Consider the following 275432-nt stretch of genomic DNA (forward strand, 5'->3'; position numbering starts at 1 on the left):
TTTTAAGTGTACCAGAACGGGATGTATCTCCTGTCCGTTTGTTGAACATAGGAAAGTAGATTTTTGTTCCTTAATCACAAAAGAGATATGAAATGAAGGATTTTCTTAATTGTCAATCCACCTTTGTGATTTATGTCAGAGTGTAGCTGCGGTATTCTACATTGGCAGAGCCACGAAAACTCTTTAAATACGTTTTTTGGAACACAGAAGGAATGTACTTAAAAAAATGCAGCACTTAGTCTGTTGAGACAAATTATACAAAAACATGGGGGAGATTTAAATGGGGTTACAGTAACTGCAATTGAACAAATAAAACCAACGAGAGAGGGTGATCATTTTGGTACACTGTGTAAGAAAGAGGCATTTTGGATATTTTCATTTCGGTCTCTTTCTCCACAAGGTTTGAATGAGTCCATTGAACTCAATACAGTTTAAGAAAACATTCAATCTACCTAAACTGTATTAGCTGAGAAACATCTAAAGTGAGAAGAGACTGTGGTTGAGCTGGTTAAGACCCAGTCCTGTGAGGCTGAGGTTATGAATTCGATCCCTCCTCTGTACTTGATAAAGTAATTGTAAGGTTAATATTTGTTGACTAATCTATGTTTGTATTGTATCTTTTTAATTTAGATTGTGTTTTCGTTGCATATTTAATGACAATTCTATCTGATTAGGTTCAAGATTTTATGAAACATAGATTGCTGCATATAATTATGTGAATAAAATAATTAGGAGCCTGTGTGAAGCAAAGCCCTGCTAACACTGAATGGGATATTAAGCATGTGTTAGTGCTGATTCTCACACCTAGGGTTTAAAGCTGAATATTTGAACACAACATTTTAGAAACTATTGTATTGTAAACTGTATATGATGCCATCCAGATATATGTTTTTTTATGTTTATGATAGTTTGTTTTGCGGATTTATGATTACGCCTGTGTTAATTAGGATGAGGATGTTTTGATTAGTTGTTTTATATAAATATGGAAGAACTTTGAAAGGCTTCTCACCTCTGATGAAACCGCTGAATTACATTCCGGAGAAACGCGTAAGAAGAGCATTGTTTGAGCAGAGAAAATCACTAAAAGAATCCAGTAATTAATTATCTATGTGCTTTTGTGTCTAGCATTTCCGGAACCTTTACCTCTGCGGCATGTGAGGAAGAAGCAACCTTGATAGCAGAGCCGCTATTATTTCTGAGTGAGGAAATTGTGACAGCACCCCATATTGTTTTTCTTTTTTAGGACAACAAGTTTTGTCTGGTTCAAAAGAATTCCTTCTTTCAGGACTTAGTCCTTTCAGGACTTAGTGAACCAGATTCTGCATTGTGTGTCCTTCCCTTCCTGGCATTCTGGCTTCAGTACCCTCAACTCAGAGTCCAGGACTCTGGATTGGGGTGTCCTTCATGATGTTCTCCACTTTGGTATCTTATTTTCGGGGTCCCATATTTTGCATCAAGGTGTCCTTCTGGATGTAAGGCACTTTGGTAAATTCTGTTAACTCTGGGTTAGGACGTCCTCTCTGACAACTCCCACTTCCCCAGGCTGACCAACTGAAGCAAAGAAGCCTGGAGTCAAGAGTTGCACTTTATAAATGACTGATTTCGGTAAAAAGGGCTTCTCTCAGCCATATGAAGAGATTTAGAACTCCAGAAATTAGTGGCAGTGCCCAAGAAGCAGCCAGCGAGGTCTGAATGTAGATAATCTTCCAAAGACTTTTCCCAAGACCATAACGTGACAGTTTCAGGACCACAAGGTTTTCCGGGGTTATTGCCCTATTGTGTAAAACTCTTGTAATAAATGTACTTCTCAAACATCACAATAATGGAGACACGTTGTACAGTAAATGTGCCTGCACTCTTTCTATAGTACATGAAATGCTAAGTTTACCCAATATTAATCTCCCTATGATACTCAGCCTTCCCTGATGCCAAACTCTCTATATTTATCAGCTATATTCCTGTGTGACCCCCCTCCTCTCTGTATGTGTCCTACTACACAACACCTCAATGAATGCAATTCTGGTGTACCTTCCTGTGTGTCCTATACAGCGCTCTCCTGCACACTCAGGATGGGTCCACAGGACAGGAATCATCTATGTGTGGAGAAAACCACTGCAGACATAGGGAGTGCGCTCAAAGTGGTGAAGGTTGGATAAAAATTAAATGTAATAGAGATCAGTGATCCATGTGGAGAAGATACAACAGCCGTACTGAGCATATGACAGAACCATGGACAGCTCTGTGTCTTATAGGAAGACAAACATCAATGAAATTTCCATGTACCATAGAAACACTGGTCAGTCTTCATATACATCAATGTGCACACAGTAAACACCCAGTAATTTAATAGTGGGAGTAAATGACCTGCTAGCACCACAGAAAGAGCCGATTACATGGTATTTAGAATAAGTTAGGAAATTGAAGGAACACGTGTATGGATTTTGCAATCACATAGAATACTATAGCTGCAAGACGTAGAATCAATACAGCAATATGTAGTACAAAGCCGGCAGACGTGCTGGACCCGGTGTCCACAATACAATACACACCGAGTATGTTATGAGTGTTTGCTTTGTGTCTACATGATAACAGGGGGTTTGTGTCATGAAAGGCCACAGTCACTGATACTATACAGGAATCCTGGTTGAGCTGATACACTTCAGTTATACGAGGGGAAAGTGGATGTGGGAATTGCTAAGTACATTCTTACAAGTGTCTGGTCGTATTCCCAATTGTCATCCATTGATTTGTCTTTGAAGTATATTTCCTAAGAAGCCGGATCTTTGGGGATTTACCACGGTAACAATGGTTTGTTTTCTTGCGAAATTCTATGTTTAATAACTCCTCAATATATTGATGTCAGCAGTATGAAACAGATCTCTAGGGTAGAATTATTTCCGTCTACCTTAGTAAAATACATCTCTCAGTAAAGACAAGTAACGCTGTACGTGTCTGGAATGCTCAATCTATCACCGTGCTCTACACATGTCCAATGCCTGTATCTATGTCTCCGATTACATATATGGGATGTACAGCTGCAGGATACAATATCCCAACGTTGGAGATATGTGAGATTAAAGCACGTGGCTTGTATTGATCTCCAACTGCTGTTAGTGAAACCAGGCCTGGAGTTTGTTAGAGGGGGAAGATACACCGTGACTATTGCCAGTTATTCTATCAGTAGACGTAATCCAGAGAACTGCAAGCATAGGACGTGCGGAGCTTCTGTCTTTATTATCACCCAGAAAATAAATCTCCGTCTGTTTCTGAGGGTCTGATTGAGGAAAGAGAGGTACTAATGCTAAAACCAGGCTCATCATCTATTTTACATATGAATCCTAAATTACAGCTTGGCTTAGCCTCATTTTTTATATATGAAAGTAATCACGAGAGTGAGGGGACATTAGGACTTTTTGTGACGTGTGTTTCTGAAGTTTTTTTTTTACATACGTTAAACAGTGTCTAGGAATCTATGTTACCATAGAAAAATCACCCGGAAGATAGGCACCACGTGAAGATACGTGGATCCCAAATCACTCAGACACGGTGTTAGAGGAAAAATAGAAGGATGATTTATTCTGCAGAACAGGATTAAATAAAGCCCGGCCCCGTAAGGATAGCAGGTCCAACAAGTGAGGAAATCAGTTCAAATAAATCCAGTGGGATATGTTCCACAGCGCATCTCTGGCAGAGCATCACCTCTTGGCCAAAAGTTAGTCACACACGTCCAGCTCCCAGGGTAGCCTCTTTTATCACCTCCTAATCTCACCTTGGTTGCTTTACACACCAAATAAAGGGATAACAACTAATCATGGCACATCCCAAGTACTTGTGCAATTCTAGTCCTTTTGCAGGTTGAGTGTCCCCTCATGACCCCAACCAAGCACACACACACACACACTAGTTCCCCTTCTCCATCTCTTGGAACTTATTTAAATAATCCTGTTTGTGACACTGTTACGGTACATGAATGCTTTTGAAAAACACCCGTTATAATGTCATGTATGTTTAGCCCTATAACTAGAATGTCGCTATCACCAGAAAACATGCATTTACTTTACAGTCTATCCAATATAATTTTACATTTGATTTTTTCCCTTTCAGGACATATTGTACACAAGTTAACCCGTGCATGATACTCATGCATTCTAGTCAAATCAAGCTACTTAATGTGTTAAAAAGGTTCTTGTCATGCATTTGGGCCTAGCCCAGGCCTCAACCACCAACCACTCCCCACTGTCACCCCCGGCAATCACCAACCACTCCCAACTGTCACTTCTCCTTCAAGAAATATATATATATTTTTTTTAAATCTTTATAAACACTTTAAACAATTAACAAATTAAATTAACAAATTAAAAACATCTTAGTATACCAAATTTCAGCCCTTTCTGAATTTTTTTTTACACGCACACTAAGAATTTAATAGGTCAGTGTATAACTCCGCCCAGCAGGTGGCGCTGCAGCTTGGTTTTATTTTTTTCCACACACAGACAGACTAACACACGCCACTAGACATTTATATTATAGATACTTTTAAAAGCTTATTAGGATTAATATAATTTTTTATTTGGATACAGATAAGAAATAGTAACATTGCGCTATACTGAGCACTGTGCAATCTAACGGATGAGATTCCCAGAGTCGGCCAATGGCAGCTCGGATCCCGTGTGGGCAGCGATCAGTGACATGCTGCCTGAATATAACCAGGATGTAAATATCCTGGTGTGCCAAGGCCTAGCACATCCGAGCATACATTCATATCCTGGGAGCGGGGTGGGATGGGGTGATGGGGCCACCGGACACTGACGTCATCTAAGTGTGGAGAAACCTGTGGCGGACACAGGGACTGTGCTCAGAGTGCTGACAACCAGTGGAGAACTATAAAATGTAATAGGGTTCAATGATCCATATGGAGAACAGGCACATTATACACCATCCGTACTGAGCATACGACACACTATGGTCAGTGGTCCTTCCTCTGTCCACCAGAAACACTTGTGTGTTTATCCTGGCAATTATCCACAGGGATCAATGATCCCTATAACATCCCGTTTGTGCACTACTTATGATGAGTGCAAGTGTGCCCTCCCAATGAGTGGGGGTTAAGCTGCGTGTGTGTGTTTCTTGTCTCTCCAACTAGTCTTTCTTCCCCTATTCACCTTCAGGGGAGGGGGTCACACCGCCCAGCTCACACTGACGCGTTTCTTCAGCAGAGAACACTCTACAGCAGGGGTGGGCAAACCTGTCCTCAAGGACCATATCCAGGTCATGTTTTTAGGATTTCTTTAATCATGTACAGCTGAGTTAATCTATTTGGCTGGGTCAGTAATTATCCCACCTGTTTCTACAGACAGAAATCCTAAAAACATGAACTGGATATGGCCCTTGAGGACAGGTTTGCCCACCCCTGCTCTACAGGAACGGCTCTATAACGTACTTGTAATTTATAAACAAAATAAAACAACCTGGCTTGTTACGAAGCTACAGATAATGGCGTTTTTGAATACTGAATGGATGTGACTCACTTAGAATATAATCTTATTTAATATTACATAACAATAAATTTATATTGTGCTGAAAGTAAAGCTCTTGCGGTCAAACAAGGTATCAGTATAATCTGGATGATCTTTGCAGCCAGTAAATCTGGACATAGCAGAAAAGTCTCTGTTCACTTCATTCCACCAACATCTCATCCTATATCCCACACCTCTGCTATGGCTGGGGTATCTCATCTGCTTAGATGAGGGGCAGTAGCTCGTTGGTGAGAGCGTAACGTTTCCCCTTCCAGTGAAAAAAGGTGGGAGATCCAGCATTAGATCCACTGACGAACTGAAAGCAGGGACTCAGCTCAAACGCCAGTGATGATTTGACGAGTCCCACACCACCGCTCTTCTCTGGGGCCGGGTGGTAGACTCGCCCATTGTCTGGTAACATTACTAACTTCTCCGGCTCAAATCTGACCACAAGCTTGTCCCCTCCACCACAATACGACAGCCGCTGGACTCCTGAGCTCTCATCACACAGGAGGTGAGTGAAGACCAGGGGGCGATCGTCACAGCGGATGTAATTCCTTTCCCTGCCACAGGGGGACATGTAAGGGAAATGTTCCTCATACCGACCACTTTTATTTCTCTGGACTTGTTTGAAGAAAAACACCAGAAATTGTTTATCTGAAAAACAAATAATAATAATAATAATAATAATAAAAATAATAATAAATAATGTGGAATGAGTAGGACACTCAGAACGGATAACGGGAGTACAGGGGACAACTGCTTACATTCAGAAAGTTAATCAAGTTCTCTCCATCTTTTACATCCGATGTGCTAATGACAGAGAATATCTTGGAATATCTTGGAGTAGACCCTCTCCGGTGCTTGTTTTATGAAGGTTTTAGATCTACACTATATGTAGAGTCTGAGGAGGCCCAGGGCAAGATACCGGTTTGGGTCACTTTCTCCTCGCCATTTCCATAATCCAGGCCCCACAGGGCCCCGGGTGTGATGATCGTGCTCTGAATGTGGGATACTTCTTTTCATTGCCAGATCTCTTATCACTATGGCAGATACCAGAGAGCAGGTTCACCAGCAGTGCTAATGTCTTTCTAGATTTACAATTACTGAAGGAAACTTGCAATGACTAACGGGTCTGTTTAACAATCAGTGAACAGCCAAAATGCTGATGTATACGCCAGAGAAAGGCTCTTTCACCACTTTCCCTTATTTAATAAAGGGTTAATGCTAGAGAAATCTAGAGCCTACCATCACTGCCCTTTTCTCCATAGACATCTATGGAGACAGCAGCATTAGGCAATTTATTAAGCTGCAGAAAACACAGCTCAGGTTGGCATTACTTGTCTTATTCAATGGGATCCAGGTGAAGCTTCGCTGGATCCATCGCAGGTGAGAGCGCTATGCACATACCCACAGCGCATTCTCCATTCAGCAGCAGCGTTAGGATGAGGAGGAGAAGGAGGTTACGTGGAGCGGGGGGGGGCTACATTACACTGTGTACTCCCACATCTCAGAGATACTTAGGTAATGGACTGAAATGGTCATTCACAACATACTAATCTCAGGATATGTGGCTGGTCTCCCACATTCAGAGCGCACGCCTCGTTGCCACCCCTATGAACTCTCAGCATGACCGGGTCCAGGTGGAGATTCCCATAGAGGAAAATTCTGACCACCATGAATCTTTCTGATCCCCCTTTATTCCTGTCATTGTTTAATTTTATCTCCTAAACCTTTAGCAACACACCACTCTCTATGTATGCTCTGACTACATTAACTTATAATGGCTCTGCAAGCATATATACACATGACATGTACACATGTGTGATTACATACAGAACCATGGATGAGGTAAAGGAAGTGTATTACATGTGTGGTCTGATATCACACACGTGTATATTACATACAGAACTACAGTTGAGGTAAAGGAAGTGTATTACATGTGTGGTCTGATATCACACACATGTATATTACATACAGAACTACAGTTGAGGTAAAGGAAGTGTATTACATGTGTGGTTGGATAGAATACACGTGTAGATTACATACAGAACTACAGTTGAGGTAGAGGAAGTGTATTACATGTGTGGTCTGATATCACACACATGTATATTACATACAGAACTACAGTTGAGGTAAAGGAAGTGTATTACATGTGTGGTTGGATAGAATACACGTGTAGATTACATACAGAGCCACGGCTGAAGAAGTGTAAGTGTATGTACAGGGTAATATGACACCAGCATCTTGTGTGTACAACATAATATCCGTAATAATCGTCTCTCTTAGACAGAATCATCCAGATGGTGACTGCAATCAGCTGCTTAATGACACGACAAATGTGAAATTAAACAAAATAATAACAAATTAAAAGCAGCTACATAAAAGTTTCCTTAGAGCGGGGAAAGTGCTGAAATGAATAAAAATCCATTTATCTCTTAATAACGCTGCATAATTGGCTAATTCTAGGCTAAGTGGATCCAGTTTGTTTCAGTCTCCTTCCTGCATCATCATAAATGTACAAAACAACGTTACATAAACTGGGAGACGCATTTATGTGCAGCTTATACCCCCATTACCCCGTCCAGCTAGAGGGGATCATCTGATAACTACAGGGAGCATCGCTTACAGTCTCCACCTCTCATGTACCCCGGTTACAGCGCTGCTAATGGCTGAGAGACTCAGTCATATAGATTTACATGAGCTGGGAAATGATGGGAATGTAGTTATCGGGATGTAGACACATAATCTGTTTTATTCTGTGACCCAATCCTGAAATATCACTGCAGCTGCTGACTTAGGAACACGACTCCCCAGCACCCCTGAGAAGGGGACAAACCTCCGGCCTATAGCTCAGTAGAGCAGACAGGGAGAGATCGCAGCCTGCAGCAGGAGCTAATTACATTGTCGCACATTAGTAAATGTGTTATGTTAATATGTTGCAGCTGTAAACACATTAGTAGATACTATGAAGGAAGGATGTGGGAGAGCTGTCAGGTTAGTATGTTCTGCAGGGTAACACGTCTGTGGGACTCCACAAGTAGATATCCCATTAATAGATGAAGCCTGAACCTGTGTGATGTGTCACAGAGTATGTACCAGTCAGATACAGGTCAATGAAATGAAAACAAAATTCTCAAATGATCACACCCACATAGAAACTAGTGGAGGGGCCCAGCTGTAACCCAGTGACATCTAGCCCCAAACACTGCAGCACACTAGATACACCATAACCAATCTGACAAAGCTGCCGGAATTATTATACACTACGAGGACAGTATAGCATACTAGCCAACTCTCCCGGAATGTCCGGGAGACTCACGAATTCCAGGTAGGTCTCCTGGACCCCGGGAAGAAGGCGATTCTCACGCTTCTGCCCATTTCCTAGTGAAGTGGTCAGATTCTGAGCCTCCATGATGTGATTCTTAGGGACTCGCATCATTTTGGCCACACCCCCTGTGGTTAAATGACGCGCTTGCGTCATTACTTTACTGGGGCGGGGCCAAAATGACAACTCGCTGAGCTCCTCCCCCTCACGCCCTTCTCCTACCCTTATCTCCCAGAGTCTAACCTGGAAAAAAAAAGAGAAACCCCATAAACCACTGCCTATAACTAATCCTAATAAATGTGTTTTAAAAACTAATAATGTGCTTTTATTGTAAAACGACAGGCAGCCATGTTTGGGGGGTTCCAGGGTGATATAATGCTCACCCATTATCCCTGTTTTTATAGAATATGTTTATTTCATACTATAAACCAGTGATGGGCAACCTGATATACTTCAGGGGCCACATGGGCCCTTTAACCTTCAACATCTCAGTAATAAGGTAAAACAATACAGTAATCAGAGAAAGAGACAACGATCTGTAATAACGTAGCAGCATCATGTTATAATATATAACAAACACAGCTGGGGGCCGCAGGTGCAGACATGAAGTGCAGCAAGTGGCCCTAGGGCCACCTGTTGCCGCTCACTGCAATAAACCGTCTAAGCATTGTATAGTACAGGGGTAGGCTACCCCTGGCACGCCTGCCAGATGTGGCACTTGGACCACTTCTTTTTGGCACTCTGGAGCTCTGCAGCTGCCTTACTAAAGCAGCCAAAGATAGCCGAAACTCAACAGTTCCATGTTGATAATCTCCAGCTGTTTTAATGAAGGCAGCTCCATGGTTCCCGAATGATGTGTGGATGTGTGTGCTGAGTCTCCAGAGAGTAAGTATGAGGCACAATATAAACTGGGGGCACATCTGTGCTGCATAACATGAATGTTTATTTGTTGGTGTCTTTACTATTAACATTACCATGATATTAGCAGGATAAAATAAGAAGTATAATATATATATATATATATATATATATATATATATATATATATATATATATATATATATATGTATTATTATACACACACACACACACACACACAACACACACACACACACACACACGCGCACTCCTGGGCTTGAAAATATTTTTTCTGGCACACTGCTAGAAAAAGGTTGCCAAGTCCTGGTATAGTATATCTGGATCGTACACTTTGGGGAGAATTCAATTAGCCGCGATGTTCCGCAGACTGCACTCTCAGCTCAGTTTTCCTCACACCCGAAAAGTGAGCTGAGATTTCTGTTAAAATCTCCGCTGAAAATTGTCTCCAGAATGCCCGCGAGACACTTTGCGGCTAATTTAATTCCCCCCTTTGCCTGTAACAGTAACAAACCTTTTATTCTAAGTATCTTCATTCCAAAACACCACCCATCACTCTTATGTTTCCCAATCACAGATAACTAGACTATGCCCACATTAATTTTATCCTCAGTACCTCCATTGCAAAATGAAGGCTACAACACACTTATCATCATCGTCATCTATTTATATAGCGCCACTAATTCTTCAGCGCTGTACAGAGAACTCACTCACATCAGTCCCTGCCCCATTGGGGCTTACAGTCTAAATTCCCTAATATACACACACACACAGACAGACAGACACACACACACAGACTAGGGTAAGTTTGATAGCAGCCAATTAACCTACTAGTATGTTTTACGAGTGTGGGAGGAAACCAGACCACCTGGAGGAAACCCACACAAACACGGGGAGAACATACAACCTACACACAGATAAGGCCATGGTCTGGAATTGAACTCATGACCCCAGTACTGTGGGGCAGGATATGCAGGTGATAATCGCCTCAAGGCTCAGTGTTTTTACTTGTGAATGGATAGTTAGCTTTTTATATGTGGACATTTGAGAATTTTCAATAAAGGCGAACTAGAAAGGAGGAGTTAATAAAATTATTACATAACTGCTCAAATGAAAAAAAAATATATAGAATAAAAAATAAAATGCTATGAGGTATATCTACAACAAATAACTCTACTTCCAATCAATACAGATTTATAAAATCAGATCAGGATGGACGCTCTCTAACAGTTTAGGACAGTCTCCCCTTAAGATATGGGACTAAAACTTGAGACAGTCCTGGATAAGGTTTGCCTTTGAAAAAGTTCTGGTAACAGAGCGAAACGCGTTGAGGTGTTTTTTTTATACAGACTGTTTCCTTGCGATGATGGACACCTATGATTAACGGAAGCTACTGACATTGTATTAATATTACGTATGTTATGGATACGAGTTCTTTGTAATAAATATTGTTACTATTCATACATCCTGCTCAGCTTTATAATCCCATACAACAGATAACTTGTGGAGTATATGCAGGAACACAGACACGTACAGCTGACGGCTTTGACTGAATGAATGAAGTCAGCCGGCGTGTCCAACACAACAGCGATTAGAGGAGCATCTCAGCCTGTTTACATGTAAGTGACTATTTTTTCCCCTAGTTTGGGTGAAGTTATGATATATTGATCTGATCTTCCTATCATTATTTCATGTGGGTTCGAGTGATGAACATCAGTACTTAAAATGGCTGCCTCCACTGTGCAGAGCACCTGGAGGAAACCCACACAAACACGGGGAGAACTGGGCAGCACAGTGGCCTAGTGGTTAGCACTTCTGCCTCACAGCACTGGGGTCATGAGTTAGATTCATGGTCATGGCCTTATCTGTGTGGAGTTTGTATGTTCTCCCTGTGTTTGCGTGGGTTTCCTCCGGGTGCTCCGGTTTCCTCCCACACTCCAAAAACATACTAGTAGCTTAATTGGCTGCAATCAAAAATAGACCCTAATCTCTCCCTCTCTGTCTGTGTGTGTGAGTGTGTGTATATTAGGGAATTTAGACTGTAAGCTCCAATGGGGCAGGGACTGATGTGAGTTCTCGGTACAGCGCTACGGAATTAGTGGCACTATATAAATAAATGATGATGATGATGATGATGATGCATTGATGATGGCTGCTCATTAAAGTCAACTTAACCGGTAATTTACCCTAAATATTGTTTTTAGTCCATCGACTATAAGGCATTGTCATAAAAATGTTAGTCTATCCTGATCTGATTTTTCTAGATCAAACATAGCTTATTTTTCCCCAATTTCCTAGTGTATTACATCCAAATACAGTTTTAAACTGGACTCGTCACATGTACACAATGGAGCAGCCATTTTATTGGCTGAACCAATATTTGGCTTATTTCACTAGTGACTTAACTGGCTTCATGTGCCAGTCACTCGTTCCTAGTAAACGGATTGGCTGCTGTCTCCTAAAAATATTGGTTCCGCCCATAATGCGCGTCCACAAAATGGCTTGCTCTACTTTACTAGACCAATTAAAAGGAGGAAGTGCTGTCAGAGGAGGACTATTAACAAGTTACCATACCTCCCACCATTTGGGTATACACAGCATAGGGACTGGGGCTTGGCCACTGCTCAATGGGGGCGTGGCATGGCACATGATCACACCCATTGGAAGTGGCAATATATCATGCTGAGCAGGTCATTATGATGCCATAAGGCCACAGTCCTATATAAATGAGCACTAGTGAGTGGCAGCCACACTTGGTGACCTGGTCCTGAAGTGATATTTGAGCGATTTCTGTGATTTCAATTGATTGACTTCTGGTAACGTCTTACGGCTACGACTTGTGGCAACGGCTATTGGCAACAACTACTGATAACAATTTGGCAGAGACGATTGGCTAAGACTACTGGTTTCGACTTTGGCTAGACACGTGAGCACGATTACTGGTAAAACGATTCTAAAGAATGGAGAAAGACACTTACATCTGTGACACTGGGCAGTGTGGGAGACCATAACACGTTCCCAATAATGCTGCCCTCCAAGGACTTCATCAAGAACATCAAGCTGGAGCTTGAACATCTCAAAGTCCTTTACTCTCCATTACTGAGGAAATGTCTGAATGAGATAATCGACAAAATGACATCTGAAAACCTCATGAGCAGGATTGGAAAACTAAATGATGTTCTCAGTTCTGAGTGGTTGGCTGCTGGGGACACGCACATCATATATGATTTCTTCAGCCATGTTTTAACATCAAGAGAGGACGCTGCAAAACTATTCCCTGAGAACATCGCACCTATGATCGAGAAGGCAATGAATGAGGTAGGAAAGGAGTCCTCAGCGCTCTCAGTAAGCACTGCTGAACTCAAACCACCAGTTCCATCTGGCAGTGCTTACGATACATATGCATTGACTAAAGACCTTGTCAACATCATCATCCAGAGCAGGGTCTATGGAGATATTATGGAGGATATAAGGCCACTGTACAATTCCAGTGATTCCAACAACAAACTGACAGGTGCCATTGTTTCAGCAGGTTTATTGGCACACCCAAATTGTATACTGGGAGAATCTTATGATATGGTCATGCATGATATCCTAACCATGCTGGATGATGAAAACCACAACATCCGGCTCCAAGCTCTTCATTGTGTGCGAAACTTCATATTGGCCTCAAATTAGTATTCTGTTTTGCACATAACTTAAATACTGACTGTTTTTTCATGTAGCACACAAATACTTGATAGTTTATTTGTACACCGACATTTAAAGTTGATATTTGTGCGCTACATGAAAAACAGTCAGTATTTAACTTATGTGCAAAACAGAATGCTAATTTGCACCCCTTGCATTGTAACATGGTTTTGTCCAGAAGACTGAAATAAGAAGTTTCTTACGTTAAGATCCTTAATGAATCAGGCCCATGGTGAGTAATAATGCCCAGCAAGATGTCACATGATCATAATAATGCCCAGCAAGATGTACTATGGTTAGTAATAATGCCCAGCAAGATATAATATCATACTTGCCTACACTCCCAGTATGACCGGAAGACTACCGAATTCCGGGTAGGTCTCTCGGACTCCCGGGAGAGCAGGCAATTCTTCCGCGTCCTGCCCACTTCCAAGTGAAGAGAGGTGCCAACATGATCTACACCAGACAGTCACAGGTCATCTACCTATAATGTACAGTATACAGAACAGGGGCTAACTGGGGGTTAAGGGTGAGGTGCCAACATGCCCTACACCAGACAGTCACAGGTCACCTACCTATAATGTACAGTATACAGAACAGGGGCTAACAGAGGACTGAGGGTGAGGTGCCAACATGACCTACACCAGACAGTCACAGGTCACAGTCTAAATTCCCTAACACACACAGAGACAGAAAGAGACAGAGAGAAAGACGAAGATCAGTTTGATAGCAGCCATTTAACCTACTAATAAGTTTCTGGAGTGTGGGAGGAAACCCACGTAAACGTGGGGAAAACATACAAAAGTCCCACAGATAAGGCCATGGCCGTGAATCTAACTCATGACCTCAGCTATTACATGTACTGTTAATAGAAGTTCATCCTGCCTGGGCACTCTTTACCTAATACTGATAATATGACTCCTAATCCTCATGTGTGTGTCTGATAAGTGTCATCAGCCATACTTGCATACACTATTGAATGAGTTCCACCAGGCATTCTCCTGGATTCTCACTTGGCCACCCTGGTAACATTTTTGTGTGGTAAAGTGGCCAAAAACAGATTTTCATTTGCTGCAGTTAGTGGTGATTGAAAATTTAACTTAACAGCGGGTCTTCATAAATAGACCCCAAAGATCATGACACTGACCCTGGACATTACCGATACATCTAAGGCCTTTAAATTCACATTTATAATGGAAGTTGTAAAACAATTGTAGCAATTGCACCTGTGTTATGACTTTTTAAAAGGGTTGTTAAGACTAAAAATAATTGCTCAGAACATGTTATATCTGATAATTGCACCATTTAAAAAGATACATTTTAACATAGAAATATTGCTACAAAAGAGACTTATCTGATTTGTAGAAACATCGCTTTACAAGATAAGTCCTAAATAATAAAATACTTTACTCTCCATTATAATCCTCTGTTCTTCATAGTGTATATGAAATCTGCAGTGCCCCCAAGTGGACAGATTATGCACTGCTCCTTGTTTCTCTTTTTTGGAAACATGTTTAACTGGATTCTCCCCCACATCATCATCATAATCACCATTTACTTACCAACTAATTCCGCAGCGCTGTACAGAGAACTCACTCACATCAGTCCCTGCCCCATTGGAGCTTACAGTCTAAATTCCCTAACACACACACACACACACACAGACTAGGGTCAATTTGTTAGCAGCCAATTAACCTTCCAGTAAGTTATTGGAGTGTGGGAGGAACCCTCACTATTATTATATTATTATTATATTTTATTTATGACCATTGTCATGGCTAACACTGTAGCTAATTTTATTTCTGTAAAAATCCTATTACTACACAAAAATGTGTAACTGACTACATTGAGTCTCTGTGATCTGGCTGGATGTAACAGTGACATGGTAGGACCTAATCACACCGACACGTACATCTGATGTTCTGTTAACAATTATATATTGAGACAAATCCATCAATCAGTGGAAGGAATCCCACTCACGTCTGTCTCTCACATGTAACATTGATTTATTGAGTTAATGTTTCAGTCACATCCCCTCGCATCTCTTTTCTTTCCATATATCTGCCGAGTGCTGCGGAGTCAGCTGAAACATGAGGACAGATAATCTATAAAGGTGAAATAATCCATTCATATAAACTGTAGTATAAGCCAGACAACAGCTCTGTAAACACTGGTTATAGGGGCCCATATATAACTCCCCATGGAGAAGGCAGCAGCATTGACCCCACTCAATGAACATCACCTAGAAGCTGTTCATTTTACAGATAATAAACATTATTAAGCTCAAGAGCTTCAGACCACGGTTATTGAACAGATTCACCCAAGCAGGCGGACATGGGTGGTTAGGTCCTACGCGTGAAGCATAGTCCATCTATGGCCGGACTGATGATTTCTCAGGTCACATCACGGTGGATCGATGATGCTGATAATCCATGGTATATTGATTAGATACACATTTTGACTCTTGTAATAGACTCATTGTCGTCACACAGTGATATTGCAGCAGGCATGTGGAGGAAGAGGGGTGTCAGGGGGGAGAACTGAGGTATGGTACAGGTGTGAGTGGGATTTGTTTCGTGGATTGGTGGCACTGTCTCTGTCTATAATCAGTGTTGGACTATTTCACGTCGGATCACTGTCAGGCGCTGCCCCTGCGCTTCCCCTAGGTGCTGGGGACGGTTGGCTGCCTCTTCTGGCTGCTCGCGTATAGTTGCCTAGCACCAGGACACCCTTCCTGTATCTGACCGATAAACTGTCCGCGCATCCGCAGTAGAACTCGTGTACTGCTAGACAACGCAACACTTCCACAGCTCTCCATCGGTGGTCAGCTGTGTTCTGACCGCCGAATCTCCTCCTGCCCAATCAGTGCTAGCTTCCCACTATTTAAAGAAGCCTCTGGCACCACTAGGGTGCCTGAGTATTGGTGCACTCCTACTCCAGCGTTCCTGTTTTCTTGCTCTCTGCTTCCTGCATTTGGCACCTGACTTTGGCTTGTTTCTGGACTCCTATTTTGGATCACGTTCTGGTACTGCACAGCTCGTTCTGGTTTTGACCTTTGGCTTGTTACTGATTACCCTTGGATCACCCCTGGGTACTGTGCTTTCAGCTGGTTTTGACCCGGATCGTTTGACCATTCCTGTCCTCTATAGCATTGTGCTGGTGGCTAGCTTAGAAAACCGCGACCTTCGCACCCCTCGTGTACTTCCATGCTGGTGGTCTCTGGTGAACCCCGGGGGTGCATTAGACTCGGCACCTCCTTGCTTAATTGCGTCAATACCAGCAAGTGGCTGCCCCAGTGTTATTTACGCGACAATCACACGTGTACACGTGACGTACACACCACTACTTTTGAACAGGACTCGACATACACATGTACACACACTATTTTTTGCATGCGTCTTTTCCTATGAAAATTTGGAGTGCAAAATTCCAGCAAAGTGATTATGTCGTTCCAGGGTCCTGACATAGTTAGGATCGGAGGCTCCTGACTTGTAGATAACTCAAGGGCCCCTGCCCCTCAGACCCGCTGTGTACGTCATTCAGAGTGAAGCTCTGTCTGTACCTCTCACCAATGAGCCTTAAACTGAATCCACTGGACTGTGGGGGCATATTAATCACTCACTGACATTTCATGGTTCTTATTCTACATTCATATACATGAAGCCAGTGTGGGAGGAAACCGGAGCACCCGGGGGAAACCCACGCAAACATGGGGAGAACATACAAACTACACACAGATGAGGCGATGGTCAGGAATTGAACTCGTGACCCCAGTGCTGTGAGGCAGAAGTGCTAACCACTGAGCCACCGTGGTTATCAAAATTTCCTGGATGAAAAGATTGAATTAATGCATATCTAAGTATATCTAAGTATTCCAAAACAGGGCACCATAAGCAGCCAGCTGACATGTCTGATTCCTCATTGGTTACCTTTCCATGTGTGGGGATATCACCTTGAAGGATGCGTCTACTTTCATGGGCTTCTTTTTTACAGGTTAATGACATGACTTAGAGCTCCATGAAAACAACGACTTTTGTGTACATGCAAAAATGCATCTGTACTCTTATATTTCTATGTATCATCATCAACATGGAAATTGGTGCCAGGGCAATGGCACAGGTAAAGATAGGCATCAAGAAAAGGCGCTTCTCAAGGACACGTCCCTACTGTACTGAACTTATGTTTAGTTGCGCACAGCTTACTGAATATTCTCCGTATGTGTAGTGCAACAAATTTTAAGTGAGTCAGATTGTTAATTGGCATAAATGCACTTGCCACCAACTCTAAATCACTGTTTGCCAGATAAACTTTGAGTGTTTTTCTTGCATCCTGAAATCAGCATGAAAAACTCTGAAAACTCTTACCTGAACCGAGATTAGAAACTTACTGTACCCCTGCCCCGACTACAACACCTATCATATCTAGTTGAGTGGTTAGCACTTCTGCCTCACAGCACTGGGGTCATGAGTTCGATTCCCGACCATGGCCTTATCTGTGTGTAGTTTGTATGTTCTCCCTGTGTTTGTGTGGGTTTCCTCCGGGTGCTCCGGTTTCCTCCCACACTCCAAAAACATACGGGTAGGTTAAAAGGCTGCTATCAAAATTGACCCTATTGTCTCTCTCTCTGTCTCGCTCTCTGTCTGTCTGTGTCTGTGTGTGAGTGTCTATATTTGGGAATTTAGACTGTAAGCTCCAATGGGGGAGGGACTGATGTGAGTGAGTTCTCTGTACAGCGCTGCGGAATTAGTGGCGCTATATAAATAAATGATGATGATGATGATGAGTTACCACAATCAGCTACCTTTGATCCTCTAATATGTCCATATTGAGCTGTAACTAAGAAAGTGTTTATGGTAATCTGATATCCATTGTTTTGTTTGCTCCCCACTATGTACCCCTCCAATTTCTTTCTCCCTTCTTTTAGCTGTACCCTGCCCCACCATACCCTTAAATCTTGAATAAAAACTATTGATGTTAGAAACTTACTGCAAAGCTGTGACTACACAAATCTTCTGCATACATTGAAGAAAGTATTTACATTCACTTGGGAAAATTTTGCACATGGCATAAGGACAAAAATATAGTACAATTTAGGAGTTAAAAAATATCTAAACTGCTCCATTCCTGGCTGCGCCACAAGCTGTGAATTGAACGTCAATTTTTGAATCATAAAAAGTCGTCCACAAGCATCCCTCCACCTATTAAATTATTAGTTGAATCAGTAATAATATATTAGCATTAGGAGGAGGATGCTGATGTTTCCTGTGATTCTTTGTGCTCATTAAGATCCAGGCGTAATAGGAGAGTGGAAAGAAGCAGTCAGTTGTGTGATTAGCATTTAACACCTTTGTAAACACATTTTAGAGCTTTTCTCTGTGCAGCAATGAAAACGTTTTCTTAATGTGTCCTCTTTTAAACTGTTCCTGCCTAAGCTCTCGCCCGGCTAATGTTTTCCTAATGTCAAGCAGCTGTTTGTAGCTCGTCAAGCGTGCGGGACATATATTACACACCAAGGGATAGATTTACTAAGCTGCGGGTTTGAAAAAGTGGGGATGTTGCCTATAGCAACCAATCAGATTCTAGCTGTCATTTTGTAGAAGGTACTAAATAAATGAAAGCTAGAATCTGATTGGTTGCTATAGGCAACATCCCCACTTTTTCAAACCCGCAGCTTAGTAAATCTAGCCCCAAGAGTCCACCACTGACATCTCAGTGATACTTTCTGAAATGTGGTATCTGGATGAAGTGTCCTTTGCACTTCCGGAGACGATGGGATACCACATGTACAGGGCTGTTACAGTACGTCTTCCTGAGTCTTACTACATTACAGTACGACATCCTGTGCCCGAATCATTAAGGAGAGCAAAACATAAAAAAGGAGTAACATTTGCACCTGGGCAAAACCATGTTGCATTGGAGGGGGAGGTAAATTTCAAATGTGGGGACAGATTTATAGTTGGGGTAGGACATGTCCTAGATCAACTTTAAATTTCAGTGTAATAATAAAGCTATTAAGTATTTGTGTGTTAGATGAAAAAACAGCCAGTATTTATCTTATGTGCAAAATAATAAACTAATTTGCACCCCTTGCATTGTACATGGTTTGTCCCAGGGAACATATACTCCTTTTTTTGCCTTAATGACTCAGGCCCCCTGTGTCTTAGTACGTTACGGTACTTCCTGGTTTTGTGACCAGTACGCCCTTATTAGCCATGAAAATCCGGCATGTATGTGGTTTGTCTTATCCTCACTATATAAACATTACCTTCAATATAAACGGTCATTCAATAAATCATTTATAAACATTAACATAATTACATTTTTATAATGTTATGTGTGTTATACTAATAGCTCTTCATGTATACAGTATCACTTCATGTGCTATGTTACAATGTAGCTTTGTATGTGTCATTATGTTACGATCTAACTTCATGCATGTTATGTTATAGTATATTTTCATGTGTGTACTTATATTACTATGTAACTTCATGTGTGTTACTATGTTAGTGTTACCCCATGTGTTTTATGTTACAGTATATCTGTGTGTTATTGTTGCGGTATTTGTGTGTCTTGATAGGTTAGGTTACAATATCTTTTCATGTGTGTTACTATGTTAGTGTCACAGTATTTGTATGTGTTATTACTGTATTCAGGCTGCATTGTGTGTGTGATGTGACCTTTATACAAGGCTTTCTCTGTATACATAATACCCTCTCACTGATGAAACAACTTGCTCATTTTCTGCTATTCTCACACACAATTCAATCACAATGAAACTACAATAATTACAGGGTAAACAGACGTACGCTTTATTTATATATTGTATTAACCAGAACCTTGAGCTTTTGTTCAGTATATAACAGAATTCAGTTTACAGAATAGGAGAAAATCAAATACAGCTATATATTATTTTGCCGCATTTTAAAGGGATTTTCAAGCTTAAAAATCAACGTGACTAAATCCCCTCATTTCCACTAATAGTGTTTGGTGGCTTTTCACTAAGGGCCTCTGTGTCGGATACTCCATGTTCACAGGCAAACGCAGGATTTGTAGAGGGGGGTTTGCACACCACGCCACCAGTGGGCGTGACCAGCATACATGGGGGCGTGGCTATAATATCAGACAGTGCTTGGCTGCTCTCCAACTCTATACATGGGCAATGCTGCGTGCACTACTGTTAGGTGCACGCAGCTCTCCCTTTTCAAGCAGAGCCGTGTGAAGCGGGGGCAGGGTCCAGCCACCTCAATAATACAGTGCCCTAGTCTTGGAGAGGGGTTTCCTGGCACTAGTCCCCCCCCCTCGGTTTGCCTATGATGTTACAGAGCCGAAAGAGAGCCACAGTGTGCTGGTATCCTGCCAAATACAGTGTATAGGGGATGTCCGAGGGGAGGGACCCCCACCAAAGTTTAATCACTGGGAAGGGAGTTAGTAACACTGATTGAGAGCTAACTTACCCAGAGGTACCACCGGAACCTCCAAATGGCCATAATGAAAGGGACAAGGTGGAAAGGTCCCAGATACCAGAGCAGAGGGATCACTACGCAGGATTAGCGCTGTGATATGGAAGCTCCGTCCTCAGTTTTCTTCTGCGTCCTATCTATGACACTTCCCCTGGCAATTCTGCCAGTATCACCTCTACACTGACAATACTCATCTCTCCTCTCACATTACATCTAAGGATAAAGTATTATTCGTAACCTATAGAGAGCCCCATCCCACCTAAGTAACCTCATCTGTAAGTGCTCACTCCAAGACCTGCTGCTCACCACCTCTCGGTACCTCCTCACACACGTCCTATCCTAGGCTGTGCCCCAGCTCCTCTACCTTTAATCAGTTGCTGAAAACTCATCTTCCACAGATGTTTGTACTTCTTCCACCTTTTTGCTTTCTGCTCACAATGTTTTCCCCCAGTTTGTCCTTCCTCCACCCCGTAACATGTATCTCACTTGTTCCAGTTTAGATTGTAAGCTCCCGTACACAGAGGCCCTGTCAGCCTTTTGTATACATATATTTTTTAAAATTACTTTTTATTTTGCTTTAATAACAATACAACATTCAAAACATACATAACCCATAACAAGTGCAAAAACTCTCTCACACAAACACCACTTCTTCCCCCTACTTAGATATGGTAACAAGGGCAGTAGTGACACTTTCTACCCAGACCAGTGTTTGTGTAGTGGACTTCTAGTGAACTACAAATACAAGTGTGATACAGTAATAGACAGTAGAATAACATCAGGCGAAATGGAAAAAAGTCAGCAGCAGAGGGGGAGCAGATAAGTGGGGGACGGGGGGAGCAGAGGAGAGGGGGAGATTGGCAGCATTGGCAGCAGAGGAGATGGGGATCAGATAAGCGGAGGACAGGGGAGCAGAGGAGAGGGGGAACAGACAAGCAGGGGACAGGAGGAGCAGAGGAGAGGTGGAGCAGATAAGCAGGGGACAGGAGGAGCAGAGGAGAGGGGGAGCAGATAAGCAGGGGACAGGAGGAGCAGAGGAGAGGGGGAGCAGATAAGCAGGGGACAGGAGGAGCAGAGGAGAGGGGGAGCAGATAAGCGGAGGACAGGGGAGCAGAGAAGAGGGGGAACAGACAAGCAGGGGACAGGAGGAGCAGAGGAGATGTGGAGCAGATAAGCAGGGGACAGGAGGAGCAGAGGAGAGGGGGCAGATAAGCGGAGGACAGGGGAGCAGAGGAGAGGGGGAACAGACAAGCAGGGGACAGGAGGAGCAGAGGAGAGGTGGAGCAAATAAGCAGGGGACAGGAGGAGCAGAGGAGAGGGGGAGCAGAGGAGAGGGGGCAGATAAGCGGAGGACAGGGGAGCAGAGGAGAGGGGGAACAGACAAGCAGGGGACAGGAGGAGCAGAGGAGAGGTGGAGCAGATAAGCGGAGGACAGGGGAGCAGAGGAGAGGGAGAACAGACAAGCAGGGGACAGGAGGAGCAGAGGAGAGGTGGAGCAGATAAGCAGGAGACAGGAGGAGCAGAGGAGACGGGGAGCAGAGGAGAGGGGGAACAGACAAGCAGGGGACAGGAGGAGCAGAGGAGAGGTGGAGCAGAGGAGAGGGGGCAGATAAGCGGAGGACAGGGGAGCAGAGGAGAGGGAGAACAGACAAGCAGGGGACAGGAGGAGCAGAGGAGAGGTGGAGCAGATAAGCAGGGGACAGGAGGAGCAGAGGAGACGGGGAGCAGAGGAGAGGGGGAACAGACAAGCAGGGGACAGGAGGAGCAGAGGAGAGGTGGAGCAGATAAGCAGGGGACAGGAGGAGCAGAGAAGAGGGGGAGCAGAGGAGAGGGGGAGATTGGCAGCATTGGCAGCAGAGGAAACGGGGAGCAGAGGAGAGGTGGAACAGACAAGCAGGGGACAGGAGGAGCAGAGGAGAGGTGGAGCAGATAAGCAGGGGACAGGAGGAGCAGAGGAGAGGGGGAGCAGATAAGCAGGGGACAGGAGGAGCAGAGGAGAGGGGGAGCAGAGGAGAGGGGGCAGATAAGCGGAGGACAGGGGAGCAGAGGAGAGGGGGAACAGACAAGCAGGGGACAGGAGGAGCAGAGGAGAGGTGGAGCAGATAAGCAGGGGACAGGAGGAGCAGAGAAGAGGGGGAGCAGAGGAGAGGGGGCAGATAAGCGGAGGACAGGGGAGCAGAGGAGAGGGGGAACAGACAAGCAGGGGACAGGAGGAGCAGAGGAGAGGTGGAGCAGATAAGCAGGGGACAGGAGGAGCAGAGGAGAGGGGGAGCAGAGGAGAGGGGGCAGATAAGCGGAGGACAGGGGAGCAGAGGAGAGGGGGAACAGACAAGCAGGGGACAGGAGGAGCAGAGGAGAGGTGGAGCAGATAAGCAGGGGACAGGAGGAGCAGAAAAGAGGGGGAGCAGAGGAGAGGGGGCAGATAAGCGGAGGACAGGGGAGCAGAGGAGAGGGGGAACAGACAAGCAGGGGACAGGAGGAGCAGAGGAGAGGTGGAGCAGATAAGCAGGGGACAGGAGGAGCAGAGGAGACGGGGAGCAGAGGAGAGGGGGAGATTGGCAGCATTGGCAGCAGAGGAGACGGGGAGCAGAGGAGAGGGAGAACAGACAAGCAGAGGAAGGGGGGATCAGAGGAGAGGTGGAGCAGATAAGCAGGGGACAGGAGGAGCAGAGAAGAGGGGGAGCAGAGGAGAGGGGGCAGATAAGCGGGGGACATGGGGAGCCGAGGAGAGGGGGGGCAGATAAGCGGGGGACAGGGGGAGAAGAGGAGAGTGGAGAGGGGGAGCAGATAAGCAGGGGACAGGGGGAGCAGAGGAGAGGGGGAGCAGATAAGCGGAGGACGGGGGGGGGCAGATAAGCGGAGGACAGGGGGAGCAGAGGAGAGGGGGAGCAGATAAGCGGAGGACAGGGGGAGCAGAGGAGAGGGGGAGCAGATAAGCGGAGGACGGGGGGCAGATAAGCGGGGGACATGGGGAGCCAAGGAGAGGGGGGGCAGATAAGCGGGGGACAGGGGGAGAAGAGGAGAGTGGAGAGGGGGAGCAGATAAGCAGGGGACAGGGGGAGCAGAGGAGAGGGGGAGCAGATAAGCGGAGGACGGGGGGGGCAGATAAGCGGAGGACAGGGGGAGCAGAGGAGAGGGGGAGCAGATAAGCGGAGGACAGGGGGAGCAGAGGAGAGGGGGAGCAGATAAGCGGAGGACGGGGGGGCAGATAAGCGGGGGACATGGGGAGCAGAGGAGAGGGGGAGCAGATAAGCGGGGGACATGGGGAGCCGAGGAGAGTGGGGGCAGATAAGCGGGGGACAGGGGGAGAAGAGGAGAGTGGAGAGGGGGAGCAGATAAGCAGGGGACAGGGGGGAGCAGATGAGCGGGGGAGATCGGCAGTAGAGGAGAGGGGGAGCAGAGGAGAGGGGAAGCAGAGGAGATCGGCAGCAGAGGAGAGGGAGAGCAGATGAGCAGGGAAGCAGAGGAGATCGGCAGCAGAGGAGAGGGAAGGCAGAGGAGGGGGAGCAGATAAGCAGGGGACAGGGGGGAGCAGATGAGCGGGGGAGATCGGCAGCAGAGGAGAGGGGAAGCAGAGGAGATCGGCAGCAGAGGAGAGGGGAAGCAGAGGAGATCGGCAGCAGAGGAGAGGGGAAGCAGATTAGCGGGGAAGCAGAGGAGATCGGCAACAGAGGAGTGGGGGAGCAGATGAGAGGGGAAGCAGAGGAGATCGGCAGCAGAGGAGAGGGGGTGCAGATCAGAGGTGGAGCAGAGGAGTGGGGGGTGTCACATGCATGTCTCCATCGACTACCTAGGGGCTGAATTTGCTGATTTCGTATTAAACTTCTTTCTAAAGGAACATATTGGGAGTGCTTTACTCGTCACTGTTGTCACTAGTGAAGAATAAACTTTTCCTCCGTGTAGAACACACGTCATCCTTTGCACACAGCAGGGGCCATTATTACATCTGCTCGTCCATGGTCTGCTTATTTAAGTATTTTTTTTATTTACTTTTTTTTACCATAGCCAAGTAAATGTTTTGGGTTTTATTTGAATAGGTAGGGTGATGTTTTGGGAACATAATGGCATAAATATATTTTTATTTTAAATGGACTATTTATTATTTTTATTATTATAATTTATTTGTTAGGCGCCACAAGGTTTCCGTAGCGCCGTACACAGTACAAACAGTAGACCATACAGGGTGACATAGTACAGAACACTAAACACAAAGCACCAATACTTCAGAAACTCAGGGCAGACATATGAGTAAAGACGGAGCAGAAGAACAGGTATGGAGACAGGAGGGGAGAGGGGCCCTGCTCATACAAGCTTACATCCTAAGGGAGGGTGAACAAACAGGCACAAAAGGGAGCCATCAAAGTAAGGGGGAGAGAAAAGAGGGGCCAGGGGAGAGAGGGGAGAACGAGAGAAGGAGGTTAGGGGTTAAGTGGATGATTGGTAGGCTTTGAGGAACGGGTGAGTTTTAAGTGCCCGTTTGAAGGAGCACAGACTGGGATGGAGTGAGGGAGGTCGTTCCAGTGCAGGGGGCAGCTTGGGAGAAGTTTTGGAGTGGGAAGAGGTGATCAGAGTGGAGGAGAGGCGACGGTCATTGGTTGAGCGCAGGGAGCGGGCAGGAGTGTGAATCGTGAGGAGGTTAGAGATATAGGGGGCAGTAGACTGGGAGAGAGCTTTGTAAGTGGTGGTAAGAAGTTTATAAAGGATCCTTTAGGGGAAGGGGAGCCAGTGTAAGGCATGGCAGAGAGGGGAGGCAGAGGAGGATCGGCGTGAGAGAAAGCTGAGTCGGGCAGCCGCGTTGAGAACAGAACGGAGGGGGGCGAGATGGGAAAGGGGGAGGCCAGTGAGGAGAAGGTTACAGTAGTCAAGGCGGGAGATGATGAGTGTGTGGATGATTGTTTTGGTGGCATCTTGTGAGAGGAAGGGGGCCGGATGCGGGCGATATTGCGCAGCAGGAAGCGGCAGGTTTAGGCAAGAGATTGGACGAGGAGGGCAAAGTAGAGAGAGGAGTCAAGGGTGACACCCAGGCATCGGAGTTGGGTGACAGAGGAGATGGTTGTGTTATTAACAACGATAGAGAGGTTGTGGTGGGAGGGAAGACAATGAGTTCAGTTTTAGAGATATTCATTTTGAGAAAGCGCGAGGACATCCAGGAGGAGATGGCAGAGAGGCAGTCTGATACACGAGAGAGGAGGTTTGGAGACAGATCAGGAGAAGATATGTACAGCTGAATGTCGTCAGCATAGAGGTGATACTGAAGACCGAAGGAGGAGATGAGAGCACCAAGGTAGGAAGTGTAGGGCGAAAATAGCAGGGGGCCGAGAACAGAGCCCTAGGGGACTCCTACCGGGAGAGGGGAGGGGGCGGAGGAAGAGCCAGATGTGGAGACAGAGAAGGCGAGGTTGGCGAGGTTAGACCAGAACCAGGCGTGGACAGAACCGGAGAGGCAGAGAGAGAGAAGAGTTTGCAGAAGGAGAGGGTGATCCACGGTGATCCACGGCGGAGAGGTCGAGGAGGACGAGTATGGAGAAGTGACCCCTGGATTTAGCTGATAGGAGGTCGTTGGTAACTTTGGCCAAGGCGGTTTCGGTAGAGTGGAGGGGGCGGTAACCAGATTGGAGAGGGTCGAGAAGAGAATTGTCCGAGAGGTATTTGGTGAGGCGACAGCAGACTATCCGCTCAAGTAATTTGGAGGCGTAGGGGAGAAGTGAGATGGGGCAATAATTGGCGAGGGAGGTGGGGTCAAGATTGGGTTTTTTTGAGGATAGGAGAGATAAGAGCGTGTTTAAATGAGGAGGGTACAACACCTGAGGCGAGTGATAGGCTGAATAGGTGTGCAAGGCAGGAGCAGGCAGTGGGAGAGAGAGAGCGAAGGAGGTTAGATGGGATGGGATCCAGAGGACAGGTAGAGGGTGGAGAGGAAAGAATAAGGGAGCGAACTTCATCACCAGATGTAGGGTAGAAGGAGTACCAGAGTTGTTTGTTGTATGGGGGTGGAGCGATTAGGGCAGGGGGAGAGGGGATGGAAGAGGATATGTTATGCCTGATGGCCTCAATTTTGGAAGAGAAAAAAGTGGCGAAGTCAGCAGCGGAGAGGGAAAGTGGGACAGGAGGAGGGGGGGGGGAAGGAGGGAGTTGAAGGTGGCAAAAAGGCGGCGGGGATTAGAGGACTGAAAAGAAATGAGGGATTTAAAGAAAGTTTGTTTAGCAAGGGAGAGGACTAAACAGAAAATATATATATTCAGACATGGGAAATAGGACAACAAATGTTACTTTTTCAGAATAGGGAATTAATAACTTTACTACAGACTTTATCTGATTTTCCAAAGTAAAATACTAAATATGTGAACTTTAAAAATATTTGATGCTTTATAGGGGAGAGGGAAGAGAAGGAAATGTTTTTTTTCTTCATTTGTATATATTTTAAAAAACGTTTACCCCGGGGTGCGGTGAAGGGATTTCTCGATAGACCACAGTTTGGTATCCCCTGTTATTAGTAGATCCAGTTTATTGGACTGATTAGTAATGTTCAATATAACTGTCAGTGCTGCGTTTCAGCAGGACTGTAACGGGGCGGTCATTCCCCTGGACGGTCAAGAACTTGTAAAGAGCTAGAAACACACCCATAGCAGGATGGCTACGTTCTCTCCTGTAGTGTACCGCCGCTGGGAGGCAGCATCTACACTCACAATTTTTGTTTTGGGGGGGGCAGTGGTAACTCTCGCCCAGGGCACAAAGATGTCTAGTTACGGCTCTGCTGTTTTGGGTGGGTTCTCTGTGCAGCGCTGCGGAATTGGTGGCGCTATATGATGATATGCAGTGAGTTACCGCTTCCACTGGGTACTTGCAGCATAAATCAGAGGGCAGAAGTCCGGCTTTATGTAAGCACATGGGAGCCACGTAAGCTCTGTGAATAAGCTTAATTTGAATTAGTATCCACTTTCCTCTTAGAAACTACAGTTATGTAAAGCCTGAGGCCACCTTTTATCATACACGCAGTATGCTGTCTGCTGGTCTCTAGTTAATAGTCTGGATTAATATTTAATTTATGGAACTCCATTCAAAACGCAGTTTTTGTTTTGGGAAGTAATCTTTCAATAAATGAGAGTTCAGGGGAGATATGCTGGTAATTTACAATATAATATACACTCTACTGAAATCAGCGTTTGAAAGGATTGCCTCCAATTTTTTTAAGTACTTTAGTGACATCTTGTGGATGAAATCAAGAACTGCAGAACACATTTCTATCTAGGATTTGTATATTTATTTTTATTAACAAAATATCCTTTACTTATATACTGAACAATCCAAGGGATAACTATGAGCATGTGATGACAAAACAGAAGCAGTCAGTGACACAGAAGCTGACAATCTAAAGCAGATGCGTTATTGTAATTCCCTCCTTAGTGGTCTTCCCAAAATCAGACTAGATACAATCTATTATGCACGCAGCGGCAAGATTGATTTTCCTTGCAAACTGTTCTACCTCTGCCTGAGCCACTCTGTCAGTCTCTACATTGGCTGCCTGTTTTTCACTGATTCCAATATAAAATTCTTCTACTAACATACAAGGCCGGCAACAAAATTGCACCGACATACATCTTCTCACTTGTCTCAAAATATCTCCCAACTCAACACCTCCGTTCTGCACAAGATCTACGTCTCTCTTCCACTCTCGTCACTTCCTCCCATTCTCGGTTACAGGACTTTTTTCGGGCTAAACCCACTTTGTGGAACTTCCTCCCTCGCACAGTAAGACTTTCCTCTAGTCTCTAAACCTTCAAGCGTTCTCTGAAAACCCACCTCTTCAGGCAAGCTTATAATATTATTTTGTAAATATCGGTATATACACAATAGATATCATACAACGTGATCTAAAACATCAATGTAAATGACTGACATGAAGAAAAAGACATTCCTTTGAAAAAATATAAGCAATAATGGAATCTGTGCATGCGTGAATTTTGGGAATGAATCCTATGCTGAAGACGCTGCGGCTTATTCACGCATGCACAGATTCCATTATTGCTTATATTTTTTCAAAGGAATGTCTTTTTCTTCATGTCAGTCATTTACATTGATGTTTTAGATCACGTTGTATGACATCTATTGTGTATATACCGATATTTACAAAATTTGAGATGATTGTAGTACGTAATAATTAAACACATGTGCACCCGCCAATTGTCACACGCCGGACTCCCGCTGCGTCCCTCCCGGGAGCCGGCGTGCGTATCCGCAGGTCCCCCCGCCAGGCTTCTTCCTGTTAAATTAAACTGCTTACCTGTTTTCCCCGCCGTGCAGTCTCCAGCGCTGCCTCTGTCCTTCTGTTCACGGCGCTCAGCGGTTCTGCGCATGCGCAGAACTGTCTTCCTTTTATGTCCTTCTGCTGTCCTCTATTGGCTGCCTAATAGGAACTGCACTATATCTAGACCCTCTGACCTGGACTCTGTGCTGGTTCTTTCAGTCAGTTTCTGATCCTGCACTGGAAACAGCTCCTGCATCTTTTCCTTGCTCCTGGGAATTCCTACTCTGCGCTGCTAACCTGCGATCCAGTATTTCGGATTCTCCAGACTCCTACGCAGCAAACCTCACCTGCCTATTACTCCCAAGTGTCAACGCTGCAGAACAGTTCCTGTTAAATATCACGTCCAAGCTGCAACTCTCCTTACTACCTACATCTACGCTCCGTCTCTTCTGGTTGATTGGGAACTGCCTAGGGGGCCGCGACCTGCAAATGAAAACCGCAAAGCCCATATTCCCTTGCGGGAATCACTGGTGAACACCTTTCGCTTGTTAGATTCCGCGCCCCTAGTAGTAGTAACACCTATCCCGACTGAACCACCAGGATTCAGTCATCCCTCCGGGGTACCGTAACACTAAGAACGAGCCATGTCAGATCCTGACAGAGAACCTTCCGCCAAGGATATGCTTCACCACTTGGTTGGAAGATTGGAGCGTCAAGATGCCGTCCAGATGCAATTATTACAGTGTGTACAAACTCTGGCTACTCGCTTGGATGCTCTACAGGTGGCTCCGCTTCCTCCGGCTGTTCAACCTCAACCACAAGCTGCCGAGATTCCTCATGCCGCTGCTTCCTCTTTACGTTTGCCTACCCCCTCCAAATTCGATGGAGACCCAAAGTCTTGCCGCGGATTCTTGAATCAGTGCTCCATCCAGTTTGAGCTCTTACAACAGAATTTCCCCACTTCCAGGTCAAAAGTGGCCTACATGGTCTCCCTCCTGACTGGTCAAGCCCTGGCATGGGCCTCTACTCTTTGGGAGCGTAACGACGACCTCCTCAATGATGTTTCAGCCTTTACCTCAGCATTCCGGAGGATTTTCGATGAACCAGGACGGGTGACCTCCGCGGCTTCCAGTATCCTGAGACTACGCCAAGCTCTCCGCTCGGTGGCTCAATATGTTATCGAGTTCCGGACTCTATCCTCCGAACTCCAGTGGAATGATGAGGCTCTTGTTGCTGCCTTTTGGCAAGGGCTATCAGATAAGGTCAAAGATGTCCTTTCTTCTCAAGAGTTACCACCCACCTTGGATGCCCTAATTTCCCTCTGTAACCGGGTGGATCTTCGGTTCCGGGAGAGATCCTCCGAGAAGGACTTCCCCAGACGTCCTACCTTTCGTCCTGCCCCCCGATTTCCATCGCACACTTCTGTGGAAGAGCCAATGCAGCTGGGGCGCTCCCGTTTAACTCCTGAAGAACGGGACAGAAGGATGAAAAATAAATTATGTTTATATTGTGGAGATTCTAGTCATCTACTAGCTTCCTGTACCTGGCGCTCGGGAAACGACAGACCTTAGCCTGCTCTGGAGAGGTCAGACTAGGTACTTTTGCTTCATCTCCAACTTCTTTTCCAGACCCTACATGTTCCTTTCCTGTCACTTTATGTTTGCCTTCAGGGTCCACTCACTCCATGGCACTGTTGGACTCAGGAGCAGCCGGGAACTTTATCTCACAATCTCTAGTAACCCAGCTTGCCTTACCTACTGTTCCACTGAAGAAGCCTGTGGTCACTACCGGCATTGATGGTTCCCGTCTCCCTAATGGCAGCATTCATAAACGGACCAGACCCATCTCCGGGCTGCTGACATTAGTGCTCCTCTTCTGCTGAAGAGATTCCACTCCAAATTTCCAAAGAAGCCAGCTCCTAAGTGTTCGGTGTCCACCTCTGAAGGGTGAGGTACTGTCACACGCCGGACTCCCGCTGCGTCCCTCCCGGGAGCCGGCGTGCGTATCCGCAGGTCTGCATGCGCAGAACTGTCTTCCTTTTCTGTCCTTCTGCTGTCCTCTATTGGCTGCCTAATAGGAACTGCACTATATCTAGACCCTCTGACCTGGACTCTGTGCTGGTTCTTTCAGTCAGTTTCTGATCCTGCACTGGAAGCAGCTCCTGCATCTTTTCCTTGCTCCTGGGAATTCCTACTCTGCGCTGCTAACCTACGATCCAGTATTTCGGATTCTCCAGACTTCTACGCAGCAAACCTCACCTGCCTATTACTCCCAAGTGTCAATGCTGCAGAACAGTTCCTGTTAAATATCACGTCCAAGCTGCAACTCTCCTTACTACCTACATCTACGCTCCGTCTCTTCTGGTTCATTGGTAACTGCCTAGGGGGCCGCGACCTGCAAGTGAAAACCGCGAAGCCCAAATTCCCTTGCGGGAATCACTGGTGAACACCTTTCGCTTGTTAGATTCCGCGCCCCTAGTAGTAGTAACACCTATCCCGACTGAACCACCAGGATCCAGTCATCCCTCCGGGGTACCGTGACACCAATACTATAAATAGAGAATTTCCGGATCTATCCACCACCTTGATAAAGACTTTTCTCAAGTCGAAACGCGTCGGTAATTGGAGGACGGGAGTATCGGTTGCCAGTGACGCAGTTTTGTGGCTATAACATCGTGGTGACGATCATTTGGACATCTCGTTTTAAGACGTAGTTTTTCTATGATTGTTACTATTGGCTATCTGGTACGGGCAACTGTATTTCTAGTCCTGTGTGATTTTAACTTTTATTAAAATTTTATTGTTTGAACGTACTACACTATATTTTGTTTCTCCTTGTTTCTCCTCCCATATATACTTGATTTCTGGCTGAGAGGGGAGGTGAAGGTGAATTCCTTACACTATAAGTGTATATAATATACATCTGATATCTTCGGCATAGAAGATGGTCTTTCTTATAAGTACCCGTTACGGGAATACTGACAGCACCATCACTGGAGGTAAAGGCGGATCCCTTGCACTATAAGTGTATACGATCTACACCTGATATCTTCGGCATAGAAGACGGTTTTCTTCACAAGCACCTGCTACGGGAACATTGACAGCATCGGCACTGTAAGTTCATTTACAATAGAACATGTTTGAAAATCTACATGTTCTTTGAGTGTTATGAACTTCTACAACACATTGAGTCAGTAATCGCTTTGTTAACATTGGGATTCCAGTAGCGCTGTATACACCCCATATTAATATCGAGCTGTATTTTACAACTTGCGTGTAGTTGTCTTGGGATTGTTTACTGCTGCAACTGTTTATCTAGCGCTTTATGTGGTTCTAAATTGCTTTGTCCATCAAGCCGTTAGAACAGGGGGGCTTCTGTCATAGAGATATGGAGGTAATGCTTTACTTTACAGCAGAGGTGCTGTAGAATAACAGGGTGGTATATATAATATACAGGGGTGTATTTTACCTCCATGGTTCCTATCTAAACTGTTCAGCTTTGAGGTTAGAGGTCCATTAGCATTAAATCTGCATATACTGAGTGATATTTAGAAAATAAAAATGATTTACATACATCATACACTATGAAAGTAAATAATTCTCCATTTAACTTTTAACTACCCAATCAAATCATGAGAATCATCAGAGTTATAGACTGATCTTCCTCTCTCACCGCTCCACATCTGCTGCACCACTTTGTAAATCCCTACACTGGCTCCCTGTGTCCTCCAGAATCTAATTCAAATTACTCACCCTTACCTACAAAGCCCTCAACACCACACCCCTTCATACATCTCATATATCATATCAAAATACTCTCCCTCCCTCCCTCTTAGATCTACCTCTGACCTGCACCTTGTCTCTGGTAACCACCCTCACTTATACTCACTTATGGATTTCCCCATCACGCCCAATCAGACTCTCCCACAGCCTTCAAATCTTTATACACTCTCTAAAAACGGCTCTTTGTTAAAGCTTACCCTACTCCCACTTATACTAGCAACACTAATGCACACTCACAACTGTTTTGATTTCCAGTCTGAGATACACTCGCTTCTTCTATTTCAGCTGTGAACTCTGAGTATACTGATGTATTAGTGAATACAGGGCTGCATGTGACAAGGGCAGTGACATGATGTGACGAGGGGAATGGAGGCAGCAGGAAGTCACAGACTGAGAGTTATATAGTGGAAGGAGCAGGGTCCCCAGCAGCACAGAGTATATCAGGAGATGAGTGATGTGTTAGTGAGGACAGGGGTGCATGTGACAAGGGCAGTGACATGATGTGAGGAGGGGAATGGAGGCAGCAGGAAGCCACAGACTGAGAGTTATATAGTGGAAGGAGCAGGGTCCCCAGTAGCACAGAGTATATCAGGAGATGAGTGATGTGTTAGTGAGGACAGGACTGCATGTGACAGGGGCAGTGACATGATGTGACGAGGGGAATGGAGGCAGCAGGAAGTCACAGACTGAGAGTTATATAGTGGAAGGAGCAGGGTCCCCAGTAGCACAGAGTATATCAGGAGATGAGTGATGTGTTAGTGAGGACAGAGCTGCATGTGACAGGGGCAGTGACATGATGTGAGGAGGGGAATAGAGGCAGCAGGAAGTCACAGCCTTAGAGTTACATGTAAGCAGAGCATTAACGATTTGTTTTCCACAGGTGAAATCAGTTGTAGGTGTTTCCAAATTCTGTTCAATTTGGCCAGGAGAGGGCATAATAGACAGTGGGACAGATTCAAGTCCAAACACAACACAAATGTAAGTTGAGTGTTTAAAAAGAGCGCAGAACGTGTGTGATGTTTGCCCATATACAAATCAAAGCACATCAGAAGCTACGTTTCCATTTGAATCTAGGTGTAAATACGCTCAGTCTACACAGTACTTGCCATATGCAGACACGCAGAACAGACTGCAGTATACACACGAGTTCAATAAAAGTTCACATCAGATCGCATAAAACTTTTATGCTATCAAAATTTAAAATTACAACTGTTAACAATAAAATTATTTATATAATTTTCAAATATATATTTATTTTTCTTAATGATAATTACATAAAGAAGATTTCAATATATACAGTAAATACAATTCGTTTTATATAGAATATCTTATCCAGACACCCTGGGGTAAAAGCCACTCTCACAACTAGGGGTGATTCATTTCCACCAACTTATGTATTCCACAAGAGAACATTTTGGGCCCGATTCATTAAGGATCTTAAATGAAGAGGTATCTTATTTCAGTCTTCTGGACAAAACCATGTTACAATGCAAGGGGTGCAAACTAGTTTTCTGTTTTGCACATAAGTTAAATACTGACTGTTTTTTCATGTAGCACACAAATACTTGATAGCTTATTTGTACACTGAAATTTAAAGTTGATAATTGTGTGCTACATGAAAAAACATTCATTATTTAACTTATGTGCAAAACAGAAAACTAGTTTGCACCCCTTGCATTGTAACATGGTTTTGTCCAGGAGACTGAAATAAGATACCTCTTCATTTAAGATCCTTAATGAATCAGGCCCTTTGTCTTGTGATCACAAAAAGGTAATTGCAAATATGGACTCAATTGAGCAAATGCAAAAGGTGATTCTTAGCTTCGGCAAAGGACACTGCTAATGAGGCACATCAGGATATAAGTATAGAGAGAACACAGTGTAAATGAAGGACACAAAATGAATTAGTGGAGCAGACTCACTGTAGACCCTCATACAGTGATTAGAGATGCTGGAATAATTCAAACCAGTCTGAAATGTTATCAAATTCAGCCGCTTCAAGGACCTCAAATTGCAGAGCATTCTGCCGATTCAGTGTGGTTTGATTGCCACAAATTTCTACCCTTGAAAATGTTACCTATGGAAGCTTAAATGGTAACACTTTATACTTGCCAACTCTCCCGGAAGGGAAAACGGAGGACATACAGGTCATACATTACTGCCAGGCTTATGGATGGCACCGCTGAACTGGACACTGAGAAGGGAAACTAGTAGGACTGTTGATTAATGAATGATACAGAACAGTACTACAACTACTGATGGATTAATAACTACAACAATGTGAGCTTGTAGGTCCACTTTTAAAGGGTTCTCAAGAAATTTGTACAGTCTGCAGCACAAGAAAAGAACCCTTCCCCCAATTAAAAAAAAATGGACAGAGAAACATTTTTTGTTTCAATGCTTTCACTCAGATACGTCATACTTGCCTACTTTTGGCAACTTCTGTCCAGGAGAGGGGCGTGTCTAGAGGGCGGGACGCGCCCAAATGCATCATTTTGGCCCCGCCCTACACAACAAATATGCTGTTTTGTAGTGGGGGCAGGGCCAAAATGATGCGATTCACCGCAAATTGCGTCATTTTAGACCTGCAATTGCGGGATGCGGAAGACTTGCCAGCTCTCCCGGGAGTCCGTGAGACCGACCCGAATTTCCGGGAGAGTTGGCAAGTATGAGATACATGGATGTGAGCGATACCCTCAGTCTGTTTTCAGATATTTTAGCACTACATGAAAATTATAGTTTACCTTTAAAACATGTGATGAAATTCTTCACCTTCATATCATCTAAAAAAAGCTGGAAAACAAAACATCAGATGTAGGTTACTGCTGCAGTTATTGTACAACAGATATTTATAGTATCAGTCAGAGGTGTAACTAGTACTAGGGCCCATCCCTCCCCACAAATTGCTCTGTCTATTCACCCCTAGCCTCCATACTACACCCTGAATCCCAGGTCTTATCCACGTACAAACAAGCAGTACTAGAAACACTCATGGCTGCTGGAATTGTTAATCTGTCATTATTGCTGCAGTTGTATCATGTATGGATTATGTCATTGTCTTATTTTAACCAGCCAGTGGAAGATTTTTGCAAATATGTCAGGATTATTATATGAAGCCTTGGTAGGAAGAAGTCAATTCCTGGAGCAATTAGCATTCATTAAGCCTTAGCTAACCGATCAAATCCTGGGTCAGCACACCATTTTACACAGTATTAGCTGTACCACCACTGTAGAAGTAACAATTTGCATATATATATATATATATATATATATATATATATAGCAAATGCATGGAGGGACACAGCAGTCACCCACTGTTATCCATACATTTACACTGAGCAGTGTATTCATTTTAAATCCTCCACAACGCTGATGCCTGGAGAAATTACCCACAGAGGCTGGGGCGCACTTCTTGAACTGTGCAGGTTAAAGACATGGGGGGTGTAGATATGAATATTATGCTTGTGGCCCCTGACCTCCTCGTTCTCCATATTAATTTAGGGACCCCTGGCCTCCTAACTGCCCATCTTATGATGGGGCCATGGTCTCCCCACTGTCCATACTTCGGCTGGGGCCCCTGATCTGCTCACTATTCATATTAAACGTGGTGCCCTTCACCTGCTCTCTCCTCATATTTCCCGGGGGGCACCGATTGCTCTCCCCATATTACTCTGGGGCTTCTGACCTGCTCTCTCCCCATATTACTCTGGGGCTTCTGACCTGCTCTCTCCCCATATTACTCTGGGGCCCCTGACCTGCTGGTTTCCCATATTACACTGGGGCCCCTGACCTGCTCTCTCCCCTTATTACTCTGGGGACCCTGACCTGCTCTCTCCCCATATTACTCTGGGGCCCCTGACCTGCTCTCTCCCCATATTACTCTGGGGCCCCTGACCTGCTCTCTCCCCATATTACTCTGGGGCCCCTGACCTGCTCTCTCCCCATATTACTCTGGGGCCCCTGACCTGCTGGTTTCCCATATAACACTGGGGCCCCTGACCTGCTCTCTCCCCATATTACTCTGGAGCCCCTGACCTGCTCTCTCCCCATATTACTCTGGGGCCCCTGACCTGCTCTCTCCCCATATTACTCTGGGGCCCCTGACCTGCTCTCTCCCCATATTACTCTGGGGCCCCTGACCTGCTCTCTCCCCATATTACTCTGGGGCCCCTGACCTGCTGGTTTCCCATATAACACTGGGGCCCCTGACCTGCTCTCTCCCCATATTACTCTGGAGCCCCTGACCTGCTCTCTCCCCATATTACTCTGGGGCCCCTGACCTGCTGGTTTCCCATATTACCCTGGGGCCCCTGACCTGCTCTCTCCCCATATTACCCTGGGGCCCCTGACCTGCTCTCTCCCCATATTACTCTGGAGCCCCTGACCTGCTCTCTCCCCATATTACTCTGGGGCCCCTGACCTGCTGGTTTCCCATATAACACTGGGGCCCCTGACCTGCTCTCTCCCCATATTACTCTGGAGCCCCTGACCTGCTCTCTCCCCATATTACTCTGGGGCCCCTGACCTGCTGGTTTCCCATATTACCCTGGGGCCCCTGACCTGCTCTCACCTGGCCCTGGTGGTCGATATAGTAGAAATATTCCCGGACCCGGGGCTCCGGACTCTGCCCCTGCACATAACTGAGGGCCCTGCGGGGGCCCCGGGGTGGTAGGAGCTGTGACGAGCGGATCGGGGAGAGGAGGTGCCGGGGACACCGGACTCCCCGGAGCAGCGCTGGGCAGGACATGGTTAGGAAAGACCGGGGATTCTAGCTGTGACAGGCCGGGCGGTTCCTATGGCAACGGGTCCGTTCTCTCTGTGATACGGGGGAAATATGTACAAGGAGATCGGTTCCGGGGACACTGAGCACCATGTGAGGTCTGTCAGCTCCTGTGTAGTGTGAGGTGTGAGTGTCAGCTCCTGTGTAGTGTGAGGTGTGAGTGTCGGCTGCTGTGTAGTGTGAGGTGTGAGGTCTGAGTGTCAGCTCCAGTGTAGTGTGGGGTCTGTCAGCTCCAGTGTAGTGTGAGGTGTGAGTGTCAGCTCTTGTGTAGTGTGAGGTCTGAGTGTCAGCTCCAGTGTAGTGTGAGGTCTGTCAGCTCCAGTGTAGTGTGAGGTCTGAGTGTCAGCTCCAGTGTAGTGTGAGGTCTGTCAGCTCCTGTGTAGGGTGAGGTCTGAGTGTCAGCTCCAGTGTAGTGTGAGGTCTGTCAGCTCCTGTGTAGGGTGAGGTCTGAGTGTCAGCTCCAGTGTAGTGTGAGGTCTGTCAGCTCCTGTGTAGGGTGAGGTCTGAGTGTCAGCTCTTGTGTAGTGTGAGGTCTGAGTGTCAGCTCCAGTGTAGTGTGAGGTCTGAGTGTCAGCTCCAGTGTAGTGTGAGGTCTGAGTGTCAGCTCCAGTGTAGTGGGAGGTCTGTCAGCTCCTGTGTAGGGTGAGGTCTGAGTGTCAGCTCTTGTGTAGTGTGAGGTCTGAGTGTCAGCTCTTGTGTAGTGTGAGGTCTGAGTGTCAGCTCCAGTGTAGTGTGAGGTCTGAGTGTCAGCTCCAGTGTAGTGTGAGGTCTGTCAGCTCCTGTGTAGGGTGAGGTCTGTCAGCTCCTGTGTAGGGTGAGGTCTGTCAGCTCCAGTGTAGGGTGAGGTCTGTCAGCTCCAGTGTAGTGTGAGGTCTGTCAGCTCCAGTGAAGTGTGAAGTCTGAGTGTCAGCTCCAGTGAAGTGTGAAGTCTGAGTGTCAGCTCCAGTGTAGTGTGAGGTCTGTCAGCTCCAGTGTAGTGTGAGGTCTGAGTGTCAGCTCCAGTGTAGTGTGAGGTCTGAGTGTCAGCTCCAGTGTAGTGTGAGGTCTGTCAGCTCCAGTGTAGTGTGAGGTCTGAGTGTCAGCTCCAGTGTAGTGTGAGGTCTGAGTGTCAGCTCCAGTGTAGTGTGAGGTCTGTCAGCTCCAGTGTAGTGTGAGGTCTGAGTGTCAGCTCCTGTGTAGGGTGAGGTCTGTCAGCTCCTGTGTAGGGTGAGGTCTGTCAGCTCCAGTGTAGTGTGAGGTCTGTCAGCTCCAGTGTAGTGTGAGGTCTGAGTGTCAGCTCCAGTGTAGTGTGAGGTCTGTCAGCTCCAGTGTAGTGTGAGGTCTGTCAGCTCCAGTGTAGTGTGAGGTCTGAGTGTCAGCTCCAGTGTAGTGTGAGGTCTGTCGGCTCCAGTGAAGTGTGAAGTCTGTCAGTTCCTGTGTAGGGTGAGGTCTGTCAGCTCCAGTGTAGTGTGAGGTCTGAGTGTCAGCTCCAGTGTAGTGTGAGGTCTGAGTGTCAGCTCCAGTGTAGTGTGAGGTCTGTCAGCTCCAGTGTAGTGTGAGGTCTGTCAGCTCCAGTGTAGTGTGAGGTCTGTCAGCTCCAGTGTAGTGTGAGGTCTGTCAGCTCCTGTGTCACTGGATTATTTATGTCACCAGAAATTTAACAACTTTTTATAAAAAGTCAGATATTAATCAGACCTCACACAGCTGTAACACTGGGGGTCCTCACTGCAGCCATAATGTCATATAATGAACTGTGTATTACCAACTGATAAACTGAATAAAATAATTGAATACTGTTCTGTAATTCCTAGTATTTGTACTTTTATAAAAAAAATGTAAAATTGACTGGAGACAGAAGTACATAAAATAAAATGAAATGCATTACTGATTGAGAATGGCCCATAATACACGTGCAAGTGCATGTTACTTATTTTCCAACAGTATTCAAATTCAAGCAGATCTAAAGATACGTTTCCATTTGAATCTGGGTGTAAGTACGCTCTCTCTATAGGTTACTTGCCATATGTAGACAGACAGAACAGAGTGTAGTATATTATTATTAATTCAATATTCTGGGTCTGATTCAATAATTATTGAATCAGACCCTGTATGTTCTTATGAATCTTATTTATCGTCCATCATACATATCAGGCTAATACGATAGTCTAAACATTGTTCATAAATTTTCTTATAGTGATAATAAGACATTATACATATAGTAATTTATTCCCTTGTTGCTATTTGGGCAGCTGCTACAGACAATTGTATAATGTTCTCTTACATTGACATTTAATACTGTTATTTCAATGTTACATGAAGACACTGACATTCAGCTCCGTCAGTATAACCTAGTAGGTTGGAATTATATTCAAACAGTTAAGTTTAAGTCAATAGTCCCGTTAATTTACCCATGTTCAGATCCAGTAATTAAATGGGGTAGTTCTGTTTTGCATGTGCTACAAAAAACAACACTTTTAAACTCTAGTCTCACCGTAGAACCGTATTATAACTTACTTTAAGTGAGACACTATTTAAGCTTATCCCAGATCACTTGTGTATTTGGAAATATTGTATAATGTCTTCTTATATTAGAATTAAATACTGATGTTTAAATGTGTTTCACAAAGTCACTGATATTCTGTTCCGTCATGTAGTCTCGTTAGTGAAGTCTTAAGCAGTGTATATGTTTATACACCTGTGTTAAAATCCCCAGTAATTGAACAATATTGTCCCTAGTTGTCCTGGCAAAACCTAACAGGCTATAAACCTCTGTCATGTCAGTCCTCAACAATGTGTTATACTTTAGATTTATAAGTAAATAGTTATTACTATTAATGTTTATTCCATGAATACTCATACATAAGAAGGCCTGTTAAAGTCCTGAGAGGTATAAGGCAGTCTCATTCATCAAACTCCAAATCACAAACTGGTATTAAATACACCAAGCTGATGTTAGAACTGCAGGCATCGTCGTCATCAGTGAAAACTTAAGTATACATTTGCACTCTTTGCAATGACCACATTTATAGCACCAGTTGGACTGCAAAATATTCGGTGGAAGAGTTGAGGGGTGGACTTAATATCTTTCAAACTGGGTCAGGACAACTTACCACTGAGCCCAACATTTTTTGAAGAATAGGGACATCTAACAGAAGTTACCCCGGTGTGCGGCATAAGTCTCAATAAATCGGAACACTTCCTATCATGTTTTTGATGCTCTGTTTCATGTTCCGCTGTCTTAGAAATCCATTCCTGATTTTGCAGAATATCAGAGTTGTTGTGTGTCTGTTGCTGAGCAACCTTACCCTCCTGCTTCCTAAGCTGCTAATGAGGATTCCACATTGTAGCTGATTACCAGCTCTTGCTAGACTCATCACTGCTCACCACCTAGCACCAGAGCAGTCATCACTCTACTCATATGCTTTCTACCCAGCAGCTGATCAGTCACACTTCCTCCTCACATGATTTGTACCCAGCAGCTGATTGGCCAGGACCTGCAACTTATAGTCATTATTGCTCTGCTTATGTTTACCTAGGCTAGTTCCTGCATCTTTAGCCTGAGATTTGATGATCTTCTTCTACTGGATTTGTTTTTAACATTGGCTTTGTTTACTGGATCTTGCTGCTTGATCTCTGTCCGCCCTTGAACTCCTGTCCTCTGACCCGGCTTGCCTATTAACCATTCTCTTTTGTGTTCTGTTTTGTCTGCGTGTCCATAGTTGAGTCTCCCTGACTCTACCTCACTCACAATCAATAACAACTATACACTACTGGGATCAAGTCCAGGGGGCATCTGTGTACCAGTGAACAGTGTGGTTCCGGGAAAGGCGGCTGCTAATGGTGAAAAACATCCCTCACCATAGTTTCTGTACAGGGGTTAATAGTTGCTGATTGTGGGGTTCATAACACTTACCTTGTGATGCTGATCTCTTTATCAGCAGTCCCAAATTACAGAAAACACAAAATACATGTTTGTCAGTTTACATAGAACGATAAGTACAATAATACAAAAGATATAAGCCAGTATTATATATATTAGGGGAAGGAAAGGAGTGGAAGGAGGAGGGGAGATACGTTAGCTGCATTGATAGTGGTAGTCATGGTAATAATAGTGATAATACTAGCAGAGATGTTATATTAGTATGGACAGTAGCCTGTTTTGAACCATGGGCAGAATCGGACGAGAGGTTTAAGCTACAGCAGGATCCAGGTCTAAGGAAGGAGTGGGGTTATATCTGTATTAATTGACAGGTTCCATGGTGGGAGAGGACGATTGAGTTGTTCTTTAAACAGCCAAGGATCCATACCATGTGGAATGTATTGTTTTTATTATCCAGATGATGTTATCATTTTCCATGCGTGCAACAAACCATATTTAGGACTTAAGAGAATAGAGAGAGGAAGGTTCAGGCTGCTATCGTCATGCGCCAGGAGATGTTAACTTTACAGAGTGTTTATTCAGACCTACTAGTGCATCGTGCAGAGTCCCGGGGCCTTTGGAAATTGGCATGTCTAGAATTAAGTTTAGGAGAGTGCGAATGTTATTCCAAAAGCGGAATATTTTTGGGCAGCACCATTTGTGAGTTATCCTGCGGCCACAAATCATCCAACTAGGGCTGGAGATAACATACGTTGTAGAGAGTTTATCCGGAGTATAATACCATCTATAGTAAAGTTTATATGTTGTTTTTTGGAGTTGAGAACAGCTACTAGCTATTTTTAACCATCACTTCTTCTTAATAATCTTCCTATGGAGGAAGGCCAAGGTCACTTTCTCACTCCTGTTCTCGTCTTCGGTGGGATCCTAGTGACAGGTCAATGAACAAATTATAAAGCAAGGAGATCATGCCTTTTCATGTTGGGCAACAAAGGCATAGTGTCTTGAATAAGACAAGGGGCTAGATTTACTGAGCTGCGGGTTTGAAAAAGTGGGGATGTTGCCTATAGCAACCAATCAGATTCTAGCTGTCATTTTGTAGAAAGTAATAAATAAATGAAAGCTAGAATCTGATTGGTTGCTATAGGCAACATCCCCACTTTTTCAAACCCGCAGCTTAGTAAATCTAGCCCAAGGACTCTGAGAACGTCCAAGGTAGGAAGTGTGTGTATGAAACTTCTCATTTGTTGTTATTCAAATATATAAGTCTCAGTAGTAGGTGGTACTTTTGTTGTATGGAAGTTAGGGGGGGTCTTGGTTATGTTCCTCAGTGAGGTCTATAGCATATTGGATACCAGCTTGTGTCCAAGAATGCAAGGACTTAGGGGTGGACCTGAAAGGAAGTCCAGGTTATTCCATATGGGGGTAATAGGGGGACAGCAGGAGAAAGGTTACAATTTGTGGAACAGAAAATGTGAGTGTCAGGATGACGTGCAGCAGTAAGGTCTGTGATGTATGGGCAGGTCCCAGATGGAGAAGGGAAAACGTTAATGAATTTAGATTTGATATCCAGTCAGGTCAAACCATCATCAGAACTGAGAAAGAGCAAGCAACTAGCTTTCTGATCTCAAAGTCAAGAAAGACAATTTTGTGAGGGTTTAACATATAAGTGAGTCACAAATGGAAATATTTTACTGTAAGAATATAAAAATATGGTGTACATGCAGCAGATCCCAAAACAATAAAACATCTCAAATCCATAATAAAATGGGTTATGTGAAGCGGACATTAGATTCACACTTTCTATTCCAGTCTCTCTCATCCAATGGAGTTAAATGATGTCATTAGCTGGAGCAGTCCAACCTCTTTAAGCTTTTTAATCAAATAATTCTGACATTGTAAGTAAATTGTCATTTTTACAGACCGTGGTGGATTGTTATCTGTCTCTTAGTCTAAAACTGTTCTGCTGGCATGTCATACAAATGGTCAAAATATAAGCCAAGTTGAATGTTAAAAGATAATTTACCATATGTATCACATGCTAGTCCTTTTTTTTTATAAGTTACAGCATGATACATTTAGATGATCAGTGGAGGACACTTGTTTTGAAGATGACACAGCAGACGATTGTCTGGAGAATCCATCATTCTGCCCATACCTGGTTAAATTGGTTACTCAGAACTGTTCTCAAACTTGACATATGCCAGATTACCATGTCAAATTACTGCTGTCAGCTTGGAAACTTCAACTGTATTGAAACTTGAATAAGATCTTTCATAAAGTTTTATTTTTTTTGAGGCACAGGAACAGCAGAGCATAACATGCCATCTTATCAGCATAAAGTCATCATACAAGCTTGTTTATGGATCAAGCTTCTTATACAAGAATAATCAGCTACTCCACAGACTTTTTTTTTTAAGTAGCAAGTTAAGTACCATTAAGTAAGTGCATCTGATAGTAAATTTTCTTATCTGTCCTAGAAATCATTATCTTTTTCAAAAGTCACAGTCATACAAATAATTACCTGTCTGAATTTTTTTACATAGTGTAAATTCTTGATGTTTCCACACTGTGTTGGGTGCTCTGTAGGAAGCTTCTGTGGTCAAGTGATGGCAGATGGGCGAGAAGGAGTGGAAGTTTTACAGTGCATGAGCAGTATGAGCTCAGAGGGGCACTCCAAAGCATCTCTGCTTACATCGTGTGCAAGGTGACTGTGTTGCCATGGTGGTCACATGAAACTGTAAACTGTGTATAACTATAAATCATTAATAGCTGCCTGACGAAGCAAACCAAGGGAAATGTGTATTAACAAGCATCTTTAAGGCAAAAAAACAAGAGGAATTGCGCTCTACTCCTACCGTTGCAAGAGCAGCATTAACAAAGGATATCCCCCCCCCTAGGAAATATTATACTGCATGTTAAGCATCTTATAGCCTGCCATAGTGATTAATGTTAAAAAAACAAAACACACCCCATTTTGTTATGGGATTGCTGCTTTAAGCTACTATGATCTCTAAAATGTATATATACTAACCTTAAGTCATTATTTGTAATCATGGTTAACTGTGTAAGGCTTTATGTTTTCTTAGCTCTGCTTATCTTTCAATTCAATAGACTATTCCTTTCCTTTAACTATCTCAAACAACTCCAGAGGTGTCTTCTTCTCTAAATCTCTCACAGAACACACAAATCTAAATCCTTTCCATTATTACAGACATTCTAACTTAATCAAAAGTAGAATAAAATATAACAATGAAGTATTCACAAACAAAGCAGTGGTTCATCATATATCCTATGGATATATATTCAAGCAGTCTCATCCAACAACTCATTGATCAAACCAGATGATGATTGAGCCAGCTAGTCATTTTGGAGCCACACCACGGATAATGTGACTTAAAAACATCCAAATTGTGGTAGAGTGAAATATCTGACAGTATTGACTTGCTGTAATACAGATGTAACATTTTCCCTATTTGCTTTTAGTTTATATAATTTGTGTTTGTGTCATTATTTTGTGACGTTTTACAGTCCTGGGAAGTTCTGATTAAAGTGTGTATAATTTAATTCAATCAAAACGACGGAGTTTGGGTGTCATTTACCTCTGTGCTGTCATAAAGAGGACACTGACGAGGCGAACAGGCACCAATAAAACATTGGACTCCTTTTAGATGCTGAAATCCATTTTTATTCTTGTGGACGCACTGTGACATCTGCATCTACACAATAGTAATGTTAAAACCATCGCTTTACCAAGGAGTGATACAACAGGAGGTCTTGGATCGAGATTGTTCTCATTCTGACACAAAAATTCAACTTTTTTACAGTTATTCCAATTTTTTAATAAATAAAACAGTTGTAAAAATAAAATTAAATAGATCTGTAAAAACAGTGAAAAAAACAACACATATACAAGGGCTACACAGCAAAGCTCTATTAATGTACAATGTTGCTTATTTCTAATTTAAAAAAAGACCATCATGTAAACAAACTCCAATCTCCGTAGTGTTTCTAGAGCTGTAAAGCTGGTGGTTGCACGCAGGACATGGTTATCTGTGCGTGTGTGTATACATACATACATACATACATACATACACACATACATATACATACACACACGTACTCCGTTCCAGTTCTGTATAATGACAGAGGTGTCAGAAAACAATTACAAATATTATTAGGCCATTTTATCATTCATGCACTAAAGTTCTTTTCTGGAAGATGAACAAGTAAAACCCTTAAACTGTACACTATAATGTATCATTTCTGTTACAATTAAACATTTTTAAAATGATTTATTATATAATTTAAATTGAGCAGAAAAGAAAAGCTAGCGTTGGAGATTCTGACCCACAATTAAAGTACATTTATTAAGGCCTCGTACATACGGGCCACAGTCTGCAGCGATCATCAGCGTTAACACTATATGTACAGTGTAATGGACTCTTGGTAAGTATATTGTACATTATGATGTAAAAAAGGTTTGAGGCGCATTAATGAACCCACTTTTATTCAGGGACACAAAAAGTGATATCTACACTTTTACATGGATTTTCAACACCCGTGTGTACGAGATCTTTAATGCAGCACTTGTTACAATTCACATGATGGCAAATACCGATATATTTGGTTTATGTTCAGATAAATCTTCATAAATGAAATACTCTTAACATTTTATGGACCAAAGTAGATGGGAAATACACAAGAAATGGAGGGGGTCCCTGGGGGGCTGGAACAGGTTGGAATTTTTCATTGAACTGACTTTGAGGTTGTTTTAATCACTTGATAAAAGCCCAGAGAGGAATTAAGGGAAGTGTAAATGCAGTTAAGGGCCCCTCGAAGTGTGATCTCATATTGCTCTGGCTCATTTACTGGCTAGGTTAATAGCCCACATTAAACCTCATATGTACACAGATTCAGTCAGTGTGACAAGTGTGGAACAAGTAAATGAGAAGCTGGAGGATTGCAGTATAGATGCACTCATTCTACCTGTCCTTGCTCATTTACAGGGAATAATACAGTAATTGGTTTGTAATTTAGCTCTGTTCTGGCCTGGGCACTGGATGATTCAAATTAAACATTTTTCAACTTTTCTTTTTCCAATTATTAGATTAAATTGTTGGACTAGTATCCATTAATCAGCATTTCGTGCCACAGAAAGAACAGCAAAACACGTGTTGGTTCTAGCATAACGTGTAATGTCTTGCTAGGTCACTGTGCAAATATATTATCTAATCCGTATACAGAGTCATCATGGCAGTCAAGGGTTCTGGGTAATGACCTCACAATCACACAGTATACAGTACTCCGGCTGCAGCCAGGGATTCTGGGAAATAACCTGTTATTGACCAATGAGCTTTTCCATCGCAAGTCAAAGGTCTCTGTTATGGGCTTAAGATGTTTAATGTACATTATTTTCAATCATAATAAGAGGACAGAGAAACAGACGAAGTCAATACAGTTTTATACAGGAAAATAAATCTGAAGATTGTGTCTGATACAAACGTAATTCTCATTGTACAATTCTGGCTCACTGCCTGTATTATACAACAACTCCTGGGCCACATTGTCTGCACTTCCCACCTGTATCGTATAAAGATTCTCAGTATGTTTCAGTTATAAAAATGGATCAGATCTTATTATAGGGGATCCCGACTTCCTAATCCATAATCCAAGACAAGCAGTTGTCAATGACGTACTTATTATGTACAGATCTGAGCCATTACAGGGAGATACATGTGCACTTGGGTAACACCAACACACCATCGTGATTTCCCATTCATAACAACTGAAATACCGCAGTGTCACCTACGTGAAATGTACAGCATGGATAATAATCCAATAAATAAATAGAATATGTATTTACCATGAGAACTAGCAGTCTCTTTATCTATATATACATATATAATACAACATTTGTGTCCCACCGGGACAGGACTCGCAGAGGTGGCAGCATTGGTAGATTGTCAGCCTTTAGTACGAATCCCTTTGCAGCATGCTGTAAATTCCTACGTGTCATAAAAAAGAGGGGAGACAAACAAGGCAGATATATAGCAAATAAATAACTATTTTGTGTCACCGATCGCTGATCTATGCATTCTGTATTATAGACTAAATAGCATCTCACACCTTTATTTTCCTTATGTCAGTATTGACGTCTATGTCGTCATTTCACAGTTCCCCGCGTTTCACCCTCATTTGCAGGAGTTACTGAGACGCACTGAAAGGTTACATTGGGGGACCAATCAGAGAAGTCCCCACTCTACGGAACATCAGTCACTAAGTATCAGGTAGCACTATTTGATTTTTAGAAGCTTTCAAAGAAAAAATAAAAATAGAGGATTAATACACATATTAGTACCAACCAAGCATTTTGGTATTTATTTCTATAGTTAAACATTATTATTAAATCATTAAAGTAAAATATATGATTGCACCAGTTAAGGGTTTTCCGAGGTAAAACACATCTGTAGGTAGAATAAATACCTAGTACAAGAAGCATTATCACCTACACAAAACTTGTAGTAGTCATCACCATATGTTTCACAGGAAAAATTCAGATTTATATCAGAAGTAAAGGGTTTTCCTTTAGGTCAAGTTAGATTTAGTAGAGAATATGATGGTGAAAATCTCACTCATCCAAAATGTTCAAACTATCCCTTGTTTATAACAAGACACTGATAAGTGGATTAAGTCAGCTATATGACTCAGACAGGGCTATACTGCCCTCGCGCTGTAGTTATGAGGTCTACATACTCGCCCATTCCCCAAAACAATTCACAGACAATGACTTACTCTGGGAAGGGTATAAATGACTCTTAAAGCTCACGTGAAGGATTCAGAAAAGCGGTATGACCAGGAAATTGGGACAATTCCTGAAAATTCCTGTAGCACTCAGAAAACTAATGGAAAGGTCAAGTTTCCGCCTGCGCAGGTGACTGCGTCAATTAATAAAACGCTGTGAAGTATATCAGTCAGTGAACGGATATCGTCGTCAGATAACTTTTTCTTATATTGTTTAGAAAACCAAAAACAGTATAGTAACCCAATATATAAAAATAGAATTTAAATATAACCCGTATAAAATAAAACTTGTAAATGTGACACTATCATACTAAAAAGCAAGAGGCGAGAGGTTTTCAGGCAATAAATCATAGGCTTGGACACCTTGGGCAGTCGGATAGCGGAATGAAATCTGACATGTTGCAAATATATTTCTTGTTATATGAAGAAATATATTGCTTCCCTGTATTCACCACTAATATTGGTTCACTGTATAGTTCAAGTTTAAATTATTACTGAGCAAAGAGGACATTAATGCACATGTAAAACAATCACAGTGCAAGTGCTTCGGAAAAACCGTAGTCTCTCAGTAAATAATCCAGATTTATCTGAATCAAGAAGCACACACAGTGGTCACTAGCTCATGCTGCAGGTCAATAAATATATTCCCTTGTAAATAATATTATTAATGTACATATTCATTTATTTGCTAACCTTTGTGGTCATTAATATCAGCACTGCTCATACAGCACTTAGACCTTCTGGAAACAATGGAAATAGTTTGATGTTTGTAACACATAAACCAATCAGAGAAATGTCTTGTTTATTTGTATCTGATATTAGATCAGTCACTTCCTCCCATTATCGTGTTGTTTGTGGCCAGGAATAAGGCAAATTGTTCCAGTTATTGTATATTCGGCAAAGTACAATTAATTAGAAAATAATGTTGCTGAGAAAACCTCCTACAACATACTGGTTGTTATGAGTCCCAATGACAGTCCATAGTTATTTTCTACGATGCAGTTGTAGCTTTACAGCAATATAAGGAGACACAAATCAAATTTGGCAGTTTCCAGAAGAAGACTGAATGCTTCCTAAAAGGAATTCAAAGATTATCTGTTCTCGACACCCTCATTTACTTTATTTAATGACCATATCAATAAACATGCTCAATTATTAACAATGAATGTCTTATTCATATCTTAACGGAGAACTGCCACCCTGCACCTTCTGTTCCCAAAATGAATTACATGAGAATTAATTAAACATTATAATCCAGTCTGTGACTTAAAGGCCCCAAACAAAAACATGATCATTGATTTATTGGAACAAGTGACAGTCCTGTGTTTTGAAGCCAGGAGTCCTGATGGCAGCAGAAATCAGGATCTATCTGTATCATATTGATGGATCTGTCATTTGTTGATGTTAATTGTTCAATGTAGTTTTGCCACTTTCTAATTTTAGTTAAAAAGAATTTAAAAAAAAAGGACTTGGGATAAAAATATAGGGCATAATATGTAGACTGATCAAATAAAAAACATAAAACAAAATACAGATTTAACTTGTAATACTGAAAACAGAAATCCCTAATATAAAGGTTTTAGCCCATTGTACAGGCGGTCAATCCAGTTTCGCGCAAGGAGCCTGTTCCTTATTGTTACTCATTGAACAACACAACAACAATAATATACGAAAAATAAATCTCTAATCTGATTTTCCTACAATAACTCTGCGGTCATCATCACTGAAAGCTCCACACAAGAGAGGCAGTGTCTAAATATGAAATGTGTCATTAAGACAGACCTGTGCTGTATATTATCTAACAGGCATCAGTTGGCAGTCCCCACAAATTACTAGCAGGTCACTTACTGTTTACCTAAAAAGTATTTCAAAACCCAAAAACAAGTAACATGCAAATTAATTTATCAGATCGATCAATAGTCTTCATGTAGAGCATAATAGGAAATAAGGGAGAACTCTAGAATAGTATTAATAATAGTCTAACATCAGAGAGGATCACTTAAACTATAGCAGTGAAAGGCACGATCAGAAACATGTATGGAAGTGAAGGAGCTAAATTTGTATAAATTGAAACATTGCAACAAAGTCACAACACAAGATTTGGCAATGACAACAATTTTGAAATGATAACAAATAAGTGGGTGGAACAATGATATCAGGGTAGAGTCAATAATCAGAGGGTGGAACAATGATATTAGGGCAGAGTCAGTAATCAGTGGGTGGAACAATGATATCAGGGTAGAGTCAATAATCAGAGGGTGGAACAATGATATTAGGGCAGAGTCAGTAATCAGTGGGTGGAACAATGATATCAGGGCAGAGTCAGTAATCAGAGGGTGGAACAATGATATCAGGGCAGAGTCAGTAATCAGTGGGTGGAACAATGATATCAGGGCAGAGTCAGTAATCAGTGGGTGGAACAATGATATCAGGGCAGAGTCAGTAGTCGGAGGGTGGAACAATGATATCAGGGCAGAGTCAGTAGTCGGAGGGTGGAACAATGATATCAGGGCAGAGTCAGTAATCAGAGGATAGAACAATGAGGGTTAGATATTTTGTGGGCAGAAGATTGACATGAGACAGACAGTGATTGGAGAGCAGAAGAACGCTGACTGCTCTACACGATGAATAAATTTATGATGAATTTACACACATATCTTACATTGGATCAGGGAGAAATTGAGCAGTATTTAAAGACGGTGGCTTTCAGGTGTGACTTATTTCAACTGAAAATCTCTACAGAGAATGTTATGGATTGTTGTTAATTCTATTTGTGCCTCGAATATTTGTAACACTTCCTACAAAGATGTAGGCAGCACGGATTAAAGGTACACACCCAGCCATTTCTAGTAAGGGGATATATATGATTCAGTGACATGACGCTTGTTTAAGCTCAAAGTGAGCACACTCTTGCACCTGTAACCTCAAATATCACAAATTTTAAGCAGAAGCTACATAAAGGATTACAGGACTAAAACTTGAATGACCAAAGGGCTTTAAAGAAAAACTAGTAACAAACCAGTCTCCTAAAAATATATAACTTTTCTTGGAAATGGCTAAATGAAGTATAATTTGGTTTACATAGGATTTCTAGCAGGAACAACAACATTTATGGAACTTGCTAGAATTGAACCTAGTGAAGATGTTTGGGAGCTACGTTTTTTACCTACATATATTGATACAACCGATACTACATTTGTCAGATCTGACCACAGATTCTTCTACTGAAGTTGTATCACTTTGTAAAGGCATTTACCTTTTATGTGTAGGTTTGTAATGCTTAAAGTACATGCAAAGTGTGTATAATAGTATGCATCAGACCACCTTTGTGGCGGCTTTACATAGGATTAGGTGGGTCAATGGGTAAAGTGGGTTCAAACGAGGAAAAGCATGACCGTGCCGTGTACATGATGTCTGTGGATTAAGGTAACCCAATTTTCACATCCACATCTTACAGCTCCTTAATATTCTACATATAAAGCTGGGCTGGAAACAAAAATTATTGTCCCCCAACCCCTAAGGCTGAGCTCCTGTCACACACTCTGTATCAGGACAAGATTAAGAGCGGACCATGAATTTTCTGCTGGAGCCGGGCCCCTAACATGCTACAACTCTACGAGAATACCCGATACAGTCACTTAGTGCTTCGTTACAGCTGTGTAACTCTGGAGAATGCTGATTAACCAAGACTCCTGCCAATCACACATCTTCATCAATACTCCTGGCCCTGGGAGGGCTCAATACGTCAGTAAATTTACTGACTGTCCCTTACGTAAATATAAACTTAAAATTTGATGCAAAAATCAACTTAAGATGTACTTGCCAATGTGACACAATATACGATTTATTTAAAATTAGTTCTGTACAACGGAGGGTGGGCTAAAATAAATAAATGTAATAAATAAAAACATTGTGAAACGACATGTAATAAGCGGATATTGTAATGTGGAAAATCACATCAGAGTTCAATCAAGGAGATGCCAGTCATTTCTACTAAACCTCAGTGGGGATCACTGGCTATCTGGCTATAGCTAGTCACTGCAAAGTAAGGAGGAGGCCACACGTCGCTGCATTAAACTCAAAATAACAAGGACGATGAAGACAACAACAGACTCCTGCAGTCTGTGCAAGAATCCTGCAAAACCTATTTTTTCATTGTGATGACAATATTGATATTTTGGATACTACATTGACAATGAATCGTCATATACTATTAGAATAGAAGCTTTTGTAGAAATATTACATCTTCCACCTGTAACTCAGCAGAACGGCAACAAATCTCAGAGTGAAGCCAGGAGCGGGGTGATGAGGCAGACAGATGCCGTCACCCCAATATCAACCATCAAGTAATTACCGTAAACCACTAAAGCGATTAGTAAACGCCTTCATTTAAAAAAGGCGGCAACGAAAAGAGTTGTATGGGGTTGTTAGGTGACTCAGAATGAACCCTTTCACATGGTCATTAAAAACACGCATTGCAAATCTACAGTCCATTTTTTAAATCCAGAATTGCAAGTACAGAAATCCTACTTTTACAAAGATGTATCTTAAATAACCAGCTTTTCACAGTACATAGTCAGAGGTGCAGAGTTCTCCACAGCACCTAATTCCCAGGTGCTGCACCCAGCTGTTTTTACTTGTTACCCGGCTCTTGGAGCCCAAGAGAATCCTATTATAATAGAATGAACCATCTTTCTGCAAGTATAATAGGCTCTATGTGGGCACTACAGCCAGCAGTGTGTGTTAGACCACTGACCACTAGTCTGACCAATCCTGGCAGGTGTGGGCACTACAGCCAGCAGTGTGTGTTAGACCACTGACCACTAGTCTGACCAGTCCTGGCAGGTGTGGGCACTACAGCCAGCAGTGTGTGTTAGACCACTGACCACTAGTCTGACCAATCCTGGCAGGTGTGGGCACTACAGCCAGCAGTGTGTGTTAGACCACTGACCACTAGTCTGACCAGTCCTGGCAGGTGTGAGCACTACAGCCAGCAGTGTGTGTTAGACCACTGACCACTAGTCTGACCAATCCTGGCAGGTGTGGGCACTACAGCCAGCAGTGTGTGTTAGACCACTGACCACTAGTCTGACCAGTCCTGGCAGGTGTGGGCACTACAGCCAGCAGTGTGTGTTAGACCACTGAGCACTAGTCTGACCAATCCTGGCAGGTGTGGGCACTACAGCCAGCAGTGTGTGTTAGACCACTGAGCACTAGTCTGACCAGTCCTGGCAGGTGTGGGCACTACAGCCAGCAGTGTGTGTTAGACCACTGACCACTAGTCTGACCAGTCCTGGCAGGTGTGGGCAATAACCTCCAACAATTTTATTGCAAAGTATTAGAACTGCCCCCACCCAGCTGCTTCTTAACCACATCCGACTGGCAAAATCTTCTGGGAATAACACTGGAGGTATATTATCCATAACATGGACTGTTTATGTGTTACAGTAAATGCACGTTGATAACAATGCGCATATTTAAAGTATACACGTGAAAGGGCTCGCAGAATAAAGCCATGTGATTTGAATGTATGGACGGTGCTATAGATGTTGGGGAACTGGGTGATACAAGTGAAAGTCTCTGGGGTGCAGAATGCCGCCCGTCTCATGTATGAGATGCATCTGAAGAGGGCGTAAAAGTGTAAAGATTCTTCCTGTGAGTTTATGAAGTTATTATCTCTTGGGTTCATGGGTAGAACCTCGCCCTCCTCCGTTTACTATTCTATTCCGTATCTGCTAAGTCAGTTGGAGTTCCTAGGAAAAGGTGCCAATTACTATCAATATACCGAAAATGATCATCTGAGCATCATCGTCTATTTCCGCCAACAAGCCTACACTACAGACCAGGCCTGGTACAGCAGAGCGTACTCTGCCAGCCTGATCTGCCGTCCCACAAACGTTGGAACTTCTGCTACAGAACAGAGATTACAACTCTGTCCTGTTAGGATCTCCAGACTAATAGGTCATTCCCCATACAGTATATAGGAGGACATTTATAATTAAATAAATAAAAATACATCATTAAACAGCATCACTGTAAAGAAAATACTGCAACATAAGAAAGTACAAGTCCCATAGAGTGACATATAAATATTAGACTCTGCAAACGTATCACATAGCAGAGAATGTTGCACATTATCGTCATATATGCACTTTAAAAAGAATAATGTTGCATGTTTAATTTTGATGCTAGAAATATATAAAACAAAGCAGCTCTTTACCACATTATAGGTCACATACCTCCATGTACAGGTGTTGTAACAAGGCTGATTTATTGGCTATGCAATAGATAAATATTGATCATCTTCCGCGGTGATCTCTTTCAGCGTTCCCCATGGCGATTCCATAGGCTGGCTGTGAGGAACCAGACCACTAAGGCGCTAATCTATTACCACGTACGCGGATTTACTGAAGGCTAGTTATTAAGTGCAAAATGATGCGCGGTGTAAAATTTGCTTCGGTCCCTCCATGTGCCGAGACTGACGCCAACAAATGGTTGTAAAGGGGAGGGGACGGGTGGAGTGGGGGCCGGCCTGGGCCAGGTACGGAGGAGGAGCACCAATACCCATAGTATTGTGGAGTGAGATTTTTTTGTAACTGAGATAAAGGGGTGGGGAGAGCACACTTTAGGGACTGTGCAGAAAAATAATAAGGTTGTATTAAATTAAAGTGGCAGGAGGGCGATATAAAGTGGTAGGAGGGTAGACTATGATTTTTATGCCTCTCCGTATGTTGAAGCACCAGTGTAGTTTGTAGAGGCGTCTCCAGAGAGCGGAGACTAGGCGTGCACCTTCCATGTATGTTAGGTTGACTGACAAGGAGCACTGGTGCAAAACCAGGCAATTTTCCAGCGCGCATCAAGTGCGCTCTGCAAACCAGCCTCACTAGATCTTCTCAAGCTTCTCTACTAGTGCTCACCAGCAGATGGCAGTGTCACTAATCCATGCATGACACGGGGGTATAACCAATGAAAACAGATGTGACTGCTTATTTTATAAGCTCACTAACGGAAACCCATCACATCATATGCGATAGAAAGTCACTCTGGGAAATATACGTGTCAGTCCGACCCCGGAGAGAGAGGGTCCAGCGCTCCCGTCAAGTCTTGCAGCTGATACGCTGCACTTTGGTCCGAGGTGGAGGTGCGAAGGGTCTTTATTGCGGCAGCAGATGAAGCATTCACTCCGTGGATTCTGTACAGAATGAGAAGGCAGGTGGTGGCAGCGGAGACCTCTCCTCATATCATGAGATGTATTCCTGTATTCACCATCTTCTGCTATAGAATGGCTTCCATGAAGCTGGTGTCCAGGTGCTGGATCAGAACCCGGATGAAGGACATTTCTTTCCTGGTGTTCTCGAAGATGATACGTGGGTCATCCGATTGGCAGCGCAGGCAGTTTGGCGCCATTACCATGGCGAGGTTACTGATGTCCATCTTTGTGACAGCCACATTGGCTGGCTGTGCAAATACCTGGAGGGAAGGAGGACACAAAAAGAAACGTCTATCAAAAGATGATGCCACTTACATGTAACTACAGCCTTACATCCCACAGACCCAAGGGTCACATTAAATGTATACAAATATACTGAATTCATTCAACAGAGATTATGTATGTCACGCAGGATGTAGCTGAGAGACGCTGATTTAAAAGATGCTGTGATGAAGCGGGGTCCCCTGGACTGAGGAGTTTTTATTTGTCACCGTTTCTTACAATTTAATGTACTTTTTAATCCTTGGCCCAGTCTAAGTACCGTATTTCCCCATGTATAGGACGCACCTTTTCCCCCAAATTTTTGGGTCTAAAAACAAGAGTAGTAGCGCTTACCCTGTCAGATGCTTCCTCTGTCCAGTAAAGTCTTCTTTCTTCTGTCCGTTCTGATGCTGATGCTGGAAAGTCGCTTACTATCCTCTGCGCGATGACCGGATGTGGTGCCTGAACCGCAGTTGGAACGCACACTTCAGGTTTCTGCATTTGGCGTTTTGTCCAATCAGGACTTTGTTAAAGTCCTGATTGGATATCCGGTCATCGCGAAGAGGACGGTCAGCGACTTTCCAGCATCAGGATCAGAACGGACAGAAGAAAGACGACTACTGGACAGAGGAAGCATCTGACAGGGTGAGGCAGGATTAGCAATAGGGTTAGATCTCCGTCTCTCCTCTCTGTACCTGCTGCACAATTACTCTGTGAAAAAATTGAGGATATGTTTTTTTGCAGTCACAAATTACTCTGCAAAAGACTATAAACATTAGCCTCAATTTTTTCACATGATTTATACAGGTGTGTCTTATACATGGGAGCATCTTATACATGGGGAAATACGGTATATACACCAGAACATCGGTGTATTATTAGATACATTTTGCCCTTGCTATTACCTGCAATATTGCATGTATTAGAAATATAGAGAATTTTGCCATATTGTGTAAAGATAACAGGACAGCAGAAGTCATTTTGTTTGGGTTATTTCAGGTAATTACCATTTGTCTCAAATGTCCATTGTTATGAGGTGCGGCTTAGATCTGGTTTGTAATCAGAACAATGTCTGAGTGATTACTAACCCTGGCTAGCTGACAGCCCACGTTAATTATCTAGGTCAACAGGTAATTTGAGACCTGGTAATTAGGTCAGATGATGTACAATGTCTCCACAGTATTATACTCTCTGAAATAGCATTTGGAAATGTATTAATTTGAATCAATATAAATTATGTTGTATCAAAATGTATCTCAAAATTGTAAAATGCTACAAATAAAATGTGTTAAATGTCTCAATGGGTCATGCAATTGAGAAGTGCCATGTTATTCCCTGATGTTATATTGTAACCCTTTGTTTAGTGTATTCAGCCAAACAGCTAATTGAGTCAAGTCATTCCATTGTATAATCAAGGCAACAGAGACAGTGTGTCTAACAGTTAAAGTGTCCACTGATAGACTACTGCTGTAAGGGGGAGGATTGAAACATTTGACCATACACCGTGTATACAGACAAGAATATAAGGAAAGCAGAATGCCAATAGAGCTATTCTATCTTGGAGGAGTCTGGTTTACAAGACATCAGCGAAAAGGACTCTGGTCCAGGCATCGTGGTGCCGCTGGAGGGAACCCTACCAGGACAGGGTGTGAGCCAGTAACCCAGGCTGGGCAACACTGTAACTGTCTAGCTAATTGGTAGTGGTAATATTGTGGAAGCATAAGACTCTGAAAGAGACAGAGATTACTACTTTGGAGTGCTGACTGCAAGAGGCTGCTGGAGGATACATGCTACCATCTACCCTGTATCTTGTGAACATCTTGTGGTGTTGTGCTGTCGTAATAAAGCCGTATTTTTTATATATTCTGGTCTACCTGAGTGAGTTGAATCCCATGGAAGGTAACCACCATCCCAGCTAAGGGTGGTATCCTCACAGACGCTTATTCAGCAAACTGCATTCATAGAAACGCGTAAATTATTGCACTGCGCTTGCACTTACTAATGCCGGATGACCCCATTGGGATCAGATCTATGCTGAAGCTCACACCACAAATCACCTTTTAGGTAAGTAGATATTAAGTGCCAATCACACTGTGAAAAGTGCAAAAAGAGGGCTAACACGTTTCACCACTACTTCCCTGGTGGGTTCTGTTACAAGAATGTACTTATTACCTATTTTAACTCCTTATTTAGGGTCTACTTTGTTATCATCTATATTTATTGTATTATATCGTTACACTGTCAACTTCACTATAATTACCATTATTTATAAGATTACATTGTTCCTACTCCATTATTACTGATACTCCCAACTACCAAATTACTCCCATCTTCTACCTCTACCACCTTCATCTACGTATCACCTGTTACCACTACGACACTCCTCAAACGGAGACCTTCTATCCACCGGCATTTATTATAAACACTTTACACCGGCTTTATTACATTTTCACAAAATAATTTACAACACTTTTAGGTTTTGGTTTTAATATTTCAATAACTCAGTTATATTACTTTTTGTCCCAGTTATCATTGTTTACTCATACCTACTACCCCTCTCCCATTAACACCAGTCCAACACCCCTCATACTGAGGCCTCCTACTCACCAATATATATTTATTAGTTATATACTATACATACACATTACATGGAGTACTTCCATATATCCCTCTCCTACTACTATCTTTCCTTTACCCATTAATATCACTTCTCAGACATCTACAGCATCACAATTCCCAGCACAGAGATCTCATCCTTTACTCGTCACCACAACTTGCACCCCTTAGCGACCTTCATTAAAAATGCTCCGTCATTCACCATATAAGGACCCCGGTTACATCACCTTATCTACCATTCACTGACCCCCGTTCCTGTAGAACACTACTACGCCAACCACCGCCAAGCAGCGCTGTGCAGCCACGGACAGATACGTTTAACTTTCATTCTAGGTCGAATAGTTGGAGGAACCTGTGTCTAGGGCGCACACACACTCCCCCACAACAGCCTAGCGCATTAGTGCACCCCTAAAATGTGGAACTGAAGCTGAGCTTTCTCCGCACTGTAAAAGCTTCCTCGTTGATGTGTTCCTCTCATGATTATTCGTATTACATTACATTATACTTGTGTATACATGTTACAACTGGGTAAAACAGAAGTAAAGAAGGAGTAAGAGTCATCTAACCAGGCCTCTTACTGAGAGATGGTGTGTGGATGCTTACAACGAATGACTTGTCTGAATTATTTTCTTTTTTTTGTGATTTCCGTCTTATTTTATATCGGAGTAGTGAAGGGATATAACAAGTTTCATATAGTAAGAATGAACCAATCAGAGGAAGGACGACACAACCAGAGGAGAGATGTACGAGGACACCACACGTTTCAGGTCATATGTATGTTTCAATAATATGTTACCTGTAAGAAGCGGATAAGGTAACAGCCAGATATTGAGTGTGTGTTAGGACTCATATATACATTCCCTCTGCAGTACCGCTGTCTTACCAGAGGTGCTGATCTTGTGGACTATTCGCACATACCTACAGGAGTTAACCTCCTTCCCTGATCATCACCTGCACCTGCTCTATATGCCCGCCCCAAACCATACACATGGCTGGTGATTAATTGTTGTTGTCTTGGACAATCAGCTTCCAGCATTTGTTCTTGTGCATCTACCTGTTACCACCATTCCAGCATTCTCCCAGTTCTCTGCTATTACCTGTGTCTTGTATTATCCGCATTGTGAGTGTTATTTGTTCCTGCAGTTACCTGTAACCAGTAATAGTTCAGAGACTGTTTCTTTCTACTCAGTCACACCCAGATTGTGTTTTCTTCAATTCCTGGACTGTTTTGTTTATTTATCAATATTCTGTAGGGAGCGGATGAGGTAACAGCCTGGTACTGAGTGCGAGTGAGACTCAGACTGTACAATACTACCTGTAGGGAGCAGATGAGGTAACAGCCTGGTGCTGAGTATGAGTGAGACTCAGGCAGTACTACGTTACCTGTAGGGAGCGGATGAGGTAACAGCCAGGTACTGAGTGTGAGTGAGACTCAGACTGTACAATACTACCTGTAGGGAGCAGATGAGGTAACAGCCAGGTACTGAGTGCGAGTGAGACTCAGGCAGTACTACGTTACCTGTAGGGAGCGGATGAGGTAACAGCCAGGTACTGAGTGTGAGTGAGACTCCGGCAGTACTACGTTACCTGAAGTGAGTGGATGAGGTAACAGCCAGGTACTGAGTGTGAGTGAGACTCCGGCAGTACTACGTTACCTGTAGGGAGTGGATGAGGTAACAGCCTGGTGCTGAGTATGAGTGAGACTCAGGCAGTACTACGTTACCTGTAGGGAGTGGATGAGGTAACAGCCAGGTACTGAGTGTGAGTGAGACTCAGGCAGTACTACATTACCTGTAGGGAGTGGATGAGGTAACAGCTAGGTACTGAACGTGAGTGAGACTCAGGCAGTACTACGTTACCTGTAGGGAGTGGATGAGGTAACAGCCTGGTGCTGAGTATGAGTGAGACTCAGGCAGTACTACGTTACCTGTAGGGAGCAGATGAGGTAACAGCCAGGTACTGAGTGTGAGTGAGACTCAGGCAGTACTACGTTACCTTTAGGGAGCAGATGAGGTAACAGCCAGGTACTGAACGTGAGTGAGACTCAGGCAGTACTACGTTACCTGTAGGAAGCGGATGAGGTAACACAGCACCATCTTGTTCAGCTTGGGAAGTGAGTGGACCACTGCTATGGCAGCCTCTGGGGTCTCGTAGTGAGTGATGCACTGCTCGTAAAACTCATGAGGAATCAGCGGCTCCTCCAGCTCCCGATACCACAGTTTTAGTAATGACGCTGTGGGCAGAAGAGCAGAAAACACAAGATTACAGGAGATCTGGATGTGACCACAAAGCCGGATCCATAGGATTCCGTTATAACAAGCTCACTAAGTATATAGATGGGAAACGTCCTCCAACCCATCAGCTACTATCTTTATACCCAGACTTATTCCTCTACTGTGACGAGAAAGGTTTATTTCACTGATGTACCCAGACTTGTACTCACATTTTAATAACCAGTATTACTAATGGATGTAGATGACCAGGAACGTAGGATAAGCTGGGTGACTGTGAATATTTATGGATATGTATGAACACAATGGGGTCATTAATGAACCAGAGAAACTACACCCACCCTGCAGAGATGCTATTTTCAGTGAATGCGCCTGTGACTGGATCACTTATAAATAACTTATGGTATAAATTTATTTAAATGAAATTGCGCAAGGCGCTTATTTATATCATTGCAATGTACTGATTTTACTATATCATGTTGCACTTTGTAGAGTAATGGCATTCATTTCTGAGGTATTCGTTTCTGATGCAATAAGCATTTGTTGAGGAAGTCTTTTGTTTATTTTGGTATAAGGGTTTAGGGTTTTGTAACTTTGCTCGAGGAAATCTCCAATTGGGCATATGTGAGGAGGAGTCTGTTTTGCATATAGCAGGAAATGTTAAATAAATCTATTCAATGGGAGTGATTGCACTTGAATACACGGCAGGGAGCCGTTGCCTGTATCTTGGTTAAAGTGAAAGGAAATCTCCGATTAATGGGATTCAGGATATCGCAGAAAAGTGTAAATTTTGTTAAGTATAAATTGCATTTAAATCCATATTTGGGTAAACATATTGCTATTTGGGTAAACATATTGCATCCTGTTACTAAAAATAACTCAGACTTCAGGGGGCCGGCTTACCCTGTGAGGCTGTGTCCAGAACTGTATAAATCAGCACTGGTTTGTACTGAATGTATCATTCTTGTTGCATCTGACCTGATCAATGGTACCTTCAACCAGTGTGACTGAAAATACACATCACTTGCTACAAAGACCTGCTTGAGAACTTCTCCATGCTGAAAATCCTGGGACCTACAAATTAGATCCAAAATCTAATCCGTTCCCGACTGTCTGAAATTTGGACCCAGCATCCAGCACCGCCGCTCTGCCCGCTACCTGCAGCTCTGGCCAGTGTGATAAGCCAGGGGGGATCCATCCACACGAACCCTGATCCATAGTAAGAGGTCAGGGGTACCAGCAAGTGGGTACCCTAGCAGTGAAAGTTACCCAAAAGGAACCCAGTTCTGGATGCTGGTGAGGAGTCCAGTGGTGGCAGCATTTGTAAGCCCCTCCTACTGCGGTTAGAGTGCGCATTTTGGAAAACAAAAGGGAACGATGGTAAAGTAAACCCAGCCGGTTCCCAGCAACAACAGACAGGGTGACATAGGCGGTCCATCCTGTCACACTGCCCATTTGTCTGCTTAGTGCATATAAATGTACATATAAAATCAATCAGCGCCTACCTTGTGGGTGGTGGCAGAAACATACATGGTGGAAAAAGTAAATATGTCACATCAAGTCCCTCCTTCTACTCCCTGCTATTACTTTACAACCCCCATCACACACTGTTCTATTGGTTTCCTTACTCATTACTTTGTCACTAATGATGTATAATCTTGGTTTTGAATGTGGGCAGAGGGTAAGATGCCCCTATACCGCCTGACCTTGAACCCAGCATCAATCTTGACGCGCTCCAAGCAAGAATAGGCTCATGACGACACGAGGAGCCATTGTTACGGCTTTAGAAATTACCGCTATCTTATTACTTCTCTAAGGCTGTGTAGCTGATGCTTTGTTCTTATATAATTAGGATAAGGAATTAGTTAGAAAAGTAGTATTTATTACAGCTAGCTCAACACAAAACATGATATCTTATTAACCAGAAGTGAAAATTGGTGATTAATGATAAAATAGATGTTTTATTTATACAGGTGGAAATACATGAAGAACAAATAATTACACAGAGCTGTAATTGTGTGACTGGAGAGTGAACGCAGCACTCAGCCTCTGTTAGAATTCAGTAACAAGTGACCCAATTAAATGAGAACACCCACAATTCAATTATAATGTGAAAAGAGCGCAGACAACAGCTAGATGGGAACTACATCTTTGCTGGACGCCATCTGTCTGTGTTACGCTGTCTCCGCCAAGGGACATTTTTATTTCTGGCAGCTGTACATTAACGGACGTCCAGCCTCTAATTAAGAGCTGCGTGCAGGACACAAAGCCGCCTTTAGTGTCTTAATTGTCACCAAGCGTACGGCAATGACCTTACCAGGGAACAGGATAGACAATAGTCCGCGGCATTTCTAGGACTATTAAGTTAGATAAAAGCACAAAGTCTATTATCCATCGCACAGACACAAGGAGAATCCAGCGTTCCCTTCTGCTGCGGAGAATGGCATCAATGTGACTTTTTACAGGAGCTGTGCAGCTCCGGTATATAGGGACTGGCATCATTCTATTTAGCACAAAATTCCCACTCCAAGAAGACACAGTGATCCCCACAGAACATTACCAGAGGCAGTCTGTATGGAGGAGTCTCACATTTCTGCAATGAACTCTTCCAGCTCCAACCAATAACATGGACACATGGATTATAGAGAGGGAGGTGATGGGTTAACAAGTCTAATGCACAGTTCGTAAAAGTGAATATAGTTATTACCGAACCGGACGTAAAAACAAACTCACCCTCCCTTATCTCTATCACCCCCACCTGCAAACTGGGGGCCGTAATATATAAATCACTGGTGCGGTGGCTGGGGGTTGGACTTTTCATGTGGCGTGTGAGAAGGTTAGACACAATCTAGGGGGTAAATTTACAAAGTTGTGGGTTTGAAGAAGTGGAGATGTTGCCTACTGCAACCAATCAGATTCTAGCTGTCATTTTGTAGAATGTACTAAACAAATGATAACTAGAATCTGATTGGTTGCTATAGACAATATCTCCATTTTTTCAAACCCGCAGCTTGAAAAATTTACCCCCAGGTCTATGTTGTACTCACTGTTCCTCCCATTAATTAGGAAGTATCAGTGCAGTGAGCAAAATATGAGAGGGCAGCGTATTCATAGATTAGTGGACTAAAAACACTCTGGGGCTGATTCAATTAGCTGCGGGGGGGCCTCTGGAACGGTCGCGAAGGCACTGCGCGGTGATGTAACATTGTGGATTTCTATGGGCGATCGCGCGAGAAACCCGCGATGTTGAGGTACTGTAGTACCAGAAAACGTGCGCAGCAGCGATGCTCAGAGAAATATCGTGGCTAACTGAATATGCCCCTCTGAGAGCATTTACACAGAGCATCACAATCGTTTAAGTGTAAGGTGCCAGAAATAACAGAAGGTAGATGGCGCTGAGTGTGAGAGCTTACAATCTAGAGCGCTCACAGAATTCCGATTTATTGGGTTATTTATTCCTTACACGACACATGTTTGGATGTGATTGTGTGAAGGGATCCTCATACCCATGTGTATGTGTTGCCTTCACTTGCCAGGATCCAAGGAGGTGTCCATTAATCTACAAGCATTCATCAACAGTGTTACCCACAGTTATATGGAAGAGTAACAATACAAACCTCTGACTAAGGCCGGAATAAAGACACAAAGAGCAGATTATGACAGACCTGTAATAAGGACACCAACATGTGGAGAGTAAGCTCTTTAATACCAGGGACAGACAGTACAGCGACTATAGATTACAGTCATTTATCAGCTACACCTCGGGACAGTGAGATGACGCATTTAGCAGAGACCCTCCTCTCGCTGGTTGCCATAGTAACAAGGGGACTAACTAGAACTACTGACTGATGCTACAATATAACAGAAGAGAATGGCGTTATATAGTGTTCTAGAGGAGCACAGAGAGGTGATATATGGTCAGATACACCCATGAAGCAGAAGATGTTGGGTGAGTGACTTAAGGTCATGCTGTCCTCACTAGAGAGCTGTAGAATGTTGTGGCCAAAGAAATGGAATCGCCATTGTTACAGGGCGCTAGTGATTGGGCTGGGTGGGTCCAGTCCAATGGTTTGATGCATCGTACTGATCTTATCCATATGTCTCACTATATATAGAACTCAATCAGCAATTCCCCCAGTATATCCTTTGCATGTCACACACACTCACAGCAGAGATTCCTCCAGCTCCGCTGAATACGTCTAATCAGAAACTCAGATTACATTGTTACCTGATCTCTGAGAAAAGGTCACAGTGGGTGAAACCAAACAGGTCTGAAGTGTGATAATCTGAGCCAAAACACATTCCCTACAGCATCCGAGGGAAATGTCACTAAACTGATACTTATTGAATACAATTAAAACTTACAGAAAACCAAAGTCGCCATTTAAAATTAAGAATTCTTTTGTGACGAGGATTTTCTATCGCCGCGATAAACTTTCTCTCCGCAATTCATAAACAACTAAATATATGTCTTGCAGAGGCAGCGAGTGGTACTATCCCGGAGCGGTAAGAGTTAACACTTCGCCGCGTCAGTCTCTGTCATTAGGTTCTGTGTAGCAGAAAGCCCAGATTTCATATATCATTTCCACTTAAAAAATGTTCAAACATTGGAAAAAATGTTAAGAATATTTCAAAAACCTCTATACATAAAAATTCTTAAATGAAAGAATAAACAATTTTTAAACGGTTTTGTTCTGTTATTGGCGTCCTGAGATGGAGATAATGGACCAGGTATCACAGCGGTACTTGTTCACTTTATATAGAGTAATATCCACTAGGGGGCGATGGATGATAAGTGTACAGAATATCTAACCTCGGACAGGATATTATGGAGGATAACCTGAAATCCAGCTGTAATTGATCTTGGATTTATTCCTAACAGGCTGAATAGCCTCTCTTTTTCCACAAACAATTTGTATATTTATTATATAAAATCTTATCAAGAAAGTACAAATAAATGAACACATTTTAGAATGTAAATTCTTGTTTCCAGAGTTATTCATTCAATGCAATATAAACGAACCCTCACCTGCGGGCGGCCCCCCGAGCCCTCACCTGCGCGCGGCCCCCCGAGCCCTCACCTGCGCGCGGCCCCCCGAGCCCTCACCTGCGGGCGGCCCCCCGAGCCCTCACCTGCGGGCGGCCCCCCGAGCCCTCACCTGCGCGCGGCCCCCCGAGCCCTCACCTGCGCGCGGCCCCCCGAGCCCTCACCTGCGCGCGGCCCCCCGAGCCCTCACCTGCGCGCGGCCCCCCGAGCCCTCACCTGCGCGCGGCCCCCCGAGCCCTCACCTGCGGGCGGCCCCCCGAGCCCTCACCTGCGGGCGGCCCCCAGCTCCCTCCTGCTTTACTGTCAGGCACTATAGCGTGTAACATGTATAATGCATGACTTATTATAAAAACAGGCATCTCTTTCTTTGACTATATGTATTGTTTTAATAAGCAATACATACAATAAGGCGCGTGTATAAGTTAAGATGGTCGTTCTTATAAACACGCAGAGAAAAGCTCTTTACCCTTCTTTATTCTGGCAATCGGAAGCTGTTATTAGCTCTGTGAAACGTTCAAATCCATTATGGCAAATGACACATAAAAGAACAGAAATATGAGTTAGAAGTGTAAGAGTGGAGTCCGGTGAATGATACAGACACCATTATTAAGCCTGCTCTAGATGTTACATCCATCGCCATCCAGCAAGAACAACCAACTATATAGCCCCCAAAACCTAAGCTTTCTACCCAGAGTACAGTTATACTGGTTCTGTGGTCATTTGTGAGTCCTGCTCCTCATTTTGGGGCCTATATGACAGCTGTCAAACCACTGCAGAGCACAACACACGGCCCACTTGTTGAGTGCACCAAATACTGCTTCTGAGACCAACGTCATTATGTAAATCTCCAAAGATTACTTATTAATACTGATACCTACATTGAAATGGTGAATCTCTCTGTATTCTCTTACTGTACTGCCACATTGGGCTACTTTCCCATACATATGATCAATCTGTAGCTGAATAGGAAATGACTGTACGACTATCTAGCTCGACGTTCCTCCAGATCCAGCGCTACATTAGCGGGGTGACGAGAGTGTTTGTAGAATCAGACTGGAATAATCTTTTAGATGACTTAGTGAACCACTAAACAGAACGCTATCTTACTATGAGACACACTTTACCATGGTAAAAGTAAACCAGGTTTAACCCAATGGTTTTATCATGTTCCAACGCTCTTATTGGAACCCCTCTTATAGATTCCCTTAGGCTTTTGCTAGTCCTTTCACCAAGCTCTCTCTCTCCACCCAACAGAAGAGTTTTTATTGGCTTATCAATCGCACAGAGATGTCCGGAGTGTAATACGCGCACCATTACCACTGTCTCTGGGAAAGTCCCAAAATCAAACATTTTTGTCTTCAAATAAAGAGTTACGAATGTGAACATTTGGTCAGTTTCTTGCTCTTGTCTCCTGAATGGGGCCATCCTGGGAATTGTCTAAACTAGTTTCAGGACCATGAAGCTTGTGAATACGTTATTACCGGCCAGGTCTGTGGTAATCAGAAAAACTACTGTGCAATTGTGGATTCAGAACTCTAGTCCAAGTATTACATTATTTAAATAGAAGCTGGTCCACAGTTTTAGAACAGATTGGATGTAGACATTGCAAAAAAGAAAAAGAAAAAAATGTTTTGGGCTGATCCGGAGGTATGAATTACACATTGGCCTTTTATGTGTAACCAAATAGACTCAGGCTCAGTCCACCTCTACCTTACATGTATCTATGTCACACCATTCTCTGCACCAAGCACATGTGAGGCATCTCTTCATGTAGGCGGTCACAGAGATTTAACTTTCATCACACGCACATCCATCCTGCCGCAAGTCAATGGCAAAACAGGATAGGATCACGTGATTCAAAAATCAGTCTGAGCAGAAGGACCATTATCCGGCACCATGTGAACAGGACAGTGACAGCTCACACTACGAGATAGTGGTCATCCCTGAGCGCATTTACCAACATGTCTGATAATGATCCTGGCAATTTCTATAGGATTATTTCACTCATCAGGTTATTTTCTGCCAATACTGCATTAGTTGCCGGACGCTGCCTAAAATACAGCATTGTGCATCTGTACAAAATACTGAGTCACAGGGTCTCATGGTCAGATGCTGGTTCTGTGCATCTGAGCCGGCAGAAGGGTGCGCAGCAGTAAGTCATACCAGACATACGACCCCAGACACATGATGCCAGTTATACGTAGGGCACACGTGTCCATAGAAGAGAAGTAGGCTGCACTTTGGTACAAATGCATGGGCACAAACTTATTGTCATAAAAGAACCACAAATTATCTCAACACAAGAATACACTTAATCCTACATCAAGTTGCTCAAGATTAATTACTAAGTATTTTTAACAAAGCATAATCCTAAACTCCCCCAGCCTTAACAATATGTAATTGTTATTACATTTCCTAAATACACATTGGAGAGGGATTCTCAAGAGATAAATTATTTTCATGCCGCAGTACCCACATCATATGACAGGCTATAATAAGGGACAATTGTAATCCAGATGCAACATGTTCCCGTATTTACTGGCATGAGCCCAGTTACCAGCACACACTGCAGCGTATATAAGGGACATGCAGTACAGTAAAATAGGTGCATTTCCTTTTGCTAATTTTGCTAGGTCTAAGGATTTCTTCTGGTTTGCAAATGACCCCCAGAGGAACTTAAAAGTTAGTATCTCTCACCTGGAACATGGGGGTCTTCCAATCCTGTAGGAATTTTCCACTGATCGACCTGTAGCTTCAGAGCATTCACTTCATCAATGTCTCCGGGGACCCTGCAAGGACAAACACATTGATACAGGCAACGGCTCTACTGCGGCTTGAACTCAACCTGCAGACTGAGCTTAAAGGAAATGTCCAACTTTGTGGACTTTTTATGAAGGTTATCTGCAAATATAATTCCCCTTAAACTTCCATAAAGCTGGACCGCACTTCTCAGTAACCAGACAGACTGTGATCCAAGTTCTGTAGGTCAGTCTCGGAGATCAGACTGTGATCCAAGCTCTGTTGGCCAGTCTCGGAGATTGACTGTGATCCAAGCTCTGTTGGCCAGTCTCTGAGACCAGACTGACTGTGATCCAAGCTCTGTAGGACAGTCTCTGAGACCAGACTGACTGTGATCCAAGCTCTGTAGGCCAGTCTCTGAGACCAGACTGACTGTGATCCAAGCTCTGTAGGCCAGTCTCTGAGACCAGACTGACTGTGATCTTGTTATCACCAACAACTACATTAGATCCCCCTCCATTCCCTGTAGTCTCTCTGCATTACTATGCTCCGCTGGTCAGGTCATGTAGTCTGGGTTGCCTCAGCTCTGGCTGCTGTACTCACTGTGCGCACTATATTGCCGAGTGCCAGGATATGATGGTAATAGTTCCCGGCACAGAGACCGGATCTCCATGTAGAGGGGAATAGAGAGAACATCCTTTACACTGGGCGTATATTGAAACATTATTTCCCCCTATAATGAAGCTCAATCTGAAACCTCTCTATGTGTCACTAGCAGCAGATTTTGGGTATGTCTGTAATTACCTGAAGATGCCCTCCGTCTGGTCACCATTCAGAGCCAGCACCTCCTCGGACAGCCTGGTCTGCACCCAAGGCAGCTGGCGCTCAGGATACTTCTCCTTCTGCATGTTCAGGATCTCCTGTAACGAGCTGCCGAACATGGATGGGCTGAAGACAGCGTTCCGGGCGTGCTTCACTTCCTCCATGTTTGGTTTCTTCAGCCCCTATAACACAAATAATGGTGGTCAGTGATCACCGCACATAACCGTGGAAATGTCTATATAACACACCAAGAGAAGGACACCACCTCTCACCATATATTATATATAATCAGGAAGCCAGAGGGTGAATAATATAAAAACATTATCAGCCAGTACAAGCTATAAGCAATCCTAATAAAAGTAATAAAGAGCTGAGATAATGTTTTAAATTTTATATAGTAACATATAGTGCCTACATATTACACAGAGATTTAGCAAGAACACTTAATCATTCTCATCGGTCCCTGATCCAGTGGAGCTTACAATCTATGGATGCGCACAGACTAAGGTTAATTTCATCAGCAGCCAATTAAACTATCACTTTCTGTATTATGTACCATGCAAACACAGAAAGAACATACAAAGTCTAACACACTCTGCTGCCAGTTCATAGCTGTCTCTAAGCTGCACATGAAAGATTCTTCTGCATCACCAATGCCTAACTCTAGGGATAGTGCCACCATAACGCCAGGTATGTCAGTACGCCGATTACATTACCAGAGAGGTTTTCTGTGCCAGCTGTAACATGGCATCTGTCAGCTCTACATGAGTCATCTGCAGCCTTCCCTAATGTTACTGCTACAAACCCTGCAGCCCACGGACTCAGCAGATCCTCACAGTGACCCAATTCTTCAATATACTCTGTACATGTTACACCTGCATCCAGGATCATAGCTCCGCAGTCTGTATGCCATGAATCCAAACCTCAGGCCTATGAGAGATGAGTTTGACATTTACCAAGAGACGCCCTGAACTTTGGATCGCCCAATGCCAGGGCACTGATCCAGGGTGTGCTCTGACATTTTACAACATTTTGGAGCGAAGAAGCAACATGACAATTCCATCACTATCCTACACAATGTAACATCCATGTAGAACGAGCGACACGCTGCACTCTTCCAAGAAGCTGAGAGTCATTCTTACTGTACTCTATACTCATGTCACTGTGCGTAACCACACGTCTACATAACTACTTAAATATCGGCCAATACAGGACAGAGAAATGTATACGTCCTGACAGTAGGTACCCATCGTGCTGTATGGCCTACAGAATATAGCTGGCGGCAGAGTAAAGTGAACCAAATCTGCTGACACAAGAAGCTTTCATGATTAACAGGAAACAAGAAAAGGGTGACAGGCTTCACTACACATTAAAGGATAAGAACGACCTGTAGTATTAGAGATGAGCACTGATAGAGGAGGTTACATGACTGTAGAGGACGCATTCTCTAATCTGCATGAAATAAGCATACATTATACCCATTCTACGCAGAGCGCAGTCTAAGGACATGATTGATATTCCGTGCTGTGGAGTAATATTGTATTATTCATCACTTACTGGAAATACTGTGCTGTGCTACAGAAGGACTGCTAGTTGTCAGGTATTTATAAATCGCAGGAAGTAGTACTGTGCCGTGGTTTATAACACAGAAGAAGAACATATACTGTGATTTGCACAGAATAGTGGTGCTGTGTATATGACCAGTATTAGAAACAAGCACATTCTGCCTGCTCGGAGGGTTATAAATATGGATATAAGTCAGAGATTTTGGTGGAAAAAAGCGCAATTGTGTATAAATGCTGGAGTTCAATCTAATCTCAGGCTTAAGAGACAGATTTGCGAGGGGTCCCCCCTCTGTCCCAAAAACAAGCAATATCTTTGGAATTAGTTAGTCAACAAAGACAAACTCTGAAGTGTTTATCTAATAAATGGATGCTGTATCTGTCTACCGGATGTGACCACACAATACCGATCTAATTTACACTACCAGCACTTACATACTGTACTAAACCGTGTTACATGGCTTAATACCCACCTTAAAAGTACACAACTCTGTAATATGAATATACAAAAGCTTAAGAAAAATAGGCGCTACCAGCCTATGTGCACTCCGCTGTTATTGGGAGAGTGGAATGGAGAATTCTTCTAGAAAATCTTAGAAAGGTCTTAAAATCTTCTGGACAATACAGGAACAATTGATTCTTCAATTAAATTCTTTCCTCCAGAAAGACAATCAGAAAAAAAAAATACATTGTAGTATTTTTGTACATAAACTCAGAAACACCACTTAAATGATATTTGTGGCTGTCTATCTCCATATCATGATCATAAAATGCCATTAACGCCACACTTTGTGCTTTTATCCGTTTATCACCATCACGCTTTTGTGCACACTTACTAGAAGTAAGGTGTACCGGTGCTTTAAACGCAATTTTTATTTGTCTTTCTTCTTCAATAAGAAGGGTTTCAGCTCTCTAACTGTAGTTTCATGGAATCCATACATCAGTACGGGGAATGATTACACAGAAGAATCGATTATTTCTGCATTATTCAGAAGATTTAGTGGAAGAATTATTCACTCCATTCTCCCAATAACAGGGCTGAGGGCATACAGACTGGTAGCTCCTAGTTTTCCTATCCTGTACACTGATCTTATGAATGTATAGGCAGTGGCTGCTTCTTTATGCACCAATCCAGAGGATACATTTTGCTATTTGATATACGTGTGTGACAAGGCCTAATGAACGTCGTACACTACATAAAAAGAAGACAGAGTAGAGGGGTATTGGAGGCACTCAGAATCCAAATCAACACCAATCACAAAATGAGAAGTCCTAAGCTTTGTTACTGTTCATTCCGTATATACAATCTTATAAGGTCACATTAAATATACTAGTGAAATATTATGTTAATGTGCTTGTAAAAAGTATCATACATGTATTAATTAACAGAAAGTGAGTGTCCCTTTCGTTATAATCAAATATATTCAAGAAGGAAAATCTTATATATACATTTAGTGTGATCATATCTTCAAATCCCAAACGTGTTGATTGATACGATACTCTGACATACAGCCTTTACCAGAAGGAGTTAATCAGAGAAATAGCTTTACTGCTCAATGTGCAATTATTAAGATTGGGATTTTCTTAATATTCCTGCATTCAAATATGCTCATAATCACATACTAACCTATAGAATATTCCCAGCAATAAGCAGATCTTCTAAATGCACAATAAGGGGCGTCACAGTAATTGCACCCCAGTCATTAGGTCTTCTCAACATTTAACGCTAAAATTAGATACTGACATTGCTTCAGATTCCTGCCTATTACTTCCTTACAACCCCCCAGTCCGTACTGATTCATTCATTCACTGCTGTTTGTTCACTAATAGTTTCTCCTTTGAATTCATTCATTATACACTCTATATGATCTATATTGATTGTTCCCAATCCATACTGATGAGTCCGTTTTCTGCTATTTATTCACTGCTCATTTCTCATCATTGATTGAATGTCTTCTGTCTATATTCTCTTATCTGGCTCACTACATATTCTATTGCATTTCTATGATTACTACAACATGCATCCCTGATTCAATCTCGCAGGTCCTCACTATATCCTATGTGCATTTAGCACTTTATGCTTTTTCAAGGACAAAAATAAAGCCTTGTAACCAGCGCGCTGTGATCTGTGTCTCCTAATTCTCTTACTGAGCTGTTTCTACCACTGGTTGCCTTTCACAGACCAACCTGCACACACACACACCTTTCATTGCTGGTGTAAAGACTATAGAGCTATAAAGCAGAGTCTAAATATACTATTGGCCCGATTCATAAACGCCAATATGTGCTGTATTTTGCGTACAATCGCTCTGCGCAAGCCCAGAGTCAGACCACACGTCAGTAAATGCAGAAACATCCAATCTTCAAATGTGAAGGACCCTAACTAAAGTCTATGATTTCAAGAGCGGAACAGGGAAGGGAATGGGCGTATGCACATAGTCAATGTACAGTAAGGGTGTGCCAAGCAGCCTTACTGGGCTGGAGAATCTGGGTCAGTCATATTGATGAGCTTTGGGCATCGCTCAGGTACATGTTTTACTGCCATATCACTTGCACCAGTTACAGGTCGGGTGTAAGTGCTGATTACTAGTGATGACGGCTGTGTATACAGCTAGAACATGTGTCTGCAATCAGAAGCAGCTATTATAATGTATTTTATGTACAGTAGACATTACACCCTAATAAATGTATTTCATGGGAGAATAATGAATTAATGACTATATTAATAACAGGTGACATTAACTGGATTATTTTTATTTTACTGCACGTTCTCTTGGGACTTTATATACCACATATGTATTGGACAGATCCTGCAGTGTATTGTCTGAATGCAGCAACACCTGTTTTCAACAAGAGACGTTTCTTCTGATCCGCTACTTGTAGAGTACGGACGTGCGGAAGCCCAAAGTACGTGCGTGTAACAAAACAAAACCACCACAGTTTACGTTCGTTCTGCTGTAAGTCCACCTGCATAGAAAATCATTTGTAAGACTCCCAGTTTGGGTAAACATTAATCTGTGTTTGGGACTTGGTTTGGCATTTTATGATCAGCTGTTGCTACACTGTACCCTGCTGTCTGCTTATACTGAATGGCATTATAACGTGAATACATGAATTTACCCTGCAACCACTTACTGTTGGAGTATTTATCTCTTTTTAACCATTTTTGATTCTGTGTGTTGTTTTTATATGTTTTGATATACATTAATAAATAATCATTTTAAGTCATTGTTTTTCAAACCAACTCTTTGTAATAGTAAATTATGCCGGAGGCTGGATCCACCTCACCCACACGAAAATGGGAAGAAATAACTTATTGTTTCCAATGTATTTTGTTAAATCGGCAGATAATTCCTGGTGTATATTATTGTAAATGCAAATAAAGATACTTTATTTCTAATGTAGTATGCCAACAGCATGGCTGTGTAACATTTTGAGACAGGAGGTCATATGTAAATTAACATCTCTTATGAAAGGGATCAGGGGGAAGGTATCACTTTGACAACTGCATTGCTCTCCTGTAGGGGGATACAGGACCTGTGTGAGCGTGTGGTAGAGGATAATAAGAAAACTATAAAAACGATGAACAATATTTGGGAATTACAGATTACTGAACACTGTGTTTAAATCCTAATATTAGATAATCTGTTGGGTCCTGCTCGCAAAACTACCCCATGCAGCTAACATGATTATGTAATAATTATTATATTGAAAGCTAATTTGTTTGAAATATGTATATCTAATCTCATGACTGATCATGGGGAAAATGAGCTGGGTATCCTCATAAAGCATGGACAGTCATTGGCCCAGTCAAATCTAGTCCTGAATGGCTATCCTAGTGCAGTTTACCCTCTGTCCCTCCCAGATTGGCCACCGAAACATCCAGGAGGATTGTTGCAGTATTTTAAGTGTGAATTTACATCAGGAATCAAGACCGATTGTGGCTCTATATGAAGAGCGCATGTGGCTGTATTCTGGGTTTTCTTCAGAATGAATCGTCAGTACCACAGACGTCTTTGTAAGGACTCTTTACGACTAATAAACACCACGCCTATTGCCTGCTGTAATGCTGGGACAGACGAGGCCTAAGCTCTAATCTGTTCCCCAGCATCCAGATGCAAAGTAAGCGGTCAGAAGGAACCAGCCACAAGTCACCAGCAGAGAGGTGCGCAGTTTGGTAGCACCGTTAGGAGTGGTCAGTAACGTCAGGGAAGGCCAAGCGGTAAAACCACAGATGAATGGACAGGAGAAAAGACACAGTCACACTGCCAATAAGATATGTCACGCCTTGGTGATAGATTATTATTAGTCTATACAACTGACTTTACATTATATATATATTTAATATAAACATATTTTATATTTTTTAGAATGATCACTTAATGCCGTTTCCAGATGAGCCCAGAGCGCACCGTGAATGAGGAAGCAAAGTATCAGGACAAGGATGGGAACTTACTGCAGTGAGGACATGACAGGAAGGCAGCAGCTTGTGTGAATTCTCCTCCGTACAAAGGAGAGCTTACAGCTGGACATGTATGGTCACTCTTAGTGTATCTACCTTTATGCTTTGAACATAAAGAATGTAATTACATGGTGTCCAGACAAGATGAATGGTAACCTTATTATTACACATATAATGCTGAGATATGAGAATGATCCTGTTATTACCAGTAAGGTTGTTACTACACACCAGCACAGTGACAGCCAAACCTGAATTCTCCCTTTAAAGCCTGATGCTGGTCCCTGCGGACCGGCAGACTGCAGATTCCCAGGATGAGAGATTAAGAACAATCTAGTCCATTGTAGTATTCTGCATTCCTGAGACAGAGTGTCCATGTGGTAATGCGGAGGAACTGAAGTGCTCATTAAAATGCTCGGCTAACACACTGCATTACAGGCTGTACGGAGGACGTGCGCAGGGCTGATGGTTGCCATGGTAACATTGTCCTTACTGCAGTCTCCTCTCCAGAATGCTTATTAATAGCGCCAGTTACCCGCAGCCCTCGTCCCTAAACTGATTCAACAAATATGATCTTTGCAACCAATACACTCATTGTATAAAAGCAGTATACTCCCCACACAAAGGCCAGTGTCAGCGTTTTGTATCTAGCAAACCACAATGTACTTTCCCTGGTACTGAATCTTCTCTATCACACCCCACCTTCCTCATTAAGTAACCACTGGACTCAAGGTCAGTTAGGAAGCACAGCGCAAGGCAGAGCGCAAGGAAAGTGCGGGGATAATGTATTACATCCTACCGTCCTGGGCTGGGGAATCTGGGTCAGTCATATTAATGAGCATGTCCCTTAGATTGTACGCTCCCTTGAGCAGGGCCATCTCTCCTGTCTCCTGCACCTTTAACTCTGCTCTCCAGCTACCTTTCCCCCCACCCCTCTGGGGGTCTCCCCGTCATCCGCGCCCTTCCTCTTGGGCTCCGGCGCCTGCTGGTCTCCCCTCCCCCCTCTCTCTAGCTGTGCTTTGAGCTTACGGAGTTACTGTGCTTATTGTTTACTGTACCGTGCCGTCCCACCTTGCATTGCACTTGTTTGTCCCTGTACGGCGCTACGGACACTGAGTGGCACCTTATAAATAAAAATTAATAATAATAATAATAATAATAATGGTGGGCGAATGAGGGGCAGACTCGGGTACCTTATGCTTTCTGCTACCTCTATAAGTATGGAAGGTATCCTCACACTGATTAAAGGATCCCTGAATTAAATATGTATCAGTCAGAGCCACTTCATCTCCTCCTCTACCTGAGTCGCAGTGTGATTTAAATGCCACCTGTCGCCATTGTTTTACTCTTCTCAGACAACCAATTATTGTCACTTATAAATACATGTATCAGTGTAATGTACGGTCATAGACGTATTGCCCAGGAATTCCCTCATTATGGGCTCCTTTTGGAGTGCGATGCATTTTGATGTCCTGAATTTACATCTAAACATTCAAATGCAAAATCAATGTCTAAAGTGTGTATTGTGAGTTGTAAGTATCTCAAGATACGGGCACCCCAAAACACAGCTGTATGTGATGGGTACACTTATGCCCAAATATAGAGTAGAGATTGTACATAACATAATGTAATAAAGTGCTATATACACGAGAGAATAACGTCTTCATAGTCCTAACAAATATGAAAGTCTCATTCTCCATATAACATGAAATACTAACATCCTCACATCCATCAGTGACTGCTGTATATATCCAATGAATGAATGAATATAATGAATGAATATATCCCCTGCAGTAATCCAAATGAAAATGGCAAAATAAAGCTGAGACCTATCACCTGGAGGGGTCAATATGCAAACAGCCAATCAGACGTGGCTAGATAACGCCGCTGGTATCATCACTATAGCGTATATTTACACCAGGTCCCCGGGACCCACAAAAGATACACCTACAATTTGTGCGAATATTCTGAGCTGCATGTATCAGACACTTCTGCTTAGATAGACTGATAAGGGGCATTCACATCTAAGTGCAGGTGCCAGTTAAGGATGCCCCTTCAGATGGGTCTTATTTTGAATTATGCGTCTCTTTAAAATATGTTCTTTGTCAAACGTAAATTCTGCACCTACTCAAGACAGATTTTGAGCTGATGATAAAGATTGGTATATCATTGCACCAGAAGTATCTATACGCAAGATTTAAGGCTGTGCGTAGCTTACTTTCCGTCTAACTAACAATACAGTGTGCAGATCCATATTCGTACACATGGCTGACGCTTACATTGAACAGTAACTAGATAATATAACTGAAACTGGAGGGAAACCTTTATAAGGATGCCTGTGTCAAAATAGGACGGCAGAGACTGGTTACTGACCACATACCGATGGCAGACTGTTTTCTACATACAAAAGATATTATCATTTCTATTACATATAGGGAGGTTACCCATGGGCGTTAAATGGCATGTCTACATGCAAATGGATATGGAGATATAGACCATAGGGGTCAATAACCCCCAACAACTTTCACCGGTGTCTATGGTGAAGCAGCTTGTTCAACGCTCTTGCGTTATCCTGCACTGATCCCCTCCTCCCCAAACACAGAGCTTAGCGCCAGGCACTGCATGTCAAACACAACCACAGGGCTTTCTTACAGCCATATCCATTTGGAATGGTTTCTCTATTAATGACCACTAGAGGGCGCCACTTACCTCTTATCTGAATTCATATAATGTTATTTGTCCCACAAATCCTGGAACGTTGCCCTCTAACAGCTATATGTAATATATACGGATTATTAAATTACAGCATCTTCAAATATTTATCAAACCGATTTGATTACTTACTTTAGTAAAATTGCAGATCTTACAAATATAAAACTACAGGCCTGAGTTGTATTTACCCTGCCAGTAATAATGTACATAGGAACAGAAATAAAAGCATATACAGGAATTCTATAAGCAACAATGTTCCCAAATTACAAATAATGTAAACAAAATTGTTCTCGGGAACATAAGTGAACAACTAATTTATAGACATGTTTTGCCTTCTCCCGTCATCTTGGAACTGACCACATGGTGATCACACGTATATATGCGTGTTTAGAACACATGTAGAAAGCTGGAGTAACGGTAGTGACTGTGCCCTATGATATGAGACCCGGACATTGTCTGGGTACACGCAGACTATATATACCAGTCACTTATAAGCTGTGTGATAATAATACTTCATATGGTCCATATACGGTGTAGACGACGTATTGTACTCAGTACCCTGGGATAGGCTTTCTGAGCTTACAGCACAAGCACTGCCTTGAATGCACAGTATATATATAATGATGAGTTGGGTTCTATAAGCGGCTCCCTCATGCTGCATAGACAGATTCAGCAGAAGGATTGTCTTATCCTCACGGGTCACTGCCATGTTCTCTGGAAAATACACACTGAAACGCTGTGCTCAGTGATACATAAAGCAACTTTAATTAATTGCCTGTTAATTAGAAAAATCCTCAAGGGCTAGTTTAAACATCCGGGACATTAGTGACAGTTGGATGACAATTAACCAGGGCAAGAAATAAGATGCAGAGTAATAGATCCAGAGCACACAGGACAGACTCTCTGTCTTTATACATCAATATGGGAAATAAAATGATTTATTCTCCACTGAAATTACGTTGTGGTTTTCTACACCTGCCATGGGGGCACAACTAAAGATGCCCCTCCACCAGGCAAGGGCATCACTTTTAGTGGTTGGGGGATTTAAAAGCTATCACTTATGAATAGACAATCAATATATATCAAATCTAGTGACGGAGCCACAATCAATACACATCATACATAGTGATGGAGCCACAATCAATATACATCATACTAAGTGATGGAGCCACAATCAATATACATCATACATAGTGATGGAGCCACAATCAATATACATCATACCTAGTGATGGAGCCACAATCAATATATATCATACCTAGTGATGGAGCCACAATCAATATATATCATACATAGTGATGGAGCCACAATCAATACATTTCATACATAGTGATGGAGCCATAATCAATATATATCATACCTAGTGATGGAGCCACAATCAATACATTTCATACATAGTGATGGAGCCATAATCAATATACATCATACCTAGCGATGGAGCCACAATCAATATACATCATACCTAGTGATGGAGCCACAATCAATATTTACGCATGTGACTGATCATCTGACAAAAAAATAAATCATTATCAATGCCCTCCAGAGCACACTGCCAGAGAACAGTAATGGGCAACAGAGAAGACCCAACGAGCTTTCACCAGCGGCCCACAGTACCATGCACCTCCATTTGATGCTCTGCTGAAGGTCATAAATAAGTGTAATAATTGTGATGAGAGTACACAGAACATAACACTACAATTAGGTAGGTAACAAAACGCTCGTCCCGCTCCATTCAGTTCTTAGTCATTTGCAGTCAGATAAAGTAGGAATGGAAAATGCGGCAAACACACAACACAGAACATTTTTTTGAAAACAGACTGGACTATCATACTACACTGTGCTGTAGATGTGTCAGGAGCAATAACACATCGTGCACAGAATACAACACTATACTTAGCTAAACGACAAGACTTCAATACTAGGTCACTTAGTATCAGTACTTTGTAAGGAGCAATTGTGTTCATCCCTTATGGTTCTTTATTTTATTTCCCTTTGGATGCAATATATTCCCTATGGACTACGGCAGAAAGAAGATTCCCTTTGGATTTAGTTGTCTAATAAAATGGTAAACAAGTTTTTATTTTAATTAAAATACTTTTAAAGGTCGATGTTTGTGTCTTTTTATGTGGAAGTAAATATTCCAGCATCCCGCACGCTGGCCCTAGTATTACTACAGGCACCATCACGCCCAGATAGTAACTGCACTGCGGGTCTACTCATTATAATGTGCCCCACCCAGCTGGCACAGCCGTGTATTGGCAGCCGCCTCTGAACAGGGTCCCCTCATTCCTTGTCCCCCGGTATGAGTGGTAACAGGCCCAGGCTAAAGGGCTGGTGCTGGATGTCCGTTTGTTTATGTTTGACAAGAATTAGGATTTTTAGAATGAACACCTTGTATCTCACATCATGAGAATCCCCCAAACAATGAGCACTGGTACTACATGCAAACAGCAATTACTATTATTAACTTTTATTTATAGGGCGCAACAAGGTGTCCGTAGCGCCGTACAGGGACAAACGAGTTACAGTACAAGGTGAGACAGCACAGTACAGTAAACAGTAACTCAGTAAGCTCAATGCACAGCTAGAGAGGGCGGGGGAAGGGGGAGGGAGGATCCGCAAACAATGGAGCCCAAGAAGGAGGGCGTGGAAGACAGGGAGACCCCCAGAGGGGACGGGGGTGGAGGGTCCTCGAGGAGGAGGGCTAAGTAGCTGGAGAGCAGAGTTAGGAGTGGTGGAAACAGGAGGAGAGATGGCCCTGCTCAGAGGAGCGTACAATCTAAGGGGAGGGGTGTACAGACGGAGAAACGCAGGGGAGAGAGGGAGAGTAGAGGGACAGGGGCAGGGAAGGGGAAAGAAGGGGGAGAGGCAGAGGATAAGGCCTTATGAGCAAGTTTGTGATTTATGTTTTTAAAGAAAAGCTTCTGAAATATTGAGAGAAATTATGATGTTTTTTCCTCTGATGAATATAAATATAAAATATCTGAGCTTTTAGATAGAGACAGAGAATACACATATAAAAGTAAGATGGGGAGAGAGTATGAGAAGAGAGAGAGAGAGAGAGAGAGAAAGAGAGATAGAAGATGGGGGAGAGAGAGAGAATATATAGAGAGAATGGGGGGGGGCAGGTACCTTTTTTGCTCCCAGCAGCGCTGCTTTCTGCAGCTTCCTGTAACAGTATTTGGCATACGTGCTGATGGCCACCCCTGAAATAATAAGAAAAGAGAAGGCAGTGAGTGAGGACTCCAGCAATAACATGTCCTGCATAGGCTCAGATAATAATAATAATAATAATAATAATGACAGAAGTGAGCATATTTCCATCACATAAACCACATTCACGGCCCTTGTAGAAATACATAAGTACAATAAGTGAAAACAGGTAATAAAACACGTTCTCTGTGTCTTCTAGCTGGAGTACAGATATATTAGTCCCCGACTGCTCACAGTCCATATATTTCATATCTGATAGCTGGAACAAAGGCGTATTCATTACTGACTGATGCACGAGGGGTCTGTCATCAAAGTAACAAATTAAAAAAAAAAAGAAGTAAAAAGTAAAACTAGTTACTAGTAGGACAGATATAGGAAATATTATTTATTTTACTCATTGGCTGACGAGTCCTGTAAGGCTGGGTACACACTAGTTTTATTCACCTGATTATTGTGCCAATCACTCTGTAAACGACCGTTAGGTCCGATATCGCATCGGTGTGTACACGCCCACAGTCAACGGTTATCGTTCCAAAGCTCATCACATTGTTTGCTCTGATTTTATAAACAGACTAAAAATTTCCATCAATGATGGAACGTTGTCGGCCCGATTCTGCAGTGTGTACACACCCAGGACCAGCAGTGCCGGCAGATCTCCATAGAGGTTACAGAGTCACCATCTCTTCATGGTTATGGCAGATGAGGAGCGCAGATCTGAAGGTAAATCATGTAACGTGTATAGTGTGTACACATGAAACGGCTGCTGATCGGGACTTTCAGTCGTTGGTACAATTGTTAACGATATCGAATCAGGAGAAATTTCCTGCAGTGTGTGCTCGGCCTTCTCTGGTATGAGCCACTTTACTGCCCACGTGAATGGGAATTTGTCAGTGGATTGAATTTTAAATAATGAGTTAAATGATAAGTGTAAGTTAAAAAGAGTAGTAGAATAATACTTATAAGGGTCCAGCAATTCACCTAAACTGAAGGCTCCCCAGTCTTGTCATGACCCAGGGACGCCCTCCTAGTTACTAACCCAGCAGGGGGGAGTACAGGCCCCCCCGGCTCGCTGAATCGGGAGGATCACCGAAACACAGGATGATAATAACTTGCCTTTATGTTTGTATTATGGTATTATGTGGCAGAATGCTGCTGGTTTATGCTTTTTAGTATCAGTTATGGAAGAATTTTGCAGCTTTGACTTTCTGTAACATTTCAGTAATTTTATTTAAGAGTCTGATTGTAATGTTCCAAATACTTCTCTCTTCCACGGATCTGCTCAGCTGCTGGAGAACTGGTCTTAGGGCACCTGATACATTATTGCCTACATAATGCCTACTTTCGCTATAAAACTGCATGGCAGCGTTATTTTGGCAGGAAAAGATTGTTATTTTCTCTGCCTATGATTTCAACAACAAAATAAAAAAAGGAAAAATCAGGAGCCCTGGAGAGAGGAGCGGTGTGAGAGAGGAGCAGCTACTCCTTAAGCCACTTCAGGCTCTATTGTGTACAGGGTGGAATAACTGATTAAAGCAGACAGACACTGATAAAAGGGAACGGCTGTCAGCAAACAGTTCACACATTCCCAGCCAGGGGAAATCAGATACTGCTCAGCCCAGAGAACGGATTGAACAGAGGGTAAAAGTTTCCCCATCTCTCCGCATGTCACTTACTCTTAAGACGGGAACAATACGTATTTTAATATCAGAGCTAAACAAGTACATGGTTTAGCATTTGTTATATTGTTCTTGTGTGGAAAGAATACTAGTTGTGAACTGGTTGCAATATATTTATGGAGTAAGACTCAGAATTTGTGGTGTGTTGTGTAACAACCATCATGTTACCCATACATGCCAACTCTCCCGGAAAGTCCGGGAGACTCCCGAAATTCGGCAAGCTGGCATTTCTCCCGCATCCCAATCTCACTGAGAATCGCGTCAAATTTGACGCGATTCTCGGTGAATCACGCCATTTTGGAGGGCGGGAGGGGGCGGGACGAGGCCAATCGCGTCATTCTGGCCCCCCCCCCCCCCCCCCCCGCGAACAAGTTTCCGGGAGTTGGTAAGTATGATGTTACCATGAACTGACTTTCCTCCCACTGAAAGATGTTAAAGGACAGCACATGTCATCAGTATTAGTGCAATATATATAAAAAAAACTCCAGGATACTCCATGCCAGTAAATAAATAATAAAAATATTAGAATTAGGAAAAAATCTTTTTCAAATATAGCAATTTGGTTGAAATTCTATGATACAGGCAACGACACGGATTCTTTTTCTTGTTATTTTTACAGACATTAACATAAAACAGCTCATTTCGCACATACTCGATGTTTCATCCGATCCACCTTCTACTTACACTATTACTTCGTACAATAACATAATAAACTGTATTTGCAAATTCACAATTTTAAGAATTTACAGTAATAATAGAGCAATTCATTGTGCTGTGTGTTGGGGTAAGATGTGCGAACAGCTTAAGGCCGAATTCTGCAGTCCAAAAACGACTACATTTCTCAGTCGAATATCGAACGAGGAGAAAATTTTGCATAACCGGTTTAAAAATGTTACTTATTAGTCATAAAAAGGACTATGATATATAGATATACACACACACATACATACTGAGAATACCACACTCCACCAGAACAGTGAGTTTAACGATACATAACACCTTATTCCCAGCTCTGAAGACAGAATGCAACTTTCTGCAACACTTTGGATCACATAAACAATGGGACTCATTAGACTCATTAATGAGCCGGAAACAGTGTATTCTGCAGCGCATTTCATAATCTGAAATGTGCCAATTTACCCGCCTTGTATACACCTAGGTGCAGACCGTCCAGATTTAGCAGATGCCCTTGGAGAAGCATTGTCACAAATTTTGCAAGACTTGGGTCAAGCTGGAAGTTAACATGTGGGACAGAGCTCAACCCAATTTAGGGCTCCCCGTTAATTAATTACAAGGTATTGATTTTTAGGGTAAAATTCTGCTTGAAGTTGTCTAACTTATGTATTATAAAAATTAGTAATGGAGGGGACGATGCAACTGTGGGCAGCACGGTGGCTTAGTGGTTAGCACTTCTGTCTCACAGCGCTGGGGTCATGGGTTTCCACTCCAAAAACATACTGGTAGGTTAATTGGCTGCTATGAAAATTGACCCTAATCTGTGTGTGTGTTAGGTATTTAGACTGTAAGCTCCAATGGGGCAGGGACTGATGTGAGTGAGTTCTATGTACAGCGCTGCGGAATCAGTGGCACTATATAAATAGATGATGATGACTGTATTACGTGATTGTGGTTTTATTACATTGTTTGTGTGGGTAAAGCCTAGCTTACAGTCTGCATAGGAAGGCCCAATCCACCCAACTCCTTCCATCCAGGCACAAACTGGTATATTTGCACCAAATGGGCACATAAAATAACAAAACATTTGCACACAGCATTGTAAATGACCTTTAATGTGTCCTTAGTCGTAAGGTATGTCCTGTTATGTGGGGGTTTATTAATGGTGAAACGCGTTGGTCTGTGTATGAGGGTAATAATACTGAACCTCTCTATTGTGATTGTTGAAAGCTGTGGGTACCAACTTCATTGGCTTGTTAGAGAACAGATCCCTTAGCATTCCATGTAAGAGATTCGAATGATCTCTATTTATACTGTTGGATGTATGTTATGTTTGCTACCATGTGTTCTTGAATAAAATTGTGTTTACATATTACACTATTATCTGGCTTCTTCTTATTTTTCTCCTTCTGAGAATCCAAGACGGAGTGGAGAATGATAAGTAAAGCAGTTTTTACAGCATAAAATACGAGATTAGCTGGATTTATATTTGTTTTCGGCAGAGGGGCAGTTGTTTGTGGTGTTTTTACATTTGAGTCTATGGAGAAGATTCCCTAGACAATTCAAGGCCCACAGATAAGGACGATATTTGTGATTTCTGGTTGTTTCGGTTTGAGCAAAAGATCCATAGGAGATTTGAAGAGCACAAAGATAAGTTCCGCATACGGAATGTTTTTGGTATTCATGTATTTTTTAGCACTTGGAACAGATTTATTCCTGGATGAACTAAAATACTCTACCAGTCAGAGCCCTTTTCTCTCCATTTCATCTTTAGATCGTCAACACCTGATTGAACTAGGCGATTGGCAGCCAACTGGACACAATCCAGGGAATGTTTTTCAGATATTCAAACTTTTTTATTGTCCATTGGGACTTTAGTATAACAATAGCTTAGAAGGCATAGTTCATATGCAGCTTGGACATGCACTGTGCAGTCCGTCCCCGATGTGGAGTTCTCTTCGGACACTATTAATGAAGCTGCTGGTGTGTAATCCCTCCTGGAATTTTGTCCACGTTCCTGACCTGTATTGTACCCGGTCCCTATGTATAAAATGACACCTGTGACATATACATTTGTTGTGGGACACTGAACAGTGGTTTCTTACATTAAAGGCACAATTACATCCTCTACACATATAACACTGGAACATACATACTTTACAGTGTAAAACATGCTACATAATGTGCAGCACGGTGGCTCAGTGGTTAGCACTACTGCCTCACAGCGCTGGGGTCATGGAGTTCAATTCACGACCATGGCCTTATCTGTGAGGAGTTTGTATGTTCTCCCTGTGTTTGCGTGGGTTTCCTCCGGGTGCTCCGGTGTCTTTGCACACCCCAAAAACATACTGGTAGGTTAATTGGCTGCTAAGCAAAAAAAAAATTGACCCTAGTGTGTCTGTCTGTCTGTGTGTATGTTATGGAATTTAGACTGTAAGCCCCAACGGGGCAGGGACTGATGTGAGTGAGTTCTCTGTACAGCGCCACGGAATTAGTGGCGCTATATAAATAAATGGTGATGATGATGATGATAATACACTGTAGCAAAGAGTACTATTATTAACCAACTATATACATCAAAGTTAGCAAGGGATAGTTATGATCAGTTATGTTCTAGGTATATGGTATCTTTGAAAAATATATGACACTTTCTAACCCCCAACCCCCTCTATATCCCTTGATTTACTCTCCTCGTACCCCCTTTTTCAATTGTTTTCTCTCATTCTTCCAGCACCCACTATTACACAATCATTTATCAAAAACATAAATTTAAAACCTTATAATTCAAAAGATTACATCATTAACACATAGTAACAGTTTCCAGAATGTACTTTATTTTGTCATCTGTTTACAATGATACATTTGGGTCATGTTGTCATTTGACTTCAGTTATACATTATAAATGTAGGGTGAGAAGAAAAGGACATTAGAGAACTTAATTAATGAACTTTAGTCCGTGCCCGTCCCACCCGGCGGCAGATGGTGAATACCCCAGGAGGACATTTTCTTTTCTATTTAATACAATATAAGATTAAACGTCTATTTGGTAAAACAGAGTGTTTGCTTTTCTGCCTGGTAGAGGATTACCACATACACAGAAGATTAGCTGTCTGTGACAACAAACAGATTTATGATCCTTGGGGGCCTAAAGAACAAGGGGGGATCCTGACAAGTTCACTGTGTGCTGATGTACAGAAGACAGATATAGCTGCCGCCAGCAGACTCCTTGTACTGCGGCATTTCTTGCATTGTGATGATACAGCAGATTGTGATTTTTTAAAAATGTAGGACACAAAAAACCATAAAACACTTTATACAGCTGCCGGGTCCTTGCATTGCCCCTTAGAACCGCCAATGCGACTGTCGCCATTTTAAGTGACGACAATCACACTGACGGCATTTTCTGCTGTCGCCGTTTATAGCAGTGCTGACGGAAATATTCTGTATAACTTTTAGGCAAGTCTGCACTCCCTACAAGTCGGAATCATAGTAATTGACATATTAGTGTCGCTATAACTGTTGTCGGAATGGTGATCACCCTAATGATGTACCCCACTCATTCAGGGACATAAACGGGTTAGACGTGTACAAATATAAAAACAATACACACTTCTAATACTGTTACAAAGTTACCCAAACATATTTTGTCTACTGATAACAGATATGTTTATTGTAGAAATGAAAAAATATATATATATATATATATATATGTAGAAGAGCGCTGATAATAAAATTAATTACAATTTATTAAGACAATAAAATATATTATACACTGTTAAACATAGAAATCTAATAATACGCTCAGCATAGCAGAAAATCATAAATATTTCCAAACAAATTATTGTCCCTAAATAGTGATATTCATTAGTATGGGATATATAATTGACTCTGATGTTCCCAATCAAGGTGATGATGTTGCTCCTATGTTTTGACACCATGCAGTCTTGTTTGACACTACTACCGGCAGTCCACAAGTGTAGAATCTCTTGAAAGGAGCTGAAACAATATCCTATTATGTAGATTTTAAGAACACATAGTCTCTGCGTTAAAGAGTCTTGTATTCCTTATCCCTGTGTATGGATCTCCTTGCTGTGCCACTGACGCGTTTCTCCGCCTTCAATGTTTATTGTAGGTAACATATTATAAGGCCTAGAAACAAAGGTCAATTTTATGTTTTTGGTATTTTTAAACCAATAGGCCATTCTCAGGTGTTTCTTATTGTAGCACTGACCGATTGAATGCAGCTGACATCATCCGCTGTTAGATCCAAGTTATACTTAATCCATCAGTGCTGACAGGCCAGGAAGTTGAGAGATGGATGTCCTTTGCTGCAGCCTGGGCATCGCTACCACACAGGGATTTCTCTGAAAGTGTCACTATTGAGACATTACAGGATTTGCAGTCATGAATACAGTAACCAAGACTTAACAACATAACTGTACATAGAACTCACTTTGAAAGCTGTGTACAGCTACTGGGTGGCGATTACTGACTGCTAGATTTTGAGTTTGGGGCTGTAGCCCATGGCTGTCATAAACAAATTAAGTTAACCACAGCTGACTGGGAGTTGAGCCAGGCTGATCGTGCAGTTTTGAAGAATGTCAGGAAGGGGTTAACCTGCAGTCATCAGGAATCAGAATTGTAAGTAAACAGGAATTCAAAGTTACAGATTGCAGTAAGAAATACTAGGACTGTGCTGGTGAATCTGGCACATGTGTGAGCTATATAATTATATATACCCCTTACACACTGCCACAAAAACCCGGGATATTGCAGGGGCAGCAATCTGAAAGTGGAATTACTGACACATCAGTTCTGCAATCTCAGCTGGCTGCAGAATCTGGGAGATAAGAGAATTCTGTGATTGTTGTGCATTCAGCCCATAAACATATCAGCTTCTCAATGTTCTCCTCAGCAACATGCTGGAACTAGATGTGATCACTTGGTGAAGGATTGTGTGTAATTGTTACATTTTAACAGTATAAGAAATGTAGCATATAGATGTCTCTGGTTATTTCCCAGTATCCTTTACATACTGCAGCTAGGGAAGCGGAGAGAAGGATTCAGTCCGTCCTCAGTGATTCTACTGCGGAGATTAGACTAGTAAGAGATGGTGACATGACACTGAAGAACAGATCCGTGAAGTAACATACATTACATGCTTATTATCATATGTACAGAAACATGTAGATTCCTAAAACTGTACAAGAAGAATCTGCCGAGTTCTGTGGCTCAGGGGTGACATCATGCTATTGCCCAGGGGTCGGCAACACCCGTCACGTGTGCCACAACTACTTCTGGCTTTCTGACTGGCGCACTGAGTCCCGCAGCTGCCTCACTAAAAAATCTGAAGATTGCGCGTGTATACAGTGTTCCACACAGGGAAGGCTGATACGGAGAGACGGTCACAATCTGTGATATCAACTCATGCGGAGATTAAAAGCTATGAACGATATACATTTTTTCCAATTTTTCTGGGGGGGGAGGGGGGGTAATTTTGGGAATGTTTATATAAAGTAAGCACTCTTTACAGTCCTATATACACATTGCAACTTTTAGAACAGGGGATGCATCATATATAACTTGGATTGTAACAGTATCATACTAGGTATACTTATCAAATGTAGAAGAGTAGTTTATTCAGCTTCTACAATGTACTCAATCATAAAGCTGCATGTTGCTAAAGCAACCATTATCCATGATATTATGTAACTAATGCAGTGTGGGGGTTGACTGGCTGCATCATGCATCTTTGTCTCATCAGTCTAATGTTCTATACTGTCACTATTATCACCATCCTCTGAGAACACTGAAGATTTGCCTGGATTGAGACAAGCTTATCCACTCTTCCATGTGTTACCATATTCCTTGATTCATAGAGCAGGTTCTTCCACATTCTGCAGAGGATGGAGGTCTGGAGCAGATGAGAAGAGCACCAGAGGGTGCAAGCGGGCACTGGCAGTAACAGTGCAGTAACAATGCAGTAACAGTGCAGTAACAGTGCAGTAACAGTGCAGTAACAATGCAGTAACAGTGCAGTAACAGTGCAGTAACAGTGCAGTAACAGTGCAGTAACAATGCAGTAACAGTGCAGTAACAGTGCAGTAACAGTGCAGTAACAGTGCAGTAACAATGCAGTAACAATGCAGTAACAATGCAGTAACAATGCAGTAACAGTGCAGTAACAGTGCAGTAACAGTGCAGTAACAGTGCAGTAACAGTGCAGTAACAATGCAGTAACAATGCAGTAACAATGCAGTAACAATGCAGTAACAATGCAGTAACAATGCAGTAACAGTGCAGTAACAATGCAGTAACAATGCAGTAACAGTGCAGTAACAATGCAGTAACAGTGCAGTAACAATGCAGTAACAATGCAGTAACAATGCAGTAACAGTGCAGTAACAGTGCAGTAACAGTGCAGTAACAATGCAGTAACAGTGAAGTAACAATGCAGTAACAGTGAAGTAACAATGCAGTAACAGTGCAGTAACAGTGCAGTAACAGTGCAGTAACAATGCAGTAACAGTGAAGTAACAATGCAGTAACAGTGCAGTAACAGTGCAGTAACAGTGCAGTAACAATGCAGTAACAGTGCAGTAACAGTGCAGTAACAGTGCAGTAACAATGCCATCTTCACTAACATTTCTTTCTTTTGATGAAGGAGATTTGAAGCAGCAGGAATTGATTGGCAAAGAAAATTCTTTCTGTTTCTGTGAATGGTCTTGAACTTTTCTATCTTCTATACACGTAAGCTGAGACGCACGTAGATTCTCAACGAGATCTGATTTTCTAATAAGCAATTGGACAGCAGCGCACGGAGTTAGATGCAGCGATTGCTAAAGAAATTGACCTTACAACCCTACATCATCTACTACTTCTACGTACTTAAAGACACTCAATGATTACCGTTTCCTGAAGAACCCCTTTATTTTTTATTAAATTTTCAAATTGCAATGACTGTACCCCATATTTGGCTTCTTCTTAACAAATACAGTGTCAGGATCTGTAATGTGTTTGATTTATTTTGCAGGGTGTCCATCTTCATGATGTTATTAGGGAACAGGTTTCGCCCATGGGATACACATCCTATCACTGTAATATTTGGATATTTACTCATTATGATCACCCATGCTGCTTCCATGTTCCTTTTGTTGTCAGTTAGCACAGAAAATTCCTCACCACTTCCAATATGTTTAGGATTTTACAGTCATGGCAAAAAGTTTTGAGAATGACACATATATAATTTTTCACAAGTCTGCTGCCTCAGTTTTTATGATGGCAATTTGCATATACTCCAGAATGTCATGGAGTGATCAGATGAATTGCAATTAATATCAAAGTCCCTCTTTGCCATCACAATTAACTTTATCCCAAAAACAACATTGAGTGTTGACGAGGACAAGGCTGGAGATCCCTCTGTCATGCTGATTGAGTTATAAAAACAGACTGGAAGCTTTAAATAGAGGGTGGTGCTTGAAATCATTGTTCTTCTGTTAACCATGGCTATCTGCAAGGAAACACATGCAGTCATCAGTGCTTTGCACAAAAAGGGTTTCACATGCAAGGATATTGCTGCTAGTAAAATTGTACCTAAATAAACCATTTATCGGATCATCAAGGACTTCAAGGAGAAAGATTTAATAGTTGTGAAGAAAGTTTCAGGGCACCCAAGAACATCCAGCAAGCGCCACAGCCGTCTCCTAAAGTTGATTCAGCTGTGGGATTTGGGCACCACCAGTGCAGAGCTTGCTCAGGAATGGCAGCAGGCAGGTGTGAGTGCATCTGCACGCACAGTGAGGCGAAGACTTTTGGAGGATGGCCTGGTGTCAAGAAGGCCAGCAAATAAGCCACTTCTTTCCAGAAAAAACATCAGGGACAGACTGATATTCTGCAAAAGGTACATGGATTGGAATTCTGAGGACTGGGGTAAAGTCATTTTCTCTGATGAATCCCTTCAGATTGTTTGGGGCATCTGGAACAACGTTTGTCCGAAGAGGGAAAGGTGAGCGCTACCATCAGTCCTGTGTCGTGCCAAAAGTAAAGCATCCTGAGACCATTCATGTGTGGGGCAGCTTCTCAGCCAGGGGAGTGGGCTCACTTACAATTTTACCTAAGAACACTGGCAAGAATAAAGAATGGTACCAAAACATCCTCCAAGAGCAACTTCTCCCAACCATCCAAGAACAGTTTGGTGACAAACAAATGCCTTTTCCAGCATGATGGAGCACCTTGCCATAAGACAAAAGTAATAACTAAGTGGCTTGGGCATCAAAACATCAAAATTTTGGATCCATGGCCAGGAAACTCCCCAGACCTTAATTCCATTGAAAACTTGTGGTCAATCCTCAAGAGGCGAGTGGACAAACAAAACCCCACAAATTGTTACAAACTCCAAGCATTGGTTAGGCAAGAATGGGCGGCCATCAGTCAGTATGTGGCCCAGAAGTTGATTGACAGCATGCCAAGACGAACTGCAGAGGCCTTCAAAAAGAAGGGCCAACACTACAAATATTGACTCTTTGCATAAACTTAATGTAATTGTCAATAAAAGCCTTTGACACTTATGAAATGCTTGTAATTTTACTTCAGTATACCATAGCAACATCTGACAAAATGTATAAAAGCACTGAAGCAGCAAACTGTGTGAAAACCAATACTTGTGTCATTCTCAAAACTTTTGCCCATGACTGTACACTACCGATCATTCTCTCCTGCGTCAGGGCTTCTGTAAGAAACTGCCTGAGGTGTAATGTTATATTGTATTACACATCCATATTCTGACGGAGTTCACAGTCTGATTTCAGACATCCAGTTATTGACAATGCCGTCCCAGAGGAATATGTTTTGTATACACTTGGTGGCAATATTTGGTTACTTGAAGAAGATGATTGTGTAGCCCTCTGTGATTCTGGTGTTATAGAAGAGGACAGCAACAGGGTCCTTCAGCTGCACAGAGTAGTATTGCCCGGCTCTTATCAAACTAGAGCCGGAAGATTGTAGTATAAACCGTCTCTCTAAGTTCATACAACTAATTTATTTACTGATCTCCTGAATGCCCCAGAAATACAAGACTCCATAGGTACATTATTTTAGGATGCAGCCCTCAATGTGAATGAGCAAATACTGACAAACCCATCTTGATGAACCTGCATTTACTCCACTGAAGACACAAACGTGCACAATAACTAACAAATCAGGAGCAGTTGGACAATTTTATATAAAGTCTATAAAATAGATTTTACATGAATAACTGACACAAGGTGCAGGGAAAGTCTGTTATGTCTGACAATCACACGTCAGAACACTGCTGATATGCACGCGGTACCCAGACCCAGGAGGATTAGATAACAATCTCTATTCTCATACACAATGTATACAAAGCTGTACAGTACACATTGATCGAGCCTGACTGCTGTGTTCTGCATTGTGTCAGTGAATGGGTCTATCTGGGACAGGTTACTTCTTCAGTAAGCTTTACATCAAGGTAAAACACAATTTAACTGACATCCGTTTGTACAATGTTCTTTAATTAATTACAGGAATGGCTGGTAAAATGAACAGCTATAGACGCTCATTAGATTACCTGGAACAGACGGCTTAATGCACTAGTTAAAGTAACGCGGTAATTGAGTGACAATCAATAACGATCTGGAGAGTGGTAAATACACATCTGTCACTGTGATCTTGTGTCTCAGCTGGATAATGTCAATGTGCTTGTAGTGGGGTAAGATACTAGACTCATGCTATGATCTATGGGACCGGACCAGCACACAGACAGATGTTATATATGTATATAATGGTCCCTGCAATCACAGTCCAGAGATACAACGTTCCCCATCATTCACCTGGAAGTAGTGGTGGAAATAGGGCTACGGCCACCATGGGCATCACAGGGCATGGACCAGCCGCTGCATGTGCTGAAAGGAGCAGAGCGGGAGCCACAGGAGCGGGCATCAGGCCCTAAACATATGTAGTGTTCTGTCCCTGCACTGTGATGCTCTGCATATAAGATTACACCCCATCATACCCTGCAATGCTCTGCATATAGGACTACACCCCATCATACACCTGCAATGCTCTGCATATAGGACTACACCCCATCATACACCTGCAATGCTCTGCATATAGGACTACACCCCATCATACACCTGCAATGCTCTGCATATAGGACTACACCCCATCATACACCTGCAATGCTCTGCATATAGGACTACACCCCATCATACACCTGCAACGCTCTGCATATAGGACTACACCCCATCATACCCTGTGATGCTCTGCATATAAGATTACACCCCATCATACACCTGCAATGCTCTGCATATAGGACTACACCCCATCATACCCTGTGATGCTCTGCATATAAGATTACACCCCATCATACACCTGCAACGCTCTGCATATAGGACTACACCCCATCATACACCTGCAATGCTCTGCATATAGGACTACACCCCATCATACACCTGCAATGCTCTGCATATAAGATTACACCCCATCATACCCTGCAATGCTCTGCATATAGGACTACACCCCATCATACACCTGCAACGCTCTGCATATAGGACTACACCCCATCATACACCTGCAATGCTCTGCATATAGGACTACACCCCATCATACACCTGCAATGCTCTGCATATAAGATTACACCCCATCATACCCTGCAATGCTCTGCATATAGGACTACACCCCATCATACACCTGCAATGCTCTGCATATAGGACTACACCCCATCATACCCTGCAATGCTCTGCATATAGGACTACACCCCATCATACACCTGAAATGCTCTGCATATAGGACTACACCCCATCATACACCTGCAATGCTCTGCATATAGAACTACACCCCATCATACACCTGCAATGCTCTGCATATAGGACTACACCCCATCATACACCTGCAATGCTCTGCATATAGGACTACACCCCATCATACACCTGCAATGCTCTGCATATAGGACTACACCCCATCATACACCTGCAATGCTCTGCATATAGGACTACACCCCATCATACACCTGCAACGCTCTGCATATAGGACTACACCCCATCATACACCTGCAACGCTCTGCATATAGGACTACACCCCATCATACACCTGCAATGCTCTGCATATAGGACTACACCCCATCATACACCTGCAACGCTCTGCATATAAGATTACACCCCATCATACCCTGCAATGCTCTGCATATAGGACTACACCCCATCATACACCTGCAATGCTCTGCATATAGGACTACACCCCATCATACCCTGCAATGCTCTGCATATAGGACTACACCCCATCATACACCTGAAATGCTCTGCATATAGGACTACACCCCATCATACACCTGCAATGCTCTGCATATAGAACTACACCCCATCATACACCTGCAATGCTCTGCATATAGGACTACACCCCATCATACACCTGCAATGCTCTGCATATAGGACTACACCCCATCATACACCTGCAATGCTCTGCATATAGGACTACACCCCATCATACACCTGCAATGCTCTGCATATAGGACTACACCCCATCATACACCTGCAACGCTCTGCATATAGGACTACACCCCATCATACACCTGCAATGCTCTGCATATAGGACTACACCCCATCATACACCTGCAACGCTCTGCATATAGGACTACACCCCATCATACACCTGCAACGCTCTGCATATAGGACTACACCCCATCATACAACTGCAACGCTCTGCATATAGGACTACACCCCATCATACACCTGCAATGCTCTGCATATAGGACTACACCCCATCATACACCTGCAATGCTCTGCATATAGGACTACACCCCATCATACACCTGCAATGCTCTGCATATAGGACTACACCCCATCATACACCTGCAATGCTCTGCATATAGGACTACACCCCATCATACAACTGCAATGCTCTGCATATAGGACTACACCCCATCATACAACTGCAATGCTCTGCATATAGGACTACACCCCATCATACACCTGCAATGCTCTGCATATAGGACTACACCCCATCATACAACTGCAATGCTCTGCATATAGGACTACACCCCATCATACAACTGCAATGCTCTGCATATAGGACTACACCCCATCATACACCTGCAATGATCTGCATATAGGATTACACCCCATCATACACCTGCAATGCTCTGCATATAGGACTACACCCCATCATACAACTGCAATGCTCTGCATATAGAACTACACCCCATCATACACCTGCAATGATCTGCATATAGGATTACAGCCCATCATACACCTGCAATGCTCTGCATATAGGATTACAGCCCATCATACACCTGCAATGCTCTGCATATAGTACTACACCCCATCATAAATCTGAAACGCTCTGCATATTGGATTATGTCCGGGATAAATAGTTTTCCCTCATATTACTTGTTATCAGAAAGTTAGCTGCACAATAGAGCAATACATTGTCATTGGCCAGCTTCAGCCTGGTCCCGTCATGGGCCAGCTTCAGCCTGGTCCCGTCATGGGCCAGCTTCAACCTGGTCCCCTCATCGGCCAGCTTCAGCCTGGTCCCGTCATGGGCCAGCTTCAGCCTGGTCCCATCATGGGCCAGCTTCGGCCTGGTCCCGTCACCGGCCAGCTTCAGCCTGGTCCCGTCATCAGCCCGCTTCAGAATGGTCCCCTCAACAGCCAGCTTCAGCCTGGTCCCGTCATGGGCCAGCTTCAACCTGGTCCCCTCATCGGCCAGCTTCAGCCTGGTCCCGTCATGGGCCAGCTTCAGCCTGGTCCCATCATGGGCCAGCTTCGGCCTGGTCCCGTCACCGGCCAGCTTCAGCCTGGTCCCGTCATCAGCCCGCTTCAGAATGGTCCCCTCAACAGCCAGCTTCAGCCTGGTCCCGTCCTCAGCCAGCTTTGTTGAAGAGGATCATTAAGGCCTAGAGGGTCCTGACTGGTCAGGGAACCTCCATTATATTACAGGGCACAAGAGAGAGTACAAACAGGAGTATTTCTGGCAGACAATACATTGTTCAATCTGCCGCACACATCAGCGTCTAGTTTATACTCGGCCAGTCCTTTCATTAAGTCCCGGCACAAAGTCAGGAGGAAGCCGGATACTTCTGCTATCCATAAACTGTTATTTTATTCAGCTTTTATTGGTGGTAATCCTCTGAGCCCAGCTTCATATGTAAACACTGACGGGTCCACTACGAGCTCCATCCTAGACCATCATCTCCGAATTATCCTATTACACCTACATCAGAAGCTTTAATCATGGAGCTTTAACACAGATTATTTGTAGCACTGTCAAATACTTTTTCTACAACTAATTCTTAAGGGGTTAAAGTGAATAACTTCATTATGTTGCACTGAATCCTGCGGATACAGTGTGGAAGCCTGTTCAGGAAGTCAAGGAGCTGACACTTTACATTGAGTAGCTTCATGATCACTCAAACAAAATCTAAGAAGCCAGAAGAAACTCCAATTACAAATGGACAGCCGAGGTTGAGGTGTAAGGACATATAAATTCCTTTCCCTATGCTGCTCATTATCTCTGCAACTCAAAACTTTATCTTTCCTTCTCGTCTTCAAACCAAATACGTATAATTATCTCTTTTCAATGTATATCCTGCGTTGCACATTGCTTGATATATACACATATATATATAATTTCCTTGTGCGCAAATGCTTCTATTTGTTAACCTAGTGCATATATAACGTAATGTTCTGTTACTCAATCGGCTCCAACTTTTGCAGGTTTGTGGGTCTGACTTTAAATGTTCAAGGTCAAAAGAGTGACATTGTTGCCTTAAAGCCCTGCCTACTACCACCTAAGGACCGCCTCTTTCATCCATTTACAGTTTTCTATAAAAATACTGTTCAGTTTATCTTCATTGATGGAATTAATCAGTTCCCTAAACTAATTGTCCTTATTACAGGCACCATTTTGCTGTATATGAAAGGTTTTGTTGTATTGTGCAAACACATCTAGAAATGCGCTTTCCCACAAAGTGTGTCTGGACGGCGTAAATGGAGTTTATATTGAAAGTATAGTCCATACTTGCCAACTCTCCCTGAATGTCAGGGAGACTCCCTGAAATAGGGGTGCTCTCCCTCACTCCCTGAAGAGTCTGGCATTCTCCCTGATGCTGAGCCAGTACAAGACATGGTTGGCTTCACCATCTGTGGCATGATGACACAGTTCAGAAAGTGTGTCCTATGTCCATGTATTGATGCCTATAGAGGTGGCCATTTTCATGGAGACCAAGTTTTAATCAAAGACTGACAGGTAAGACAACATAGACTTCAGTAATGGAGACAGAAATGTAAAAGACACTTCAGTCTCTAGAGATTCATTAACTGCTTTTCTTTAGCGCATAGATGCCTACTCTCCCAGACCGGGAGACTCCTGCATTTCTGGGAGACCTCCCAGGAGAGCAGGGCATCCTCCCGGTTCACGCCCCAGAAATAGATAAGTGGCCTGGGGAGGGGCTTAATGATGCAAATATTGTGTCATCAAAATGATATGATTCGTCAAGCTCCACTCCCGCATGCCCACCTCCCCCGGGATCTCCCTGAAGCCAACAAGGAAACGTTGGCAAGTATGGTATAGTCTGACTCATGGTTTCCACCGCCTCCAAGGACATAGGCAAAATATGTCCCTTTTTGCATAGCAGCCCCCAGTAAACAAGTAAACTCCTCTGTAAATGTGCCTTCTTTGCGCCTTGCGGTCAATTCAATTACTAGCGTTGTGACGCTGGACATCACTGCGGTGTTCGGTTGCATTTTCGTGTACTACCATACTCCAACATTGCAGGTTTTCAGTTGCACCTCTATTGGGTGTGAGGAAAATTCTGTGATCTTGCGAAGCCGCGGACTGCCTCTGCGACCATTCCCGAGGCTCTCGGCGGCACACGGCTTGTAATTGAATCAGCTCCCTGGAATACAGCATTTTTTCATGTGGGTGGAAAAGTTGAAGAATTCATGTACCTAGATGGCACTCCACAAGGAACGTTCTCGCCTGCCCAGCCCTCCCATCACAATGCCACAATATATGCTCTGTCGGAGTCACATTATCCTGCATTTCTCTGTCCACTCTATATTTTAACAGTTACATGTTTTAACATTGCAGTCAGAATGAAAACAAAAAAAAAATCCAAACATAAATGAAAAAGTAGCATAAGCATCATCAGTAATGTTAATAATGGAATTAATTACACTACAAACTAAGTAAATCCCACACAAGTCTGTCGAGACCCCACCCACAGATCGCACACTCTATTAGACGTATACAGGCAGCTTCTGGAGAGGTAGATAAACCTTATTACCAGCTGTTTCTACTGAGCGAGGTGCACCAGATTTTCTTCAACTATCATTTGTTTTCACAGTATATAAAAGCAGCAGGAGGAGTAATAATGTATTATCTCTGTATTACTGTGACAAAACGAGATTCATATCACCTTAACTAGTCTGTCCCTCGTTTCTCACAAAATGAGGATTATAATGTACTTTTATAGCCGTTATTGTTCCCCAGCTCACCAGAGTGTAAATGCATTGTCTAATTACATGTGGGTAAGGGAATATTGTAGCCATGCCTATATAGGAGATGTGACAGGATGGACCTCCTATGCCACCCTGTTCATGTTGCTGGGGACCGTCTGGGCTTGCTTTGCCACCATCCCCTTTCTTTATCCCAAATAGCACCCCTCTAAAACACAGTAGGAGGGACTTGCTGCTGCCACCACTAGGCTTCTTCGCCAGCACCAATATCTAGGTAACTTTCGCTGCTAGTTTACCCCCTTGCTGGGCACCTGGGCTGGTAACCCTGAACACTTTCTTTAGATCAGGCCTGTTATCGATGGTTCCCCCTGGTCTATCACACTGGCCAGAGTTGCAAAGTAGTGGGCAGTGCGTTGGTATTAGATGCTGGGTCCCAACCTCAGAACAGTTGGGTAACGGATTAGATTGGTCTAAACCGTAGGTCACAGGAATGTACATCAGGTAAGTAGGCATCAAAGCAGGATCTTGAAGCAGTGATGTTTATTAGCTCAAGCAGTCCTTATAAGGACAGTTACACACCAATGTATGGTACTAGCGAACTTTCCAGAAGTTTACAGATGGAATAATGATACTGCACTATATGGTCAAACAGTGTGGAGGTAATCGAGCCTCCCGCCCCTCTAACCAATCCCAGTTCATCAAGCATCCTGCACATAAATCAGCCTGGAGGGGTTTAACACCTTACATTGCTGCTAGCCGCACCATAACGTCTGAGGTTTTATATTGAATGTTTACCATAAGAATATAACATTTTCTCTAATCTTGCTTTTAATGCAATTTAACTTGCAAAATTCAAATTCATCTGTGATCACTTGCATTGAGTCTTACAAACATAGGAAGTCTACCAGAAAGTCAAATTACCACCTCCTGTGCTTTCAGGTTCAACAGACGTGTTGGTCACTCAGCAATAAAAAGGTCTAATTAACATGAGATTACCTGTCTCCAGACAGTTTCAAAAACACATCCCCTCCACACATATGCCTACTTGGGAATTTCCTCTAGAAAAGTTACAAAACCTAAACATGACATACTGTCACAGATATCAATACATTTCCATACAAAACACATACCAATATAAAAAGACAAGTACATTTGCAGTTACATAAAGTGGCATCTGCACTAATTGATATTGATATAAATTTCTACAATAAATTATTTCTACGTGATCCAGCCACAGACTTTTTCACTATATATGTAAATATGTATATTGTTTATTGTATATTGTTGATATTGCAGTGAGAAATTGTTCTTAAATTGAAACCAGGTGGGTTATGGGTAAGGATCGGGCTGGGTCTAGTTTCAAAATACAGGTGAGGGGGAACTGTAGCTGCATTCATCACCCCCTCCTTTGCCTACTGGAAGTCCTGATCAGCTAGAAGCTACTTCTGGCTGAAAAAGCTTGTAAGGGGTTAATACTGGGAGTGTCACTTAATCATCCTGGCCTTGCCCCTTAATTAACCTGAGTATGTCCCCATTGTCTTCTTGGAATCATCCCAGCAGCGGACTAAGGGATATACTGGCATGAGAAGGGATCCCACTATCTAATGCCACCTCTGACCCAGCCCTGAAGGTTGTTGCTGATTTTGTTTTGATCCTGGGAAGGACTCCAGCGTTGAAGTCTAAGCTTCTGCTGGACTGTGCATCCTGCTGGTACATCTGCAGCTCAGAAGAACTTAATGGGAATTGTTACTCGGTGGGCCTGATCCAACAGGGAGACCAAGGGCTTCGCTCCTATCGTGCTGGTAGAGATTGTCAGCAAGTCAGGACATCCAGGTAACTGTAACTCCTAAAGCTAGTGGGGAATTTAAGTAATTGCTTTTATTAGAATAAATGTATTATTGTACTCTTCTAACTGCATTTGCCTGAGGGACTATTAGAACCCTTAAAGGTACTGGGCTTCCCTGGTATAGTAAGGCATCCCTGGGTGGCCGGCCAGCCAGCATGAAGTGGGTACAGGGCCGGATTAAGGGAGTAAGACTCACGAGATCTCCTCAGTAAGGAGACTACAGCGCGCCGGGGAAGGACCGCAGTGAAAGTGCTCAGCAGCATTGATCGCGCCGGGGGCGCCCCCGACCAATCAATAATGCTGCTGAGCACTTTCAAAGGCCCCCTGGATGCCCGAGGCCCCTGGGCTGTAGCCCAGTTAGCCCTAGGGTTAATCCGGCCCTGAGTGAGTATAATTGCAAATGTGTGCAAATAAGACTTTTGCATTTTTAGCTACAGTAGAAATGGCAGTTTTGTTGCATGCTATTGTGCCAATGCCCCAAAACTATAAAACAGTGTATAAGCTGGTCACGTCTGTCCCGAGCACATATAGTAGCACTTGGGATCTGCTCACGAATTTGAGCAATTTCTGGACTCTCGCTCATCAGCGAGAGTCCAAACATCTACCTCTCATCCCCTTCTACACGGGGGAGAAAATTCAGAGTATTTAAAGTCAACATGAAGTAACTGCCAGTGCGATACTATATCCTCCAGGGAAGACATGGCTAGATCGATGTTAGCCAGGGGTCTCTACGTAACGAAACTGCATACATTTTGACAGATGAACCAATTCTTTGGACTGACCACAAGAATGCAAAGCCCCCCGTTCCAGACCATCCTCCAGCTGCCAGGTTCCATTATGATTCCATGTAGCGGCAAGAAGGTTAGTGCGCTCAAATTTGGGATGGTCAAAGTGGTATGTCAGGAAGCCACTAGGAGCGGGAAAAGCAGTTGAGCCCTTTAGCCTATTCCAACAAGCACGCAACAAGTTTATAATAAAAGTAGTGAAGCTAGCCCCATAGGGGCCTTTCGCTGAAAGTTGCCCACGGCACATAGGAGCCGGCAACTGACACTTTAACAGTAGTGGTTGGATTACCCATCTGAGGAGACAAGCACCAACTTACTAGTCAAAAGTAGAACTCAAAATTCAGTAAGGCCGAGCCACTGACCACAAGGGGAGCCTGTAGAATAATAAATCTCACTTCCATACCTGCTGTCAATCTGAGGGTGGGATTCTGGGTATGTATGTAGGCTTAACGGTCTCCTGAGATAACATGGACAGCACACAACCCCGATAGTAAATATGCATTGTGGTCCTGCTGTCTATTTTATTTTACAAATTTCATGAGTTTTATGACCATTTATTAAACGTTCTGGATCTAGTTACCATTTGGAACTATCTACAATTAAAAAAAAGACATGTTTTAACTCATGTTTTGGGAACATCCTATGAATGGAAGAAACAAAATGTCACTCTGTGTGGGGTGGGGGGGCTGGTGCAACACATAGAACTATATAACATGTTGTTCATTTGTGGTGTATGATACATAACTGCCTGGTCATTGTTAACTTTGATCTGCTCTGTTAGTCTGCTGTGACATGGAGAATAGCCACGCCCCCCAATGTTAATAGCCACACCCTAATTTGTGTATGTACACAGCACATATACATTTCATTACAAAGTTACTTATTGACTCCTAAGTTTTGGGGCGATTAGTCCATGGTTGGCTGACAGGTTCAGCTGGTAATATGGACTGATCATACTGCATAGACGTATTACATACTTAGAGAGCAGAATCTTTCTGTAACAAACATTAAAAAGAGTGAACAGCTAAAGTAACTGAAGATACAACAAATACTCAGTAATCCACCATCTAGTTCTAGTCCCAGGAGTACAAACGTCAGGAAACTCTTCAGACAAACAAAGGGACATTTTGAGAGGACTTGTTGTAACCGTCACATGTAAAAGCTTTTAATGCCACCAAGACGACAAGATTTTGTCATCTCACATCCCACCGACGCCTCCATACTCACTTTATATTCCAGACAGCCGCTTTACTGTGATGTACAGGTATAGGAGACAATGCAGCATTACATAATATACACCCAACCGCTGTGTGTTATTCTTCCCCAACAGACGTTAACAAACAGACTATTACTAAGAGACGGGCAGGGTGACAGCGGGACAGACAGGCACAGGACGGATTAGAAGCTGTTTAGTAGACACATTAATTGGATTGATGACCAGACTACACAAAATCTCTCTTTTTTTCTTGCTTAATTTATACTAAGACTTTATATAATATTATTATGTCACCGCTACATGAATACAGCTGGTTGTAATCTGAGCATTATAACCGCTACGTAAGAAGAGATTGAGTGATATTTCTGGTCTAGGACTGTTCTGTGCAGCGAGCACAAAATCATCAGGGTGAGAAAGAAGTTACGCAGAGATGAGCGGGTTATTCTAGGGGAAGGGGAGCACTACAGAGATGGATCTGGTCCCTACCATCGTGCTCTTCAAAATAAGGCTTTGGTTTCTTTCTCAATTTGGATTTCTTCTTCCTTTCCAGAAGGTCTTTTATGTGCCGAGTCACTGGTAAACAAACAAAATGATGAACACAACGGAACACGATGGAACACAAGACACAAATGGCAGATAAATGTACTGAGAGAGCCCAGGAAACGGACACGGCCCAAGGAGTAATGTTATGTACATCCTGGGCCTTACTTAGATTTAGGAGGGGGAAAAAAAGGTGTAAATTAGCTCCTGCACAAACCATGTTACAATATAAGAGGGCAAATGCAGTAATTAATTTTTTGCAGGAATATTACCGGCTACCTCTGCATACAATGCACACATACTGGGCAGCTTTTTTTTTTTTTTACACCACAATTGACAGTTGAGCAAGGACACGTCCCCTCCCATCTCTAAATCTGTCTGCATAATTTACATCCCCCTTCCCACATGGTTTTGTTCTGGGTGCAAATTTGCTCTCTTTTTTGCTTTGCTCATAACTCTTAACAAGGCCTAATATATGAATATAACAGAGAGGACACAAACCTAGTTCTATTTCCTCCAAAAAAATCAATGGCTTGTTTTAGCGATCAATCTACCTTGTTGTTGTTGTCCCGCGGATGTTCTGGATTATTAGATAAATATTGGCGCACTATTGTATAGCACTGCATAATATACTGGCGCTATATAATAAAGCATAATAATAGTAACTTGGAGGAGTCCTTGTGCACTACATGAACCCAACTCTTCAAGATAATGTGCTCCCTCCTTTTTCTTCCCCAATATCATATAATAAAATAATACAATGACAGACATGAGTTACATAATGTATGGCTTATTACATGCCATCCAGGCAGGAGTGTCCATTCTTCCTTATCTCCATCCATAAAACATAATTTGTATCCCTGTCTTTACAGTACAATGTGTGCAGAACACAGACTAATCTGGATAAACCTTGTGTCTCAGTACAGAACCCGTCAGTGTGTCCACCATTAGAGAGAGATAAGTGAACGGCCCACATGACCCTGTATGTTATGAATCAGGACAGGGCTGACCTGTTCCACTTCTCTCAGACCAAATACTGGACAGCACATTACATTCTAGCAACATTGTGGGTTCTGTAACTATTCAGATTGACAAATACATACATTCAGACACACCTAATAAAACATTAAAACATTTCTGTATAAAAAGAAAGAGAAATGCATTATTATTTTATAATTAAATGCTGTGGTGGCCACATTTATAAAGTAAATTATCCCATATCTGGATGTGTGGGGAGACTGGGAGTCTCTGGTGTCAGGTCAACGTATCAGATGAAACAAGAACAAGACTGCGTGATACATTGTGACAGAGGAGCTTTAATTAGTTCATATAAATTTACGATTACAGCAAGATTAATCTTTTGTATATAACACAGTAAAGCTCTATTAGGCTTATATCTGTAACTAAAAACATTTAAAGTATTTATCATTTACCTGCAGGTATAATTATCATGAAAGCACATATATCTACACAAGTACATATGTATATCCATTTGTAAAGCGCTATATAAATAAATGTTGATGATTGATGATGATGTATATATTCTGCTCCTAATAACATTTTATGTAGGAAACAATGTACTGTAATAATGTAAGCCATAGATGTAGTGTTACTATCACATAGTAACACATGTAGTACTTAGGGGCATATTCAATTGTTAGCGAGACGGGTGAAAATCCCGCGCTCGAAAAAAAAAAAACCTGCGCTCGTTTTTTCCTGTTTGAGCGCTCGTTTTTTTAAAAAAAAAAACTGCTCAATTCAATTGTTAATATTGCATCCACCCCCTTGCGCTCTATTATTGGTCCTAGCGAGTTTGAAATGAGGAGTGGTTAAGGCAGTCATTTTAGTATAAAAAATTAATGCAAATTAATTCAATCAAGAATGGCCCCCACACTGCAATCAAGAATGGCCCCAGCACTGCACAAGAGAATGGGCCCCCACACTGCAATCAAGAATGGCCCCAGCACTGCACAAGAGAATGGGCCCCCACACTGCAATCAAGAATGGCCCCAGCACTGCAAGCAACAATGCACCCCCCCCCCCCCCACCCGGTCAGCAGATTAAAAGATTTTACAAGGAGGTAAATTTTTTGCCATTTACAAACATTTCTTGAGCACTGGCCAAGTATGGACATTTGTAAGGTACAAATATTTGTGGGACAGTGGGCAGGCCGGACATTTCTTTAAAGGTACAAATATTTTTTGGGACTTTGCGTAAATGAGTGTGTGTAGGTAAAGCATCATAAAACTGAGGTGAGTATTTTGTTTTGGTTTTTTTTCAATAAAAATCTATGGTGTACATGAGGGTGTTTACTGTATTTCTTGGGGTTTTATTATTTTTAATAAAGATTTGTGGTTGGAATGAGGGTGTTGTGCTTTTACTTAACATTTTACTTTGTGGAACTACAGATCACAACCAGCCGTGGGTGTAAGAGCATGTTGGCACTTGTGGTTCTACAAGTGCAAACATGCCCTGGGTGCCATGGGTACGCTGGTGCTTGTAGTTAGACAAGTAGCAGCATGCCCACACTATTTAGGCCAACATGGCTGGCTGGGACATGTAGTTCCACAAATCAAAATTTATTTTTTTTCATACAAAATCCACATTTATTACCCTACTACCCACAGCCCAGGGGTAGTAGGAAGAGCCCTAGTGCTATCGGCACTGGGCTGGGTGTCCCTAGGGGGGTGGCCCGCTTACATTTTTCAGCGGACCATACTCCCTAGGGAATCCAGGCCAGCGCTGAACAGTCTGTGGGTGTTTAGTCATTATGGCCGTGGGACCCAAACTCACACATCAATAGCCTGCCAGCACTAGGGCTAAGACTAAATAGAGTGCGGAGCAAAAGATTTTGGTTTAAAAAATAAATAAAAATAACATGCTACTTTTCACCGAGAGCTGACTGAGGTCAGGCACAACCACCCCCCCTTAAAAAAAATGATATAAAAAAGTTTAAATACATGCACCACTAATGTTTTTTTCCAAGGGGGGCACTTTCCAAAAATTATTAATTATTATTACACTTTTTTAAGTACTTCTCAGTTTTAAGGTTATTTTTATGAACTTTTACACCTATTTTTTCAGTTTAATGTATATTTTTCTTAACTTAAAAAAAAATAATTTCTTTGAGCAGACCATGGAGGTGTGAGATGAAACAGCAGATTTGCCTGTTTCACACTCAGCGTTAAAAAACAATTGCATAGCTTTTTCCGCTGAGGGTTCGCATCCAGCCTATACTTTAACATTGACAAACGGTTGGAGCGTGATAACACCGTTTCGGTAAAAAAAAACAAAAGATTAGAATTGTGGGAGAAGTTTCCGCGCTCAAAAATAAGGAAAAAAAGCCAAATAATTACTTAACGCACTCGAACTTCGAAACTCGCTAACAATTGAATATGCCCCTTAGAGTACTACTGCCATGTACTGTCTAAATTTAGTATCTAATACACTGGTCAACATCCAAAGTGTTTCGGTAATGAAATCATCCAGGTTTGACGAATTTAAAGAAGTTAAATATGAATATTACACTTAAAATGGATTATTAAATCTTGTTTTCACTATACAGTACTTATCACTTAAGAGTGTGTTTGTTTAGTTTAGGGGATATTTGATTATAAAGAATCTGTGAGTAATCTTATCAGAAATTAGGCAGCAACATGTCTTTAAAAATACACTTGCTTCACTCTAATCTGGACTTTTTCATGGGCAACTGTGGTGCAGTAAGTGAGGAGCGTAGCGAGATTCCATCAGGACGTCTTGGAAATGGAGAAGAGATATTAAGACAAATGTAACGATACATTGCTAGCAGACTATTGCTGGACGATAACGAGAGGTACTGCAGATGTGGAATACAAATGACAGACGAAGAAGAAGCGTAAACTGTGAGTCAAGAGGGACAATGTAACATTTCTTGAAAAATGTAAGCCAAATAGTATTTGTCTTTCAGAAATAAATATATTGTTATAATATACTATAATTGGGGAAAGGGGGGGGGTTTCATAAGTTAACTTCATTTGAATAAAAATATGTTTATTAAAAGTATGTTTGGATACTCTTTATTTGCGTCATTTCAGGTTTAATGATAAAGTGGGTACTTTTAGTACTTTGGCAAATTAACTTTTTTTTAATGGTTATTTTTAAACTCACCACATGCAAATCAATGAAGAAAAACATTTATCAAGTAAACAAAACATTTTATTTGTTGACACTGTGGTTATTTGTGTACTTGATATAAAGAGTGCAGGGAGTGAAGTTCATTGGGATATTGTACCCTGGTCTCCTTAATGGATTCCTGCACAGACACTGATATCACTGGTTGCATGCTAACCGTATTTATCGAAGCTAATTAAAATCATTTATTCAAATTTCTTTTGTGTCAGTTGTGATTCTTTCTGTATGCTAGTATTTCATGATTGAAATCTCAATAACATGGTATATACAGTTATACAAGTTCTTAGTACAGGCACTGCTATGACACGGTCACTGCAGAACCTCAACAGTGAATACCGAAGTTATTATCAGTGTGATCACTTAATAAAAAACACTGATGGTTGTTTAATATCCAAACAGACAACCTGAATTTACACACAGCAAGTCCCTCTTCCCAGAGTTATATACAGCAAGTCTTATCATTCACGTTTTATAATGAAAAGTAAATATCTCCCAAGTTTATTGGAATTTACAACAAGTCCCTTCTCTTCTATAGAAATGGGACACAGTGCAAATTGGGGAGAAGCACATGATAGGTGGACTTTAGGGCAGATACATTTATTCAATGCACAACCAACTACTGTGAAATGTCTTCACTCGCCTAATGGCTACTTATTATGGTGTGTATGCACCAAGGCAAATATGGAAGAAGGAGCAGAGCATTTCCACTCTTATGTTTGCCTTTGGATGTGCTCGCATGGTGATAGTAATCATTACCTGGGGCACTGCTCACTTCCCTTACCCCTCAGTAAGTGGCAGAGATCAGCTCTGCTCCGTTTTGGCATTACCTATATGTATACCACCCTGTTTATATAATTACATGGACAGCTTTGTCCTATATGATTCCTGTCCTACTTACATTTCTTCTGTTCAATCTTTCCTTTCCCATTCCTCTTACAGCTTCGTATCTCTGTGTATATCTCCAGGCTAACAGTGTGTTTAAGGTGCTTGCTGCCTATCTGAAACATTTAGGTAACACTGACACTGTGTATACATTATATTTTGCTTATACAGTATATACCCATAGTTTAGAACAGCCCTGTCCAGTTATTTCATGAAGACTGATTATTATTCAACAATTATTTAATCCAAGAAGGTCTATGGAGCTTACAGTGAAGCAAGTGGCCATAAATATGTTTTTGAGATCCACCAGATGGACAGTGGAAGTTTTTGATATCTCGTTGCCGGTGCACAGGTGTAATAGTCATTCATTGAATAATTTGAAATAAAAATGTTTACAAATGTCTGACAGGATGGACCACCATTACCACCCTGTCTGTTATGTTGCTGGGGAACGGTTTGGCTTTCCTTGCCACTGTCCCCTTACTTTCACTGAATGCACCCTCTAACCGTAGTCGGAGGGACTTACAATGCTGCAATCACTGGACTCCTTAGCAGCATCCAGAAACGCATCCTTCTCTGTAACTGCTAGGGTACCCCTCGCTGGGCACCTGGCTGGTACACCTGACCTCTTGCCTTCACATCAGGGTTGTTGTGGATAGTTCCCCTCTCGCCTATCACACTGGCCAGAGCTGCTGGGTAGCAGGTCCAAAAAAGAAACAAAATTGATGTGGATAAGCACCTGCACCTGATATATTACATCGTCTAGTCCACAGGGAGATTAGTTTAGTTACCACTATTTCTCATTTTAAAATACTCTTTATAAAATCATTGGATTTACAAAAAGCAAATGTGGCACCGGCATTCAAAAAGGAATTGAGATTTCTGTATAATAACTATAGAGAAGTAATTTTAACATCTATAATGGGGAACATATTTCCCAACATGGATTTATGAAAGAACGATCTTGTTATTAATAATTCTACCGGTTGTGGATTTTCATAAGCATTTGACAATGTGCCTCACAGGTGCTTACTGTATAAGTACTACTGGACTAGAAAACACAATAAGTCACTTGATACAAAACGTCATACTCTGAGGTTATGCATGATGTACACCAGGGATCGGTCTTGGGACCAATGCTGGAAAATGTGCTTATAGATGATGCAGAAGTTGGAAGTAATAGTCCACTATCTGTGCGGTACAAAATGATGTATTGGAATTTAGTCCATACAAGATGCCTTATCCTTACAATGGGACTTAGATACATTGGCCAGCAACATGAAGCTCAATGTGGATAAATGCAGGTTATGTGAATGTAGGGGTTACACCTTAGAAGGGACACTACTGGGTGGATCGAAGGCAGAGAAGGTTCTAAGTATGATTGTAGATCATAGGCTTAGTTATAGCATATAATACCATAGACTTAGGATGTTTTAATTTAATTAAGGATGGTCCAAAAATGTTCTTTAATGTTTCCACAATGCACATTTCCAGCAAGTAGGAGCAGGGCATTTCCCAAACGTAGAATACGGGTGTGACCATGTGTATGCACGTAGCAAATAGAAATGTATTATGGGGGCTCAGCTTTTCACTTTCATAAATGACCCTTTATGACTCAATTTCTTCATAGCCATTCATTACACATACATAGAAAATATGCCCACAGCATACAGGTGACAATATATTCCTTTGTAGTATACTGTAAAGCGGAGGTGTTTTACAGTACATGAATCAATAACATCTTTTATGTTTAGATGTTAAGTATATATCACCCAGGTTTCTATGTCGTCACAGTCTCTATAGAATATCTCGGGTTATTGGGTATTTGGTTATTTCTAATACTTGATCTTGGATTTTACATACGCAGTTTGTGAAAGTGATTTGGAGGTCTGGTAATATTTCCTTGGGCCTATTCCCACAACCTCTCTTCCCTTTGGCTAACAAGCAGGAATATGTGTCTATTTGAACGATAATTATTTTATTTCCTGTTTGGCTTAAAAATTTGTCATCATTTGATGTACATAGGTGAACACACCATGAGTGTCAGGTTGTAGAACAGACATACACAATATAGAAGGAAACATGTTGAAGAACCCACGGACTTCCTGTTGGAGGCAGAACATGAACAATACGGGTAAAATAACAAGTCGTCATTTAACCTACTGACATTTCCCAGGTGTAATCAGCAATAATTCAAGCACCCAGCTCTTCTGTAGAACTATAGATACGGTTACCCTAGTATCCAACAACTAAATGAAACACAGAAGCAGACAGGTTCATTCAGATATCTGTATTGAGTCTTACCTTTTGCATCATTCAAAGGGTCCATGTGCCGATATATATATCCTTCCAAGTAGGAATGAAACTTAGGAGTAGGTGGAAAAAAAGCCAAACAAATAGTCATTAGTTCCCAGCCGCGTGCCAAGCTCTCGTAGCGGAAGTTCTCTGTGGTCTGTCTGCACAGTTGGATATACAGCTCGTCCCTCAATCCTTGCATGCTCCATCCTTTGGTGGCAACCTCTAAAGCTACACTCAGCTGGTCAGTCTTGGCTCTCCGGTCACCCATGTACATTTGGATGAGTTTAAATATTTCACAGGCCTCCTTTTTCACATTGCGGTCAGTGGTCATTATCATGGGTTTCTTGATGGACTCGCTGCTCCAAGCCAGCATGTTGGCGATGGAGACCTTGCGCCGGAACAGACCCTGGGTGTGCTTGTTGAAATGTTTGGAAGCCCAGTTTTCAATGTCGGTCTCAGAAGAAGGCTTCCTCAAGGTGAAGGTGGGGAAGACACAGCTGGAGCTTGGCATCATGTTCCTGTTGTGGCGGCTGTTCTCAAACTGAGCGCAGGCACCGAGGTCTTCAGACTACGAGACAACAGACAGAGACCTCATTTTATCACTAGTCCGTGTTACATGAGCTGACTTACTACAAAACACACGCTACTTATCTTTGTATTTGTCAATGTGAGAAGACACTGGATGCATGCAGGTCATGCAGTATTGTGCAGATTCTGTTTTATCACATGGCAAATAAAGCGCATCACCGTTTATCATTGTAAAAGATGTAACGCGCACATGAGGTTGGGACTGAGAGGTGTCATCACTGTGTCCGAGTTGCGGTTTCCCACTATTATTAGTGACAGAACAGGGAAAGACATGAATACATCTATACATAGGTAATCGCCATCTTATGCACCAAATGATCATAGTATGTGGGCGATTAGCCCACTGCAAACTCTCTCCACCTCTAGAAAATAAAGGACAAATACGAATAGACATTGCAGAGAAGTATATATTTTTAGCACATAGATTTTAACATTATTGAGACGTCGTAGATAACAAAACAATCTCACAGCATTCTGGGGGGGGGGGGGAAGCAAATGAAGGAAAGAGAGATGAGTAAATGTTGAACATATACAGACTGAATAAGGGACTTACACCCTGGTTACCTCTATCTGTACAATACACTGTAGAGGCCAACATTCATTCATCGGAACAGCGACACCAAGTAGGCCACTTATTCAACCAAATCACACCCTGACTCACCAGAATCATATATTTTTTAGTAGTGATAAACGGTCAACACGGTTTCTAACCATCGGTCAGTGCTGTTAGTGACCATCGGTCAGTGCAGTTAGTAACCATTGGTTAGTGGCCGTCAATCAATGCGGTTAGTGACCACAACAAAGGCTTTATTAGATAACAGAAAAGGCTAACTTTAGTCTAACGAGAATTCCTTCCTGTGTCTCTCTGACAGAGCACACATTGATAGGTGAAAGTACAGAAACCATGGACTGAACTAAAAACTGCTAAAGCGCAAACAGAAGAAAATATTGCAAAATGAAAACACATTAGTAAAGAAAGAAAGGAAAAATAGTGAAGGTAAGACTGAAGCGGGGACATGTGAAGGAGATAAAGGACTTACACTAGAGGTGAAAGAGCTATACCCTACTGTACTGTATACACAAATATCAGTGCTACAAAAGTGGGGTCACCTGATCCCTCAAAAAATGTGTAGAGATGACAACAATGGACTAATGTGTGGAATCTCAAATTGCATAGGTCAAAATGTAAAATAATGCATTTGGGACACCAAAATCCGAACGTAGAATAGAAAATATGCTGCAATGTCAGCAACAACAGAGAAAAGGGACCTTGGAGTTGTAGTATCAGATGGTTATTTTTTATTACCTTTTATTTATAACGTGCCACAAAAGTTTTGCCGCGCCGTCCATGATATTCACATTACATAATATATGATGAACATTATACTGCACAGACCAGACATCTACTATATAACACAGTACACACAGAGGCGAGGGAAGCAGCCTAGAATACAGAGGGTGATGGGATAGTAGAAGGAGAAGAGGGCCCTGCTCCCGAGAGGTTACATCCTAAAAAGAAGGGTAAACACAAATAGGGTGGTACAGAGTGGGAAAGTGGAGGTTACAGCCAAGGCAAAGGAGTTAGGAGGAGGCTGATGGGCTTGAATAGAGAAATGAGTATTAAGGCCACGCTGGAAGCCTTGGAGAACCTGATAGGGCGCAGGAGATCGCTCTACAGGTGTGGAGCAGCCCAAGAGAAATGAAGGCCAGCGAGCAGCGCGGTCAGTAGTAGAATACTTGGAGGTTATATCATCACTGGTAAGATCTCACCTCGACTATTGTATACAGTTCTGTAGGTCCTAGATTGTAAAACGCATTTATATAATAGAGAACATTTGGGCAACTACAATGGTGAATGAGCAGCATAAGAAATCTGACCAGAAGAGACTTGTAGAGCTAAATGTGTCCAGCGTAGAGGAGAAGGAACGGGGGTGATATGGTAGAGAAGTATTAATAGACATCAGGACGGCTGTATATTTATATAAATAAGAGGACCACACTGTGACATTGGAGGAAGACTGAAAAGTCACACGAGGAAGAATGTTTTACAGACAAGAAGAGAGATCCATGGAATAGTCTCCCAGCAGTTAGGGACTCATACAGTAAAACAACAAACATATGGCTATTGCCGAGACCTAGCTTAAACAATATTAAGACCTGAAATAAAAAACAATTCCCACCACAAAAACACCCGCCAAAATTCAAACAAACACAAAAAAGGATCTAACATGGAAAACTGGACATGACAACGAAGGTCACAGACACTGTGGAGGGGCTGAGTTCAATGGCAGCAGTGGAAAAGAAATAATACACTGAGAGTCTGTATCTGGTTATAATGAGAGAGCTCCATAGACAATAACTCACACACTAGCAGGAGCGAGGTTCATGAAAAAACAGAGAAGTAATCACTGAGGATTCGCTGGGGCATGGTTGCCGAAGGGATGCATATGATGCAATGTGCATACAGCTCTAGGGAGCCGCAGATCCTGTACATAGTAATACCGGAGGGGTCATATTTTGGGCAGGTAATAAGCAGTGAAGTTCCAGAACCAGATTCACAGAAAATAAATGTAGTAATGGAGATGCTGGCACCAACACACCATAAGGGGAAGAGCAAAGCAACAATCACAACGTTACAATAAAGTTGTTTAACATAAAATCTTCTTTCTTGAACCATCATAGTACAAATTAGTGGGAAAAGACGACCAACTAGGATAGGAGCAAATGCTGCTAATAATCAAAAGCGGGATAACTGGGACTTCCAATCAAAAGCTCTTTCCCACACTGCTCACATGTGATTGGCTGCAAGTGGCTGAAGTCCCAGGAATTACCAGCTTATGATCATTTTGCAGCAGTCAATTGGATTTTTAGGGTTTTCATTGTTGTTTTTCCCCCTGCCATTTAGATTAAGGTGGATCAAGAAAGAAGGAAAGAAAATTGTATTTAATCAAGTGGTGCATGCAAATTTTGGGGAGTTTTTATTCAATTAAACTCTACTTTTAAAATTGTATTCATGTGTTTATTTTTGTTGCTCCTTGGTATAATGTAACAGGGGTCTGAGGGATCTTTGTTGTGACTCCAGGGGTCCCGATCTTTGTGAATTACTGCAGCTCTCACAGCCCATGGCAAGCTGTTGATTTTAGAAGGGGACATGTTGCCCATTTTTTCATACACAATACAGCATCTGTGATCCGAGTGGGGGTAACTGTCAATCACTAGCAGTTCTCCCATCCAGCAATGTGACAGTTACCTCCAATCAGACCACTAATGATTCATTTAAGCCAGGATGGGAACACAGTAATTTGATTGAAGAGCACAGTAAGCATGTGCTGACATCCTTTCACTCATCTGACATGACATATCATCTGCTGGGAGTAAAAGTATTGCAGGGAATTTCAATGTCACGCTCTGGGAAACACACGTGACGCAATAGATTAACTTCAAGCAGTACAACGCAGAGGTTTAATTAATCAACCAGTGCTAGAGGCAGTTTGATGCATACAACAACAATACGTAAAGTAAAGCTCAGGGACAACTACTCAGAACTACTAATAAGAAAACAGGCATTAATGACAAATCACCCACATCCAGCCATGTAACCTCAGACAAAGGAGCAGAACATTCCAAATCCTGTAACACACAGGGAGTGCCCCCCCCACCCCATATATAGAGCGAAGTAATAAAACAGAAAAAAGGAGAAAAAATTATGGAAAAGTAGGTTATATTGATCTTGTAGAATTATCAGCTCTAGGAGTAGACAGAAGATAAATTCTCTCCTGGTCTACTGCACTTTAACTCATTGTATTAGTGTGGCTTGTAAATCCATATAGAGGAGTCTGTGCTGATGGGGGTTACACTGCCTGAGATATTACAAATCATCGTATATAATTATTTTGGCAAAATGCACAGAGCTCAGGTTGGATCAGCTCTGTCATACTACCCTACACCCAGTGCAGGATATACACACTGAGGATTACACTGGACGAAGCTGCGGACAGGTTGGGTCAGCTCTGCCATATTACCCTACACCCAGTGCAGGATATACACACTGAGGATTATACTGGACGAAGCTGCGGACAGGTTGGGTCAGCTCTGCCATACTACCCTACACCCAGTGCAGGATATACACACTGAGGATTACACTGGAGGAAGCTGCGGACAGGTTGGGTCAGCTCTGTCATACTACCCTACACCCAGTGCAGGATATACACACTGAGGATTATACTGGACGAAGCTGCGGACAGGTTGGGTCAGCTCTGCCATACTACCCTACACCCAGTGCAGGATATACACACTGAGGATTCTACTGGACGAAGCTGCGGACAGGTTGGGTCAGCTCTGCCATACTACCCTACACCCAGTGCAGGATATACACACTGAGGATTATACTGGAGGAAGCTGCGGACAGGTTGGGTCAGCTCTGCCTTACTACCCTACACCCAGTGCAGGATATACACACTGAGGATTCTACTGGACGACGCTGCGGACAGGTTGGGTCAGCTCTGTCATACTACTCTACACCCAGAGCAGGATATACACACTGAGGATTATACTGGACGACGCTGCGGACAGGTTGGGTCAGCTCTGCCATACTACCCTACACCCAGTGCAGGATATACACACTGAGGATTACACTGGAGGAAGCTGCGGACAGGTTGGGTCAGCTCTGCCATACTACCCTACACCCAGAGCAGGATATACACACTGAGGATTCTACTGGACGACGCTGCGGACAGGTTGGGTGGGGTATTGGGCAACTGCTACAGATCTAAGCAATAATTAACATGAAACCTGCAAAGCCAAATCAAGCTACAGGATGCTAAATATACGTTGTATTTAAATCCAAAGACAAATAATAGTAATTAGAAACACATCTGTAATGAACGCTACGATTTGTCCAATCCTGCTTCAGTCCGTGTAATTGCTGCTCAGTCCATGTAATTACTGCTCAGTCCATGTAATTACTGCTCCGTCAGACTACGATAAGTAAATAGTCCGTGGTGCCACTTCCTGTCCTGCTCACCGGCTGTAGATAATACTCGGATTATATTCTCTGTGATAAAAGACACAAAGGGCCAGATACAGAGTTGAGGGCAACCTGGGCGTAATATGCGGCCAAAAAACGTGCACCGCAAAAATAGCATATTTCATTCATCTGCAGAGCCGGACGCATCTCAGGATACACCCAGCTCCCCATTTGTGGTGGATGCGCAGCAGGTTCCTGACAGATGTACTTGCACCCACATACTTATATTAAGAAACAGGGTGTAAACACAATGCCACTCTGTAAACATTTGTTTTTATAGGTAAACTCATTTACTATTGGGCTTCATATAATACAGCAGAAATAACCTTCTTCTCGCACATGAATTTGACATTACGAACCCTATGATATCTGCACGATCAATGAAGAAAGCAGCCATCAGCGTCAGAGGTGAAATTACAATCAGCCAATCAGAAGCGGTTAGATGGCGTCATTATCATTGACGTCTGTTTACACCAGCCCTAGACGAGAGGCAATACTACAGCTGCAAAAGGCGGATCTGCATCCGGACTACATCGGCTCACAAGTCTACGAACTTGCCCTTACTGTACTCTGTAGGAACGCCCCTTCTCTCCACTGCCACGCCTGATTAGGGTAGAAGCAGGTGCAAGTGTGGATGTGTATAACTCTGAATAAACATAGGTACTGGTGCGCTTTGTAGGCATGAAATGTACGCTGTGCTCACTGGCATATAACAATCCACTACCTGGTGTGATATATGGGACATGACTGGGAAATCTCTCTCTGTGCATACAAGTAATGTTAGTAGGGCCTATTATACCTGAGCACAAACACAGCTTTTCCTCTGAGTCTTGGTAGAGCTGTGTGGTGGGGACACCACCGCTCATATAAACACATGAGTAGTCTGGTCGAGGTCTCTCACCACATCAGCGAACGTGTCTCATGAAATACTCTGTACTGTTATGATCCGACTGTCACTACCCCACTTCAAAACTGGCAAAATACAGACATACCGGAGATGATGAAGAAGATAACAGCTCAGACACTGGTCACCAAGCTCAAAACTTTACAACAGTAAAGGTATTTAAACGTGCCTGAGATCCCTTTCTGTCCTGAGAAAACTAGGACAACTAATAGGCATACCCCTGCAGCAAATCAGCACACAGGTCAGACAATGCGGACCCCCAGAGCGCTGGCTGCGTGAGGAGTCACATGACTGCGGTGGTCTATCTGCTGCAGAACATCACTTTGTATACTATGCCCTCGGATGTGTAGGCAGCCATGCTGGACCACCGATAATCTCTTTGTTTTCTAAGTTTAAGAAATAAAACTTTTACATTAACATTTAGGGGTATATTTACTAAACTGTGGGGTTGAAAAAGTGGAGATTTTGCCTAAAGCAACCAATTAGATTCTAATTATCATTTATTTAGTACAAAATGACAGCTAGAATCTGATTGGCTGCTGTAGGCAACATTTCCACTTCTTCAAAGCCGCAGTTTATTAAATATACCTCTTACTCTTTTATCTCCCTTTGTTTAGCTACATCAATACGTGTGTCACTTAAACTGTACTCACTGCTCATGGTAATCTCACATAAAAGACACAACCAGCCACTGAGAGACAAATACATCTTATGTCATTTATAAGCGTGGTTGTATGAGCCATTCCGCCACACAAATGGCATAATACACCAGGCTACAGTCATGCAGGTGGTATAATACGAGGTCATGTGTACAGTAAATCGGTGTGTGCTGAAGTTTGTGTGTTTAAAGTAGAGATGGTCACTGTTTTGGTTTTGTATTCGGTTTTGGATCTGGATTACCTTTGTGTTTTGGTTTTGGTTTTGCAAAACCGCCATTGCGTGTTTTGGTTTTGTTTTGCTATTTTGTTGGAAAATCCATGTTTTTGGGCATAAAATAACCAAATTTAGTGCTCCACCTGTTTCTTGGATAAGTAATGTAATTGTAAAGCTAATAAATTAGCCAAAAAACTGTCTAATTCCTGGTAGGTAGGCCTTCATTAATTCTACACACAAACCAGATGGTTTTCCTCTCCATCTATGCATATTGACAATGCAGCCATCGTCTTTGGGTGTATATTACACCCTACACTTATAGTTAAATATCTAAAGAAATGGACAAAGGCAGTTTGGTATCTTTCTGCATCCTAATCATCCACATCATCGATAGCGCCCTCGTCGCCTACACAAATCTCCCCCTCATCCTCTTCTAATTCCAAAGTGGCATCCTCAATTGGTGTATCACCGGCTACACTCGGGCTGTTCAGGCACACATCAGCAGAACTGCTGAAAGGGCCCTTTTTTATGGGTACATTATCAGAATGCTCACGATTAGACATACCACTGTTGGATGGACTCTCCACAGGGATTGGCCTTAGTGTTTTCTTGCAGCTCGGCTTTCAAACGTAACAGTAGTTGTGGACCACTTTTGGAATTCAAATTACTTGGTTTTGCAAATTCTATAGACAAGCCTGCTTGTCTTCCTCTTCATCAATGACTCTTAGCAATTGAGCACTCATCTTTGGGTGTATACTACATCCAAAACTTATGACTGTAAATTAGTAAAAATACAGTTTAATCCCTGATAGGCCCTCCTCCATCCTTTGCATGTTAATAGTAGGATTGGTTGGAGTAATGTTCAAGGTCACATATTTTTTTTAAAAATCTTTCAAACCAGCCCATATGTTAATCTGTTGTGCTCTGCCCCCTGCGTCATCCCTGCTTATGTTTGGAAAGTGAGTGCATGTTGGTGCCAGAACCTCACGTGCCAGAACTGCTCCCACTGGTTCCACACTGCTGCAGGACTTACACAATCAACCATATCCTCATCGTCGGATACCCAAATCTCCCCCACATCCTCTTCTAAAGACAAAGTGTCATCCTCACTTGGTGTAATACCGGCTACACTCGGGCTGTTCAGGTACACATCAGCAGAACTGCTGAAAGGGCCCTTCTTTATGGGTACACTATCAGAATGCTCAAAATTAGACATCCCACTGTTGGATGGACTCTCCACAGGGATTGGTGTCATTTGTGAATCAGAGCAAACATTCTCCTCTAATGCCTCACTGTTATCTTGCAGCTCGGCTTTGACGCGTAACAGTAGTGCACCACTTGTAGGCTGGGTAACTTTTTGGGATCTGCCACTAATAACCAAAGGTGAAGGCCTCATTCTCTCTTTGCCACTGCGTGTGTAGATTGGCATGTTTGCAATTTTTTTTTTTTTATCGGCACTTAACTTTTGCTCAGTAACACTTCGTTTTCGCTTCAACACAGTAAAAAATTTTTGGGTTTTTGTTTTTTGCACTGATTTGGAAACACTCTGTTGTTTGACATCGCCTTGGCCAGATGGCGTACTGGGAACACTAACATCAGGACTGGTGACAGAACCTGGTTGCTCATTCTGATCATATGTGGACTGCATTGAATCCATTTTGAGCGCAAAGCACTTGTAGTGGTAAAAATTATTTGGTAGATACTGCTGACAGATATGACTTTTGACAGCCAGAAATAAGCACAATTATGGGGGGACACCCCAAAAGCACTGGGGAGTGCCAAATATTAAAACAAAATTATAAACCTCTATCCTCCTCTCTGCACTAGCGATTTTTGTTAGAGCAATTGCAAGAAGAATATTGTATTCTCTGTCCCTGCTCTAATCAGCCTGTGACTACACCCTGCTCTCTCCCTCTGTCAAATGGCGATGGATTGCTGTGGAGGCGTGTATTTATAATCTTCAAGTATCGCGAGAACCGAGCCCCGAGATCCGACGGCGTCACAATGACGTTCGGCCTCGATTTCGATTCGGAGCGGGCGGGAGAGTACCGAGCTCCTCAGCTTGGTACTCGGATAGCCAAAGTTCCGGTGGGTTCGGTTCTCGGGGAACCGGACCCGCCCATCTCTAGTTTAAAGTCTGAAAATGACTCCAAGTGGCAGAACATTTAATTCTTCAAGAGCTTTGGAAGTCTCTGGATAATGAGTTTCTGACACCAGCTCCTACACTGCTCTCCATAGACTCCAGTGACTGGCGGCTGACGCTCTGCACACAGGATGGGGCCTATTTATATACACTTCTATTACAGATATATCTACTGTCATTTACATGATAGATTATCAGATAAGAGTAAGTGTTATGTACTGGACAGTTAGCCTGTCTCTCTGTCCCTATATGCTATCTGCCTCATCTGATCACCACTTTCTGATATCAAGTGTTTCATATATCACTCTTTTTGTATAAGAAACACGACTACACACTCCACAGCTTATTAAAAGCTACATATATATCACGCTACCCTTTTCTTTCTCCAAGCTCCTCCTCTTTAGGTGGTAGCCCCTCCCTAAAGCCAGTGACAATCTATATAATGGGGAGGAGTCAGGAACATCATCCTTTTGGTGCATAAGAGGTTATTATGATAATCATAGGCATTAAAGACTTCATATTTCATAGCTTTCCCTCCTGTATAATACGGTCATTGTTAGAGGATGCCTCATATGACAAGAGTAGTACAGAAGAGTGTTCCATTATAGACAATACACATACAGAACAGCACTTTACCTGAGAGGGGTGTAAATATGGCTCCGGGGAAGCCAGGTTAGTTTGGACCGATACACTTTTTTCCAGTAGTATTTGCGGAAACCCAAGTTTTTCAAAGGTGCTTCTCTTCCAGTGTCTGCTGTCCTGCTGCGCAAGGGCTTCGTCCTCGCTGAAAGCTCTAACAACCGGGCCGGGCATCGGCAAAGGCACGGCGCCATCACTCTCATAGCCGGAGCCATCCTTCTGAGAGTCCCAACTGCTCCTCTGCTTCATGTGGAAATGGGCCTGCTGAGCCTCCCACGCCAGACGAGCTTGTGCCATGAACGTTTCCGGAGACCCGCGGTGCATATCTGCCTCAGATGAACGGCTCTCTGTTCTACTCATCAATGGTCGGTTGGGCATCGATGAAGGTCTTTCCTCGATCATGGCCTGCTCATTCAGCGACTCTCTCTCTGCAGAGCCTTCAGACGGCGCCGAGTTGGGTTCCAGAGACAAAGATGGTTTTCTGCTTTTCCTTTTTCTTGTGTTGGGAGAATAACTTGTAGAAGACATGGTGTCCTGCTGGCTGGACCAGGACATGGAATCTTCTGCATGGAACTGCTGCTGTTGCTGACTCTGTCGTAATTCTGAACCCTCCATACTACTATAGTCTCCAGACTTCACCTCTAGGCGCTGGTCCCTCATATACGGTGGATTATGCTGCAAGGAGTACGATCCACCAATGGTGTTCGGGGTGTACTTGTGCCGTATGCCCGTTTTCATCTTTGGGCTGGAACCAGACTGTTCAACGTACACTAACTGACGCACATACTCTTTTCCGGCAGGACTGTAATCCAGGCTCATGAACCTGTCAGAGCATTTCTGTTTGGTCAACACAAGCTGTTGGTAGGGGGAGTTGGAGGCCTGTTTCGGGGACTGCAGAAAAGTATGTGGCTTGCGAATAGGTGACTTCTGCGGGGACATTGCTCTGTAGTTTCCACTGGCGTCATACTGCATCTCCATGGGAGGTTCATCATAGATCGGAGCCTGATACTCCGTGGGTGGCTCCTCGTAGAGTGGGGGTTCGTAGGCATAGCGAGGAGAAGACGGTTGCGACTCATTCGAGTGCTTTCTATGTTGCGATTGTAAGGTGCAGAACGACTCACCTCGTCCAAGAAGCGGAGAACAAGAACCAATGTGATCTGCTCTTTTCATATATGGTGATTGCTTTCGTTCAGAGAAAAAGACAGAGTTGTCGGTATCGACTGAGAATGTCTGCATGATGGGCGATTGTTGCCCCCCGGAGGGTCGACGGGATCGGGTGCCCTGTGGATTGTCGGTGGTATATCCATTTCCCTGATGCATCAGGAAGCTTGGCTCTCGGTCCGTCACCTTGATCAGCATTCGCTCTTTGGTGCCAGTGTTCCATCTGAGAGAGGACATCCTGCACAAAGAGACAAGAAAGTGTCACATCTCTGAAATGTAATATGTCCTACTGATATTTCATGTGTACACAGCTAACAAACACACTCATTTATTGGGGTAGTACCATCATAGTAATAGAAGCTTCTTAGTGTAATTATGGTACAATGAGTGAGAGATAAAACAATGAATGAAAAGACACAGAGCTGGTGGTAGTGCAGGGGACAGAACCCATTGCTATTAGGCACCATTCAATATAAATAGTTTGCAGACTAGGGGTAAATGTATCAAGCTGAGAGTTTTCCGGCAGGTTTGAAAAACCAATCAGATTCTAGCTGTCATTTATTTAGTACATTCTAAAAAATGATAGCTAGAATCTTATTGGTTGCTATAGGCAACATCTCCACTTTTCAAACTCGCCGGACAACTCTCAGCTTGATACATTTACCCCTAGTTGTAGATACCAGGAGACTGTAATCTGGATAGATTCACAGACATTGTGCCTATAATTCAGACCATGAGTCCACTGACTAAATATGGAGCACCTGTATTAAACTCTTCCAAAGGTTTCTCTACCCAAAATATAGATTTCACTACTCAGAGTGCAGAATAAATAGTTATCTCCAACATTCCTGTCCCCCCCCCCCCAGCATCCCACCTTCCCACCATCCCAATACCACAGCCAACCTGTCATGGAGGCCGTTTCCATGGGTACGATGATGACACGCCTGCGTCTTAGCCTGAGGAAGATCTAACTCCCCTGAACATTTCCTGCATTCTATCCGCAGTGGTTACAGCGGCATTAAGCCACCGAAACCACACGGTGTCTGTCCATTTACACTAAATAATAAAGTATACATTTTGGGTGGGAACCCCACAGAAGAAGTAATTGCCCCTGTCTAGTGTCACAAGTGAACATCTTGGTGATTCAAATACTATTATACTTCTTATAAACAATCTTGCAACATCCAATTTACACAGGCTCAGGCGATAAGGAAATATTAGAGCCTTGTGATTCTATTAATATATATAGTGATAGTATCAGAGTCCATACGTGAAGTAATGTGCTGTATACATAGACCATTATAAGACACTCATCCAGTAAGACATAACATGGAAATTCCTGGTGTGGGGCCTTGGATATGGCAGATATAAGTGATCCGGGATACAGGCTGAATGTTCAACACAAAGATCTTACCCAGTGTTACAAACAAATTGTGCACTCAGACGATCACTAATCATTTATAATAAATGTACTGATATCACAAATGACAGTATAAACACAATAAAACCAATTAGAGTTCATCGTTTAAATGCCGAAATAGTGAAACCCTAAATATAGCAACAAAAATGATTCTGTCAATGACTCATCCAGTCAATGTCAAAGAACGGTAATGATGTGTCACAAACCGTTCAAGTATGTAATAAAACTACTATTGGAGAGTATGGTATAGTTAATATTTATGGTTTGTGGAATACATGCACAGTAAAGTGGAGTATTTACCTATTGAGGTGTAAATCTCACAATACACTACACCCAAATACAAACAAGTGTGAATGGGGAGGTGAAACCCTGGATGACCCAGCTGGGGGAATGTACACACTCCAGTAATCATATCCCAATATGAAGTAAAGTTAAACATTGAGGTGATCGCGCAGATATTACAGCTGGAATCTCCGCTAATTTTTCATGGCACCGTATAGAGGTGCGAGAAAAATGAGCGGCGCTTCCTATCATTATTGCCAGCAATGTGCGCTTCTGGACATCACACAGTGAGGTATGTGCGCCACATCGCTGCCAATTGAATATCCCCCTTAGTATTAATTTTAAAACACTGAGGCTATTGAGAAGATAAGATAAACAGGTAGTCTTCATTAAAGCACACAGGTAAGTCTCAAGCTGCACTTCCATCAATAAGTAGATTTTACGAAGCTTCTCTACCTTACACTGAGCCCTGGGGACATATTTTCTGGGTCTTCTAGCCTTGTCCAAAAACCAGGGAGACTGTGGGTGAGACGACTAATCTACAGACTACGGCTTGTGATTGGCCTCCTGGCTCACACTCCCTCTACGCAGCCAGCGAGTAGCATTAGCTTGTGCAGTATAACAGAACAGGTGAAGCCCACCCTGGGTAGCGAGAAGCTTAGTAAGGTTGATCGTGTAGGTGGTAGTGTAGCTTTAAACACAATAAACATCACCTTAATTGGCTTCATATACAATATACAGAATATCGGTCTAATCACAGCCTGCGCTGCTGAGAGAGAATGAATGTTATTCATTAGAATTCATTGGATCAATATGAAAACGTCATATGTGTAACAGGAATTGATGTCACATTGTCAAAGAAGCTAAAGGCCGTGTAAAATTAGGAAGAAAAACTAGAAATAGTATTGGTGTAAAGACAGGTCAACATTATCTCTGAGACATCCGTATAATCTCCAGTAAACAGAGCAAAATTAAAGAAGAAATTGCTTCCCCCATCTAGAATGCCGTATAATTATATATATATATATATATATATATATATGACACACACATAATGGGTTGTGCAACTACTGCAGCTTCCTCCATATAAATCGCTGTCCTTTACCCCTACGCCGTTCAGCGTTACTATGAGAATAACAAGAGGCTGTTGGATGTGACAAGTGAGAGCCAGGATTAAACAAAAGGCATTTTCCACACTGCTGCAAAGGAGCGTGCCAGCGTTTCCATCAGCTCTAGGCCAGGGAATATAAAGCTAATCAGAATACTGACACTGCTCCAATCACAGTGTTTCTCTGACATTGCTGGGATTTATCTCTAATCTACAGAGCTCGTGTTACCGGCAGGTAAGCGGCCTCTGCTCTGGGCTGAACCTGGATGTATTCCCGTAACTGAACTCTGGGGTACAGCTCGCCCTCCATGCATCCAGGCTGGGGCTTACTGTTCCCTACCTGCGTTGAGGTATCCAGGATCCCCTCCATCCTAAGAGTGGTCCAGCTGGGTAGAGGAGTCACTTAACGGGGCACAGGGGTGGAAATTCAATGGTAAAACTCAGCGATAGACCTCACCCCTCTGGGCATTGTCACACGTGTACAAAACAATTCCTTACTTTTCTCAAGTCCACTAAAAGTAACCCCATTATTTTTCAGAGATTAACCAGTGACGGTGCAGGGTCAGGGTGTGATTAATACTAATGAGGCAGCACTGTGACACTTCTAACATTGTATAGGGAATAACTTAGGAGGGCTGCTGAGAATATAGAACATGTTTATCTGTGAGAGTGAGGTTATCACATAACTATTTACACTATATATTCATCCATGTGTCCTTTCTATGGGTATACCCCACTAACCCCCCTATATGCAGATCTCATAAAGCTAAACTAGAGCAGATCTCATAAAGATAACATAGAGCATGAAAAGAATGAACAGACAACCTGATGATGCGCTCGGGCACTAGAATCACTATGGTGGGACAGGGGACCAGCGTTCCATGTTCATGATACACTGACTCCATGTATTTAGAACGCTGCACTTTCTTGCTCTGCATCCTGCAGCGCCCCTCTAACACGTCACTAACGTGTGCTTCACCTGCTGCCATGCGACACCAGTCTGACCCTTTCACAAATACCTGGACACACTGAAACCATCATCATAAAGAAGGGATGTTGTTATGGTAGCGATAACATCAGGAAACGGCAGTGTTTAGGTATAAATACACTGAAATCTGGCATTCCTCAGCTATAATCCCGCCACCCATGCCAAGTAGTGGGACGTTCTATTTGCATGTGTATGTGAATAGCAGTAAATCATAGCATATGATATATTGATATTCCAGGTTTTCCTTGGCAGTTTCAGTAAATACATTATATTCCCATCCTCCCCTGCTAAACATCAGGCAAATGGCTGTGTGAAGGGGAATTCTTTTTTTCTTGGTGTTGGGAAGGGCTAGTACAGGGCATGTTGGTGCAATTCCTCCCTGAAGTCTGGGGATGGACCCTGGAAAACAATAGCGTGGGGAGTGGGACATTTGGAAAGTAAGGACTAAAAGCAATACCAGGTACATGGGACTCTATAGTTCCCTCATGAGAACGGGGTACCAGGGCTTGATGAAAGCTGCTCAGGAGTCCCATTTCACCACAAGGCTCCACTAGAAAGTAGACATACGTAACGTACTGGTTTTATATACAATGTAGGCGCTTATTACACTTTCCCAGTGACCCTGATCACACACACATTATCTCCCAGACTGTATGTGTGGCCAGTATCGTCCTTCTCTACACCAGAGATGTATTAGTAAGTTACTGAAACTCCCACCCACCAGGACACAACATGTATCACTAATCAGTGTCTAATCCATACAGATCACTCACTCAGCGGCTCAAAAAAGAAATTTCGGTAGCGAAAATGCAAGTTAGGAAACACATACATGCTTGAAACACATTTTATGTGTTTTTATTAGCGGTTTAGAGATCACTCTAAGTTGAGAATTCTGAGCTCTATTACTGATAATACGGTCATTTTAACCCAAATTTCTCAGAAATCAGCATTAAACATTAATGTAATAGGGCGCAGGCTGCGTTACTTTCGGCAGTAACGTGGAAAACTGAATCCCACCCCTATGGGTGCATCAAAACGCATCGAAGCCATATCATTGGAAAAAGTAGCATTCCAAATGTTACCGAAACTTACTGCAAGTAAATATAGAAATGGGCATAGACCCACTTAGGACAAAGATTTTTATTATCACATCTGTTTCAACAGGTTTACTTAGTAATAGAAATGTATCTAAAAAAGCAAATAACTAAAGCAAATGGGTGTGTGGCCGAACAGGAGGGACAGAGAGGGCGATACATTTACCTTGTACTCTAATACGGTAACTGGATGCCAGCAGTAGAAGGACCTGACCCTGTACACAGACTGGCAATGCCCACAATACCAAAGCCATCTGTGTGCAGCCTCCCTGTGGTCTCTGCATTAATCAGACAGCAATTGGTAGGAAGGCTGTGTATTATACCGCTATACTACAGAGGAAGCGGATGGCGTATAATGGCATGAATGCATTTTAATGAGCGTGTGTGAACGTGAGGATGGTACAAGGTAGGATATTCCTGGGTCAGAGCAGACAATGATAATCTGTGACTATGTGGCTGTGAGGCGCTGGGAGACGTCGGAGAAGGTCTCAGTAACCTTGAAGCCAGAGCAGAACCTCGGAACAATTTTCTATTGATTGCACGGCATTAAATTAAAGGGGTAGTGGAGATCTTAAATGCTTCATGCTTCAATGCTCCTCTTCTGTTCTGCTTCTGCTAACTGAAAAGTGTGAGCAAGAGGCTATGAATAATTCACGAGCTGGAGTCTCATGTTTATTTTAAGCAATGATCACAAAGCACCTGAACTGACAGGTCCTCGCTCTAGTGATGAGCCGTCTGCCGCAGAATCCTCCTCTCTCCAGCCGCGCCGCAGACAGAAATCTCCATCACTTAGTAAAGGGTCAATAACCAACAATGTGGTGTTTCAGCAGGTCCTGTGTTATAGAGCTTAGACCAGACCCGCCGCCCTCACAGACGCTGCTAAATGTATTTTCTGACTTTCTGCAACATGCAGAGAAAAGAGACGTTTCTCAGTTACACTCTTCTAGGCAAGAAACAGAGAAGAATCAGTGATTACCTGTATGTACATGACTCACACTATTCCTGCCAGGAGAACCTGGGTGACTGGCGGTAACGTTTGTGTTACTTTATACACTCAACATTAAACAGCATCAATAAAGGGTCATTTGCAAAAGTGCATCAATGCAAATGTGGACCACACACATTTATGTAGACCAATTTTCCACTTTTGTAGAGTCACTCCATGCAAACTTTATGAGCATTCAATAGCAGTGAGAGATGGAAATGTGAATCCTGAAAAAGTAAAACACATGTCACTTCAAAGTCCTCCCTAGTGTCACTTTTTGGGCCACTTCAATTAATTTTTTCTTTTTAAGATTCTGCTCAGTGTGGTTTTACTCGTATCTTGTATTCTTTTAAGTATTGTTTTACTACATATATAGAATTATATAAAGAGAACGGTGGACTTGGACTGTTGGACTGTGCAATAGGCGGCTCTCCAGCATTAATAAGTGTTCTTCTGACCAGATAAGAATGAGCACTTCATAGAGAAGCCAAACTCTACTCATCCCACAGACATTTAGGGGAGTATTCAATTAGCGGCGGGATCGCCGAAAATCCCGCGCTCAAAGAATATTACCGTTAATACGGTAATCCTGCGCATAAATACCGTTAATACGGTAATTTACTCACTGGATTTAGGCTCGCAGCTCAGGGAGCTGCGAGCTGAAATCCAGCGAGATATTACCGTATTAACGGTAATATTTTTGGAGGGCAGGATTTCCGCCGATCCCGCCGTCAATTGAATATGCCCCTTAGGCTCTTGCTGAGTTTTATTAAGGGTGTAAATGTAACCCCTATCCTATATCTGGATTTTTGCATTACTTGACTCTCATCTGCAGTAGATCCAGTGAGCACAGCGCTGTGTACAATGTGGGATAAGTCTCATTGATCAGAATATATTTATCTGCATCTTCAGCTGAACATACAGAGTAGGCAGAAGTTCGGTCTCCTACAGACTCATCCATCGGCCTCTCAGACAGAAGTCCTTGTGGATCTGGAAAGTTGAATCAATATCACCATGGAAACTCGGCTGGAAAAAGGGATCGTGAGAAGGTTTCTGCATCTCCGGAGAGGAAAGAGGCTTAGACAGGATGGACTCATGTTCATAGCATTTAAAGAGACTGTATTATCAAACATGTATCTTACCAGCATATAGTTCAGAACTATTTGTGTGGATACAATTGTGCACGGAAAGTATCAATGATTTACTGTATTATTAGAGCCGAGGCAGCTTTTACTGTTCTCACCCCGGGCTCCATGGCCAGTCACAAAAAAACCATTACATGCCTTTATATCAGCTCTTGCGTTCCATACCACCAGAAAGCCGGAGAACACATGAATGGATGGCATCATCATCGTCCGAACATTTAATCAAACAGGTAAGCAACAGTCTACAAATTGTGCACATCACTAGATGAACACCAGGCTCGATCTAAGGGATACATATTACCTAGTGCAGAGGTGTCTAAACTCAGTCCTCAAGGGCGACCAACAGTTCATGTTTTCAGGATTTCTTTAATCATGCACAGGTGAGTTAATCTATTTGGCTGGGACAGTAATTATCTCAGTTGTTTCTACAGACAGAAATCCAGAAAACATGACCTGTTGGACTTGAGGACTGAGTTTGGACACCTCTGACCTAGTGGAAAGGAGAGATCACTTCATATTGTAGTGCAGCCAAAATACTCAGAAAATCAGCAAAACTATCATCACATTTTAACCTAAATTAGATAAATAGCTGTAGTTGTGGTTTGTGGTTGTGGTTTGTGGTTGTGGTTTGTCGTTGTGGTTTGTCGTTGTGGTCGCTTTATCTCAGTGTAGATTGTGCATAACTATGGATGACGCTGGTGACTGCCCCGGGTACCTCGCTGCCTCAGGACCAGCGACTACATGTTCTCTGTACAGCGCAGTGTGATGTGATTGGCGTTATATACATAAATGATGACAATAATAACAATGGATGACGTGTTAATGACCATGTACTGGGTGACAGAGGCTGGCCGACTGTGCAACACATAAGTCAGGTCATTCACAGTAGAAACATTATGAATCTTAGAGGAAGATTTACTAAGCTGCGGGTTTGGAAAAAAAAAAGTGGAGATGTTGCCTATAGCAACCAATCAGATTCTAATTACCATTTATTTAGTACATTCTACAAAATGACAGCTAGAATATGATTGGCTGCTATAGGCAACAACTCAACTTTTTCAAACCCGCAATTTTGTAAATATACCCCTTAGTGTGTGTTCACAAGGAGATATCAAGCTTTTCCTGGCAAGTACATTTTAAATTGCACAGTGGAAGCAGCCGTATTGTGTGCTGGCTGAGCACCCAGAGCAATGCAGCCTAATCAGTGATATAACCGACGCAGCCTCTCCGTGCTCACTAGGTGATATCACCGCTGTGCGTAGCGATAAGTGCGCTTACAATATGTCTTTCATAATATGAAATCCCACACTTCCCTCCCCAAGCTCTGTATTTCTCTTACTAACATTAAATACATCTCTCTTCTAATCAAGCAATTAATCGCGGACCCCTTCATCAATACAAAGTATTCACACAATGAGCTCGGAGTGCCAATGACAGACGGTCCTCTGGATTACACCAAACATCACACAATCCGGGGGCTCATTCTACCAGATAACGGCTCTCGCTACAACTTATTTATCAACGTCTACTAAATTACTCAACCACAATAAATGTTTTAAGAAAGCGATTTTATTGCTATAATTAATGTTTTCAAGGCTGTGATCCAGCATCCTGCATCTAACTAGCAGTTAATTAGAAATACTTCTTATTAATGAGGGTCCTAAAGGACGATGGAGTAAAACACTGAGGACATGGTTTATCATGACAGACTGAATTATCGCTGATACAAGCATTCAAATTAAGGCAAATGGTGAACAGAAAATGAGCGTGCGTAGAGAGGGTGGAAGTCATTAATCAGCCCATTACTTCTCGTCACACATGAAGCTCACGTCTCACCCCTCGGCCGGTGATATTTACACATGAATCATGTTATAAGTTTGCTTCCCCTGGTATTTATAAAGGTAACGGGGAGTTCAGCTTCCCTGCAGAGCCATTGTTCTTGTCTTTGTCATCTTATTCACATATATATATAAGAATCACAACCAATCACAGGGACAACTGGGGGCTTAGCAGTGGCTGGACTCCGCCTCTAGGCCAGAAATACTAGGGGCTAGATTTACTAAGCTGCGGGTTTGAAAAAGTGGGGATGTTCCCTATAGCAACCAATCAGATTCTAGCTGTCATTTATTTAGTACCTTCTACAAAATGACAGCTAGAATCTGATTGGTTGCTATAGGCAACATCCCCACTTTTTCAAACCCGCAGCTTAGTAAATCTAGCCCTAGGTATGTTTATTAGTAATCTGCAGAGACCCTAACACAGGCAGTCATTGATGACTTGGAGTGATATGATAGTACTGCATGTGCAGTAACATTCAGTGATCTAATAATATGACAGATAGCAGCAGAGGGGAGAAAAACACACAGGGACAGATCCAGTAAAGAACACTCTGATCCACCTTTCTCCCATCAGATCAGGGGTGGATCCAAGGGAAGGAAGGGCGATTGGGGAGATTACCGTTACCCCGCCCCCTACACACTGCCGCCTCCAGTATTTAAACTAAAATCCTGAGCAAAGTGAATAAAAACAGAACGGAACAAACCAGAAGTGACATCAATCTGAAAAACCTCTGTAGAACTTGTAGAGGTCAGTTACAAGTTTTTCAGTTTGAGATCACTTCTGGGAAGTGACACTAACAGGGATCTTGTGATACTAGAAACAGCAGGCAGACAATATAAATGGCATAGCTTTGTTTAGTATTATCACCACAAATAGTTTGTGTTGCTGGCACATCATCATCATTTATATAGCGCCACTAATTCTGCAGCGCTCACTCACATCAGTCCCTGCCCCATTGGAGCTTACAGTCTAAATTCCCTAACACACACAGACACACACAGACTAGGGTCAATTTGTTAGCAGCCAGTTAACCTACCAGTATGTTTTTGGAGTGCGGGAGGAAACCAGAGCACCCGGAGGAAACCCACGCAAACATGGGTAGAACATACAAACTCCATTCAGATAAGGCCATGGTCGGGAATTGAGCTCATGACCCCAGTGCTGTACCACTGAGCCACCGTGCTGACAATAACTTTAGACAGGTGTAAACATTTTGTATATGGGTAATTGGATTTCTTTTTTTTAAGGAAAATTTCCCAGACAAAAATTTTGCTATTATTTTTGATTAAAGACATCATAAGCATTTGTCCTTTTATTCGTTTTTAAATAAACTTAAGAAATCCTATACCAGTACAAATCTACAATACAAAAAATAAAATTAAACGTACAGAATGAACATGAATTGCACATCTAAGGGTCATTCATATATATCCACTGTGCATTTGTAGCCTTTTGCAATCCAGCACATTTTAACTTATATTTGACCTGTTTAAAATCAAATCATGTTGCATTAATAAAGCATTAAAATCATTTTCAGTGCATTGGATAGGACACTGTAGCTTTGGTGTGACCTGTCAGATCTTGGCTGCTTATCACCAGAGAGAGCAGAAAGACAGCTCCTGGATTTGATGTACCTTAATTGCAAATAGTCATCAATAATAGTTGTTCTACATCTATATATTGTTAAAGAAAAGGCATTATTGGGTCCATCCACTTGTGCCGCTAATCCCCAGCAAAGGTCACTTAGAGCTTATTTATGGGTGGTTAAGGACTTTGTAATGGAAATTGATGGATTATACCTGGATCATCATCATCTATTTATATAGCACCATTAATTCACTCACATCAGTCCCTGCACCATTGGAGCTTACAGTCTAGGTTCCCTAATATAAACATACAGACAGACTAGGGTCAATAAATCTTCTAGTATGTCTTTGGGGTGTGGGAGGAACCAGCAGTGTGATGAAGGTGGGAGCAGTGTGATGATGGGGCAGACATATCTGTTATTTGTTGCTCTTATTGTTGTGATTTTATACCTATATAGTGTTTTACTTAAAATAAAGTAAAGAACAAGCCTGACCTATTTGTATCCTAAAATACATTAATTTGTCTACTCTCCAAATGGTCTGTGGTCGGGTTTGGCATATTTACCAAATGGAGCACATCACTAGTGTGCTGAGGGGCTCCTCCGTGTCTTTCCATAAAGTCTGGTCTCCATGGGCCTCACACCATAATCAACCCCTGCTTCAATTCTAGTAAGACCAATCCCTTATTGAAATTAATGGATCTGACTTCTTCTTGTTAAAGGCGTGAATTCCTTACCCCTAACCCCTCTAATTCTTCCCCCCCCCCCTTTCTTGCCCATCATTCTTACTCACCCCCCTTCTCTTCTTTTTATTATTTTTTTCTTTCTGTTTTGCTTTAAAAAAAATAAAAAAATAAATAACATCTTCACGGTACAAGATCAACACGCAGTCAAATTTACACTGTAAAAGCATGATGAGAAAAAACTGTACATTGTGTCTATCTATATATGTACAAGTACTTGTTAATGTACCTTTTGAGAATTTTGTAATTATGTTAAAGATACGATGTTACTATTAATAAAACGTACTTAAAAAAAAAAAAAAATACATTAATTTGTGATACACATAGTGCTGTAGGGCACGGGGCCTACAGGAGTCGGTACTGGAGAGGGGGAGGAATCGAGACTGGAAAGGGGAGGAGTCCGTACTGCAGAAGGGGAGGAGTCTGGACAGGAGAGGCGAGGGGCGGTGACTGAAGGAGAAGAGCAGCGGCCTTCTCACCTCTTTGTCTGTTTTACCCAGTTTGTTTATTAGTTTACTATGTTTGTCCCCAATTATAAAGCGCTACGGAATATGTTGGCGCTATATAAATAAATAAATGATGATGATGAAGGGTCAGGATTAATCTATAAACCGCACCCCACTAAAAGAAAAGTCTAGATCCGCCCCTGCCTCAGATGGAGTGCTACGCTGAGGTCTTAGCTGTACACATGGCTGCAACAGGCACATAGCAGCGTGGGCCCCCATCGTTTGCTCATATCCTGACAGAGGGATAGGAGATACAGGACTGTGTCATCCAGTTACCTGGGACGTCTCCCATAGCTGTAACACTGGAAACACATCCTCGTTACTCTGTACTGTAAGATTATAAACACACCAAGCCTGGATACGCATTATATTAATAAAACAGAAAATGCTGTTTACAATCTGCTCTGCAAACAAAATGTAATCACAAGTCTTCAATTATTCAGAGATCTGACACTGTGTGATGTTTCCTTTGTAGGAACGAAGATTCGGCTAATATTTACTTTCACTTCTGTTTCAGAGCCACTATTTGCATCTGTTTATTGTTCACTTCAAACACACGGAGACAGGTGGGGCGCAGAGATCGCCTCCTATAGAATACGCTCACAGGGGAATGTGGGATCACCGGTACTTTATAATCTTTTAATTTACTTAGCAAACCTGTCCCTCCTGTTCTCTATCAAGGTTATAACGCAATAAGGCACACAGGGGCAGCAAAAGGCACCCCAACACCGAAGCGGTGGCCCCTTCCCCGTTTGGGTGCACCCCGCACCTGCTACTTCCTAGCCATAGCAGGAGGCAGGTTGGGTTGCCGTCTTGTGCTCTCAGATTGGGAGTCTGGCGCTTGGCTGTGACATCATAACCAAGCGCCACTCTCCCTGCCTATCACTGATATAGAGGAGTAGCAACCAATAGCGTCACAGGTAAGAAACTGCCAGCTGCTTCTCCTCCATGTGCGTTAAAGACACGGGATGAGTGACATTATGTCACACAATTGGTGATTGAGGCTCCCCCAAACCATTGGTACTCTAGAGGACTGGCTAGGTTTGCCTGTTTATAGCACCGGCCTTGAGGGCAGAGAGGTTCCATCTCCAGCAAGACCCAAACATGTAGAAATGTACATCCTTAAGGGGGAAAAGGGATATGAAGATGCGGCAGAAGCCTTGGACTTGGTTATTTGTCTTTCATGTTAGGCAGCAATGCTGACACACTGAAGTGACTGTGAGATTCCTCTCAAGATGCTGCATGCAGCGTTTTCTGAATGTAATCGCTTCTGCATGACAGAGGATGAGCTTTACCCATTCACTTCAATGTGTCAGTGCAGAGAGATGTGCTCGCTGGTGGTTTTCTAGCTGTAAAAGTGCTGGTGGGAGATTATACAGACAATGTAAACAGACTATCATACAATAGTCATCTAGAATACTGTGTCCAGTTCTGGAGGCCATATCTCCAGAAAGATATAAAATATATTAGAGACTGTACAAAGAAGGGCAACTAAAATGGTGCATGGGGAGATTCTACGGTGCGCACAGCTAGGATTAAGGATAATGTTGCTAAGTGTCTCTAGGATTCAGCAGCTTGAAGGAAGGGGGAGTCCAGGCCCCATATAAATATGAAGAAAAAAATGTATTCAGCGCTTGAATCAGATCTATGATGGATGTGTATTAATTAGTAGCTGTAGGGTGTTATGTAAAATTGTAATCTTTAATCAATACTGAATATACAATTACACTGGTCTGAGAACCGAGTGAAATAAACAATATTAAACAGCATGAAAATCAAGTCCTTATAACGGTACCGATTCCCTAACATCCAAATGGAAAGGGATTCTTAATTCATCCCAAGCACCGGTGCAACCAAAACCGAGGAGAATTACAGTCAATATGATGATATTGCGCATGGAGCTGTATCAGATATTTGCGCTTATTCCCTCCAGTCGATGTCAGTGGTTGGCATGTGTCGGGGGTAAAGTCGCACCCAAGGCAATGAGGAGCAGCTGTAATAAGATTATGTTCTTGTGCGGTAAGTTGGCGTGTGTTCCAGCTCGGAGCGCACGTGACTAGTCCCAGAAGTGATGATCCCGGAAGTGGTGCTGATTGGTCAACACGTTTCGTCAATTATCGTGACTTTCTCAAGGCTTGTGCTATAATCGGATGGTCTCCTTTGCATGCATCTATATAGAGTTCTATAGAGCCTGCTGTGATTGGTTAACGGTGTGATGAGGAAATCATATGTTTTAAGAAATTACAGTGGTGTGCTTCATTATCACGGTGTTGGATGGTATAATTCAATTCGTATTGTTTGCCATTAGGGTACATAAATAAAGCATAAATAAAGCAGATATTATTTGATACAAGTAGACTAGGTGACAATTCCTATGCGCAGATAATATTTATATAATGCTAATTTACTGATCTGATATAAGAAATGGAGCAAGCGCATACATTAGCAATTCCACTGTATAGTCAAAATCAGAATACTGTATGGTTTCCCATACTATAATTTATTGGTATGGTAGTTAAACATATTACATGAAACGGACTTGTTGCGTTACAAGTAATTACATTCCATGACGTGAATGATTCATAGCTTTGGACATATATTGCTCATCCATACATTATATGTAAACTTTCTTCTCTAGTTTAGAATTACTAAATGGCTTCAGAACGCTCCGTATGGTCAGCTCACTAGGCTCACTCACTTTGAAGAACAAGGACAAAAACTCAAAACACAGTTTATAAACAAGAAATATCCGGCTGACAATGTTGAATCATCGTACATTCGAGCATCAATAAGAGACAGATCAGAATTACTTCAAACAAAAGACAAATCCTCTAATTCTAAACTAGAGAATAAAGTTTACTTCATTACCAATTACAACAACAGTTCATTGAAAATTAAAAAGGTCAGCAACAAACATTGGAACATATTACTACAAGACAGAGATCTTCAGCACCTTCTTCCACCCAAACCAGTTATCATATTTCATAAAGTCCCAGATCTTAAGAAAAAACTTGTCAAAAACCACTTCATCCCTAAAGCATCCATACAAACCTCTCTCACACCTTCTGAGGAACCAGATGGTTTCCACAGTTGTGGAAGGTGCCTACCATGTAGGACATGTGGAAATGGGAGCACGAAACCCAGCAAAATCATCCAATCCACAAGCACAAAACAAGAATACAAAATTAGGGACTTTATAACATGTGACACAAAAGAGGTCACTTACCTTCTAGAATGTCCCTGCCCGCTACAATACGTGGGACGTACTGTAAGGACACTAAATATCAGGATAGCAGAGCATATAAAGGAATATCAAACAAGGCCTAGAATCACACAGTGTTTCCCACCACTTCAAATTAAAACACAATAGTGACCCATCGAAGTTAAGATTCACAGCCATTGCCAAAGTACATAAAAACTGGCGAGGCGGTGATTTCTTAAAAATAATCAACAGGGAGGAATGATGGATATATGAACTTATGACGTTGTTCCCAGAAGACATGAATATAGACTTTGACGTCTGTAGCTGCCTATGACACCCCACTGCTGAAAGGTAAGGTTGGAACTGCATTCTACTGGCACACCACCCGGTATATGCCCAAATCCATCCCCAACTTGGAAGCAATACCGGATGGTCTTGACCAATATCTAGTGTTAAAATATTAGAGAATATCAAGTTCTGTAGAGTACTTGGTCCGCAGAGTTGATCTCCCAGCCGCCAGATAGTGGGGTGTAACAAACAGTACAACGTTCAGGACTATACAACCAGAACCGCAACATAACTATGCACGATGGCCCCCAAGCACCCCACCACCTCAATATGATTAATAAATTCATCAATGAACCTTCATCTTTCCCATTAGTTTACATATTCCATCAGTTACAGTAGATCCCCACCATACACTTCTTCAGACACCAGTACCAGACAATACATATTAGAGTACTGTTACAGATATAATCTGGCACGTCATTTTTAGGCAGTCCATTCTGGCAACTTTATGATACATCCATACTGATCCACCAACACATTGCACAATCATAAATGATACAATCATTCTTCATAGGGAAATATTGGCATCTAAATAATCTTTTCCACTTCATATCATATATGGATTACAGCAATGTAGAAGTTCCCATCTTATTATCACCTTCTGTATAGAAATATGGGCACTTTTAATTCCCTGCTACATATAATGTATGGATGAGCAATATATGTCCAAAGCTATGAATCATTCACGTCATGGAATGTAATTACTTGTAACCCAACAAGTCCGTTTCATGTAGTATGTTTTACTACCATACCAATAAATTATAGTATGGGAAACCATACAATATTCTGATTTTGACTATACAGTGGAATTATTATTATTATCCTTTATTTGTTTGGCGCCACAAGAGTTCCGCAGCGCCGTACACAGCACAAACAGTAGACTATACAGGGTGAGACATAACTGAACAGTAAACAATAAATACCAAAACTTCAGAGGCTCCAGGCAGGCTAATGCAGTACAGACAGAGCAGAAGAACAGGTATGGAGACAGGAGGGAAGAGAGCCCTGCTCAAATGAGCTTACATCCTAAGGGAGGGTGAACAAACTCAAGCACAAGGGGAGCCAGTTGACGTGTAAGGGAGAGAATAGGGGCGGGTGGAACGGGTTAGGTGGAAGATTGGTAGGCTTTAAGGAACAGGAGGGCTTTGAGTGCCTGTTTGAAGGAGCTGAGATTGGGAGAGAGACGGATGGAGCGGGGGATGTCGTTCCATTGAAGGGGGGCTGCACGGGAGAAGTCCTGGATTCTGGAGTGGGATGAGGTGACCAGGGTGGAGGAGAGGCGACGTCATTTGCCGAGAGCAGGGAGCGAGCAGGAGTGTGAATGGAGAGGAGGTTAGAGATATAGGGGGCAGTAGTTTGAACAGGATTCTGTTCATTGGAATTGCCAATGTATGCGCTTGCTCCATTTCTTATATCAGATCAGTAAATTAGCATTACACCTATTAACATTATCTGCACATGGGAATTGTCACCTAGTCTACTTGTATCAAATAATGTATGCTTTATTTATGTACCCTGATGGCAAACAATAGGAATGGAATTATACCATTCAACACAGCGATAATGAAGCACACCACTTTACTTAAAATGAACGATTTCCTCATCACACCTTTCACCAATCACAGCAGGCCATGAACTCTATATAGATGCATGCTAAGGAGACCATCCGATCATAACACAAGCCTTGAGAAAGTCACGATAAGTGACAAAACACGTTGACCAATCAACACCACTTCCAGGACCAGTCGTGTGCACTCCAAGCTGGAACACACGCCAACTATCCCATACAACTCCATACGCAATATCATCATATCGATTATAGTTCTCCTCGGTTTTGGTTGCACCGGTTGCTTGGGACTGAATTAAGAATCCCTTTCCATCTGGATGTAAGTGAATCGGTACCGTTATAAGGACTTGATTTTCATGCTGTTTTATATTGTTTATTTCACTCGGTTCTCAGACCAGTGTAATTGCATATTTAGTATTGATTAAAGATTACAATTTTACATAACACTCTACAGCTACTTATTAATCCACATCCATCATAGATCTGTTCCAAGCACTTAATACATTTTTTCTTCATAAAATGGCGCATGGCCCAAAGCACAAAGCTTACCCGGGAAGACTAAAAGATCTTAATATGTATAGTTTGGAGCAGAGAAGGGAACGGTGGAACATGATAGAAACTTTCACATATACCAAGGATTTGAACAAGGTACAGGAGGGAAACATTCTTCAATTGAAGAGAAGTATTAGAACACAAGGACATGTACTGACACTGGAGGGAAGAGAAGTATTAGAACACAAGGACATGTACTGACACTGGAGGGAAGAGAAGTATTAGAACACGAGGACATGTACTGACACTGGGGGGGAAGAGAAGTATTAGAACACGAGGACATGTACTGACACTGGGAGGGAAGAGAAGTATTAGAACACGAGGACATGTACTGACACTGGGGGGAAGAGAAGTATTAGAACACGAGGACATGTACTGACACTGGAGGGAAGAGAAGTACTAGAACACAAGGACATGTACTGACACTGGGGGGAAGAGAAGTATTAGAACACAAGGACATGTACTGACACTGGGGGGAAGAGAAGTATTAGAACACGAGGACATGTACTGACACTGGAGGGAAGAGAAGTACTAGAACACGAGGACATGTACTGACACTGGAGGGAAGAGAAGTATTAGAACACGAGGACATGTACTGACACTGGGGGGAAGAGAAGTACTAGAACACGAGGACATGTACTGACACTGGAGGGAAGAGAAGTATTAGAACACGAGGACATGTACTGACACTGGGGGGGAAGAGAAGTATTAGAACACGAGGACATGTACTGACACTGGGGGGAAGAGAAGTATTAGAACACAAGGACATGTACTGACACTGGAGGGAATAGAAGTATTAGAACACAAGGACATGTACTGACACTGGGGGGAAGAGAAGTATTAGAACACAAGGACATGCACTGACACTGGGGGGAAGAGAAGTATTAGAACACGAGGACATGTACTGACACTGGGGGGAAGAGAAGTATTAGAACACGAGGACATGTACTGACACTGGAGGGAAGAGAAGTACTAGAACACGAGGACATGTACTGACACTGGAGGGAAGAGAAGTATTAGAACACGAGGACATGTACTGACACTGGGGGGAAGAGAAGTATTAGAACACGAGGACATGTACTGACACTGGGGGGGAAGAGAAGTATTAGAACACGAGGACATGTACTGACACTGGGGGGAAGAGAAGTATTAGAACACAAGGACATGTACTGACACTGGGGGGAAGAGAAGTATAAGAACACAAGGACATGTACTGACACTGGGGGGAAGAGAAGTATTAGAACACAAGGACATGCACTGACACTGGGGGGAAGAGAAGTATTAGAACACGAGGACATGTACTGACACAGCGGGGAAGAGAAGTATTAGAACACGAGAACATGTACTGACACTGGGGGGAAGAGAAGTATTAGAACACAAGGACGTGCACTGACACTGGGGGGGAAGAGAAGTATTAGAACACGAGGACATGTACTGACACTGGGGGGGAGAGAAGTATTAGAACACAAGGACATGTACTGACACTGGGGGGAAGAGAAGTATTAGAACACGAGGACATGCACTGACACTGGAGGGAAGAGAAGTACTAGAACACGAGGACATGCACTGACACTGGAGGGAAGAGAAGTACTAGAACACGAGGACATGCACTGACACTGCGGGGAAGAGAAGTATTAGAACACAAGGACATGCATTGACACTGGGGGAAGAGAAGTATTAGAACACAAGGACATGCACTGACACTGAGGGGAAGAGAAGTATTAGAACACAAGGACATGTACTGACACTGGGGGGGAAGAGAAGTATTAGAACACGAGGACATGTACTGACACTGGGGGGAAGAGAAGTATTAGAACACGAGGACATGTACTGACACTGGGGGGAAGAGAAGTATTAGAACACGAGGACATGTACTGACAGTGGACGGAAGGAGGTTCAGAGGAAATGTGAGGAAAAACTACTTCAGAGAAGGGTAGTGGATAAGTGGAATAGCCTCCATCAGAGGTGGTAGAGGATAATACAGTAGAGCAATTTCAACATGCTTGGGATAGACATCCGGATATCCTTACAAAGAACTACGGATCAAATAGGGTTTGTGGTTACCATAGGGTAAAATATGGGCAGACTAGATGGGCCAAGCGATTCTTATCTGACGTCAAATTCTATGTCTATGTTTCAACTGTTCAGAGTCCTTAATGACCGATAATAGCCAGAAAGAGAATGATAATCACAATATTACCAGTAAGACTCATTATAAATGTATATCTATACCTGCACAAAGGTAAATACTGTTGGTATAATATCAGTTTAATGAGAAGGACTTGTATGGACCACATAGTTTCCTCCACACTCACCTGTTTATATCCAGCATCACATCAGCCATGCTCTGGCCAGCTATGAATATCCCTGAGTAGTAGCAGTCCATGTACTGGGAGGATAATGCTCAGTGTCTTACAATGGATGTTACATTTTACATAGCCGCACGACAGATGCATTTTAAGCTAGTCATAAATGTAGACATAATTCCATGTACATACAGGCAGAGCTTGGCGTAGATCAGTAAGTATGATGTTAATGCTCAACCTAAAGGGGTCACCAGAAGACACTGTTCAAAGCTTTGGTGATCTGGTAATATAGGGCGCAGTTCAAGGCTTCTGGTTTAATGTAGCCCTGCTAAAATGTGCTATTAATCACACAAATAGGACAAATACTCAATGCAGTGCACTGTGACTGTACAACTCTGTGTGTGTAATCCCTTACTGATCATACTATACTGCAGTCAGAGTACTAGCAGTACCACACTGCCCGGCTTTGTATGTGGTGTATTATTTATGTATTACCCTGTACACACTGGTGACTTTGTAGAATGTAAGTATAAACTTGTTGACAATATGTATATGTATATATATATATATATATATATATATATATATATATATATATATATATACACACACACACACATACACAGAGAGAGAGAGAGATAGATAGATATATAAATATATATATAGAGAGATATATATAGAAAGAAATAGAGATATATATAGAAAGAAATATAGATATATATATATATATATATATATATATATATATATATATATATATATATATATATATATAGATAGATAGATAGATATATACACACGTATACATATACACATAAATATATATATATGCAATAACAGAATGTGTAATTGTTTCCTACAAACAGATGCTACATGTAATACCCCGGATACAGCTTTCATCTCCCTCGCTCATTAAACCCACATGAAAGGTGTCCTCGGTGTTAATATAGAGAATCAGATGGTTACATTAGTCACGATCATGGCCAGTGTGTGTAACTCTCATACTTCTGAAGCTATTGCTCTAAGGCAGCTTTATTTTAATTCCAAATTATAGTGTGAAATAAATGGAAAACGAGTAGTCTGCAATAAGTGAACACAATCTGCTGGGAAGTTTTATATAGAAAGTTACCTGGCACAGACGGATCGTGGCCTCTCCCAGTCATAACTGTATATCAGTAGTTGTCAGAGAAAGCACTAGGATTGCATGTGGACATACATACATACATACATACATACATACATGATCAGTCAGCATGTATAATATACAGCTTATGGCTATCTCTCTGTCCCACGACCCCAGACATCAATGCACCAAAAACATTGCTGCTGAAAACTCAATTTTTAGGATTTATTTTGTATTGCTGTCAATGGATACCCATCTTCCCCAGATCCTTAAAAATGGAGAAGTCAGGAGCTCATTGCCTGTGTTTACATCAATAGAAATAAATCACAAAGGTTTGGAGTCGGCTGTAATTTTTAGGCTGTTTAACTGGCTCCTGCGATATGTCCAGCTGTTTTAACACAATACAATGCAACACCCATCTGACCAGTACACAATGCTGCACCAGTTCTCCTCTAGTGGAGTTAAATAGGTCCCCACAAATTTTGAGCCAGGATGTCTGAGAGTTTCTTATATTCTTTCCAGCTGGACAAAGTCATGCTTTGTCCCAGACAGGCAGGTTAGATTCATCCACCTAGCCCAGCATCAGGAATGCCCCACTCTAATAATAGCCCTCAATGCTGGAAAAAGTTTCGACCAGATATGCTGGCGAAATCTGTCTTCGCAGAGAACTTACCAAATGGGGTCTCCGCACGATACCACAATCTGTCAGTGATGGTTGCAGGAAATAGAGTAAACCAAGAAGATGAAAATATATCTTACAACACATGACAAATTGCGCTATATATGTGGATATTCGCCTTCTCCAAACCTCTGACCTCAAACAACCAACCATCAAATATTTCAGCTCCCTATCAGGGTATACCCTATGAATACAAGACAGGTCATGGGCCTGTACATTCTTCCACACAAATATTTTAAAATAAAAATATATCATTTTAAATGGAAGCCCCACAAACTTAAATCATATCTAGGAATATATATATTACTAAACAATACGATCAACTTTTGCAGGCAAATTACCCAGCTATAAAACATGATTAGACAAGGCTCTTGGAACAAAATATTCAAGATAAACCGAGTTACCTTGGTGAAGGTGATCATCTGGGGGTGTCCTAGAGTCTGGCTCCACACATCACAACGCCCTGCCCGCAGAGTAGGTCTGGGCATCCCCAACTTTAAAAATTACTTTCTGGCTGCACAGCTAGCTCAATGTGTCCAATGGCATACCCTCTCCAACACATAGGTAGCGAGTATTACCTGTGCACTGTGCTCCCCCCCTTCTCTGTCTCAGCATCCTCCTCTGCCATGAATAATTCTCCGCTCTCTTGTTGATATGGGGCTCCTCCAACAAGCTATTCTCCACTGCTCCTTCCTGTTTCCCATATTATTGATTTGGGGTAATCTCTACTCTAACCTGAGAAGAGTCCACAGTCTCCGGGGCCGGACTGACAGGTATCACACAATGATCTTACCTGAGATTACGTTCCTATATGTAATAGCTGATCTTGTTAATCACTGCCTATCGTGCCTGGTGTCCTCCTGGCTTCTCCATTCTGTACCTTAATATTACTCCTACCACTCATAGCCCCTTCCCCTTTCCTTCTTATCTTCCCATTTCTCTTATAAAAATTGGTTTACAGCCCAAAATGTCCTGTCCGTTATCCTATCTGTGAGACAACGTGCAGAAATGTCATACTGGTCACACAATAAACATTACCTATGGGGAAGCTTCAGCACTGGGAAATCACAGTCTATTTCAAATAATCCAGAGAAAGAGGTGTCAGTTAATATATAAATGTTATAGAGCGTCATAGCAGCTCATCTACATATCCTACATGTAGGGATAAAGGATAGTTGGAGACAACAACATTGTAGGAGGGGAAAAAACTGCTTTTCTGACATTATTCGCCCCTTATATTTATAAAGGGTCCTCTTCTAACACTGCTCATCTCTAACTAAATATACTACAATGTATGTAGAAATTCCTATAAATAATAACTGTATAAACAGCGAGCTCTGATGTCATCATAAGGGATAACGCACTCCTATTATGGATACTAGCGGTGACCTGTATAAAGGATGCAGCCTACAGCCTCACACTTTATATGATGACACAACTCCTAATATCCACATCATTTAATGTATTATCACAGATATCGTATCACTGTTTGGGGACACGTAAATGAACGCCACACAGGCTGTGCAGACAATCACTGGTTTCCACATAAAAGTCGCTAGACAAGAGTCAGATGGGACTTAATATTAGGGCACAGAGCATGGCAGCACTGAAGTGAAATGTGACAGACGCCGGATAAAGGATTTCAGAAGGAATGAGTCATCCGGCATTGTAATAGCTCTGTAAGAGGAATGGAGCATCCACAACTAGGTAAACGTTACGTGACCGGACTATAAATAACAAGATGTGCGTGGAAGAGAAGAATACAACTGAGAGAAGGACACTTCACACCTACATTCATTCCATTCTATAATACTGTATAACAAATGTCACAGCCAAGGAGGAATAACGGGACTGGTCAAAGATCAGGACTCAACATCATAACACTTGTACAGTTCTACTTTTAAACTATTAACAAAACAAGAAAACTTAGATTGTAAGCTCTGTCGTCTTGCTGATATCCCCCCCTCCCTTGTCACCTTTGGCTACATCCCCCATCCTTGCAATTGCCCTTTGTTATATGACTTGATTTAGATTACCCTCCTTGTATTACTATGTGTACCTGTTACCTGCACTTTCAGTTCTACTTGTGCTATGTATATTTTAGTTTTTGTTTGTGTTTGTGTATGTGTCTACCTATGTACTGCCGCTATGTAGGACGCTGCAGAACTCTGTGGTGCCCTATAACTAAATGCAAACATTAATTATAATAAAACAACAAGTGGACCAATGCGTTGTCACATTTGCTTCAGATCCACCATTTTTGTGGCCCCAGAACAATGCCCCACGGACACTCTAGGTCACAGCTAGAAAAGGGTTAAACCCCCACTGATACAATTCTAAAAAAAAAACCTCTATGGCTCCAACACAGCATCTTCTTTCAGACAGGAACAGGTATGCTGCCAACGAGCAGATTAAACAACAAGCACCATGGCGTCCCAGGAAAGAGGCGCAGTGCGCTACAGGTAAGCTTTCATGCGCTGCCGGGAAAGGTTTAACACTTTTACATGTATTTACATCATTTCTTCGCTGTGGATAAAGTATTCTCTGTGTGCAAAACATTACTACAAGCCAGGCTTGGATATGCAAGTGAATATCTATCTCCAATCAAATGCTTCTTATGTGTCCCTCCATTTACATTTTAATTACAAAAGTCAAATCAAAATGTAATTCAATCTCCGGCAAACTGCATAGTTTCTGCTACGATATTCCATTTTGGCAACTCAACATTCATTTTTAATTGAATACATATGTAATAAAGGTAGCGTATGTCTGATAGACATCTCTCAGTGGTTGTGTATTACATATATAACGGCTTTCGTGAAGCAGAGTAACAGTTTCTGTCTTTGCTCTCCGTCCTCAGACTGCAGTGACATCACAGCTTAGTATGTATGTGACAGAAAGCTACATCTACCATCATCCACTGCATTCATCACAGCATCAATTAACCCTTGTGACATCATCTCCAAGCTACAGTCTGATTGGAACACCAGGGTTGGAATCCTCCCTGCACAGGGTGACGTCTGATGTAGAAGGGGGCGGCCCAGACACCCTACGCTGCACAGGACCACTGCACAGCCAGTCAGGCAATGCTAGAAAGCTTACGGGTATAATGTTGTGGAGTGGAGAGTGACACTTGTATAATCACAGATCTTGCACCTATCTGGTCAACACAAGCCCATAATACTCCGATAGTGTACTAGCCTGAAAGAGACCTCTGTAATGACTATTAAAGTCTATGCCCCACAGGAAATACATTACCTGTCTGTGTCCTCCTTCACCACAAAGTATGGAGCTGAATGTCGATTGGTTTTCACTTGGTCGGAGCATTTTTCTCCTCCGTCCAGTTCTTGCTCCAGGGATGAGCTGGTGCTTCCCTCTCTGCTGATGGTACTGCCCCGTCCTGGGCTGTTCTCAGTGGAGGCCCTGGGAGACTCTGTATTCTGTTTCAGTGTCTGTAGTTTGGCCAGAGGGATAATATCACAGTTTTGTGGGCGATGCCACACTGTCCTCTGCGTGCTGGCATTGTAGTAGTAGAAGCGGGAAGTATTGGGGTCAAACAGTTCCCACCACTGGTTCTCGTTAGTACGCTTTATCCGGACGCCGGACGGAGGGTCCCAGACGCACTCCCCTGTGATCAGGTTGGCGTACATACACTCCCTTGTACGAGGCTCTATGATCTCCACCCATTCCAGCCTAAAGGAAGACAGAAAACAAAAGATGTAACTGCAAAGCATAAGCGTTTACGGAGTTTGTTACACAAGAAGCTCTCTCCCATGTTATAGTACAGTTATATTATATTCATGACTATATCCCTATGATAGAAAGACTGCGTGGGTGAGAGGTCAGAGGGAGATGACAGTCATCAGCCACAAAGTGGAAGGATCAAGTGTAATACACTATCCTGGTGGCAGACACTGCACGACCTGTCCCTGGCTGTGCTCAGACCATTATCAGTCCAAATTCAAACACAAATAGAAAGGTTGCAGTGAAGATGACTAATGTCCCTTCCTCCTTCTGCATTCATATAATAACAATCTACCTGTATGTTAGAGTGTCTTAGAACATCGCAGACCATAGGATGACAGGATAGAAAAACACTTCAGTTCATAATAAAATATTCAGAATGACCTATCATACAAGGTGAGGTTAACATGTATAGCTGTGTATAGCTGTGTTTAAGGATTTTGCTGGTATTAAAAATAAGTATTTTGCGGTGTGACTGACTTCTAGAGTAGAATTATTGCACAAGGACTCTGCAATGTGTGTTTCCAATCATAAAGAATACATTGTATATACAGATAACTGAAACTATGACAAGCAATCAGTGTCTCTCAGCCTCCCACTGTGTGCTAGGAAGTGACAGTGAGATTCCTACTTACAGAGTAATATGTAAAATAGCACAACATAAATAATGTAACACATAATATCCAGAGGCAACAATCCTGCAACAGCCACTATAAAACACCCCCACGTTGTTACCGATATAATTATGCAGATATGATGTTACGACTTATACACAATGAAGACGCAGCAATAGAAGATGTACACTGGGCTGCAGTCAGAAATCATAACTATGTGTTATATTCAACTACAACAAACTGCTATAATTCCTATATAATTAGTATTAATGACCTAGAATGTCTGACAATGCTCACATAATAACAGCTCCATCACACATCTATCTATCTAAAGAATGACAATGTAAAACAATAATAATAGGATATGTTCATAGAACAATCAGCAAAGCTCATGAACAGTCCTTTAGCTCAATATCTCCACCTCACCATCTCCAAGTGTTACTGCAGCAGCTGGACACTGGGAACCTGGTCACACTTATCCTCTTTTAATGCAGTATTTCCACATTAATAAAAGTGCATTAAAAATAATATTAGAGTCAATAGTGCTGATACTACCACTCAAAATGCATCACTAAAGTGTGTAAGTTTTCATGCATTGTTACCCAATTTTCCCCCTGTGTGAGAGAGACATTAAGACACATTTGTATGGGGTCTGAGCACCCTTTTAATTGTGATTCTGTACTCCAGTTTGTCCATGAGTATGCGGTTTTGAAGTGGAATATAGCAGCACAAGTATTACAGGAGCAGATCTTATGGGAGGCAATGAAGAGATTGTTGATTAAGCTTCAAACTCAGAGTTACATAATAGAAGGAGCAGGGTCCTCCAACAGTGCAAATAATATTTGAGGTGTTAGATGCACCTCCATATGAAATGAGGTTCCTGCATCCAACAGACGCACAGGAGAGATGCCAGCAATCTAATACAGTAATGTAATTTAGCAATACAGTGCGTTGTTTATAACTTCTGTAATTATGTCAGAATCATATACTATTCTTCATCATTATTTGCCTACAATCTATTGTAAACATCAATTTAATGCAATTATTTCACTGAAGATATTATTATTCATCTTATAAAGAGTAACAGCCGGAATTCACACTTTACAGCCCCAACAGATGGTAACAATCACAGGATATAATAGTGTATAACGCGGAGGGAACAGCTTCAGCTATCCGAGCACATCCACAAAGGAGAACCCCGCACATTCTATGTAATAACTCACTTTAACTGCTCGTTCATTTAATGCACATTTATACCCAACACTCCAACCGCTATCACATATGTACTTGAAGGCAGAGATTGTCCTCAGCTGCATTTCAGAGATCACATTAATCGTACAGTGTAGTTTACATAAGGAAATTGGTTGGAACATCGATAGGCGTGTTTAAAATACATATATCAGATTTTCTATCACTGTAATAAGCATACTGATAAATAGGGGCCTATATCGAATATAACATCATTCTCATAACTGTTTTATATCCATCTCACATCAATGTACCTATATAGCTGGCCTATCTAATATATATAAGCCTAGCGGCGAGTGTTATTGTGTGTGTAAAAAACTATTTTCTCAGAAAGGACTCATCCAAGCCTGGCCTAGCCCCAAATGCATGACAAGAACCTTTTTAACACCTTAAGTAACTTGATTTGACTAGAATGCATGAGTATCATGCACGGGTTAACTTGTCTCTCATATCTATCTATAGCAAATATACTTAATATCTAACTCATTGCATATCTTTCTATCCAGCTATCACACACAGACATATTTTTATTATATATATATATATATATATATATATATATATATAGCTATTCAATCACACATCTATTTCACATATATCTAATCTATCTGTCCATCTCTTGTCTATTGAGCTACTCTATCATATGTGTCATATATATATATATATATATATATATATATATATATATATATATATACACACACACACACATACATACACACATACATACATACACAAACACACACACATCTTTCTCATATCTATGATAGTTATGCAATGTGTTGTCATTTTCTAATCTTATTGGTTTGTTTTGTATTCATATCATTCTTATTAATGGTGTTATACATTTATTCTTATTTTTGATTTTGCTTAATTAAAATTTTGGGGGGGGTTTTCCTATATCATCATAATCATCGTCACTGTTTATTTAGAAGGTGCCAAAAAACTCTGCAGCACCTGACAGTCGGTAAAACTACAAACCAACAAAAAACGTAAAAATACAAATTATACAAAGAAACAGAACATAGGAGGAAGTCGGAGAAGGTGCAGACATGAGACAGGGGGTACAGAGGGACCTCAGATGATCTTATAGGAAACTGATGTTAGGATCACATTCTAGGACTCCTACATCTCTGCTGTCAGGTAAAACATTACACCTGATCTCATCACTTTGCCTTTTTCTTAAAAGAAGACACGTACTGGAAGATAATCTGTCTGATCTATCTTTGGGCTGTTAGAGAGCACCTGGAGGAAACCTGCACAAACATGGGAAACTCAAAGACTCCACGTAGATATTACACTGGTAGTAGCCGACACAAGACCTCAGTCATGACCACTGCACCACTCTCTATATAATTACATTGTCAACGTAGCGTTGGCCATAAACAGACCAATCCTGTCTTCACATTCAATGTGGCCAATTGGAGGAGATTTGGCCAATCAGAGGTCGGTGAAGTGATTTGCAGCGTGTGCAGGCCAAGCGCTGGGAACAGTTAGTAACGACAGAATATACTTGTTTTAATAAGGAAAAGATCACATACCAGCCGTTTGATCAATGATAACGTCTTAGATAACAAACATTATTATTTATGTTTCAAGTTATCAGTCCAGTAATTATATCATTCTCAGCTGAAGTGGTTTCTGAAAGTATTAATAGAAAATGAAGAAGGGGTAAGGAGCCCCCCAAAATGTTGTGCACTCTGTAACCCCACCTGTCACGTGCCTGGAACAAGCTGGTAAGAGCCCCTGTGACTCATTTGCATTAGTTTGCTGAAGGTACCTGGGAGAGATTTGGAGCAGCACCACTTCTAAGGGAAGTACTGAGAGGATTTAACCTCATGCAGATATACGTTATAAAATTCCCTTTCAAAACCATGACTTCCAGATCTCCGACCGTGAGAACCAGCTCAGAAGAGCGATGTCTCACTGGGGTGCAGTAACTGCCTCCTTGATGTGGTTATAGTCTGAATATTCATTAAGTCTGTAAGGTCTGGCTCATTCCACCAGCATAACACACATAGCAGCACTTGTTACATGAAGCAGATGGATTACATTGCTGGATGTGCAGGAACAGATGCAGCAGCCTGGGTGCAGCTTCCTTCTCTTAAACATTTGTGTAAAGAGTGACAGTTGCCTGAATGCCCCGTGTTGGGGTCCAGGAAATACTGTATGTACGGAATCTCTGCTCACCTCGCGTCCCATAAAATGAGCAGAGATTCCTTACCGTAATGGGAGGAAAAGTGTTCATCCGAACATCACGACACTTCGCTCCAAACTGAATCTCCCCCAAGAGTCAATGGTTTGGGGGACTTGTCCGTCTTTATCAGATATGATTCCCCTTTTACAGTTATATCTATTATTCCACTTAGTCTTCATCATACTAATACAACAATTATACTCCGCAGAAACAGGACTTGGGAACTGCTCGGAAGGTTACACCCTATTGGAAAATAGAAGCTAGAAACATGAGGGTAAGGGCCATATGTAACATACTGGTCACCCTTATGATCCCCACACACAGATGTGTTAGTTTGGAGGGCAGACAATTGATCGGTGTATAAAGGGTAATAAATAGAAGCTTTCATTAAAGTGTGCAGCGTGGTGGTCATCAGTACAATAACCTAGATGAGGGTAAGATGAGAAGCTTGTGTCTGAACAGGCCAGTTTTCAGGGAGCACTTGAAGGTTTGGATGCTGGGGAAAGTCTTGTTGTACAAAGGAGGAGATTCCATAGAGTGGGTGAGATAAGTCCTATGACTGGGAATGGGAGCAGGTAGTGAGGGTAAATGAGAGACGCAGATCTTGTGCAGAACAGAGGTGGAAGATATTTGAGACAAGTGAAGAGCTGTAAGATGGTGCAGGGTGTTTAGATTGTATCCAGTATAATACAGGCAATCCATGCAGGGATGGACTGATAGGAGCAGCACACGTGTCTAGTTGCTGCATTCCTAACAGATTATAATGGTGAAAGTCTGGTTAGCGGAAGAAAAGTAAGGAGGACATATCAAGAACCTTTGTGGGAGTTAATGATGCATAAAGTAAAGCTTTTCCGGTATCTTGTGTGCGAGATACAGGCTTATTTCCATGTTCCATAGATGTATGTAATAGGATTTCGATACAGATCGGATGTTGGGAACAAAAGACAGTTCTGAGACAAGGATAACACCGAGGCAGCGAGCTTGGGGTAGGGTTTATTGTCACTGTGGCTGGATCACTTATAGATAACTTCTAGTATAAATATATTTCAATTAGTGGCGCAGTGTGCCCATGTATATCATTGCAAATGTACTGATTTGTGTATTAGAAATGTATTGATTTCTGATGCAGTAAGCATACGTCGGAGGAAATGTGCTTTTGTAAGAAAGAAAGAGAGGAAACCAAATGTTAATTAGGCCTTTTTGTTTGTGAGTGACCAAGACATCTTTTAGCCTGAATGCACAGAAGGGGGTTGTTAGACTTTCATCCTGTGTCTTAGAGATAGGACACCTCAAAGCAAGTAATTTAGGAAATCACACATTGATGTATATTTTGTTAAGTTTAAATTGCATTTAAATCCAAGTTTAGAGAACATATTACATCCTGATGCTAATCATTGAATGTAATATCTCAGACCTTGCGGTGCCAGGTAGGAAAGAAGGCTGGTTAACTCCCTGGCAACATGTGGGTCAGAAACAGTATATAAAGAGCTCTGTTTGACCATGTAATGTATCATATCATCTGTACTTCTGGATGATCAATAGTACCTCAAACTATTGTATAATGGTCCCTGTAAGGACCCCTTGAGATAATAAACATCGCTGCTTGAAAATTCTGCCTGATGCCTATTATCTGTTGGTCCCAGGATACAGCAGACAAGCGCTTACACTCTAATCGGTTCCCTGGAAGTTCTGTGTTGAACCCAGCATCTCTGTGTCAACGCGCTGCCTGCTACCCAGCAGTTCTGATCATAGTAAGCAATTTGATAAATAGGATGAGAACAAACGTTAAAGACCTAGGGAATGTTGCGTTTGTATGAAAAGCAAGTAGTCAACAGTGTCATATGCAGTGTCCTGCTGAATAAGAAGCTATTAGCAGCTTTGAGATTTAGAAGCAATCAAAATAATGACCATCAGTGCAAACTCAGTGGAGTGTTGGGAGAGGGTCCAGTAGATTGTGTGAAGAAAGAAAGTGTGTGAGACCAGCGTAGGCAATTCTCTCAAGAATCTTGGTGGGGCATGGGATCTAAGTGATGGGACAGTAATATGAGAGAAAGTTTAGGTTACAATTAATTAGGTATAATAAGGTGGAGAAAGAGATTACAGATGATAGTTCAGGTTGGTTTGAGAGCAGGAGACAGTGATCAACTGATTTGTGAAGCAATAGGGTGAAGAGGACAGGTAGTAGACTGGGAGGAGGAGAAGAGAGTAGATACTTCCTCTTCATTTGTGGGTCTAACTGAAAAGAAGGTAACAGAGGGGCGAGAAGGGAACAAAGAGGTTGTTGACATTTAATGTCATTCAGTGTTGAAAATAGAATTGAATGTTAGAAGTGTTTGGTGTTAGACGCCGGAGCAGAGGTGAGAGATTGGCTGTATGTTTATTTGGCACTGTCAATAGTGCAATAGGCTGAAAATAAAGTCAACATATTTAGTCAGTGAAGCTCATAAATGAAGTGCAAAATTGCTGTGCACAGTCTACACATCCACTTTTATGTAAACTAGCGGCCAAGTTGGCGACATCTATAGAGATGCAAAGATGGGCCAAGTAGACACGTTTAGGGGGACATTACTGGACAATGCACAGAAATTTGCTCTCCTAAAAGACTGTCCTCTATTTGCAATGAGAAGCCTTATCTACCTTCTAGACATACTTTACACAGCAAAGTGAACTCCAGGCTGCATTTTCACCAATGTAATAAAACCATTCAACACACAGGTGACAGGTAACATAGTAGCGATGAGAGTGAGAAGACATTGGGGAGGTCTTTAAGACATAAGGGGGGACAAATTGAGCATTATTTTAGAACAAAAGTTAAAATCCATACTGATCCTAGGCGGTAGGTTTGATTTAAAGTAACAGTTCACTCTTTCTGCTGTGACTATTTCCAAGTGGATCCACAAATCAAAATAGGCAAAAGACCTTTTATGGGGACTGTCCCAGATACAGCAATCTGAACAGCTGGCAGTGACTGGTGTCACCTTAGTCACTTAGCAATGAATACACCGTTTCTGCCACCACAGAGGATTTATTATGGTGCCCTTATGTTCACCAAAACCACTTATTAATGTTTCACACTTAAACCACATACACATGTAGCATGAGCCTCCCTGGGCTTCGTAAGTTCACAGAGAACACACTAGATTAAATTTATTTAAGCTGAAAAATGTTTCCAAGGCTTAATTACAAAAATTAATAACAAGACATTCCATATATTGCACAAGTAATTTTCAGAAAATAGAATAGGAAATAAAACCACTACGTACTTAGTTAAGACTTGGGGGTAAAAGTATCAAGCTGAGAGTTTTCTGGCGAATTTGAAAAACCAATCAGATTCAAGCTATCATCTATTAAGTACATTCTACAAAATGCTAGCTAGAATCTGATTGTTTGCTATAGGCAACATCTCCACTTTTCAAACCCGCCGGAAAACTCTCAGCTTGATACATTTACCCCTTGGTGTGTGAGGGAACACAATTGAGAAGGTTGGAAAATTTCAGTCTTGATAGACACCCTCATGAAAATGCACACATTATTGTCTAAGGCAGAAGATTTTAAACCTTTTTTTTCCACATAGCTTCCACCCCCCCCCACCTTTGGAGTTTAGAAGTCAATAAGGACAGATTGATCTCCCAAAAGTCACAGGCCTTTCGAAGTGAACTAGGGATGTCCTGAGATCGTAATGTTCACAGGACCCGATTTCCCACCTTTGCTCGTTCTGCTTGGCTAGATGGTTTACAACTTTGGGGCTTCAAACTCCTCCAAGATCCTATCTCTCCCTGGTCTGGCTATTTTCAACAGATTAATGACACTTGCATAAATTCAAAACTCATGTCATTGATATTACATTACAAGATTACATACAATATACACTGTCATACACAAATTCAACAGAAAATAACAACCAGTCATTAGATATACTGCATAATCATCACAGGGACAGTCTCAGGGACTAGGATGTGGGCGTGTACCTTGAAATTCACTTGGCAAACAGATAAAACAAATCTGCTCAATGCTCCAAGCTTAGCAGTAGTCCTGTCCAGCTTGGTCCGTGCCAAAAATCATGGTGAACGGAGGACTAGTACATATCTAGCTAGTGTGTATCTGACCTGCATATTCTGCTGCGCCTTGCTATACTTGTATCGCAGGAGAAGAGTTACATTTGATAAAATATAACAATGTTACAGTAATGGACTTTAGATTGAGATTTTCAACTGCTCTATTTACCTTCTGGTTGCAGGTCTACACTTTCTGATATTTGAGAAGTTAAAGTATAACCTGAGGTACAGCAGAGTCTTGTATCAAATAATAGAAAGGTGAAGGGTTTTTATTGGAAGTGTAATGAAAATTGTAGCAATTTGACAACGTATAAAAAAGACCAAACAAATGCATTTTCCAACTGCAGGAAATAGAGAGGATACAATATCAACACAGCATCACACAGCTCCAGATCACATCACAGATAATACTTCTTTTACCATAGACCTCATTTATGTGACAAAGTCGGAGCATATCACTGCCCTGGGAGTGGGGGCGGTGGCAGGGGCAGGGGCGGGGGCGGGGGCGGGGGCAGCCCCCCCCCCACATTGCACCTTCTAGCTTTACACCTTACTGTGAATCAGGCCCATATTGACATATTGAGATGTCAAAAGGTAAAATAAGTATAGACATAACAGTTTGAGAAGGAACCCTAGGGCTCCTCCCAAGCACTTTTGGGATGGTGGGAGTGGGGTAATGAAGTTTAGATTGACAGATTAGTATTTTTTTGCTGGTGCATTACTGGACCCAGCAAGCTCCGTCCTAAAATGTGTGGGTATGCTGGCACTTATAGAACTACAAGTTCCAGCATACCCATGACTGCCAGAGCATGCTGGCACTTGTAGAAATACCCTTCTGGGACCTGTAGTGCATCTATAAAAATCAATATTGTCAAATAAAAACAAACTGTGAAAAAAAATACTTTGTTAAGAACAAAAACTTCCCAACTCAATCGCTCACCTAAATCCTAGCGAAGAATATCCTCTTTCATCCTGTTTGCAATCCATTAGGAAAAATAAACCACCCTGTGGAACGACGAGGGTGTGTTCCTCGCGGCGCTGCAACTGACATTATATCATGCTTTCCACCAACATACATGCACTTGTCCATACACAAATACTATAACAGGTCTTCCACAATTCCACATACAACCAACACATGTCCTCTAACTGGACTCAATAAACTATATAACCAGTAAAATGCAGAAGCCACACTCTTGAGCACCTTAATGGATGGACTGGATGATTATTAATATGGTATAATATTTATTGATGTATTATGCTTTAACTTTAGCATCAAATTTATTTTTTGTAACTTATTTATTCGTTGAAATGTTAAGTGTAGCCCGTTCTTGGACCTCTCAGCAGAGTGCCCACAAGTTATACTGGACAGGATGGTTTAGTGATCAGCTAACCACACGTGTAGGTGATTAGATGGTCGAATGTGAGGTACAGCTACAAGTCTCTTTATCACAGCAGGACACAAATATTTACATATGTCTCTTGTGAAGAGAAATCTGTAAATATGCTGAATCTGTTATTTTTAGTAAGGTGTGTCGTGTACACTGTATGTTATACCCTCATGGTGGCTGAATTAGTATTCTGTGTAGGGTTCACTTATACTGAAACTGTATAAAGCATACGCAGACTTTCTACTCTAAGGAGGAAAGACCAGCTGAATATCTCGCTCTACCCCACATGCTGCGCTGTCACCCGTCTTTCCTTATCATTACCAAGTCTAGCGTTTATTGTTGAGGTTCATTTTCATATTGTATTGTGTGAATACATTTTCACCATCTAATTGTACTTTCTATCTATGTACTTATAGTGAATGAATCAGGCAATACTTCTTCTATCAGAGCTGCACTCAGCGATTAGGAATTTCACCTATTATGCTATAAACGCTAAGGAAAGATGGACGGACAGAGAATTATTTATATGGATTGAATAGATGAGGATATGGATTTTACTGAAGTATAAATTTATAGACATTAGAAGCGCCAAATTTACGTAAAACATTATTCTTTCAGCTTATCGTAGAACTATCCAGTCATTATTGATGAATTCATATTTCATGGTGATCTTTCTAACCTTGTGATCTCTCCTTTCCTTTATTACCTCTTTGCAAACTGAGAATAAAATAAGACTGCAGCACCTCCGGTCCATAGTCGGGGGACTGGAGATTGGCAAAGCCGTGGGCCCCCCTGGAGAAGCTCCAGAAGGTTTGTGATAAACCCAGAATGAACGTTTCCCCCGGGAGTCACTGAGCTCTGGCTGCCAATCATTCTGCGCTGAGCCCCCTGGAATCCGTTTCCAAACGTCATGGCACCGAACTCGGCTGGGAGATTGCACTAGACCTTGGGGGAAGTCTAGGGGTGGTATCTTAGATCTCCCAGTCCAGACTAACAGATATACTACAGTAAATTTTAAAGAAATACAGTTGATAATGATTATCAGCTGAACAAAAGTAGTATGCGAGGCATTCCTGTCCATGAAATTTGTAGATATAAAATCAATTTTATTACTAATTTATATTAAAAGGTTTTAGACAATAGGATTGTGATTAATAATAGCAGGCAGCCTCTATCGCTACATAGGATTGTGATTAATGATAGCAGGTAGCTTCAATCGCTACACAGGATTGTGACTAACAGTAGCAGGCAGTTTTAATCGCTACATAGGATTGTGACATATAATAGCAGGCAGCTTCAATCGTTACATAGGATTGTTATTAATAATAGCAGGCAGCCTTAACCACTACATAGGAATTTCTCTTAGGGTTTCCATTTAAGGACAATATACTTAATTTCGGACAGTCCTGGTGCCTCAAGTGGGTGGTTCAAACTGTCTCATGTGTGGGTATATGTTACGGTTGGGACATTTTACCAAGAGAGGCTCTTTGCATTTGTGAATACTTGCACACAGATACAATGGCCCATATATAATATCTAGCCATAACGGAACACACGGTTATCACTAGTTTGGAGTGAACCTATTTTCCCTGTATAAAAGGGTTTACAGATTTGGACTAACAAGTAACACAGTGCAGGCTAGATGCCGACACACATCTTGAATGGGACCGTGTGTGGAGAGATTATGTGTACCAATGAGCAATTTCTATATATCTAGTGTTTGTGCACAAATAACTTTCACCAATAAAAATCTCTACCACTACCAACATGTAAAAAGCCCAAGAAGACTTTTTTCTCTTGAATGCAGGATGTATTAACAACATATGAAAATGTTATATAAGCACATATGACTACATCCTGATTTATATGGGATCAACAACAATCGCAATGAAGTTGTGTGACAAACTACCTATACCTAGTGGCACCTTTTATGGATATAGTGTCCGTATGGAACGTAACGGACAACCTTAACCCTTGTTATCATACATTTGTAACATACCCTATTAAATTCTCTTTACAGAGTAAAGGATATGTTAACAACATATGAGAATAATCGACATGTACATATGATAATATTCTAATTTGTATGAGGTTAATAATAACCCTTTGATTATCAAAACAGCGGCTGCCCATGCTATTTATCAATACCCTGATTAGACACAACATATCAGTTTCTATTTATCCTGTAATTAAAGAATTCAAATTGTAATTAGACCAACTTTAACGTATCAAGCTATATGCAATTAATATACGTTACCGATATATAATTGGGGTAATCGGCTTTCCCTATGGGTCAAGTTTTATTTCTCTAACACTTTTTTCTACCTTTTCACTTCTTCAATTTTTAATTCACCGATCTTTATGACATTTGGGTATTTGTCTAAAACCTTTTAATATAAATTAGTAATAAAATTGATTTTATATCTACAAATTTCATGGACAGGAATGTCTCGCATACTACTTTGTTCAGCTGATAATCATTATCAACTGTATTTCTTTAATGTCTAGATCAGTCTAGTTATGAGAGCACCCCCTCATATGTTATATTTAATCATATTTAATTGAGGTTTGTCCTTACCTTGGAGCGGATTGGTCTACCCCCCTTTTTTTTATACTACAGTAAATGTACAGTGTCTAGACTGACCCTCATGTACTGATTTACCCGCAGACCCATGTGTAATAAAATAAAAAAGGGCTAGTACCCCATGTAGAGCTGTCCAACATCACTACCTTCTTGTGCATTTATTTAATGGAACGGCTCGTCTAACAGCTATCTGAGCCAGGAACCACCATTACTACTAAGAACTTGCTTATTCCCGTCTCTGCCATGTTCCTGGACCAACAGATTGCACCAGATAATATAATTACCCAGTGTCTTAAATCAGCGCTCAGCAACCGTTTAAGAGAAAATCAGCCACACATTGCCCAAAAAGCGTGAGCCAGGTGAATGAGCCTGAATGAGCCTGGTGGTGGCAGCGATAATCCTACAACTAATGGCTGCAGGTGACGCTCACAGACAGAGTGGCTGGTTTGGCCAAGAAAAGGAGTCGGCACTGATATCTAGTTTCTACCCAGCAAAATCCTATGACTTTGGACCAAAATCTACTAAATGTCCTGGTCTTTGCCCTACACTGCCCCTAGCATTCCCCTCCTCATTAACAATTGTTTTATTTTTAACTTTTAGGATAAAAGTTTTCTAAATAAGAGAGAGTTTTCCCATGCCCATATATCCAGGAGCAGAAAGTACATCACCCCTTGTGGTGGGAGGAGGAAACTGATCCTTATAGAAGCAGCAGATCTATGGAACACTGTCCCACCAGCTATCGGCAGGTCATTACGTATATGAAGGGGTGAAACCTGGGGACTGTACGATTGCCAGCACGGGTCCAGGAAGGACACATATTACACTGCGCTTTCTCTTCCTCTGGATCTACTGACTGGCGATTTGGGAAATGACAGGACGAACTTGGTTAACGTCTAAATAACTAAAGTGACTTCAGCTTTTTAATTAAAAATATTTTACAGGGGTTTTTAAAGCCGCTGTAAGTTACAGGCAGAGTGTATTGATTTAATTCTAATAGATTTATAGGGATTGAAGAAAGCCTTGATTTAAACTGCTGGTTTACAGTGGCTTTTAAATCAATCAATGTCATTTTAAAAATGCATTTTTTATTAGCAGTAGCATAAAACTTGTGCTTGTGTCAGCAATGTTACACAGGACACTGAAGATGTAGAACTAAAACACACAAACACTAGAAGATGTCCTCTACTTCATTGTCATACAGGTATCAAGTCCCTGATGTCACAGTATTATGGAGAATTAGTACAGAACTGGAGAAATGTCTCCAAAGGCCAGGAGTCAGCCAATACCCCAAAGTGTACAAGCACCAGAACCCACCTAAAGTATACAAGCAGCAGAGCTCCCTCCCACCATGTACAAGCACCAGAGCCCCACCACCACCATGGACAATCACCAGAGCCCCCCATTGAGCACAAGCAGCTGAGGTCCCCTCCAGTACACCAGCGCTGGTGCCCCAGAGTATACAAACACTAGAGCCCCCCACCACCGTGTACAAGCACCAGAGCCCCCCCAAAGTATACAAGCAGCAGAGATCCCCCCACCGTGTACAAGCACCAGAGCCCCCCATTGTGTACTAGCACCAGAGGTCCCCTCCAGTACACCAGCGCTGGTGCCCCAGAGTATACAATCAGCCTGCATTGCAGAGGGGTTATTTAAATTCCCAAAATGAGAAGCAGATAAGTCAATGGGCCCAGATGGTTTACATCCAAGATGATCACAAGACCTAAGAGAACTGCTTACAGAGTCATTATCCAAACTTTTCATTCCATTACTGCTGACATGTGTAATTCCTGAGGAAACATGGATTTGCTGCTGGGAAATCTATTCCATTTATTTGACTCTGTAACTAAAGTGATAGATTAGACTGGATATAGTTTAGTAAGGCATTTCATACAGTACCCCACAATACAATGAGTGTAGAAACTGAAAAGCCTTGTATGTGACACATAGATAGTGTTACAGTGAGTGGTGTAAGCTCAGAGGACGGGACGGTAACCAGGGATCAGTCCTGTATCCTGTTTTGTTTAATGTATTTAGCGATTATATTAGCGATATCACTTGTTATGTATTTTCCCAGATGATTCAGGACACCATGGGACAAACATACGGCTATTGTGAAGACAGATTTTAAAATCTAAAAAAGGGGGAAACCCACAGAGAACAAGGGTAGAACTGTAGGTTGTTTCATTCAGTTTCTTCTGTTGCTAGGTTGCTAGTTTTTCTTGTATACCATGTGATTTGTACTGGTATCCATACATTTATTGTACTCTGTGCACTGTTATTATGATTACTGTCTTCTTATAGGTCATTTCTATATTGTGCTGGGGGTTCTTTGTGGGGCCTTATTAATAATATAATAATAATAATAATAATAATAATATGATGATGATAATGACCTGGAACATGTATGGTGTGTGTCTACTGGACACATAAGAAGGTGATGGCAATCTCCAACACTTAACAAGTAAAATAGTATAATTTGAGAAGGGAACAGAGTGTTGTTTAACAAACAGATGTTATAAGGAAGTCACTGCTTTGTGATGGAAATCACACGATAAATGACCATTTGGCCTTATAACACATTTGTATGTACACTCAAACTATGAACGATCATTGTTCCAAAGCACATTGTATCATTTGATTTGATTTTATAAACAGATTCAAAATCTGAGTAAATGATGGAACGATGTTGCTCCAATCCTGCAGTGTGTACACACTCACAACCAGCAGTGTCCATAGATCTCCATAGAGGTTACAGAGTCACCATCTTTTCAGCCGATGGTCATGACAGATGAAGAGCACAGATCTGAGGGTAAATCTGTGTATAGTGTGTACACATGAATCAGCTGCTGATCGGGACTTTCAGTCCTTGGTAAAATCGTTAACAATATCGCACTGGGAGTAATTGTCTGTAGTGTGTACCCAGCCTTACAGTCTGTGCCAGGGAACACTTATACCCACTGGTCTTTTTATACCGCAAGTCCAAATGCCAATCACACAGCACATTAACCATGAACACGTGAACGCGATGATTACCGAGTGATTGTACTAGCGTTCCTCCATTGACCTGAATGTAGCACAGTGGCTAGCATTGCTATCTCACAGCGTTGAGGGAATGGGTTCAAATACAACCAGTGTCCTATTTGTATGGAGTTTGTATGTTCTACCCGTGTTTGGGTTTCCTCCGACAGTCCAAAAAAACATTCTAGTAATGGACCCCAGTGTGGTGTGTGCAGAGCTTACATTCTAAGTCACTATGTGATTAATTACATATTACAAAGCGCTAGAAAAGGCCTAAAAGTCACCGTCAGACAAGAACACATCAGAAATGTCGGAAGGATACACAATATATGGATCTCACAGATATATCTACAGCGGACGTGCGTGTTCCCTGGCTCCTGGGAATGTCCTGCTGGCTCCAAGATTTCAGTAACCGGCTCTAGAGTTGCTGGTTATTCCGTGACCCTGCACCCATCAAGCACGTGACAGTTATATAACCGCACACCGCTGTCAGGTGACCTCACATAACAAATCACCTCAAGGTTCTAAGTCGCGGTTCCAACATTTTCTTTTTGGAACTTTATCATCCCAAACACTAGTGATAGAGGTCGCATGAATCAAACAGGTCTTGTTGGAGCTGATGCCACCAGCCAGGGCAGGAAAGGGGATGGAGCTCATCACTTGTTCAGCCCATTACCCTAGTAAGAGATTTCACATAGGGAAATATGATGATGACGAAGGCAAAGAACACGGAGACATCTTCTCAAGGCCAACTATAGCGTAACAGAACAGGCTGCACTGGCGCTAAAGGAATGCAGCTCTCGCCATCCTGCCCATGACACACTCAGTAAGGGGCATTAAGAAATAATTATTTTACAATCATTCTTCTCAGTTGAGTATCACACTTATAGGGAAACAGTCATTTCTTTCATGCCATCAATTTGGTGGGGCAATGGGCTGGTTCTATCTATGAAAGCTGACGTGCCTCATCTAAAGAAGGTAACTATTGCAACAAAATCTGCCACTTACCCTATGCCAGGCCAGAACAAGGGCACCGTGACATTTATATTAACAGTCACTACAGTCTTTGTGCCCATTATTTTCAACCAATCTTATTTTGCACAGATTTCCTGTGTATGCGCTTCGATAAACGCCCCCAGTGTGTAAGCAGAACAAGGAAACTATTCAGTGAACCTCTTCTTACAAGATGCACATTAGCTGGGAGTGTCTGAAGGGGTACTAGAAGCCGTTCCCATCTAGAACAAGAAATGGGTTGGGAGGGTTTAGCTTGAAGTAAAAGAAAGTTGAAGTATCCTGAAAATAAATAGCAGAGACAAGTACGTCTTAAATCACAATGCCAAACGCAAATGCTTTTATTGATGGAAAAGCGGAGGTCACTGCAATCTCTTTAAACTGACAGAATAAATAGCCCTGCTGGGTTATGGACGGTGTTTGCCTGTTTGAAGGGTTTACAAGAACAATATAATTAGGATGATGGATTCCAGCCAGATAAAAAATAAATAAAAAGAATTACTTACAAACATAATGCAATATCCAACTGCTCCTATACCTCTATATCACACCACACACACACAATATTGCGCAGGGTAACACTACCCAATAATGTATAGAGGGCACCTGTCCCAAATGCCTTCTTCAGTTATTTCTATGTATGAAATCTCTCTCTTCCCTTTTCTGTGCACAATGCCTCCGAAATACCAGTGTTCCCCATACATGGCTGGGAGGTATAAAGAAACTGCAAATAAAATCAGGGGTATGTTATAGTGCGATGACTCCATCATTCATTATGCTGGATCTTATACATATCCAAAGCCTGTACGAGGGGTATTGTGCCCTGTAAGAGGACATCAGGAGGGGCGTTGTTGGGATGAGGAGTAGGGTTCTAGAAGTGGATAAGAATATAGATGCTCGGAGAGGTGGAGGAGAATGTGTGTGCAGAAACTGAACTAGTGCAACTAATAGGGAAAGGAAAGAGAAATGATGGAGAAAACTCAGGGGAATAGAGAAGAGAGAAGAGATGAGAAGCAAACCAGAAAACGTTACACATGGAAGAGAACATCAGAGAGGTGGGTGGAGGGGGGTGAATCGAGGTGATAACACGAAAGATGCTGTTGAACTAGCTGTAGTGAAGAAAAAAAGCTTCGTAAAGGCAACATACTAGAGATGTGATAAATGCAGGTTTTGAAAGAATCTTTTGACTCTATGGGGTATATTTACTAAACTGCGGGTTTGAAAAAGCGGATATGTTGCCTATAGCAACCAATCAGATTCTAGCTGTCATTTTGTAGAGTACACTGAATAAATGAAAGCTAGAATCTGATTGGTTGCTATAGGAAACATCTGCACTTTTTCAAACCCGCAGTTTAGTAAATCTAGCCCTCAGGGTCTGATGCAGAGTCGGATGCAAAACAGGAGTAAATTCCTAAAAACAAAATAAAGAGCAGTGAAAACAAGCACCCCCTTCCCTCCCTATTCCGCCTCTCTAGTCCCAGGCAGATGTACATTCGTATGCACCCACTTTCACGCTAGATACGCTACGCAAACTGTCTTATGTCCCACCTTGGCATGGATTACATTCCCTGCAGCACGATGTAAAACTGAAACACCATCACCTATGCACAACCTTCACCTCGCAAAGTGGATTTAAATATCACAAGTTTTTTTGCAGATCTCATAGTTACAAATCTCCTTCAAGGTCCATCCACCCACCTGTGTATCATGAAGTTGTTCCATTGTATATCTAAGTGTACTTCCATTGCACAGACGTTCAGTGCCCAATGTGTGCCATCACCGCGGCACTGGTAGGACACTGTTTGTAAATATATGCGCGGCAGTCACACGACCATCTACAGAGGACACGAATCACTAACGTGTTATAATGTAGCTATTTACTAGTTGCACCACTGTGGAAAATGACAACTTGTAAAACTTCTGCATAAAATGTTATCCACACAAACAGGTGACAGAATCCCTAAATGATGTTATATTTACTGTAAATACAAATTATACACAGTACGGATGATAGCAACAGTGCTTACTGAGCCCTTGAAGATTAAAGTATTAAGCTAACAGCGTGTTTCCATAGCTTCTAACTCAATTACAGATGTAGCGAACGTTAAACTAACTTTTAACACAGTAAGACTTTTTTCATGCAATCCTCGCCGCCTCTAAAGAATCGCCTCGCATGAAGCGTGTTCACTAAGCTTAACTTTGAAATTTCCCACAATATATTTCGCTTCCAGCGGATGGCCCGTGACAGACCAGAGCTACGCATGCGTCAGATGAATGAAAACTACGCAGTGCGCGTGGACTGTGCTTTGTGAAATTAATAAATAGCGGAGACCTGCAAGTGACTGACAGTTACTTCTGCTTAGACCACAGACGCTGACAAAGAGCCCACACCTCCACCCCAAATCCTCAAGCAGCAGCTTTATAAACATAATTGTGCAACAGTTTTTGTTTTGATGAGAAAATAGTGATCAGCTGAACTTTGTATTCTGCAGAATACACATCGGGGGATGTCACCAACTATTTAGAGCACGGATGGTAAACAAATTGGTCTCACAATCAATACTAGGGATATTGCCTCCCCCATGTCCTCCTTCAAAACATTGGCAGAATACGCCCTTTTCTCACTAAAGATGTTACCAAAACCACTGTCCATTCTCCCAATATCTTCCGCCTGGACTACCGCAATCTCCTCCGATCTGGCCTTTCCATCATCCATCTTTCTCCTCTACAATCCATCCCAAATGCATCCACACAACCTCTATAATCTACTTCACCTATACCTCCCCCTCAAACATCTCTGACCACGCCATGATATACTCTCCCGCACACCCTCTTTTATCTGCTTTTGACCTGTCTCTTGCCTCTTCTCTGATTACCACCTCTCACTCCCCTCACCAAGACTTCTCCGGTGCTGTGCCATGGAGATCTCCACCCTGCCTGACCAGACTCTCCCCCGACCTTCCCTCTTTCAACCACTCTCTCAATGCTCACCTCTTCACTATAGCTTATCACAACCACGTGATAACACTCCCTCTGTGCACTACCATCAACCAACCCGTTCCTCTAGCTCCTATTGTGGTGCCTTATAAATAAACGAGGATAATGAGAGGGATGAGAGAGAAGGTGAAAAAGAAGCGAGAGAAGAAGCGAGAGAAGGTGGAGAAGAAGCGAGAGAAGGTGGAGAAGAAGCGAGAGAAGAAGAGAGAGAAGGTGAAGAAGAAGCGAGAGAAGAAGAGAGAGAAGGTGAAGAAGAAGCGAGAGAAGAAGAGAGAGAAGGTGGAGAAGTAGCGAGAGAAGAAGCGAGAGAAGGTGGAGAAGTAGCGAGAGAAGAAGCGAGAGAAGGTGGAGAAGTAGCGAGAGAAGAAGCGAGAGAAGGTGAAGAAGAAGCGAGAGAAGAAACGAGAGAAGGTGAAGAAGAAGCGAGAGAAGAAGGGAGAGAAGGTGAAGAAGAAGCGAGAGAAGAAGGGAGAGAAGGTGAAGAAGAAGCGAGAGAAGAAGAGAGAGAAGGTGGAGAAGTAGCGAGAGAAGAAGAGAGAGAAGGAGAGAGAAGGAGAGAGAAGGAGAGAGAAGGAGAGAGAAGGAGAGAGAAGGAGAGAGAAGGAGAGAGAAGGAGAGAGAAGGTGGAGAAGTAGCGAGAGAAGGAGAGAGAGAAGGAGAGAGAGAAGGAGAGAGAGAAGGTGGAGAAGTAGCGAGAGAAGGTGGAGAAGAAGCGAGAGAAGGAGAGAGAGAAGGTGGAGAAGAAGCGAGAGAAGGAGAGAGAGAAGATGGAGAAGAAGCGAGAGAAGAAGGGAGAGAAGGTGGAGAAGAAGCGAGAGAAGAAGGGAGAGAAGGTGGAGAAGAAGCGAGAGAAGAAGGGAGAGAAGGTGGAGAAGAAGGGAGAGAAGAAGGGAGAGAAGGTGGAGAAGAAGGGAGAGAAGGTGGAGAAGAAGGGAGAGAAGGTGGAGAAGAAGGGAGAGAAGGTGGAGAAGAAGGGAGAGAAGGTGGAGAAGAAGCGAGAGAAGAAGGGAGAGAAGGTGGAGAAGAAGCGAGAGAAGAAGCGAGAGAAGAAGCGAGAGAAGAAGGGAGAGAAGAAGGGAGAGAAGCGAGAGAAGAAGCGAGAGAAGAAGGGAGAGAAGAAGGGAGAGAAGAAGGGAGAGAAGAAGGGAGAGAAGAAGAGAGAGAAGGGAGAGAAGGGAGAGAAGAAGGGAGAGAAGAAGAGAGAGAAGGGAGAGAAGAAGGGAGAGAAGAAGAGAGAGAAGGTGGAGAAGAAGCGAAAGAAGAAGAGAGATAAAGTGGAGTAGAAGAGAAAAAAAGAGAGAGAGAGAAAAAGAAGAAGTGAAGGAGAGCAACAGAAAGGACAGACAGAAGGCGAAAGAAAAGGAGAAGAGCGGTGATAGACAGAGCATAAAATCAGGTAAGTGGGAGGAGAAAAGGGGTAAGTGGGAGGAGAAAAGGGGTAAGTGGGTAGAGAGAGATTAGAGGGAGAAGAGAGATAACAGGTAAGAAAGAAGAGGGAGTGAATCATCATACGTGTAGCCTTATGCTATTCCCTAATGTGGCACATGGGGACCACTGCCCCTGATAAATTGACACGCAGGTGCTAATAGTTATTGCCATGATCAATAAATTCTTCTTACGACTGAATTAAATTGCTATTCTAAATTTATAAAGTGGACCTTTCTGCAGCAGACAAATGTGAGTAACACAGAGCGATACAGATGTGTCAGGAAGGAATATCTGCACTGTATGCAGCACAATACACTGACGGTAACAATGAATGCTCCTCTGGAGCAGGCGCGCGTTGTTATGGCAACTACACACATTAGAAATCGGAGGAAAAAGTCATTTAAAGAAAGGAGGAACTGGCAGGTGGGATCAGCAGGATTGTATGTGAAAAGCCATTTTCCTTTATGAAGGTTATTGATCACTTAAATCAGCCATTAAACCACGGAGGCTAAAATAGACACTACAATCCTGTACATATTAACGACATACATTAGGAATGTCGTAGCTTGCAACATACCTATACCCATAACCCTTATCACAAACTAATTATACGCTGCACCTGCAAAATCAGACTACACATCTAATCCTGGTCCTCCGTAACTGCAAGGTACATCATTATCATCAATTCAGTACGAACATCGAGGTAACAAATAATGTCTGACCTATATAACAGCTGATTCAGTTCTGCGTGATGTGCCGTGGAGTACCTCCGGAATGGTCTGCGACGGCGTTCGGCAGCGCTGTAACTTTAACATGGAGGTGCACAGAAAGACAGCAATGTTGCCATAGTATCCGGAAATGAGCGCACCGAAGCATCACGCAGATTTAAATTCCTTTCTAAGGGACATGATAACATTATAAGATGTATTACGGGTTCATGTGACCTTGCGTGTATGGTAACACAGCTCCTCAGTGATATAATATCCTTGGGCCTGATTCATTAAGCATCTTAACTGAAGAAACTTCTTATTTCAGCATGTGACAATGCAAGGGGTGCAAATTAGTATTCTGTTTTGCACATAAGTTAAATACTGACTATTTTTTCATGTAGCACACAAATACTTCATATCTTATTTGTACACTGAAATTTAAAGTTGATATTTGTGTGCTACATTAAAAAATAGTCAGTATTTAACTTATGTGCAAAACAGAATACTAATTTGCACCCCTTGCATTGTAACATGGTTTTGTCCAGGAGACTGAAATAAGACATTCCTTCAGTTAAGATCCTTAATGAATCAGGCTCCTTGTTACCAACAGGAACAGGTGATAGATACATAAAATGATTCTTAAACCAGATATCACAATCCACTCAATTCACTGCATCGTCAACATAAATATTCAAAAACAACTTTCTTTTCATCCCGTTAAACCATCAGGGATTAGGAAACAGCCAAGATGATTAGCCAGTGAATAATTACAATGTCGCACAGTGCATGCGATGGGTCATATTTCTATCCAAATGAATGACAGAGATCAACCTGCCAAGAGAAATGTTTATTTAACCAATGCAAATAATCTGCTGTATTCCCTTCTAGCGCATCAACAAATTAATGAACCACAGGAATAACAAAAAAAACAAAAAACACAACGGCAAAAGTGTTGTCAGGTCTAGAATGAGAAATCCCAATATAGAGTGTTGTACTGCACTCAGATATACCCATTTATCCTTTATTAGGGTGCAGCTAGTAAAATAGGATTTACATCTAAGGTTGACGACTGGTGTTTCATTTAATTCAACCACATTGCAGGTATTAAAGAATTAATACTTGCACTGTGTAATAGCAATGCTCCATTTCACAAGTGAGAGGTCTTATTATAAAACACAGAGGTTGTATTTTACTGCACTTTGCAGGTTAAGAAGGAAAAAAAGTCTCCACATTAGTACTGTAACAAATTAAATGTTCAGAATTCAGATCAACAATGTGCTCACCAAGCATTAGCATATGGAACTGATTAATATGTAATACAATCATTTCCTCACATCCCTTCAATCTGCTATCCATATTACCATCTCTGTTCCTGTACATACCGTTTCTCATGAACCCATGGCAGTTATATATTAAACATGGAGGGGTCATCCGATTGTGGCTTTAAAAGCAACACTGGGATCTATAAACAGTCACCACACACCACGATATAGAAACATGTGTCAATCTGATTAATAAAGATGAAAAAAATGCCCACACTCATCGTGTCTGCGAGCAATGTTAAGAATGCAGCTATATATTACCTTTTCCCAAAGAGCACAAACATGAAAATCTCTGTGTCAATACTACGTAATACTCTGCGGAAAAGAGAAAGCGACAAACTATCTTTTCAAGAGCAAAGTGTCAGCAGCAATAAGTTCCCCCAACTAACATTAAAGGGCCTCATTTACAACTGGCAAAACATTGAAAGAGATAAATCCTGTCTGATGATGACACACGCCTCACGCCTCACGCCTCACGCCTCACTTTGCATTAGGGCAGGCAAATTTCTGCCTAAGAACATGGATTTATACAGCAGGAAGTCTGCATTGGCCAACAGGAGCTTCTAAATGAAGGTAGAGATTGTACTACATTTTCCTTTTTCAATGTCACTTCTTTTTCTGCGTTTCAATTCTAATTGAGCTTGTGCTCAGGCAGAACTACATGTGAGGATTCTTGACATTTGAGTGATAGAGTCTTTGTCAGTCACCGCACTTATGCCACTCGTTACCTTGTTGGTGTCTGCAGACATTTAGTTTGTGTCTTACCACCTGTGTATTTATTCCCATTATCTGTAGTAGTTTTAGCGTGCGGTCCACTAGGAGCCTTGTGCGATGTACAGCTATGTACACTACCGGTTATTACATATTTTCTCATGCCAAATAAGCAGAGCTTTCACCCGTCCCGCACAGCGTCACCGTGCGCAGCTCCTATGGGGCCTTGTGTTTAATTGAATCTGCTGTTTTGAGTTTGTCTGGTTCTTCTTTCCTTAGAGTGAACCAGTTAGACTAACGTCTATCTAAACTTATCATCGATAAACATGAGAAGATACTTCTTCCATCCTGGGGTCTACATGCTGTACTGCTGGTATCTGGAATCATTTTCCGCTCCCTTTCAAGCAGAGATTTCATTGTACGGTCGCTGATCTTGATACGGTTAGTGAGCTGCAGTTTAGCCATCTTCCTTATTTCACCGGTGTTGCTGTGACCTAGACGTCACTTCTGCTGGTATAACTCATCTGCGAGAGCGTTACAGCAGAGGTCATCCCTGAATGTCACACCAAAACCATTGCGAGTTTCTTCCCCGACAACAAGCTGCTACAAGAATAGGTTCATACAGTATATTCCTTACAGGTAGAGATGTCTGGGGACTGTAATGGAGACTAGACACTGTAAGCTTTCCCTTGTCATATACTGCCCACTGGCTATGGTAACTGTATCCAGAGAGGAGGAACTTTTATTGTTAGTCATATGACTATTGGTCCTGGATCAATACACAATGCATGCTTTACTGACCAGACTAAGGCAGCCTCTCTACCTGAACTGCTGTGATCCTTTTGTAGAGACCTTTTGCTTTCCATTGATTCATTTTGCTTTTTCAGCTGATTCATACTGGTTTTTCCATACTCGGCGGTTGACCTTTATACTAATATGTCCATTAGTTCTTACTCCAACTTGTGTCTTTAATGCAGATTATATTCTGCTCTCTGTGTTGTCTCTATTCATACACAAGCTTACCTTTGACATATTGTTACGTGAGCTTGTCATGTAGTTGACTACCAAATGCGGTCACATAGTTGACATTGTTACATGAATGATTTGAAAACTCAGTTTAGAATAATTTGTAGTCTATGGGGACAGAATTCCATTATCCACATTTATGTCAAGTCTACTTCTCTGGGCGAGCACCGAGTGGTAACAACACTACGTGGAAGGGTTTTATTTCTCCTCCAGTACCACACAGAAGCTCCGTCACGGAGTCCTGCGTGTGCTAGCCCTTAATCAGCTTATTTTTATATACTTTTCTGATTAATTACAATTTATTGCTGAGATTTGCTCCATCATTGCACTTTCTGTAGCTCCTCCTTTGCAGTTTCACATTAGCATAAGTGCACACTTAAATCACTATCTATGATGACGAAAATGACACTTTGGTATTTGTGCGAATAGAAAAGACCTGGAATCTATATATCCACGTACAATCCCTTATTAGCGGCATCTTCACTTGTTACAAGTATATCTAGTTTGTCAGACTGGCGATAATGAACGTCATCCTGTTGCAAACAGTCTTACGCCTCTGACAGTCGCTGTTATCAGAGGTCCATGACCTGTTCGCAGCAGATAATTCAGGACACTGTCCCCACATTAAAGATGTTTTATTATAAAGCAACTCTTACACCCACCCCAGCAAGCTGCCACTTTCTAGCTTCCAGTCTTCTATCCTTTTTTTTTACTTTATTATTAACATCATAATATTACAACACAAACACAGTACAATCATTGTTATAATATATGAATATGCATTATTCTAACATTGACACGTTCAGTATTATGTACAAACAATTGTGACAATACATAGCAGACATTGTTACAGGCTGAAATAAAAGCTTTAGTTTAGAACAATTCACAATCTAAGGGGAGTGGATTTAGAGATTATCCACCTTTGTTTGAAGACAGATCTCAGCCTTAGGGAACATACAACGCTTCACTTCAAACAAAAAACCCAAAATTTCTCATAAAAGACTAGTGAATAAAGAATGCATATCAGGAGCAATTACCCATCAATCCAAATCTATCTGTAACTGTAATATTGTTAAATAAATAATGTCCCTCTGTGTTATCACAGTTTATATGAGGCATCAGTTATGGAGAGGTTACACACACTCAGAGCAGAGAGAAAACCAGGTGCTGACATACAAGTGAGAGGATTCCCCCCTCGCTGAGCTCATGTCAGATGGTCCTTGTCATGGTCAGGGTAAGATGCGGAGTCTCCATAGACCCCCGTCACCCCGGCTGTGATCTGCACACATTCTCCACTCCAGGTTTCTATGGTAACTCCCTACATCAATCAAATTCTTTATCCAGGAGTCTACTATAGAGCAAGCTCATCCACAAGGTGGACCGGCTGAACTACGAACACAGAACAGGCCCCAACATACCTATATAACACACTACAAGAGATCAGTCTACTACAGACAACCAGTGACAATCTGTCTATAGTCACGGTAAAGGTCAGTAGGGATTAGACTGTAATCACATAGTGGGATCAATCATCGCACATAGATTGCAGTAAACATTACTAGGGCTGAGAAAACGATACACAAATGTAGTTTTCACTGAAATAATCTCTACCACTTGCAGCCCCCTCCCTTCCCAAGAGCCACGGGGCAGCTACATGCAGCCGTACTCCAGGGGCTCCGAAGTCAGTTCCTCCAGCACTGTGACGCTGCAGATGGGTGGGATGAGCAGGAGGACCAATGAAAAGAAGCCATCACAGACACGGCGGCGCCTCATCCTCCGACTCACACCCCTTTACCCAGTCACGTTAAAGTGAGGAGCGAAAACACTTTAGCTGGGACTTTAATGACCAGAGGGACCGGAGCTATTTTATATTTTGCAGAACCTTCTATTCTCATTGAATGTCCAAGTACGTTTTATACTGTTGGCTGTATAACAGACGGGGCTCTCATTTGGTAGCACCGTAGCCTATTTAGTTTTCAAATATGGAAAAATGGGCAAAATAAGGAAAAATACACTTTTCTATGTATCTTCCCACGGCTACTCTTCTAGTACAACCCCAGAAACTGTGCAGGTTTTCTATTTCCCTTGGAGATATATTATGAGCGCACGTGGAAACAAAGTGTCTGTGTGGGGGATATTGTCGGGAGAAGATGTACAAAGATCAGGGAGTATATGGGACAGAAAAAGAGACAAGGGGGAATTTTTTAATTTTATTAAAAGAAAAACATTTTTTTACCTTTTTATAATATTAGTTTTAAAGAGGTTGACAGGGCATTCACCCCCTTATGCAGCAACAGGATTGTAATAGTGCTCTAATGCTAGCTGACTATTATTGCTTTGTGATGCAGAGAAGCAGGAAGATCTAGATGGACTCTCCCCAGCCCCAAAATGTGCAGCATTTGCAGTTTGACGCTTTCAATACGCTCCTTCACTTGAATCTAAGAGAACGCTGATACCCAACTGTCCCTAACAATGCACAATGAGTGGCATTAACTGTTTGTTGTACATTTATGGAGGGAGTCAATCACTTCTAGTCATAGCAGGCTGAACCTGGCCTCAACATGGAAAAAGATCACTAATATAGCGAGCCTGTTATAAACATTACCCACTTGGTGAATTTCAACAATGAACCTCTGCATATAGTATATATATATATATATATATATATATATATATATATATATATATATATATATATATATATATATATATATACACACACACACACACACACATACACATATATATACATATATACATACACACACACATATATATATACACGTATACATATACACACATACACACACACACACACACACACCATATTGCGGTTCCCCTGTCACCAGACATCACAGAGATCTTTCCCGAGCATCATACACTGTTGCTATGAAGGATTCTCAGGGACCTCGGGGCAATGGGATGCAGCATCTTTCTCGGATGACAAAAATGACTGTTCCAGTATCTGGCTTATTCTAATTTAATTTCTGGTCACTTCCCTTGTTTATTAGTCTGTTCAATGTTATACGTAGTTTCTAAAGGCTGCTATGCTATCTCTCTATATTAAAGTAAACATTTTACATAATAACGGTCTTCCCAACACATTGTACCCACTCATGTCCAGCCTGATAAACCATAATTATTATTAGGTCTTGTCCATGAACCTAACATGTAACCTTGCCTGGTATAAACATTTTGGAGGTCAGATATTAATGAGACACATCAGAGGAGTCCCCTCAAAGGAAAGTGATGGCGGAGTGCCCATCTAGGATATATTATATATATATAATATATATATATATATATATATATATATATATATATATATATATATATATATATATATATATATACACACACATATATATATATATATATATATATATATATATATATATATATATATATACATATATACATATATACACATACACTCATATATACACATACACACATACACACATATATACACAGATATATACATACACTCATATATACACATACACTCATATATACACATATATACACATACACACATACACACATATATACACAGATATATACATACACTCATATATACACATACACTCATATATACACATACACTCATATATACACATACACACACATATATACACATACACACACACATATATACACATACACACACACATATATACACATACACACACACACATATATACACATACACACACATACACTCATATATACACATACACACATATATATACACATACACACACATATATACACATACACACACATATATACACATACACACACTTATATACACATACACAAATGGTGCATGCTTTGCAGCAGATCTACATGAGACGGAGGTGTTAAGGGCTATGATTTGCTTTTGGTGACATAATATTATACTACAATTAATAACAAAGCAACATAGTCGATGAAGTTGATAAGAAGACACCAGTCCATCAAGTTCAACCTATTTTGGATCTCTTGCGACCCTCTCCTATATTTAAAATTGATCCAGATGAAGCAACCGCCAATCTGTTTGAATCGACGAATAAAAAAATCCCTCCCGGCATATTATTGCAGTCCTATTTCTACCTGGACCCACTATTGTCTTTCATTTTAGTGAATGGCTGTAACCCTGGATACCCTTTTCCCGATAAAGATTTGTCTAACTCTTTCTTAAACATATGAATTGAATCTCCATCACAACCTTCCCTGGCGAATTCCATATCCATATCTTGACTGCCCTTACTATAAAGAACCCCTTCCCTTGATGGTTGGGAAACTTCCTCTGCTCTAACCTTAGGGGGTGACTGCGTGTCCTGTGTATAGTCCTTGGGGTAAAAAGTTCCCATGAAAGTTCTCTGTATTGACCCTTAATGTATTGTACATAGTAATCATATCTCCCCTTAGACGCCTCTTTTCTAAAGTAAACATCCTAAACTGGCTAACCTTTCCTCATAACTTAATGACTCCATACCCTTTATCAATTTTGTCGCCCTTCTCTGAACCCTTTCTAGTTCCAATAACATGGTCTCCTGTGGATACTGTTGTACTGCACAGTCATCCAAGCTGCGTATATATTGTTTTTGTTGTTGCGTAAGGCTAGTGCAATAAGATAATGCATTGAAATCAGCTTTGGCAGCATGTTCATCCTGCGTTTTACATGCAGCATTAAAAGCGCCAGTGTGACCATAGGGCGACCAAATGCCGCAATTTCATCAGCCCTAAAAAGGTAGAGATCTGTAGCTGTGAATCTCTCCCATGGCTACATATTATAATAACAGGACAATCTCTCTCCCATAACACCAGACTGTGCAGGATCTAACGATGCGACACAAACTGGAAAACGAAGCAGTGGATTGCTCCAGAGCGAAACCTGGTTCATTCACACCAAACGTTTAATTCATGTCTTCTAACCTCTTGCATATACTCCCAGTGGGCTCATTCCCATCAAAGCTTTCTCCAGCGTTGATGCTGGGGCTTTAAAAACCAGAAGGAAAACAGCTTCGAAAATTCTCATTAAAAAAAAAAAAAAGCTTCAAAAGTGCTTTGTATAAGTCAGGCTTTAATCCTCTCTGCCACAAAAAGTGGATGGTGTCACTGGTTCTCAGCGGTGGATGGATGGTGTCACTGGTTCTCAGCGGTGGATGGATGGTGTCACTGGTTCTCAGCGGTGGATGGATGGTGTCACTGGTTATCAGCGGTGGATGGATGGTGTCACTGGTTCTCAGCGGTGGATGGATGGTGTCACTGGTTCTCAGCGGTGGATGGATGGTGTCACTGGTTCTCAGCGGTGGATGGATGGTATCACTGGTTCTCAGCGGTGGATGGATGGTGTCACTGGTTCTCAGCGGTGGATGGATGGTGTCACTTGTTCTCAGCGGTGGATGGATGGTGTCACTGGTTCTCAGCGGTGGATGGATGGTGTCACTGGTTCTCAGCGGTGGATGGATGGTGTCACTGGTTCTCAGCGGTGGATGGATGGTATCACTGGTTCTCAGCGGTGGATGGATGGTGTGACTGGTGGAAGCTGAGATACAGCCCGGGCTTGTCACATCGTACTGGATAGACAGCATGGGATATCAGTACATCAATGCTGATCTGGAGCAGTGTCGCACAGTAATATTTTTGCAGAAACACAGGATAGAAAATATATACACAGAAAGCTTTATCCTCCTGAGATAAGTGAGCTTCCACCTAAATATCCTTATATCATTATCTGTACAGAAGATATCACAGCTCCCCCTGTATACAACATATGAGGCACACAGGAGGGAGATGATCATATTTTATAGTTTGCTCTTATTTTTTCACCCAGACCTACAGCCTGGTATTTTATACATAACTACTCTGTGCCTTCATATACAAATTACTGTAAGGAGTATTCTGATTCTGCAGATATAATAGGACTTTCTTATTAAGCCCATGAGTATAAAGCAAAATAAAGGAATAACATCACCTCACTTTCCTGGGCATAATCTCCGGTAGGTGTCTGGATAGTACAAAGTCTCTTGTTTTGTCTGCTGGGTGCAACTTTTACAATCTATTCTGTGTTTAAAGACAACCGCATAACAATTCCCAGGATCGGTTAGTATTACTGTTGTTAATTGTTGTTGATTTGTAAGGTGCCACAGTGCTCTGATCCCAGATAGTGGAAAACACATTCCATACATCCCCAGATATAAACCAAAGGTTTTTATTGTCCAGCTCTAACCTACTGAATGCAGAATTTGTATTTTTTGTAGTTGATGTGTTGGAAGCAGGAAAAATATCCAAGAGTGACTTTGACAAGGGCCAAATTGTGATAGCTAGTCGACTGGGTCAGAGCATCTCCAAAACGGCAGGACTTGTAGGGTGTTCCCGGTATGCAGTGGTTAGAACTTACCAAAAGTGGTCCAAGGACAGACAAACTGTGACAGAGTCATGGGCACCGAAGGTGTGGGAAGTGAAGGCTAACCCGTCTGGACCAATCCCGTTGGCTATGGTAGAAAAGTGTCAGAAGACACAGTGCATCGCAGCCTGCTGCGTATAGGGCTGCAGAACCATGGAACAGAACCATGAAGTAATGGAAGAAGGTGGCCTGGTCTGATGCATCATGTTTTCTTATACATCATATGGACGGTCGGGTGCGTGTGTGTCGTTTACCTGGGGAAGAGATGGCACCAGGATGCACTATGGGAAGAAGGCAGCCGGCGGAGGCAGTGTGATGCTCTGGGCAATGTTCTGTTGGGAAACCTTGGGTCCTGGCATTCATGTGGATGTTACTTTGACACGTACCACCTACCTAAGCATTGTTGCAGACCAAGTACACCTCTTCATTACAGCAGTATTGATGGCAGTGGCCTCTTTCAGCAGGAAAATGCACCCTACTACACTGCAAATGTCTTGGTGCCAGATACCACAGGACACCTTCAGAGGTCTTGCGTCAAGGCATGGACTTCACGTTAGAGCTGTTTTGGGCGCACAAAGAGGACCTACACAATATTAGGCAGGTGGTTTTAACGCTGTGGTTGATCAGTGTATAAACACTTTTCTTGTTCTCAACTGCTTATTTGACAGGGAAAAAATTCTAAAGCTTTTGGATTGTCCTTTTAGAACACAAATCCAAAAGCAAAGAAGTTGGCAACTATTTTCTGTGCGATGTATATTGTATATTTGTGGATGGTTTACGGTCACGCACCGCGATTTGTGAGCCCCAGTTATAGTGCTGTGTAAAACCATCAAAAAATCTACAGCTACTACTATACATAGGAACAATAGCCCAATTAAACAATTAGAGTGAACACCGTCAGGTATGTACACCCCAAACAAGCCATGATGTATTCAACTTCTGAGAGTAAGGGGCAGAAATGATTATGTTCATTCGTTTTATAAGCTCAATAATTGCCCTCATTTTCCCAATCTCCAATTTCCGTTTCTGTCATCATCACAAATGAGGGAGGATTAGTAGCATAAATACAGTGATTAGGCTTAGAAAACCATTACACACACCATTATTAAAAAGGAAACTTCTACATTAAGCAGAGCTAGCGTTTGTTATTTTATTTCCGGATTGAAATCATTTTGAGGGAAGAGTTACTGTGAGTCTTACACACTATCAGACCTCACCAATGAACGTGCATTCTCAATCTCAGTATGTGATATTTCATTGCTGTATTAAATGTCAGCTTTACAATAACATGTTTCTTACTGAATGTAAAAGAAGAAAGCTGCAGAAATAACCGAGACTTCTGTGACAATAAAACTGAAGCTGCAGTGATGGGAGGACAAACAATTCTAGAAGCGTTCATGCTGCTCATATCCATCGCTACAGTGATCATCGGCACAAATGTACATCGATAAAATTCAATGAGCCAAGAACTGCAACCAGGAAGAGGCAAGGCTTAAACACAGACGCTTGTGTAACATGTAATGTCCCTTTTAAACTATGAGGCTCAATTACCTTGAATGTTGCCCACAAACACACACACATGGATCCTGTCTCTTTGTACCAAACACTGAGTGACAGGATTGTCTTCCAATTTAACAGAAACAAGTATTTGAGGCAAGAACTGGGCCCTGGTGGTACAGATGAGCACACATACAGACTTACACAAGTCATCCTCCAACCAGATCTCTCATTCCGATCATTTGCCTGCTTAACGGGCCAATCTGCCAATCTTCACAATGATGTCTGAGCGTAACTTAACTGGTTGGAATTTTTATAGGAAATACAGTATCATATATACAGTACTAAAACTGTTTAAATTACCTCTAATCCCAGCATACAGGTTTGCTACATGCAAAACATTTACTGGTAACATTCACAAAGACAAGTGGAAAAGTCTCAGGGACTTGTCAGGACTGAGGATGGAGGAACAATTTGCTTCAATGCACAACCTGACTTCCTAAATTTAAAGCTGTTGGTAAAGAAACGCTGAAGAGTCACAGCAGAAAATCATGGCTCCATAATACGTTAGCAGAGTCTAAGTAAAGGAATCAATTACACACATTCATCGTATAAACTAAACTATTTAGGCTTTAAAGGAGTTGTCCACCGGTTGAGCTGTTCTAAGAACTGCATATAGGAAGGGATCCTTCCCCGTACCCTGATGTCAGGTGCCCGATAGCTCATACTCTCTGCAAAGGTGAAACAGGCGCATTGTATACATCCATAGCCCACAACAGGGGGCTGTCCTGCAGCTTCAGTTTTCTAGAGAGGGGTTCACAGCCTTATTTGCAGTACACAGGGTCAGGTTTTTTTGGAGAAAGGGTTGCCCAAAAGTGGACAGTCCCTTTAAAGCTTTTTAAAAGAAAAAAAAAGCCACTTGATTTAGCTGCATCCAAAACACTGGTAAGAAAGCAGAAATGTTGTTGATTCAGTAGCAAAACTTACAATGAACAATAGCTGCTGCTACTTGTAGAGAAATCAATGTTCCAATATGTGGGGATTGCTGCTACCACTGATTTTCAGGAACAGCCCCAGATTTACCCCAGACAGCGCTGGCAATATACCAGAAAACAAATTGTATGTGATTTATATATAAATTTAAGGGGACTATAGACCAAATAAACAATGCAGAGAGGAATGGAAGCAGAACAGCCTCTTGAGGCCTTATATGTACTTGAGGCCACTACAATTGCCTCAATGTGTTTAAATGGAGTTAAGTACATTAAATGAAGCAAGAAGCATTCCAAACCCTGCGACGCAACGCAGCTGAATACAAGTAAAGAGCCGAGTGGGGATTCACAAGAGCTTACACTACAAAACAGCAGAAACCTGAAGTTTCACATCAATGTTCATATTCCAGTCTCTCTTCTCCCATATAATTGCTAAACACAGGTCAGAGCATATAAATAAACTCAATATATTGGAGTCTCTGTTTTATGAACCCACAGAGAGAAGGGTCTTCTTGATTTTCGGTGCTGGAAAGGATTCATTGAGCACACAAAGGACTGAGCAGATGAACTAGTAAAAGGCGCCCCTACACTACTACTAGGTAATAGTGTGGTATTAACTATTGGGGACACTTATATTAAAAAAAAAAACGTGTTGCCCAGGAAAGCACAGAAGCAGAACATTATTGGCTCAGCACCCTACGCTTAGAGAACTGCAGCGATATCTCCTGACTGGCACCCTGCACTTCCTATATGCCAGGCCTGAGCTAGTGCTGTAGCAGAAACCTGACCTCGATTACAGACAATCGCTGAGATAGTGAACAACAGAAATAATCATAAAAAGCACATTTTGTGGCTAATATCCAGGTGGTACAGAGGAGATACCTCTCCACATGTTATAAAGAGAGCGCACATTACCCAGAGTCATGTAATAAACAGGGAAAAGCACCTGCTCATTCTTCACACTGACGAAACAGGTGCAAACACTGCAGAACATATGGTAATGTTACTCACACAACGTCATGCCAGAAGGCTGCAGATCAGCTGCTGTCTGTGTGACTGAATGAAGGCATGGACCACAACGGTCAGAGGTTACACTGCAATGAAATAGGCAAAGTCGGCCACTGGATTGCCATTAATACTGAGATATAGCCGAGGAACCCTTTTATCTGGGTATCACATTCATCAGGCATCCAGAAGAGAATTATTCCAGTAATTATAATAGATTGGTGGGGGGGTCTCCTGAGACTACTCTCCGGCACCTCTGTCTCTCTGTGCTGTACCTCTGGTATATCAGCAGAAGCCTCGCTCTGGTTATGTTACAGAAATTATTATTTACTTAGTGGAATGGATGTATTTTGTACAGCTCACTGTGCGAGAATAGAATAAGCCCGTCGCCAAATAGGAACTGGATACAACATACACTTCAATGACCTGGGTTTCCGTAACTTTGATTGGGCAGACTAGATGGGCCAAGTGGTTCTTATCTGCCGTCAGAGTCTATGTTTTGTGGCCTATCCCAGCTTTATATCTGGGAACAGAGACCAATGCAAGGAACTAAGTAAAATGCCAGCAATTCACAGCCATTAAAAAGCTGGTAAATCCAATCCCCATAGTCACAGAATATATATATATATCTATATGACACATAACACGCCATAGGCTGGTACATGTGTCCACACTTCCTATATGCAGAGATAACAGGGTACAGGTTGACTATGATGTATAAGCAGTCAGGTAAGGAAGTCTCCAATGGGACCTCCATGAATATTGTATATGAAAGCAGCGTGGATGACCTGAAACAAAAGCGTATTTAAGGAGCCACCTTCCAAAATGTAGTCCACAGTTGGTAAATAAATCGCCAAATTTTTCAGAGCTTATTCCCCAAACATATTTATAGTGCAGACATGATTTTTTTAAACTTTGGACAATTCAGTTCAATGTCTAAAAAAAAAATGTATATCTGACATCAACTGTATTTATCCCACTTTTATTTTCAGTCTGGAATAGGACGTGTGAAATGCCATTTCTGGATCTTCTTGTTGGAACTAAAGCTAGTTGCTCATCTACAAAATCTACAGGAATAATCATTTCATGGACTGACGCTTTCATCCCACTTCTTCCTTTTTGAGTTACTGACTTCTCAGATCAAGTGTGACAAACCCAGAAAGTGTTTCAGAGATTTTCCGGAACGGGTTTATCGGGGGTCTTTTTAATGAAGTCTCGCTGAGATCACCACACCCCAAGGGGTAAATGTATCAATCGGCATTTTGCCGATGGACTTTACCTTTAATAAAAGTGCTGTCATAAATAATGACAGCAAACTGCCAAGAATCAGCCGTTTTAAGTTCCTGCTGATTGATACATTTACCCCTAAATCTTTATCATGAAACAGTCATTTGGTTTCGCCCAAACAGATTCTGTTGTTGACAACAAAGAAATTTGGAGTTGACATTGCGTTAAGAGCTTAAGTACATGTTCGGGGTATCGGCCCTCGTGTTATTCAGGCCAATCCTGTGTATAAATTCCATAGCTCTAAGGAGTGAGTTCTCTGTACAGTGCTATGGAATTAGTGGCGCTATATAAATAGATGATGATGATAACACATCTTTTCCCATCATTGCATTATAAAATTGTGATGCCGCATTTGTAGCTGAAGAACGTAGCGCGCCCATTTCTCATTCAGTAATGCACACTACCAGGATAATTAGATTTATCTGACAAAATAACACACAACAAAATCATGGAAAATGTTGTGGAATGCATCACTAAAACCCGTCTGAAGCATGTATTAGTTTATAAGTTTTCATGGGGTTTTTTTCTGTATGTGTTTTTTCATAGCGCATGAGTGAAGAAGAATTAACTGAATAATGGTAAGATGTAAGAATTTTATATTTATTTCATTATTAACATTAGATCTACTTACATTTCTAAGTAATACAGACAAGTGCTTTTACAGGTACAGAAGCGGAAACGTTCATAGAGCAAGAAGCAATTACAGGAAGAACACGCTGCATGAAGCGTCTTCAGGGCTTATTCTGTGTTACGCGGGAGGAGAAATCTCCATTCATGTTGGGGTGTCAGCACACAACGAGCACCGTTTGACATCACCCTTAGAGACAGAAACACACAATATGACCAGGAAGAAGTACATAGACCTGGCTATGGAGTCTATGCTTGTTTTCTATACATCACACATTATTAAACATTATAAATAAAGCTTCACACGCAACATAAGGATTGGGGTATATTATCACTGATGAATAACAGACACTCTGTACTGCTAGAGGACCCTGCTCCTTCCACTATCTAACTCTTGTGTCTGGGTCTTCTGTTTTACCTCCATCCCCTCCTCACATCATAACACTGCTCCTGTCCACACCAAAATAGTCACCAAGTTAGCAGGTCACTGGCTCCCACATCGGCACACTCATCTCCTGAAATAATCTGTACTTCTGTGAAATTGCAATTATTTGATAGGTAACAGTTTGTTCTATCCCTCCCACTTCAAAATTGGGGACATCCCAGACAAGCAGGATATAACAAATGAAAATAACAAAGTGTTGAGACCCTAGTCAAACATGCCTTTAAAATATGCTCTGCTGGACCTAGTAATCTCAAACATTACAGAGCTTAATAAAAATGTTAAAATGAAGGAGAATCTGGGGAATAGTGATCACGATGTAGCCATGTTTGTTTTAGGCTATAAGAAAGTAGTGCATGCTTAGTTCATCAATTAAGCAGCTTATAGACAAAGAGAAGACAGAACATAAATAGAAGCTTATTTAGAGAGGTTTCAGTAAATGCATTTACCAATGTTCCTTGGGGAACAAGTACAAAAGACTACAATCTAAACCAAAATTGCTTACTTCAAAGGCCAAAAAAAGAGACTGAAGTAAAGAACAGGGTGTTTACACAATATTAATTAGAAGGGACAGACAAAATCTTCATTTGTGAGCTACAGGGAATGCACACAAGTGTTGCAGTGCGGCAATCAGATTGGCTAAAACAGAAAATGAAATCAAGTTGTTAAATAGAGCAAGACCAAACCCAGAAAAGTGTTCAGGTATAACAATAACAAAATAGCATGGAATGAACATCCAAAAACTGAATATAGGGGATTTGCCCAGAAGTGAAAATGAGAAATCAGTCTTATTAAACATTTCTTTACCTTCTGTGTATACAAAGGAACACACTGGGATGGATATATTTTATAATAATGCTACTGGCATCACACAAAATGTACCACTCTGGCTGCCAGAAGGTCAACTATAAACAATATAAATAAAGCACCTGAACAAGATGACTTACACCCATGAGTCATCAGGGTGCTTAGCTCAGTTACTGATTCTCTGATTAGTTCCAATGAATTTATGAAAAGCAAATGTGCTACCAGTATTCAAAAAGGGGTAGAGGTCTCTGTCTGGTAACTATAGACCAGCAAGTATAACATCTATAATGTCGAAGATATATCAGGGAATGTTTAGGGACCACATGTAAGAATATGTTCTATAAAATAATAGCAGCAGCAGCCAGAATGGGTTGATGAAAGGTTAGTTGAATAATTCTACCTGCATAATATGAAAGAGTAAGGAATTGGGTAGAAAGCTGGTGTTAGATGTAATATATTTAGATTATTAAAAGTGCATGACACTGTGCCTCAAACTGGCTTTATTAGACATTAAGGACTATCAGTGTAGAAAATACAATATACAATTGGAGAGAAGAGTAGTCATCAATGGTTCATACTCTAACTCAGTGATGTGCAACAGGAAAGAGGTGAAGGGCCACATGAGTGGTACTACATCCTGCAAAACAGCTGCACAGAGGAAGGAGGGTGAGCACAGTTCACTCCCTCCTCCGGGTATGCTGCGTGACCTGCCTGCACGGTGCGGAGGAGGTCACGTGACCCGGAAGTAAGCTGCCACCCATTCTGATGATGATCGGGAGCAGCCAGCTGGAGGAGGGGGAAGGTCACAAGTGAAAACTTGGTGGGGCTGCCTGCTGCTCTCTGCTGCACTAACTGGACTAAAGTAGTAATTGGTTCACCCCAGGGTTTTTGTAGTTCAAACTTTGCACGCAGTAGATGGATTTACTGTATACTTTAAAATCAACCTCAAAGTCATAAAAAGGACATTCTTAGAGGAGAGGAGAGTATCTAAACTAAATAAGGGGTGGGGAAGATGTTATGTGGAAATAATGCATTTATCTTCACAAGAGAAGATTAAGGGGGGGGGGGGGAAATGGTCCCTGTGTATAAATAAATTATTGGAATTATATGGGAACCTGTTCAGTTTAAGGTTATCAAAGCAGATCAAAAGTCACTGCTTGTGGCTGTAAAAAAATTTTTTTAAAAAAAATAGTCTTCAGCTAAGAGAAGCCTCACATCACAACTTTGTGCTGCTGAGGACCATGCTCCTTCCACTATATCACTCTCAGTCTGTGGCTTCCTGCTGCCTCCATTCCCCTCCTCACATCATGTCACTGCACCTGCCAAATGCAGCCCTGTCCTCACTAACACATCACTCATCTCCTGATATACTCTGTGCTGGTGGAGGACCCTGCTCCTTCCACTATATCACTCTCAGTCTGTGGCTTCCTGCTGCCTCCATTCCCCTCCTCACATCATGTCACTGCACCTGCCACATGCAGCCCTGTCCTCACTAACACAATCAAACTAGTGGGCAGGTTACTGCCTTCCACACGAAAAGGGTTCTTTACAGTAAAAGCTAATAAGCTGTGTAATTGGAGAACTGCTACTGGCGATACTGTAGATAAATATAAGAAATAATTGGAATTTTCTATAGTAGAACATACAGGGCTACTGGAGTAAAACACAATACTCTATGCTGATGTATAGAAATCTCTTATTGTCCAGAACTAATATACAGCCCATTAAAGGTAAACTGTACAATACTTTATTGGGATTTCAGCCTTTCTTGCATCTCGAATTGGGATTTTAGAGGATCAACGGCTGAACCTAGAAACATAAAAATATAGATTTGTGGGCAGCACTGTGGCTTAGTGGTTAGCACTTCTGCCTCACAGCACTGTGGTCATGAGTTCAATTCCCGACCATGGCCTTATCTGTCTGGAGTTTGTATGTTTAAATAGATGATGATGAAATAATTTGACAGCAGATATGAACCACTTGGCCCACCTAGTCTGCCCATATTTTACCCTATGGTAACCACAAACCCTATTTGATCCTTAGTTCTTTGTAAGGATATCCGTATGTCTATCCCAAGCATGTTTAAATTGCTCTACTGTATTATCCTCTACCACCTCTGATGGGAGGATATTCCACTTATCCACTACCCTTTCTTTGAAGTAGTTTTTCCTCACATTTCCTCTGAACCTACTTCCCCCAAGCGTCAGTACATGTCCTCGTGTTATAATACTTCTCTTCCTTTGAAGAATGTTTCCCTCCTGTACCTTGTTATAACCCTTGATATATTTGAAAGTTTCTATCACGTCCCCTGTTCCCTTCTCTGCTCCAAACAATATATATTAAGATCTTTGAGTCTTCCCGGGTAAGTTTTGTGCTGTAGGCCATGCACCATTTTAGTTGCCCTTCTTTGTACAGTCTCTAATGTATTTATATCCTTCTGGAGATATGGCCTCCATAACTAAACACAGTATTCTAGATGAGGCCGTACCAATGACCTATACAGTGGTATTATTACTTCTTTCTTTCTGCTACTGATTCCTCTCCCTATACAACCAAGCATCTAACTTGCCTCCTCATTGCTTTGCTACATTACTTACCTGCCTTTATGTCACCTGAAATAGTGACTCCTAGATCCCTTTCCTCCTCGGTAGTTTCCATTATATTGCCATTAATACTGTATTTAGCTTTTGTCTTGTTTAGGAGCATCAAAACATTATTCCTTGTATGTCACTTTAATTACAACTCCGTCCAATTGTAAAGCGCTATGGAATTTGCTGGTGCTATATATAAATAAATGTTGATGATGATGATGCCATCAGGACAGATGGACACAGACACTGTGGCTGGAGCGCTGGGAAAATAGAAACCAATGATCTTTCTAGCAAGCGAGATGTCGGCACACACCGACATTCCCAAATGCATGATGGACCACAAATGCTGCTTGATGCGTTCATGGTCCCTCATAAGTTCAGGATATTGTCGGACTTTGCTAGCATCTCGGTCGCCATAGAGATTAGTGATTTCCACTTACACAAGATCCACGTTGCAGTGACCGTGGCTTGAACTGACCGTACTATGGGCACAAATCAAGCATCTGTGATCTCTGCAGATTTTGAATTAGCACATTATGGGGTAGATTTATCAAACCTTCTAAAATAGAAAAGTAGAGGTGCTGACCATAGCAACCATTCAGATTCTAGGTATCATTCATCTAGTACATTCTAGAAAATGCTATCTGGATTCTGATTGGTTACTATAGACAGTACTTCAATTTTACCCTTTTAGAAGGTTTCATAAATCTACCCAATTGTCTCCTAAAGAGCACATTTAGACAGCTAAATCATCTTTTACAGTCGGTTATATCTATATGAAAGAGAGAAATACACATTCACATCATATATTAGCACCCTACCAAAAAATGAAGACTTACAACTTAAAGAGACCAGTCAGTCAGACAAATAGGAATAATATAGAACACCAGATTCATATGGTAACCTCAGAGTTTAAATAACCAGGAATCATTCAGTCACATCTCTCCTATACTGCAAACGTCTCCAGCTCCTCCCTTAGCATAAAACGTGTCCTTATACCAGTGATGCAGGAGCTCCGCTTTGTACAGTGGATATCACGCTGTCTGCCCCACAGGGGGCACGTTATTAATACTTCAAGAGAAAGAACAACCAGTTTATAAAATAAATGATAAAATCCACATTTGTGTCTAAAGAGAAAGAGACGTGACACCGATCCCTGAGGTTTACTATGATAGTAGCGAGCGAGCAGCGCTGTAGCATCACTGCAGATAAACATGTGCCCTGCATATAAAGCAGCTCAGCATCTATGTCACCTAATCCAACCTGTCACAACACAGCCAGATGAGCAGGCTGAGCTCACATCATAACCAGGAGAATGAATGGGGATTACAAGCTTTTGCAGGAAATCCTCCATCATAAAGCATGCAAGTCCTGGGAGAGGCCTGCAGTGCACCGCAGCAGCCGATGGGCCAAACAGCCCGTTCCGGAGGTGCAGGAGGAAAATCACCATTTATTTCTCCAGCTAGAGCCACTAATACACATTGTATGAGCTATAATCCAACCAGAAGGACTCTATATCACACAAGTCCAGGATATTACCATCCTCAATGTACAGACAGGTAATGCAGCCTGCCACGCCCCCTGTAGATATACACCTGTACAGGTTACACAGCGGGCACATGACAGCGCACTACTGTGCTCAGCACATTAACTCCTTCAGTCTCACAGTGACATCAGATGAAAACCATCAACTTAACCCTTTATAGCTCTACATACATACAAAGCTGAACACCTCACATTACCTCTACTCTGCCCACACATGTGTATCACAACTTACATCAATTAACCCTTTCCTCCCCATTAACATACAGACAGGGTGGCAGTGGTACCTCACATTAACCGTATCCACACCGTGGGATTTTGTTTCCTTAAATGAACCCGTTCATTACCATACACAGTGGATACAGATTTTCCTATCCAAAGACATATATAGCATATAAAGCCCCTTACTCACATGTGTATGTGTGTGTATATATATATATATATATATATATATATATATATATATAGATATATATATATATATATAGATATATATATATATAGGATATTAACCCCTTCCTCGTCATACCCATATATATAAGATGCTGACACCTCTACTAAGTCCATCCTTCTCATACACACAAATATATATATATATATATATATATATATATACATATGATGCTGACACCTATACTAACCATTTCTTGTATAGGATGCTGATGAACAGTAACCCCTTCCTCCCCCACATATATATGGATATATATTGGATGCTGTTGGACATTAACCCCTTTCACCTTCTACACATATACATACATATATATACATATATAGGCTGGTGGTCAACATTAACCCCTTCATCTCCCACACACATATATATGGATAGCTTTAAGATGCTGATGGACAGTAACCCCTTCCACTCTCTACACACACACACACATATATATATATATATATATATATATATATATATATATATATGTACATATATATATAAATCTCTGATACACATTAACACCTTCCTCCCTCACCTATATATATGTATATATATGATGGTTATACACATTAACCCCTTCCTCTCCCACACACACACACATATATATATATATATATATATATATATATATATATATATATATAGCTATAAGATGCTGCTGCCCATTAACCCCCTCCTCCCCGCAGGGACAGGCAGCCACGGGTAGGATGCTGATGTTACCTCTCCGCCATCTTCCCCGGCTCTGTGTGGCTCTGGCTCCGGTCCCCGGGTCCTAGGCTGGGGATGAGGAGGGCGGCTGAGCCCGCACACAGGATGCCATGAGGGTGAGGAGGGATGAGGCCGTCCTCCTGCGATACCCGAGCCTCCCTCTCTCTCTCTCTGTCAGCCGGCGGGGGCGCGCCCTGCGCGGCACTGTGCGCGCTCCCGACCCGTCACCTGCTGCCAGCGCGCGCCCCCGCCTGCCCGTTACCCGGAGACCGGCGGCGGCAGGTGCAGGAGCGCGCGTCACCCTGAGGGGTCTGTGGGGGTCACTCTGTGCCTGGATATATATATATATGTGTATAGTGACTGTGTGTCTGTAGATATATACCCTGTATATAGTCACTGTGTGCCTGCATATATGTATATATAACCTGTATATAGATATATAACCTGTATATAGTCACTGTGTGCCTGCATATATGTATATATAACCTGTATATAGATATATACCCTGTATATAGTCACTGTGTGCCTGCATATATGTATATATAACCTGTATATAGATATATACCCTGTATATAGTCACTGTGTGTATATAGAGATATACCCTGTGTACATCTACTGTGTGTCTATAGATATATACCCTGTGTATAGTCACTGTGTGTCTGCATATATGTATATATAACCTGTATATAGATATATACCCTGTATATAGTCACTGTGTGCCTGCATATATATAACCTGTATATAGATATATACCCTGTATATAGTCACTGTGTGTATATAGAGATATACCCTGTGTACATCTACTGTGTGTCTATAGAGATATACTCTGTGTACATCTACTGTGTGTTTATAGATATATACCCTGTGTATATCTACTGTGTGTCTATAAGATATATACCCTGTGTATATCTACTGTGTGTATATATATATACCTTGTGTACATCTACTGTGTGTATATAGATATATACCCTGTGTACATCTACTGTGTGTATATAGATGTATACCCTGTGTACATCTACTGTGTGTATATAGATATATACCCTGTGTACATCTACTGTGTGTATATAGATATATACCCTGTGTATATCTACTGTGTGTATATATATATATATACCTTGTGTACATCTACTGTGTGTATATAGATATATACCCTATGTACATCTACTGTGTGTATATAGAGATATACCCTGTGTACATCTACTGTGTGTATATAGAGATATACCCTGTGTACATCTACTGTGTGTATATAGAGATATACCCTGTGTACATCTACTGTGTGTATATAGAGATATACCCTGTGTACATCTACTGTGTGTATATAGATATATACCCTGTGTACATCTACTGTGTGTATATAGATATATACCCTGTGTATATCTACTCTGTGTATATATATGTATACCTTGTGTGTATATCTACTGTGTGTGTATATAGAGATATACCCTGTGTACATCTACTGTGTGTATATAGATATATACCCTGTGTACATCTACTGTGTGTATATAGATATATACCCTGTGTATATCTACTGTGTGTATATATATATATACCTTGTGTACATCTACTGTGTGTATATAGATATATACCCTATGTATATCTACTCTGTGTATATATATGTATACCTTGTGTGTATATCTACTGTGTGTGTATATAGAGATATACCCTGTGTACATCTACTGTGTGTCTATAGAGATATACTCTGTGTACATCTACTGTGTGTTTATAGATATATACCCTGTGTATATCTACTGTGTGTCTATAAGATATATACCCTGTGTATATCTACTGTGTGTATATATATATATACCTTGTGTACATCTACTGTGTGTATATAGATATATACCCTGTGTACATCTACTGTGTGTATATAGATGTATACCCTGTGTACATCTACTGTGTGTATATAGATATATACCCTGTGTACATCTACTGTGTGTATATAGATATATACCCTGTGTATATCTACTGTGTGTATATATATATACCTTGTGTACATCTACTGTGTGTATATAGATATATACCCTATGTACATCTACTGTGTGTATATAGAGATATACCCTGTGTACATCTACTGTGTGTATATAGATATATACCCTGTGTATATCTACTGTGTGTCTATAGAGATATACCCTGTGTACATCTACTGTGTGTATATAGAGATATACCCTATGTACATCTACTGTGTGTATATAGAGATATACCCTGTGTACATCTACTGTGTGTATATAGAGATATACCCTGTGTACATCTACTGTGTGTATATAGATATATACCCTGTGTATATCTACTGTGTGTCTATAGATATATACCCTGTGTATATCTACTGTGTGTATATATATATACCTTGTGTACATCTACTGTGTGTATATAGATATATACCCTGTGTACATCTACTGTGTGTCTATAGAGATATACTCTGTGTACATCTACTGTGTGTTTATAGATATATACCCTATGTACATCTACTGTGTGTATATAGAGATATACCCTGTGTACATCTACTGTGTGTATATAGATATATACCCTGTGTACATCTACTGTGTGTCTATAGAGATATACTCTGTGTACATCTACTGTGTGTATATAGATATATATCATGTGTACATCTACTGTGTGTATATAGAGATACAAGTTAACCCGTGCATGATACTCATGCATTCTAGTCAAATCAAGTTACTTAAGGTGTTAAAAAGGTTCTTGTCATGCATTTGGGCCTAGCCCAGGCCTTCTCAGGGGAAGAGCGTTACTTCCCGACGCAAGCGCCCTTTTTTAACGTGTTTTTGTCCACATGTCACCACCTCATCATTTTTCTCCATCACCTCATCCTTCATCTTCATCGCCACATCCTTCATCAAGCTACTTAAGGTGTTAAAAACTCCCCACTGTCACCCCCGGCAACCACCAACCACTCCCAACTGTCACTTCTCCTTCAAGAAATATATAGGTCAGTGTATAACTCTGCCCAGCAGGTGGCGCTGCAGCTTGGTTTGTTTTTTTTCCACACACGCCACTAGGCATTTATATAGTAGATACCCTGTGTACATCTACTGTGTGTCTATAGATATATACCCTGTGTAGATCTACTGTGTGTGTGTATATAGATATATATCCTGTGTACATCTACTGTGTGTCTATAGATATATATCCTGTGTACATCTACTGTGTGTCTATAGAGATATACCCTGTGTACATCTACTGTGTGTCTATAGATATATACCCTGTGTACATCTACTGTGTGTATATAGATATATACTCTGTGTATATCTACTGTGTGTCTATAAGATATATACCCTGTGTATTTCTACTGTGTGTCTATAGATATATACCCTGTGTATATCTACTGTGTGTCTATAAGATATATACCCTGTGTATATCTACTGTGTGTCTATAAGATATATACCCTGTGCATATCTACTGTGTGTGTATATAGATATATACCCTGTGTACATCTACTGTGTGTATATAGATATATACCCTGTGTATATCTACTGTGTGTCTATAAGATATATACCCTGTGTATATCTACTGTGTGTGTGTGTGTGTATATATATATATATATATATATATATGTATACCTTGTGTACATCTACTGTGTGTATATATATGTATACCTTGTGTATATAGATATATACCCTGTGTATATCTACTGTGTGTATATAGATATATACCCTGTGTATATCTACTGTGTGTGTATATAGATATATACCCTGTGTATATATACTGATATATACTCTGTGCATGATGTGTGCATACTTCTACTGTGTGTGTATAGTCACTGTGCATAGTGACTGTGTGTATACATCTACTATGTGTATATAGATATATACTCTGTGTATAGTGACTGTGTGTGTATATCTACTGCGTACAATGTGTGTATATACATATATATAACCTGTGTATAGTGAGTGTGTGTATATCTATTGTGTGTATGTAGTCACTGCGCCTGTGTGTAGCTAAGGCATGTATCTAGTCACTGAGCCTATATATATATATATATATACTTGTGTAGTGTGTATATCTACTGTGCATACTGTGTTTTTTTATATGTGTATATGGTGACTGTGTGTAATGAATATATATATATATATAAGCAAGTGAACAGTTGATGTTTTGGAAGCAGGAAAAATGGGCAAGCTTAATGATCTGAGCGAGTTTGACAAGGGCCAAATTGTGATGGCTGGATGACTGGGTCAGAGAATCTCCAAAACGTCAGGTCTTGTGGGGTGTTCCAGGTACACAGTGGCTAGTACCCACCAAAAGTGGTCCAAAGAAGGACAACCGGTGACAGTGTCATTGGTGCCCAGGACTCGTTGATGTGTGTGGGAAGCGAAGGCTAGCTCGTCTGATCCAATCCTACAGAAGAGCAGTTGTAGCACAAGTTGCTGAAACAGTTAATGTTGGCTATGATAGAAAGGTGTCAGAACACACAGTGCATCGTAGCTTGCTGCGTATGGGTCCGCGTAGCTGCTGACCGGTCAGAGTACCCATGCTGACCCCCACCTACCACTGAAAGTGCTTACAATGGGGCATGTGAGCGCCAGAACTGAACCATGGAGCCATTGTAGAAGGTGAGCTGCTCTGATGAAACACATTTTCATTGACATCATGTGGATGGCTGGCGCATATGCTTTGTTTGCCTGGGAAAGAAATGGCACCAAGGTGCACTATGGGAAGAAGGCAGCTGGCAGAGGCAGTGTGATGTTCTGGGCAATGTTCTGCTGAGAAACCTTGGGTGCTGGCATTCATATGGATGTTACTTTGACTAGTACCAAACACCTAAACATTGTTGCAGACCAAGTGCACCCCTTCATGGTAACAGTATTTGCTGAAAGAAACAGTGGGCAAATCTCCAGATTTCATGATGTTATGCACGTTCAAGACATCCAGTGCAAGATGCAGCACAGCAACCCCAAAATACCACTGAGCCTCCTCCATATCTGGCTGTAGGGGATGTGTTCTTTTCATTTTGCTTTCTGTAGACATAGAGATGATTGCTTTACCAAAAAGCTCTAATTTGGTCTCATCAGTCCACAGAACATTTCCCAGATGGAATTTGACATGTTCCGGTGTGGTTTAGCAAGATCCAGTCGATCTTTCTTATGTCTCTCTTCTCTCTCAGCAGTGGCGCTTTCCTGTGCCCCCTACCATATAACTTCCTTTTATTGAGATGGCGACAATTGGTGCGAGCTGAAACTGTACCTTGTGTGTAATCAAGGGGTTTTATCCACAAGCCTGGGCTGCAATCTTTGATCAAGTTTCCAGGGACGTTGGCTACAGTGCCATGGGCATTAAACGTCCTAATAATGTTACATACAGTTGAAACAGCAACATCGAGGTCCCAGGAGATTGATTTGCATACTTGAGATTGTCCATGCTTGGCTACTGTCTGACCTCCGACGACAACTCTCTTTTCTCCATGCTCATTGCAGTACACACAATAGCATAAAATAGGAGAATAAGTCCTTTTCTTTACTCAAGCTTGCTTAATGAATGGTTTTATATTGCAGCCACCTGTCACTCACCACAGGTGAGTTCAGTTCAAAGTGACAGTGAATCACCTGCTTGAAATCTAATTATCTCTACTTCCAAAAGGTGCTAATAATTTTATGCTGCCCATTTAAGGATTTCTTTGTGGAATAAGCTACAACTTAGTAAATGTTTCTGATTTCACAGGAAACCAAAGAAATACAAATGTGGATAACAAAATAATTTTAATTTCAACAGTATTCTAGAAGCATTTCTGGTGCATTATTACAAAAAAAAACAGACCCTTTTGTGGTACGCAGATACAGTGGCAAATTATTACACAGTTTGGGATCCATGGCTAGTAATGTACATGCAATATCTATAGCGTATGTGCAGGGTGAGAATACCGGGTGTACATTATATTGTATATAGTGTGTGTGCAAAGAGACAGCTGTGTGTATTATATATATATATATATATATATATATATATATATATATATATACACTATGGGGGGAATTCAATTCCCCCTGAAGTTTCGCCGCGTTATATATATTACCGTTATTACGGTAATATTAACCCGGCTTTTGCTGTGAGCAAAAAAGCTGGCGTTAGAACTACCGTAATAACGGTAATAGTTTGAGCATGGCGGTACTTCGGGGGGGATTGAATTCCCCCCAATATGGACAAAAGTATTTGCCCACACCTGTTATTATTGAATTGAGGTGTCTCAATCAGACTCGTTGCCAGAGGTGTATAACATCCAGCACCAGCCATGCAGTCTCCATTTGCAAACATTTCTGATAAAAAATGAGTCGTTCTTCTGAAGAGCTCAGTGACTACAAGCGTGGTACTGTGATAGGATGTGTGGTACTGTGATAGATGCCACCTTTGCAATAAGACGGTTCGTGAAATTTCATCCCTGCTGGATATTCCACGGTCAATTGTAAGGGATATTATTAGAAAGTAGAAGCGTTAAGGAACAACAGCAACTCAGCCACAAAGAGGAAGACCATGTAAAATCGCAGATCTTGGCCATGACTGCTAAGGCACATGGTGTGTAAAAGTCTCCAATGCTCTGATGATTCCATAGCTGAAAAATTCTGAACTTCCACTGACATTAATGTAAGCACAAAAACTGTGTGGCGGGAGCTTAATGGAATGGGTTTCCATGGCCGAGCATCTGCATGTAGCCTCACATCACCAAGACCAATGCCAAGCGTCGGATGGAGTGGTGTAAAGCACACCGACACTGGACTGTGGAGCAGTTGAAATGTGTTCTGTGGAGTGACGAATCGCTCTTCTCTTTTTGGCAGTCAGGCGAGTCTGGGTTTGGCGGATGCCGGGAGAACTACCTGCCTGACTGCATTATGCCAACTGTGAAGTTTGTTGAAGGAGGAATAATGTTATGGGGCTGTTTTTCAGGGGTTGGGTACGCTTGACCGATGAAGAAAATCCGACATCGGCAGGCCCTACAAATAAAATCCGAATTTCTGCAAAACCGATTGGAAAATAAGCAGACTTACTTTGAAGCCAATGCTGGAGATCTACAATTGGATCCTCATGCTGACAGCAAGTTATTCCGATTGGACAAGTGTTCGGCACTGCAGCTTGACGTCATCACGACGTCTGTCAATAGAAATATAAAGCAGCAATGTGGGGACCCCTAAAGTTTAAGTGTTTAAACACTTAACCCAACGTTGCCGCTTTAAATTTCTATTGACAGACGTCGTGATGACATCAAGCTGCATGCCGAACACTTGTCCAATTGAAATAACTTTGTCACAATATCAACGAGGAGTAACTGGATCCTAGCAGTTCAGAGGGAGGGTGAAGGATTTGACAGGTAGTAGCCCACGGGAAATGTAGAAGAGATAGGCCAACTGGAGGTCTGTAGTCGTTACCACTAACAAATGGAGTGTAGTGATGATCAGCCTACCACTAGGGAGTGGATCTGCAGAGTTGCCACTAGGGAGTGGATAGTAGCGTTGATCCACGGAGTTACCACTAGGAAGTGGATAGTAGTGATGGTCTGCGGAGTTACCACTAGGGAGTGGATTGTGCTGACAACAATCGCAGGAAGCGCAGTATCGCCTGGATGCTGACTCATAGGAACCCAAGAGAACACAGGAATCAGGAGAAGCAGTAATGCCGTAGATCAGGGAGCTGTTTCCAGTAGAGGATAGAAGCTGACTGAAAGAACCAGCCCTGAGTGAGGAGGCTAAAGGCTAGATATAGGGCTGTACTATTACTCAGCCAATGACAGGGGAGACAAGCTCAGAAGAAGGCTGATGATTTTGCGCATGCGCAGAATCGCCGCCAGGAAGAGAGACAGCCGGCGGGAACCAAGACAGGGGAGTGCGCCCGAGCAGAGGCCGCGAGAGACCCGAGAGTGAACGCCGGGGAGGACACAGCCGGCGGGAGTGAAGAGAAGAGGCAGCAGGGGAGTGTGACAAACTTGCTGTCAGCATGGTGATCCAATTGTAGTTCTGCAGCGTCAGCTTCAAGGTAAGTCTGCTTATTTTCCAATCAGTTTTGCAGAAATTCGAATTTTATTTGTAGGGCTTGTCGATGTTGGATTAGTGGTAATCGAAAAACGATTACCACCGTTTTTCAGGGTTTGGGCTAGGCCTTTTATCACCAGTGAAAGGCAATCTTAATGCTTCAGCATATCAAATCATTTTGGATGATACTATGTGTCACAATTCAGAATGATGGGTACCTGCTAACGTTGACGCAGCTCAGATAGAGGGTGCGGAGTCTAACGCGTCCACTGATCTTCTCCAGGAACCCCTGCAAGGAGGTATGGGTTTTGCTGCTGGGGGCGTGCAGGTCGCGGTCCCTTACGGAACCGTATAGCGAAGTACAAAGGGTAGTCAGGTAAGCCGCTTCAGCTGACAGCGGATGATGCAAGGGAAAATTCACAAGAAGGGTCGATCTAGCCCGGTCAGTGATGTAGGAGTACACAGGAGAGTCCAATAGAATAGTCAGGCAAGTCGGGTCGGTAATACTCTGCACAGGGTGAATCCAAGGAGAATAGTCAGGCAAGCCGGATCAATGGGAACACAGGAGAGCGGAGAATAGTCAGAAGCCAAGCTGGAAAATACACAGAGAACGCTGGAGCAAGGAAGACCTAATACTCTGGCACCAGCATGGTGCTCTATATGCTGTTGGGAACCAATGAAATGCCGGCGGGATGTCATCTGTCGGCGATCCAAGTAGCGTTGCCTAGCAACGGGACGCGCCTGCGCAGCAAAGCCGGCAATAGAGCAGGAAGTCTTGCGTCTGGTTGCCTGGCAATCAGATCTGGCGGAGGACACGGAAGGCGACCGTCCGAAGGAGCGGAGGGACGGTGCTTGACATTATGCTTCCAACTTTGTGGCAACAGTTTGGGGAAAGCCATTTTCTATTCCAACATGACTGTGCCCCAGTGCACAAAGCAAGGACTACAAAGACATGGTTTGATGAGTTTGGTGTGGAAAAACTTGACTGGTCCGCACAGAGCCCTGACCTCAACCCCATCGAACACCTTTGGGAAAATTGAAACGGAGTTTGCGAGTCAGGCCTTCTTGTCCAACATCAGTGCCTGACCTGATAAATGCTCTACATAATGAATGGGCACAAATTCCCACAGAAACATTTCAACATCTTGTGGAAAGTTTTCCAAGAAGAGTGGAAGCTGTTATTGATGCAAAAGGGGGACCAACTCCATATTAAAGTATATGTATTTGAATACAAGATCATTACACTCCCTGTTGTTGTAATGGTCAAGCGTCCGAATACTTTTTTCCACAAAGTCCAGTCCAGAATATCAGTGGAACATTGACAGGGATAGCCGCCTCTGCCTGCTCCCTGATTTAACATTTTATCATATATTGAAACAGTCAAACAATTTATCACCTCTATTTTGTCAGGAAACTGCTCCTGACCACCTGTCACAAACCGCACTCTGTACACTCGTGACTTGGAAGCTTACTGTAAGGGAACACACAGGATTCCAGTCTCACTCTCACCTGTCTCTTAGGCTACAGATCTAACTGTTTAACCCTTTCCCAACACAAGTGCATAATTCCACACTTCTCCAAACTGCCACCAGCTACATATAAGGCCTGTAGCAAACCTAATTACCCTGTTGCTGCCACTCTGCAATCTGATAGCTAAGAGAGTTAACACTTACCACAATGATATTTAAAGGGTTAACATAGCCAAGCACGCAACACAGTCTAAACAGTGAATTCATTTAGAGCAATAAGGATCTTTGGATTTAATATACAAAAAGTACAATGCTTACAGGTAATAAAACCAATAAAGATGACAAAATATATGGTAAAACATTTAAAAATAAAAAGGACAAAGTTTCAGAATATAATCTTACATACGTGTTATATAATTTACGCCAAGGGAAATTGACTTGGAAGATGGACGTCTTATCAATGTTGATTGATTTTCCAAAAGTCTGACAATTTCTTGTAAGTAGTATCATTTTTTAAAAACACTTTGGGCTGGATTTACTAAACTGCGGGTTTGAAAAAATGGGGATGTTGCCTATAGTAACCAATCAGATTCTAGCTATCATTTTGTAGAAGGTACTAAATAAATGAAAGCTAGAATCCGATTGGTTGCTATAGACAACATCCCCACTTTTTCAAACCCGCAGCTTAGTAAATCTAGCCCTTTGTCACCTTTCTCCTCTTCTGGTGGGGAGGGAGTTGGTGTGGTTTTGTCTCCAGGGGAGGCCTGTGCCACGTTTTTACAACCACAATTTACATCTCTGTTTAATACCCAATGCTAGAATGTAACATAACTTTCATGTGGAGTGTCACACAGACCCAATATTATTATTAATACATACAATACAAATTTACCAATTTATAGATACCAAACATGCATAGGTCCAGTGAATAAGTTGAGCTGATACTGATTTCCTATCATTCTCTGTGTGACAGACAGATTTATTTGACGTATGGGCTGCCCTTCATCATACTTTTTATGAATGTGTTGGTGATCACTAATCATATTAATTGTAAATTGTATTTTGGAAATGGAATTATATTGGTCTATATAAAATATAGCAATCCATCATGTGGTCTTCTTGTGACCACATGTTGAGTGATTCCTAACAGTCACTTTAGGTGTCAAAAAACACTCCTATGCCAGGTTATAACTCACCCCAGGGGTCCTTTGAAGCAGGTGATGCTGTTATCCTTATAACACAGGGGTGTGCAGAGCCACAGAATACACACAGGTGCTGGCCTCACTTCTTACACCTTTATAGAGAACCTAAAATTATGAATTTATTCATTTGATAAACACTATGTACAATGCCATTATAATTATGCTTTATTCCCCCACAATTATGTGCTTTGTTAATCATTATAACTGTAATTCCTCCCTGTTCATTACAAACATTTTATATGGGTTCTATAGGTGTTTAAAATAGATGAATTGATGTAAAGGAGGTATAAACTATGGCAGAAAAAAAGATGATGACTAGATAGATAAAAACAAAAGTGATGTGTTGAAGAAAAGATTATCAACTTATTATAAAAATATAGTAAAGAAATATTAAATCTTACCGCCTCATTGACTACTTAAAAATGAGTTCGCATTTCGCTGGCAACCTCACAGAATCAAATATCTGGATACCTATGTGATAAGAATCTACAGTCACTTATAAAACTACCGAACCCTGACTGGGACAATAAGGAACGTCTTAAGTGAGAGAGACTATTCTTATCATGGATTGGACGTATCACTGCCGGGAAGATGAAAGTTGATCTCAAAGATTTGAAATGTTTCACTTCGAAAAAAGTTCTTAAAAACGTATATCAGAAGATATCACAATTCATCTGGTCAGAAGAGCCAGGATATGTATGGACAAGCTTTCTATGGCGGGCAGCCTTGGCATCCCTGGCCTTTTAAAATATTGCGCAGCTGGGCATATATGACAGTCTTTGACTACAATCTATATCTTGACTTAGAATTAGACTGTACCTGGGATGATGCTCATACACTTATAACTCGATTTCCACAAGGAAGGTGTAACTCTGTGTTTGTTCTTGACCTTAAACCTTCGTCAACTGGACCTAAACTAACACAAAATGCTTACCGGACATAACACCACTCCCATGTTTCCCCCTCATTTAGTGGAATTCAAACCCGCTTCGACCTGCCAAGCTCTTTCTAAGTATGCACATCTTGAGTAGCATTTCAATCATCTACTCTGAAATCTCTGCCTGCACAGATCTACTTGAATAAGATACATATCTACAATCTACCACCTGCTGATTGTGCATAATTAAACAATTCAATATCCTAAGGAGCGTAGATGGGAGGAAATCATAGGGGAGACACTTCACCCAGGAGAGTGGACTCTTATTAGAGAGAATGTAGCAAAAAGCTCAATTTTCATACAAATCAAGAGAAATTCATACAAAATACTTTACAGATGGTACCTAGTTCCAACACGTATCCACTTTACCAAAACTCTTCAAACTTGTGCTAGAGGGGATGTGGTTGTATGGTCACTGTGACCCACACATTGGAGGTATGTCCCAAATAGCTTTGGGAAGAAATCCACTATTTACCAGTGGCAAGAGGAATGCAGGACACTAGAGGATGGCATAATAAAGAATGGTCAACAGCAGCTGGGTTCGGTACATAGTGAAGCAAATAAAGCATAGTTGAGAACAATCCAAGGTTAGTACACGAATATAACTGAGGCTAACTGGAGGCAGGATGCACCAAGAGGAACTAGATTACTGGCAGGAGCACTATAATCTGGAAAATAAGACAGGAACAGGCAATGCTTATATAGAAAGTTAGAGGATGGAGCTAGAACATGCTGGAATATCAAGACAGTTAAACTGAGCTGGAACACAGTAAAGGCAGGAAGTTGTCCAGCAGCCAGAGCAGCTCAGTCAGCAGAGCAGCAGTCTCCAGAGGCAGAAGCTCCAAGTTCTATTCCTGACAGTACTCCCCTCCGTCCAGTACATCCTCTGATCATTACAGAAGCAGGCTTGTTTGGATGTCTTGGATGAAACTGTCTGGTTAATCTAGAGACCTGGACATTTTCTGCCGACTCCCATGAATTTTTTTCTGGACCATATCATTTCACCAGATATTGTAATCTATTTCTGTGGAGTCCTGGATCTTTTCAACAATAAATTCTTCTTCTTCCACAATAACTGGTGGACTGGTGATGGTGGAGCCAAAATTCGACTAGGAAAGGGTTTATCGTGTAAAGGTTTAAGCAAAGAAACATGGAATACCAAATGTATTTTCATAGAACCTGAAAGTTCTAAGCAGAAAGGAACTTGATTAATTTGTGATAGAATCTTAAACGGTCCAATACATTTTTCACCCAATTTCAGAGGAGGTATCTGTTGTATGAGAATGATGCCTATAGCAAACGATCAGATTCTAGTTATCATTTGTTTAGTACATTCTACAAAATAACAGCTAGAATCTGATTGGTTGCTATGGGCAACGTCTTCACTTTTTCAAATCTACAATTTAGTTAATATGCCCGATGGTCTCCAATCTGAAAATTGGGTACAGCGCTACTTTGTCTCTCTGCAGCTTTTTTTATAATGTTCTTCAGCTTCTCTCAAAGTCTCAATTAGCCTCTCTTGTGTTTCCTATAAAATTGTGATTCTATCAGTCACAGTTGGAATTGATGTGGAAATTAAGAGATTTGGAATAAACGTTGGATGGAATCCAAAGTTGGCAGAGAAAGGACTTTGTGAAATTGAACTGTGTTCAGAGTTGTAAGAAAATTCAGCAGTGGGTAGAAAATCCATCCAATCGTCTTGAAGGTAACTAATAAAACACTGTAAGTATTGCTCAAGCATCTGATAAGTCCTTTCATTTTCCCATTAGACTGTGGATGGAAAGAAGACAGATTAACCTTCACTCCAAGGGCAGTGCAGAAACTCGTCCAAAACTTAGAAGTGAATTGAACACCTCATAAGAAACAATATCATTGGGGATTCCATGAAGCCCGAATATTTCCCAAATCATAAATTCTGCAGTCTGTTCAGCAGGGGCTACCCCTTTGGCAGAGATAAAATGAGCCATCTTAGTAAGACGATCCACTACAACTAGGATCATTGTCATCTCTTTTTAAGGAGATTAACTATGAAATCCATAGAGATAGAGCTCCAGGGACGAGATGGAATAGGAAGAGGTTGGAGTAAACCCAGTGGCGAGTTGCGTGGAGTCTTATTTCGGCACCTATCAGGCACAAGGAAACGTATCTTTTGACATATCTTTTAAACTGACCACCAGAAGGAACATGCTAACAATTCTCGAGTCTTATATATATTACTACATGTCCAGCAGGTTTGGAATCATGGGGGAAAATGTATTAAAGAGCAATTTTTGCAAATTGCCAACTTTGACAACTAAATTTAGAACGGTAATGTGTTTAAAGGTAAATCTTACCTTTAAACACATTGCCGGTTTAAATGTTGGCAGAGACTAAGCTATAACACAAGGTAATGGCAAGGAGCCGTCCAGCAGCTAGAATAGCTCAGTCAGCAGAGACAGAAGCTCCGAGTTTGAATTCTGACACATTAAGTCAATCACAGGGGTTCAGCTTTCCTCCTGTCCCTCATATTCCCTATTCCCATACACCATAATGGAAACATTCAAGGGAATAGGGCACACATTAAATGTGTTCAAACACATAAACCCACTTTCTTGCACATCTTTCATCAACTGAATATTGCAAACATCATCTGGAACAAGCGTACGTCTCACAATAACTTCACAAATACGTGGGCAGCTTTGGCCACACACACTCTCACTCTAGCTAAAGGCTCAGCCTAACAGACATCCGTACAGGACTAAGTGACTATAACCTGCTCTATCTCCCCTCCCACACCACCACTAACGATCCACCTTTTCCCCACTTTCGCCTTGACTTCCCATCCTACCCAGTCTATTTGTACTGACTCTATATGCATGAAAAGGTACACCAATGATCTGTATATCATTGTTTAATCACTCCTTGTTTACAGATGTGCTTCCTATGCTGATATTCTGTCTAGTGATATATTGTATTGTACCCCCTGCTGAGCTTTCTTATTCTATGTCCAGCAAACCCATTTGTAGCCAGCGAAGAGAACCCTATCAAAGTACTAGCATGAGTCACCGTAGTCTATCATGATGTACAACTGATCATACCATCATTAGAGACGTATCACATTGCACAACTGATCATACGTGTTTTAAAACAACACAGAACTTGTGTGTAGTTCCAACCATATTCAAAACAAGGTGTATCTCAAGATTGTACTCTCTGCCTAATCAGTACTTACCTTATATAGATACTCAGAACAGACCAATACAAAACTTGAATCGACCTCAACAAGCTATGTTAGTACACCCTGTCCTTCCCCCGTTCCACCTCTCAAGTTGTGGCAGTTGCATTTGGACATAAATTACAAGCAATTGCGTTAATTGGTGTAATGTCCAGTTCTGCGCATTCACAGAGATATTTCCCGCAATATACGTATGTCAGAACACGAATCAATAATCAAGTATTTCCAATACAACTTAGATTTAATATTTAATTCCCAGTGTGTGTACAGGAAGACACATATTTACTTTCAACTTTATCAGTTTTCTTCCTTTATTTGTCTGTTATTTGTAGCAGCTGTAGAGGCAATAAGCTGAGCTGTGTAATTAATGTGAAGAAATAGCTTCCTCGCTGCCCTTTATTTTTAGATCCGTCAGGCTCCGGTTTCCATTCTTTGTTTAATCAGTACATTTATCTGGGAGATGCTGCGAGTAGTATTTACATGTGTTCCTAACATAGCATGTTCATTGCTGAAACCCAAACTTGTCCCATACCCCGTCCCTGAAGTACAGACTCTGCATTCAGAGGTCCATAGAATCCTTCTATAGCCTCAAAATACAATGAAGTATACAAAATATGTACATTATATACATCACTTATATTGTCCAACGTAAAGCAAGCGAATGATTTGTAGGGATGGAAACCAACACACCGATAAAGTAATAATTGCTGTTATAAATATAAGATTATACTGAAATTCAGTTATAAAGCAAAATGGCAGCAAAACAAATAGGAATCGGGACAATGAAACTGGTGATTTGGTCAAATTATGCAGATTTTCATCTATTTTAAAAGTCAACTTATCGTTCTGACGTGGTAGAAGATATAAGCAAAAGGGCAGCTCTACAAATGTAATTTTATCCAATGGGTCCAATATTTTATCAAACACAGGTAAGGGAATACTGGCTATAATATTGTTACCTTATTTTCTTTGCTTGTTGGCTTTTCTTGCTCAGTAAATAGCACCAATCACCCAATGTTAATAGTCTATCACTTCAAGAAAATAATAAGGGCTATGTAAGGTCAATATTTTTTTCTTTTCTATCAATAAAATATATTTTATTACCATCTGTTCTTCTGACATCGTTTCCTGGCCTTATTTTGGATGTTAAAGTGAGGTTTCACCTTCCCTGCACCAACCATTGATTTAATTAATACCAAAACAGCAAATTATTACAAGATCACGCGTTGTTTATAGGTGAAAAACGATTTCAGATAACCTGCAAAGTTCTTTTCTGTAATAATTCTAATGAGCCACCGGTCTCGTCACCTCGTCTGCTTTATTAATTACTGGAAAAGGTTTTTATTGCTGCAATAATCACACTATAGATAACAAGCTGGTGCTTGTAGCCACTGTGCATCTTCCTGCTGAATTTCCTGAGATCAGTCCAGTCATCCGCCCACTTCCCGTCTATAACCAATCCCCTGCATCCTCCGGGTATATAAGTCTGCCAGTCCATGCACAAACGGCCACGTTATTGTGCTTATATCCTGTGTACAAGAGAAGCACACACATCCATAAAATAATGCTGAAAAAAACCTACTTTAACAACGGAATTAAAGTTTGTTAATTTTACATGGAATTACATTTGTTTTGTGAATTCCTTATTTGAGAAGCAATCCCATGAAAAAATGAGGTGTGTTTTTTTTTCCATCACTGTGACAGGTTGTAAGAAAAATCTTGTTAATAAACATTTTTCCTTGGTTTGTATCTTCTGGTTCTTATCAATAGTTTATAATTCTGCCCACTTCCACAGTGTAATGTGACTGCCATGGTAACCAAAGTTACATGACACATGGTGTAGAGAGCAGAGAGGCTTTGGTACGCCCCTCTGAGCTCTGTTTCCCCCTCCTCCACTGCCTTCCATCACATAATCACAGAGGCTTTCTCCACTACACATCACCAGGGAGTAGTATGGAAACAGAAGGAGCAGCAGCTATGGAAGTTAATTCCAACTGAGAGTCTGTGAGTGTGACTGATCCTTGTCTGCCCTCCAGAGCGATTTTCAAAAGGAGATAACCATTTGTAGGGTCAATAAAATGAAGAAATTAACAGATCTATGATTCAAGCTTGTTATTTAAAGTCGGGGGAAATACAATTTGGAATTGCTGTTTTGAAAGGAAAATTGTTAAAACAAGTAATAGTTTCATAATTTCTACTAATATAGTATGTGGACCAGTACTCACTTTCCCAGTCTTTGCACTACATAATGTACAAACCTACAAGTCCAGGCGTATTTGTAACGCCAGTAAATATGTATTTTTCTTAATTGTATCCGATTTAATTATACTTTCTAACAGAGCCAAACTTTGACATTTTCAAAACTTCCACAAAATATTTTCCTCATTTTGAACTTTCTTTTTACCTGAAAAATTTGCATATAACTATTCCCAGACGTATCCTTTCTTCACTGCACAGCAGAAGGAATTAACAATCGGTATCCAAATTTATTCAAAGTCTATACAATTGAGAAAATGTGAATTTACAAATATAAAAAAAGAGAAGACTGTATCCCCTCTAACATGGAGATGGACATCAGCACAGCGGGGCTCTTCTCAGGGAGGTCTACAGCCAGCTAATGCTCCTGGTTGTCTTACGTAATATCCTTTGTACCTCTCCTAAGTTACTCTCAACCTCCACGTATGTGGAATGTAATGTAACATTTTCACAGAGGATATCTTTCACCTCACAGTAGATTTATTATGGGTCTATGCGAGGACTCTGGTTGTCCCAAGTCTGGAGAGTCTCAGGTTGAGCTTATCTACTGTTTCTGGGACTGTCCAATCATAAAGGGTTTCTGGATCCATGAGTGGAGATTCGCTATGGCGGATCTGGTAAACCATCTTCCATTCACACCCGAATGGGCCATAATAGGTATCTTCTAAAGGAAGCAAAAAGCTTCTTCTACCAATATCGTATCAGCCAGGAAATGCGTCCTCCACATGTGGATCCAGAGCTCTCCACTCCCACTTGATCTTTTTAAAGAAAGGTTATTCTTTATTATGTGAATGGCCTTGTTGGTGCTTCCCTTTAGAAAGAAAAATTCTTTGAAACCTGGGAAAGTAATATCAACACGTTATCTACACCGAGAGAACAACTTCAGGGGGTAAATGTATTAACTGCTGATTTCTGCAAGTCACCGGAAATCGAGGCGTTTGCAGTGAAAATTTAAAGCGCCGATGGCTTTAAAGGCAAAACAATGCCTTTAAAGCCATTGCCGCTTTAAATTTTGACTACAAACTCGACAATTTTCGGTGACAATTTGGTATGAAAGTAGAATATTCTCACAAGATCTCCCGATTTATCTTTTGGAAATATATTTGCTCCCCTTCTGGTCTCCCTGCGTCTTAGGTCTTTCCATGCAATTGAATACAAATCACTTTTCTGAATTTTCTTGAAATATATATTTTTTTATTATCCGGTAAGAATTTTTCTTTTGATTGTAAGCTCAAGTTAATAAATTCTTGATACATTGAATAATTATGTATTGACACATTCACAATTCTGCTACTGTATCAGCAATCTTTTCATGTATTGTTCTGGTAACTATGATCCTTTTCATATGTAATTGTACTGTTTTTATTTTGTAAAAATCTGAACTTCATTAAAAATTTGTTTAAAAAAAATAATCATGATTGTATTCACTTTCACTATTTAATTATATTAACTTTATTTATTTGATGACACAGCAGACTCACGTGATACTAATATATTAAGTCTGTGAGTCGCTCCAGCTTTTCATTTCTCGGGGGGCTGTAGATGAGACCTGCTAGTTCTCTCCAGTTTAGGGCTGCCAAGAGGGACGCAGAGAGGTACCAGACACAGGTGCTGCATCGCCTGAAATGGTCATGATTTTGTTGGACTGGGAGCGCAGCCGTAATTGTCCTGATTTTGCAATAGTAAATGGGATATAATATAGCAGGAGTGACACCCTCCGATGCTCCTGCATTGTAATGCTTGGACATAACATAGTTTGTCATTGCTAGACTGCTGTGTTTACACCCATGCCGTCCCGGTAATTACACATACATCATTGTGTTTCCATTTCATTAACAAAAATCATAAAGAGAACATAACAGCTGTTACATGTAGGACGCAAGGATCTGACATCCCTCCTGCACTAAATCATCCACAAACACTTGTTGTGTCTAATGCAAAAAGTGTAGTAATTGCCCGGGATACAACTCCCAGATTTACAACTAGAGAGGTGCATCTCGCTAATTCCTTGGCAATATTTAGAAAACTTCACTGTTATCTAAGTGATAGGTCTATGGGTCCTTCCTGCATTTTGTACCACCAAACTTAACCCCCCCCCCCCCCAGCACTTATTGTAAGCTGGGGCAGCGGCTGAAGCTTGTGTGGCAGAAATAAGAGAATAGATTGAACTTTATCTTAATCTTTCCCTGAAACAGACAACTTTGACATCATGTGATCTCCGCATCATGTGACCTCTTTTAGAGGAGGCGGAGCGAGCGATCTGCAGCACGTGGGCTCCCCCTTCCCCCGCGGGAAAGAGCTGCGTCATTATTAGTTATTAGATCAGTAGTGGGCGGTTACTGGCACTTCCAGGTAAGTGGGGAGTGTGAGAAGCGTTTTGTGATGAGTTTGATGGATTTCAGAGGTTAGTGTTGTTTCTGAGGGGTGTTTTAGGGAAAGTGGGAGATTTTGGGGTACAAGGAGTTCTAAGGGCATATATAGTGTAACAAGAAGTCCAAAAGTATTTATAATGCCAGTAACTATGTCTTTCCCAATTATATCTCATTTATTGCACTTTCTCCCAGAGTATGTCAGGTTATGGGAACGTGATGCTGAAAGTCGTACCCCAGTAGAATCATCAGTGGCAGCCATATCCGGTCACTGGGCACCTGTGACCACTGCCAGGGTACTCGGAGGCCGGGCACAGGGTGAACATGGCAGTACGAAGTAGCCAGTGACTGGGGAAGTCTGATTTATTGATGAAGTGGTTTAGTACAATGCAGCATTTATACTATATGTAATTAGCGACTGATACTGCCCGTTATATACCAGGAGACACTTTGGGTAGCCTTAGTCAGTGATGGGCAGCATGTGGCCCACTGAGAGTTCCCCCTGCAGCCCCAGCTTCTCCAAGACCTTATTGTTTGTCATAGATTGGACACTTGTGTATAATACCTGCTGATGTATTATTACAGATAGGTGTCTCTCTCTTTTATTAAAACTATTGTTTTCATTTATTACTGAGAATAAGAACAAAGTGTGGCCCTTTTGAAGGTTACAGGGCTGCCCATGTGGCCCCTGAAGTGTATCAGGTGGCCTATGGCTGATCTAAGTGTAAATGAACCTTCTGTAGTAAGTCTGATCCAACAGCCAAGAGGAAAACGATTTACTCTGATGTCACAGACCAGGGCCTGATACATTAAGGAACGGAAATGACGATACGTAAATGTAATATACCCTGCGGTCGCAGATATTAAGGCAACATGTTTAATAGGATAAATACCTCTCACTGACATGTCACTGACATGTCACATCATAACAATTCCAATAATATTCTATATTTATATACTCTATCATTTCATAGGAATAAAATATTGCAGATCCATTGGCAGAAGGAAAATGTTCTGGTCATTTAATCACATTTATTGAAATATCTTTTATATGTGTGATTAGTCTGGAGACGTGTTTTTTAGCGGCTTGGTCCTTGTAATATAGAGGTTTCCCCCAATGTAAAGGACAATTAAACCTACAAATGTATATGTAAGTATGTTTATTAATGTTATAACTATATATCAGCACTAAATGTAATGTTTATCTTTCGGCCAATCTGCCCATCGTTCTGTCTCCAATATCAGATATGAACTGACGAATAAAACAAGAGATCTGTTGCAATGATCATTATGGATTTGTCCTCTTCTGATCTGGCGCTGCATTGGACAAATCTTATATAAAAACAAGCAGCTAAAGTTACAACTAATGTAAGAAGATATAATGTAGGTAAATTACCTATTTGCCCAACGCTCATCAAGATCCCCGCAGCCCAAGCCTTAGGAGACTAAAAGTGTGCCATATATATATATAGATAGATATTGGGGGCAGCACGGTGGCCTAGTGGTTAGCACTTCTGCCTCACGGCACTGGGGCCATGAGTTCAATTCCCACCCATGGCCTTATCTGTGTGGAGTTTGTATGTTCTCCTCATGTTTGCCTGGGTGGTTTCCTCCGGGCGCTCCGGTTTCTTCCCACACTCCAAAAACATACTGGTAGGTTAATTGGCTGCTAACAAATTGACCCTAGTCTCTCTTTGTCTGTCTCTGTCTGTGTGGGTGTATGTTAGGGAATTTAGACTGTAAGCCCTAATGGAGCAGGGACTGATGTGAGTGAGTTCTCTGTACAGCGCTGCGGAATTAGTGGCGCTATATAAATAAATGGTGATGATGATATATACATAAGAGTTGCTGTCTTGTTTGGTTTTACTCTTTACAAAAAAGATTTATAAATAAAAAATATATGCTATATATAATAATATATATATGTAGATCTCCTCCCATAAAAATATATTTTTTTCTGGGTTTTAGGCTACAGTCCTATTCATATTAAAAAGATCCCTGTTGAAAAATTATTTGTTTTACCAATAAATAATTTTTTCAGCCCATTAATTCTGTTAACAGAACAGGTATCTGTACTAGATAATTAATCTCCCCAATGACAGTGGTGACCCCCTACTTATATAGGGGGGAGAGAAAAAAGTCACTATAAAAACACCCATTTTCGCTGACTTTTCTCCCTTTGATGAATTGGTCACCAATGTAGTACAGGTATTAATATGTCCTTTATGGACAAAGACTCATGTGATAGATACTTCCCATGTGTAATTAACTGTAAGGGTGATTTTTATTTAGATGAGTCGAATGTATAAACTCAGAGATTCTACTACATGTAAACTATACTAATTCTCTAGACAAGTCTATACCTCCGTATAACCCGTCAGATAGGCCAAGCAAAGGCTCCAAGATTGACGGAATCTCTGGGACATCAAGTAACATGGAGAATTCATGAGACCGAATATAACTGAGCTGTATTGCATTAATGCAAATATCTAATCAGCCAATCGTTTGGCAGCAACTCAATACATAAAAGCATGCAGAAATGGTCAAGAGGTTCAGTTGTTGCTCAGACAAAATACCAGAATGGGGAAGAAGTGACTCTGACCGTGGAGTGATTGTTGGTGCCAGATGGAGTAGTCTCAGAAAGTGCTGATCTCCTGGGATTTTTATGACACAAATTTAAGCTTCTAGTCTTGTACGTGTCTTACTTCTCCTTTGTCTTCTCCTCACTGAACTCTAATCTGCTCTTCTTGACCACTCTCTGTACCCCTATATCTGTTGTCTGACCCTTGGTTTCATGTCTGTCCTCCTTCTCTTCCCCTTTCTCACATTGTTTTCTTCCATGTCTATCCCAATGTCTCGAAATGATCACCCTTTATCGCAGTAGTGACGTCTCATAATGTCATCACATCGCAAAGACTGAAAGGCCTCAAAGTAATGATAATCATTCAACTCAAGTCATTTTGTACTTGGAAGAAGAATGATGCCCATGTTATGTTCGTCTAGTCGCTATTCAATGTAAATTGTCCACTTTGAGTAGTGTGGTTCCAACTCACAAAGTGATTTAATAGCAAGAAGCAAAATAGTAACAATTAATAAAATAAGTGCAGCCGATTACATACGCAGGGGTCCTGGATCCAGCATACAGTCATTCAATCCTGAAGTCTGTGGTCAAGAACACTGTATGATAGTCCCAGAGCCCAGTTTATATACAGTTGGTGTTACATTGAAAACAGTAGAGATGATTTGGCATGTTTCCATAGGTTCAGTTAAATTTATTTAAAGGAAATAGTGTAATGCGCTGATTTATATAATTGCCTCTTTAATCTTTCCCTCTCCACCGGCATCTTCCCCTCCTCCTTCAAACATGCTCTCGTATCCCCCATCCTCAAGAAACCTAATCTTGACCCTACTTCTCCCTCTAACTATCGCCCCATATCACTTCTCCCCTTTGCCTCCAAAATTCTCGAGAGGCTCGTCTGCAGTCGTCTCTCTTCCTACCTTTACGAACACTCCCTCCTTGATCCTCTCCAGTCTGGTTTCCGCCCCCTTCACTCCACTGAAACGGCCCTAGCTAAAGTCACTAACGATCTCCTCTCTGCTAAAGCCAGGGGCCACTTCTCCCTTCTCATCCTCCTTGATCTCTCTGCAGCCTTCAACACCGTCGACCACCCCCTCCTCCTCCACACCCTCCAGTCCTTTGGCCTCTCCGGCCCAGTCTTGTCCTGGTTCACCTCTTACCTTGCTGACCGGTCCTTCTCCGTCACCACATCTGGATCTCTCCCCCCGTCCACTCTTCCAGTCGGGGTCCCCCAGGGCTCTGTCCTGGGTCCCCTACTCTTCTCTCTATACACCTCCTCCCTGGGTGAACTCATCAGCTCCTACGGCCTCAACTACCACCTCTACGCTGACGACACTCAACTTTATCTCTCCTCTCCTGATCTCTCTCCCTCCTCTCTAGGGTGTCCGCCTGCCTCTCTGCCATCTCCTCCTGGATGTCCTCTCGATTCCTCAAACTTAACCTTGCCAAAACTGAACTCATAGTCTTTCCTCCCCCTCACACCTCGCCCCCTTCTGACCTCTCTATCACTGTCGACAACACCTCTATCTCCCCTGTCCCCCAACTTCGCTGCCTCAGTGTCATCCTCGACTCCTCTCTCTCATTTGGCCCCCACATTCTCTCTCTTGCTAAATCCTGCCGCTTCCAGCTGCGCAACATTGCTCGCATCCGGCCCTTCCTCTCCCAAGATGCCACCAAATGTCTTATTCACTCTCTGATCATCTCCCGCCTGGACTACTGTAACCTCCTCCTTACTGGCCTCCCCCACTCTCACCTCACTCCCCTTCGATCTGTTCTTAATGCAGCCGCTAGGTTTATCTTCCTTTCTCGCCGCTCTTCGTCTGTCTCCCCCCTCTACCAAGCCCTTCATTGGCTCCCCTTCCCCTACAGAATCCTGTTCAAGCTTCTCACTCTTACATACAAGGCTCTCACCAGCTCCACTGCACCCTACATCTCCTCCCTCCTCTCTATTCACGCTCCATCCCGCCCTCTCCGATCTGCCAATGACCATCGCCTCTCTTCCCCCCTGATCACCTCCTCCCATGCGCGTATCCAAGACTTCGCCCGTGCTGCCCCCCTCCACTGGAACAAGCTCCCTCCCTCTATCAGAACTTCCCCTAATCTGTCCAGTTTCAAACGGGCTTTAAAACCCCACCTTTTTCTTAAAGCCTTCCAGTCTCCCACTTAACTTCCTACCTTATCTTCTGCCTCTTCCCCTTCATTCCCCTCCCCCTATCCATTCCCCTCCCCCTATCCATTCCTCCTTCTCTCCCTCCCTCCTCTGTGTCTCTCTGTCAGTCTACCCCACCCCTTAGATTGTACGCTCCTTTAAACAGGGTGATCTCTCCTCCTGTCTTCACCACTTTTAACTCTGCTCTCCAGCTACCTAGCCCTCCTCCTCGAGGACCTTCTTCCTCCCGTCCCCTCTTGCTCCTTCCTCTCCACTCTGGGGGTTTCCCTGTCATCCGTGCCCTCCCTCTTGGGCTCCGCCGTATGCGGGACCTTCCCCCCTCCTCCACCCCACTAGCTGTGCTTTGAGCTCACTGAGTTACTGTGCTTATTGTTTACTGTACTGTGCTGTCTCACCTTGTATTGTAATTTTGTTTGACCCTGTACGGCGCTACGGACACCTAGTGGCGCCCTATAAATAAAAATTAATAATAATGATAATAATAATAATAATAATGCACTTATTTTTGATTGTGTATATTTTGAGATAGAAAATCGTTATTTCTGAGACCAGAACAGAACATTGTTTTTTTCTGTTTTAACCTTTCTAGAGGAAATGCCTTATTTCTGATGTATATATCTGATACAATAAGTCTTTGTTTTGAAAACATTTTGTATATCTTGGTGTAAGGAAATGCTTTGTTTCAGGGTGTACCTTTATTGCACGTGTTGTGGTTAAATACGCCCTTCCACGCCGTAGCATGCTACTCGCATATTTTCAGACAAAGACATCTAAATTGATGGATATTAATTTGAAACAACTACATCCAATTATTTGACTTCGACACCCAACTAACTCAATGGCTCTGCAGGGGATAGACATCACATGGAGACTAATCTGTAACAACTCAATGGCTCTGCAGGTGATAGACATCATATGGAGACTAATCTGTAACAACTCAATGGCTCTGCAGGTGATAGACATCACATGGAGACTAATCTGTAACAAGTCAATGGCTCTGCAGAAGATAGACATCACATGGATACTAATCTGTAACAACTCAATGGCTCTGCAGAAGATAGACATCACATGGATACTAATCTGTAACAACTCAATGGCTCTGCAGGGGATAGACATCATATGGAGACTAATCTGTTACAACTCAATGGCTCTGCAGGGGATAGATATCACATGGAGACTAATCTGTTACAAGCTCTCCAGGGGATGGGGTGACGTGTACATTATACACTCTCCTCCTCCACAAGAACTATCCAAACCTCCCATCAACTGGCAGTGAAATTGAAAGGGCCCAAAAGGAACACATATTTTTTACCATATTTTGCACCCGAGACTCCAAAAGATCTCTTGGTGCCATAATTTCTGAGCGCTGCCTTGAAGAACCTATACTTGGAGGGTATCTGGGTAGGTTTTGTTTTAAAAAAACAAAACAATTTTCTCTCAGTGTTTGTTCTGTGACAGCTCCCAGCGTTCCACAGGGTCAAAGAGAGACATGAAAATGTATTCAAACATGACTTGCATTAATATGTGTGTTTCGTGGCTCTGAACATTTAATAAACAATCATTTTTCAGCCTCGGAGAGGTTCTTAGACTACATGTTATTACATGGTAATGTGGCCCTTGGGGTATGGTATGAATAACTGTGAATATTTGCCCCAATGTTAGGACACATTAACTAACATTCGATATTGGTGCAAAGTGTGAACTGAGGGACAAATCCAATCAGCTTTTATCTGTCAAGTGCAGGTTAGAAAATGAAAGTAAACATTGTCTAGGTGGCTGTAAATTCTGCAATGTTAGTAAATGATATCTTGTGGTGGTTACTGAATACTCCAGTAATTGGAATATTACATGTCAGAGGTCTGAGTGTATCCTCCATTCTCCCTCCAACCCCATTTCGTTTTCTGATATTGTCTCTGCGGAGCCCTGCGGGGATTCATCCGTGGCAGCTATTCTGTAAATTGATTTTATGCAGAGTATTCTGAGGGCTCGAGCGGCCTGATTTCTCCAGGGTCTGCTAGACAAGAGTCTGTCAGTCTGTCTCATCTCCCAGGAAAGAGGATGTAATCCGTCGCTCTCCATCCAGAAAATGCAGCAAATGAATTTCTCCCAGCAAATTACAGGGACTCTTTCTCCACACACAGTAACTGGGGGCTGATTCTATTCCTGTCTGCCTGCACTTAGCATCGGTACTTAGGCTGGGGGAGGGGACCATGACAGGTGAGTACAATCACCTATTGAAATCCTGTGCTCGTCCCTGCTGTGAAAAGATTCCACCGTCAGAGCCCCAGTTATCATCTGATACCTCCCGCTGATTATTATTGCTGGATGTGTACATTTCTGTAAATGTGACAGTCGATACGAATGGCGTCAGATCATCTCTTGATAAAGTCAGCTCCTACTTAGCAGTGGCAACATCCCAAAGATTCTGCACAAGAGCTGACACTCCATGTCTTGGTGATAATCCCTTTCTTGGCCTCTACACTGTCCTCGCTCCTGATCTTCCGGCATCTGACTGTTCTCACATCACTTCAGTGTCCCTTGTACCTTTCCCTCTCAACCTGGGCGTCACACAGATTATAGGTAGCTGGCTTTTGTTGCTGATACATTGATTTCACTGCCAGCCCTCACTGCAATTTGCGTCACTATGTCAGGATCAAATCCAGGACTGCAACTTTAACTTCCATTTCCACCACATCAGCTCCATAACATTTTCTCAGATTTGCTTTAAATGTTCTCAGATCTTCATGATGAAGCTTCAGAATGCATTAACTTAGAGTTCCCCAAATCCAGGGAGCCCTAACAGTGCATGTTTTCCATATCTCCTTGCTGGAGCACAGGTGTATTCACTACTGACTGACACATTGTAACAGATCCACAGGTGGTATAATTATGTCACATAAGACATTGAAAACTTGCATTGTCAGGGCTCAATGAGGACTGGATTTGGGGAACCCTGCACTAAGCAACTGTGGGACCTCTCAGATGTATTTGCTTTTAAATCAAATTAAAAACTTTCTTTGGATTGATTGTGTGACCTTTTGAAGGCAGCTGATTGCACCAGGGTGTAATTAGGTGCAATCAATTATTGTTTGTTTTCCATTTGTAATTAATTAAGAACCATATTTACAGGATGTTAGGTATTATAAGTACTTTGTGTTGTCATTGTATATTATCTTTTATTACTAGACTGTATTATTATTGTTCCTATGAAACCTACAATATAAACTTAATTTCTTCTCTATAAAGTGAAAAGATAGTATTACTGTGCTGTTAATGCATTTACAGTAAGAATATCTCACAGGGACTGTCCAGATTCTGAATAAAGGAACATCGACGAGATCTTCAACCCTACTCATTAGATTGCAAGCTCTTTGGTATAGCTGAATATTTGTCGGGTAACAGGGAGCCCTCAGTGCAGTGAATGTTATACAAAAACGCACATTGCCAGTTTCAGAGGTGAGTGAGTCAGGTTTCTGAGAGATGAATTTATTCCTGAGAGGTTCAGTTTTCTATTTCTAATATGATGTCGTCTCATTACCTAATGACAGGGCAGATTGACATACACCCGTCTGCGATCTCGCCCATATATATGGAGCCCTTCTGGGATGGAGAGCGTACAATGCATGGACATTAATGACACATTTGTCACAGTGACATTTATATAACACAGTTCTGCATACCAGTATTAGATTCCACCTGTCACTGGGAATTAATAGTCCCTGATACAATGTATGTGATATAATACATTAGTTGCTGTTGCTGTGCGGGAAATATAATCATATTTTCTGCGTGTATAAAGATCAGTGCTTTAACTGTAGCTTTAGTAAGAGGCAGGAAAGTGTCGCTACATGTGTTACTATCTATCATTAACTCATAATGGAATTATGAGATGTGCATTGTCACGGCCCTCCCCCAGCAGCGTGATGGTGAGATTTGCATTATTGCGCTGCAGTATAGTGGGTATTATGTTGCAAGTCGTGGTAATAAGTTCGGACTTTACAGAGCTCTGGTTCGCATCTCCACCCAGAAAGCTGGTTCACCACGCCACGCACTTCGCCTCCACTGTGCGCCTCTAGAGGCGTCTCCGGAGAGTAGGCGGCACCTTGATGTGCGCTACGTGTTTTGCTGTATGTTTCATAAATGAGAACCGCCTGATGCAGTTGTTGAGTTGGTTGCAAATTGCGCTTAATTTATTCTAACAACAAGACGGACCTGAAAATAGCATATTAATGACAATGAGCCTGATTCATTAAGGAAAGTTAAGCAAGATATTGAGTACGTTTTCTTACTCAAGTTTTCTGGACAAAACCATGTTACAATACAAAGGGTGCAAATTTGTTTATTATTTTGCACATAAATACCGGCTGTTTTTTCATGTAGCACATAAGTACTTGATAGCTTTATTTGTATACTGAGAGTTAAAGTTGATCTAGGACATGTCCTACCTCAACTGTAAATCTGGCATCACATTTTAAATTTACCTCCCCCTCCAATGCAACATGGTTTTGCCTTACTTACTTTTGCTTAACTTTCCTTTATGTATCAGGCCCAGTACGCTGAGCTATACACATGGTAAGATCCACGCAGGTTGGCACCAGTATCATATGTGCGCGGTTCACACCAGACAGATGTCACAGACACGCTCCACTTGCGACCATGTCTATATCCACTTTTTTGCAACTAACACATTCGCTATTCGCCTTCAATAAAAAGTTAAAAGTCTTTAACAGCAGAAACGACGTCTTGTGTACAGGAAAAAAAATGTTTTGCTTAAACACGCAGACACCAATTATCGCCATCGCTGCAATCACAAACAGCCAATCACAAGTGGCTGCAGAAGCGCATATGCGTAATATTAACGGCCTACATCCTTTTGCCATTCTGCTGTACCCAGCCGGCCTTAGAACACCCTGATCCCCCTTCTCCGGGCACAGGCCGGTGCGTCAGAACCATGCCACTTTGCATGGGCACATATGAGTGCGCCAACTTTCTGGGCATGCGCAGAGCGATCTTGTGCAAGATGCGCAATTCAAACTGACGCACTTCCCACTTGTGTCTTAGTTTCCGGTTAGTTACAATGTATCAGTAAATAACTGGATTATCATGTTGGAATTAGATCCGTGTTCTCTGACTAATGCACAATATTTTGGGGTGAGATTGGAGTATCCGGCCGTCCTGCACCTTCGATCATGTAATTGTGGGGCATGAATGGGTGACCCGAGGAGGTACACAGCACTGCGGGCAGCTCGCAGGGGGCAGTGACATCAGTGCGGAGGAATGTGAGATGTATACACACTGTCTTAGCCAAGAGCAGGATTATAATGGCAGCTGAGGCCTCTCCTCCGTCCCACCCCCACAGCCGGCAGAGAACAACCAGCCGCCTTTGTGAGCAGAAGAAAGAGTCCTTTCTCTGTCCCTACTGGTGCCATTGTCCTCGGTCCACAATAAGATGGTGCTGGCAGCTTATCAGCGGTCCCAGGGTAGAGGGAAAATGTCACATTCTGTCCTGAGAGATGGGAGAATTCAGCTCTGTCTGTGTGGGAGGAGTGGGGGGCTCGGGTCACACTGTAACTAAACCAGAAGCAGGACAGAGGTGACTGACACTTTGTAGCATCAGAGAACGTTATATCTGCAACAATGTAACTGTTTCCTCTTCCAGTAAAATGATAAAGTTTCTATCGCTCGTCTCCTCAGCACTCTGATCTGTGATAACGTCAGGAAGACGTTTGTAGTAACATCTTTACAGAAACCAGGAATAATCCAGTTCAACAAGGAGTCCGAGTTCTAGGAAAATTAGCATTTCAAAAACAGGGACTGACCTGGGAAAAGTGGGACATAGGAAGCTGAACAATACTTTTTTTCAAACTGCACTTGATTTCATATCCCAGCTTACATCCTTAGACTGGTCCCCTAACACCCCAATCTTATAATATAATATATATATAATATCACATAACACAGCCCGAGTCCCTCTTTAACTCTTACACCACTTCTATGGGGACAGTTTATAGACCCTGACCCCGAACTGTTCCTGTGTCTGGTGTTTCCTTTAGGCTGTGACCTTTCTCACACAGGGTCGTTCCCCCATCTGTTCTATTGTGCAGATATAATGCAGATTTTATATACGCCACAAATAGTCCTCGACTGTGTAGAGAGAATAGTGCCAGGGAAAATGTTTCATCAATAATATAACAATATAATCTCATATCTTACAATGAAACAAAATATCACTTTCCCGCTATATCTTTACTAATGATAACACCAGAGTTTTGCACAATTCAAATCATTTCTTCTTTTAGAACAAGACTGTCCGATGTCAGGCCCATAGGCCGATGTTTGGCGTTGCCTGAAAGTTGCTGGTCTCTAAGTTTTGGGTTTGCTGGTGCTGAGGAGTTTGAGCTCTAAAGCTACTTCATATGATAATACAAAGTATTTTCATGCAGTGAACATAGCAATATCCCCGGGGGCCGGTAGTTATACCCTAATGGGGACTGCTGAACCAAAGGCCCCCATGGATTGTAAATGATTTCCTAATGAGGCATTTCCATCCTCAGCCCACAGAGGGCGCTGCTCCTGACAGTAACAGAACAGTATTTAACCATATAAACAGTTTCACCCGCTGATCCCACACAGGCGGTTAATCTCAGATTACACAGAGGAGCCTATTAATATTGTCATGGTAATCTGCTCTTTTATCCGGCAAACGCTGGGAAGCAGCAGCTGTATCTCAGGCCCATTCCAGAGACCAGCGCTGTCTCCATACAGAATTAGACATCAATCGCTGGGAGTGATTGGTCCCCTCAGGGGGTCCCCATCAGACCCCGCCAACATCAAAGCTGGAAGACACTAAAGGCCGGAGGATGTCAGGAGGTGAAGGGGGAGAGTTAATCTTCTTATATCCCACTTCCTGGAGCCACTACACTCAGCACTCACACTTGTAACATCGCGCAGACGGAGGTCTGAGCTTCCTGCGACACTAGTTACGCTCAGCGATCCCGCACTGGTTCTGAACATTCCCATTGGGCAGCGCGGTGTCTTAGTGGCTAGCACTTCTGCCTTACAGCACTGGAGTCATGAGTTTAATTCCTGACCATGGCCTTATCTGTGTGGAGTTTGTATGTTCTCCCCGTGTTTGCGTGGGTTTCCTCCAGGTGCTCCAGTTTCCTCCCACACTCCAAAAACATGCTAGTAGATTAATTGGCTGCTAGTCTGTGTGTGTGTTTGTGTGTGTGTGTGTATATTAGGGAATTTAGACTGTAAGCTCCAATGAGCCAGGGACTGATGTGAGTGAGTTCTCTGTACAGCGCTGCGGAATTAGTGGCGCTATATATATAAATAAATAAATAGATGATGATGAAGATTCACACTTCCTGGAATGTATAGTCTATGGATAGAGCCGGGATCTTTCTGCTGTGATTGGGAGCTCTCCTGTCACATCCCGGTCACATCCCACCAGCAAAATTTTGAATAACAGTTTTAAAAATTTTAATTTCATGGAAGAAGAAACTGAGACAGGCGACAAATCTCTGTAATTTATTTGGACTTTGAGGGTTTAAAGATTCGTCCCTGGAGATTGTTGTCACTGGAAATGTCCCGTTTTCAAATTATTCACATAACACATTATTCTATTCTACTTCTCTGGGCCTCATAAGATAATATCTATAAAGGAAGATTAAAATACAAAAAATATGACATTGTGATAGTGACATTGGAGCTCATTGTTTCCTCACCTAGGTCACGGTGTACAGTTATTCCACAAACTAACAGTGTATCCAGGAGTGCGGAGAGAGGGAACGTCTGAAGGTGCAACTTGTGCAAATGGCAAACCCTCCTACCACTTTATATCCACCCACCTACCCCTTTATATCCACCCTCCTACCCCTTTATATCCACCCTCCTACCCCTTTATATCCACCCTCCTACCCCTTTATATCCACCCTCCTAACCCTTTATATCCACCCACCTACCACTTTATATCCACCCTCCTACCCCTTTATATCCACCCTCCTACCCCTTTATATCCACCCACCAACCACTTTATATCCACCCACCAACCACTTTATATCCACCCACCTACCACTTTATATCCACCCACCAACCACTTTATATCCACCCACCTACCCCTTTATATCCACCCTCCTACCCCTTTATATCCACCCTCCTACCCCTTTATATCCACCCTCCTACCCCTTTATATCCACCCACCTACCCCTTTATATCCACCCTCCTACCCCTTTATATCCACCCACCTACCCCTTTATATCCACCCACCTACCCCTTTATATCCACCCTCCTACCCCTTTATATCCACCCACCAACCACTTTATATCCACCCTCCTACCACTTTATATCCACCCTCCTACCACTTTATATCCATCCTTCTACCACTTTATATCCACCCACCTACCACTTTATATCCACCCACCTACCACTTTATATCCACCCTCCTACAACTTTATATCCACCCTCCTATCACTTTATATCCACCCACCTACCACTTTATATCCACCCTCCTACCACTTTATATCCACCCACCTACCACTTTATATCCACCCACCTACCACTTTATATCCACCCTCCTATCACTTTATATCCACCCACCTACCACTTTATATCCACCCTCCTACCACTTTATATCCACCCACCTACCACTTTATATCCTATCCCCTACTGCTTTATATGCACCCTCCTACTAGTTTAAATCCACCCTAACACTTTATATTCACCCTCCTACTGCTTTATATCTACTCTCCTACCCCTTTATATCTATCCTTCTACCACTTTATATCCACCCACCTACCACTTTATATCCACCCACCTACCACTTTATATCCACCCACCTACCACTTTATATCCACCCACCTACCACTTTATATCCATCCTTCTACCACTTTATATCCACCCACCTACCCCTTAATAGCCACCCACCTACCCCTTTATATCCACCCTCCTACCACTTTATATCCACCCTCCTACCACTTTATATCCACCCACCTACCACTTTATATCCACCCACCTACCACTTTATATCCACCCACCTACCCCTTTATATCCACCCTCCTACCCCTTTATATCCACCCTCCTACCCCTTTATATCCACCCACCTACCCCTTTATATCCACCCTCCTAAACCTTTATATCCACCTACCCCTTTATATCCACCCACCTACCCCTTTATATCCACCCTCCTACCCCTTTATATCCACCCACCAACCACTTTATATCCACCCACCAACCACTTTATATCCACCCACCTACCACTTTATATCCACCCTCCTACCACTTTATATCCACCATTCTACCACTTTATATCCACCCTCCTACCACTTTATATCCATCCTTCTACCACTTTATATCCACCCTCCTATCACTTTATATCCACCCACCTACCACTTTATATCCACCCACCTACCACTTTATATCCACCCACCTACCACTTTATATCCACCCTCCTATCACTTTATATCCACCCACCTACCACTTTATATCCACCCTCCTACCACTTTATATCCACCCACCTACCACTTTATATCCTATCCCCTACTGCTTTATATGCACCCTCCTACTAGTTTAAATCCACCCTAACACTTTATATTCACCCTCCTACTGCTTTATATCTACTCTCCTACCCCTTTATATCTATCCTTCTACCACTTTATATCCAGTCCCCTACTGCTTTACATCCACCCTCCTACCACTTTATATCCAATCCTTTACTGCTTTATATCCATTCTCCTACCACTTTATATCCACCCTCCTACCACTTTATATCCACCCTTCTACCACTTTATATCCACCCTCCTACTGCTTTATATCCACCCTCCTACTGCTTTATATCCACCCTCCTACCACTTTATATCCATCCTTCTACCACTTTATATCCACCCTCCTACTGCTTTATATCCACCCTCCTACTGCTTTATATCCACCCTCCTACCACTTTATATCCACCCTCCTACAACTTTATATCCACCCTCCTACCACTTTATATCCATTCTTCTACCTCTATGCTGGTGGGCAGGGGGTAAAGTAAGTGAGAAATGTGGGAATGAGATGGGAGGGTAGAGACTCTTCATAATTGTGCTACCTGAACCCCAAATTTTATGTTCCGCCCCTGTCTCTATTGTTTACAAAGATAAATAACACATCTCATATTACATTGATTTAAAAACCACATTAATTTTCTAGAGGAAATGTAATAACAATATGTCCTCCGTCCCTCTGTTTATCCAGCATAAAAGTACATAAGTCATTCAGTGTTGTCCAATCGGCTGGAATCAATAACGTGTCATTGTCCCTCCGGCTCGTAGCGGACCAATAGCATCTGTCCGGGTACTGTCACTCCGCCTCCTCCAATATCCACAGCGATATCACACGTAACTCACACAAGACAGAGACCTGTAATAATGTTTGTATCGGAGGGGAGATGACTTGCAGGTGTGGACGGGGGCAGGCTGCCGCCAATCCCGTCACTTTGGTCCCACCCATACTTGCCAACTCTCCCGGTATGTCCAGGAGACTCTGCATTTTGCGTGAGTCTCACGGACTACCAGGAGAGTGTGGCAATCTACCAGATCTGCCCACTTCCTAGTGAAGTGGGCAGAATTGGGTTCAAAACGCCGCGATTCACCAGGAATCGCGACATTTGGCCCCAAAATGACGCGATTTTCTGAGCCCTTCCCCCTGCACGCCCACCTTCCTCGGCAGGCTCCCAGATCATACTTGCCATAAGTTGGCAAATATGGTCCCGCCCTCGCAGTAAAATGACGCAATGACGGCGAAAACACCCAGGGCCTGAGTCATTAAGGAAAGTAAAGCAAATAAAATGAGTATTTTTGCACATTGGCAAAACCATGTTGCATTGGAGGGGGAGGTAAATTTGAAATGTGGGGACAGATTTATGGGGTAGCTCATGTCCTATCAAGTATTTGTGCTACATGAAAACCACAGCCAGTATATAACTTCAACACAAATACTCAAAAGTGTTGTTATGTTTTTATATAAGATCCATGATTCATCTCTATGATTTAAGACGTCTTCGTTTCCCATAGACGGCACAGGTCAAAGTTGTAGCAGTTTGTCCCCCAAAAATGTTGTCTTTTCAGCGGCTTTAAATTTATTAGAAAACTTTATTAGAAAAACTTAGTCTAAAGTTTTTCCTTAATTAATTACAAATAAAAACAGACACAAGTTGATAAAAAGTAACTCTAGCACAGACTGTTCTTTCCAGATGTCACCTACATGATTGGAGTCTACCTGTGTACAAATGAAGATTTTTAATTGATTTCAAATTTAATTCCTCTGGCTGAGAGAGGTCCGACTGTCTGCAAATTAACAGTAAATAGTATTGAAAAGCACTGACCAGGGGAAGGATATAGGAAGATATATAAGACTGTTAATATCCCCTGAATCCCTGTGAATCTGTATAGAACAGGTCGTCCTCCAAGACTGAGCGCCTGTGAGAAGCGGCCATCTATAGATATATGGCAGACGTGGGAGCAACTAGCAGAAGTGCTTCTATCAAGTATTAAACAGGGAAGTGAAATCTTATTGTCTTTTATTATTTTTAATTAATAAATATCTATTTTTTTTACCTATTTTGTGTTGATCAGTGATTAAGAATTCCCAAATAAATCCATTTTGATTTCACGATGCAAGAAAATAAAAAGCCATTGGGGGTGAATGCGTCTTATTTCTGCTGTAATCTCTATATCGTTCAATATTGACTAATATCTCTTATTTTAAATGCACTTTTATCTACTGACTCTTTTGGCGTTTATTTTTGATGAGAGTAGTATATAACGTACATAATAATAATCATGTCTAGTAAACACGTCTACGGTGATGTTTTATTGCCATAATATTAGATTTTAGACATTTATTTTCATGTGTGATTCTAGAGGTGCCAATAATCTTACACATTTTATTTTTTATTCATTTTAAGAATAATTATTAATTTATTATTCATTGTATTGGTATTTCTGTGTGTGCACCTTTGCCAGGACAATAACATTTTACTGACATGTTAGATTATAGATGGATAACAATTATCTTAGTTGTTACTAACAGGTGGCTGAAAAAATCAGTTTGATTAATAAGAACAGGCGGAATCTCTACAGAACCTGTCACATGAAACATGTAACCTTTAGCGGCCTCTAGTGGCTGAAACAAGAATGGGCGGCACATTACATCCACTTAAATAGTCATTAGAACCCATCGTTATGATTACAATCATTAACAGTGGGCAAATAATTGAAATGTTTTTACATTAAAGTACAAAAATATACAGTGATCAGTAAATATGTGGCATCCTGCAGACATGAGGTAACTATATATAATATGCAGAGGTTTGATCCCTAGTAGATCATATTCCAGAAACACATCACTTAAAATACCGGTAGGTTTTTTTTGGTACATTTTTAAAAGCTTGCTAGTAAAATACTTTCAGTGGTTGGTAATACTACCAGTCTCCTACATTACCTGACGCCAAAAAGCTGCCCCTTATGTGACTGAAGAAGTAAAAATATTATAAATTTTCGGGATTTTTCAGGGGATTTCTAAGGACAGATGTGAGAGTCCCTGTGAAAAGCATAAAGTCTGTGGAAAATTATAACATAACAGATATATCAGGGCATAATCTTACCGCAAATTGCTTTTAAGTAATTTTCCATTTAAACATACTTTGTCTCTCTTCAAAAGAGTTTACAATCTAAAGAAAAATTAACCCAAACACTAGGTGATAAAACAAGACAATAAATGTAATAAAACAGTTCATAAGCTCTGGCATATGATAGTGGATCATGTGGCTTTTTGGGAAGGGCTGTGAATTTATTTTTCGAGATTGTATGTCCTGAAGAGATAAATTATTAAAGTTTTGCACATGGTGTAATTCAACTTGAACAGTTTTATTCTGATAACAAGATTTTCTATCGCTGAGCAATGGTGCATGCACACGGGAACTGGAGGCCCGGATTTTTAAAGAAAAATGTAAAATAAAGAAAGAAAGAAAAAATGTAAAATAAATAAATATTTATTAAAAAAACAAAAACAGGAAAACATGCTTTATTTGACTAATACAATATTTTTTGTCTGTGGGCACCCACCTGTCCATGATACATAGGCTTTGCAGGAGGCCCCCAATCAACTCGACACCTCCGTTCTGCACAAGATCTGTGTCTCTCTTCCACTCTCATCACATCCTCCCATTCCCGGTTACAGGACTTTTTTCGGGCTGCACCCACTTTGTGGAATTCCCTTTCTCGCACAATAAGAGTTTCCTCTATAGTATTCCTCTACCACCCTCTTAATCTCCTTAGGTTACCCTATTACCACCCTCTACACAGCTAACACAAGACAACAACCCTCTGACCAACACAGTTGTGTGACTGATCATACAGCTACTAAATACTTTGTAACCTTTGCATTCTAGCTGGACAAATATTTAATATTATGTAGAACTTACCTTTGTGTATCAAACCATTGCCCCATAGATTGTAAGCTTGTGAGCAGGGCCCTCTTACCTCTCTGTATGTATGTATTACCCAGTATTGTTTTATTAATGTTTGATATCAATTGTAAAGCGCTACAGAGTCTGCTGGCGCTATATAAATTATGATGATGATGATGATGATGAAGTCTACCTCCTGTAACAGACATCACCAGGACTCCAGTCAAAATAACGTTTACAGACCTCCAGTGCGTCTTACTTAGCTAGAAACCAGAGCCGGATTTAGACCTCATAGGGCCCTAGGCAGGATACTGTTTTTGGGCCCCCTCCCTGAAACAATCCATAGCACTATATTTTTGCAGCCTACCATATACCCCTATAGTTACGTAGAAGTGAAAGCATGTGCCGCCGCATGCCTACCATATACCCCTATAGTTACGTAGAAGTGAAAGCATGTGCCGCCGCATGCCTACCATATACCCCTATAGTTAAGTAGATATGAAAGCATGCGCGGCGGCACGCCGCCAAAGGAGGTGAGGGCGTGGCTTGCATCTTTGGGGGCGTACCTAACATGTGAAAAGAGCAAGGCCACCCTGCTGCAGAAAAAGGCACCCCTAAATAATTACCAAGCAGTCCCGTTTTTTTAAGTAGTTGGGTCAAAACAACATAATAAATATTGAAGTTAGGGCAGAAATACTTACTTAAGTTGTTTGCAAAAATAATACGCATAAATCCAAGTATGTGCTCTTGTCACTTTTGTCCCTCTATCATCACACTGTGCCCCTTCATTGTCACTTTTGCCCCTTCACAATATCACATGTGCCCTTTCACCATCACCTCTGTGCCCATCACCATCACCACCTCTGTGCCAATCACCATCACCACCTCTGTGCCCATCACCATCACCTCTGTGCCCATCACCATCACCACCTCTGTGCCAATCACCATCACCACCTCTGTGCCCATTACCACCTCTGTGCCCTTCACCATCACCACTTCTGTGCCAATCACCATCACCACTTCTGTGCCCCTTCACCACCTCTGTGCCCTTCACCATCACCACCTCTGTGCCCATCACCACTTCTGTGCCAATCACCATCTCTGTGCCCTTCACCATCACCACCTCTGTGCCCTTCACCATCACCACTTCTGTGCCAATCACCATCACCACTTCTGTGCCCCTTCACTTCCTCTGTGCCCCTTCACCATCACCACTTCTGTGCCCCTTCACCATCACCACTTCTGTGCCCCTTCACCATCACCACTTCTGTGCCCCTTCACCATCACCACTTCTGTCCCTTGTTTTACTTACCTTTCTATTGCGCGCTGCTCCTCCTCCGTCAGTCCAGATGTAAAAAAAAAAAAAAAAAGAAAGAAAGAGTCACGTGATCGCTCGTCGGGTCCCGGCAGCCTCTCCTCCTCTCTCTATCACTGAGACACTGAGAGGAGAAGAGGCTGCCGGGACCCGATTCGCGGCACCCCCCCCCCTCCCCCGAGTCGCGGGGGGGGGGGGGGGGTGTCGCGAGTCGGGGGAGGGGCCGATTTTTTTTTTCTTCATTTTTTTAAAAATTACTCCTGTCCCCCCCAGCTGTGCCCCCCGAGAGCCGCTAGGCCCTAGGCAGGTGCCTAGGTTGCCTAGCGGTAAATCCGGCCCTGCTAGAAACGTCATGGCTTCGCCCACCTCTACCACTTGGCTGCCTCAAAGTTCTGCTTCTCCGCCATCACCATCTTACTCCGCAGTCTGTCCTACCTGCACCAGCACAAATCGAAGCGCGTGATGTCACCAAAGATTATAGGCTGTGCTTTAGTCGTTTTGCACTTTGCAAATGATGGCCACTGTCTTTAGCCCACACTAACAGCGCATGTAACATTTGAGAAACAAAAATCTTAATATAATAATTTGTATCTAGACAGGACTCAGAGCTTTATTTTGAAAAGTTATACTTTATTTTGTTTCTGTTATACCCCTTGTATAACTTGTATAGTTGATGACAATGTTTCTTCTGTCATTGTTTTCTTTACTCATTGTTGAATGTCTTTATGCGATGGGCCAGGTCTCCTGAATTTCCTGATGTGTTTTATCAATGGCTGATTTTAGACCCGGATTTCTGATGAATTCATTACATGACCGTTGTGATTGGACAGCGTGTGGTGAGGGCTCTGGATCTTTACGTTGTATGTGCTGGTGATGGGATAAGTCTGAGCTGATTCTCACTTCTCCAGATGTTTTCAGATCTTCACCTTGTTGTTCTTCAGTGAGACAAGCTGGGAGCCTACTGTGGGGTGTAATGTGCTGGATGCCTTCAATATGCGGGTGTCCTCCACCTCTCTCCACAGCTCCATGTCCTGTCTCCGCAGTCTTAGGATGTAGGTATTTAGGGGGTTGGTTTGATAGATCAGATGCAGCATTTCATTTTGAAGTTTGCAGTTCTCGTCTTTCACCAGCTTAATGTGAGCCTGCAGTGAGAGTCCTTCATCACTGTCCTTGACAGATGGGCGTCTTTCTTCTGGGACTCTTTCTCAAAACTAGTCTTGTCCTAAAAATACTTCTGGATGTTCTCGGAGAGGAAAACGCTCAACTTAAACACTTCCCTTTCCAGATCCTTAATTCTGGCCAACTGTTCTGCTCGCTGCTACCTGTAGGGTTGTATCTCAGCAACTTCACTGACCACTTTGGACACTCTTTTCTCCATGACCAGAAGCTGCTGTCATAGCTCCTCCTCTTGTTTCTACATCTGTAGAACCATGTCCTCCTCCTTCTTCCGTACCTCATCTAGGTCTCTGCGACTTTGGTCGCTCACTCTGATTATGACGTTACGTGATGGTCATGTTTGGACAGGTAATTGAGGGAACGATGCCGTCTCAAGCTGGACATTCTTGGCCTCTCTTTCCAGAAAAATATGTTCCAGCTCCAACTTGCTTATCCTCTTAGACAACACATGTAGATCTTCTGTTACTGTGTTATATTCCTTCTGTAGAAACATCTCTTTATCCATCCTAAGCATTTCTCTGGCTATTAATTCAGGCCCCTGTTTGGACATCTTGTTGTCCTTGAGTGAAGGACGCGTTTACATTACCAGCTCCTTTTTTTACAGTTTAACTAATAACAGTGAGATCTGGTGGAAGAAGAATCTATTAATAATCTCATTATCATGTACCAAAATTATAGCAGAATATCAATTTCTCCCAAGCACATGACACAGCCCTTGGAGTGTAACACAGAAGACCACAACTAGGGGGTACAGAGGGGAGCTGTGTGGCTGTCCACAGTGATCAGTGATGGAAGAAGCCAGCGCTAGCAAGGCTTAGGTGCTGCTAGAAGACAAATAGTATTACAAAGGAAACTGCACAAATAGTTTGTACATGAGCTGTCTGCTAGATGCAACGCTCAGCCCTTGCAGGCTCTTCCCCTTTGGTAATGAGCAGAAATCAGATGGTGAATACATTATTAGGGGTCCAGCCAATAGATTGAGAGTATTGCACTAACCTACACAGCAGCTTGTGAGATCTATTCTACATTGGCTTCCAGACTGGAGAGAGTACTTTATACTGCTAGACATTATCCACCATCCTGGAAGGACTACTGTACACTAGTCATCAGATTGTGAGTTCTGGTATATACTGTCCGCTAGATTGTGAGATCTCTTAGACATAAACAACCATATTTTGAGGCCTGCTCTATAATAGCCACCATATTAGGGGGGCTTGTGTACATTAGCAGGGCCGGCCATAAAAATTATGGGTCCCCTGACAAATTTTGATCCTGCTCCCACCTGTCCTTGAGAGATGAGTTTATTTACCCAAACTTAAAGAGAAGATTCAAAGGTATGTACCCACTGGTGTGTACTCCATGGTATTTACCTTATGGTATGTACTCTCTAATATGTTTTCTATGGTATCTACTCTAGGGTATGTACCTTCTGGTATTTACTCTATGGTGTGTTCCCTCTGGAGTGTACTTCATGGTGTGTTCCCTCTGGAGTGTACTTCATGGTGTGTACCCTCTGGAGTGTACTTCATGGTGTGTACCCTCTGGTGTGTACTTTATGGAGTATACTCTATGAGGCATGTGCAGATTTCAATAAAAGAGTAAAACCAGGTTTGTAAAAGAGACATTGGCTGCCACTATCATACTGTGGGACACTGAACACCGGAAGTCAGATGTTAGTTAACCTCTTGTCTCAGGGTCCAGAGACAGGTACCGCAAGCAAAATTGACAAAGGCAAGTGCTCTTCGGCGGTTTGGGGTTGGACTCCATCCTGCTGGCAATGCTCTGTCTGCGGTACCAGCGGTGCCTCTATGGAACAGAGAAGGTCCAAGGTCCCGTCTGTTTTATCCTCAAAATTGGCATCCACAAAGTACCTGCATCGGCATGAGCACCATTTCCAGAATACACAATTCCTTGTACAATTTTTGCTACCACAAGTAGCAACTAGCAGTCCCCGGTATCCAGCCCCTTCCTTGGCTTGCACCATCATCATCATTTATTTATATAGCGCCAACATATTCAGTAGCGCTTTACAATTGGGGACAAACACAGTAAACTAATAAACAAACTGGGTAAAACAGACAAAGAAGTGAGAAGGCTGCTCGCAAGCTTACAATCATCACCAGCGATGCGTTGCTGGGACCATTTAAAGCAGGTAAGTCCCGATGCACTAAAGATAACAATCACCTACCTGTTCTCAATAACTTCAGCTTCAGGACCTGTCCTATATACTACTTGGGGGAGATCCTAATGTCCTGCCTCTATCTAAAGCTAGAAGGGATCAAATCATTGTAATGTTTGTGATATCAGTAATGATCGGATATAATATATATTATACAGGGAGCAGTGATATCAGTAATGATCAGATATAACACATATTATACAGGGAGCAGTGATATCAGTAATGATCAGATATAATATATATTACACAGAGAGCAGTGAGATTAGTAATGATCAGATATAATATATATTATACAGGGAGCAGTGAGATCAGTAATGATCAGATATAATATATATTATACAGGGAGCAGTGAGATCAGTAATGATCAGATATAATATATATTATACAGGGAGCAGTGAGATCAGTAATGATCAGATACAATACATATTACACAGGGAGCAGTGATATCAGTAATGATCGGATATAATATATATTATAAAGGGAGCAGTGATATCAGTAATGATCAGATATAATATATATTATACAGGGAGCAGTGTTATCAGTAATGATCGCTTATAATATATATTATACAGGGTGCAGTGATATCAGCAATGATCAGATATAATATATATTATAAAGGGAGCAGTGAGATCAGTAATGATCAGATATAATATATATTACACAGGGAGCAGTGATATCAGTAATGATCAGATATAACACATATTATACAGGGAGCAGTGATATCAGTAATGATCAGATATAATATATATTACACAGGGAGAAGTGATATCAGTAATGATCAGATATAATATATATTATACAGGGAGCAGTGATATCAGTAATGATCAGATATAATATATATTATACAGGGAGCAGTGATATCAGTAATGATCAGATATAATATATATTATACAGGGAGCAGTGATATCAGTAATGATCAGATATAACACATATTATACAGGGAGCAGTGATATCAGTAATGATCGGATATAATATATATTATACAGGGAGCAGTGATATCAGTAATGATCAGATATAATATATATTATACAGGGAGCAGTGATATCAGTAATGATCAGATATAATATATATTACACAGGGAGCAGTTAGATCAGTAATGATCAGATATAATATATATTGTACAGGGAGCAGTGATATCAGTAATGATCAGATATAACACATATTATACAGGGAGCAGTGATATCAGTAATGATCAGATATAATATATATTATACAGGGAGCAGTGAGATCAGTAATGATCAGATATAATATATATTACACAGGGAGCAGTGAGATCAGTAATGATCAGATATAATATATATTACACAGGGAGCAGTTAGATCAGTAATGATCAGATATAATATATATTGTACAGGGAGCAGTGATATCAGTAATGATCAGATATAACACATATTATACAGGGAGCAGTGATATCAGTAATGATCAGATATAATATATATTATACAGGGAGCAGTGAGATCAGTAATGATCAGATATAATATATATTAAACAGGGAGCAGTGAGATCAGTAATGATCAGATATAATATATATTACACAGGGAGCAGTGAGATCAGTAATGATCAGATATAACACATATTATACAGGGAGCAGTGATATCAGTAATGATCAGATATAATATATATTATACAGGGAGCAGTGATATCAGTAATGATCAGATATAATATATATTATACAGGGAGCAGTGATATCAGTAATGATCAGATATAATATATATTATACAGGGAGCAGTGATATCAGTAATGATCAGATATAACACATATTATACAGGGAGCAGTGATATCAGTAATGATCGGATATAATATATATTATACAGGGAGCAGTGATATCAGTAATGATCAGATATAATATATATTATACAGGGAGCAGTGATATCAGTAATGATCAGATATAATATATATTACACAGGGAGCAGTGAGATCAGTAATGATCAGATATAACACATATTACACAGGGAGAAGTGATATCAGTAATGATCAGATATAATATATATTATACAGGGAGCAGTGATATCAGTAATGATCAGATATAATATATATTATACAGGGAGCAGTGATATCAGTAATGATCAGATATAATATATATTATACAGGGAGCAGTGATATCAGTAATGATCAGATATAATATATATTATACAGGGAGCAGTGAGATCAGTAATGATCAGATATAATATATATTATACAGGGAGCAGTGATATCAGTAATGATCAGATATAACACATATTATACAGGGAGCAGTGATATCAGTAATGATCAGATATAATATATATTATACAGGGAGCAGTGATATCAGTAATGATCAGATATAATATATATTATACAGGGAGTAGTGATATCAGTAATGATCAGATATAATATATATTATACAGGGAGCAGTGATATCAGTAATGATCAGATATAATATATATTATACAGGGAGTAGTGATATCAGTAATGATCAGATATAATATATATTACACAGGGAGCAGTGATATCAGTAATGATCAGATATAATATATATTATACAGGGAGCAGTGATATCAGTAATGATCAGATATAATATATATTATACAGGGAGCAGTGCTATCAGTAATGATCAGATATAATATATCATAGATATTATATATCTTCTGGTAGTAGCTTGCAGTAATATTACACCCAGATGACTCAGTCTCAGCACTGAAGGGGTTAGCAGTCAGGGGGCGTGTCCGGACTACATTTCCCGGCAGGCTCCTCGGGGTGACGTCACACCTAGAAGCCGGAGGATTGAATGACGGACACAGAGAGAGGTAATACTGTGATACTCATATAAATACTCCCTGTGTCTGCTACTACAGTGATATAGTGCTCTGATAATACTGTGTCCTGGCGAGGAAACCCCTCAGTGACTGAGATAGATATATATTGTACACACACATGCTGTGAGCGGAATACTCTGATACTACAGTAATATAATACTCTGTGACGGGATTTACTGACGCTGACCACTCAGGGAAGATTAGAAACATAGAAAGTCCATCTGAGCCAGTAACAAATATATTATTATTTAATATCCCCAGCATTATAGTGTACTAAATAAAATATAATATTGCAGAAAACAATGAGCTGGAGACAGAAATCCCATTTGACAGTGAATCTGTGGGTGGATAAATCACAGTCAGTGCATAAAGCAGGAAGATGAAGTATGTCCGTCCTCCCCTCTGATAGACCTAGTAATAGTGAGTGCTCCCACTTGTGCCTCATAGCAGAAGCCACAGTGACGTCAGAGAGGGTGACAGAGTAACAAGTGGCTGCAATGATACAATGTATCCAGGGATGGAACACAGAGTATCACAATGTATCACTGCGGAGAACAGTCAGGGAGAAGCCAGGGGCACTGTGCCTGTAGCTTCAGACGTCGCATCACAGTCCAATATAGACAGGACTCTGTGCTTCTGTGGTTGTCAGTCCCATCTCATTAGAGAACATCAATACTAATCCACACAACCTGTGTACAATGCAGATCTTTCGGCATTTATTACAGTGTAGACTTATTTCTCTACCTGCTATGAGGAAAGTCTGCAGTATCTCCGGATCAAGAAGATTTATATACTACTGACCAATAACAAATAATCCAGAGTATAATAATGAAAAGTCTGGTTAAGAATCTCACACAGTAATAATTAGGAATTTGACAGAGATGGCTGAACGTTAAATTAAACTATTCTATTATTAATACATTTAGATTTGGTTCAGCACGGTGTGTGTATGTATGTATGTATATATATATATATATATATATATATATATATATATATATATATATATACACACACACACACACACACACACAAATACTATATGGAGTTTATGGACAAAAGCATTCAGACACTTGACCATTATTCCTACAGGGACTGTAATGACATTGTATTCAAATACATATACTTTAATATGGAGTTGGTCCCCCTTTTGCAGAGATAACAGCTTCCACTGTTGTTGGCTTTCCACAAGATGTTGGAGTGTTTCTGTGGGAATTTGTGCCCATTCATTCTGTAGAGCATTTATGAGGTCAGACACTGATGTTGGACGAGAAGGTCTGGCTCGCAATCTCTGTTCCAGTTTATCTTAAAGGTGTGCTATAAGGTTGAGGTCAGGGCTCTGTGCGGCCCAGTCAAGTTCTTTCACACCGAACTCATCAAACCATGTCTTTGTAGTCCTTGCTTTGTGCACTGGGTCCCAGGCATGTTCGAATGAACTGTTGCCACAAAGTTGGAGGCCTAGCATTGTCCAAAATGACTTGGTATGCTGAAGCACTAAGATTGCCCTTCACTGGAGATAAGGGGCCTAGCCCAAACTCTCAAACACAGTCCCATACCATTATCCCTCCTTCATCAAACTTCACAGTGGCATAACGCAGTCAGGCAGGTAACGTTCTCCTGAGATGCACCAAACCCAGACTCGTCCATCTGACTGCCAAACAAAGAAGTGTGATTCGTCACTCCACAGTCACATTTCCACTGCTCCACAGTCCAGTGTCGGTGTGCTTTACACCACTCCATCCGACGCTTGGCATTGGTCTTGGTGATGTGAGGCTGCATGCAGTTGCTCGACCATGGAATCCCATTCCATTAAGCTCCCACCGCACAGTTTTAGTGCTTACATTAATGCCAGTGGAAGTTCAGAACTCTTCAGCTATGGAATCAGCAGAGCGTTGGCCACTTTTACGCACAATGCTCCTTAGCAGTCGTTGACCCCGCTCTGTGATTTTACGTGGTCTTCCAATTTGTGGCTCAGTTGCTGTTGTTCCTAAACGCTTCCACTTTCTAATAATATCACTTACAGTTGACCGTGGAATATCCAGCAGGGATAAAACTGCACAAACCGTCTTACTGCAAAGGTGGCATCTATCACAGTACCACAGTATCACACATCCTTTCACAGTACCACAGTATCGCACATCCTGTCACAGTATCGCACAACCTGTCACAGTACCACGCATCCTGTCGCAGTACCACGCATCCTGTCGCAGTACCGCGCATCCTGTCGCAGCACCGCGCATCCTGTCGCAGCACCGCGCATCCTGTCGCAGCACCGCGCATCCTATCGCAGCACCGCGCATCCTATCGCAGCACCGCGCATCCTATCGCAGCACCGCGCATCCTATCGCAGCACCGCACATCCTATCACAGTACTACGCTTGTAGTCACTGAGCTCTTCAGAACGACCCATTTATGTATCATAAATGTTTGCACATGGAGACTGCATGGCTGGTGCTGGATGTTATACACCTCTGGCAACAGGTCTGATTGAGACACCTCAATTCAATAATTAACAGGTGTAGCCAAATACTTTTGTCCATATAGTGTGTGTGTATCACTCGATATATATTAGATAGAGATATGTGTCCTTTTGATTGTTGCGTTATTCATAATCCCATTTAGTTTTATTAATGGGTGGGAGATTCTCTGCAACTTAACACTACTTTAATTCTAACCAGAGAGAACCCTCCAAATCATGTTGTGATGACAGTGGTCAGAAATGATCTGGGTAAAGTTGACATTGTCCATTGATGATATTTATAATGTGAGCAATGAGGAAACCGATGCGTGTGTGCGTGCGTGTCAGTACAGTGTGCGTACTGTGTGTGCGTGTGTCAGTACTGTGTGTGTCTGTACAGTGTGCGTACTGTGTGTGCGTGTGTCAGTACTGTGTGTGTGTCGGTACAGTGTGCGTACTGTGTGTGCGTGTGTCAGTACTGTGTGTGTGTCGGTACAGTGTACATGCCAGTACTGTGTGTGTGTGTGTGTGCGTGCGTGTGTCAGTACTGTGTGTGTGTCAGTACAGTGTGCGTACTGTGTGTGTGTCAGTACAGTGTGTGTACTGTGTGTGCGTGTGTCAGTACAGTGTGTGTGTCAGTACAGTGTGCGTACTGTGTGTGCGTGTGTCAGTACAGTGTGCGTACTGTGTGTGCGTGCGTGTCAGTACAGTGTGCGTACTGTGTGTGCGTGTGTCAGTATAGTGTGTTCGTGCGTTTGTCAGTACGGTGTGTGTCAGTACTGTGTGTGCGTGTGTTCTGTGTGCGTGTGTCAGTACTGTGTGTGTGTCGGTACAGTGTACATGCCAGTACTGTGTGTGTGTGTGTGTGCGTGTGTCAGTACTGTGTGTGTCGGTACAGTGTGCGTACTGTGTGTGCGTGTGTCAGTACTGTGTGTGTGTCGGTACAGTGTACATGCCAGTACTGTGTGTGTGTGTGTGCGTGTGTCAGTACTGTGTGTGTGTCAGTACAGTGTGCGTACTGTGTGTGTGTCAGTACTGTGTGTGTGTCAGTACAGTGTGTGTACTGTGTGTGCGTGTGTCAGTACAGTGTGTGTGTCAGTACAGTGTGCGTACTGTGTGTGCGTGTGTCAGTACAGTGTGCGTACTGTGTGTGCGTGTGTCAGTACAGTGTGTTCGTGCGTTTGTCAGTACGGTGTGTGTCAGTACTGTGTGTGCGTGTGTTCTGTGCGCGTGTGTCAGTACTGTGTGTGTGTCGGTACAGTGTGCGTACTGTGTGTGCGTGTGTCAGTACTGTGTGTGTGTCGGTACAGTGTACATGCCAGTACTGTGTGTGTGTGTGTGTGTGTGCGTGTGTCAGTACTGTGTGCGTACTGTGTGTGTGTCAGTACAGTGTGCGTACTGTGTGTGCGTGTGTCAGTACAGTGTGCGTACTGTGTGTGCGTGTGTCAGTACAGTGTGCGTACTGTGTGTGTGTCAGTACAGTGTGCGTACTGTGTGTGTGTCAGTACAGTGTGCGTACTGTGTGTGTGTCAGTACAGTGTGTTCGTGCGTTTGTCAGTACGGTGTGTGTCAGTACGGTGTGTGCGTGTCAGTACTGTGTGTGTGTTCTGTGTGCGTGTGCCAGTAGTTTGTGTGTACTGTGTGTGTGTGTGTGTGTTCTGTGTGCGTGTGTCAGTACAGTGTGCGTGCATGTGTCAGTACTGTGTGTGTGTGTTCTGTGTGCGTGTGTCAGTTCAGTGTGCGTGCATGTGCCAGTACTTTGTGTGTGTGTGTGTGTCAGTGCAGTGTGTATGTCTGTACAGTGTGCATGCCAGTACTGTGTGTGCGTGTGTTCTGTGCGCGTGTGTCAGTACTGTGTGTGTGTCGGTACAGTGTGCGTACTGTGTGTGCGTGTGTCAGTACTGTGTGTGTCAGTACTGTGTGTGTGTCGGTACAGTGTGCATGCCAGTACTGTGTGTGCGTGTGTCAGTACTGCGTGTGTGTCAGTACAGTGCCAGTACTTTGTGTGTGTGTGTACTGTGTGAGTGTCAGGCTTTGGTCCTATGTCTTATGGGTAGTCAGAGCTGCACCTGACAGTTGGGTGAAGGTGTGTCCGGGACAATGGTTAGACAGGTATAATACTCACCTGAGACGTATGACAATACCTGTGTCTGCACTTCCCTGTTATAGTCTGAGCATCCTGGAACTTTGTCTTCAGTCACCAGCTGGACAACACCCAGCAGGTAATCTCTGCAGTCACCAGGATATAATAATACAACGGAGCAGGGGGAGCTGGTAGCTTATCTCTGTGTTATTACCTACAGTGTAACATCCTGGTAGAGTAATCAGAGCTTTTACAAATGATTCTTATTGCAGAAAGATTGTGTGTGTCTGTGTGTGTGTGTGTCTATGTATATATCTGGTGCTTGTGTCAGAGTGATGATGTCTGTTGTGGGAATCGGCACAAGGAGAACAAAGCTCTTCTTGAGCTCAGATGGATTCTATGTTTGGGAGTAACTGGGTGTAATGTGTCCTCTCCGGAGGTATCACAGCAGATGTGGGGATATTATAATGTTCTGTATCACACAATCTGACGTGTGTGGTGATTCGGTGCAGGACAGGTCACCATGTCAGAAAAGAAGCCAAAGCGGATCTTGGTGACCGGAGGGTCCGGCTTGGTGGGGAAAGCCATTGAGAAGGTGGTGGCGGACGGAGAGGGGCAGCCGGATGAGGACTGGATCTTCGTGTCTTCCAAGGATGCCGACCTCACGTGAGTACAAAGATAAGATGTGTCTGAGGGACAATATACAGGACGGGTGTAAGAACAGCCCCCGCCTAAAACCTGCCAGAAATAATGCAAAAACCTTCTTCTTTTATTTTTCTCATCTTTCTTTCTGCAGTTTTGCTATTTTTTTTTGGTAGCAGAGTTTGTGTGTTTCTTATTTTGCTATTTTGCATTACTGAAGCTGGAATTTATCCTGACATGTCAAATGGGGCAGAAATGCACGTTCTGTATAATTTATAATCAGATATGTAATGTCCCAGTATATAATTATTGCAGAAAAAAGGGGCATAAATGGCGCCACCTTGTGGCTGGTGATGTGAAGTGTATTCGGAGCCAGCTGTTGGTGTGTTTGTGTAATATTCTGCAGGTAGTAGGTGAGATCTATTAGATGTATTTACAGATTTGTGTTGATGTTATTGTCATACCGCTCACATAGAGATTAAGTACAAGGTGGTTTGGGGGTAATAATCTGTTCCCGGTTCTCCAGCTTCATATTTACTTATTATGTATTTATATATTATTATCATCTGGATTAGGGCTCTCGCTGCGTTATAATATGTCTGACATGTCCTAATACAGGATCTAATTAGTGAAGCGCTGTCTCCGTTTCATTCATTCATACATATATACAACAATGTATCTTCTGTCTGGGATCTGTATCATGTCTCCTGGTAGTGGTCAGTATTGTGCAGTGTATCCCGGTACAGCTAAGCATTGCTCAGTCCTATAACAAATGTGATATTACAGCCGATGTCTATTATCTGTTTAAATATATTTTGCTGCTAACAAAATAGTATTTTTATTGCTCCATGTGAGTGATTTGTGGGAGAGACTTTCACATAAATATGGAAGTAGTGAATGACTAATTTCTGAAAACAGCAGCTCTGACATTCAAAAAACGGAGAAACAATCCCTATATTTAGGATTTATCCTCCCATACAGTATATCAGAAGTACCTAGTTCAACTGAGCTTTATTCTTGGTGTAAATGTGGTTAGGGGGATATTACATGATAAAGGCCGGTATGGGGATGTCCCCCCCCCCCCCCATCCCCGTGTTCTGTAATGGTTCAGTCTCCGGTTTTTCCTCCATTGCAGGAACGCAGCGGACACCCGAGCTCTGTTCCAGAAGCATAAACCCACCCACGTCATTCACTTGGCGGCGATGGTGGGTGGTCTGTTCCGTAACATGAAATATAACCTGGATTTCCTGGTAAGAAATGTCGGACAGAGGAGAGTTTTGTACGCAAGTTACCCGTGTCCTGCAGTGAGCGCTACGACCGCCATAATGTAGGGAATTCAGAAATGTCTTTATACATTGTTGCAACATTCACTCTGGTATATTTAAACTAATCAGTTTCTCTGTAGCTCTAAGCAGTCATTGTCCTGCAGAACTGAGACCTCTATCTGTTCAAACTCAGTTGATACATGTTGGCCGAAATCTCTAACTCACAGAGAGATTAATAATCACTTTAAAATATGATTACTTTTCCACCAAAAAGCAGCAGATACTTATTTTTATTTTTTTAATGTAATTATATGTATACATTTTGCATTACATGATGGGTTGGGGGTTATGATTGGGGCAAAAACACTAAAACTGATCAGACTGTTAATGAGCGGAGCCGCCAGTTGGGCTTTTTCCTGGCAGAGGTTTTGTCAAAATGTTCTCAATGTCCCATTCTGAATGGAAGACGTAGGGGCGAGTCCTGCAGACGTCAGATCCGCTAATGACAAGGTTTGCTCACAGCAGCGCAGTATAGAGCGCAGGGCCGCGCTAAAGGCTTGTCTGAGCCTATTCAATATGAAGTCTACTTATACCTCTGTGAATCTGCACAATAATGTCTCTGGATAAATATGGGGCCTTTTTATATAAAGGTTTTACATGTCTATCACAATCTAGTCAGCGACATTAGTGGCAGCGTAAGAGGACGAGTATAAAACACAAGTATTTTATAATTGGCAATTAATCCATCTTATCACAATGACCATATGAGGAGATATTTGGCCTGGTGGGAACATTGTCCTATATCAGATTATATTCTCCTTCCGGTAAGGAGGAACCTTCAGGTTATCGATGGTAGCGGTAAGTGGCCGTTATTGGACTATATGTTCTGAGGGATTAACATCATCTGTGTAATATATCTTCTTCCTTTCCAGAGGAACAACCTGCATATTAACGACAATATCCTGCACTCCGCGTATGAGGTGGGGGTACAGAAGGTGGTCTCCTGCCTCTCCACGTGTATCTTCCCCGACAAGACCACTTACCCCATCGATGAGACCATGGTAAGTAACCCCAATCATGTGTGATATAAAGATTGAGATATATACTGTATATTACTTTAAATCTGCCTTCTCCTGGAAATTCTCTGCAGATTCACAACGGACCTCCCCACAGCTCGAACTTCGGGTATTCCTACGCCAAGAGAATGATTGACGTCCAGAACAGGTAACGGGTGACCTCCATAATGATGGATGTGCTGGGGCTGTGTGCAAGGGTATAGTTAGGAATTGTCGGGCCCCATAACACAATATAGCAGGGCCCCTTCCATCTTGTACTTCAGGTCCTGGCAGGACTTGTGTGGTCACAGTACATGGGCAGTGAGTCCCAACGCTCCGCATATAATGTCTACGCTTCCACCTCTTACCTTCCTGGGTATAATCCCCTCTTTATGGGAATACGGAGGGATGTCCCTAAACATTAGTATAAAGCAGCATGTGGGTATAATGTAGGAATAATATGGTAATATAGGAGGAATAGATTTCTGTATGTTCATTTCTAATCCACTAGCTATTGAGGTACAACGCCCCAATCTCCGCAGTGACCCATTTCTCCTCCTCACCCCAGGGCTTACTACGAGCAGCACGGCTGCCGGTTCACCTCCGTCATCCCAACCAATGTCTTCGGCCCACATGATAACTTCAACATCGAGGACGGCCATGTCCTGCCCGGCCTCATCCACAAGGTGTATCTGGCTAAACGTGAGCATTTCTTTATGTGACGCTGGGTCAGGCTGGCACCTGTCATGTAATGCTGGTACTCTCCTTACTGTGCCTCCTCTCAGATAAATCCACTGTCCGTAGTTCTGTAGTTCTGTCCCTTCCTTTCTTCGTCTGCTCACTCAGTAGCTTTGTCACTTGGTTATTACCGTTATGTTTTTGATGTCTATTTCAGAAAACGCCACTGCACTCTCCATCTGGGGCACCGGGAAACCGCGCAGGCAGTTCATCTACTCTCTGGTGAGTCATTTCTCTCCATTGATGGGGGCTCCAGAGATGCCAGCTATTAAATTTGGGGTAAAATAGAAGAAATTACAACTACTGTATTTCACATTATGTTTTCACTTGGCATAATAATGTTTAGAAATAACTGAGGTATGTAATTGGCATCAGATAAACCTGGTGATTGGGTTCACCCACATGCAATCCGCTGTAGTAACCACTGTATCTCAAATGGAGAAACGCGTTCGCTTATGGCAGTGACTTCTGATAAATCTCCTTATTAAACTAAAGGTATCTAATCTTGGAAGTTACATGAAAGTTTTTTTGTGAATGATACAATGGTTCCCTTGTGAAGTTAAGGAACAGTGACCACTAATTACATCCCCAATACTTCTGTTATTGGGTCTATTACAACGCAGTTCACCTACCTCAGTTGAACTAGTTCATGGTTCCTCATTATCATCATTGGGATCGTTATACTAGTTTCTTTAGCAGGAGCTTATCTTTGCCCCAAATTAAATATAACAAAGAGCGGTTGCTATTTGCTGAGAGTTATGATTATGGCAGCTAATTACTCCTTTTATGCGCTCTGCGGCAGAGGAACGGACAGCTCTGTGTTTCAGTAGAGATCTATAATTTCTCCATATTAAATTCAAACCATTTCTTCTCTGTTTGAGGTCTGCAGTCGGCTCTTTTAAAGAACCAGCGATGTTTTCTGAGTACTGGTCTTTGCCAGTCTTTTATATTTCTTAATTTAGTGCCTGTCTCTCGACTAGTCTGTGATTCCACCGGCTGGTTTATTATTATTATTATTATTATTATTATTATCATTTATTTGTTGGGCGCCACAGGGTTTTCGCAGCGCCTTACATAATACGAACAGTAGACCATACAGGGTAAACATCACAGAACAATAAACACTAAGTACCAATGCTTCGGACCGGGCAGACATATGGAGTGAGGGCGGAGCAGAAGAGTCGGTATGAGGACAGGAGGGGAGAGGGGCCCTGCTCATGTGAGCTTACATCCTAAGGGAGGGTGGATAATACAGGCACGAAGAGAGGCAGTGATGCAAGGGAGAAAAAGGGACCAGGGGAGAGGAGGGAGAACAAGCAGAGTGGATGAGGGGTTAAGTGGATGGTTGGTAGGCTTTCAGGAACAGGTGAGTTTTGAGTGCCCGTTTGAAGGAGCACAGATTGGGAGCGAGACGGATGGAGCGAGGGAGGTCATTCCAGTGCAGGGGGGCAGCTCGGGAAAAGTCTTGGACTCGGGAGTGGGAAGAGGTAATAAGAGTGGAGGAGAGGCGACGGTCGTTTGCCGAGCGCAGGGAGTGAGCGGGAGTATGAATGGTAAGGAGGTTAGAGATGTAGGGAGCAGTAGACTGGGAGAGAGCTTTGTAAGTGGTAGTAAGGAGTTTAAAGAGGATTCTGTAGGGGAAAGGGAGCCAGTGTAAGGCCTGGTAGAGAGGGGAGGCAGAGGAGGAGCGACGTGAGAGAAAGATAAGTCTGGCAGCTGCATTGAGTACAGATCAGAGCAGGGCGAGATGGGAGGCCAGTGAGGAGGAGGTTGTAGTAGTCCAGGCGGGAGATAAGTGCATGGATGATGGTTTTGGTGGCGTCTTGTGAGAGGAAGGGTCGGATGCGGGCGATGTTGCGCAGTTGGAAGCGACAGGCTTGAGCAACGGATTGGGCATGGGGGGCAAAAGAGAGAGAGGAGTCAAGGGTGACACCAAGGCAACGGAGTTGCGTGACAGATGAGATGGTAGTGTTGTTAACAACGATAGAGAGGTTGTGGTGAGAGGGGAGTCTGGAAGGAGGAAAGACTATGAGTTCCGTTTTGGATATGTTTAGTTTTGGGTCATTCCTCTTACATCTAAAGATACTGGAATATATATGGGGTCACTATTAAAATTGTTTACCCCACCACTCCAATGGATTACCCTGCTCCAAAATGTTTTATATTTTTTATTCTATATCAATGCAGTGAACAGAAAGTTTGTGTTGAGAATGAAGTATACACAATGTTAATGTCCCTTAATTGTGTTATTGGCTTTTCTGCTGTTTAGAGGCAGAATCAGAAGCCTATCCCAAACTATCTACTTGTGAGCTGTCATCTGACAAGTATGAAGTGAGTGTGAAGAGATGGGGGTCTGAGGTCACCCCCTCCCCATCTCTCGCACTGTAATCAATCTTGGCAGGAAGCCAGGAAGCCAGGAATACTGTGATTTTTTTTTTTTTATACTTTGTAGAAACAATGTTGTTGCCTCAGCAAATTGTGGTTATCAGACTGAAGAAAAAAAGGTGTAAGTAACTTGTCTGCAATCTGGAACTTGTAGTTCCACTACAGCTGGAATTACCAAAGCCTGATCTAGACTGTGGGTGTCTTTAATAAGACGGGGACCATTATTTTTCCCTTGCATCTTATTCCTTAATATCCCCCCTCATAATAAACAGATCGTCATTGATGGCGTAATATTGTGCTGGTTCCAGAAGCTTAAATCTGTCGTTTCTCTAGGATCTCGCCAGACTGTTCATCTGGGTGCTGAGAGAGTACAACGAGGTGGAGCCCATCATCCTTTCCGGTAAGACAGTTGCTGGATATATCTATATAATATGAGATGAATGTATTTGTGTCAGACGCTCACCTGTGTGTCTTTCAGTGGGAGAAGAAGACGAGGTGTCTATAAAGGAAGCAGCGGAGAGTATTGTGGCGTCCATGGACTTTAAGGGAGAAGTTATTGTATCCTTTCTAGTCTGTATGAAGCAGAGTTTGGGGTACAAAAATATTGACACTGTCGGCCTTGTTTAGAGTCGGACAGAATTTATAGTAGAATTGTAAGTGTAAATTGTTCCCGTAACTTACATAGTATTTAGAGGGGCACACCTCTGTACCTACCTTATGGGCCGGCGAGCAAGTGTATCATGCACAGCGACCTGTGAGGCAGTTAAATAAAAAAAATGTTAGAAAAATAAATAAAAATTGTTCTCCCCCACCCCCTCCCCCCCCCAAAAAAAACCAAACAAACAAACAAAAAAGAGCACAAGGGTTGGTTATGTTGTTTGGGAGGGGGTGCAAACCTGTTGGGTTTTTTTTTCTGCTTTGTTTTTTAATACACCAAGGCCTCATGCACCTGCTGAAAGTACCCGCAAAATATGGGTCTCTAGGAGACGTATCTGCCGTTGACTTCAACTCAAGATAGCATGTAAAGAATGTGGACACAGCCTTGCATTGCTCGGCTCCCCCGTTCCACCCCTCTACGCGCCGAGAGGTGCAGCGGGCAGATCCATCTCCATCAGAGGGCAAACTGAGACTGATCTTTGGCCAGAAACGCGTTTTGCGCTGATCAGAAGGACTTGTGTCCAACTCTAAATCAGGCCCCGTATGTGGGACCTTGTAGGATAGATTTCAGTCACAATCCACCTACAAATGTTAGTTTTATTGTTCTCTTTCAGCTGATTTAGTCATTGAACAGTAACATCTGTGCCCACATTGTGGAAGAAGTGTCTGAAATTGTGGGCTCCTGTAAGTTTATAAATATATATCATAGTTTGGGAATAATGCAATGACAAATTTTTTGTTTTTAAAGCTTAATATTAACCCTATATTTTGCAATGTTGCTCTCAAACAACGTGAATTTCACATTACTTTTATGTAATAACTTTTACATTTTTTTCCTTTCCTTTCCCTTAGATGTTGCTAAATGTTCTGACAAATGACCAATTTCTCAAGGTTTGGGAGCCATCATATTTTTGAAATGGTAATTTATATTAAAAACAAAGCCCATCAGGTTTTGTTTGTAATTAAATTGCCATTTTAAGAAATTAACGGCCAAACTTGGAGAATAGGCAGTTTGTCAGAACCAACACTTAGGGATATATTTACTGACTGTGTTTACAGTAGTTTGTTGTTTCAGAAGTTCCAATACTGATCACTAGATGACAAATGAATACAAATTTTTTCCTTGAAATTTTCACTGCTTTCCAAATAAGGTGTTAAGTTCTTGTCTAACACAATTCTATAACACTGCCACCTACAGATTATACAAAGGTATTACATTCCATCAATTTAAAATGTGTCCAGTTAGTGTCTAACTGATTGATGGAACTCCCAACAATGGTGGTAGATCAGTGAGATCTACCTCCATCAGCAGTAAAGCGAGAGGGTAGAAATAGATTTCTCCAGCACATAAAGTGTTACATTTTTGCCTTTAAAAAAAAATTGGTTCTTTCTCTTAACGGCCCATTCAGTTTGACACCACAAAATCTGACGGACAGTTTAAGAAAACGGCCAGTAACAGCAAACTGAGGAAGTACCGTCCCGACTTCAAGTTTACCCCGTTTAATCAGGGTAAGTAACTGCCCGTCCTCTAGTTTATCTGTCATTAAGGATGAAGCCATTTGTAATTACACAACTATTGCACCCGTCCTACCTTCAGTCTTTGTCTAATAGGGATAAGGACGATAATACATCAAACCCAGGCAGACAAAGGGGTATTAAATGCTACGTTTTATTTGGGCAACGCCAGTTGTGTTTGACTAACCTGTGCCGGTGTTGTGTGTTTTATTTCTAGCTGTCCAGGAAACTTGTAACTGGTTTAATTCCAACTACGACCAGGCCAGGAAATGAAATCAGCGGGGACATGAGATATTTTATTGATACGCCGGACACTGAGACTCTGCACGTGTTGGATATTGGTTGTGGGTTTCGGGAAAAGGTGGAACTAATTGTCTGTGAATGGTCGATGGATGATCCTCTGTTCTTCATACAGCCGGACGCACCACAATCTGTCGTCTCTCTCTCCAGGATAAAGCGGATATATTGCCCCGGAACAGACAACTAGCAGTCTTATACACTATATCTTCCTTAATGTATCATCCAATATCTTACAAAATAAGCCTTCAATCACTTCATTTCTCTTTAATTATATCTATGCAAATACAATAAGGATAAGTCAATAATTAAACTGCCGTCTCTGCTTTTTATAGAGAAAATAATACATCCATTATGCAGAAATTTGGGTATTGTTACAGTTACTTTAGGCGATCACTCACCCTGGGGCGTTGAGTACTCCCGTCATCTTCCACCACTGTGCTGACGCGTTTCATAGCTTACTGTAAATCTCTCTGTACAGAATGTTTTATCTGTAAGCCATTGGTGGTGGGAATAGAACTTTCTGCTGGAAATTTAGTTCTGTGATCTAATAAAATAATTTATCCTATTGCTGTATTTTTCTGGTCTTAACAAGTCACAATGTTCCTTCCAGCTCGTGTGGGCAAATTTTACATCGGGGGAGCTGGGAGGGTTACTGGTCCCCAAAATAATTTCTTTACCACCAACAGATCATCATGACCAGTATGTGAGATATGTGATAGTTATTTCCCTTTTATCTGCTCATATATTCAAGGACTGGTCCCACTGGTGAAAGTGGAACACGGAGTATTAGTCTATTAGTGTTCACTAATAAACCGGCCCCCTCATGTCTCTACGTGGTTGTTACTATGTCTCTAGCGGAATGAGCATTGATTTGACGTCTTCGCAGGACGCTGACTTCTCACAAAGAACGCAAAATCTTATTTTGTTCCATTTGGAAGCAGCTAATGCTCTACAGTAACATCAAACTTCAAAAAGAAAGGACCCAGCTTCTAGCACTAATATACTACTATATACACTACTTTTTGGCACCTCCCACTTTCTCACATTATGTAACTTTCAATCCTATTCCCAACTTTTTGCTCAGATATCTATTATTCTCCTTCTGCCACAGCACTGCCAAAAATGTCTGTCCTGTGGAAGTCCCCCTCCTCCCCCCCCCCCCTCCCACAGGGCACCACTGTTAGACAGCTCGTTGCTACATTGCTGAGAACGTACCAGCAGATCATTCCCCAACTACACAGGTACAGACCTATGTATGACCCTCCTCCGCACTGATCCCCGACTGGCTGCCACATCAGTATCACAGCTGGGCGAGAGGTTCCAGGGTGGAGACATTCGGGAACGGATATAGAGGACCCATACGCAGATTGTTCTAAACTTTAGTTCTTTGTTCCCTCCACATGTGCTGTGGTTACGCAGATTGTGATTATCCTGCGTTTTAGCCAATGAAACACTTCATCAAACTGTATAAATATTACACTAAACGCTTAGACAAGTGTGAAAGATGTAGAGATGGAAATCGAAGCTGGAGATGGGACCTTTTCACCCCAAGTCCTGGAGCAACTCTGAATGAAATCTGAACCTTTCCAGACTAGGCGGAGAGCAGAGTAATTGTGTTTTATCCTGTGACCGATCGTTCATTGTATTGGGGACATTCCTGGCTGCCATTTATATGTGGTGTAAAATAGATGTAAAGTGTCCATTTCATAGATCTTATCCCTCTTCCAAGACTAGTTCGCTGGATACACACCATCAGATTGTATCTAGCTCGTACCTTTCCTGCTGCTTCTACAGCTTCTGTGAGCTTGTCCTGTGGTCTACTGTGCAAACCCACAATATTAGACACAGCATTATTTAACTACACTACTCTGTTTCAACTGTTGTCATCAGTAAAGCAACATTTTAGTGGGGGTTCAGCGGTTCGATGATGAGAATTACTGGCTCACAGTGCTGAGGTCACGAGTTTCCAACCATGTCCCCCCCCCCCTGTGATTCCTCTGGGGGTCCAGTCTCCTCCCATGGTCTATAAACACTGGTAGATTAATTGGCTTCTGATGAAATTAGTACAGTCTGTGGTAGGGTATAAAAAGTAAGCTCCACTGATAATCGCTAAATTCAGCCACAGGATAGCAGAAAGATTTATGTAGGTTTATTACAAAGACCATTAAACATGTATACAAAGTAGTAAAATAGACAATTAAATAACTAAAAAATAAAATAGTGTCTTAAAATGACAATAAAACCAAAAGGTCTTTCTTGCAGTTTTATGTATCATAGTAAAGTAGGGAAATTTAGGGGCAATGTTTGCATCCAATTAAATATATTTTGCATACATATTTCCTCACTTATTAGTCTGATACATAATGCTGACCGAATATATACCAGAGGCAGCTACACATGCTCAGACCAGACCTGCAATATCAGACTGAGCACCCAGATCTATAATAGAGGACGACCTACTCTTCCTTTAGACATAAAAACTGCAATAAATGACACATTGTACATATATCACAGTAGTAAAGTGCAACATAATACAGAGAGTAGAGTCTCTTCCTCTCCAGGCAGATAGACAAACATCTGGTGTTATAGTGACTTCCATTATACTGAGGTAGGTACGATGAGTGTATTGCCGATTGATAACTGGAAGGCACGGCGATGGGGTACAGTATTGGCACTATAGATCCGTACTACATGTTCAGGACGCCGTGTATGACGACTCCCCAGATGCATGAACCCGGCAGAACTCCTGACGACCGCTGGCTTTGTTTCGGCACGGCTGTCCAGCCCTGGTTATTGCCTGGCAGAACTGGCGAGGAGACATTGAAGACACTGAACTGTATGGGGGAGGGAGGAAAGCAAAACCAAGAAAATAACTCGACATGTGAATGTAATGGTCTAATTTCTGAGCACTTGGCACTTACACAACTAGATTTCTAGATCATACAAACCAGGTCCTTACTCACAGATTACTGGACATCGAATTGTTCAGACTATAATTTTTCGGCTCCGACACAGCATCAAACGCTGCACCCAGGTGCCGCTGAGAGGTGTTGTATTGCCCCACCTGCTGGTACACAAGTTTATTACACTTAATTGCACTAAGTGGTGCCGATGTGTTAAAGTCTAAAGACAAAACTGGGGGCTTTTCAGGAGCCAGTATAAAATAAAGAAAAAAAAGTCAAAGTCTACATATCCATCTTATATTCTTAATGACATCATCTTAGAACATTTTTGAAATATAGATTTTTAAACTGTGTATACAACTCTCAACTTGGAATTGGTTTAATTTTTTAGGATATGAAAATTAAGCTAAACTCGGCCCTGTAACGTTTCCATAAACTACAGTGATTCCTGAAGCAGAGATTTAACAATTAAAACCACGGTATTGGCCAGAATCTTACGTGGAATGTGTGAAGTTAAAGATGGATTGGAATGTCTATAACCTGTTTATATCAGGTCTGACGCCCACGATGTAGAGGATATCTCCACCATTAAACCTCTTGTTGTGTGGTGACTCTCACCCGATACCGAAGGGGCGACTACCCCTAGAATTGTGCACCAGACCCCTGAGCTTTTCAGTCCCCCTGGATGGAGGAATAGAGACTGAATGCATCAACCAGCAGACATGTAGAGTCCATGTGTCCAACTCCCACTGGGGGATCCAGCCTCTTATCTGGGGGTACTTCGACGTCTACCACATGATCAAACATTTATCTAGAGATCCACATCTGTGCCAGCACACTCAGCACCAGTCCCGGCACTAAGCCCCCTGCTACCCTCGCACACATTATACTGCCACAAGCCCCCTGCTGCCCTCACACACAGACTGCCACAAGCCCCCTGCTGCCCTCACACACATTATACTGCCACAAGCCCCCTGCTGCCCTCACACACCTTATACTGCCACAAGCCCCCTGCTGCCCTCATACACATCAGACTGCCACAAGCCTCCTTCTGCCCTCACACACATTATACTACCACAAGCCCCCTGCTGCCCTCACACACCTTATACTGCCACAAGCCCCCTGCTGCCCTCACACACATTATACTGCCACAAGCCCCCTGCTGCCCTCACACACATTATACTACCACAAGCCCACTGCTGCCCTCACACACCTTATACTGCCACAAGCCCCCTGCTGCCCTCACACACATCAGACTGCCACAAGCCTCCTTCTGCCCTCACACACATTATACTACCACAAGCCCCCTGCTGCCCTCACACACCTTATACTGCCACAAGCCCCCTGCTGCCCTCACACACATCAGACTGCCACAAGCCTCCTTCTGCCCTCACACACATTAGACTGCCACAAGCCCCCTGCTGCCCTCACACACATTATACTGCCACAAGTCCCCTGCTGCCCTCACACACATTAGACTGACACAAGCCCCCTTTTCAACAAACACACACACACACACACATATCTTGCTCTCTGCTGCATCACTTTGCGTTGCTCAGACAGGAAGTGCTCCGCTAATCAGCAACAGGCAGTCTCACGATTGGCTGCCTGTTATTGCCACTGACCACCAATGATGTTTTTATTAACTTTCTTTTGCCCCACCCCTTCCCTGCTTGTGGCATCACCCCCCTCCCCCCCCCACGGGGGAGAGGAGGGGGAATAGAAAGTTAATAAAAACATAAGGCACACCAGGCAGGAAACACCCCTCTGCGTGCGCCCCTGCTCAGAATAGTTTATAGGTCTATGTACATATAATATCTCCAATTTACAGAGCTATATACAAACATGAGGATTGTGGACTACACGTTATTCCCTACCAGAAGCAGAAATCATCCACAGATTGTGCCTTTTGTAGGTAATTGAATACACTTTGGCAGACAGTCTTGCAACATTGCGAGCATCTAAGATAACGAGGACATTTATAGAAACAGCGTTGGCTATTAACCAGGCAGAAGTGCGAGCACTACACGTACAGCAGCCGTGCACATTTATCTCCTATTCTGTATGAGCGGAATTATATTTTGTCATGGGAAAAGTGGGCACAGACAAAACCACTGACAATCTTTATTTAGAACTAGATTTCTTCTCTAGGACTGTGCGAAATTTACAGTTTTGATTTTTAGCACCAGCCGCTGTTTTTATAAATATTTACCAATGAGGGTGAAATCATTTCAGCATCATATAACATCCATCACTTAAAAGCTATGGGCAAAGCGTTTTGCTGTACTTGATGTGCACTACACACACACAACCAGTAGGTGGTGTGTCATAATCACCATAAACACTCACCATCTCTTCAGTACAGGGGAACATCTTACGCCCCTTTACTTCTGCCTGGCAGTTAGCCTCACAGGGGAACCAACCCCCTGAGGTCTGAGCTATTTTTAGAATCAGGATTCAATTTGTTTACCCAAACATGGATTTACATGCAATGCAAAGCTAACAATATTTACACTTATCTGTGATATCCTAAAACTTGCTGTTTTTTCCTGCATCTTGTTTTAGACACAGGAAATCTAGTAGCAAGGCACCTCACACATCAAAAGGTCTAATTAACATGAGATTAACATGTGTCCTTTCTTCAGACAGCTGCAGAATACACATTGGCAAAGAAAGTTGTAAAACCCCAAACAAGTAATTTCCCTACTCCAACATACACAAAAGACTTCCTTATTGTATCAGATATAGATCTCAGAAATAATGCAATTCCTCTAGCAAAGTTAAAACAAACAATTTTTTTCCCCTGGTCTCAGAAATAAAGATATCTCCTTTACCGACATACACATAATATCAAAAATAAGTACATTTGCATTTATAATAAAGAAGCAACCTGCGCTATTTCCTTTAAATAACTTTATACAATAAGTTATTTATAAGTGATCCAGTCACACTGTGTGGCAATGTTTCCCAGATGTGCTATGAACTGCCGTGTGTTTGTGCCATTGCTCTGTCACTTAGTATCCAGCCAGGTCACTGCAGTATTTGGCTGAAAATGGATGAAAATAATATTGTGACCTGTGAGGTGGTCAAAATTGACTGGAAATTAGTGGTTTTGAGGTTAATAATAATGTAGGAACAAAATAAGTAGCCACATTATGTGATTTTAGTATATTTTAGAAATTTTTCAAAAAACCACAGATCCAAAACCAAAAACCAAAACACGTGAGGGCGGTTTTGACAAAACCAAAACACAAACTTAATGCAGATCCAAAATCAAAACCAAAACACGGGGGTCAGTGAACATGTCTAATTTCAACCTACCAGACCTCAGTCTGGCTCCACTTAAGGATTTGATTAATAATTTTTAACAGAGCACCTAATTTCTTTCTGCTTTCACTGTCTAACTGTTTATTTTAATATTTTGCCATATTGGATCTGGTGAATGTAGGAGTGTGAACACCCCTATTTTTTATTTAAGAGCAGTAGAATAAGATAATAATCTTTGTGCCTTCTCCTTTTTTTCAACTCTGGTCTTTGAGAAAACATGTTACTAGTTAGTCGGAAGAGCGCCCTCTCCTTGCGTATGCAGTGTGAGCTACGGAAGCCTTGTGTATGCAGTGTGAGCTACGGAAGCCTTGTGTATGCAGTGTGAGCTACGGAAGCCTTGTGTATGCAGTGTGAGCTACGGAAGCCTTGTGTATGCAGTGTGAGCTACGGAAGCCTTGTGTATGCAGTGTGAGCTACGGAAGCCTTGCGTATGCAGTGTGAGCTACGGAAGCCTTGTGTATGCAGTGTGAGCTACGGCAGCCTTGTGTATGCAGTGTGAGCTACGGAAGCCTTGTGTATGCAGTGTGAGCTACGGCAGCCTTGTGTATGCAATGTGAGCTACGGAAGCCTTGTGTATGCAGTGTGAGCTACGGAAGCCTTGTGTATGCAGTGTGAGCTACGGAAGCCTTGCGTATGCAGTGTGAGCTACGGAAGCCTTGTGTATGCAGTGTGAGCTACGGCAGCCTTGTGTATGCAGTGTGAGCTACGGAAGCCTTGTGTATGCAGTGTGAGCTACGGAAGCCTTGCGTATGCAGTGTGAGCTACGGAAGCCTTGTGTATGCAGTGTGAGCTACGGCAGCCTTGTGTATGCAGTGTGAGCTACGGAAGCCTTGTGTATGCAGTGTGAGCTACGGCAGCCTTGTGTATGCAATGTGAGCTACGGAAGCCTTGTGTATGCAGTGTGAGCTACGGAAGCCTTGTGTATGCAGTGTGAGCTACGGAAGCCTTGTGTATGCAGTGTGAGCTACGGAAGCCTTGTGTATGCAGTGTGAGCTACGGAAGCCTTGTGTATGCAGTGTGAGCTACGGAAGCCTTGTGTATGCAGTGTGAGCTACGGAAGCCTTGTGTATGCAGTGTGAGCTACGGAAGCCTTGTGTATGCAGTGTGAGCTACGGAAGCCTTGTGTATGCAGTGTGAGCTACGGAAGCCTTATGTATGGTGTATGCAGTGTGAGCTACGGAAGCCTTATGTATGCAGTGTGAGCTACGGAAGCCTTGTGGAACCTTATAAATAAAAGATAATCTGACAGGATTTAGTGATATCACTACGGTACTGCCTAATATTCATGAGGTACCTGCTCCAAGTGAATTGATGGGCTACAGGCTTCTCCGAATTAAACAAAATAAGATTTTGTTTTCTTAGTGAGAAGTCAGCATCCTGCGCAGTTGACATCAGACATGAAATCAATGCTCGTTCAGCTAGACATACACCAGACAGTAACCACCACGTAGAGACATGAGTGAGCCGGATTATTAGAGAACACTGATAGACTAATACTCTGTGTTCCGCTCTTTGTTGCCACTTTCACCAACTTGACCAGTCCTGGACGGAGCTATTGGCTGTTTGTCCAGTTGGATCCCACTGGCTGCGATCAATGAATATATGAGCAGATAAAAGGGAAATAACTATCACATATCTCACATACTGGTCATGATGATCTGTGGGTGGTAAAGAGATGATTTTGGGGACCAGGAAAACACCCAGCTTTCCCGATGTAAAATTTGCCCACACGAGCTGGAAGGAACATTGTGACTTAAGACCAGAAAAATACAGCAAAAGGATAAATTATTTTATTAGGTCACATAAATTTCAAGAACAACAATCTATTCCCACCAACGGCTTAGAGATAAAACATTTTGTACAGACAGATTTAGCTGTGAAACGCGTCAGTACAGTGGTGGAAGATGACAGAAACTGGGAGAATATATATTGAATACAGGAGTATTCAACGCCCCAGGGTGAGTGTCATCTAAAGAAACTGTAATAATACTCAAATTCTCACATTATGAACATATTCTTTTACCTACAACAGCAGAGAATGCAGTTTAATCAATGACTTATCTTTGCTGTATTTGCATAGATATATTTAATCAAAGAGAAATTAAGTGATTGAAGGATCATTTTGTAAGATACGGGTTGATACATTAAGGAAGAGATTGTGTGTAAGACGGCTAGTTGTCTATTCCCGGGCAATATATCCGCTTTATCCTGGAGAGAGAGACGACAGATTGTGGTGCGTCCGGCTGTATGAAGAACAGATGATCATCCATCGACCATTCACAGACAATTAGTTCCACCTTTTCCCGAAACCCACGACCAATATCCAACACGTGCAGAGTCCGGCGTATCAATAAAATATCTCATGTCCCCGCTGATTTCATTTCCTGGCCTGGTCGTAGTTGGAATTGAACCAGTTACAAGTTTCCTGGACAGCTAGAAATAAAACACACAACACCGGCACAGGTTAGTCAAACACAACTGGCATTACCCAAATAAAACGTAGCATTTAATAACTGAACTCCCACTGCCTGCCTCAGTTTGATGTATTGTAGCCCTTATCCCTATCAGACAAACACTGAAGGCAGGACGGGTGTGTGGAGAGGGGCGCTGCAACGGCTGTGCCCAGGAAGAGGGCAAAGAAAGAAGAAGGAAGCAGCTACTCACCATGCCGCCGTTCCAGCAGTGAGTATCCTCTCTCTCTTTCCAAAGGTCACGGCGGCCGCGGGCAAGTGAGCCAATCAGGTCTCACTTCCAGCGGCTGGCCACTCAGTGGCTGGACAGACGAGCCAATCCTGGCTTACCTCCGGCCATTAAAACTTTTGGCGCCGCAGTGAGCCAATCAGGGCTCGCGGCGACAACCACTGCCGTCGCGCGCCCGCAGCTTTATAAGCCGCTTGGCGCCGACATCTTCAGCTGGTGACGGAGAAGAACGAAGAGGACGTCCAGCGTCGAAGACGCTGGCAAGAAGCGTCAGGGAGCCCTGGTAAGTGCTGTGAGATACCCTGACGCCTGAAGACCCAGAGGAAGACGCCAGAGCGAGGAACATCGGTGGGGAGCCCTTGTAAGGGCTAAGAGCACTCCCGCCAAGAAGACTCCCGGAGCGTTGAACGGGAGAAGAGGTGCCGGCGGCTCTGGAAGACCCGAAGACGTCGAGTGAAGCTGAGTTTCCTGCATGGAGCAGGTAAGTATAAAATACTCAATTAGGTCGGGTACAAGGCCCGGGGGCACCATTCAGGCACTAGGTCTGTGGCACAGTTAGGGGTGGCCACTGTACGTGTTTATTGGGTTCTAGGCCCCACAGTTAGGCTAGAAGGGGGCATAGAGCCCGTGGCGAGTTAGGGGGGCCCAAGGCCCCATAGTTAAGCTAGGGGGTCTCAAGGCCCCATAGTTATTTAGGAGGGGTACCATACCCCACATATGTAGAGGCTTAGGGGGCATAAGGCCCCATAGTCAGGGGGGGCACAAGGCACCATAGTCAGCAGTAGTAGGGCGCAAGGTCCTAGAGAGCCAGGAGGGCAAGAGGCCCCTAGAGTTGAGCAGGGCACAAGGCCCTTTGAGCATAGCAGGGCATGAGACCCTTGGAGCATAGCAGGGCACCAGGCCCTTCAGTGTAGTGAGGCACAGGTCTCTGGGTGTGAGGAGCGATAGGCTCCCGCCAGTGTAGCAGGACTTTGGGTCCTTGAGGTTGGAGGGACAGAAGGTCCCTGATGGTTAGCAGGCAGTAGGCCCTTATAGTTGATAGTGGGCGGTCGGCCCATGTCTAGCAGGACGCTAGGTCCCGAGGTAGTTAAGAAATAGAGCTCTGGAGAGGTTTGCAGATCCCCTCCATCCGTCCGGAAGGGCACCTAAGTCCTGAGCCCCAGGACAAGGCGGGCTTAACAGCTGGGGCTCGGGTCGGGGCGAAGGCCTGTAGAGTACAGTGTCTCAGGACGTGCGCGTGATCCGTGTGAGAAGAAAGATACGTTGCCTCGGGATTGAGTGAGTATCTGGGTGTTGAGGAAGGGATTGTTGTTTGTGGCTTTGTCTCCCTTGCTTTGCAGGTGTGGTTCGTAAAACAAGGGAGACCCGGGGAGCGGAAGGGATAGAGGAAGATGGCGTTGCAGACTCGCGTCCGTGAGTATAGCTGCGGCAAGGGCTGTTCCCTTGGTGCACTCACCTTGTGGAGCTGTCCCTCCCGTACTTTCCCCTTTTCCCCTTACAGTAAAACGAGTGCCCTGTACACGAAGACAGGGGCCTTCCTCCCCTGCAGCGTTTTGGGCGCTCGGACATCCCCACTCCTCCCCCAGTAGACCCCTCACAGGTGCAAGAGTTGTGTAATTACAAATGGCTTCATCCTTAGATTTGCAATGACAGTTAAACAAGAGGACGGGCAGTTACTTACCCTGATTAAATGGGGTAAACTTGAAGTCGGGAAGGTACTTCCTCAGTTTGCTGTTACTCACCGTTTTCTTCAACTGTCCGTCAGATTTTGTGCCGTCAAACTGAATGTATTGTTAACAGAAAGAACCATTTTTTTAGGCAAAGTTTTAACACTCTGTATTGTGGAGAAATCTATTTCTACTCTCTCACTTTACTGCAGAAGTGGTGACTTGAGCAGGAGATCTACCACCGTTGTTGGGAGTTTCGTCATTCAGTTACAGACACTTTGTATAATCTGTAGGTGGCAGTGTTATAGAACTGTGGTAGACAAGCATTTAATCCATTACTGTGCAAGCATTGAAAATTTAAAAAAATAATAATTATTAATTCGCCATCTAGTGATCAATATTGGAACTTCTGAAACAACAAACTACTGTAAACACACATTTAGATGTTGCTTGAGAGCTCCTCTGCCAAGGAAAGGATAACAAGTTAAAAAGTTATTACATAAAAGTAATGCGAATTTCATGTTGCTTGAGAGCAACATTCAAAATAAAGAGTTAATATTAAGCTTTAAAAACAAATGGTGTCATTGCACTGTTCCCAAACCAAGATTTACTTATAACTTACAGAAGCCCAGATTTTCAGACACCTCTTCCACAATGTGGGCTCAGATATCACTGCTCAACGACAAGATCAGCTGAGAGAGAACAATAAAACTAACATTTGTAGGTGCATTCTGACTGAAACTTATTATACAAGGTCCCACATACAGAGATATTGACAATGTAACCAAAACTCTACTCCATACAGACTAGGAAGGATACAATAACTTCTCCCTTAAAGTCCATGGACGCCACAATACTCTCCGCTGCTTCCTTTATAGACACCTCATCTTCTTCTCCCACTGAAAGACACACAGGTGAGGGTCTGACACAATACATTCATATATATATATATTATATATCCAGCAACTGTCTCACCGGAAAGGAAAATGGGCTCCACCTCGTTGTACTCTCTCAGCACCCAGATGAACAGTCTGGCGAGATCCTAGAGAAACGGCAGATTTAAGCTTCTGGAACCAGCACAATATTACGGCATCAAGGACAATGTTTTTACTATAAAGGAGGATATTAAGGAATAAGATACAAGGGATAAATAATGGTCTCCTCTCATATTAATGACACCCACAGTCTAGATCAGGCTTCTAGTGTAACTACAAGTCCCAGCATGCGGACACAAGTAAATTACTTGGACCACTTTTTCTTCCGCAATGGGGAAAGTTTACCTCAGAAGTAGATCTCAGGACTAGTGGGTGCTTCAGTCTGATAACCACAATTTACTGAGTATAAAAATCACAGTACTCCTGGCTTCCTGCCAAGATTGATCACAGTGCGAGAGATGGGGAGGGGGTGATCTCAGACCCCCATCTCTTCACATTCACTTCATACATGTCAGATGAAAGCTCACAAGTAGATAGGTTGGAAATAAATCTGAGCTAGGCTTAGGCTTCTACCTCTAGACAGCAGAAAAAATAATATCACAATTCAGGGACATTAACGTTGTGTATTGTATTGGTAAACAATAAAAAATATAAAACATTTAGGGATGGCACTTTCAGTCAACATTTTCAATATTCATCCCAGACATATTCCAATATCTGTTTAGATGTAAGAGGAATGAACCAAAACTAAACCAGCCAGTGAAATCACAGACGAGTCGAGAAACAGGCGCTAAAATAATAAATATAAAATACCGACAAAGATCAGTAGTCAGAAAACATCGCTGGTTCTTTAAAAGAGCCGACTGCAGACCTCAAACAGAGAAGAAATGGTTTGAATTTAATATGAAGCAATTATACAGCTCTACTGAAACACAGAGTGTCGTTCCTCTGCCGCAGAGCGCATAAAAGGAGTAATTAACTGCCACAATCATAACTCTCAGCAAATAGCAACTGCTCTTTGGTATATTTAAGGTGGGGCAAAGACAAGTTCCTGCTAACGAAACTAGAATAACGAGAATATTGAGGAACCATGAACTAGTTCAACTGAGGTAGGCGAACTGCGTTGTAACAGACCCAATAACAGAAGTATTGGGGATGTAATTAGTGGTCACTGTTCTTGAACTTCACAAGGGAACCATTGTATCATTCACTAAAAACTTTTCATAGGGGTATACAGATAACTTCCGAGATTTGATTCCTTTACAATAATAATGATGTCTATCAGAATTCACTATCATAACCGGACGCGTTTCTCCACTTAGGATACAGTGGTTTTTTTAGGGGAATGAATGTGGGTGGGTGGCTTTGTGAACCAATCATTGTCCGATGTCAATTATGTACCTCATTTATTTCTAAACTTTATTTTGCCAGTTAGAACATGTAGAGAAATACAGTAGTTGAAATTTCTGCTATTTTACCGAAAATCCCCAATTTACCGACCGGCATTTCTATTGCCTCCATGCGGAGAAAGGACTCACCAGAGAGTAGATGAACTGCCTGCGCGGTTTCCCGGTGCCCCAGATGGAGAGTGCAGTGGCGTTTTCTGAAATAGACATCAAAAACATAGCGGTAATTACCAAGTTACAAAGCTACTGAGTGAGCAGACGAAGAAAGGAAGGGACAGAACTACAGAACTACGGACAGTGGATTTATCTGAGAGGAGGCACAGTAAGGAGAGTACCAGCATTACATGACGGGTGCCAGCCTGACGCAGCGTCACATGATGAAATGCTCACGTTTAGCCAGATACACCTTGTGGATGAGGCCGGGCAGGACGTGGCCGTCCTCAACGTTGAAGTTATCATGTGGGCCGAAGACATTGGTGGGGATGACGGAGGTGAACCGGCAGCCGTGCTGCTCGTAGTACGCCCTGGGGTGAGGAGGAGAAATGGGTCACTGCGGAGATTGGGGCGTTGTACCTCAATAGCTAGTGGATTAGAAATGAACATACAGAAATCTATTCCTCCTATATTACCATATTATTCCCACATGCTGCTTTATACTGATGTTTGGGGACATCCCTCCGTATTCCCATAAAGAGGGGATTATACTGAGGAACATAAGAGGTGGAAGCGTAGACATTATATGCGGAGCGTTGGCACTCACTGCCCATGTACTGTGACCACACAAGTCCTGCCAGGACCTGAAGTACAAGATGGAAGGGGCCCTGCTATATTGTGTTACGGGGACCTCCATTTCCTAGGTATACCTGTCTATCCTTTAGAAAGTAAGCCCTCGCGGGCAGGGTCCTCTCTACCTATTGTCCCACGTCTGTCTCCTGTATTGCTCCCTCGTACGTGCTGTCATGTATTTTGCTGCACTCTGTGTGCGTCCCCATAGCATCACTCACACTCATCTGTGCTACTTATATTTATTACCTCATCTATTTGTTACTTGCTTCTGTATCCGGCGTTATGGAACCTGTGGCGCCCAGTAATAATAGCTCTGCTTGCAGCCCCCACATGTGTATTATTTTGGAGGTTACCTGTTCTGAATGTCAATCATTCTCTTGGTGTAGGAATACCCGAAGTTTGAGCTGTGGGGAGGTCCGTTGTGAATCTGCAGAGAAGAAGGTCCAGGAGAAGGCAGGGCAGGGTTAAGCTAATATTATATATATATATTACACATCATGGGGGTTACTTACCATGGTCTCATCGATGGGGTAAGTGGTCTTGTCGGGGAAGATACACGTGGAGAGGCAGGAGACCACCTTCTGTACCCCCACCTCATACGCGGAGTGCAGAATATTATCATTAATATGCAGGTTGTTCCTCTGGAAAGGAAGAAGATATATTACACAGATGATGTTAATCCCTCAGAACATATAGTCCAATAACGGCCACTTACCGCTACTAAATAACCTGAAGGTTCCTCCTTACAGGAAGGAGAATATAATCTGATATAGGACAATGTTTCCACCAGGCAAAATATCTCATCATACGGTCATTGTAGTAAGATAGATTAATTGCCAATTATAATATACTTGTATTTTATACTCGTTCTCAGAGGGTCGATTTATTTTACTCTGAGTGGTGCAGGTGATTACGCTCATTAGATTGTAATATACATGAATACCCTTTATATAGAACGGTCCTGTTAAGACCACGGCTATTAATAAGCCTTTAGAACCGGACAAGTAAAGGTCTTCACCTTTAGCAGCCGCCTTTCCCGTAGAACTATATACATTCGCAGGTACACGGATGCCCCCAGGACTTAACTCTATGGTAGTAGAGGCTTATCAGAATATCCATGGCACAGTGTAGAGAAACTGGAGGAAAAACCAGGCACAGGCTAGGGTCATGGGTCTGTAGCCAGCAGGAAGGTCAGGGTACAGGCCAGAGGTAAAGGCAGGCAGCAAACAACCAGGTCCAGTATTCTTGCAAAGGTCAGGGTCACAAGCAAAATGGCCAAGTCCAATATCAGGGAAAAGGTACAGGCTACAGGCAAGGTCATAACAGTAGATCAGAAGACAGAGCAGGTCAACATCAACACAGTCAGTGAACACTATAACCGGCAGTGAGTCTAAGCCCTCCCAGAAATGAACCAATGGCAGCCTAGGGTGAGCCCCGATATACCAGCAGCCTAATTAATAAGACAAGCCCCTAAGGGCTAATGTGCAGCTTAAGTAAACCTGCGCACGCTCCCGGCACTGTCTCACACCGGGACGCGGTGCTACACTATCCTGGCATCCTGACCGTTGCCCAGGAGACGGTCGGGACAACATCACCGGAAGTGACAACCCGGTCGTCACGACGACGGCCGGGACGCGGTTGGTAAGTGTGTTGCGGCGAGTTGGAACCACTGCAGCTCATAACAGGTCCTTTATTTTGTACAGATATACAGAGACATTTTTGTGCAGACTTCATATTGAATAGGCTCCGACAAGCCGTTGCGCTTTATTCTGCGCTGATGTGAGCAAACACTGTCACTGACGGTCTGATGCCCGCTGGACTCCCCCATAAGTCTTCCATTTAGAATGGGACAAAACCCTTGTGAGAAAAAAGCCCAATTGGCAGCTCCTCATTAAAAGTCTGATCATTTTAAATTTCTTGGCCCCAATCATCTACCGATAATAAGATGCAAATTGTATTCATATAATTTCATTTTTTTTTTTAAAAAAAAGTGCTGCTTTCTGTTGCTAAAGTCAGCACATATTAAAGTATTTTTTAATCTATCTTTTTGTGAGTTAGAGATTTCAGCCAACATGTATCAAGTGAGTTTGAACAGATAGAAGTCTGAGCTCTCTCATTCCCCTCCCCCTCCACACGCTATTGTTTGTGACAGAACCTGGCAGGCAGCCATGTCTCAGTTCTGCAGGATAGTTACTCCTTAGTGCTACAGAGAAACTGATGAGTTTAAATGCAGTGTATTTTAAATTATTGTGGGAATATTCCTAAAAAAAACCATAAAAAACAAAAATAGAGTGAATTCTGCAACGTGATATATAGACAATATTTGCCAACTCTCCCGGAATGTTTGGGAGACTTCCAAATTTCGGGTAGGTCTCCGGAACCCCTGGGATAGCAGGCAAGTTTCCAGCATCCTGGCCATCGGGAGCCAAAATTGCACAATTTGCGGTGAATCGCGTCATTGTGGCCCTGCCTCCATGAAAAAATTATGATTTCGTTGTGGGGGGTGGGCAAATGGCACGATTTACCCGCCCTCCCACCACACCCCCGTCCTAGCATACCACCGGATGCCAGCAGCAGAAAGTTGCGAAGTATGATATAGACCTAATACTTGATGCATCTACCAGGAGGTTCCAGTGTGTCATTAAAGTGGTCGGCATGTGGTATGGGGGAGGGGGGGGGTAATGTTACATTATGGCCGTTGTAGCGCTCACTGCGGGACTGACGCAGATAATCTCTCTTCTGTCCGACATTTCTTACCAGGAAATCCAGGTTATATTTCATGTTACGGAACAGACCACCCACCATCGCAGCCAAGTGAATGACGTGGGTGGGTTTATGCTTCTGGAACAGAGCTCGGGTGTCCACTGCGTTCCTGCAATGGAGGAAAAACCGGAGATTGAACCACTACAGAACACGGGGGAAACATTTTACACCAAGAATAAAGCTCAGCTGAACTAGGTACTTCTGATATACTGTATGGGAGGGTCAATCCTATGTATAGGGATTGTCTTTCCTTTTTTGAATGTCAGAGCTGCTGTTTTCAGAAGTTGCTCATTGATAACTGCCATATTTATGTGAAAGTCTGTCCCACAAATCACTCACAAGGAGCAATAAAAATACTATTTTATTAGCTGCAACGTACATTGTCAATGTCTATTATCTGTTTAAATATCAGGCTTGTTATAGGACTGAGCAACACTTAGCTGTACCCCGGATACACTGCACAATACTGACCACTACCAGAATTTTGTTAAAAAGGTTTCTATTTTAAAAAAAACCTTAAAGCTGGTTGATTGTAAACATACAACTAGTCTTTCTGCAGAGTTATTGCCACAACAAACATTTATAAATGCCTCTTTTTTTTTTTTAATTTCCCACTAATAAATCCCTTTGTGCATATTCTCTATACATCCCGAAATGTTAGAAAAAAAAATCTGTTGGCTATTAATACAGATATTAAGTGCATTTTACATACGGTTGGAAGTATTGTCATTATTAAGTTATTCATATTGTACCATCTTGCAACACAATATTATTGGTTGAAACAATTCTAATCAAGTGTAATACAAGCGCAGTTTTTTGAGAATTTTCGTATATGTTGAATCAAGAAGGTAAAACCTTGTGAATCACTTGGTGCTGTGATAAACCGTGGAGCTGAGGTATCTGAGCTCAGTGCACCTCAATCAGAATGTCCCCTATGTATGTATGAAATGGAGACAACACTCAGGCATCACCCTGGTATGTGTCGGAGATGGGACATATTTTGTCAGAAGTTTCCTAATGAAATCCTGTATGAGGACATGTCAGACATATTATAACGCAGCGAGAGCCCTAATCCAGATGATAATAATATATAAATACATAATAAGTAAATATGAAGCTGGAGAACCGGGAACAGATTATTACCCCCAAATCACCTTGTACTTAATCTCTATGTGAGCGGTATGACAATAACATCAACACAAATCTGTAAATACATCTAATAGATCTCACCTACTACCTGCAGAATATTACACAAACACACCAACAGCTGGATCCGAATACACTTCACATCACCAGCCACAAGTTGGCGCCATTTATGCCCCTTTTTCCTCTAATAGTTATATGCTCAGACATTATATTATCTGATTATAAATTATACAGAACGTGCATTGCTGCACCATTTGACATGTCAGGGTAAATTCCAGCTTCAGTATTGCAAAATAGGCAAAACAACAAACACACAAACTCTGCTACAAAAAAAATTGCAGAAAGATAAGAAAAATAAAAGAAGAAGCTTTTTGCATTATTTCTGGCAGGTTTTAGGCGGGGGCTGTTCTTACACCCGTCCTGTATATTGTCCCTCAGACACATCTTATCTTTGTACTCACGTGAGGTCGGCATCCTTGGAAGACACGAAGATCCAGTCCTCATCCGGCTGCCCCTCTCCGTCCACCACCACCTTCTCAATGGCTTTCCCCACCAGGCCGGACCCTCCGGTCACCAAGATCCGCTTTGGCTTCGTTTCTGACATGGTGACCTGTCCTGCACCGAATCACCACACACGTCAGATTGTGTGATACAGAACATTATAATATCCCCCCATCTGCTGTGATACCTCCGGAGAGGACACATTACACCCAGTTACTCCCAAACATAGAATCCATCTGAGCTCAAGAAGAGCTTTGTTCTCCTTGTGATGATTCCCACAACAGACATCATCACTCTGGCAGAAAAACCAAATAAATTCTTCCCCATAACCCCAACTACACACAGATTCAACACAATCTGAATCCTGAGATTACCTTCTGGTGACTGAAGACAAAGTTCTCTGATGCTCAGACTGTAACATACAGGGAAGTGCAGACACAATTATTGTCATACAGACATCAGGTGAGTATTATAACTGTCTAACCATTGTCCCAGACACACCTCCACCAACCTGATAGGTGCGGCTCAGATTACCCATAAGACTTAGGGCCAGAGTAGAGGTTCTTAATTATTGATATAGATTTTTCAGACTTTATTTGGATTTGCACTTGTGCAATATTGGTGAGTACGAGGCCATATGTGAGACAGTTTAGAGGGCCAGAGCCAAGCCAGAATCTGGCTCCTCCGCTTTGGCCTCGAAGTGGAGGAAGACAAGTTTTAATCCATGAGAGGTAGAAGTTGTGGTAGAGCTGTTGGCGGAGCGGCTGTACTCTACCATCCGGCAGCTGTCTGCCCCAGCTAATCAGCGGATCAGGGAGGAGATCACTGTGCAGGTCAATGCCGTGGTTCCAATTCGCAGTACGGTGATTGAGTTAAAAAAATGGCAATGTTTTTATTTTGGAACCCAAATTATTGCATTGTGCTCTGCATACCTAGTACAATTCTTTGTGAATTCGAGGAACCTTAAAACCATTGTCCAAGGTATGGCAGACCAATATCTTTACTATCTTTAAAAACATGGACATTATCATTCCTACATTGTCATCTATTTTTTACGTCTTTCAATTAAGTACTAGTGCTGAGTATCCCTCATTCCTCTGGAGACCACGGCATTGTCCTGCATAGACGATCAGTTGGTGCAAGGGATGGGCAGTATTGACACCAGAGCCAGCCCACCCCTAACCACACCACTATCCCCTATAGGTAAATTTCAGATCACAATACATGCATAACAAATAGCAATGACAAATGTTTTATTAACGCACCCAACAACAATAGCTGTTTTTAAAACAAAAACAAACAAATCGCATTTTAGCACTTGCCAATTTGAATGCCAATAAAACTAGTAAATCCTTGGCACTTATACTGCAACCCAGCGCCAGCCTATGGTAGAATCTGCCCGTGGTCTTCAAGATTACTGACTTTGAGAAATCTCACAAGGATACCTAGGTAACATTCCACTTAAGACACATATATGCTGATTATTACATTTATATGGTACAAGAATTTTGGTACATAGTTTTGGTATAAAAGATGACCCCACATATACAAACTGACTTTCAATTAAAAAAAATAATAATTATGAAATCTAAACTAATATAATGGAAAATCAAGGATGTTATTGAGTCAAACATATGTTTATGTTTTTTTTGTGTCTTCCCAATGTGTTATGTGCATTATAAAGCATCACCGGTGATGAGCACCACCCTAAACCAAAGCCATCACACTTTCCAAAATATTAACACTACCCTGACCCGTCCCACTGACCTTGATGCACAATACGTCACCACCAACCCTTCTGCCCCAATGCCATATGTTTCCTCTCCTTCTCCTAGAGCACATTTCCTCACTCCTGCCTCTCTGCCCCAACTTTACCCAGAAGCCTCACTGCCTTCTCCTTCATCCCACTGTTGTCAACCATATAACGGGCAACCAGAAGTCAGGTCAAGCCCAAAACCAGGTCTAATGTCAGCCCAAGGGGCAAGCAGGCCCGGAAAAAATAATACAGACAGTTCTGTGTTTTTTTTTATATGCACGTGTGGTTTGACTTTTCAGATTTTGTTGTTTGCACCAATACACAATTTTGTTAAAAAAGAAAAGAAACGATTTCCTTGTGTTTTTGTCTATTTATTTTAAGCATTACATTTGAAGGAAAGGCCAAAAGGTACTTACATGTAAAGTATGATGAAATCCCATTTTTTTTCTAGCCGAAATACTCTTAGGAATCCTATAAAGAGTAACAAGAAAAAAAAAGATGTACTACATAGGCATACATGGTAGACAACAGAAAGTATTTGAAAGCTTTTAAAGTACACAAGCACAGCACATCTATGCCAGCATGTACGAACTATACAACACGCACATAACATTTAAGAACAGACAAGCATTGGTAATGTCCAGACTGGTGTTAAAAATGTATGAAAAAAGCAAAAGAGAAAAGAAGCAACAATTTCAACATTCAACCAAGAATGCAGAGCTTGTAAAATATAAAAAAATTCACATACTTCGTTGATGTAAAACAATCCTATAAACCTCAGCAAACACTAGTAAAAACAATCTTTTAACTAAATTGCACCATAGTGATCTCCATCTGTCAGTTTTGTTGTAGAACGAGATGGGTGTGTGCAGGTGAATAGTCAATTCTCCCATTAGATGGTGAGGTTGGGAATGCTGTGTATAGTCATCACTATGAGTTAGGTATGTGAGTGCCCCCTACTGGCCAGCAAAGCTTAATACAACAAAATCACTAAACTACCATTTTGTTTTTTAAAAAGACAACTTTTACTGCAGTTGTTTCAACTATTACTGCACCAAATTAAAAACGGTATTATATGATCCACGCCTGTCCCCCTGATCCTGGGGAATAAAAATTCACAGAGTTATATTTTATCTAGCTAGTTTTACAGGTATTTATGAGCACAAAACTTTGAACATGTATGTCTGCCATCAACAAAAACTATTATTCTAACCATGGGGTTACTCTGTGACTCTAATCAACCATGTTACATACAATTGTTTCATTTCCTACCTAGTGTCTACATAATATTACAACAGTTCTGAAGCCAGTTATCAGGTGCAGCCGTACACAAGTGGGAATTTTCGTGTCACATTTCTGAGCTGCATTTTCCATTGTGCGTTATGATCCCAATTTTATCCTTATCAAACTCATTACCAATATCCAGGGGTTTCATTAATCCTAATGCTACATGGAGCCAAAATCTCCAAAATAATGACATGCAGAGTTACCAAATCTACAAGACCCTGCCCATTTCCATGTCAGGGATAAGCCCCTCTAGCTACTCCCTGATTAGATATCTTATCATATATTCCAACAGTCATACAATATATCTGCTCTATTTTTTCAATCACTTTTTCAATCACCATTTGCATGTTCCCTGATTTACAAACCAATTCTACTATGTGATCTATTTTTTCTGTAGAGCGTTACATCGATCCCATTTTATCATTAATAAATCCCCTATGACTCCATCTTGTGATACCAAACATGATGACCTTTTGGCAATGTGCCATACCTTTTCCAAAGATATGTGATTTTAGCTGTTCCAGGATACCTGTCATTCACAACCCTGGTGTGATTTCTGCTCCTCAGTATGTAGTCCCACCCAGATTCCCCAAAATATGAACTATGAAGGAATTTTCCCTTTAAGCGCATATTACTATATACCTCTATAAGCCTGCACAATGCTGCCTTGGGCTGCAAGGATGACCAGCTGTGACCGGCCCCACAACGTCTATTCAGGAGTCCAAGACTAACAGCAGGAGCTTTTTGAAGCTGCTACAGGTGACATGGTTATCTTCTCTCACTGGGATGTGCAAAGCTATAGTCACATTTCCAACAGACTCTCTGTCTTCACATCTTACACTGTTACACTGCAGTTATGATTTATCCCTTATAAATAACTGCTATCTATGTTCACGACACCCTGCAATACATCCCTTTGACCACTAGGTAGTTTTCCTGTTACTAATATTACTTCTTCCCAACAATATACCATTATAAATTACCTAAATATACACCTGGGTTTTTAAAAGAATAGGATTTTGAATACCAACTCTCTATTATCCCATATATCCTTATATACAGTTTTAAAACAAATACATATCTACCTCAGACATTGCAACCATAAGGGCTAAATCAATTATCATTTGTTGACATAACAATGGCAAAACCCAGATTCATATTATTGCTTATTAATTACGTTGGAAGGGCAATTACCTGCTCCATATTCTGAGCACATATATTAATTTTTTTCTAAAAATGTATAATGTTATGTATATTGCTGTCTAAAATCATGTATTTTGCAGCCCTGCATTCTATACATACTAACATTTGCGTCATCTTGAATGATATAAATATTCAGATCTACCTGCGCTTGCTACAGGACTCATCGTTATCCTATGATCCAGTGCTCTTAATTACACCCAACTTATCAATACACAACCTGATTATAAACTCTCTAATGGTGATTACTGTAAATCTTAACAGAACTTACAGGAATGGGTCACACATATCCCCCAATTGTGAGTTTCTTCAAATATTTAAGAAAATCAATATTTTCCTGTGAAGTTCTGATATTTCATGACCGTGTCCAGGCGCGGGCTGGAATATTTCAGCCCAGGGGGCGCACAGGCAGCCGCATCACATGACACGCGATGCGGCCGTGTCCAATGATGCAGCCGCATCGCTTGTCATGTGATGCGGCCGCCTGTGCGCTGACCCGGCCGCATCCCGTTTCATGAGATGCGGGTCAAAATCAGGTAAGTTTCCATCCCAGGGGCGGCCGGCCGGCCGTAAGGCGCTGAAACTGAGCAGCCCGGGGGACCGATGCCTCCCTGCCACCCTGACTGTGTCAATGAACTGTGTTAATACCTCCACTGTGTGTAGCATGGGAATGAAGTCTTTAATACTAAAAGGGATAGGTAAATCCATCTCACAGACCTGATTCCACCTCACAGACCGGTGCGCTTTGCCTACTCAGAACTCCTAACACGTTACTAGACAGCTCTCAAAGACGTGTTTCTGCAGGGCTCAGATAACTAATGGATATCCTGCTCTGCCTGTTCTACTGGAGAAAAGCACAAGTTAAGGGACTATCCGTTTAACTTAAAACATTGCATCACCCAATAATTCTCAAGTTAGTGTACATTCAAACCTATTAATAAAGTGCTCCCGATCCTCTGAACGCCAATGGAGCAAATCCCGCTGCATTGCTGACTTCACCCACTATAAATTCATCCTTTCCTCCTATTCTGCCCTCTCTCTTGCCAAACAAACCTATGTCACATCCCTCATCTCCTCTCTGTCCAATAAACCCTGACGCATCTTTGCTACCATTAATTCTCTACTGTATCCTCCCCCACCTCCTCCCCCATTGTCTATCACCACTCTTGATTTTTCCACCTACTTCAAAGACAAAATTGACTCTATACACAATGATATCTGTTTTTGTCAGACTTGCCTCCCCCACCTGTCCTTTCTACCACTCACTCTTCTTCTACAACCTGTCCTCTCAATCCCCTCCAAGTTCCTCCGCTCCCACTCTTCCAATGCCTGTTGTCACCTTGCTCACGTCTTTAACCTGTCTTTCTGCACTTTTATCTTCCCCTTGACCTTCAAGCATGATCTCTTCTCCCCTATTCTCAAGAAATCTTCCCCCGACCCATCCTCTCTCTCCAACTATCGCCCCATTTCTCTGCTTCCCTTTGCCTCTAAAATTCTGGAATGACTATTCTTCAATCGTCTGACCCACTTTCTCTCTTCCCACTCTCTTTTTGACCATCACCAGTCTGGCTTCCGTCTCCTTCACTCAGCTGAAACTGCCCTCAGCAAAGTAACAAATGACTTACTCTCAACTAAGTCCAATGGTCACTTCTCGTACTCCTCGACCTCTCTGCTGCTTTTGACACCGTCAATGATTCTCTTCTTCTCACCACCCTTCACTCACTAGGTCTTTGCGAAACAGTTCTCTCCTGGTTTGCCTTCTACATCTCTGGCCGCTCTTTTAGTGTGTCTGCTTCTGGCTCTTTCTCCCCCCCTCTTCTCCTTTCTATTGGAGCCCACAAGGCTTTGTCCTTGGCCCTCTGTTCTTCTCTCTCTACACCACCTCTCTTGGTGACCTCATTCAATCATTTGGCCTCCAATACCAACTCTATGCTAATGACAGACAAATCTATCTTTCCTCCCCTGATCTCTCTCCCGCTGTCATAACCCAAGTATATAGCTGTCTCTCTGCAATGCTATCTGTTCCATCGACTCGGTCAGCAGGGGCTATAAGCCATAGGGGGATCCGTCAGTAAAACCTGACACTTGTGTCCTAAAGGCACCATTTCCAACCATTATATATTCTGATGTATTTCCATAGTCTGCAATAACATATTTGTAAGATGTCCCTCACCAAATCCTGCCACTTCTGCCTCCGTAACATTAGGAAAATCCGTCCCTTCCTGTCTTAGAAAGCAACCAAAATCCTGGTCCATTCACTCATCATTTCTCATCTCGACTATTGCAACCTCCTTCTCATTGGTCTTCCTCGCTTTCGCACTTCTGACCTTCAATCCATACAGAATGCTGCGGCTCATCTTCCACTCCCACCGCACCTCTTCCGCTTCTCCTCATTGGCTCCCTATCCGTTTCAAGCTTCTTACCCTCACTTACAAAGCCCTATCCAACACTTCTCCCTTTTACTTTTCTGACCTTGTCTCAAGGTACCACCCCCACCCGGCCACTCCGCTCTGCCTCTGACCTCCGCCTCAATTGACCTCTCATTACCTCCTCCCATCCTCGCCTCCAAGACTTCTGTCGTGCTGCCCCTAATCTTTGGAACTTCCTACCCCATCTCACTCGACTCTCCCCCAACATTCAGTCGTTCAAACACTCACTCAAAACTCACCTCTTCAAGCTCTCCTATCCTACCACCTCCTGACCATTATATCCATCACCTCCTCTTCCTCGTCTGCCATCTCCATCTTCTCCCAGCTGGTCCTACTGTCTCTCACCTCATCTATTTGTTACTTGCTTCTCTATCCGGCGCTAAGGAATCTGTGGCGCCTTATAAATAAATAATAATAATGAATTCAGCAGTCTATGATTAAAGATAACAAAGATAATGTATCCATCTGAGGGAATTGGAAACATTATATAAGACAATCTGATCAATAGAATAGGCTGAGTAGAGAGATATTCAGATAGAAAACACTGTGACAACATGAGAAATTGGGGCTGCCGAAAAACAATCAGCTGTGAGCACAAGTGAAGCTGAATGTTTGTTTTATAATATAGCAATTACTATGCTGAGATTTATGAACAAATAAAAAACAAACAGCTATGAGCTACAATGTATAAGAATTGTATATAAAAACTAATAATATTCAGAATCTCAGGAGTATAGCGTATTAGATGTTTATATAGCCAGTATCCTCTGCATAAGAACTACAATACAACTGCATATGATTTGAAACCATAAATAGCAGAAATACACCTAATTTAGACTAATATAGAATAAATGGTGAATTGACAGGTTTTTGTATGAGATTTCTGGCACAAATATTATAATCACAAGCAGTTGATTTTCACAATAAGAGGAGTTGCTGATGCCTTCACAGAAGGTTTCCAGCTACAGAGAAATCCAGATTGAATTTATTCAATTCCAATGAATAGAAGTTTGCAATAAGTTTTGGTCCACAGCCACATAAAAACATAAGTAGAGACTAATGAAGGATGTAAATAATGTAGACTCTGCTGAGTAATGACTACTGGGTTTTTTGAAGAAAGAAAGAGAAATGGACTAACATAGTTAAATATAAACTGGTGGTTCAGTTTGTTGTTTGTTTTTTTGACCAAATTTTATATCAGATTGTTTGAAAGAAAGTAATGCAATGTAATGTCAAATTATGGTAGATAACAAAAGGTTTTTATTTTTATCCTCATAATAGTTTTGAGTCAATCAGTGTTGTAAAGACATTCAATGCCCTTATTTACTTTGCTATAATCATCATATACTGTAAATACCTCTTTATATCATGGGTATGATAATGCATTGATGGGAATTTAATGTTTGTACATAAATGAAAAAAGCCTTAAGACTTTATGAGCTATTATCTGTGCTCCGGCATCAGCACTTCTGGATGATAACAAGTCATTTATACTCTCCTCTGAGCAGAGCCAAATGTTTAACCAATTTTAAGATGAAGAAATTTTAGCGTCAGCATTGACTTTGCCAGATTATGACAAGGCTTTCACATTATTTTGTTATAAAGTAAGTGCACACACACAAGGAGTACTGACACAGATACATGGCCGCAAGCTAAGGTCACTTGCATACTACTCTGCACACTTAGACCCAGTCAAACGAGCAGCACCTACATGTATTAAAGCAGTGGTTGCAGCGGCCATAGTGTTTGGAAAAAGTACAGATATTGTGCTAGGGCTCCCAGTAACCCTAATTGTGCCACATGCCGTACACGTCTCAGCAGCCAGACTTACCAAATATAAAGTAGCACTGCTAACTCCCTGTAATGTTACACTTAAGTGGTGCACAATGTTGAATCCTGCTGCCTTATTGCAGCAAGTTTCAAAAGATGGGAGAAGTATCTGTATATATCGGGGTTCCCCTAGGGATTTGGGGGAATCCCATCCCAGCTTGAACAGGAAGAAAAAATACAAACACAAAATTTTTCTAAATATGATTGTGTAGAACTAATGAGACAAGGATCTTTGGTTTTATCTGACATTAAAGATACACCGCTACCAAATGCAGACATCTTATGGGGAGACGTATGTGGGGTTAGACGTGTGTGATTTCTGCACTAAGTGGGATTTTCTCACAAAGTGGACGAAAATGCACAGTTAGACAACACAGTTGGCCAAACATTGGACTACATTTGCCTTGCTTTTACTCCCATCAATAAGCAACACCTGCCACAGCCTATTTCAGCACTACTTGTCTATTTATATGGAATACTGCTAAGAGGTAATTCTTAAAATACCCTTGCTTTTTGCTTTTACCCCTTTTATCACAATGTTTCACAAATTGCTTTTCTTAGTCTCCTTTCATGGCATGATCTTTAGGACTGTGTCATCTTTCACTCCTCCACCAACACACAAATTTGTTCATATTGCACCTGCATTACTCCACTCACCTCTATTTAACACCCATGAACTGCT

At 42.2% G+C, this 275432-nt stretch overlaps 4 protein-coding genes across 8 annotated transcripts; 1 reads left to right on the forward strand and 3 right to left on the reverse strand.

Moving 5' to 3' along the window:
* Nucleotides 1-4515: 4515 nt before the first annotated feature.
* On the reverse strand, nucleotides 4516-37831 carry C5H8orf82 (chromosome 5 C8orf82 homolog). Its single transcript, XM_075211604.1, has 3 exons — nucleotides 37468-37831; nucleotides 35642-35690; nucleotides 4516-6173 (listed from the first exon to the last, which is right to left on the reverse strand). The coding sequence occupies exons 1-3, from the start codon at nucleotides 37642-37644 to the stop codon at nucleotides 5740-5742; spliced, it is 660 nt and encodes a 219-aa protein (XP_075067705.1). The 5' UTR covers nucleotides 37645-37831; the 3' UTR covers nucleotides 4516-5739.
* Nucleotides 37832-45198: 7367 nt separating this feature from the next.
* Nucleotides 45199-190198, reverse strand: ARHGAP39 (Rho GTPase activating protein 39). Of its 3 annotated transcripts, XR_012692709.1 has the most exons (11): nucleotides 189973-190198; nucleotides 146835-147269; nucleotides 120941-122342; nucleotides 110777-111338; nucleotides 103367-103453; nucleotides 81129-81202; nucleotides 69246-69445; nucleotides 68400-68491; nucleotides 60488-60657; nucleotides 47663-55807; nucleotides 45199-47541 (listed from the first exon to the last, which is right to left on the reverse strand). XR_012692709.1 is itself a non-coding variant. In XM_075211581.1 (10 exons), exons 1-10 carry the CDS (start codon nucleotides 189981-189983, stop codon nucleotides 55613-55615), a joined length of 3228 nt encoding a protein of 1075 aa, XP_075067682.1. In that variant the 5' UTR covers nucleotides 189984-190198; the 3' UTR covers nucleotides 45199-55612. The 3 variants fall into 3 exon arrangements, 2 of the variants coding, with proteins under 2 accessions (XP_075067682.1, XP_075067683.1); XM_075211581.1 differs by having other exon boundaries at nucleotides 45199-55807; XM_075211582.1 differs by lacking the exon at nucleotides 103367-103453 and having other exon boundaries at nucleotides 45199-55807; nucleotides 189973-190197.
* A 44746-nt stretch (nucleotides 190199-234944) lies between these two features.
* On the forward strand, nucleotides 234945-248679 carry LOC142158022 (GDP-L-fucose synthase-like). 3 transcript variants are annotated; one of them, XM_075211600.1, is made up of 11 exons: nucleotides 234945-235007; nucleotides 240070-240223; nucleotides 241335-241449; nucleotides 242397-242525; nucleotides 242615-242688; nucleotides 243088-243221; nucleotides 243415-243479; nucleotides 245976-246042; nucleotides 246121-246200; nucleotides 247709-247808; nucleotides 248032-248679. In XM_075211600.1, the coding sequence occupies exons 1-11, from the start codon at nucleotides 234989-234991 to the stop codon at nucleotides 248085-248087; spliced, it is 993 nt and encodes a 330-aa protein (XP_075067701.1). In that variant the 5' UTR covers nucleotides 234945-234988; the 3' UTR covers nucleotides 248088-248679. The 3 variants fall into 3 exon arrangements, with proteins under 3 accessions (XP_075067701.1, XP_075067702.1, XP_075067700.1); XM_075211599.1 differs by lacking the exon at nucleotides 234945-235007 and adding an exon at nucleotides 239593-239696; XM_075211601.1 differs by lacking the exons at nucleotides 234945-235007; nucleotides 247709-247808; nucleotides 248032-248679 and adding exons at nucleotides 239590-239696; nucleotides 247152-247196 and having other exon boundaries at nucleotides 246121-246235.
* Nucleotides 248680-256299: 7620 nt separating this feature from the next.
* On the reverse strand, nucleotides 256300-266388 carry LOC142158023 (GDP-L-fucose synthase-like). The gene is made up of 10 exons (XM_075211602.1): nucleotides 266209-266388; nucleotides 264596-264710; nucleotides 262351-262479; nucleotides 262192-262265; nucleotides 261443-261576; nucleotides 261185-261249; nucleotides 259687-259753; nucleotides 259531-259610; nucleotides 258726-258825; nucleotides 256300-256777 (listed from the first exon to the last, which is right to left on the reverse strand). The coding sequence occupies exons 1-10, from the start codon at nucleotides 266349-266351 to the stop codon at nucleotides 256722-256724; spliced, it is 963 nt and encodes a 320-aa protein (XP_075067703.1). The 5' UTR covers nucleotides 266352-266388; the 3' UTR covers nucleotides 256300-256721.
* Nucleotides 266389-275432: the final 9044 nt, after the last annotated feature.

Source organism: Mixophyes fleayi, chromosome 5, assembly GCF_038048845.1.
Source record: "Mixophyes fleayi isolate aMixFle1 chromosome 5, aMixFle1.hap1, whole genome shotgun sequence".
Lineage (NCBI taxonomy): Eukaryota > Metazoa > Chordata > Amphibia > Anura > Limnodynastidae > Mixophyes > Mixophyes fleayi.

Coding starts and splice junctions, on each gene's coding strand:
- C5H8orf82 (XM_075211604.1), bottom strand. CDS start 37,644: ATGTCCTGCCCAGCGCTGCTCCGGGGAGTCCGGTGTCCCCGGCACCTC. Junction 35,691..37,467: donor ATATCGACCACCAGGGCCAG/GTGAGAGCAGGT, acceptor TTTGTTTTCCAG/CTTTTTTTAGATGATATGAA. Junction 6,174..35,641: donor TTTCATCACATGTTTTAAAG/GTAAACTATAAT, acceptor TTTGTTTTTCAG/ATAAACAATTTCTGGTGTTT.
- ARHGAP39 (XM_075211581.1), bottom strand. Junction 103,454..110,776: donor CCCTTTGAATGATGCAAAAG/GTAAGACTCAAT, acceptor TTTGTTTACCAG/TGACTCGGCACATAAAAGAC. Junction 55,808..60,487: donor ACCTCATCCGCTTCCTACAG/GTAACGTAGTAC, acceptor CCTTCCCTCCAG/GTATTTGCACAGCCAGCCAA.
- LOC142158022 (XM_075211599.1), top strand. CDS start 239,609: ATGACAATACCTGTGTCTGCACTTCCCTGTTATAGTCTGAGCATCCTG. Junction 243,480..245,975: donor GGCAGTTCATCTACTCTCTG/GTGAGTCATTTC, acceptor TCGTTTCTCTAG/GATCTCGCCAGACTGTTCAT. Junction 247,809..248,031: donor GTTTACCCCGTTTAATCAGG/GTAAGTAACTGC, acceptor TTTTATTTCTAG/CTGTCCAGGAAACTTGTAAC.
- LOC142158023 (XM_075211602.1), bottom strand. CDS start 266,351: ATGTCAGAAACGAAGCCAAAGCGGATCTTGGTGACCGGAGGGTCCGGC. Junction 262,266..262,350: donor ACCCCATCGATGAGACCATG/GTAAGTAACCCC, acceptor TCTTCTCTGCAG/ATTCACAACGGACCTCCCCA. Junction 256,778..258,725: donor GTTTACCCCATTTAATCAGG/GTAAGTAACTGC, acceptor TTTTATTTCTAG/CTGTCCAGGAAACTTGTAAC.